Consider the following 288,358-nt stretch of genomic DNA (forward strand, 5'->3'; position numbering starts at 1 on the left):
GCCTGTTCCAGAGCTTAACTACCCTTATAGTTTAACCATTTCCCCTAATATCTAACCTAAATCTCATTTGGCATATTAAACCCATTACTTCTTGTCCTATCTTCAGTGGACATGGAGAACAATGGATCTCCATCTTCTTTATAACCGCCCTTAACGTATTTGAGGATTGTTATTCAAGTTGTCCCCTCCGTCTTCTTTTCTCAAGACTAAACATGATCAGGTTTTTTAACCTGTCCTCAGTGGTTTTCTCAACCTTTAACATTTTTTTTGCTCTCCTCTTGACTCTCCAATTTGTCCACATCTTTTCTAATGTGTGGTGCCCAGAACTGGACACAGAACTCCATCTGGGGCCTCCCCAGTGCCAAGTAGAACAGGATGATTACCACCCGTGTCTTACATACAACACTCCTGCTAATACACCCCAGAATGATATTAGCCTTTTTTGCAACTGCTGCACATTGTTGACATATTCAATTTAACCCACTATAACTCCCAGATCCTTTTCAGCAGTATTAACACGCAGCCAGTGATTCCCCATTTTGTCATTGTGCATTTGATTTTTCCTTCCTAAGTCTAGTACTTTGCACTTCTCTTTATTGAATTTCATCTTGTTGATTTTAGACCTGTTCTCTAATCTGTCAAAGTCATTTTGAATTCCAATCCTGTCCTCCAAAGTAGTAGCAAGCCTGCCCAGCCTGGTGTCATCTGCAAATTTTATAAGCATATTCTGCACTCTATTATCCAAGTCAGTAGTGGAAATATTGAATAGTATGAAACCCAGGATTGACCCCTGTGGGACACCACTAGATATGCCTTCCTGGTTTGACAACAAACCACTATTCTTTGAGTAGGGTCTTGTCAATTAATTGTGCACTCGCCTTACAGTAATTTCATCTAGACAACATTTCCCTAGTCTGCTTATGAGAATGGAATGTGGGATGGAGTCAAAAGTCTTACTAAAATCAAGACATATCATGTCTATTCTTTCTCTGTCCCTCCCCCCCATACACTAGGCCACTAACCTTGTCAAAGGGGAAAATTAGGTTGGCTTGGCAGGATTTGTAATTGACAAATCTATGCTGGCTATTCCTTATAACCCTTGAGGTGCTTACAAACTGATTGCTTAATCATTTGTTCCAGTACTTTTCCAGGTATCAAAGTTAGGTTGACTGGTCTATAATTCTCTCTGTTCCCCTTTTTAAAGGGAGGGTACTATGTTTGCCCTTTTCCAGTCCTTTAGGACCTAGCCCATCCTCCAGGAGGTCTCAGTGATAATGCACCAAACTCAAACTCACTGCACCAAACACATATCTTGAAGGATATTTATCCATAAAGAGTAACATATTAAGAGAAAGCTTGTAACTTGTCAAGGGTAATGGAGGGCTCCACTAGTAAGTAAAGCCGAAACAACACTCATTTGTATCCAAAGCAGTGCACAGATTGGGGCCCAGCCCTCACAGCAGGCATGTCTCTTGGTCCTGTATTGATCGGCCACTGAGTCAACAGAGCTGTCTCAGTCTGTAACTCCTATATATGTCACCTTCTCCCCCACCCCCATGCTCTTCGATTGGCTCAGCTCTCAAAGGGTGAGTGGGTGTGACCTGCCTGGTGGATTGCCCACAATGCCAACTTCCTATACACCTTCAGAAGCAGATCCTGAGCATGTCTAATACCTGCCATACCCTCCTTCTGGGCCCTTCCATCTGAGATGCCCTGCCCCACATGCTGCACCTGGGCTGAGACACAGCATACAACTCAAATCCGTGTCTCCATCCCATGGCTTCTCTTCCTTGCCTTGGGCCTAACAATGCCAAATGTTGCGGTATAAAGCCTGTGGGTTACGTAAGGTCACAGTCAGAAATAGAATGCAGGTCTCTCATAGGAGACTGGCCTCACACTTACCCACCGGACCCCACTGCCTTTTAAGTTGACTAGACTAGTTTTGCTTATCCTGTCCTCAGCTCCCAGAGCTAGGAAGCCTGATCCCCAGTATTCTACTGCTGACCAGGAAACAGTTCTATAACCCTGGAAAAGCGTGTGCCAAGTCCTTCCATGAGTGGCTTCCAAAGGGACTAGTAATTAGCCCTGTTGCTCAGATACTACGGATTTAGGGAAGGGCTCTGAAGTAGGGCTGGCTTTGTATGTGATTCACACAGTGAGAAGAGTGTTCCAAACGCTGCTAATATGTAAACTACCGTGTGAATCCCCAAAACTCACATTTCAGTCCGTCACTGCATTTTGCCTGTGTTACGCATCAACTTCTGTGCCCAAAGAGCCTGGCTCATTAGCACAAAATGTAAAACCATATGCTTTTCTCTCTGCAGATTCCCCAGTTCAATCCCCCCCACCAGCAAAGCTGGGGGCTGGCATATTTGCAGGGAACAGATGACCCAAAGGAAGGGACAGCACAATACACAGCCCTGCTGGTGGAGTGCAGGCATGCACCCTGTTACTGAATCTGCTTCTGGACCAGAAATAGGGTGACCAGATGTCCTGATTTTATAGGGAGAGTCCCGATATTTGGGGCTTTTTCTTATATAGGTGCCTATTACCTCCCCACCTCCTGTCCCGATTTTTCATACTTTCTATCTGGTCACCCTAACCAGAAGTCCATGAGAGGCTATGGTGCATTTTGGGAAGGGAATGATAACACAGACTCATCACAGAGATTCCCTTCAACTGACAGGTGATGTCATCACTGCTTAATATGGAGGGTTGCTTTTTCTGCACTTATTTCCAGCCTCCTTTAAATGGGGGTAAAGTGATATTAACACAAAGAATTTCCTGAGGTATGTCACAGCCTGTTGCTTCTCAGAAGGGTCGACACAGGCAGGAGTGGCTTCAGCAATGCTGTTTCTCCTGGTTCTCAGGCAGGCGCAGTTCCCCTTTTCCCTGACTCTGGGGAGCCATGCACTGGGGCACACCGAAATTGGATACAAAAATATAGAAAATTAGCAAACAAAAAACTACGTTTAGTAACAACTAAGGTTGCAACAGGACACACCCCATCCACCCCCAACCTTCAAAATGTAGAAATAAAAATTAAGGGAAAAGATTGCCACGTTCCTCTCCACCTTCGTCTTGCCTCAATGCTGTCATTAACACACACCAGCACTCCGTAAGGCTCTCGCTCCTGTCTCCAACAGGTACCCAAAAAGCAAGACGTACCCAAACGTGCACTCCAATGCAAAACCTTAACAGTGCCTCATATGCTTTTTATATTGTATGGAGCAGAAGTCGGCAACCTTTGGCGCGCGGCTTGCCAGGGTAAGCACCCTGGGGGGCCGGGCCCGTTTGTTTACCTGCCACGTCAGCAGTTTCGGCTGATCGTGGCTCCCACTGGCCGCGGTTCGCCGCTCCTGGCCAATGGGGGCCGCGGGAAGTGGTGGCCAGCACATCCCTCGGCCTGCGCCGCTTCCTGCAGCCCCCATTGGCCTGGAGCGGCGAACCGTGGCCAGTGGGAGCCACCATCCACCCAACCTGCGGACGCAGCAGGTAAACAAACCAGCCAAGCCCGCCAGGGTGCTTACCCTGGCAAGCCGCGTGCCAAAGGTTGCTGACTCCTGATATAGAGAGATCAGTACATTTGACTGTCACACATTCCATGCATTAGGGAATTTCTTTTGCTTTAACATGATCAAAGTCACTGTAAGTAGAGCTGGGTGAATAACTGATTCTTTAGCTTAGGGATCCAACTGAAAAATCTGTGTGTGTCGGGGGGGTGGAGGGAAGTGATTTGTTTAGAATCAAAATGATTTTTGTTTTGTTTGTTTTGTTTTTTTTCTCACTGAAATAAAAAACTGGGGGTGGGGGGGGGGGTAGTTTCAGATCTAAAAACACCCAGAAGGAAAGAAACTAATAAAAATGCACTGAAAGGCTTTTTGGATTTTTGTTTCATTTTGTTTTGTTTCTGGGGTGTGTTTCAATCCAAAATGATTTATTTACACAGTTTTTCATTTTATTTTGTTTCATTTTCAGGTGTTTTTCACCCTTGTCTGTTTTTATATAAAGTAAATACAGCTAAATTTCAAAATGAAATCATTTGTTTTGAAATAAATCATTTCAGCTGTTTTGGGGAAAAAACAACTACTTTTCACAAATTAAATAAATTTACCAAAAAAATTTCACCCAGCTGTACTGTTAAGGTTTTGCATTAGAATGCACAATAGTACCAAGAGATTACAATTTATGTCCCAGTTAGACTTCACACAGGACAAGGTCTTATAGCTTCCTTTCCCGGGTCCCAATTCAGGAAAGCATGTAAGCACACTTTATCTTTACATTTTTAAAATGTTAAGCAGGCCCTTAGGTTCTATTGACTTCAAAGGGACTTCAGCAGTTGCTTCAAGTTAAACAGCTGCTTAAATGCTCTCCTGAACAGGGAGGTCTTCCTGAACTGGGGCCATGGGGCTTAAAGTTTATGTATTACAGATACTCACGGGAAAAGTCTGGAATGCTACAAGTGTAAGCAGTGTCAGGATGAGCTCTACCCTGACATCTGGTGGTGAATTATGGCGAGTGTGGAAAAGAACTCCAGGGGCTGATCTTGTTTGCATAGGCACATCCACTCGCCTGGCATGGAGCAACAGCAACTGAAAGTGGTTACTTTGGCTGGTGTGGGATCCCCAGTTTCTCTATTATTGGGGCAGGAAGAATAAAGTTTTGTTACCCTGATTCTGTGAATCAAGGCCAGTGGAACTGTTGTATGACAGAAGGACTGAGTGAGTCCTTCACCATTACCTAAGTAGCACTTGCTTGACAAGGGGCATGGGTTACAAAACCCAGTGAATTGAGAGAGGATGGGGACAGGTATTTGTACCTGATGGTATGGGCCCCCTCTGAGGGTTTGAAACACCAATTGCACCACCTCCTCTCTCCACTGTTGAATGTCAGAGCTAACTTTGATTCCATTAGGAGTCTAGTTACAGGCTGCTGAGCTGAATTCACTTTGGGCCAATGGTGCACCAGCACTAGGGCTCCCCTACTATACTATGAGCTGAAATCGCAAAGAGCTGAAATCACAAAAGAGCTAAAGTTATTAAGAGCTGAGATCACTGAGTGAAGTGTTAACAAGTGGGGGAGCCTGAAGCTATATTGCTCAGCAGCTGGCGGAGCAATTTGTGGGGACGACTGGAGGAGCAGTGAGCGGCGTGGAGCCTTGTGGGGCCGGTTGGAGTGGCCCAAGGAACGGCGAGCGGAGCTGTTTGCGGGGACGGCTGGAACGGCTCACAGGTCGGTGAGCGGAGCGGAGCGGAGCGGAGCAGCTTGTAGAGCGGAGCAGTTCGTGGGATGGCAGGAAAGTGGACTGGCTCGTGGTGAAGGCTGCGGCGGAACCCCCACGGAGAAACAGACGGCTGGCCAGCCTCGGATCACGTAAGGTGCCCCTTAACACCCTGCGTGCCCCCCCTTTTTGCTCTGGGGCTGCACTGACCAGGGACAGAGACTTTGGGGGTTGTTGGACTTTTGGGACTTTGGGTGGTTGCTGGACCCAAGAGACTTTGGGGGTGTTGGACTTTGGGGACTCTGGGTGATTTTTGGGTTGTTGGATTCAAGAGACAAAGGGAAAGGACACAGCCCAATTTGCTGGGGTGGGTTTTGCTCATGGTTTGTGTTATGAATCCTGTTTGTGGTGTTTTTTCCAATCTTATGCTGATGTCGTTTACCTCATGTTATTAAACATTTTCTGCTACACTCAGACTCCGTGCTTGCGAGAGGGGAAGTATTGCCTCTTAGAGGTACCCAGGGGGGTGGTATGTAATTGTCCCAGGTCACTGGGTGGGGGCTCGAGCCGGTTTTGCATTGTGTTATTGAAACAGAACCCCTAGATACAGAACCCGGCCCTTGTTGCTGCCAACTTAGATGGGCAGAAGGGTTACACAAGTCATCAGAAAAACATGACCCAATTTAGCTGCTTATATAAAATGTCATCCACTACTCCATGAAAATTCAGCACCATGGGGCAATTCATCACAGGGAAGCTGGTAATTTTGGGGGAGGCAAAATCTTATTTTGGAAAAACTAGATTAAAAGAAGGGTGTTAGCCTTCCCCCATTAATCCCTAATGACACTTCCAAAAATTGTGAGATGCTGCAACTTCAGTTTCACCATCAGGAAGACCAGTTCTAACAATATTTGCCTCTGAGACATTTATTGCTAAGTCACTTTCCTTGCCAAGCCCCAGAATGTCCAGTTTGCTAAAATAGGCTTTAAGTATAGACTTTCATGCTAGACTAGTAGTATCCATATGCACCTGCCATAGGAATGCCACAGAAATTAGTACAGAATAATTTCTCTCATTGGGGAATGAGGACATGGAAGCTGATCTGGACACCCAGAAGTGTAACCCTTATGGGAAAGGACCATAGTATTTAATATGCATTAAATCCATAGGATGAGATTTCGAAAGCTGTTTGTTTAAGAATAGGGATCTCCAACAGAGCCTAAGAGAGAGAAAGTATCCAACTCCCACTGGAATCCTCCTTTGAAAATCCCAGCCTAAGAGATTTGAACACCCAATTCCCATTAAATTAATGGGATTTTGGAATCCCAACCCCCAAGCTAGCTTCAAAATCTGAGCCATAGATTCTAATAGGCTTATTAAAATACGTTTAGCCTATTTTAATAGGGTTATGTGGAAAGTACTCTATCTATCTATACCAAGTGATAGAGAATGAGATCCTGAGTAAAATTTTCAAAAGTGCCCCAAATCCCTTTTTCCAAATGGATTTAGGCTCGTAGGAGCCGTAGGCTCCTATTTGATTAAGTACTTTGAAAAATGGGACTTAGGCGCCTAAGTTACTTAGACGCTTTTGAAAATTTAACCCCTTTTCTATATTTTTTTTTAATTTTATAGAATTTTATAGACCAACAATTTTGCTACAGGTTTAAGCATCTTTATGAATTTTATAACAAGGATATAATTTCTCAATTAAATTCTATAGGCCATTTCCACAAAGAAAAGGATTCCTCAGATGATTTACATCTTAGTTTAATTCAACAGGAAAATAATTCCCCATGATGAATGCATAAAATAGTTATAAGATACAGGCAAGTGCTGGACATGAAGAGTCTCCTTGGATGCTTTAATACACAGGCTGGTACGTTCTGAGGTGCAATCCAGCCCGAAGAGTTGTGTCACCTTACCTTACGTGCTTTAAAGCTTTGCTACTGTAGCTCTCTGCCTAAGATGCCCAGTCAACAACAAGCATGCACTTAATGTCTCTGTATTGGGCAGCCCTGGTCCAATACACCTCTACCCCGATATAACACTGTCCTCGGGAGCCAAAAAATCTTACCGCGTTATAGGTGAAACCGTGTTATATCGAACTTGCTTTGATCCGACGGAGTGCGCAGCCCCGCCCCCCTGGAGTGCTGCTTTACCGTGTTATATCCAAATTTGTGTTATATCGGGTCACGTTATATCGGGGTAGAGGTGTACTTTGAATCCAGGTGCCTGCCTGCAATATCACAGACTTCCACTGGTCTGCACCAGATACAACCGCATTTGTCCCTCAGACAGAGACAAACACCACAGGATCTCTATCAAGCGTTCTTAAAACTACAATACCCACCTGGTGAAGTGAAGAAACAGACTGACAGAGCCAGAAGGGTACCCAGAAGTCACCTACTACAAGACAGGCCCAACAAAGAAAGTAACAGAATGGCACTAGCCGTCACCTACAGTCCCCAACTAAAACCTCTCCAGCGTATCATCAAGGATCTACAACCTATCCTGAAGGACGATCCCTCACTCTCACAGACCTTGGGGGACAGGACGGTCCTCGCTTACAGACAGCCCCCCAACCTGAAGCAAATACTCACCAGCAACTACACACCACACAACAAAAACACCAACCCAGGAACCAAACCCTGCAACAAACCCGGGTGCCAACTCTGTCCACATATCTATTCAAGGGACACCATAATAGGACCTAACCACATCAGCCACACCATCAGGGGCTCGTTCACCTGCACATCTACAAATGTTTAAAAATGCCATCATGTGCCAGCAATGCCCCTCTGCCATGTACATTGGCCAAACCAGACAGTCTCTATGCAAAAGAATAAATGGACACAAATCTGACATCAGGAATCATAACATTCAAAAACCAGTAGGAGAGCACTTCAATCTCCTTGGTCACTCAATAACAGACCTAAAAGTGGCAATTCTTCAACAAAAAAACTTCAAAAACAGACTCCAATGTGAAACCGCAGAACTGGAATTAATTTGCAAACGGGACACCATCAGATTAGGCCTGAATAAAGACTAGGAGTGGTTGGGTCATTACAAAACCTAAACCTAATTTCCCCAATACCAATTTCCCCCTACTGTTACTCACACCTTCTTGTCAACTACCTGAAATGGGCCACTCTCATTACCACTTCAAAAGTTATTTTTCCTCTCTTGGTATCCTGCTGTCAATTGAATTGTGTCGTTAGACTAACCTCACACGTGGTAAGGCAATTTACATCTTTTCATGTATTTATACCTGCTCCTGTATTTTCCACTCCATACATCTGATGAAGTGGGTTCTAGCCCACGAAAGCTTATGCCCATATAAATTTGTTAGTCTCTAAGGTGCCACAAGGACTCCTTGTTGTTTTTGCTGATACAGACTAACACGGCTACCACTCTGAAAACTGGGAAGATGACTCCACACTCTTCCAAGCCCTGAATTTCCCCAAAACATGTGTTCTGAAATGTCCAGCCCTGTCCTGGGACAATTGGAGGAATGTTAAGGTTTGTTGCTCCTTTAAAGAGTTCAAATCCAATAGTTTGTAACTTTAACTGGAGTTACCAAACAGTGCGGTTCATACACAGAATTGGATTGGTTCAGATTAAAAACAAAACAAATTTATTTAATTCCAAAAAAAAACAGATTTTAAGTGAGTGCAAGTATGATAAGGATTAAAGTCAGAAATGGTTATAAGAGAAATAAAGATAGAATGCTTTCCTTTAATTAAAACTTAACAAGCTAGACTTGGTTCAAGGAAAAATCCACACCATATGTTTCCTGCAAGATGGCTGACAACTTCTGGGTCAGGATCTGTCCCCCAGAGTCAGAGGTCAGGTGCCTTTGTCTTCTTAGGTGAAAGATAGATAACTTGGGATTTCTTTGCCCCTCTCCTTTATATTCCAATGAATCACTGAAATGGGTTCTTCTGAGGGTTAGCCATAGATAAAGTTCATTCAAGCTTTGAGGAAGGGAACATGGAGTCTTCTAGTGAAGGAAGTTTTCTGCTGGGGTTGTCTGCTAAAATGCAAATCATTTAGTTCCTGCCCCCACCGGTGCAACTGAATGAATATTAGACATGCGATTGTCAATCTCCTCATAAGAACATAAGAACGACCGTACTGGGTCAGACCAAAGGTCCATCTAGCCCAGTATCCTGTCTACTGACAGTGGCCAATGCCAGGTGCCCCAGAGGGAGTGAACCTAACAGGTAATGATCAAGTGATCTCTCTCCTGCCATCCATCTCCACCCTCTGACAAACAGAGTCTAGGGACACCATTCCTTACCCATCCTGGCTAATAGCCATTAATGGACTTAACCTCCATGAATGTATCCAGTTCTCTTTTAAACGCTGTTTTAGTCCTAGCCTTCACAACCTCCTCAGGTAAGGAGTTCCACAAGTTGACTGTGCGCTGTGTGAAGAACTTCCTTTTATTTGTTTTAAACCTGCTGCCTATTAATTTCATTTGGTGACCCCTAGTTCTTGTATTATGGGAATAAGTAAATAACTTTTCCTTATCTACTTTCTCCACATCACTCATGATTTTATATACCTCTATCATATCCCCCCTTAGTCTCCTCTTTTCCAAGCTGAAAAGTCCTAGCCTCTTTAATCTCTCCTCATATGGGACCCGTTCCAAACCCCTAATCATTTTAGTTGCCCTTCTCTGAACCTTTTCTAGTGCCAGTATATCTTTTTTGAGATGAGGAGACCACATCTGTACGCAGTATTCAAGATATGCGCGTACCATTGATTTATATAAGGGCAATAATATATTCTCCATCTTATTCTCTATCCCCTTTTTAATGATTCCTAACATCCTGTTTGCTTTTTTGACCACCTCTGCACACTGCGTGGACGTCTTCAGAGAACTATCCACGATGACTCCAAGATCTTTTTCCTGATTCGTTGTAGCTAAATTAGCTCCCATCATATTGTATGTATAGTTGGGGTTATTTTTTCCAATATGCATTACTTTACATTTATCCACATTAAATTTCATTTGCCATTTTGTTGCCCAATCACTTAGTTTTGTGAGATCTTTTTGAAGTTCTTCACAGTCTGCTTTGGTCTTAACTATCTTGAGCAGTTTAATATCATCTGCAAACTTTGCCACCTCACTTTTTACCTCTTTCTCCAGATCATTTATGAATAAGTTGAATAGGATTGGTCCTAGGACTGACCCTTGGGGAACACCACTAGTTACCCCTCTCCATTCTGAGAATTTACCATTAATTCCTACCCTTTGTTCCCTGTCTTTTAACAAGTTCTCAATCCATGAAAGGACCTTCCCTTTTATCCCATGACAACTTAATTTACGTAAGAGTCTTTGGCTAGGGACCTTGTCAAAGGCTTTCTGGAAATCTAAGTACACTATGTCCACTGGATCCCCCTTGTCCACATGTTTGTTGCCCCCTTCAAAGAACTCTAACAGATTAGTAAGACATGATTTCCCTTTACAGAAACCATGTTGACTTTTGCCCAACAATTTATGTTCTTCTATGTGTCTGACAATATTATTCTTTACTATTGTTTCGACTAATTTGCCCGGTACCGACATTAGACTTACCGGTCTGTAATTGCCGGGATCACCTCTAGAGCCCTTTTTAAATATTGGCGTTACATTAGCTATCGTCCAGTCGTTGGATACAGAAGCCGATTTAAAGGACAGGTTACAAACCCTAGTTAATAGTTCCGCAACTTCACATTTGAGTTCTTTCAGAACTCTTGGGTGAATGCCATCTGGTCCCGGTGACTTGTTAATGTTAAGTTTATCAATTAATTCCAAAACCTCCTCTAGTGACACTTCAATCTGTGACAGTTCCTCAGATTTGTCACCTACAAAAGCCGGCTCAGGTTTGGGAATCTCCCTAACATCCTCAGCCGTGAAGACTGAAGCAAAAAATTCGTTTAGTTTCTCCGCAATGACTTTATCGTCTTTAAGCGCTCCTTTTGTATCTCGATCATTGAGGGGCCCCATTGGTTGTTTAGCAGGCTTCCTGCTTCTGATATACTTAAAAAACATTTTGTTATTACCTTTTGAGTTTTTGGCTAGCCGTTCTTCAAACTCCTCTTTGGCTTTTCTTATTACATTTTTACACTTAATTTGGCAGTGTTTATGCTCCTTTCTATTTACCTCACTAGGATTTGACTTCCACTTTTTAAAGGAAGTCTTTTTATCTCTCACTGCTTCTTTTACATGGTTGTTAAGCCACGGTGGCTCTTTTTTAGTTCTTATGTTCTTAACTTCTGCTTGACTGGCAAACATTTTAAAAATTATAACTTCAGTTGATGTCCATAACTTTGCATCAGTTGCTTGCTCCTACATTATGTGATGATATTGATAACCTGTGAGACATTTGTCCATTGATACCTTGCACGACAGTTGTCAGATACATTTCATGACATTGAAGAATTGGGGTACACTTGAACTGGTTAAGCCAGCTGCAATTCATTATCAGATATCTGGGTGCCCCTTGCCTTCTGCCCTGGGCTGTTCTTAATTTCACACATGCTATAGAGCTACCTTACACAGATATAGTTTTGGGAGAGAGGTGCACATCAAAAATAATTTTATACTTGGAACAAGAATGTCACTTTAGTGTGAGCTGTTTATTTTGTACTTCATCAACTTAAGCTGTCTTATGGACCCACCAGGAAAATGGTTGTTGCAAGCCATAATGGAATTCTGCATGTTTCTCCTTGGATTGAAAGCTCATACAGGGCTGTGAGTGACATGGCAGCCCTTGAAAGAGCTGTTTGCAAATGACTTCAACATCAGATGATATTTGATCTTTATTTTTAGAGATAGCTGATTAACAATGCACTGATCATGACGTAAGTCTGCGCCACTACATTGAATACTATCAATGGCATGTCTTGAAACAAGCCAGTAAATATGATATACAGGGCCGGCTCTGGCTTTTTTGCCGCCCCAGGCAAAAAAGCCTCCGGCCGCCCCCCCCCCATGCGGGGGGGGGGGCCGGAGCCGGGGGGGGGGGCGGCGAGCCCCGGTGGGGGCTCCGCTCTCCCGCCGGGGGGAGGGCGGCCGGAGGGGAGGGCGGCCGGAGCCCTGGGAGGAGGGCGGCGAGCCCCGGCGGGGGCTCGGCTCTCCTCCCCCCCCCCCGGCGGCCAGAGCGCAGGGGGCAGGGCGGCGAGAGGGCGGCGAGCCCCGGGGGGGGAGGGCGGCCAGAGCGCCGGGGGGAGGGCGGCGAGCCCGGCTGTGGCCCCGCTCTCCCCGGCGGCCCGAGCACCGCGCCGCCCCCCTCCAGGTGCCGCCCCAAGCACCAGCTTGGTTGCCTGGTGCCTGGAGCCGGCCCTGATGATATATCTCAGCCCAATGTTTAATCCTTGGCTTTCTTACCTTTTCCTTGTTTGCCTTTACTTCGATGAAGCCTTATTCAAGGATTAATAATTTACATAAACCTTGGTACAGTGCATAATTTTGTCTCTGTTTTGCCTCTGGACTCTTTATTTTTTATTTGGATTGTCTTCTTTGATTTGTAATTGCTACACATTCTGAAAAATTCAGTGTCGTGATATGGGGCTTGCTGCATCTCTGTCCCCTCTTCTGCTCTCTCTAAGCACAACCATTCAGTGACAGGCCCTGAATCTTCACCTCATTCAAGGTGAAATCCTGCAATTCTCCCACTTTTATGTAGGTCCTGTGGATCCACCATGCTTACCCTTATCTGAGAGGATTTGGTACCTGCAGTTCTTCCCTTTGGGAGTTTATGACCAGTGGTGTTCACAGTGACCAGCGAGCCTTTCCAAAACCAAGTATTGTTTAATCTTAACAGTACAAAGAAAGCATAGCATGAGAAAAAAGTATTGTTTTTTATTTTAAATAAAAGGTGTATATGCAGAACTCTACCTAAGGTTCCGGGGGTTAGTAAGCCTTAGGAAGGTCTAACTTCTTCAGTTCCCCCATGCGGGTCAGTCTGCTCCTCACAAACAGCTCCCTGACATTTGCCTGACCTCTAGGCAGAGGGAGACTTTTTAGCTGTTTGTGCTCCTTTTGATCCATTCATTCCCAGCCTGGCAAAACGAGTTTTGCAACTTGGCTGGGGCCTGGAAGTAAATAACCTCACAGCTAATAGCTCAAGCATTGTCTCTTAGGGTATGTCTTCACGGCAGCACTTTAACATGGCTGTGTATTTGTGGCACCAGGGCTGGGAGAGAGCTCTCCCAGTGCTGTAAAAAAACCCACCCCCATGAGGGGAGTAGCTACCAGCGCTGGGAGCCCAGCTACCAGCACTGGTGCACTGTCTACACTGCCACTTTACAGCGCTGAAACTTGTCGTGCTCGGGGGTGGTGGTGGGTTTTTTCACACCCCTGAGCGAGAAAGTTGCAGCACTGTAAAGTGGAAGTGTAGACAAGGCCTAAGTGAAGTGTTCCCCAGTTGTTTTATCTGGAGCCACTGTTTCATTTTGGTTCCCAACAGTTTGCTAATACATTAAACCAACATATGCATACTGTTAACATCTCCATATCCCATTAAAGCCATACAGTAACTATCCCAATAATCAGGTCACATACGGTATACATTATAACAGAACAGTATTCTTTTGTTACTGCATAGCAGCTCCACACCCCATCACACATATATAGCTATCAAAATGAAATAGTGCACTGTTTAATATCGGATTGATAATTTCTCCAGGGATTGTATCATGAACTTTCTGAGAAGGGGTCAACGATTTAAAAGGTCTTTTCCTCTCTCTGATTACTAAAGCTGGGGTTTTCAAAGGAACCTACAAGTTAGGCACTGAATTCCTATTTAATTTCAATGGGATTCGGGTAGCTAATTCCTTTAGACCCCTTTGAAATATCCCTTTGCAAAATGGCTTGTTCAAGATAACACAGAATTGGAGTCAGAGTCAGAAGTAGAATCCAGGAGTCCTGACTGCGCGTCCTCTGCTCTCACCAAGACAGCACTGCTACTCATTCATTTAGCAGTTAAGTTTTCCTTTCCAAATAATAGATACTCAAATGTACATCTTGTCATTAAATATTAATTGACAGAGGATCAGTGAACTGGTGTATGTCCATTTTTCAACAACCTTGGGAAAAGCAATCTGACTAAATAACTCACTAAACAACAACAGGGAGCCACACAGTGTTCATACCTTATGATGGAGAACTCTTGCAATGAACTGACTACAAGATTTCCCCTGAAAGCTACCCGGCTGAAAGCAACTGTGGGATCAATAGTGCAACAAGAGTAGACATGCTGGCTCTGAATCCAAGCATTTTTTTTGACATTACTCTAATTCAGGACACATTGATTGCATCTGAGCCCCGAGGCTTCAAATGTTCCTTTGATTTCTGTTGACCAGGGGTTAAAAAAAGCCTTTGTTTGTAGTTTTCCAGGCTTTGTGATTTCACATTTATACCAAAGTTTAAAGATCCTTATTATATATAATTTTTCCTAGTGCAATTGAAGATTAATGGTGTGTTATGTTTGCCAGACCCTTATCCCAGGTCAAAGAACAAGAGCCTAGCTGTGAGTTGGGACCCCTGGAGAATGGATTTAAAAGAACCTCTATCAGATTTATGTGTCCCCTTATAGTGTTTGGAACCTGTGGATTTATCAGCCCTGGCTGAGCACATGACTTTTATCTGTGGTTCAAAGCCAGCGAAGGGCTGTTGAGTGTCAGAAAACCTTTGCAAGAGTGCCCTCTGCCAGCAAGCACTGGGGAAAATGCCCAAGGCCTGCTAAATGAAAGATAAAGGCCACCTCTACACTACAGACTTCTGCTTAGGGTGACCATATTTCCCAAAGGGAAAACAGGTCACCGTGCAGGACTGGCCCGAGCCTTCCCCTTCCCCTCCCCAACCGCTCGGGGCTGGCCCAAGCCACTCGCCCGAGCTCCTGCGCAAGGTTGGGATCGCTGTTCACTCAAACCCTGCCTGCCCCTCCCCCAAAAGGCTGGGGTCACTGGAACCCCCCTGCGCCTCCCACAAGAGGTTGCTGCTGGAACCCTGCCTGTCTCCCGCAAGAGCCCTCCCTCCCTCCCTGCAAGGAGCTGGCACCTCCCCCACACACCCCGTCTGCACCACACCCACCTTTTTTGACAAAAGTGGGCATTTGTTCCGTTTGCTCTTGTTGGGGAAGGAGGAGGCTATGGTGGAGAAGGAAATGATGTAGTTAAAGGAAGCATTGTGCTTCTGGAGTCTTTCTTCCTCCTGTAGAACACCCCCCCACACACATACACGCTACAGCCAAGGGGTTCTCATGGAATCCTCTGGCTTTTTGCCCTCTAGGTCGTTGATCCTTGGCTGCTTGCGCTTAGGCACCATCTGCTGGCTCATTACAAAACCACGTGTTTAGCTTTGAAGTCTATGAAGTGAGTGGGGCGACTTACATGCTGATAAATCACTTGTGCGTGTGCTTAAGTGCTCTGCAGGCTCAGGGCCAGAGTGCGCAGCACCTGTCAGAATTGTGCCCTGGAATCAGAAGATTGGAGAACAATGTTTGGGTGAGTTTTCTCCCCCTCCCGCAGTTTACTTTGTCTGATCAGCTGTGTTTTGGGTGCATTTCGCCCCCTGGGGAGGGAGGGCCAATGCAAGAAAATAAATGCCCTTATGAAAACATGGCAGTGCTTCCATGGATTTTAAGACCAAAAGGGACCCCTACGAACATCTAGTCTGACCTCCTGCATAACACAGGCCAGAGAATTTCACCCAGTAATTCTTGCATCAAGCCCATAACTTCTGGTAGAGCTAGAGCATCTGTCACAGTTGAGGGCAACTACACCTGTATTTCCCCTCAGTGGTTCAGCAAGGGCACCCACTCTCAGCTTCCAGCTCCCCAGCCATTGCTTTTCTGGCTGGAGAGGTGAGTCTCCCTCCCTTCTGACTGGGCTATTCCCAGGCAGCACAGCTCACGGCCTTCACTGTGTATGTGACTGACCCGTTACCCAAGGACACCTGCTTGCTTCCTCTTCGAAGATGGATAACAGTGTAATTGCTACAGTTGTAACTATCACACAGCTCTGTCTAAAATAGCCCACTTTATTCTTAAGGTAAAAAACACTACAGAGGAAACATATTAAAAACAATGCAAGTACCTACACACATGCTAATAAGCTTACCAGAATCAACCCCAACCCTAACATGACTTCTGGCAGAAGCAGTCCTTGAACCCCCTCCCCTCATCACCACCCTAGGCAGTCCTTGTGGTTACCAATTCCTCACAGCTTCAATTCAGAACAAGCACACTCACGACAAGTTTAGTCCTTGAAGTGTTGTCCACCTCTTTATACAGATCAGGAGTCTTTGATCTGGAGTTTCCAGAAGCAGGTAATTGGTACACAATGGGTTTCTCTCCCCAGAGTGTATCTTCGATAGGTTGGCTTTGGAGGAAAGAATTTGCATTTCCCTCACCTCAAATTACTTCACAGAAAATCCACTTCACACACATAGTTCCAAAAAGACCTTTGAACTTCCTCATACCTTCCAAAGATTGCACTGATCTCGTCTTCCTGATAAAGAAGTTCCATACAATCTCACATTAGTACATACACATTTGCATTTCTAATACAATGTACCCCAAATATATTAAACCTTATTAAATTAAGGTTAACTTAATTCAACAAAGTTCATTCAGGATATTGTCAGTCTGTCTGTCACAGCATCTCTTTTAGAAAGACACCCTGTGTTGATTTAAAGGGCTGGTCCACACTAACCCCCCAGTTCGAACTAAGATACGCAACTTCAGCTACGTGAATAACGTAGCTGAAGTCGAAGTACCTTAGTTCGAACTTAAAGGTACTTACCAAAGGTCCACACGCGGCAGGCAGGCTCCCCCGTCAACTCCGCCTACTCCTCTCGCGGAGCAGGAGTACCGGCGTCGACGGCGAGCACTTCCGGGATCGATCCGGGATCGATTTATCGATCGATCTAGACGCGATAAATCGATCCCAGAAGATCGATTGCTTACCGCCGAACCCGGAGGTAAGTATAGACGTACCCAAAGTTTTCAAGAGACAGAAAATCCACCACATCCTTAGGTTAGTTGTTCCAATGGTTAATTACCTTCAGTGCTAAAAAATTGCACATTATTTTGTGTCTGATTTCGTCTAACTTTAGCTTCCATCCATTGAACCTTTACATTTCATTAAATTAAAAGGAGTGTTGCTATTATGAAAAGTGAGCTGACTTAACAGAGACGGCAGAGTACTGGGGATGGAGATAAAACAAACAAACAAAAATTAATAAGACCAATGGCAGCAAAGCAACTTCTGTATATGATACTAACGTACACCTCTTTTAAAAAATGAATGCACATTATTAACCGGGCTTTGTACTTTCCTCGCTTTCAGACATAATGATCACCATTGTCTTCAATAAGGTTGCACACGTATAACAGTAAGCATAATTTAGGCATGGAACTGGACTTTAACCATCCTATTGAGCACGCAAAGCCAAAATAGAATCCAGCTCCCTCTCCAAAACTGTATTGGCTCTGCAGTGTTTCTAACTGGAGTAACGAGTAGTAGTAGATTATTTCCATCTTTAAAATCAATTTATCTGATTAACTAAATACAAGTAGCAGATCTGTTCATTAAGAGGATGGCATTTTTACGTAGGCACCTTGCAAAGTACAATCACAATTTACCAGCATGAAGCACCAGAAGGAAACTTAAACCTGACTGTAATTTTATGAGATAGCACATAACGTTCTACATTGATACAGATCTAGATCCCCTGCAAGGTGCAGAAGGGGTCTCTGCCTGCACAGGCTGACCTACAGGGCAGAGTGGACATGGGCTAGAAGCAGGCCAAGGTAGACTTTAAAAAGCAACAGAGGGTCCTGTGGCACCTTTAAGACTAACAGAAGTATTGGGAGCATAAGCTTTCGTGGGTAAGAACCTCACTACTTCAGATGCAAGTACCCTCTGTTGCTTTTTACAGATTCAGACTAACACAGCTACCCCTCTGAAGGTAGACTTTGTAACTGTAGCAATCTGTGCACCCAGGGGAAGACCATATGCAGGTGAAGAGAATTTCAGTGTGTGCACCAAAGTTTGGTAAGATGTAGATGGTGAAAGGAACTGTGTCAGCAAAAGTTTGGAGAATGTTTCAGCTGAAATGTTCATCTCCATCAGTGCTACAGAACTACAGAGAAAGTGGCTTTGAGCGTACTATCTGAGACAGGAAAGCAAATGGCTGAATCACCCGAGTTCCCCACAAACTCATTGACATAAGTGACAAGGCTACACGTGGCGGATAGCTGGAGACAGTGGTGTTTGTGTAAAATAAAAATCATGTATTTAAGTTACAGATGTGGAAAAGTGTTTTTGCAAGTATGCCCCAAAATGTTAAAGCTGGTCCGATCCTTGTGGGGACCTCAAAAATAATCTGTGATCCATGAAGTGCTGATGGTCGTCACGGCACTTGCTTATGGTGCACATGGTACTGGCTCTCCTTGTTTTCAGCTGATATAAAAAGTGGGAAGGGGAGATGAAGTGAAGAGCAAAGGTAGACAATGTGACTGGCTTTTTCACTTAGCTTATTCACTTGTCCACTAAAGTCAGGAAAAATTACATAAAGGGTGTAGTCAACAGAACTATGCTGATTTACCACCAGCCGTGGATCCGCTGTGGTTGCCACTGGGATGTTATGAATTCCATATGGGAGTGGAAATGAACTGTGAGTATTGAGATAGTGTCTATACTATGTAAAAGCTTCACCAACTTTGAAGGACTTTATTTGCTTGTTGGTTTTCTGTTGACACTGGGATCTTCAATAAAGCCAAAAGATGTTCAGTTCAGAATAGAGTTGATTGGGAAATGGAATATCCATCCTGTGGGAAATTCCAATACTTCAACGTTTTGTTTTTGTCTAAAATTGAGATGAAACATCAACATCTCAAATTATTTTAAAGTTCAAAAAAAAATTCTATTCAGAAATGTAAAAACAACAAAAAATCAACATTTTCTGTTGAATCAAAAAGTCTGTTGACAGTTAAGAGAAAATTTCATTTGACACTAAAATGATATTCTAATAATGTCAATTAGAAATTATTTTGGTTTCAATTTTCCCAACAGTCAATGTCAATTTTGACAAAACCATGTTTTCCAAAGGGAAGATTTTTCAATAAAACAATTTCGAACAACCCTAATTCAGAAACACTGATATTTATTTTGCACGTATCAAAGACATCGCAATAGTTTAATCATTAAAAATTACACATTCAGATAACTGTTTTAAGAAAGGTTATAATGATGCTGTCAAGCTTTGTAGACTTTATAGACAGAATACATCAGCCTTCATCCTGGGCCCGATTTTAAATTTGGTATACTGACTGAGAGAGATTCTGAACCAGTGCATGGCAGATTTTGTTTCCTGATTTTGGACATCATCATTATTCCCACAGAGCATAGTTTGCAGATCTGGAGAAAATGGCTCTCTTTTCACTGATAGAATTTGAGAAGAGCTCTGATCACCTATGGTGCCACATGGGAAACTACTAGTTAAATTAGAGAAGATGGGGATCCGTACAAGCATTGTAAGGTGGATAAGGAATTGGTTAAAATGGAGAAGGCAATGGGTCGTGCAGTGCTGAAAGGTGAATTATTGGTCTGGAGGCAGGTTACTAGTGATTTCCTCAAGGATCAGTCTTGGGAAGTCTTATTCAATATTTTTATTAATGACCCTGGCACAAAAAGTAGAATGTGCTAATGAAATTTGCTGATGATAAAAAGTTAGGAGGCACCATCAATACAGAGAAGAATCAGAATATAAGATCAAAAGATCTGGATGACCTTGATGACTGGAATGACAGAAATGGGATGAAATTCAATAGTACAAAGTGCAAGGTCATGCATTTAGGGTTTAATAAGAATTTGTGCTACAAACTGGGGAGTCAGCGAGACCTGGGCGAGTGGGTCAAACATAGGATGGCTATGAGCCACCAACATGATGCAGCTGTGAAAAAAAACAAATGTGATCCTAGGACGTATCAGGCAAGGCATTTCCATTAGGGATAGAGAAATATTAATGCATTGTACAAGGCACTGGTAAGACCTCATTTGGAATACTGTGTACAATTCTGGTCAACCATGTTTAAGAAAGATGAATTTATACTGGAGCAGGTGCAGAGAAGAGTCACTACAATGATCAGGGGAATGGAAGACCTATTTCATAAGAAGATACTTGAAGAGCTTGGTTTGTTTAGTCTAGCAAAAAGAAAGCTGAGGGAATATTATTGCTTTCTATAAATACATTTGGACAGAGGTTCTCAAACTGTGGTCCGCGGACCACCAGTGATCTGCAAGCTCCATTCAAGTGGCCCGCGGATAGTTCCCTCTAAGGTGCGCACCTGGGTGGCTGCACACGAGATAATGAAGGGCCACCCACCTAATTAGTGGAGCCGCGCAGGCGTGGCTCCACTAATTAGGTGCCTGGACCCTGGAGAAGACGCACATGTAAGATGAGGTGGTAGCCTTGGGGGGAATAGGGGGTAGGTGGGAGGGGGTAGTGGGATGAGAAGAGGGGGTGGAAGGAATTTGGGACGTGCTGGGCTTTGGCGGTCAGAAAAGAGGCGACTTTCCCCAGCTCCAGGGCTGCGGGGAGAGACCCCCCTCCTTCCCAGCCCCAGCTCGGGGGCTGCCACGGTGGGGGAAAGAGGGAAAGACCCTCTTCTTTTCCAGCCCCAGCTCGGGAGCTGCCACGGCAGGGGAGAGAGGGAACATCCATCACATTAGAAAGGTAAGACTACTGATATTAAAATATGAGTTGTGTGCTTTTATTTGCAGAACAAAAAAATGTTAATTATTAAACTTTTTTTTATATATAGCACTTTTATCCAAAGTGCTTTACAATAGTTAGCTAACGGTACAAACAATATTTGGAAAGATCATTAAGTGGTCCGCTGAGACCTTCAGCAATTTTCAAGTGGTCCGCTAAAAAAAAGTTTGAGAACCACTGCATTAGGAGATAAATACGAAGGAGGCTGAAGAGTTACTTAAGCTAAAGGACAATGTTCTAACCATTACAGGGATGAGGTTCTGGAACAGCCTCCCCGTAGGAGTTGTGGGGGCAAACAACTTTATTAGTTAAGAGAGAGATGGACAAATTTATGAGTACAATTGTGTGATGGGGCTGCTTGTGATGGTAGGGATCAGGGCTCAACAGCCCTGCAGCTCATTTCCAGTTTGTCTTACGTTCCTAAAGCACCTACTTCAGGTTTCGGCTGGCCACCAGCAGAGGTCAGGAAGGAATCCTCCCTCCCCCCATGTATTCTGGGAGGGGAGATTGGGCCACACTCTTTCTGGCTGCAAGTTATGACATTAACATGCTTAGACATGGATAAAATATCATTACCTATTAAAATATCAACAGGAAGTAGATCCTAATGCCTATAACAGTATCTCCCTTAAAATCCTCACACTTAAGGTGGACCTTAGCCAGAAGTACAGATAGAGGGAATTAAGCCAATCTATTTAAACTCTTACCAGGAAGACTGTCTTCCTCCCTTACCAAACTTTCCTTAACCAAAGTGACTTGGGATGCTATATCTATACCTTAGCATTCTTAATAAATTCTTTACTACCTTCCAAGGACTCATCCTAATATAGTTCATTGGTTCAAAAACCTGCTTGTCCACTGCCTCTGGCACAATGGTAGTGCCACTCACTATGGCAGGATGGGGTGTGGGTCTTGGGATTACCTCAAGTTTTGGGCAATTTGGCTTTATGTGCCTAGGAGTCCCACAGTGATGGCAGACTACTTGCCTTTACTTTTGCTAGGGGGCTTTAAACCCTGTGCTGCCTTGGGGTTAGGTTTACTTCTAAACCCCTCTTTCCCTTCCCCTGGAATTCCCCCCATGAGTCCTTGATTCATATCCATCAGCAATTTCTGCAGCCTATAAAACCGTGGAAGATTTTTTTTTGGTTACAGATGGCTGTCTTTACCTCATTTGTAACTACCCATAACAATTACTCCTGGGCCATCAGATCAGTTTTTCATAATCATTCTCAGCCGCTGCCCCAATATCCATTTTCTCAGAAAATTACTCATTTTAGGTACATATTCAACATGAGTGATATTGTCAAACATTTTGATATTTCTGTACTTCAATTGACAGGTCTGAGGAGAAATCTTAAATATCTTTTCAGTACATTTTCTTTAAATTTCTTAAACATCTTAGCATCACCTCCTCTGTATCATTAAAAACTTGTCTGTCTTTCCCAGTTAATCTGATTAGGAGGATAGGCATCTGCTTATCCTCTGGGATATCGTGCATCCCACATAGTCTCTAAAAGGTGGACAGGTACTCTTCCCTACAGTCAGTTTCTTTATAAATTGGACAGATGTTCTCCCACTCCCTTGTGTTGCGGAGGGGTAAGCTCGCTGGCTGGGGAAGCTCCTTTTGCTGCTCCAGTACTCTGTACTGCAATGTTTGAGCTTCTATTTGCCTCTTGTGTGACCCATCCTTAGCTTTCTCACTGGCTTTGACTGTTAGTTGTTCCATGTGTCTTTGGTGGGATCTCACCTGAGCCTCTGCTTCTGCCATCAGTCTCTGATGCTTGTGTTTTTCCTGGGCTGCCAGGTACTGCAATCAGGCCATTTCCACTGCAGTGTTTCCCTCTGCAGCGCCTAGGGCAGGGAGGGTCCTTGAATGGCTGGTCAAAACTTATGAGCAAAGGTCTTAGCTCCTGAACTGGAGTTTTCTTTTTATGGGCTATTCCCCCCTCCTTACATAACTGCTCAAGTCTTTTCTGTCAAGACCATCATATGACTGTGGTTCACTCACTGTGTCTATTCTTTAATCTTTCAACCTCTCAATATCAAGTCTAAACTTTAACAGTGCTGGGTTATGATCTATAAACCCAACTGACCTGTGGCATATGAATCCTGCCATGACTACGCCACTGTCACGCTCTCTGGAGCGGCTCAGTAGCGTGAGTAACAGCCTCAGGGCAGACTGGTAAGAAGCAGGGCACAAACCCCAAACTATTTGTGAGTTCTATACTTGGATTTCACCAACCAAACATCAAGTGTAAACTCCTCAGACACTTTAATAGCCTAATCATGGACTCACAAACAGTCCCCTCGCATACCCAAGTCTATCTTGCCTCCGAGGCAAGCTTGCCTGTGACAGATGGTTCTTTATACCAAAAATCACAGCAATATTCAGATTACCCACAGTCTCAAAGGACCAGTCACTTACCCCCGGTCAATTGCACTTAAGATCTTACACCAAAAATAGCGCTTGTAGCCAATCCTATAATAAACTAATTACAGATTTACTAATTAAGAAAAAGAAGTGAAAGTTATTTATAAGGTTAAAGCAGGTAAACATATGTATACAAATGAGTTACAGTCTTAGATTCCAAGAAATGGTAGAAACTTCTGCAATAAGAAAGCTCTATCGGTCCTTTAGGGATCCCCAGACAAATCACAGGGAATCTGTTGCTTATGCTTAGTAATCATTTCCCCTCAGATCCAAGTAGCATAAAGATAGTTTCTTTTTAACGGGGATTTTTATTCCCCTGTCCCATGAGTTTGAGCTGTGGGGGCAGTCCACATGCATGTCTCCTCTTCACAGGTGTGTAGGGATTAATCAACAAAGTCTTTTGTCCTCCAATGGTCTACAATAGTTTGTCTGGTGTGCGTGGGCAAACTAGTATTTCACATTTGGTGTTGCTTTTCTCCTGACTGGTGGTTTATAGTTTCAGAACAAATACTTTTACAGTTACAGAGCAAACACTTAAATGCTACTTTATAACATAGGCTACAGATATTATAAGTGAGATTAATGCATGCAGCAATTTACAAGCATTTCATAGAGTTTAAAGATTAAACGTTTTTATAAATCTAATACCTATTTTAGCAATACTAACACACAGGTCGCCAGCTCTGCATTTGTCAGCATTCAGCTGAGGCCTAGGGCCCTCTGCATGAGCTGGCACCTACTCTGCCACCATCACTCCCCCATCTCTGCTGGGGCCCCCAGGAGCCTCTCACCCACCACAGCCCCATCTCTGCGGGGACCCGCCACAACCTCCCCAGCCACGACTACCCCATCTCTGCCAGGGTGACCCACAGCCTGTTCCCCAGCCAAGGATCACCCCCCCCCCCCCCCGTCACCTGCCCCTACCAGCCCAGCTACAATGAGCCACTCCCTTCCGCGCTGCGATGAGTCACACACACGCGACAGCCTAGTCCCGGGCGCACGCGCACCATGAGAACTACAACTCCCGAGAACCCTTGCGGCCGGGCTGGGGTGCATGCTGCGCTTGCGTACATCCGGGGCTCGGCCGCTCTGTGCGCTCGCTGATGCAAGAGAGCTGAGCTGAGCGCGGCGGTGGCTGTAGTACCTTCGGGAGGCGACGGACTGGCTCCGTGAGCGGCGTCGTAGTGACCGGCTTCGGCGACTGACCCTCCTCCGTTTCCGTAGCGCGCGCTGTGCGAGCCCGGCCCTCAGCCATGTCGGGAGACGAGGTGAGGGGCTCCCAGCCTGAGGCCTGCGCCGCCGCCATGTGGGCAGCCGGGCCTGAGGCCTGCGCCACCGCCATGTGGGGGAGCCGAGCCGAGCCTGAGGCCTGCTCCGGAGCAGAGAGGGGCCGGGGCTGAGCCGGGCGCGGGTTGCTCCGCGCGGGACCTGTCCCGGGGTTGAGAGAGAGCCGGAGCGGGGCCTGTATTTCTTCCGTCGGCCCCTGCTGGGTGCGGGGGAGCGGGGCCTGGCGGGGTGGTGCCGGCCGCTCCGCGGGTCGGAGGGGGCTTGGCCTCCCCTGCTGGGGGGAGGGTGAGGAGGGGAGGTCACCCTCCTTAGGCGGTGGGAGGATGATTGTGGCGGGGGCTGCGCTTGTGTTCCCGTGCGGACGGCCCTCGGCGCTGCACGGTGGGCTAGGGCTTCTGCTGGGAATGGAGGCTTCAGGCCTGCTCAGGAGGGGTGTGTGTGGAAGCCTGCCTGGACGAGGGGGTACCCCTCCGGGGAAGGGAGGGTTTTCTCTCTGGATCCCTGAGATGCTAAAGAAAAATGAGTTGTTTCTGTCTACCAAGTGGTCTCCTTTCCCAGAAAAAGCAAGGGGGGGGGGGGGGAGAGGAGGAGGAATTTTAAAAACTGGACTCCAGACCCTGGCTGGCTACTAGTCTGTGTAGATGAGATATGACCCGGTCATTGAATAACTTACAGCGATTGACAAGGATATTTTCTCTAGTGCCAAGTACTGCTTCCCACCCACCCCAGCAGTTTGTCAGTGGGTGAGCTTTATAACACTAGTAATAGTGATTATAGCTGGGGGGCGGGGGGGGAGGAGGAGAATAGCTTCTTTGTTTTGATGTGGTCCAAGCAAAGTTGGTTTCGCTTGCCAAAAACCAACAGCAGTTCTTGAGTGTTGATTGATGAAAACTAGAGCCTAGAAGAATGTGGTGTTGCTCCTGCTTGCATCAATTAATAACTAGGAAATAATACTCAATTCTTTTGTAGTGCTTTTGCTGGTTTTTTTCTGGGAGGGAAAGAAGCCTTTATTTGCAGAGGGGTTGCAGTGGTGTGAGTGGAGTGGAGAGGGGGGCTTTCCTCTAGTCAGTAGCACCTTAATCTGCCTCCTTTTAATACTTAAAGAACACCTATTTAGGCCTGGTCTACACACAGTGTTTGTACTAGCATAGTTATTTTGTATATGGGTGTGAGTTTTTTACCAATATAATTACACCAGTTCAGTTCCTTGTGTGGACACAGTTATTATGGTATAAAGATGTGTTTACCTGATCTAGCTTATTCCCATTCCTGTATGGGACTAAACTATGCTGATATAAGGTACCTTTATGTCGGTATGACTATCCTTGCTAGGAGGATGTATGTGTGCAACTCAGTTTGTCTCTCTTTGTAGCTTAATCTTCATTTTTTTTAAGCAGTTAATTGATTGGAGGGTGAACCACTCACAATGAAACCCCTGTTTCCAGGTCAAGGCTAGCTTCCCACTCAAAATACTCCAGAATTTACTGGCTTCTAACTGATGCAAGCAGGGGACAAATGACCATTGAAGACCATGAGCTACACCAGTGGTTCAAATAGGGCTAATTCCAAGTGTAGGCAAGACCTAAGCTCACTAACTGGAAGTTAGATGTACTTTTTCAGTTTGTATTTTATGCCTTTAACAGCACGCTGATGTGTTTAGTCAGTTTCATTGTTTCCATGTGTAATCAATATCAGGACTTGAAAATTCCAGCTGTCTATAGCATGTAGGACATTTTCATAAGCAAGTAGCATCACATTTGCAAAGCCTAAACGATCGTTTCTGAAAATGTAACTATCTAGCTCTTGTGGCTCCAAAGAGAATCTTCCAGATGCAGAATTGACAAGTGGTCACACCCCCCCCCCCCCCCATGATGCATTCATTTGGCAGCCCTGTCACACCTGCTTGCATCGTTTGGGGAGGGGGAAGCAGGGGAATCTCATGTTTTGACCTGTGGGAAGATGCACTGGGCTGGAAACCAGGAGGCAATGAGTTTTGAACTTGCCTTTTCCACTGAGTGCTGTTAATATTTCTGTGTGGTTCACAATCCTTGTTACTGACCAGGGCCTCACACCCTTAGTCTGGGAGATAGGCAACTATCATTCCCTCATTTTACAAACAAGATACCTTGTGGTGCCCCTCTTAGTTAACTTCAAGCACAGCTGGGAATAGAACCCAGGTCTCCGATATGACATAGCTAAGCCTTGTCCACTCTGTCTTTTAGAATCAGTGTACCAAATGTATATGCTTAACTAGCCTGGCTGTAACCACAGCTCCAACTACTAGATCACAGTTTGCTCCCAGAGCTAGGAGTAGGACCCAGGAATCCTGATGCTAAACATTCCACTGCTGTCTCACAAATAGTTGTGATCCACTGACAAAGAAAGGAAGCTTCATTCTTGAAGGTATGTCAGTAGTTCTTATTTGGGGACTGGATGACTCAGAGCATTATCAAAGAGTTGTAGAGCCAGTCACCAGTTTGAATCCAGCCCAGCTCAGGCATGGAAAATTGTTCCCATCCAGTGTATATGTGATACCCTCATACTCATTTCATATTGAGGTCCTCACCTATCACAAATTTTCCACCATGGTTTGCACTAAGTGACAGGTTGACAGAGGCCAGAATTGCATCCGTGATGGAGATGAACTGTCCGTGTTAGCCCTAGCAAAGTAGTGTGCATGAAACTTGCCCTTCTGCTGCCCAGTAGATGAAGGTGACTCCCTTCATCAGAGATCAAATAGTCCTGTACCTTTCATCAACATGATTTTAAAGTTATTTATGTAACATTGTAAATATGCAAATTAAGTCATTAAATTATTGACATAGTGTTACACAGATCTGCATGAAACTTAGAGTCTATGTAGATGTGACTTGAGTGTAAACCAGTGTAGTGTCTGCCTGAGTCTAGGACAGTTTTAGTGCCTGTAATGATAGCTTAAAACTTTTGCAAGCTTCAATAAAGTGAAAACTCCCAAGTTGCTAGTCTGTTTACACTTGTGCTATACAGAATTCTGTGGGGAGCACTGAAACTGACAAAGCTAGCAGCAGAGGCAAGCACTGGAGCTGTTCACAGGGGAGAACTCAACTGAAACTAGGGGATAAGTATAGTAGCAGGAATATGCCCCAGTTGAAGCAGCCAGCATGTGATGAAATCATAGGGTACTAGCCCACTCTTGCAGTGTTGAGAGGCCCTTCGTTGGAAGGAAGGAACAATAGTGTGTGTGAAAATATGAAAGAAAAAAAGTGCAGTGAAGCCCGGGGGATGGGGGGGGAGAAAAGATTGAGGTCCTTTTTAAAATGTGTATTAAATACGAAGTTTAAGTGCAGAGGATATTGCTTGGGAAGAAAGATGGCAGCACAGATAACTGTCACCCTCTATGCTTGGCTTAGGCATTGTCTAAACAAGAAAGTTGCACTGGTTTCACTTAAATTAGTTTTTACACTCCTTTAATGCATGTAATAGATTAAATTTAAATGCAACAACAGATACGTAACTGTTGAGGCATAGGGCTAGGGTATTTCTGCATGTGGGATATCTTTTCCCCACTTTCAGATATCCACACATGATACAGGCTACTTCTGAATTTTGTTTATATAGTCAAATCTCCCTACAGATTACAACCACACCTTTTCTGCCCACAAATCTAGCATTGTTTTTATTCTGGATAGAAATCTTAAGCTTTCTGCCTTTCTCTCATTCCATTTTGACTCATGAACTTCCCAGGTGCCTCTTTAGCAGAGGCACTTCCCAGCAGAATTAGAAACGTATATTACGCCATGAGTCTTCCCAATAATGTTTGTTTTTATTGTACCCATTTCTACTATTCAGGTGCTTTACAAAAGGGCGATACAGCTGTCTCCTTTTGAAATGACAAACTCCATTGCAATCCATTTAAGCCTCTTAGGTTGGATCTACATAAGCAAACTTTGTAGCTTAGCATAATGTTACATGATATGGTGACAAATGTCTAAATGCTCTAAATCCACAGTACGTTTTCCACCGTTGATACCACTGGTGGAGCTTGCTGAATTACAGCTGGGGAGTTTTAGTGTAAACAAGATATTAGTGGTCAAAATCCAATAAGCTGACTTTTTATATAGTGTTTGACAGAACTCTTAGTTACTTGGGAAATGTCTCTGAATGGGTGACTCTGTAGCCTAACTTGTATTTGATAGTAAAAGTCATAGTACATGATTGGGTTTCCCCTTATTCACGTAAACAAACCTGTGTCTTAAAAGAAATCCTGGAGGATGTAAGCAAACTTTCATTTACATATCCCCCAAAGGATGCTTTCCCATCTGGAAGCAGCCAGAGTGCGGTGTGCTTGGCTGTGCATGACTTTCCCTGCCATGATGCTCCGCCTGCACAATTGGCTGAAGCAGTGGTGTCCTAAGAGCTGCCCATAGCAGCTTGATGCCTGCTGCAGAATCTCCCAAACTATAGGAATCTCCAGGTGGGGAGATGTAAGCGGTTTCTGGCCAGGCAAAACAAACAATAGGACAGGACTGAGTTTGGCCCTGTATTTATGTCTGAGAAGCTACAAAGGGTTTGCTTCTGGTGTCTTACAACATATCCTCATTAAATTTAGTCATAAGTAGGGCTGTCAAGCAATAAAAAAATTAATCACGATTAAACAATAATAGAATACCATTTATTTTAATATTTGTGGATGTTTTCTACATTGTCAAATACACCTCTGCCGCGATATAACGCTGCCCTCGGGAGCCCAAAAATCTTACTGCGTTATAGGTGAAACCGCGTTATATTGAACTTGCTTTGATTCACCGGAGTGCGCAGCCCTGCCCCCCCGGAGCACTGCTTTACCGCATTATATCCGAATTCGTGTTACATCGGGTAGCATTATATCGAGGTAGCGGTGTATATTGATTTCAATTACAACACAGAATACAAAGTGTGCAGTGCTCACTTTATATTTATTTTTTATTACAAATATTTTCACTGTAAAAAAACAAGAGATAGTATATTTCAATTCACCTAATTCAAGTACTGTAGTGCAATCTCTTTATAATGAAAGTTGAACTTACAAATGTAGAATTATGTACAAAAAATAACTGCATTCAAAAATAAAACAATGCAAAACTTTCTACAAGTCCATTCAGCCAATCGCTCAAACAAACAAGTTTGGTTACAATTTGCAGGAGATAATGCTGCTCACGTCTTGTTTACAATGTCACCTGAAAGTGAGAACAGGCATTCGCATGGCACTGTTGTAGCCGGCATTGCAAGATATTTACGTGCCAGATGCGCTAAAGATTCATATGTCCCTTCATGCTTCAACCACCGTTCCTGAATATATGCATCCATGCTGATGACGGGTTCTGCTCGATAATGATCCAAAGCAGAGTGGACTGACGCATGTTCATTTTCATAATCTGAATCAGATGCCACCAGCAGAAGGTTGATTTTCTTTTTTGGTGGTTCGGGTTCTGTAGTTTCCGCATCGGAGTGTTGCTCTTTTAAGACATCTGAAAGCATTCTCCACACCTCATCCCTCTCAGATTTTGGAAGGCACTTCAGATTCTTAAATCTTGGGTCGAGTGCTGTATCTATCCTTAGAAATCTCACATTGGTACCTTCTTTGCGTTTTGTCAGATCTGCTGTGAAAGTGTTCTTAAAACGAACATGTGCTGGGTCATCATCCGAGACTGCTATAACATGAAATATATGGCAGAATGGAGGTAAAACAGAACAGGAGACATACAATTCTCCCCCAAGGAGTTCAGTCCCAAATTTAATTAACACATTATTTTTTTTAACAAGCGTCATCAGCATGGAAGCATGTCCTCTGGAATTGTGGCCGAAGCATGAAGGGGCATATGAATGTTTAGCATGTATGGCACATAAATACCTTGCAACGCCATCTACAAAAGTGCCATACGAATGTCTGTTCTCACTTTCAGGTGACATTGTAAATAAGAAGCAGTCAGCATTATCAGCTCTAAATGTAAACAAACTTGTTTGTCTTAGCAGTTGGCTGAACAAGAAGTAGGACTGAGTGGACTTGTAGGCACTAAAGTTTTACATTTTGTTTTTGAATGCAGTTATGTAACAAAAAAAATCTACATTTGTAAGTTACACTTTCATGATAAAGAGATTGTACTACAGTACTTGTATGAGGTGAATCGAAACATCTTTTGTTTATCATTTTTACAGTGCAAATATTTGTAATAAAATAATAATATAAAGTGAGCACTGTACACTTTGTGTTATATTTAAAATCAATATATTTGAAAATGTAGAAAAACAAACAATAGAATACCAATTGAAATTTATTAAATATTTTTGGATGTTTTTCTACATTTTCAAATATATCGTGCACTTCAAGGCGGAGAGAATGATTCACAAGTGTGTATTGCCTAATAATATTACTAGAGGAGGAGTATAGTTTACAAAGGCTTGGAATGTGCAAACATCTTGTAACAGACATTCAAGCACAGAATTTATTAGCCAGTTATACAGAAACACTTAAAAAGCTCATAGTTTGAGAACTTCAGTCCTCACTCTCATGTACTTACAGCGCACATGCGGTATCTGTATGTTGCCTATACTTCAGATAATAGCCAACATGTGAAGTCTTCCTCACTTCAGTAGCTTAGCACAGTGCTTTGTGAACTGCCTGCATAATTAAATGTGTTGAGACCCAGGCAATGAGGGATTTGGAAAAGTGGTCACCAAGCAGTGGAGAATTATAAGATTTTGACGAGGTAGTTCCATGAAAAGAAATATTGGATAACCCTTATCTTACTGGAATAACATAAGTGAGGTTAGTAGCTAAATACACAAGTATAAAAATCTTAATTTGTAGATCTGCTGGGATAACTAAGTTACAAGGCAACAAAACTCACTAACATAATATGCTGGTGGTTCTGACCGTGCTACTTACTAGGGCAAGGCTGTGAATGAACTCTATCTTACTGGGTTGTTGCGTCAGTGGCCTCAACCTGTATGTGATGCTGTCACATTTAATAGTAGGGTAGATACCCATGTGCGACAAAATGACTGGCAGACCAAACAGCCTATCTATAATGTCAGGATTAAATGGAGAGGCAAAACATTAAGGTATGATGGAAATTTAACATCTAGTATGTAAACTTTCTAAAAAACCAAACTGTGTGGTTATACCAAATACTCATGTTCCTCAGATGCTAGAGAGGAAGGATGGCTCAGTATTGAGGGCACTAGTCTGGAACTTGGGAGACTGAATTTAGTTTCCTCTTCAGCCCCAGACTTCTTGTGTGACCTTGAGCAAACCACGTAGTTTCTTTGTGCCTCAGTTCCCCATTTGTAAAATGAGGATGATAATCCCTTACTGTCTCACAAGGGTGGTGTTAGGATAAATTCACCAAAGAGCATCAGAGGCCCCAGTACTAATTAATTGAGGTCATATAAATATTCTAGGTTGAGATCATCTTTTTGTACGTGGAACAACTGTTTATCAGGGATGCAGAATCAAAGTACCAAGGGTTAGGAGCCAGAGACAAGTATTTTTGGTGGAGGGACCTTGCCTGTATCACTCCTTGCCAGGGGTATTCCAGCTCAAGCCTGTCTTTAGAGTGTTGTCCCTTTTAGGGTATGCCCATATTGCAGTGTAAGCCTGTGCTTGAGCCTGGGCTCAAACCTAGCCCTCCCCTTGCATCTACACTGCAATTGCTCTAACCCAGGGCCCCAGACCCTGCAGGACTGGAGGGTCTGAGCTCAAGTTAAGCTGAGACCCAGGGTACAAGCCCTATTGTTTTGCAGTGTAGACACAGCCCTGCTTTTAACTCATGTCCCAGGAGTCAGCCAAGAAGTATCCCACAATTCCATGGGACAACTTCCTTTAGTCCTCTCTATCCCAACAATCTGCAATCCACTCTATTGAAAATGGAAGCCATCCCCTTTTGCCAGCAGCAGCAGCTCAAGTCAGTGTTAACCCAGTCTCTTCTGATCAATGATGTGCAAGCATGATATCAGAGAGAGACTCCTGGGTTTGTAGTGGAGAGTGAACTGATCAAGCCTTTTGGAAAGTGAACTGCTTCCTGGTAATGTGCAGGGCAGGCAGTAAAATTTCCCCACAGTGCACCATGGGGTTAGTGGGACTTGACCAGCTGACCTGTGTTAGGGACCCATGAGCTAGAGCGGCCACTTTTCAGGGAAGGGGATGGGGTCCTTGGGACTCTGGGATATGGTTACTTTAATTCAAGTCTGTGCATTGCAGCGTGGATGCCTGAGCCCTAGGTGCTAGCATGGGTTAGACCAGTCTTAACACGGTGTTAAAATACAATGGAGACGCTCAAGCCCATGGTTCCCTAACACAGGTCAGTTGGTCAAGTCCCACTAACCCTAGGCATACATTACAGTGTAGACATACTCTTAGTAATAACCCTGCTGCGATAATTGAAGCTGAAGAATAGAAATAACAGGTAACTGAGGAGTGAGCGATTTAGGCCTTGTCTACTCTAGGGACACTTTTTTTGAAAAAATTCTCTAGCCTCTGACACAGGTTCAGCACCTCATGAATGTAACCTTTCTCAGACGGAGGTCTGATTTACACCTAAAACAGAGGTCAGCCTAGCTACATTGCTGAGGAATGTGAAAAATTCATGCCCCTGAGAGACATAGTTAAGCTGACCTAAGCCCCGATGTAGACACCAGTAGGTTGACAAATTAATTCTTCTGTTGTCCTACCTACCAACTCTAAGAGAGGTAGATTTACTGCAGTGAAGGAAAACCCCCTTAAATGGAAATGCAGCTGGAGGCCAATCTACCCTAAGGCCTGGTCCACACTACCCCCCCACTTCGGACTAAGGTACGCAAATTCAGCTACGTTAATAACGTAGCTGAATTTGAAGTACCTTAGTCCGAACTTACCGCGGGTCCAGACGCGGCAGGCAGGCTCCCCCGTCGATGCCGCGTACTCCTCTCGCTGAGCTGGAGTACCGGCGTCGACGGCGAGCACTTCCGGGGTCGATCCGGGATCGATTTATCGCGTCTAGACAAGACGCGATAAATCGATCCCAGAACATTGATTGCCTGCCGTCGGACCCGGAGTTAAGTGTAGATGTACCCTATGGCTCCCAACTCTAATACCTGTTCAGCTGAACTCAGGGTTGATAAAAATAGATGTTTTTTTAATTTAAATCAGCTTTTTTATTTTGTTTAAAATTATAAGCTTTTCTTTTTAAAAATAAACCTGTTTAAAATGAAATCTGAATTTAATACAAAATATGTTAAGGACTAAACTACTTATAATCACAAAACATTTAAATAAAAAATAAGTATGCTGAATCCGTGAGTCTCTAGTAAACACTTTGAGTTAAACATTGCTTTTCTATGTAAAGAGAGATGTTCTCCTAATTCTAACTTCTGAGGTCAAGCTCTATAAATATGGCACTAAGTTATGTGCCGTATTAAGGGCTTGATCTGTGGCAGATATAGAGGCTGTGCTACTGGGTGCAAGAGTCTTGCAGAGACATCACAGGCACTGGGACTCCGTCTCTGACTCCAGGAGCCCTCATCATGTACCTCGTCGCTAGGTAGCAAAAAGATGTACCAAATTTAGTGTAAATGCTTTATTTTGTTATAAATCAACATATTTAGTGGTTATATCAACCAATAATTCACCTTACTGTAGAAAATAACTGAAGTACAAATGGAAAAGTTTATTAAAATCTATTTAAATTGAGGCTTTCCACATGGGTGATTTAAATCCTGATGTAACTCAATCCACCCTGGTGAACTGGTGTTAAAATGGCTGGAAACTTTTGAAAAATTTCACAAAGTGTGGACAAAACCAAAGAGCCTTAGCACTTGAATAAAAGGTTACTTTAGAGATCTGTCCTGGGACAAACATTCATCATGCTTCTAAACAAGCACTTGCAGTCATGTTAACTTGGACTAGTTGTCAGCTAACTCAAGTTAAAACATAACCATAAATTATAGTATAGACAAACTCCTACTTGGGACCCAAGCCTAAGGACTACTGAGTTAGCTGTAAATAGTGCTATATGATGGCCTCTTTCAGAGTAACCTGCATAAAGTCTGCTGGTGCTACTGTAACAAATTAAATGATGGTAAATAATGTTGCTAATGAACACTTGACTTTTACAGATGATTTTTGATCCCACTATGAGCAAGAAGAAGAAGAAAAAGAAGAAGCCCTTCATGCTGGATGAAGAAGGAGGAGAGACACAAGCAGAAGAGACACAGTTGTCAGAAACAAAAGAAGTGGAACCAGAACCAACAGAGGACAAAGATATAGAAGCTGATGAAGAGGACAGTAGGAAGAAAGGTATAGTGAAACATTTCATTTGGCAGTTTCAAAACATAGTTTCCAGCTGTGTGTCCTCAGGGCAAGGGCTATGTATAAGTACATGAAGACAGTTGACCACAATGAGGCCTTTGTTCTGATTGGGCTTCTAGGTACTGCTGTAACACAAATATGTAAAAGTGCAATTTTTTCTCTCTCCTTCTTGAGCTTGTGTGCTGTACTCCTGTAAGCAAAATGGTGTCTTAATTTACAAGAACTCTGCTTTCTCCACTGCAACTGAAGTCTTTGTCATGAACAAAATTGAGAGGTGCTCTAAAAACTGCCAAAATTCTTGTGGTCTGCTGTATTATAGTTCTAGTTCTTTGTATTCTGAGCCCATTTAATGTAGAGCCAGAAAGCAGTTGCAATAATTTCAGAGTTACAGTAAAAATTAGGATGGGAAATACTCAGTCATTGCAAGACAAGTTTTTCTTGGTGTCTTGGTCAATGACAATAGCCAGTTAATCCAATATTGTACTCTTCAAGATCTTGCAAGAAATAACTTGCAGTTGTATTTGACTCACTTTAACTGAAGTTAGCCATATTGAGATGACCTGATAACATGAAGTAAACTGAAGGGACATTACTAACTTAATCACATTTGTGTGTAAAATTAACCTGTTACATGTAACACCTAAGATGATTGAAAAGGCAATTTTATCTCTTTTCCACATTATTTTTTGTGACATCAAGCTTCTCTATCAAAAGCACAAACTTTCCTTTCTGTGGTCAGTTTCCCCTTGTGTGAGGAACAGCAACAGGGAAGATGAAAAAATATTTAAAATAAATAGGAAAACATGATTGTATGCCACAAAAATTGTCAAGGGGTATTCTGTGGCATATGTAGCACTTGTAACTACTAAACTAGCTTTTTTTTTTTTTACCTGACTAGTTTATCCTAGTGAGTAGGTGTCCCTTTAAGTCTTTCAGAGGTATGTTTTTGAGAATTCATATCTGAACCAGAATACTTAGGGTTTGTCTATACTGCAATTTAAGCCCAGGGTTAGTGGGACTTGAGTCAACTGACCTATGTTAGGGAACCATGGGCTTGAACATCCCCATTTTATTTTAACCCTATGTTAAGACTTTTCTAACAGGTGCTCAAACCTAGGGCTCTGGCATCCACACTGCAGTGTGCAGACCTGAGTCAAAGTAACCATATCCCAGAGTCCCTAGTACACACCTCCCTCCCCTTTCTCTCTCTCTCTCTCTCTTCCCCCCCCCCACCCCCCAAAATGTGGCTGCTCAAGCCCTAGGACTGTGGTGCACTATAGGGAAAAATGTACTGCCTGCCCTGCATGTTACCAGGAAGCGGCTTGATCAGTTTGCTCTTCATTACAAATCCAGGAGGCTCTCTGATCGTGCACATGCAGATCGGAGATCAGAAGATAATGGGTTAACACTGACTTAAGCTGCTGACATTGGCAAAGGTGGGGGGGGGGGTGGTTTCCGTTTTCAAGAGTGGATTGCAGACTGTTGGCATGGAGAGGACTAAGGAAGTTGTCCGATAAAATGGTGGGATACTTCCAGCTGACTCCTGGGACCTGAGTCATGTGCAGCTGTTTCTACACAGCAAAACAATAGGGCTTGTACTCTGGGTCCTGGCTTAACTCAAAACTCAAGCTCAGACCTTCCAGCTCTACAGGGTCCTGGAACCATGGGTCCAAGCCCTGAGTTAGTGCAACTGCAGTGCAGATGAGGGGGAAATGGGTGGGGGGAGGTTAGGCTTGAGTCCGGGCTCAAACATGGGTTTGCATTGCAATGTAGACATACCATTAGTTTCTAAACTGGTAACATGATTGCTAATCCTGGTCTTTTCAACTTTCTGGTTTTTTAGATGCATCAGATGATCTGGATGACTTAAACTTCTTCAACCAAAAGAAAAAGAAGAAGAAAACAAAAAAGATGTTTGATATAGATGAAGCAGAAGAGGGTATAAAGGTCAGTTTATAAGGATGTGACCTAGTTCGTATAATTAAACCCAGTTGGGCTTACTAAAAATTCCCCCTTTCCTCATCTATCTGTGTCCTTGTCCTGTGCCTGCATCTCACTCTTCCATTCTTTTAAGATTGACAGTTCAGGATTTCCTTGGCAGTCAGTCATCTTAATTAGCCAGATGGATCACTATTAAATTATATAAAATGTTCCCTTTATGTACACTTGGGACTAGCTGGATATACTTCTTTTACAATGTTCTTTTCTATGCAAGGTGTAAGAGGCAAGTTAGTGTTTAGTAAGCATTCTAGAAATGTAATTCTGTAAAGTAAGTGTGTGTGTGTGTGTGTGTGTGTGTGTATACACACACCCCAATCTGATGTTCAGGTTTATAATTTCATCATTGGTTTTTGATTTGAGAAAAGTAACGTCGATAATGCCAGAAGCCACATGCATTATGTTTCACTGAAGGTCAACTTTTCAAATGAAGAGCTAACAGTTTCTCCTGTAAAAACTTTGTTTCTGGCCCTCATGATTTCTTTAAACATTGGGTGTAACTTCAGGGACTCCAGGAAGACTGTGTGGTATTTTTACTCTTGACTCCTGTTTTTATAAATCTGACAGGTAATATATCACATTTAAGCATGGCAGATAAGCCTAAAGAGCAGCAGAGCAAGGATATGTGCTACACAATATGCACATTTTTCTGCCCTCTACCCTAAGGGAAAAAACTTCCCCTCTGACCTTCACAGCATATCTAAGCTCTGTTATTCTGTGTTCTTTACATGTTCAAAAACTTCTTTACATGTAGCAAGAGCAGGATTGGAGGAAAACTTTGCCTTCAGTTTCTCTGACACATGGGGTCTCTTGCCGTGGTTGTGTGTCAGTGTGGCTGGAAGCCTCTAATAAGTCAAAGGTGTTATGTGACCCTGTACTGGTCAGTAGTTCAAAACCTACTAATCGGCTGCAGTAGGGAATGGCCCTAGTTGGTCACATGACCCCATGTTAGCTAAACTGTTCAGCAATCCAAGGGAATAAAATAAACCCTATTCTTAAAAAAAAATAAAGGCTAGACTTTTATATCCACAAACACTGATTTGCACATGTGCACCAGAAGATGCACCCCAGCTGTGCATGCAAAGTTGTGTATTTAAAAATCTGGCCCCAAATTCCATCTCAATAGTATAACTAGCAAGGGAATGTCGGTCATCTGCCTTTAGCATAATCTAGATCACTCCTTCAAATTTAAATCTGTCATATTTAAGAACTGCTAAGGATTTTCTGTCTCACTTCCAGCGTGCTATGTTGGATGTCACTTTCATATGTTCTGGCTGAATTTTTTCTTCTTTTTGTAGGATTTAAAAATTGAAGGTGATGTGCAAGAGCCGGTGGAACCAGAAGATGATCTTGATATCATGCTTGGCAACAAAAAGAAAAAGAAGAAGAATGTGAAGTTTCCAGATGAAGATGAAATATTGGAAAAGGATGAAGGTAAAACCAACTTACCAAGAGTTTAAGTCCTGGCTTGTGCTGCTGTTGAAAGTGGGTAATCTTGCAAATAAAGTATTCTTATGGCCTAAATAGGCACAGGTTTTTAGTTAAAATGGCATCTCCTTGTTTTGGGATTTTCTATTATAAGGCTAAATAATATCTCAATGGTGGAGCCATGTGGTCCTTGTTTATATTCTGGTCATATCCGTCAATGTGTGGAGGAAAACTTCGGCTCACAACACACATTTCTTGGGAATCTTCTTGTACAGGCTGCTAGAAATAGCATTAGCTCTGTCTATCCAAGAAGTCCACCTTTTTTAACAACTTGTGCTTCATGAATCTCAAACAACTTTCCTTTCCCACAGCTCTGGAGGATGAAGACAGCAAAAAAGATGATGGAATTTCTTTTAGCTTTCATACTGGACCTGCATGGGCCGGTTCAGAAAGGGACTACACGTATGATGAGGTAAAGTTAAAAATGCTTTCCAAATATTTCCCAAATCCAGCTACACCAATGCTAATTAATTTAATATCCACATACACCTCTACCCCGATATAACGCTGTCCTCGGGAGCCAAAAAATTTTACCACGTTATATCGAACTTGCTTTGATCCACCGGAGTGCGCAGCTCTCTTCTCTCCCCCCTCTTCCCCCCCGGAGCGCTGCTTTACCGCATTATATCCGAATTCGTGTTATATCGGGTTGCGTTATATCGGGGTAGAGGTGTATTCTGTTTCTAACTTAATCCTTAAGTACATATGATCAAAGGTTTCTGGAAATGTTAACAAAAATAATTAGAAACACAAAATTGCTTTAAAAATACAAAACAAGAACCCGATCCTGCAATCAGATCCATCTGGGAAGACCCCCGTGCTGCACCACTGACTTCATTAGGGGTCCACATAGACACAGGGATTTGTGTAATCAAACTATGGGATTTGTGCCCACGTGTGAAAAAGCTCGTGCGCTTATTTAACTAATTTATAAAGTGTAAATGTTTTCCTCAAGAAAGGTCAATAGTCATTTCAACAAATTTGTATTATGCATGCTAAGAGCAAATTTTAGACCAGGATTCATAGATTCCAAAGCCAGAAGGTAACATTGTGATCATCTAGTCTGACCTCCTGTATAACACGGGCCATAGAATTTCCCCAAAATAATTCCTAGAGCAGATCTTCTAGAAAAACATCTGATCTTGATTTAAAAATTGTCAGTGATGGCGAATCTATCATGTTCTTGGTAAACTATTCCAGTGGTTAATTACTCTCTCTTAAAATTTGTAGATTTCCAGTCTGAATTTGTCTATTTTCAACTTCCAGCTATTGGATTGTGTTATACCTTTGTTTGCTAGAATGAAGAGCCCATTAGTAAAAATGTGTTTCCCGTGATAGTGGAAAATACATCATTTTGGGGAAACTAAGTGTCAGAGGGCTTTTTATATACAATGTTGTGGCCATGTTGGTTCCAGGATATTAGAGAGACAAGGTGGGTGAGGTAATACCGTCTTTGGACCAACTTCTGTTGATGAAAGAAACAAGCTTTTGAGCTTATGCAGAGCTCTTCTTTAGGTCTGGGAAATGTACTCTGAGGGCTGGTCTACACTGGGGGGGCGGGATCGATCTAAGATACGCAACTTCAGCTACGAGAATAGCATAGCTGAAGTCGACGTATCTTAGATTGACTTAGAATCACTTACTTCGCGTCCTCACGGCACGGGATCGACGGCCGCCGCTCCCCCGTCAACTCCGCTTCTGCCTCTCACCGTGGTGGAGTTCTGGAGTCGACGACAGAGCACTCGGGGATCAATTTATCGCATCTACACTAGACGCGATAAATCGATCCCCGATAGATCGATCACTACCCGCTGATCCAGCGGGTAGTGTAGATGTACCCTGAGTGTCACAGCTAAATACAAGGTGGAACAGATTGTTTTGAGTATAAGTAGTTAACACACATTTCCAAGGACCATTCAGGGAGAAGTGGCCAGTTAACACCTCTCCAGTCATAGGGGGATGGGAAAAACTTTTGGGGGGGGGTGTTACAGATTGTTATAATAATCCATAAATCCAGTGTTTCTTCAGTCCATGATTTTTAGTATCTATCAACGTTATGAATTTAAGCTTCCAGGCGTGGCTTTTGAAGGTATCGTGAAGATGAGGACTGAGAGGCCAGAGAGTGATTGCTTTGTGTAGGGATGCGTAGGACCCATGGATCTTAAAAGGTGTGTTTGTGGGAAGTGTTGATCATCTTATCAGTGGAGATATAGCTACAGGTTTTGCATCTGTTGTTCTGGCAGGTTCTGGTGCTGCTTTGAGTTGGTGTCTCCTAGTCTGGGGGGAGCTTGCTTCTGATGAGCTTGGAGAAGTTGGGGGGTGGGTGGGAGGGGAGAGAGGATTATTTGAAGGCCAGAAGAGGAGGTCAGGAAAGATTTCTTTCAGGATGTGGTTGATTATGGGTTGTAACTGTTTATTAATACCCTGTATGGGATCCAATGTAGGATGGTAGGTGACAACTAGGGGTGTGTGGATGGAGGGATTTTTATTTCCATATTGCAGCAGGTTCTCTTTGGGTATTTGGGTAGCCTGTTCCATGATGTAATCACACTCCACCAGACAAGTAATCTGAATGCCTGGCTGTGGAGAACAGATTTCTTCATGTGCTGGGGGTGGTTACTGGATCTGTGAAGGTAGGTGTGGTGATCTGGATTGTCTATTGGCTTCCATTGTTGAAGCTGATCTTGGTGTCCAGGAAGTTGATGCCAGTGTTGGAGTGTGCTAGAGAGAGTTTAATGGATGGGTGGTGGTTGTTGAAGTTGCGATGGAAATCGGAGGGAGTTTAGGTCACTTGTCCAGAGGATGCAAATATCATTGAAGTATCTCAGGTTTATCATTGGTTTTGTGGTGCATTTCTCCAAAAATTCTTCCTCAAGATGACCCATGAAGAGATTAGCATATTGGGGAGGCCTAATGGTACTCATGGCTGTTCTCATGTTTTGGACAGAGTGCGCGTTGAATGTAAAATTGTAATGGATGAGTTTAGTGATGTGTGTGGTGGTTTAAACATGCAGTTGAAAGTACGCTGGGGGAAAAGCACATTGTTAGAAGTTCAGTCTGGCAGAAATATGATCTTAAATGCTATAGCACTTAGTGCCATGGTAGTGGAAAAATTATACACCTCTCTAGACATAAAATACAGCAATATAAAACGTTTTGTGGATGGCAGGATAAATTATTAAAGGAATGCATGTTGATGTAAACATGTCTGTTCCTGCAGTTGCTGAATCGAGTATTTAACATAATGCGGGAAAAGAATCCGGACATGGTAGCTGGAGAAAAAAGAAAATTCGTCATGAAACCTCCACAGGTTGTAAGAGTAGGAACCAAGAAAACGTCATTTGTCAACTTTACAGATATCTGTAAACTGTAAGTTTGGCAGCTTTTAAGATCTCTTGGGGGCACAAGGCAGGAAATACTGTGGCCTTCCTGTAGTGCATAGTTAGTGATTGTCTGACTGCATGGACTTGCAAAAAGCTATATTAAACTATTTGTTAATCACTAAAAATTGTGCCAAGTAGAGTGGGACAGTTACCTTCTGTGTTTTATATACAGTAGAACCTCAGAGTTACGAACACCAGAGTTACAAACTGATTAGTCAACCACCCACCTCATTTGGAACCGGAAGTACACAATCAGCATCAGAGACCAAAAAAAAAGCAAATCTAGTACTGTGTTAAACGAAAATTACTAAAAAAAAAAAAAAAGGGGGGGGGGGGGGAGCAGCATTTTTTATTCTGCATAGTAAAGTTTCAAAGCTGTATTACATCAATATTCAGTTGTAAACTTTTGAAAAAACAACCGTCATGTTTTGAGCAGATTTATGAACTTTTCAGAGTTACGAATAACCTCCATTCCTGAGGTGTTTGTAATGCTGAGGTTCTACTGTACAACACTTCTGTTAATACACCTCAGAGCCTCTTTTGCAACTGCTTGACATTGACTCTTTGGATTTGTGATCCACAATTTGTAACCCATCAGGTCCTTGTGAGGAGTACCACTGCTTAGCTAGTTATTCCCCATTTTGTCATTGTGCATTTGATCTTTTCCTTTCTAAGTCTAGTATTTGAATTTGTCTTTACTGAATTTCATTTTGTTTATTTCAGACCAATTCTCCAATTTGTCCAGGTCATTTTGAATTCTAATCACGTTTAAAACAGTAACCATGTAACTGATTAAAATTCTGTCGGTTATACAGTTAAAGGTTTCCCTGGGGAGCTTTGGGGGGGGGGTGCTGCAGCCCCCCCATGTTTTACACGGAGCTCCGCTGCTGCCCCCGTGCCTGGGACTATGCTGCTGCCCAGCATCATGGTGCACCCCGGGTCCCCCCAGCTTGGGCGTGCCAGGATTCCGGCTGGGTGGAGTTTAACCATTAACAAAAACCAATAAGCATCAAGGCTATTGGTTAACAGGTTAAACTCTTACATTCCTAATTCTAACCCTGTCCTCCAAAATGCTTGTATCCTCTGCCAGCTGTTATCGGTAAATTCTATAAGCATACTCTTTACTCCATTATCCAGGTCATTAATGAAACTATTGAATAGTACAGGACCCAGGACTGACCCCTGTGGGACACCACTAGATGTGCTCTCCCAGTTTTACAGCAAACCAGTGGTGACTTTTTTTTAATAGACTTCCAACCAGTTGTGCACTCACCTTATAGTAACTTCATCTATGCCACATTTCCCTAGTTTGCTTGTTAAAATGTCATGTGGGACTGTGTCAAAAGCCTTACTAAAATCACGATATATCACTTCTGCTGTTTCCTATTCACTAGGCCAGTAACCCTGTCAAAAAGGGGAATTAGGTTGGTTTGGCATAATTCATTCTTGACAAATCCATGCTGGCAATTCCCTATAACTCTATTATCCTCTTGGTGCTTATAAATTGATTGTTTAATAATTTGTTCCTGTATCTTTCCAGGTATTGAAGTTAGGCTGACTAGTCTATAATTCTTAGTGCTATTCCAGAGATAAAATCCAAGCCCTGTTTGTGCCTACACCTTTAATAGGCTTGCCATTCTGAGAAGTTCTTATCAATTGTGATTCTTAAATATCAAGTTCTTCTGGAAGGTGGAGGTTAAAAATAACTTTACTTTTATTTTTAGATTGCATCGTCAGCCAAAACATCTCCTGGCATTTTTGTTGGCTGAATTGGGTACAAGGTAAGTAACTTGTACTTACGCTTTTGAGTACCTTCCCCCTCCCCCCTCCTTTTTGGTTTAGCAGACCTGATGTACATATTTGGGCATGCTTTCTTCCCTCTAATGATGAGAGTGGAGATGCCACATGGTAACTCTCCTCTCCCTCCAGAAGCCTCTATGCCAGGAGTTCTCACATCAAATTTTTTGGTGGCCTCAAGAGTGTGGCCACCAACTCTTGCTGGTGGCTGCTCTGACAATTTTTCCTAAAATACTTAATTAACATTAGGAAAAACAAATAAATATGCACAGGTACATGTCCAGATCACTGTAATCTATCTATGTAGGGTGTGTTGTGTTGTTTTTTTTTAACAGACTTAATAATAAAAATAGTGTGCAGTTGTCTCTCTTCTTTATTGGACCTAAACAGAATAGAAACACAAATAAGGTGCTTTGAACGTTGCTGTCATTTTTCTTATTGTTTCTGTTGCTTTTTTTTAGACTTGCTAGCTACTAAGTGTGCTGTGAAAAGTGATATTAACACACATACAGATATCCCTTTTCACAACAGACTTACTCAGCCCCGGCAAGCCTGGGGACAAATTATGAACTTGGGGCCAGAGCCCATCACCATGCAGCCAGGGAACGGAGCTCGAAGCCCGATTGCTGGAGCCTGCCACCCGAGGGCTGAAGCCCGATCCCACTGTCCCCGGGAAGGTGCGGAACTCACTGGCTGCCTGCTCCTCCAGCTTGTGTCTCTCCAGAGGGGGGCAGGCTTTGCGCCCGCCCCGTCCCCCCCCCAATCACTGCCCAGGAGGCTGTGGCCACGAGAAAAGCCCCTGGTGGCCACATTTGAGAAATGCTGCTCTATGCTGTGTGTGGTTAAGTCGGTCTGGTAGGTCAGGGAGAAGTTGTAACTAACAGTGCCGTTCATAGACCATCTATCACAGTATAAAAGAACACTTTATGGATGGATTTTGCAGGACTTGTTGTTTTACCCGTTTTCAGATTGCACAGTAGTTGCTAGCTGTCTACAAAAGACAAGCATGGCTAGACTTAAGTGCTATTATCTGCAAATATACAGAGAACTGAATAGCCTAGTCACAAAATGCCTGACTAATTTTTAATGCCTATTAGTTCAGGTATTGAGCTCCCTTCACCTCAAACTAATCTTACAGAAAAGCTTCTAAAACTTGGTTTGTAAGATCACTGCTAACATTCTTTCTCGCTTGCATCAGCATGGCTAGAAAAATGGTTTGCTTATTGCTATTACAACAATCTATTGCAAACTTCCTCTGAACCATGCTGTAGTGACTGTTTGTCAGATCAGCACAAGTACCACGTTCACCATACCATTGAAGAGCTTGAGTATTTTCGGGATTCGTGTGGTGTGCCAATTAGCTGTCTTATTCACAATAATTATTGCATTGAGGATTTATGCTCAGATGACATTGCACTTCGAATCCCTGACCATTAGTGAAATTTTTCATCAGTTTCTTTTGCACAGATTAAATCTTGCTGATTAGATGGCTTTTATTAAGAAGCTTTGTGCCCAAGTGTGCATCAATTGACCTATTGCGTGTTTCAGATCTCCTTGTCCCTTCTTTACAACTTGATATGTTCTGATTTGCACATTACTGAATTCATTTTTCTTTTAAATTAGTGGCTCAATAGATGGTAACAACCAACTTGTAATCAAAGGACGATTCCAACAAAAACAGATAGAAAATGTTTTGAGACGATACATCAGTAAGTACAATTCCCTCTTCTACAAGTTTCTCTTCCTAGCATCTCTGTTGTCTTTAGAAAATTCACGAGAAGGCTGTCTTTATTTTAAACTGGGTCACTGGTATAAAGAAACAGATCAGATCAGCCCAGTTCTGGTCAGGATAATCCTACACAGTTGGAGATACTAAAGAATACATGATTTTCTCACGGTGTTACAATGGAGTAATTATAGATTACTTGGTCCTGATAGCAATAAACAAGTGGACTGGAGGGAGGCATTAGTTCGGCTCTATCCATGGACTTGAAGACACGGCGAGAAAGCTAGTGAGAATATTGTAGCATTGCTTCCTGCCAGTCTCAATGACTTTTTTACTTTCTTGCCTTGGCAAAGGGCTGATGGAGGGTACTGTAATGGTCATCTCTGACTAATGTATGTTGTACACATTAATTACTTTACCAGTAAAATGTGTATACTACTGTTCAAAGGAAGCTTCAGGAGATCTCCTCTAGCTCCATAGTTGTCATCCCTTTCTATGCAGAGCTGCCTTTTTAAAGCACTGCTTTTCTAACAAGAGGTGTTGAGATCTGGAAATGCTGCCTCAGCAGGGAAGGCATCTGCAGCTAGTAAAAGATTTTGGTTAGAATCCACTTTTTATAGCATTGGTGTCAGCGTTCAAGGCAGGCAAAACATACACCTTGTTAGCACAGGAACTGATAATAATCAGTAGCTTGGCTCTGCTTTTGAAGTCCATGTTCTAACCACTTTTAACTTCTGGGATACTCCTTAACTGCAAAAGGTTGGTATAGTAGTCAAGTTTTAAAAAAAGATTGAAGTAGCATTTACTAGTGAATTGATGCCTCTTCCAGTGATGTCTTAATGCGGTACCTTTCAATTACAACTTAATTTCTTTTCTCCAGAGGAGTATGTTACCTGTCATACGTGTCGGTCACCAGACACGATTCTACAGAAGGACACCAGATTATATTTCTTGCAGTGTGAGACCTGCCATTCTCGCTGCTCCGTTGCCAGCATCAAAACTGGTTTCCAGGCTGTCACAGGCAAGAGAGCACAGCTCCGTGCCAAAGCTAACTAGTTTGCTAATTGACACTGGATTTTGCCAAGTGTTCTGGGGAGATGTGACTGGACAGGTTTACAATCGGAGTGGATTTACCATTGTATTAAAAACAAGATTGTAAAAGATACCAAGATATTTGGCTTTTGATTGGTTGGTCTGTGAAATCCTTGCAAGATGCAGATCCTCAAGCTGTTCACATACATTTGCTCATTGAATATATTTTACCAACTGTCAGAGAAACGTGATGGGAAAGGAGGTGCTTTTTAATCCATTCATAGACTTCTGTAAAATGCAAGATAAATTAAAGTTATTATAACAGTGACTGTCTTTCATTTGAATTTTTCCTCCAGTTTTTCTCTTAAGTTGTACCTGACAATTGCCATGAACACAATTTTACTATGACTACATGCAGACTGTTAATGAATTATGTCCAAAGAGCAGGATAAGACTTAAGCACACACTTCAGAGTGTCTTTTTTTCATTTAGCAAGCTCCTTTTTAGGGAGCTAGAACAGACAAACTAGTTGTTATACAAAAGAGATACTGGCTGATGCCCAATGGCTATAATAGTCATGCCCATGTTCTTTTTTTAATACATGTAAGGATTCCTGGTTACTTTCCCTCACTACTCCTGTCCTTTCATCCTTTGCTACTATGAGAACTGGCTTATGAAGTGATAAGCTGTTCAGTGTCAACTTCCCTTAATGTTTGTGTTCATACAGCTATTAAGGACACTTTATCTGCTAAATGCAGCTGTACAGTTTATTAAGGAGAGAACGTAACCCGTACGTAGTTCAGAAGATCAGCCCTGGATGCCATGTTGGTACTGAATGTACACCTAGTGAGTTGGTAAACTGTTGTAAACATTCACAGTGTCACTACTAAATTTACAGATTCTCCTACATGAATTTCTCTCTCTCTCTCTCTTCTCACTTAGCTCTGTGCTTTGCACCGCTTTAAATAACTAATCAAGTTAAATGAAGCAAAAATGAAAAGGGTATCAGTAACTTTTTATTGCAAACTAGCTCCATTACAATGGAAATGTAAAAATAGTATCGAGTTAAAATTTGACACTAGCAGGTATTTTGGGTTCCAGATTTAATATACAAAAGCTGTATATTGTAAGACATGCACCTTTCTCCACTAACAGAAGGTATTTTTAGAAAAGAGAATTCTGAAACTGGTTTAAAAACAAACAAACAAAACCCCACTCAACTTAGTGTAGGTCCGACACACAGCTGTACACTCGTCTCTAACTGTCTAGTACATGCAGTAAATGCTGCTCACTTCAGTTTTCTTGCCTAGGAATCTAGTTAAAACTGTTTAAACACTAGCTGGGAATAGGAAAGCATGCTTTCCATTATAGTACTGTCACCTAAAAAACATGGTTTCTATTTGAATAACTAACCTCTAAAATTGAAGTGTAGTGCCAGTCTAGGGAGTAATTCGGCAGCAGGCTGATGGCTTGATGGGAGTTGAATGGCTTCCCTGCATGTAACCATAGTATTTATGCACCTAGTAAATGAAGTCTGGATGACCGTGTTACTGATTCATTTTAAGACTGAAATTGAAGGGTTTCTGTTCTGAGTTTTTTAATCTTTATTTGTATATATACTAATATACAATCCAGTTTTGCTGGTAAACCATTTTTATTTGCTATTTGAAAACTACTTGACAATACAGTGCAGTTAAAGTCAAGGTTTTATAGCTCGTTTCTTAAAAGCATTTTGAATTTGAAGAGTGAGCTGTAACCAATGTTGGATGTGTCTTTAAGTGAATAAAACCAGGATCAGTGCCTCTTGTGTAACATAAGTATTGTAGTCTTGTTTTCTTTAACAAATAGTACGGGGCATTCTTCTATTGGAAGTGAGGCTGGGGAGTGGGGGAGGCACAGAGCTGTTGGGGTGCACTGAAGTAGACTTTAAACTGATTTACATTGAAAACAAGCTTGCTTTGTCATAGGTATGAAACCTTTAAAGACTCCTTTGAAATCCAGTAAAATGAATGTGCTTCATCTTGAGTTGGTGACCTATTGTAATGCATTAAACAAGCACGTTTCCCCTCCAATTCCCCAGTATGGATGCATTTAAAATACCATGTTGCTACTGAATTATCAGTCAATTACAATATCAGTCAATTGTTTGCATACTTTTATTGTGTGCTATTACCAGTTCAGTCTTTGAGGAAAATTCAGAGAGGTTAAGCTGTTGTAGCTTTTTCCTTTCATTGCCCTCCCCCCTTGTCTTGATCCAGTTTGCAGTCTTAGACTTAACTCCTCCCTGCCCCCTTATGACTTAATTCATGGAGAGGAGTTTCTTAAACTAGGCTATGTGCATGTTACACACTCCTGGTAGTGCTATTTCCTGCTGTGCCGTGTCTTCCAGCCTCCAGCCAACTGTACAGACTTCCTCCCGTTGGCTCATTGGATGAAATCCAGAGGATGGGTAAGAAGGTGTGTTCAGTGAGTGAGATTTTAAGGGGGTGAAATCAATGTAACTTACAATCAAAGGGTACCAGGATGTAAATTACACCAGCTTCTGTTTGCCTCAGAATTTGCCCCTTTTAAGAGTAGACTCACTTTCTTTGTCTTCCCATCATTACGTTTGGAGCCCTGTACTTTGTTTAGTCACTAAACCCTGAGCAGATGCAATAGTCACTGTTCCCATGAAAACAGTTTCCTCTGCATTTAGGAGTATATGGGATCTGAATGAGGGGGAGATGTATATATTGTAACGAGCATGATAAAGCAAGTGTAGGCAAAATGTATATGCACAATTCGAAGTCTGTTATGGGATCTCCTGGGACACCTCTCAGACTGGTGTACACTTGTGGTGCATTCACATTTCCAGGTGCAAAGAAATGTACTTCTGTGGGAGTTGCACATTCATGCAGGATGAGTGAGATAGGAGGAGGAGAAGTAAGATACTCTTTCTGCAGGAAAAGAGTAAGATACTAGTTAGACTGAATAGGGGGACTTTAGATGGGGCAAACCTTTGCTTGCCTTAGGATAAACTCATACCCACACAGTGCATGGAGTTTCCCTGGATAAGGGACAAATTTGCTATCTGATTTCTCAGAGGTGTCAGGCTTTCCATTCTCACCCATCCTAAATTTAAATTACAGGTAAAGTTCAGCTATAGCCCCACCCCCAAAAAAGTGCCGTGTGCTCTACTAGCAGTCTCATTTGGGGGATATTGACATTGCTTGGTTAACACTGAAGCAATCTTTCATCTCGGGGAGTATCTCACTAGTTGGCTGTGGTGATGAGGTGGGAGCCAAGCCTCCAAGCTCTTGTTGAGCAGTTTAGTCCTGCCACCTCAGCTGCATAGCAAAGATGAAACCCACCATAATCATGGTGAGGTTGGGAACTAAAAAGTTTTGGCAAATAACCAGGTTTAGCTCCAGCCCACATGTGTGGTGCGTAGGCTTCTCTAAAAGCAGTTAGGATATGTCTGTACAGCAGCAGCGCCTGTGGCTGGTCCAGGTCAGCTGGTTTGGGCTGCAGGGCTGTAAAATTGTTGGGTAGACATTGGAGCTGGAGTCTGGGCTCTAGAACCCTGTGAGGTGGGAGGGTCCCTGAGCCCAAACACCTACACAGCAATTAGATAGCCCCCTGAGCCTCACTCAGCTGGCACAGGCCAGCTGTGGGTTTTTAATTGCAGTGTAGACAGACCCTAAGGGACTTGCCCAAGGTTACAAAGGAAGTGGTGAAGCAGGGAATTGAGGATGCTGGCTGTGTAGTCAGAAGCCTGTAGAGGTGTTATGAATCACTGGTCAAATTGCTGCAGGCAGCCAAAGCCCTGGTCTACACCAGTAGTTCTCAACCAGGGGTCCGGGACCCCCTGGGGGCCGTGAGCAGGTTTCAGGGGGTTCGCCAAGCAGGAACGACATTAGACTTTCTCTGGCCCAGGGCAGGAAGCCAAAGCCCCACTGCATAGGGCTGTAGCCTGGGACCCTGAGCCCTGCCACCCGGGACTGAAGTTGAAGCTTGAGCAACTTAGCTTCATGGGGCTCCGGGCATTTGCCCTGCTTGCTACCCACTAATGCTGGTCCTGGCTTTTATATGCTACAACTGTTTTTCTGCATAAGTGGGCTGTGGCGTTTTTATAGCGTGCGGGGGGGAGGGCTCAGAAAGAAAAAGGTTGAGAACCTCTGGTCTACACTACACCATGAGGTCGACATAAGGCAGCTTATACACTACAGCCTTGCTCCTGATGATGTAAGTGCTCTACTACACAGACATCATAACTCAAGCCCTATGCTGCTCATGGAGATATCAGTGTAGTGAGGTCGATGCAGCGTCAATGTAGACGCAGTTATTGACTTGTGGGGGACAGAGAGCAGTCACAGGGAAAGGTGAGAAAGCTGCCACTTTGCCAGCTCAGCAGGCAGTAGAGCAGCCCCAGGGGGCAGCCAGGCTAAACTGCAGCCCAGATGCTCCTGCAGGCCACGAGCACAGCTGGGTGTGTGACATTCAGGCTGGGCTGTGGGAATGCACATGGAGCAGCTGTGTGCATGTGACACTGAGGTGAGTGACACCTGGCATGTGACGCAGACACACACAGGCAGTAGTGTGCATGGGACACCTGGCAGGTCTCACGCAGTTATTGCAGCCTCTTAGTAAACTGGTGTCAAGTATCAAAGGGGTAGCCGTGTTAGTCTGCATCTGAAGAAGTAGGTATTCACCCACAAAAGCTCATGCTCCAATACGTCTGTTAGTCTATAAGGTGCCACAGGACTCTTTGCTGCTTTTAGTAAACTGGCCAGCCCAGAGGTGGCTGTCACCTAAGGTCAGGCCATTTAGCCCTATGGCTGTGAGGGGGGAAAAGCTGAGGCCTGGTCTACACCTAAAACAAGCTGATCTTGATACATCATTCTGGGGTGTGAAAAATTCACACCTCTGACAAACATAGTTAAACTGACCTAAACCCCCATATAGACATCTCTAGGTCAATGGAAGAATTAGTCTGTCAGTCTAGCTACCACCTCTTGCGGGGGCGGATTTACTACAGTGACAGAAAACCCCTTCCATTGCTGTAGCAAGTGTCTACATTACAGCAGCATAACTGCAGCACTGCAGTTGTGTTGGTGTAGCCCGGGTAGTATAGATATACCCAGGACTCCTGCCAGCAGCCCTCATGTTCATGGCATTCACACAGAGATGTTAGATAAAACCCTTTATATTAAAAAAACAAACAAACAAACCACCCTCTTTCTGGAAGGTTGCAACGTAACACGACTTTAATTTTTAGAATTCAGAATGATCAAACACAAGAACCCAATCCAGAGAGAGACAAAGCAGGCTGCTCCCTAAAATAGAAAGGCACAACTCACCCCCACCTTACTCTAGGCTGGCTGGCTGCAAACTGACTCATTGCATGCTTCCCTACAGAGCCCCCTACCTTGCAAGCAGGTCTAGGAAAATGCCTGAGAAGTTAGAGAGAGATTTTCACACAGTTCTCAATACACCACAAGCCTCCCTTCACCCCTGCAGGGAAGTTACTCTGTGTCTCCAGCTGGACATCTCACTGTTAGCTACGTTCCCCTTTCCCATGCATGGAAGCAAGCGGGGCCGCCAGTTCATGGAAGCAGAAGAGGCTAAAGAATGGGGACTTTCTGTCACTTCAAAGAGCAGGCCAGTGGGTGTTATCGTAGGCAGCTCAAAACTCTACTTGCTCTGGGATAGGGGACTGGAGGCTACTGAGGGCTGGGAAGCTGATTCTGAAGAGGAAGGAGAGAGAGGCTATTGGACTAGAGCAGGGGCTAGCCCTGTGTAGGGAGTGGAACTCGGGCTCCTCGTGGTTAAAGGTTTTTCCTTCTGCTAGGATCTCTCTATTCCAGGGGGTTCTCAAACTTCATTGCACCACAACCCCTACTCTCAACAAAAATTACTACATGACCCCAGGAGGGGGAATTGAAGCCTGAGCTCGCCCAAACCTGGCCACCCTGGGTTGGGGGCCTGTAACATGAGCCCTGCCGCCCAGGGCTGAAGCCCTTGGGCTTCGGCTTTCGCCATGGGCGGTGGGGCTCGGGCTGCGGCCCCGGGTCCTAGCAAGTCTAAAATGGTGACACCATTTTAATGGGGTCCCGACCCGCTGTTTGAGAACCGCTGCTCTGTTTCAGGCGAGGGGAACATGGCTATTGCTAACCTAGCTTAAAGGATGGGCAAAGCCACATGGATAGCTAAAATTCTCACCTGATCCCCAGCCTTTGCGCTAAATGCACAATGCACCCTTTTCTTAATGCTCAGAAGAGTTCCTTCCATTAACAGCAAGGGAACTGAATGTTAATTTCCATGCCCCCTCTCTCTCTTTTGCTGCTGGCCAGGTCAGAAGCAGCCAAAACACTTGGTGCAGGGCTCTCCTAGCAGTATTCCCACATGCTAGCCATGCACTTAAGCTCCTGAAGGAATGTAGACCCTGTCCCACACCCAGAGCATGCTCCTTTCAAGTCAAAAATATGCCTTTGGCTGGAAATAAAAACAAAAAAGCAAGGCAAAAAATTAGAATCCAGATGTCTGCGCTGAAAGCCATTCCAAGCAGCCTGCAGTTCACATGGGAACTTCTATAATGGCAACTGCAACCCAAAATCCTAAATAATCATTTCAACAAAATCAAAGACATCTCCACCACAGGTTGTTAGAGAGAGAGGGAAAGCATTAGTCATTCTTGCTGCCTAAGCCTTGGATGGAACTTCACAAGATAATGCCCCATTATTCAAGAGTGCTGAACAATGCCTGTGACAATAGAACAAAGCGAGAGAAAATTTAACACTGCCCTTGAAAAGGGTTCAGGCCCCCAAGTCTGGATTTATTCATAATAGCGAACCAAGTATTCATACATAAGCTAAATTATGACTCAACTGGCATCACAGGCACGTGGTGGGCTAAAGCTCATGACTGGAATATTGGCATAGAGGGGCATAGCTTGCTCAGAAAGGACAAGCAGATGTTGTGTATCAAGAATATATACACTTGTTCTGAAAGGTGAGAGGAAGACCAGTTGAAAGTCTCTAGGTAAAGATAGAGCAAAAACAATAGAGATTACATCATGGTAGGGGGTCTACTGTAGACCTCTAAACCAGGCAGAGGATGTGGATGAGGCAGTTCTGGAACAAACAAACAAATACCCAATCATCCCTGGTAGTAATGGGCACTGTAACTACCCAGGCATCTGCTGGAAAAGTAATGTGGCAAAACTTGTTACAAGTCCATCACAGCTTCAGCTCAGAACTAGCACATGGTGTTATGGGGCCTCAGTAGGCCCAGACCTTCCAACCTTTCCCTAAGGACTGGGGCCCTCCATGGCCAGGGGTCCTGTCTCTTTCCTGGATCAAGAGGAAGTCCCTGTGTCTATATAAAACCAGGCTATTTATCCAAAACATCCGGGTCCATGGAGAATCCAGTTTGAATATATGCAAACCTCTGCGGGGGGTGGGGGTGGCTTCAAAGGAATACCGGAAGCCTGTTAGCATCCCCCTCTTCCTAAAGGCCACAATAACACATACCCAAATGCATTTTTAATGCAATGAACCCCAAAAGTATTAGCCCTAATTCAATAAAGTATCTTAATTCCAAAAGGTTTAGGGTGACCAGACAGCAAATGTTAAAAATTGGGACAGGGGGTGAGGGGTAATAGGAGCCTATATAAGAAAAAGACCCAAAAATCGGGACTGTCCCTAAACTCTCTTGCTTTGGCAATGATTCTACAAGCAATCTAAATAACTAAATAAATAATCCCGCAATGCTGAGTGAAGCTCTGAGTTGGGAAATGGTCTATACCATAATATCATAGCCAGTGAGCCATTAAAAAGGCAACTTAAAAATCATATAATAAAACCAGTCCCTAAGTTGTTACCAAAAGCATCTGAAATTTTAGCAACAAAGGGTCAGGGTCCCGTGTCCCTTCCCCTGGTGTAAATGCCACTGGCATGATAAATTAGTGAGAGAGCGACAACAGAATAAAAAAAAATCAAATGTCTTTTTCACGAGCGATATCTATTTTCATTCCCCACAGCGAGGATGTTTGCTCACTTTCACTTTCTGCTTCTAGTCAGTTTTACTTCCAGGTTCTCATAACCTCGCATAATTTGTGTAGGTCACGCTGCTGGGGAAACAGAGTTCCTAGTCATTGGGGACTGAGTCAGCTCTCAGTTATGCTGGCATAATTGAGGTTGTTAAGGGAAATGCCAAAGGAGAGGAGCCATTTTGTGGAGTATCATTTAAAAAAAAAATTAACGTGTGGTGACTGAATTGTAAGCTAGCGCTATAAGAAAGGTATTTTGCTCCTGCATGTGAATAGAAATGTCTTCCATCATTGACTCCTCCTTTCTTTTCTGCTGGCTTCCCCTCCCCTGAAGCTGCCTCCAAGTATTACTGTTGCTGTGACCGTTTTGGACTCTGCTGGTATAATGTATGAATTCTGTGCGAGGTAGGGTTGCCAGGTGTCTGGTTTTCAACCGGAAAGTCTGGTCAAAAGGGAACCTCTGCAGTATATCTGACCGGACACCAAAAGTCCAGTTACATGGGCCGGTGGAGGCACCGGGTCATCATCCCGCACCAGGCCCTGCTCAGCCAGGGCCACCTCCTACCTGCAGCTCCTGGGCAGGCAGACTCCATGTTGGGGCTGCAATTCGTGCCCCAGCGCTGGAGAAGAGGGAGCCCAGCTTGGGGTGGGGATGGGTGTGTGTGGAGGGGATCGAGTGACAAGGAAGGGGGAGCGGGGAGAAGAGGGAGTGATGGGGGAGGAGGGGAGAGGAGTGAGTGGGGGGCGGGGCCTGGGGAAAAGGTGAAATAGGGGGAGGGCCTTGGGGGGAAGAGGTGGAGCAGGGGGCAAGGGGAGGTTCTTGCACTCCTGCTGTAGTGTCCAGTTTTCAGACATTAGAAAGTTGGCAACCCTAGTATGTCTCTTCACCAAGCTGCAGACTCCATTTTGAACATGCAGTCTTGTCTCTTCACCAAGCTGCAGACTCCATTTTGAACATGCAGCCCTTTGTCTTCTCTTTGCTTCCAGCTTGGACTGAAATTCTAACAGGGTAGAAGGCAAAGGCCTGACAACAGAGAGTTGTTAAACTTTGATAATAGACCATCTAAATGACAGAGATGGCTGTCCCCACCTCCCTCCAGCAAACCAGTTTTTCAAGGGAAGATCACCTTGGCAACAAAGTCACCTGGCAGGGGGCTGAAATCACCTGAGCAGAATGTCACCGGACAAAGAGGCTGGCAGTTATAAAAGGGTAGGGGCTACTTTACTGAGGGGGCCATTTTTCTCCAGCTCAAGATGAAGGAGAAGGAACTAAGCAACTCAGGAAGTAGGAGCTTGATGAGACAAGGGATCTTGTCCAAAGGTAATAACAAAATGTTTTTTAAGTACATCAGAAGCAGGAAGCCTGCTAAACAACCAGTGGGGCCCCTTGACGATGAAAATGATAAAGTCATTGCGGAGAAACTAAATGGATTCTTTGCTTCAGTCTTCACGGCTGAGGATGTTAGGGAGATTCCCAAACCTGAGCTGGCTTTTGTAGGTGACAAATCTGAGGAACTGTCACAGATTGAAGTATCACTAGAGGAGGTTTTGGAATTAATTGATAAACTCAACATTAACAAGTCACCGGGACCAGATGGCATTCACCCAAGAGTTCTGAAAGAACTCAAATGTGAAGTTGCGGAACTATTAACTAAGGTTTGTAACCTGTCCTTTAAATCGGCTTCGGTACCCAATGACTGGAAGTTAGCTAATGTAACGCCAATATTTAAAAAGGGCTCTAGGGGTGATCCCGGCAATTACAGACCGGTAAGTCTAACGTCGGTACCGGGCAAATTAGTTGAAACAATAGTAAAGAACAAAATTGTCAGACACATAGAAAAACATAAACTCTTGAACAATAGTCAACATGGTTTCTGTAAAGGGAAATCGTGTCTTACTAATCTATTAGAGTTCTTTGAAGGGGTCAACAAACATGTGGACAAGGGGGATCCGGTGGACATAGTGTTCTTAGATTTCCAGAAAGCCTTTAAAAAGGTCCCTCACCAAAGGCTCTTACATAAATTAAGCTGTCATGGGATAAAAGGGAAGGTCCTTTCATGGATTGAGAACTGGTTAAAGGACAGGGAACAAAGGGTAGGAATTAATGGTAAATTCTCAGAATGGAGAGGGGTAACTAGTGGTGTTCCCCAAGGGTCAGTCCTAGGACCAATCCTATTCAATTTATTCATAAATGATCTGGAGAAAGGGGTAAACAGTGAGGTGGCAAAGTTTGCAGATGATACTAAACTACTCAAGATAGTTAAGACCAAAGCAGATTGTGAAGAACTTCAAAAAGATCTCACAAAACTAAGTGATTGGGCAGCAAAATGGCAAATGAAATTTAATGTGGATAAATGTAAAGTAATGCACATTGGAAAAAATAACCCCAACTATACATACAACATGATGGGGGCTAATTTAGCTACAACGAGTCAGGAAAAAGATCTTGGCGTCATCGTGGATAGTTCTCTAAAGATGTCCACGCAGTGTGCAGAGGCGGTCAAAAAAGCAAACAGGATGTTAGGAATCATTAAAAAGGGGATAGAGAATAAGACTGAGAATATATTATTGCCCTTATATAAATCCATGGTACGCCCACATCTCGAATACTGTGTACAGATGTGGTCTCCTCACCTCAAAAAAGATATTCTAGCACTAGAAAAGGTTCAGAAAAGAGCAACTAAAATGATTAAGGGTTTAGAGAGGGTCCCATATGAGGAAAGATTAAAGAGGCTAGGACTCTTCAGTTTGGAAAAGAGAAGACTAAGGGGGGACATGATAGAGGTATATAAAATCATGAGTGATGTTGAGAAAGTGGATAAGGAAAAGTTATTTACTTATTCCCATAATACAAGAACTAGGGGTCACCAAATGAAATTAATAGGCAGCAGGTTTAAAACAAATAAAAGGAAGTTCTTCTTCACGCAGCGCACAGTCAACTTGTGGAACTCCTTACCTGAGGAGGTTGTGAAGGCTAGAACTATAACAATGTTTAAAAGGGGACTGGATAAATTCATGGTGGCTAAGTCCATAAATGGCTATTAGCCAGGATGGGTAAGAATGGTGTCCCTAGCCTCTGTTCGTCAGAGGATGGAGATGGATGGCAGGAGAGAGATCACTTGATCATTGCCTGTTAGGTTCACTCCCTCTGGGGCACCTGGCATTGGCCACTGTCGGTAGACAGATACTGGGCTAGATGGACCTTTGGTCTGACCCAGTACGGCCTTTCTTATGTTCTTATCTTCCTACCCACTTGGACCCAGATGGTCCCCCAAGAGCTCCTCAGGGAAGGGTGAGCTAGCCTGGGGCATTGCGGTTAGGATGTTTGCTGTGTCCTAAATGCTATGGGCTCTCTTGTGCGTTAGCTGTTGAGTAAAAGCGCAGTGGTGTTAGAATCCTACATGAAATGGCTGTGTGTGATATATGCTACACCTCCTGTGTGTCTCCAGCAAGTGAAACGAGATCCTGGAAGGCTCACACCTTTGGGGTGCGGTTCCAGGAGAAGGGTGCATTTTGGTTACTGGGGGGAAGGGGGGTAGGAGGGCTCCAGAAATCATAGAATCATAGAAGATTAGGGTTGGAAGAGACCTCAGGAGGTTCTCTAGTCCAACCCCCTGCTCAAAGGAGGACCAACCCCAACTAAATCATCCCAGCCAGGGCTTTGTCAAGCCGGGTCTTAAAAACCTCTAAGGATGGAGATTCCACCACCTCCCTAGGGAACCTATTTCAGTGCTTCACCACCCTCCTAGTGAAATAGTATTTCCTAATATCCAGCCTAGACCTCCCCCACTGCAACTTGAGGGTAACAGTCTGAAAGTTGGTGCTCAGGAAAATGTGCCACTGATACCAAGAGAAGAAAGAGTGTTGCAGTCTACAGAGACCCACGGAAGCTTAAAACACGCGAGGATCCAGAGGCTTGGATTCCCTTCACAGCAAGCTGTTGGGTGGCTGGCGGGGATCCATGACAGTGGCGTGGTGATGTAGCCTGCCTTAGTGTGAGGCTATCATTTGGCCCATATTGAATCTTTTCTTAAGTAAATGTATTATTATGCTTTGTGCAGAGGGGAACAATTTGCAGTGACTAGAAAAAAGTGAACAAAACTTGATAACGCAAGATGCAGTAGGCAGGACCTGTATTGTGCACCTGCTTCCGGGTGATGCAGCAGGAACCTAGAATAAAGAAGAGAGCGACAGCGATTTGAGCCAAAGTAGCATCCCTTCCTGTGCCCAGCCATTATTAGGATGTGTATTTATTGCAGCCACTAAGGGCCATAGTTCCAAAACAGCCCTGCTCCAAGTTAGGCACCAGCATAAGTGGGCAGGTTTTCAGAAGAGCTCAGTGTGCCAGGCACGCATTGGGTGCTAGGGATTTTAGAAAATGTGGTCCTTGTTAGGTGCCTAAATGCGAGCATGAGGTTGTTCTTGTAGGTAGTTTTGAAAATCTGGCCCTTTGGGCTTTTCTTGAGCCATAGGACTGGGACGAGCTTTTCACAAAGGATTAATGGCTGTGGGACAAGTTCTCCTCCAGTTACACCAGTGTGAATTTACAGTAACGGCAGTGAAGTTGCTCCTGATTGACACTGATATGGGTGAGGTCAGCATCTGGCCCTTCCGTTCTGGAGGAGCTCCTGTACCATGATCCCAGTTTGAAATCATCTCTTCTCTTGCCTTCTGGAACCTCGTCAGTGCTCTTTCTGAAGGGAAGAGAGTTACTTCGATCCTTTGCTCTATGGACAATATTTGATCTAGTGGTTCATGGATATTCTGACCACGTTATTATCACAATTACTGATTATTGTATAGTGACCAAAATGTGCTCAACACTTATGAGAGGCTAGAAATGGACCAACCTTTGGCTTCTTCTGTCTGGTAAATCCCTTCTCAGATGATCTTGAGAAATATTCTTCTGGGCTGTCAGAAACAGACATTTTTTTAGATGTCATCTTCAGTTTTAAATGTCTCTTCGGGGTCTCGAATAGGATAGGACTACACACAGGCACATCTCTCAGAAGGGAAGCTATTCTCACTGAGATTTGCAACACATTCCTGCTGCTCTTTGAATGAAACAATTATCTGCCTTACTTTGTATGCCAACCTCATCAGTATTCACATTGTTAACCGATTGACCCAGAATGCAGAACAACATTAATCATGCAATATGCCACCCTTCAGTCTATACTGTGTGATTGCTTTACCTCCAGATTTGCCTCCCTGGAGACTGGACACCTGGACCTCCAGTAAGTCTCAATAGACATGTGAGGCCCATTTCAACGGGCCTGATTAACCTTTTCATTATCCCAGGTATGGAATTACTTTGTAAAGCTGCTCTAACCTATGCCAGGGCCGGGACACAACTGAACAGAGACTCAGAGAACTCCCTGATGCCTCCCACTTCTGGTGCTCTTAGTGGATCCCAGCCACAGCAGCGAATTTGCCCCTTAGTTTCTAAGAAAAATCATATTTAACCATACCGGGCCAGGGCCTCTGCTTACATTGCACCTTGTGCCATCATTTGCATCTATGCAAAGCAGGGGGTAAGAGGACACTGGTGCGAATGGAAAAAGCATTTTGCACTCACTTTGCACAGGTGTAAATGATGAGAAGTTGTGAGGCAGTGGGGACTCAGGCCCATTGCTTTCAAATTCAGCAAAGACATCACTCATCATCCTCATCCTCATCAAATGCAGTAGTAGATTGTGCAAATACTACTGAGCAGCCTGCATTTGAATCCCTGTCTGATTCAAAGGAAGTTTTAATAAATTCTCTTTTGGGGAGGAAGGGGGAGGCAGGAAGGGAGGACACAGGCGAGGGCACATACTTTAGATTTAGGGTTATAGCAAAAGTTGTTTTTCCAATTCACAACATGGAAATGGTGAGACACTGATGTATGTCCAATGTGTAGTTACAATGGTTGCTTTTTTTCGAAACGCTGAGTTCCAGAGGTGACTTAAATGCTTTCCCAGGGGGCAAGCGGAGAGAATGAATGGACACAAAGGTCATGGGGCACGCTATTAGTAAAGAGCTGGGGATAATTCATGGGGAGGTGAGAAGAGGGACCACAGCATGAGAGATCGGAACAAAAGGCAATTGACTTCCGGTGAGCTCAATACCCACATTTATATATCCAGGAGCTAATTATTGACTGAGCTTTTGCCTCATGAATATTTACAGCACCTTGAGGGACCATGAGTCTTAATATTGACTGAAACTCAGACAATGTATGTACTGTTATTTTGTGCAGACTACTTGTGCAAGCAGAGTGGTTTTTAAGGGATGACAGCAGGGCTGTGTAGTTAGAGCTCTGCACTGCTGACTCTATGACAAAGCTACACTACTGTTGCATGGTGTGATTTTCAGCTCGAGCAGACATACGCACACTAGCTCTGATTGGGCTAGCATGCTAAAAATAGCAGTTTGGTCGTGGTGGCATGGCCAGCGGCTTGGCCTAGCCAACCAAGTATTACCCCGGCTGAGCTCCTAGATGCAATCACAACTCAGATTGTCATGGCCTGGACCTGTAAGAACTGGAAGCACTGTAGAACCACCACTATGCTGATGCCCTTCTGCTGTTCTGTAACAAACAAGGAGCCGTGTTGATACAGGTTCAGTGAGACAGAATGAATTCTAAACAAGACCATCAAAATGATTGGGCGGGAGGGGGAACCCGAGAGTTGACCATGACCAGCTAATGCATTTTTAAACACCGCTCACTTTGTCTACACTAAATGCTAAGAAGGGTTTAAAAGCTGGTTAGTTAACACTTTAGATATTTGCCAAGCACTCTTAATTTTTCTAGTCTAGACAGGATGCAAAGGGCATTCTGGCCCAGCCGTTGTCAGGCAGGGAACTGCACTCTGCTGAGATTAAAAGATTCTCCAATGTTGTGATTAAATTCAATGGGTCAGTTGCTCCTCTCACACCAGTTTTACACCTGCTACACCAAACCTGGCCATTCAGTAATCATGAATCAGGACCCAGAAATAATGAGATTATTTTGAGATTATTAAAAATAATACATTTTGGGTTCTTTGTATTTGCCTTCTGGTTTTCTGAACCTTTAGGTGGCTTTTGATTCATTCACTCAAGCTTTTCTCTGCAACCCAGAGGCCTACAGACTTACCTTTTTAAAAAAAAAGGCAAGATGAGAGTCTCACCTACTCATGTGCCTCCAGGAGGTGGGACTTTAAGAAGAACACAATATGTCATGAGATTCTCAATAAAATCATGAATTAGCAACACTTGCTTAGAGACCACTTGTAACCATTGCTGGTTGGCATAAGTTAGAGCAGAACTTAGCCTGTTTTAACCTGTTGGGGTTGGGGGCCAGTGCAGATGTGCCATGAGATCCAGGAAGCTGTAACTGGCTCCTGGATAGCTCCTCCCTGCTGTCCTGCACTGAGTGGCTCTCTATATGGAACAGAATCCGGGTCTTACAGACAAAACATCCTCAAATCCAGAAGAGCTTTGTTCGACCCAACAGACTATGCCTCATCCCAAGCATAGCCAACCCATTGGCAGAGATGAAACAGGAAAGAGTGAATCCAGAAACACCAGCCGGGGCCCAGTAGTCCTGAAAAGGTGAGAGAGAAGACAGCAGAGGTGGAGTAATTTCCCTTTTTTTATTATACAGGATTTTATATACAAGGCCACCTTCTTCCCACATATCAGCATCATGGTCAGTTCATAGCAAAAATTGCAGCTCGTCTCTCAAAGCCTAGACAACAATGCTACAACAGCTCGGCACAGCACAATGGACAAACAAATGGTACTGGAACTGAAACATGGAAGGAAGAGGAGAAGGAAAAGAAAAGAATGTTCATCCCTTTTAGTCCTCATGATTATTTCCAACGAAGAAATGCAAGTAAAACGTTGTGCTTCAAAAGCCATGCTTATGAGTAGGCCAGGCTCTTTCGGAGAGGGAAGCATGGCCCCATGGCTTGCTTTCCACTCTGTCTTCCTCCTAAAGACTCTGTGAGAGGCCTGGGTTTGAGTGCTGGAGCAGAAACCAGGAGGACGCTGGGAAACTGTTCGAGCAGCTCTCTGTGGTTCTGCTTTGTTTCATCCTGTTTCTTGGAGTCTGGTCAAGGAGAAGACTTGGGCGGCACTCAGGGGGGCGAGGGGGGCCTCCAGTTGGTGTGGCAGTGTGGACTGAGTCTCAGCCCCATCAACCTCTGAAGCCAGAGACTAAGAATAGGCCCAATAAAGAGGGAATCTATGACCATGCAACAGCGGAAAAGTGGGGGGTCCTTTTACGGACTTTCCTTTGAAGAAACCACCCATGTCTGCTGCTGACCTTTGTCTTCTGGGCTGTGAGTGGGCTAAGGGCAGTGTGAATTCGGGGTGGGGAGGAAAGCGGATGTTCTAATTCCCTCAGGCCCAGCACGCCGGACACTAACCCTCACAAGTCTTTTACGCTCAGGCGAGTTACTGCATCCTCCAGCCCCATTGCAATACACAGCGATGTAGAGAGCAGCCTACGGGGTCTGGTGCAGGGACCAGCTCATCCCGCCTGCACCACCTCCCAGCCAGACCTTGAAGGCCCAAAAGGGGGCTGGCGTGAGGGATTGTGTGTGACCATGCTGCTATCAGGGATTGAGTCGCCTGCCGAACCATGCGCAGGTGCTGGGCCGGAGGGGAAGAGATGGCATCGCACCCCTCAGTCTGAACTGTTTGATTGTCCAATAAAAGGGTCTCACGCTAGCCACCTGGGTCCACTTTCACCCACACCCCCTTAGTCCACAGTGACTGTTTGCCTGTTTACCCTTTAGTTACGCGTTGTCAGTCGGATGGCTAAGAAACCAGACCTCTGAAGACTAAAGGTGCTTTGTTTCTGCTGCTCTGGCTCACTTATTCTCCTGTCGATGGCTTCCTTCTCTCTCTTCGTGCTGACATGCTGGGCCAAGGAGCCCAGCGCGCAACAAGGGGCATGCTACCGATTCCCTTACACTCGGAGGTGACCGTGCATCCAAGGTGGCTCATGGGATGAAAAGGACTCAGAACGAGGTGATCGGTCCGGGGAGGAAAGGTGCCCCTCTGCCCCATTCATGAACATGATCATATGTGTGAAACTACAAATTGTCCAGACCAACATACTCATTTCCCCAATTAACAAACACGCCGGCCCCTTCTACCTCAGGAACTAAATTCTTTATTGGATTATGACTAGCTATCTCTTCCCGCCCCTAAGGACAGCTCTACAACGTCCCCGATTCATTTTATAATACAACCTCCATCCCAGAGTGTGGTCAGTGACGGTCATGGAGCATGTGTTTGTCTGCTGCCCAGGCCGGCAGCAGGGCTCTGAGGAGCAGGGATCCACTTGGATGACTGGTTTTCTTTGTTTTTGCTTTACAGATGGGTTGAAGATGTCGGTCCATGTTTCTCCTTTGGAATGCCAGGCAGAGATGACAGCAGCCCTGCATTTTATGCTTGTCCGGCTCAGCATGCCAGTCCAGGATATAACCTCGTGCTCTCCTCACACTGGTGTTCATCGCTGTTCCGAACGTGCTACTAGGAGAGAGGAGGGAGAAAAACAGGAGCATCACTCTCCTTGTGATTTAGGAGATGCATTTAGGGGTCAATCCAGAGCCCAGCTGAGCAGCCAGGCTTGGTGCTGGGAAAATGCACAGGGTTTGTGGGGAGATGCAACTTCCAAAGCAGCTAAAATACATAAGGGGGAAACGTTTCCCCTGAATCCAGCATGCAACCCTTGGAGACTTGAGAGCTGCACTAGCTATACCTGGTTACTGTAGGCTGGCATCCTCCACATCTGTGTAATGGCTGTTCTCCTGGCGGGAGGGAAAAGGCAACGAGAAACAGAAACAGGAAATCAACATTAGCCTCTCCTCCTGGGCTGTTCCAGCACAAGGAGTTCAATGATTAGCTCAGACCATGGTGGAAGAGATGGAGGGTGGGGAAGGTGTCAAATCATTTATTCCATGGATGGAATAAATAATGTCGCTGGGGAGCAGCAACAGATAGGGTCCCTAGCATGGATATTCACACACCGCATCGAAAGCATGCAGGGAACATAACAAAAGGCCAAATCCTACAAGTGGTTGCTTGTTGTTTATGGCCTCTCAGTCTCTCCTGTTGAAGCTGTTGCATTCTGGGTAAATAATTAGAGTCATTGGAGCAGGGGGACTGGATCCTGGGGCTCCTACCACCTCGGGGAGGGCTCTAACCACAGATCTCGCTCTCTCGGGGTGGTGGGAGCTTTTGAGGGCGACGCTGTGTTTGTTATGTGCTGTGCACACTAACTTGGCTTCTGTTAGTCTGTGTTTGTTTCTGTTTTGTTATTTGCAGTTTCATTGTTTTAGGGGTGTTGGGTCCCCCCCCTCTTCTCCTTGGGCATGGTGGGGGGTTCAGATCAGGTTCAGGGGATTGGCTTCAGATGGGTTTACTTCTCCTCCTATATGTTATGTATGTGGCTAGTATCATCCGTTTTATGCGTCAGATTTATATGCATGAGCTTTTGCTCAGTGAACTCCTCGCCTGAGGAGATGGATGGTCACGAGAGATGTACCCTCACCTTAGGAGACATGCAGGGGCAACTCCTGCATTGAACATCTTGGGAAGTCTGCAGCAGCGGAGCTTCCCTCCTACACACCTTCTAAGCTGTGCAATACAGGCCTGATCCGAAGCCCATTAAAGGCAATGGAAGGGATCCCATCAGTTTCCATGGGCTTTGGATGAGGCCCTATGAAGATGCTCCTCAAAAGATGTGTAGAAGGACAGCTCTTTCAGCTAAAGCTAATTTGTATCTGCAGAGGCATAAGCTGACTGGCTCATAGACTCAGATTTTAAGACCATAGCAGATCATGATGATCATCTACTCTGACTCCTTGCATAAAAAAGGCCATAGAACTTCACCCCACATTCTCTATGTAAATGACATATGCAAAAGAGGCTACATGTAAAGTGTGTCAAACAAAGAAGAGGCTTATTGTGGTAGAGAACAGAGGCTCCAGTCAGGATCAAGGCCTCATTGTGCAAGGTGCTGTACGTGCACAGGAAGATCCAGTCCCTGCACCTCACGAGCCAGGGCTGGCTCCAGGCACCAGCCGACCAAGCACGTGCTTGGGGCGGCACCTTGGAGCAGGGCGGCGCTCGATTTTTTTATTTATTTATTTATTTATTTTGGATTCGGCGGCGCGGCGCTCGGAGGGGGGCGGGCTTCGGGCGGCGTGGTGCTTGGAGGGGGGGCGGGGGCTTCGGGCGGCATGGTGCTCGGGGGGGCGGGGCTTCGGGCGGCGTGGTGCTCAGAGGGGGGGGCGGGGGCTTCGGGCGGCGCGGCGCTCGGAGGCAGGGAGGGGCTTTGGGCAGCGTGGTGCTCAGAGGGGGGTGCGGGGGCTTAGGGCGGGGGCTTCGGGCGGTACGGTGCTCGGAGGGGGGGCGGGGCTTCGGGCGGTGTGGTGCTCGGAGGGGCGGGGTCTTGGGGGGGGCGGGGGCTGGCGTGGTGCCGTGCTCGGAGGGGGGTGGGGGCTTCGGGCGGCGCAGCGCTTGGAGTGGGGCGGGTCTTCGGGCGGCGTGGCACTGGGGGGCGGGTCTTCGGGGGGCGTGGTGCTGGGGGGGCGGAGATTTCGGTGGCGCTTGCGGGGGGGGGGGGGTACGGCAGGGCAGCGCTCTTCTTTTTTGCCTGGGGCGGCAAAAAAGTTAGAGCCGGCCCTGTCACGAGCTAACAATTTAAGATATGTGGCCCATCTGAACTAGGGTTGCATCCATCTGGCTTTCACCCAGACAGTCTGGGTTTTGACTTCTGTGTCTGGGTGCCATTTAGGGTTCCCAGGTGTCTGGTTTTCGGGGACCTGGCAACCCTAAATGGCACCCAAACCAAAAGTCTGGTTACTGCAGGGGTGGGGGAGGCGCCAGGTCATTAACCCATGCCAGACCTTGCTCAGTCAGGGCTGCAGGCAGGCTCCTTGAGAGGATGCAGCAAGCAACAGGGGGAGGAGGGAGAGGAGCGAGTGATGGGGGCTAGGCCTTGGGGGAAGAGGTGAAGTGTCTGGGGGAGAGGTGGTGAAGGGGGTGGGGGAGGCTCAAGGGAAGAGGCGGAGCAGGGGCGGGGCCTGAAGGTCCGGTTACCAGAAATTAGAAAGGTGGCAACCCTATAAATCAGAACAGAGGGTGAATAACTTTTTTAGGTATGAGAGACTTCTGGGAAAAAATAATAAAAGGCCCCAGTCTTCAGGGACACCAACAGATGAGGGCTGTTCTGATTAAAGTGGTGTGAATACCTGTTTTTTTGGTTCACAGGCTGTTTAAAAAAAAATTTTTTTTAATTGTTTGTTTTGGGCTGACCACAAACAATTGTTTTTTGAAAATTTTGGAAAACCAAAAAGAAAAATAATTTGTTTCAGGTCGAAGGCAACATTATATTCAACATGAAACAGAATGCTTTGCTTCATTTTCCAGCTTTTTTAAACTATAACATTTTTTAAAAGGAGTCCATTTCTGAACAAAAAGTCATTTTGCACTGAAAAATTGAAACATTTTGTTTTTTTTCAGAATTTTTTTAGGCTTTTTTTCAACCAAAACAGTTTGTTGAAACATGACATGAATTCATGAAATATTTCAGTTGACCTGAAGCTGCATAGTCAGCAAAAAAAGTTTCAGACAAAAAATTTCACTTGGCTCTAGTTCTGATGTTTGTAAGTCAGGGGATACATGGAACATAAGGAGCCAAAAAACCCACTGGAAGTTATTTCAGAAATGTTCAAACACTGTGACGTAGAGATCAAAATATCTTGAAAAAGGCTTTTGTGATTTGCCTTAAAGTTTGTGAGAAAATGCCACCTGGTGGTAAGATGCGGCGTGACAAGCGGCAGGGCCTTTGAGAACTTTTTCACCAAGTTAGAGGACTGTGTGTATTCATTATCAGAGTCTTGCTTTTACCTTAATTTTGGGGAAACAACTGAGCTTTCTCTAATTATAATATGCATTGCAAAAGCTCCTGTCATGGTAGTATCTAAGCAGGGTCCTGATCTCGCAAAGCACTTAAGCATGTGCTTAACTTTAAACATGTGAATAGCCCAGTTGGCTTCAATGGGAGTAGTCACAACCCCAGATGCATACAGCATAGCGTTAAACATGTACTTCATGTTAAGCACGTGTTTCAATCCCACTGAAGTCAATGGGACTTAAGCACATGTGTAAAGTTAAGCACATGCTTAAGCGCTGCCTTTAGTTGGGATGGGCATAAGTGCGTGCTTCAGTGCTTTCCTGAATCAGAGTGTTTTGCTGGGTTGAGGCCCAAGACCCGTGCTGAGAAACAGCTGCGTGGCCACATTTCAGTGGTGGGTGAAGGGGCTGCTTCTACAGACTTTGCAACCTGCTTTGGGAATTTGGGCTCGGTCTGGATGAAAGACACTCTGCAAATGCAAATCGTTATGAACGCGGTGCTGTAATAACGTATCTGTGCTACTTGTTCCAACACATCTCAGAATCATTTATTACGGAGCAAAGCAATTTGTACAAACCAGGGATTAATTGTTACAAAAGCACAAATAAACATGGCCTGAATGTTCAAGGCTAGCCATTTTTCTTCAGCATCTCTGCGTACAGCAATTAATGTAACGCTTTTCCATCATGGAGGAAGGGCTGGGGTAGGGGAATACAGCTGCAAACAATCACAGCATTAAAGATAGTGATTTATTTTTAAGAAGGAAAAATGACTTTTTCCAGTGGTTTTAATAAGCACCAGTAAAATTAGAGCTGGTTGATTAATGCCCTTAGCAGGGCGGGGGCACCTCTCCCATTGCTGCTTACCAATTCGTCTTCACAGTCATCTCGCGTGAGTCCCTCCTCTTCTCCCTCCTCCCCGTTCAGCGGCTCCTCCGTGGTGATTTCTGCCTCTGATGCTGTGTCGTCCTGGGAGATCTCGCTTTTGTTCCCATCTGCCTTCTTTCGTACCTCTGAGAGACAAGAGACGGGGCAGCAAGGTCAGGGGGATGGAGGAGATGGAGGAGAAGGAACTGTTTGGAGTTACACTCAAATAGTCCAATGGGGGTCAGATATACAGAGCCCACAAGGAGCTATTTTATAAATAATTGGTCTGCGTCTCTTCCCACACTGGAATAACTCCACTCACTCGGGTGGAGCTGGCCCACACCGGTGCGTGTGTGTGTGTGGGGAGAATTGGATCCGGTGACTCAGCTCTGACCTTCAGCAACCACTTCCACAAATGAGGATGGGGGTCCCATTCAATCTTCTGTGGTGATTTTGTGGGGTGGATGCCTGTCCACTGAGACCCACCCATAGCTCCTCACAACTGTCAGTCATTACACTACCAACCTGGGCTGGATTTGAACCAGCAAAATAGAGGGATAGCAGGCTCCATGTCCTATTAGCTAGTCTGTGAATCACCCAGCTCTGCAGCTGTGGATGTTTTAAGCATTATCCCCCGTTTTCCATGATCCATGGGAATCAGAGCAGGAGTCGTCTACATTCCAGTAGCTCAGGCTGAGCTACAAAGGGCCTATTTTCCAACACCATCAACATGCTCCTGAAGTTTGTACACTTAAATTCACCCTCTGCACCACCCAAGTCCTCATATAGGATTTAGAAGTGGTGACTAGCCCATGTGCTTGACCTCTGCATAGGGGAGAATTCCATGCCTTAGTGTTTTAACTTTGAAAAATATAATACAGTAAACCAGTCGAGTAAAACAACTCTGCCTGCTATAGCCATGCCCTATCCTAGGAGGAAATTAATACAAATTGACTAAGGCACTGCAGCCTGGGCGCTTATACTGCATGCTGACAGTCAGGGTGTTTACCAACCGGGTTGTACCATCTGTTTTAGGACTGGGAATCTTACCCCTTTGGTGAAGAAGTTGGCTGTCTCTGCTGCTAACTCTGAAGGTGAAATCGATTTGTGCCTATGGCTGGCAGCCTGCTTCCCCTAAACTGGGGCCCTGACCATGCAAAGACTCATATACCTGCTTGACTTGACTTGTCCCTTTAAAGTCAATGGGGCTATTTGCAGTGCGTAGGGTTAACCCCCTGTGTAAGTCTTTGCAGGACTGGGGCCTGAACTGTTAAAAGTAAAAGCAAGCGAGATCAGAGTGCTTAGATGCACATTGATTCTGCCTCAAGCTAAACCAACTCAGCAGAGCCAGCTCTAGGGGCGAGCAGGGCTGTTGCACTGGGCACCAACTTCCAGGGGGCGCTGTTGTGCTGTGCCTTTTTTTTTTGCTCTGCTCTGATTGGCCAGCCTTTTTCATTGTTATTTTTCTCGGCTGATTGGCCGGCTGTGGGGTTTGTTGGGTTGTTTTGTTTTGTTTTGTTTTTGTTTTCTGCTTGGCCACTTGGGGGCGGTGGCACTGAAAACATTTTCCAACCTGGCCAGCAATATGGCTCATGTCACTCTTGAGAGCCAGGTCAAGGTTACCGGGCGTGCATACCCAAATCTTTGCCAACTAGGGTTGCCAACCCTCCAGGATTGTCCTGGAGTCTCCAGGAATTAAAGATTAATTTTTAATTAAAGATTGTCATGTGATGAAACCTCCCAGAATACATACAACCAAAATTGGCAACCCTAAATGCCAACCCAGCTGGGAGGGTTAGCAGGGACTGGAGGCATAGGATCATTTAGCAGTGAAATTTGAAAGGATGACTCAGCATTGCCAATTCTCACAATTTTATCACAAGTCTCATGATACTTGAAGCCCCAGCTTCTGGGATCATGTGACGATGACCTAGATTGTCAAAGGTATTTAGACATCTAACAATGCAATGGCGCCTAGCAGGATTTTTAAAAGCGCCCATACTTTAAAAGGCATTTAGGCACCTCTCTGTATCTTTAGGCACCTAAATGCCTTTAAATATTTGGCCATATGTGAGTATCTGTTTTCTTTTAAAGTGGAAAGTTTGTTTCTAGCCATCTTGGTTGCATAGAAAAGCTTGAAAACATGACACTAGTGTATCCCCAGGGCTCAGAAACCAGAAAACTAGGAACTCCTGCCCCCCAATTAATTATTTTTGAAATTTCATGATTTAAAAGTCAAGCTCATGATTTCTGGGGACCCGACATGCTTTCTGAAACTCTTGGGGTTGGCAGCGCTGGATTTCAGAATCAAGATTTACCACGTTTGGTTGTGATTTTTAAGGGGGTCCAGATCTGTGGATGGGGCGGGGGTGGGGAGAGCACACCATTTCTTTTTTCCCTTCCTTTTTTACTTGAAATACGACAACTTTTGAGTGAGCATGGATTGAGTCTTCACTCAGACATGGGTCGATTCTGAAGCATAAATCCCACAAAGTTGTGGGTTTCAATTTCAGGCAAAACGGAATTTACACCAGAAACACGCAAAAACACTGTGTGCGACAATTTCATCATTTAGCAGAAATATGGATTTCAAACTCCTCCGGGCAGGCACCTCATCTCCATTTTGGTCTGTAGTGTACCCAACATGCTCTAGGTCAGGGTTTCTCAAACAAGGGTCGTCGCTTGTGTAGGGAAAGCCCCTGGCGGGCCGGGCCGGTTTGTTTACCTGCCCCGTCCGCAGGTTCGGCCGATTGCTGCTCCCACTGGCCGCGGATCGCTGCTCCAGGCCAATGGGAGCTGCTGGAAGCGGTGGCCAGTAAGTCCCTCGGCCCGCGCCGCTTCCAGCAGCTCCCATTGGCCCGGAGCAGCGATCCGCAGCCAGTGGGAGCCGCGATCGGACGGACCTGCGGACGGGGCAGGTAAACAAACCGGCCCGGCCCGCCAGGGGCTTTCCCTACACAAGCGGTGACCCTTGTTTGAGAAACCCTGCGCTAGGTGCTATATAAACACACAATAACAGCATGTTGGAAAGTGGTGATCCAATGGGGTAATAATTTAAAGTAACAGCCAATACAAGAATACAGGCCTCAAGCGCCCAAAGAATGGCCTGCAAAGTCGAAATAACTGGTTTTGAAATGGACTGCTCTGCATTTGAGCTCCTTGCCCTCTCTCAGTGCCATTATGTGCAGTTAACTGACCTGTGGATGATTTCTGTTCTTCAGCAATCTGCTCCAATCTGCCCAGAAGAGCATCAATGTTGGATTTGATCTGTGTCAGCTCGGTTTTGATTGTCTGCAGCTCATTGCATTTCACTTCAAAGAAGAGAGGGAGAAAGACAGGCTTTATTCCACGTTGTTATTTTACATATTAGCGTTTGATTGGGGTTTTTTTTAAAAAGATTTAGGATTAGTCACAAAACCCTAACAGAGCTTGGCAGCCACAGCAACAATGTGGAAATCTCCCCGAGACTGGGACGGGGGGAATGCAATCAGGGATAATCTGGGGTGTCAACTTGGGAACTGTTCTGTGTCACTGAAGAGATGGGGTGGGGACTGCTTAAATGGGACCTACTAGGAAATGAGATGGATATAACTGGGGCAGCCAGCAATGCACTCCCAACAGGAGTTAGAGCTGGAGGCTGTTGTAACTGTCTAAATATTATGTACACACGTAAACCCATTGCACAGAAATCCTGGGGCTGCCCGCCGGCCTGCTCCATTCACTGGGGGCCGGGTGGAACGCTGGGGGCCCTTTCCAAGAAACACAGACTACTGACAAGTGGGACAGGTTGAGACTTTTGGGAAAAGCCCATTGCCCCTTTGTTGTCCCAGCAGTAACCCGCTCCCTCCTCCTCTGGCCTGCCTTCCTGACGTGCTTCACTGCCTGCTGTAAGTTACTGACCATGCCCTTAGGTGACATGGTACCAACAACAAGGGGGAGACAGGAGGTTAAGCTGTGGCCTGGGTGGAACTGGTATGAAGCCAGCATGGGCTGGGAACCACCGTTGTAAGGCTCAAACAGTTCCTGGCTAGCAGCGCTCTCCTCAGTCTCCATGTTACACTCCCCATTCCCAGCCACTAGCCAGCAGCACAGTAACTTTCCTTTCTCGGAACAAATTACAGTGTCCCATTCCTGCGCACAGAGCTTTGATCGCTTGGGCCAGCAGAGTCTGGGAGCGGGGCTGCTGCTGTCCATTCCAGAACTCACATGAGCCTGCTGATGTTCCCAGCGCAGGCCTGCAAGTCCACATTCCAGGACAATTACAAAGTCCCAAACTGACTTTGGATGTTGGATCTGTATACGCAGAGCCTGCGTTGGCATGTGCCAATGGGCATATGTGTGAGCAACTGGGCAGCTGTGCACACCAACAGGAGAGGTGCACAGCTACCCAAATGGGATGCACAAATGCACTGCCAGCAAATCTGGAGGGTGTAACAGATGCAGTTGCACATTTAGTACGTCTATTTGAGGCAGAGCCGTTGAAAATCCAGCCTGCATCTTCACCCCTCCCCTTTGGAGACCAGTGAGAAGGCTTGGGCTGATTATGACAGGACCCACTTGCTGCCAGTCACCTTAGGGCAGGGAGAGGCCCAGGACCCACATGCTGGTGCCCCTGGAGCAGGTATCTGGAGGGTCACATTTTGTACCTTACCCAACTTGTAGCAATGTCTGCCCCCCTGATTTTGGTTTATTTCACCCAAACCTGTCAGCAGGTGGCTGTGCTATTCCTAACCGGGACGGGTAATCCCAGTATCTTGGCCTTACCCACAGACTCCAGGTGCATGGTCATTTCAGCGGGTATACATTTAACAGAGCTCCTTGTAATTCTTTGCGTGAAATCCTGGTCCCACTGAAGTCAATGGGAACCACTGACTCCCAGGATTTCACCCTTTGTACGACTCAGAACCTTGCTAGCTTCTCTTAATTCACCTCTTATCAACTACTGACTGTATATCCGTGAGTGAAAGTGAAACAACAGGATTTAAAAGAAAGGAAGGTCAGCGCATCCCTGGGTATTCGTCCTTGGTTTGTCTGGAAAAGCAGCGGAACATTAATTATTTAGAAGACTTCACAGTACATGTTGCACGGTATATTGTGTAAAGGTCTTAGAAATATGAGGCCTCATTACAGATCTGTGCCAATGAGTCTGGGTTGAGAGGTGGGGTGAGACTGACTTTATGAGTGTGAGTGATGGGGTATGCAAAATAGCCAAGTGTGAATTAGAAGGGCTTGCCTGTATACACACTGCATTTCATCCAGAGATCTTGCAGCTCCTTACAAAGTAGGTTGGTGTCATTATCCCCATGTTACAGATGGGGAAACTGAGGCACAGGAAAGGGAAACTGACTTGCCCAAGGTCACGCAGTAGGCCAGTGGTAGAATTAAGAACAGAACCCAGTTCTTCTGAGTTCTGCTGCCATGATCTCAGTAATAAACAATGCTGCCGCCTTATCGTTGCCAGCCACCTGCTCTCTATTATTGCAGGTGCCGTTATATGTGAGCAGGTACAGCTCGTTTTACTGGTAATCTAAGCCAAAGACCCATTCAGTCACTCTGAATATTAGGTTTACGTATTTTTATATTTTATTTTAATCTGTGGTAATTTGTCCCTGGGCTCCTGACAAATTACCAATATGACCCTTGCTCTTCCAAAGAATGAGCACCCTGCTCTGAATTCCGGGTCAGCTCTGGGTGTATTTACTTAGTGTAATTAAGGAGGAAGCACAATCTAATGGGTAGAGCATGGGACTGAGAGGTAGGACATCCGGGTTCTATTCCCAGCTCTATCAGAGACTTGTCCAATGATTTAGGGCAAGTTGCTTTCCATCTCCATGCCTCAGTTTCCCCATCTGTAGCATGGGGATAATAACATTCACCTGTCTCACAAGGGGGCCGTGAGGCTTAATTGATCAGAGCTTGGGAAACGCTTGGAGTTTCTCAGCGGGGCAGCGTTTTATAATCTACCGTGCCTGTTTTAGTGCACTCAGTGATCGGAACATACAGGTGATTTGATGGGATGTTTGCACCTTGTCCCTTGTATTTGATCTAGCTGCGTACATAATACTCACATTTTAATTTGGCAGAGCTGTTTGCAATGGCGGCCGATCTGGCGAAAAGTTTGACGGGGAGCGTTGCTTTTACGCGTCGGACTAAGGGGATGGTCACCCGGGGACGCTTCACAGGAACCACCCTGGGGACAGGAGAGACCCGGCCTCGATACTCGAAAAGCCTGTGTGTCAAAACAGGTTACAGTCTGCAAACAGTGGAGTGAAAGCCACACTTTCAGCATGAAACGGGACTTGGGAGATAGGCTAGCAAGAGCCACAAAGGGGAATGGTACATAATCATGCCACTAGAGGTTGCTGCCGCTACACACAAACGAACAGCCGCTGCATGACACTGTGAGTAGTGAGAGAAGGTGGGGGAGGTGATATCTTTTATTAGACACACTTGTGTTGGTGAGAGAGAGACAAGCTTTCGAGCTTACCCAGAGATCTTCTTGTCTCTCTCACCCACAGAAGCTGGTCCAATAGAAGGTATTACCTCACCCACCTTGTCTCTCTAGTACCCTGGGACGAACATGGCTACATCACCACTGCAAACACCCTGCTTAGTGACAGAAAGGAGCCAGGACTCTGGCACACAGTTTGACTGTACACGTTTCAGCCCTTATGCTGGCAGTTTCTCTGCATGCTGAGATCACTCTCGCTAACCGCAGGTGGTCTGTTATTTACTGTGTTTTGTTAACCTGCCCCTGAAGATAATTGAGGGGGTCAGGACCCTGTAAGGGCTGGGGTGCACTTACAGGGGAAGGACCTTTGGTGCCTCTCCCCCCTTCCATTCTTCCCCTTCTCCTCCCTTTGCAGTTCCTCTCCCCTCCCCCCAACCTCCCAGCCATCCCTGTTTATACCCCATGTCGCAGGGAGCTGGCAGGACGGAGGGGGCAAGTGACCTTTGAGATTGTCCATGGCCTGGCCTGGCCTCTGCCGTTGTGAGATTTGACACGAGCAGAGGGGATGCCAGGACATTTATCAAGGCTACATCCAGACAGGTGGATGCCCTGTTCCCTCCTCTCTGCCTCCAAACCATTCCCCTCCAGCCAAATGGCATCTTTTCAACATGAGTAGCCACTAGCTTCAGCAGCGCTGAGCAGGCCAAGGATTACAGGAATCCCCAAGGCCCGGTGGGGGAATGGCAACCTGAGAGGCAGTGCGAGGGGGAAGGGGAAGGCAGGCAGCTGAGGAAGGCGAGGAAGGCTGGATGGCAGCCCGGGCATAGCCACAGAGCCCACTATGTAGAAACTCAACAGATCTGTTTAGGAGTCCTAGCTGCTTCCTTTACTGACGCAAACAGGTGTTTGCTCCTTGGTCTCCCTGCGGAACCAATGCAGCTCCAGCAGAGCGAGCTGGAGTCTGCCCTGCTCCGTGTGGTGTTGGGCAAAAGTGTTCGTTAATTGCTGATCCCAGAATCTTTATTCCCGAGAGGGGGTTCAGCTCCATGCCTGAGGGTGAAACTCCCTCCCTGCCCGTGCAGACAGCCAGCACAAGGTCTAGGCGCCACTGACGGTGAACATTACGCACCTTTCTGGAAATCACAGAGAGTAACAGAGGGACCCAAAAAACCAAAGGCCCAGTCTCAGCTCGGCTTCTTTTACATTGCTGCTGAAGGGCTCCTAAGTGGTTCCTAGGCCTTGTGCTGTCTCTGCACAGGGGGGAACATCACCCCAGCGTTGCCATTTAGAAAAACACACCCTCCCACCTGTCTGCTGAGCAGCTTTGCGCTCCAAGACACAGAGGGACTGATCCTGTGAGGACCTGGGGGCATGAATGAAGTTGCGGGGGCACTCACGGCCCTGCAGCAGTCCCTGCCTGAGGACAGCAGCACATTGAAAGTTACAGTCCGGAGACAGGGACATATTTTGATCTGTTTGTCCTTCCCTCACTGATTTCTAGAGTGGAGTGTGATATTCACCCCCTTTCCACCTTCCCATCCAACGCCCCTCTTGTGTGGTATTCATCCACATACCATGCCCCCCCATTCCCAAGGATGGGTTGACTTGACCCAGCTCAGAACCATCTAGCTCAGTCTGGTCTGGGAAGGAAACATGGAGGTGGCTCCTTCTCTCACCTCTTCCCTGCTCCTTCTGCTTATCTCACATGGCCACCTCTCAGTCTCACCCCACTTGGTGGTACTCCTGTCTCCTGTACCTCCCTGAAAACTCCTCTTTTCTCCCACTGCCTCGCCTTTGCAAAGCCTCTCTCCCCCAGCTGTGCTGTTCTTTATTCTACTCTGCACAGCGTTTTGGGCTGTGGCTCATGGAGAAGCATAAACAGAATACAGCGCTGCTGGTGTATCGCTCCTCCGCTCACCTGTCGTAGAAGTCATCTCTGTAGTAGTCATAGTCAAAGTCGTATCCACTGTAGAGACAAGAAGACGGAAAGCTCTGATTAATTAGCATTGTTACTATCACTATTGTAATTAATCTGTTCATGCTGCCCAATGACCTCAAATGAAACATTTTATGTAGTTAAAAATCCCAACCCTTTAGCTTCATCATATTCTAGAGCCGTGCTTTACAAGTGTGAATGTAACCAATCATCTGTCACAGTGGGCAGGTTCTGGAGCATAGGAACACAGGACCTGCCAGATTGGATCAGACCTGGGCTCCATAAAGCCCTGTTCTTGGCTCTGACAGTGACCAGCACCAGTTGCTTCATATGAAGGTTTAAGAACCCCATAATAGGCAGGCAGTTGTGGGATAATCTACCCCCATAAAGGGCTCCTCCTAATCCCTACCAGTTAGACTGGGTTAAATCCTGAAATGTGACGTTTTTATCCCCTCCAGAACTGTTTGTCTGCATTCACTGTTGTAACTCTGGGTGTTCGTGCTAACCAAATAACCACCTCGTTGAGTTATTTGCCTCAGCGTCATCGTGTGGCACCGAGTTCCACAGGCTAATTATGCATTGCGTGGAAAAGAATTTCCTTTCATCGGTTTCGAATTTGCCACTTTTCAGTTTCACTGAAGGTCCCATTGTTCTTGTGAGACAGGAAGAGCAGAAGTTCCCAATCTGCCTGCTCTGTCCTCTTCATTATTCTATGTACTTCTATCATGATGCCTCTGACTCATCTCCTGTCAGATAAACAATCCCAGTCTTTTCAATCTCTCTGCATATGAGCTATGAGGAACTGATTCTGCCCTCACTTACATGGGTGTAGATCAGAGGTGACGTTATTAAAGTCATTGGAGTTACCCCAGTGTAAAATTGGTGCAAGTGAGCTCTGAATCAGGTTCAGCATTCGCTGGTGGGTTGACTTCTCCCAGATCAGAAGGATCTGGGTCAGCACAGCCTGGTCTGGGAAAGAAATATGTAGGTTGCGCCGTCTGCTTGTCTAGCCTCTCTTTCTCATTCTCCCCAGCTGGTGCAACAGCCTCCTCCTGCACAGCCCCTCCCTTCTAGGGCTGGCTCTGAGTAACCCCCTCTTAGGAGCTCAAGCCAGTTTTCCACTGGCTTTGTGTTTATTCTCCCCCTTTGCGTCCGCTGCTCTGGGCAGACCTCCCTGCTCTTCTGCCTAAGAGATTATGTACCCTCTCCCAAGCTGCTCCTGGTGGCTCCGGCATCTCTCTCCAGGCCTGCACTTTACTGCACAGCTGCCCTTTGCCATGTTTAGCCTTAACACGGATCAATTTCAATTTCCTTCCTCAGCCTTTGTCCCTGCTATTTTAATACGTATAATGCTTATTATTGAGGACATGCAGTTCTGCTCCAGCACCCTCATTACACCTGCTCCTGATACCTTTATAAATGATATTGACCTTTTCTCTGATAATCCTCCTCTTCGCTTTCTCCAGCAGCGTCTGCTGGGAGCTACAGCTCCTCAAAGACAAGACCCACTTCTAAACGCTTCTTTCCTCCCCACGTCATGGGAAATACCAGGCAGGCAGTTTTCCTTACCAGGCAGCCCATCTGCTTAGTTTCTACATAGCATGAAGTCAGTTCCCCCAGAGACAACACACACAGGCAATGTCTGCACGGGGGAAGAAGGATGAAAGTGGCTGTCTGTCTATACTAGGCAGGTAGGTCAGAGTTGGGAGGGTGATCTGTACTTGGGAGGAGGGAGGCTGGGGAGCTGAATGCACTGGACAGGATGCTTGTCTGCTGTGGCATGTGCTTGCAGCACAACACCCCAGCCTGCATCCCAGCCGGAGCACTCCAGCAAGGACTCACTGCATAAGTGTTCATGCCAAAGCATCCATGCACTTTGTGCCCACCCAACTGGTGCCCGAGCATTGTCTGAGTAGCGTGTGCAGGTTGGTGTGGGCCTGTATGGAAAAGCAAATGTGCACTTCTACACCCGCACTATGGAAAACATAAGTGCTTTAGCTAGAGTATGAGGCTGGGTAAAGTGGGATCCAATCCGAGCAGTCATCCCACGTTCAGAACCAGCCCAAGTTCTTTCAGAAGTTCAAGGCATGGTTAACTTGTTGTTTTCTTTGCAACATGGCTCTGCAATTACTGGTTCGAGCCATGATCAGAAATACTCCCTGTCCTCAGTGGTACCCATCTCAGATGGACACGAGTCTATTCTCAGGGCTGAATTAAGGCATAACATTTACAGCCCTGTGTCCAGCCCTGTGTCTAAGGCCCCAGCTTCTGAAGTCACAGGATTACATCATAATTTTAGCTCCACTTAAAACAATAAGCTTCTAGCCCTCCTTGTTGTGAATAAAAGCTTGAAAATGTAACCTGAGTGTATCTGATGCAATGATGTCTGCCTGAGTCTGCAGGCAGCCTGACACAACAGCACTGTGAGGTGTGAACTGCTCACTACTTTGAGAGGCCCTGCCAACACGACCCTAACAAAGAACTCTGTTTGTGACAGGGGAAGAAAGTCCTGCTGGCCCATCCCTCCTACCCAAGCAGATTTACTCCAGCTGCAAGGCAAAGTATTGGGAAGCCCCAGTTGCTAATCCTTGGGGGAGAAAAGAGGGCCCCATGGCATTGCCTCTCTGGGACAGGACTTTGGGGGGTCCTGTGTTGTGGTGTCAGGAGGGACCCAGGTTACCTTTATCCGGCCCTGTCTGTCTAAGATTTCCAGCCCTCCTTCTAGACTGCAGAGGTTTGGAGAAACACCTGAACTTCTGGATGCTTATCCGAAAACCTCCTTTCAAAACATTCTGCCCCTAGTTTCAGCAAGAGTTTGTGGACTAAGTTAGTTCTAGGGCTGGTCTACACTAGCTTGACCTGGCTATGTCGCTCAAGGGTGTGAAAAATCCACACCCCAAGCGACGTAGTTAAGCCAACCTAAGTCCCTGTGTAGACAATACTAGGTCAAGAAGAATTCTTCCATCGACCTATCTACCACCTCTCAGGGAGATGGTTTAACTACACCGATGGGAGAGCCCCTCCTGTCGGCGTACATAGTGTCCACATTGAAGCGCTACAGCAGCACCTCTGTAGCGTTTCAGTTGTAGACGAGCCCCAGTGTGAGCGAAGGGAAATAGAGGAGAGTCCAGGATCTCGTTGCCTGTGGCCTTGGTTACACTCCTGGACTCACATGCTTCAGCATCTCTCCCTAGCATCTAATTCCCCATGTTTCTGCGTTACTCAGTCCTCCCTGCTGGGCTCATTGAGAGAGTAAATAAGTGTGAGGCTTGTGAAACAGGAAAGCAATAGGATTCGACAGTCTGTCACACTGGAACCATATGGACACAGGCTGGTATTGTCCAAGGAGCCTAAGGGAGTTAGATACCCAATTCCTTTTGAATTCCAGTGGGATCTGGGCACTTCCTTCCTGTATTCTTCATGTATCAAGACATCCCCAGAGGAACAAGCCAGGCACTTTGGGCTAGATTCCCAGCTGATGTAAACTAGCCTAGTTCCTTTGACATCACTAGAGCTGCTCTGATTTACTCCGGGTGGGAGGATGAGTAAGGGGCAGCGGCAGCTAAAAGGAAGTTTAAGACACTGTTTCTCCTGCTGGGATACCGCCCATGGTCATCAGAACCAAACTGGTGCTGTTTTCTTAGGCCTGAATTTCAATCAAGATGTGGTGGTTTGCTTGGCCAGAGAGAGAGAGAGAGAGAGAATGTGTGCATGTGCACCCCAGAGGTGTAAATATTACATTTCTTGTCGTTAGTACACCCTGGAGACTCGATAACATTCTCTCCACACTGCAGCTGTTTTTCACAAGACAGGGGAAAACACCCAAGAAGCGCAGAGGACTTTCAAAGCACTTCAGAGACAGTGACTGCTTTGCTCAGGCCAGATATCCCGGCATGCTAACGTCCATGGCACAGCAAGGAAAATGCAGCTGCTGAATGTACCAGGATCATCCAGGTAAAACACAGCTGCTGCCAAATGTATCAGGTGCGTACCCGCTGTGCTGCTTATTAACACATCCACAGAGAAAGCAGCGACTATGCTGTTGACTAACAATATCACTTTAAGTAGGGAGAGGTGAACCAGGCTGGATAAAATAAAAAAATATTCCGGCAGAGGTTCATTCATCTGTGCTCCCAATGTCCTCTTGTGTCTCCAAAACAACACTCTGTGCTATCACACAGGAGACCCAGCGTCTGTCTTGGGGGTACCTGGAGCACTCCTCTGTTTGGGGGGGCTGGAGGCGCCATGGGGTTTGTGGTTCAGGGAAGGTTTGGGAAACAGATTGCAGTCAGTGGGGCAGTGCTCACTGGGGTTTCAGATTCTGCTCTCTGAGATGGAAGGTTTCATAGAATCATAGAATCGTAGGACTGGAAGGGATCTCGAGAGGTCATCTAGTTCAGTCCCTGGCACTCATAGTAAGACTATTATCTAGACCATCCCTGACAGGTGTTTGTCTAACCTGCTCTTAAAAATCTCCAATGATGGAGATTCCACAACCTCCCTAGGCAATTTATTCCACTGCATAATCATCCTGACAGTTAGGAAGTTTTTCCTAATATCCCCTAAACCGTCCTTGCTGCAATTTAAGCCCAATATTACTTGTCCTGTCCTCAGAGGTTAAGGAGAACAATTTTTTCTCCCTCCTCCTCCTTGTAACAACCTTTTATGTACTTGAAAACTGTTAGCATGTCCCCCCTCGGTCTGCTCTTTTCCAGACTAAACAAACCCAATTTTTTTAATCTTCCCTCGTACGTCATGTTTTCTAGACCTTTAATCATTTTTGTTGCTCTTCTTTGGACTTTCTCCAATTTGTCCACATCATTCCTGAAATGTGGCGCCCAGAACTGGACACAATACTCCAGTTGAGGCCTAATCAGCGCGGAGTAGAGCGGAAGAATTACTTCTCGTGTCTTGCTTACAACACTCCTGCTAATACATCCACAATGATGTTTGCTTTTTCTGTAACAGCATTACACTGTTGACTCATATTTAGCTTGTGATCCATTAGGACCTCCAGATCCCTTTCCGCAATACTCCTTCCTAGGCAGTCATTTCCCATTTTGTATTTGTGCAACTGATTGTTCCTTCCTAAGTGGAGTACTTTGCATTTGTCCTTACTGAATTAGCTGTAGTGGTCCATGATCATGGATGGGATGAACACAGATGCTGGCCCAAAACAAAGTACCTTACAAAGCTAGGCTGTGTCCATTCAACAACTATTTACCACACCACTAACTATGGCTAAAAACATTGGCGTGGTAAGAGGCTTTGACCTCACCCTCTCTTCAGCAGCAGAGTGTGGCATGGCTGAGAACCTGGCCCACAGATTGTGTCCTCACAGCACATGATTTATAAGTGGTTACTAACCAGTGAATTTTAACCATCTACCCCCAGTGCTGAACAGACCTGGAGGAAGTCTGTCTATTGCGTTCATATAGAAAAATCACCTATTCCAGCATCTTCCCATCCCTACCTACAAGATGATCTGTGTTCTTCTCCCTGGACACCTTTCTGTACCTGGCAGTCAAAGCAGATTTCAATCACACCAGCTCTTGCTGGGATCCTGTTCACAAAGTTTAGGAGGCGGGTGACTCTACAGAGGGAAATGTTCCCACCATCCATAGGCTATGGAGGCAGGTGGTAGCATCTCTGCATGGCCCCATAACTCCAACCCAGAGAAATCACGCTCTTTAGTCACCACAGTAATTCATTCCATGTGCATGCTCAGTGCCAGACCAGTGGCTGGGGTAGAGGAAGGGAGGAAGGGAGGTTATACTGGGAATCACAGGAGGCAGAAAGTCTGGTAAACTCAGCACCTCTTTGAATCATTCTTGCTTCTCTCCTTTCCTGCCCAGTTGATTTTTCGCTGCTCCTCTCAGATCGCTGCCAGCCTTTAGTACCTTTAGTTACTAATCACGTCCTCGAAGCTCGCTCTGAAGTAGTGTTCCTCTAAGGCCCTGATCTTGTGGTCGGAACCAGGCAGACAGAACTAAGGGCCCTATGGGTTCCACATATGCACAGGGGCCGCTCATGTGGATCTGATTGTAGGACTTGAGCCTATTTTGTTGATGGGCCTAATCAAGTCTCCTCCCAAGGAGAGGAGCAGCTAGGGGGACTCAGTTCCAGTGCTTAAAATAACATCATCATTTCTACATATGTACTAGTGAAAGGGCAGGAGCCCTCCCTTTGTTAAATGGTTACCGTTCAGCCCCTGATTTTCACTTGGGGATACTGCATAAAATACCTGTTGCTCCTCTTTCTTTATTCAGAGGCCCTCCCCTGAGGGATGAGTGGTCCTGACTAATAACTTAGAACACAACACAGCGTAACTTGACAGTGCATTATTCATTGAAGGGAAATAATCTGTGTAATCCGTGGAGCCAAGGTCGGGAGCCAGGCACTACATAAACATATCTCGTCATTCTTCTCTGTAAGGAGACAATGTTCTCTCTCCTTGGTAGCTAATATTGTTACACTAGCCCATCCCAAGAGAAGTCTTTGTAAAACCCTGACTTGCCCGGTATGCAATGAGTCAGGGGCAGAATGAGCAATAGAATGCAGGTGGTCTGATGTTTTAACCAATAAACTATACTGTTTCCATAGTGTTTGCCAAGTCAGTTCTTTCTTTCTTTCTTTCTTTCTTTCTTTCTTTCTTTCTTTCTTTCTTTCTTTCTTTCTTTCTTTCTTTCTTTCTCATCCATCGATCCATCATACCATTCTCATCCCTGTGGCATTGGAGCGCCTATATGACTCATTCTCAGAATCAGAATTGTGTATTTTTGGATAATCCCTGTCTAAAACACTTATGGATCCGCCCTACCACAGCCAGCTGGAAGGAAGGGGAAGGGGAAGGAAGGGGAAGGGGAAGGAAGGGGATGCCTTTTCTAATGCCAAAGACAACACATTTGTAAAGACTTATGCCTATCTTAGAACTGTCAGACCAGTAAACTGGTGTTTTAAGTGGCCTGTGCTAAACGTTGAAATATTGTTTTCAGTGATGAACGCCTCTCCGTGCCATTTTGGTTATTAGAGATGGAAGGGCAGATTTGGAAACCCTCCCATTTTGGTGGTGGAAATATTTATGAGCAAAATTTTGCACCTCATTATTTGCAGGTACAATTGATGTTTTGATATTTACATACCTGATTTGCAGGTGCAGTCAAGGTCATTGACATCTATAAATAGGTGGGAGTAAAAACAGAAGCTGGATAAAGGCTGGGCTGAAAACCAGACCAGTATTCTCTTGAATGCTGAGAGTCAAACTTTAGGGTGGGATGGGGAGTTGGTCTGGTCTCAACGTGGGTAAATGCCATTTTCAACACCTGCCAACCACGACCCAGTGACCAATGGAAGGAAACTGGGCTAGTCCAGAGATATTCATGTGGCTCTCCTGGTGTTTACTCTCATGGAATCCCATTTTAACCCTGTGATCAGAACTGCAGATGAAGTAGCATTCCGAGTGCTAACTGCCCTTGAGTAGCTCAAACAACGGTACAAATGCTGGAGATGGGAGAGACTGTGTTTGTGCCTCATAGGATCATCTGCTATCAGACATGCTGCCAATAGGTAGGTACCTAAATCCAACCCTAAAGCTGCATAGACCTCATGTGGGCTCTGTGAATTCTGCCCCAGTAGGGAGGTCTATAATGTAAATGAGGAAATAGACGGACCTTCCTCAACTGTAACCTGGCTACGAATCTTGAACCTGGCCATTTAACAATTGAAAGTTGGCTTAACCTGGAGTGAAGGAGCCTGATCTTGTGAGCTGTTTGGCACCTTATAGCATCATGCTCTCATTAGCTCAGCAGATAAAGAATTCAAAACCCTTATTTGCTGATGTGCAGACATCCCCATCAGCTCATTGCTAACACGCTTAGCAGAGACTCAAAGGTATTTAGGTACCTTACTTCCATGGGAGTTAGGCACCAAATACCTTAGAAGATCTGGGCCTTTGGCACCTCTTGCGAGATGCTGAGAATGTGGGCATGGGTACCCTAACCAGCATCTCTGGAAACTGGTCTCAGTGCTTCAAACATATATTTTCAATCTAGCTGCAAACTGCACTGATTAAGAGTGTTGTCTTGTGCCCTAGATTGAGCTGTTTAGCTGCAAGTTGTGCACTCGGTAATTTCACAGCTCATGATTCCCTTTATGTTCAGGGATAATTGTTGCAATTTTCCAATCAGTAGGTAACAAAGAGGGCTATATAGCCTTTAAAAAGTAATACGTACACTATTTAAGAGAGAGAGCCAGCACCATTCTGGAATGCTATGATAGGCATAGTCTCAGGTCCTATTCCTTTTTTCAGCTTTAAATCACTAAATAACTTATTTATTATTTATGATCCACACAGGTTCATGACTGGCAAGTTAAAAGGGACTTAGGAGAGAATCTTTTTAGCCTTGTGGGTTCATTTTGCACCTGCAAAACTCGTGATACCTTTTTTGAATGTAACTGACCTGCAGGTGTGAACCTGAGCGGTTGCACATTTAGTGACCCATCTGAGGGCACATCGCAGCAGTGAGAAGTGGCATGCTGTGCTGATTTACTCCCTGTATTAACTGTTGTAGTGTCAGAATTATTCCAGTAGGAGAGAAAGTATCAGGCTAGGTCTACACTACAGCGGGGGTCCGACCTAAGATACGCAACTTCAGCTACGTGAATACCGTAGCTGAAGTTGCGTATTTTAGGTCGGCTTACCTGGCGGTGAGGACGCGGGAAAGTCGACCGCTGCCGCGCTGCCGCCGACTCCGCTGCCGCCTCTTGCCGAGGTGGATTTCCGGAGTCGACGGCAGAGCGATCAGGGATCGATTTTACCGCGTCTTCACTAGACGCGGTAAGTCGATCCCCGATAGACCGATTGCTACCCGCCGGATCGGCGGGTAGTGAAGACAAAGCCTCAGATACTTTGGTAGTCTTGAGTTGATTTCGCTGCTGAGCTCCATTAGTTCCACACATATGGCATGAAAGTCCCTTCTCCTATATAAAGACTAAGGCCTTGTCTACAGTAGTGGTATAATTTGGTCTAAGTTAGGCTAGTTAAGTTACGTAACTTAAGTCAACGTAACATCGACTTAACACGGTGTCTACACCGTGCTATGTCAACGGGAGATGCTCTCCCATCAACATAGCTTCCGCCTCTCGTTGAGGTGGATTAATTTAAATTGACGGGAGAGCACTCCTCCATTGACTTATTGTGTCTTCACCAGACCCACTAAATCGATGCCTGCTACATCGATGGCAGTGGTGCCCATTTAGCCCGTAGTTAAAACACGCCCCAACTAACTGGATGCTGTGGGAGAAGTATGGGAGGGTGAGGGAAGTGGAGTCCACCCCTTTATACAGCCAGCAAGGCAGTTACTCCTATTTATGGGCTGGAATACTGGCCTCAGTCCCTTCTTGCCATGTGCATATGGTGTTTGGGGCCAAGGGAGTTGCATAAACACAGATCCCGAGGTCCATCCCCACTCTGTGTAACCGCCCTCCACGATCGGCTGTGTGGAGCTTGGACGGAGAGCTTTCCTATGGCTGCATGGGTGTGTAGGCACCTCCGAGAGGCTACTTGGCCGGCAGCTCCCAGGCACAGCCCCAGTGGGAGTGGCGGGGGGGAGGGGAGGAGGACTGTAGCAGTTTGGAGGGCCTTGCACTGGGTGAATTCCATGGGGGATGTGCACTATTCCAGAGCAGACCAATCTAACAGGAGGATGTTTCCTCTTGTGCTTAGATTGGAAGTGAAAATGAGAGTGGTGGGTCGGAGCCTAGTCTCCATTTGTGTACCTCACAAATCGTCAGAGCTGGTGAATTCTAGGACTGACCCCGCGATTCCCTGAAGTTCTTTGCACTCGACCTCTTTCACTCACTTATGATCTCACCAACTTGGTTTGTCTGCCTCTCCAGTTTTGTCTGATGCTTCACAATGCAGAGATGTAGTTGCCATTGCCAATTCCACTGTTTTCCAATGGATAGCGCTAAGGTGCAGTTACGGTTTTCGGTTTATTTTTTAAGCTCATAAATAGGTTGTCACATTTTGGGACACTACTTTTGAGACACTCAAAGATGTTTTCAGTGCCAAGATTTGCTTCTACACTGTAACAACTACATTAGTTAAGCAGAAATAAAATCTCCCAACAATTCCATTAACACATCATTCCCCAAGATACAAGCCAGAGCAACCTCTGGGAATGGGACAGGATGATTTCCTGGGAAAGGTCAGGGACAGGGCTAGCTGATTTCATTAGCTGCTGATATTCTGTTCCGCTCCTGGTCACGTGCACCATCATTGGTCCATTTCTCAGTGTGCAGTGGCAAGCAACAAACTCGCAGAGACACAAGGATTGGGTGTGACAGGATGAAGGCACAAAAATGCCCCGGGTCAATTTTATTTGGATAATCAATGTGTATGTTCAAAACCGCTTACAGTAAGAAGAAACATTTGAGGTTTGTTATGTGACAAACCGGAAGATTGGGCCATATTTTGACACTCATTTTCCAATGAGATTCCTTGACTTTGCGTGCAATAGTTGTGAGCATACCTGTCTTTGCGCACACGCATTCAGTAACAGTGAACTCCCTGTTCACTCCTCTATCAGATTTCTGAGCACAGTGAAGGCATTTTCCAAATTCAAACGGATTCAATTCTTGCAGGCATAGGTAATGAGACCATTTGAAAATCTAAAGCAGTATGGGGCCAGATCCTTAGCTGGTGTAAATAGGCATAGCTTCACTGACTTCATTGAAAGCTACAATAATTTGCACCAGCTGGTTCTTGGTGGGAGGAATAGGAGGGGGAGAGAAAATACATGATGGCATGTGGTGGTATAAAATGTGCATTGACGTGAGCTTTGGATGTATGCTTTAGCCATGAGTGGTGAAGTCACATCCCACTAGAGTGTGTCTATCTCATTGATCTGTCTATCACTGTGGTATCTGAATGTGGCCACAGCATCTGAGTTACCACACATGGTCCTTGATGTACAAATTAGAACCAAAACTTCTTCAAAACATCTAAAAATGTTTAAATTAGTATTTCTTTAGATTAGGACCTGTGATTTCAGGATCTGAAATCTTATAACTTATCAGGGGTAGAGATGATGACAGAACAAGGAGTAATGGTCTCAAGTTGCTGACAGAACAAGGAGTAATGGTCTCAAGTTGCAGTGGGGGAGGTTTAGGTTGGATATTAGGAAAAACTTTTTCACTAGGAGGGTGGTGAAGCACTAGGGAGGTGGTGGAATCTCCTTCCTTAGGGTTTTTAAGGTCAGGCTTGACAAAGCCCTGGCTGGGATGATTTAGTTGGGGATTGGTCCTGCTTTGAGCAGGGGGTTGGACTAGATGACCTCCTGAGGTCCCTTCCAACCCTGATATTCTATCATTCTATGATGACAACTAAATACCACTGAAAAAGTGGGATTCAGTGCTCTCCAGTACGACGTCATAAATGTTTCCAGCCTTGAAAGCAAAGTTTAAATCTGTCATTGGTCTGCTAGCCCTGGAATTCAGACCAGTATAATTTTTACTTGATCCTAATTTGGGGGGAAGCAAATGTTTTTGTATTATCTTTCCTCTCTCTCTGTCTCTCTGTCTCTCTCTCTAAATGGCAGCTGTTTGGAAGATGCTCAGAAAGTTGCAGTGGAAATGGGTTAGTGCAGGTAAGGAGTAAATGATGCACAATAAATGCACTTTATTCCATGCTTGCATGAAATGAGGCAAATGATATCATGGACCACATGTGTGATATGTATACATTAAATAAAAAGCTCTCGATCCTCTGTGTCTAGTGTACAGCCACATACGCAGAGAGGGCCCAATTTTCCCTGACTTGCATTAAACGCAAACCCAGAAGGCCAAATTCTAATTATAGCCCATGATGGCTTAAATCTGGAATAACTCCTTTTGAGTAATTTGCAAAAACAAGCACAAATGAGATCTGGCTCCTATAATTCAATGGGGGAGTGTAATCTGGGCAGGATTTGGCTTAGGGACCAGGGTACATCCACACAAGCCCCTTACAATTTATTTATAGGTACTGCATACAGGTACAGAACATAGTCTAACTGTACCCATGTATATGTACACTTACTATATATACATATGTACACATATTGTACTCCTATATACAGTACTGCATACATATGTATGGTAACTATCAAGACATAGGAGCTGAAGTATAAATTGTTACTTCCTCATAGGGTTGCCAACATTCTAATCACACAAAACTGAACACCCTAGCCGCACCCCTTCCCCGAGACCCCGCCCCCGCTCACTACATTCCCCCTCCCTCGGTGGCTCACTCCCCACCATCCTCCCTCACTTTCACTGGGCTGGGGCAGGGGGGTGGGGTGCAGAAAGGGATGAGGGCTCTAAATCAGGTTGTGGGCTCTGGGGTGGGGCCAGAAATGAGGGGTTCAGGGTGCAGGAGGGAGCTATGGGCTGGGGCAGGGGGTTGGGGTGCAGAAGGGGTGAGGGCTCTGGGCTGGGGGTGCAGGCTCCTGGATAGGGCTGGGGATGAGGGGTTTGATGTGCAGGAGGGAGCTCCAGGCTCGGGGATGGAGCTGAGGGATTCGGAATGTGGGAGGGGGCTGCGGGTTGAGGCAGGGGGTTGGGGTGTGGGAGGAGTGAGGGCTCTGGGGTGGGGGTGCTGGCTTTGGGGTGGGGCCAGGGATGAGGGGTTTGGGGTGCAGGAGGGAGCTCCGGGCTGGGGGGTCGGGCTGAGGAATTTGGAATGCGGGAGGGGCCTGCGGGTTGACGCAGGGGGTTGGGATGCAGGAGGGGATGAGGGCTTTGGAGTGGGGCCGGGGATGAGGGGTTCAGGGTGTGGGAGGGGGCTCTGGGCTGGGGCAGGGGGTTGGGGTGAAGGGGGGGTGAGGGCTTTGGGCTGAGGGTGCGGGCTCTGGGGTGCAGGAGGAGGCTCTTGGTTTGGGGGGAGTCAGGGCTGGGAGTTGGAGTGCAGGAGGGAGTATGGGCTCAGGGCTGGGGGTGCGGGCTCTGGGGTGGGGCCAGGGATGAGGGGTTTGGAGTGCAGGAGGGGGCTCTGGGTTTGGGGGAGCTTAGGGCTGGGGCAGGGGGTTGGGACTTGGGCTTACCTCGGGTGGCTCCCAGTCAGTGGCACAGCGGGGCTAAGGCAGGCTGTCTGCCTGTCCTGGCTCCCTGCTGCGCCCTGGAAATGGCCAGCAGGTCCGGCACCTGGTGGTGGTGGTGATGGGGGGTTCAGGAGGCTCCGTGCACTGCTCTCACCCTCAGGTGCCCCCCCCAACTTCCATTGGCTGGTTCCTGGCCAATGGGAGTGCGGAGCCGGTGCTCGGGCAGTGCGCGGAGCCCCGTGGCCCCCACGCCTAGGAGCCGGACCTGTTGGCCGCTTCCAGGGCACAGTACGGTGCCCCAGGACAGGTAGGGACTAGCCTGCCTTAGCCCCGCAGCACTGCTGACTGGACTTTTAACAGACCGGTCGGCGGTGTTGACCGGAGCCACCAGGGTCCCTTTTCGACCAGGTGTTTCGATTGAAAACTGGACACCTGGTCACCCTACTTCCTCAGTAGTTAAAAAATGATTTTCCACCATTCAGAGCCGTAATCTTTCCCTCTATGCTGAGTTTTATGTCTCTGAAATCACTGTGCTATAGCTCCGTAACTCCCTCTCACACCCACTCCTTCCCACCCAGTCTGACTTGCTGGAATTTCATTTCCTTTCCATTCCGGGGACAAAGGTTTAGAACAGACCGCAGACTTTAATGCCATCCATCCCATAACTGTCTGCAACAGTTTATAAGCCCGTGGCAGACAACCTGATGCCATCATAATCATATTCTCAGTGACTATCCCTGTGGGTAAAGGCAGAGTATGCAAAATGCAGTGCATTATTATAACGGGTTCACTGCTGATTTTAGATGCTAACTACTGGGCTCTGAACTTAGAAAGATCTCAGCAGAAGCTATTCTCAGAGAGGGGCATCAGACACGCCCACCATTACTGAGAGTGGGTGGGTTCTTTTCTTTTCGGGATCTATAGTACTGATGAATGATCTTGGATTGACAGCCCTGGCGCCTGAAGTCTTCTATAGCAAGGGAAGTGGCAGCATGAACGTCTTCCAAAGTAACTTTCTAATGTGGTTCAGCTTTGACTTGGAGGTACCATCTCTGGACACTGCCTGACTCAGGGGTGGATGAAGATAGAGTCCGTGGGAGCTCGAGACAACAATGCAAAACTGTCTGTCTTCGGACAGGAGGACCTTGAAGGAGACAATCAAGGAGCTCATCTAGCAGGGTTAGGGAGAAAATGAATTGAGAGGAAGATACGCCCAGGATTGGGAACAGGGAGGAAGAATCCATTTGGAGGAAGCTAGGAAAGGAAGATTTAGTTGTCCAGAGGACAGCATCTGTAGGAGACTGATCAATTTTTGGGATGCAGGCAGGAATTCCTGAAGTTTTGGTTAGCGTGGTCCCCATGTAGGGACATGTTACCAGAAGGGAGGTGCCTCCCATTTCTGGACACAATTTGTGCCACTATTGAACTGCCGGGGTGAGTACGAGCACATGTGCCTCCACCTACTGCACCTGACTGTGGACACAAAGAGAGTAATCAGAGGTGCGAGCACTCAGATTTGAACCCCGGCTTGAAACTTGGATTTCTGAAAGCTTGGCCCATAACATCCACTTCAGAGACATGTCACCATTTCCCTGGGGAGGGAAGCAACAAAGACGGCTGGAGGTAACAATAACAAAGGAGCTGCAATCCAGCTAGGGTCACCAGATATCCCGATAAAATTGGGACTGTCCCGATATTTAACCCTTTGTCCCACGTCCCAATCAATGTACAATTGGGACGCCATTTGTCCCGATATTCAGGTAAGGAGGCGAGCGGGAGGGAGGCGCTGACCCCATGGGTGCTCCGGAGCTGGAGCACCCACAGGGAAAAATTTCAGCCAAGCTCCCCCCTCCTCGCCTCCTTATTCCCTCCTCCCCACCGCCTAACAGCTGTTTGGCGGCACTTAGCACTTTCCGGGAGGAACGGGTATGCAGTACTCTCAGGGGAGGAGGTGGAGAAGAGGCAGGGCAGGGGCAGAGACTTGGGGGAAGGGGGTGGAATGGGGGTCGGGCGAGGGTGGTGCAGGGGCAGGAAGAGGCGGGGGGGTGGGCAAGCACCTACCCGGCAGAGGGGAAGTCGGCACCATAGGGGTGAGTGGTGGGCGGGGGTGTGAAGAGGCAAGCAGTGGGCGGGCGAGCGAGCAGGGAGGGAAGCGAGCGGTGAGTGGGGGACTGAAGAGGGATGCAGCAAGCCAGCAGCAGGCTGGGGGATGAGGAAGGGCACAGGGGGAAGGGGAGTAGGGAGGGGGTGGGACCTGGGGCAGAGTGGGGGCAGAGCCTGGGAGGAGTGGGGGTGGACTGTGGGTGGGGCTAATGGTACCCCAATGTGTCCTGATATTTTAGTGTGCTGATCTGGTCACCCTAACCCAGACCATACTTAAATACACAGTGTCAATGGCAAAACTCCCATGGACTTCAATGGGGCCAGGATTTTACCCCAGAGTAACCAGCATCTCCAAACACCAGGAGAGAAAAATCTCGTTGGGCCCTTTCCCCATCCGCTTGGTGACAGGAGAAGCAGTCTGTTTCCCTCTGAGCTGCCTGTTAGCAAACTGGCTCCGATCATCCTCTCTGTTCTGTTTCCCTCTTAGACGTTCCTCTTAATTTTGGTCTGTTCATTATTTCAGGGTGTTTCTTATGGTCCTAAATCAGAGGCTCCAGGCTCAGAAGAAAGCCATTGCCCACCACTGTTTCATGTAATTAAAAATAATAAATAAACTCCTGCCCTACTTTAACAGCCGCCAAGTAATAAAACTCAAATCCCCAAAGCAGCATCATTCTGTCGTCCTCTCTCCCAACAATTACAGAGCAGTGGGATGCCCGCCAGGGAAACATCAATAAAATGCAGCTACAGGAAGAAACAGAAACCAGTTTACACTGGGTTAAATTCCTGCTAGGGCAGAGAAGCAGCAGAAGTCCCACATATTGCATTTAGTTCACCATAACCAGAGAGTTATGCTTTCTTACTTATTTTTCCATTTCTCCTTTTCTTTGTTCTTCTCTTTTGCTCCATCTCCCTGTTCCATCCTCTCCCTGTATCTGCATTTCCTTTCTTTCCATTCTCTCTCCAGCACTTGCATTTTCCCTTTCATGTACCTCTTGTTTTCCCTTCCTCACCCCCGACTTTTTTTTTCCATGAGAAAAAACACTATTCTCTCCTAGTATCAGAGGGGTAGCCGTGTTAGTCTGGATCTGTAAAAAAGCGACAAAGAGTCTTGTGGCACCTTATAGACTAACAGAAGTATTGGAGCATAAGCTTTCGTGGGTGAATACCCACTTCGTCAAAGAAATAATGATAGGGAGACGAAGTGGGTATTCACCCACGAAAGCTTATGCTCCAATACTTCTGTTAGTCTATAAGGTGCCACAGGACTCTTTGTCGCTTTTTATTCTCTCCTAGTTTCCCTTTCTAAAAAAAATCCCACCACCACCACGTCTCCTTCCCTTTTTATCTGCAGGTGTTACCAACACTAAGTGGTCAAAAATCATGAGTCAAACCCCATAAAAACATGACTGGCATAAAAATCATGAGATTTTATAAAAACCCAACACATTTTGGGGTTCCTTTTATTAGCCTTCTGGTTTTTAAGTCTTCCCTTGGGTCACATTTTAAAGTTTTTTCTTTGCAACCAGAAACCTACTGTATTTTTGAATGAAAGCTGAGTTTCTCTCCTAGTCACATGACTCCAGGGGCAGGGGTTTAAGAAAACCATCAATAGTAATGAGATTCATGATAGAATCTGAAGAGCTGGCAACGCTGTCTCATTTCAATTCACCCTGCACTCCTTCACGTGCCCCAGGCCCTGCCCCATGTCCCATGGCTCCTCCCACTGTCCTGTTCTCTAGCCTCCTTGTCTTTCCATTGCTCCATGCTCACTCCTCGTTTGCTCTCCTTGCATTTTTCCTTCCTTCCCCCGGCTCCTCCGTTCTGCCCTCTCATTTCCCGTTCTCTCCTGCTTCCCCATGTGTCAGGGTGCCCGGCACTGTTTGCTCAGCCCTCTCACTCTCTTCTCTTTCCCACTGTATCTCCTTCCCTCCCTCTCCCCATCATTATTTCTTTCACCCTCTCCCCAAGGTCTTCCCTACCAAATCTCCCCTGGTACTCCCCTCCCTTGTCCCCCTACACCTGCTTCCCCACCCTTCAAGGTCCCCCTGCCCCACAGTCTCCCACTCTGAAGTCCTCCCTGTCCCTCCATTTCCCCCTCATCTCCCCTCTCCAAAATCCCCCCAACAAAGCCTCCTCCACTGTTTAAGGCCTTCCTGTCCACCCCCCACCCCTGACTCTCATTCTTCCTCCTCCTCATCTGGAGAGAAGAAGAGGTGGAGGACATGTGGCCGGGCGACTGGCTGGCAGTGGGTTCTCATCCACTCTTAGTTGCCAGGGGATGGGGGTTGGGCAGGGAGACAGAGTGGCCCCTAGAGGCAGGGTGCTGCACTGCAGCTGCCTCCTTCCTGCCTGCACCTGTTTGGCTTGACAGAGCTGAGCCTGGGATATTCAGAGTGGCTGAAGGGAGCCTGACACCCAAATGCCATTAAAGTGAGTGAAAGCTGGGCTGCTCCTAACTCCCTTGGACCCTTCTGTCTATGTTTTTTAAAACTGGCCCGCCCACCTGGAGAAGCGCTCCCTCCTCCTGCAGCCATGGCTTTCAGCCGCTGCTGGCATAATCCATGTGCAAACTGCTGCTCTAGCAGTGAAAGGCTCTGTACCCCACTCGGGCCACCCAGTGCTCTCTGACCGATGACTCTGGGAGTGGAACACCTCGGTGGACTGTGCTAGAGAGCGGAAATGTCCCTCCCCACCCCAATGTCTCCATGCCATTATCAGGAATGATTACCATGTCCCCCCCCCCCCCCCCCCCCGGCCCGCCCTCTTTAATGCAGGCCCCACAGCACTTGATGCATCTCTGGCTGCTGGCAGGCACTGTCACAAAGACTGCACCAGGTGCCTCATCTGGGCAAAGATGAAAGACCTGGGATAACCACTCGGCAGAACAATGGCTTGTTTCCCTTTCATCTCCATATGGGGCTTTTCAAGGTGTGGAAGCAGGGCTGAAAAGCAGCCGCTAAAAAGAACAGGGAGATTTGCTTAAAGCAATTATGTGACTTGAAAGTAAGTTGCTGGGGGAGGCCCTGGTGGGAAGGTTCATTAACATGAGAGCTGGGTATCAAAAGCGAGCGAAGCTTTATGGATCCAGCAGTGCGGGATGGAAACCTTTGAATTTGCCAGCTGTTTTCTTTTGACTCGCGCTGTGTCAAAGCTGAATAGATCATTTATTCCCTCCCTCTGGGGGCCCGGTGAAGACTCCCATAAAGCCATTGCTTCCCCCTTGTATCGTCTGGCCAAACCTGGGCTATGCCAGCAAGCATCCTCGGCCCACCATCCCTTGTGTTCGCTGTAGCCTACCATGGAGGTTGGGCTGCTTTGGGTACAAGCCTGGGGTTCAGAGTAGCCCAGCTCCATGGTGGACTGCAGCAGGAAGAACTGAATGGGTAGTGGGCAGCATTAGGGCCTGGCCCTGAGATTTATGATACAGGCCGAGAGGGGAAGCTCTCGGAGAGTCCAGCCAGAGGAGTGTGACATATCAGCCCTGGTTGGGATCCCCTGCTGAAAAGCCAGCCCCCCTGCTGTCTCACTCTGGGGAGGTGACATCCTGAAGACCTACCTATACAAGGCGGAGGTTGCTCTCTTCAGCCCTTTGGGTCTGTTGGGTTTAGGTTCTCCAGCCATGTTGATATCTGCAATGAATCAAACCCCTGAATTAATGTCAGCATATAAAACTCATCTCACACAGCGCTGGCTCTCTGAGTACATGCAGCCGTCTGGTTGACACAGATGCAATCCCCACATCATATGGTTCAATTAACTGCCCATACAGACTCCTAGCAGGGAGCTGTGTATTGTGCTAATCAAACAGTTTTGCTACGCTTCTGCGGCCTCTGCTAGCACTTTGAGACTCCTGCTGGGCTTTGTCCACATGTCCAAAGCAGCCGCTCTCTCTACAAGCCTCTTTTCCCTTACCTAAGGCAGCTGGCAAACAATCAGCTTCTAATCAGAGAACCCACTGCACACATGCTAATCCAGGCACCTAAAGCCCCTTGCAGCTCATGCCTTTCTAGGATTGGCTTCCAAGGAGAATTCAGTGCTCTCTTTATGAAACACGGTGAATGTGTAAGCCCCTCGCCACTGCTGGTTGATAGATGCAATTTATTTCTCTTCCTCCAAGTGTAAAATTAATACTAAATATAGGACACAAAGGAAAGGTCTGAAGTCCCCTTTGAGGTCTCCTCTGATTGGTCTGTTCTAAAAGCTGCACAGGGTGCAGAAGCATGTCTGCAGTCACCCCAATTGATCTCAGAAGCAGGTTTCATTCCAGCGACGGTGAGAATGAAATTTTCTGATTGGCCGAGGAAATCTCTGTCCTGAACCTCCACGCTGAATGAGCGCATTGGACGTGAGAATAGAGAGATATGGCCAATTTCATGATGCCTGCGCAAAGTCTGAGCAAACTAACTCTGGGCATGGACACAAAACTGCACAGAAACAATCCATCAGAGAGGTGACATATTGCACTGTCCTACTTTCCCAGCTTGGGAATGAGCAATTCTCTTCTGCCTGGCAGAGCTTCCCAGGACCCCCCCAATTCTTTATGACTTGTACCCACAAGAACCAGTGTGCTGCCAGCCAGTCTCCTCCTTTGAATCCAGGGAATGCAGCCAGAAAGCAGGGTGATAGGTGCTTTTGATCAATGTGCTCATGCTTGGAGGGGGGAGGGGACGGAGGGAGGGAGCACACACAGCATGTGTAGCATTCCCAGGAGAGTGGTGCTAAGTTTGCTGGGTTTGATTCACACTGGGGTTCTACTATTATTATTATTATTGCTTATCTTTATTACCATCGCTGCCGGGAAACCCCGTCCTGGGCCAGCACCCCATTGTGCTAGGCGCTGTACAAACACAGGTCTGTACCCCAAAGATTTTACAATTTGTGTACAAGACAAGATGGTGGAAGTGAAATTGGCTAAGAGGAGCCTACCCTGAACAATTCCTCCTCTAATTCTCCTTGCCGCTTACACATTCAATTCTTGTGGACATTTCTTGAGTCATCCCTTCGTCATCCTTAGGACACACTGCCAACAAAACTGCTGTGCTTTTAAGTTCTCTGTGGGTACATCTACACTGCAAAAAAAACCCTGTGCCCATGAGTGACAGAGCCCAGGTCAACTGACTCGGGCTCGCAGGGCTTGTACTATGAGGCTAAAAATAGTAGTGTAGACATTTCTACTTGGGCTGGAGCCTGGGCTCTGAGACTCCCCCCTTGCCGGATTTCAGAGCCTGGGTGGGACCCTCTACACTGCTATTTTTAGCTCGGTAGTGCAAGCCCCAGTCAGTTGACCCAGGCTCTGAGACTTGCTGCTGGGTTTTGTTTTGTTTTGCAGTGTAGACGTGCCCTGTGTGGCGTATGGTATAGCAAAGGTCTCCCAGGGGCTCACAAGGGTACAGCTGAGCCTGGAGACCTCGTCTGTGAATGATGAATAACCGCCACATTTTGTGCAGCTTCACACATGCCATTTATGCAAATGATTGAATGGGCTAATTTGGGTATTTGCAGACAATTTACCTATATTCAGAAACTTCATCTTATGGTCAACACACCCTGCCCCAAGTAATGACGGTAACAGGATGGGGAGCTGCACAAAACTTGGCAGCTGTGGTACAGCAGGTGGAAGGATGTGTGGCTGGATGGCTTGGGGGGAGGTGCTGAACAGTGCCTGGAGGCAGCCTGGGAGTAGCTGGGCAGGTGGGGGAGGATGTGGGGGTGGCTGAATACTGGGACACCTGCAGCGAGGCCGTAACTAGGTATTTTTGCTCCCAAGGCAAGAATATAAAATTGCGCCCTCCCCCAGGGCCGGCTCTTCGGCGGCAATTCAGCGGCGGGTCCCTCAGTCCCTCTCGGAGGGAAGGGCCTGCCGCCGAATTGCCGCCGAAAAATGAATGAAGGGGCGGTGGTAGAGCCTGTGATTTTGGGGGGTCAACTCATGATTTTTGACTGCTTGGGCTGGTAATGTTGCTTCCAAGATGGTCTTTGGTTCCAGTCCAGTTCCAATCCAGAGAGGGACTCACAGGTTAAGAGAGGAGGGAGCTGCTGGATATCAGCAGTGGCCACTAGGGATCAGCATGTGTCCTGAGAATGCTGGGAGTTCAGGTTTGCAGGGCAGGATCAGGGGTGGCAGGTTTGTAGAAATTTTGGTGGTGCCCAGAACCCGCCCCCACCCAAACTCTGCCCCCCCACCTGCCCAAGGCTCTGGGAGGGAGTTTGGGTGAGGGAGGAGGTCTGGGGTATAGGCCCTGGGATTGGGGTGCAGGCTCTGGGAGGGAGTTTGGGGAGGGAGGGGTGCAGAGGGATGCAGTGCAGGGGTGAGGGCTGTGGCTGCAGATGAGGGGTTTGGAGTGTGGGAGGGGCTCAGGGCAAGAGTTGGGGTGAGGGCTCTGTCTGGGGCTGGGAATGGGAGATTTGGGTGTGGGAGGGGCTCAGGGCTGGGGCAGAGGGTTGGGGTGTGGGGGGATGAGGACTCTGGCTGGGACTGGGGATAAGGTGTTTGGGGTGCTGGAGGGGCTCAGGGCTTGGGCAGAGGGTTGAGGGTGCAGTGGGGGGGGTGAAAGCTCTGGCTGGGAGTGTGGGCTCTGGGGTGGGGCAGAGCTGGGGATGGGTTAGGGGTACAGGCAGGCTGCTCCGGGACAGGGGCCAGAGAGGAGGACTCCCCCCAGCCCTTTCTCTGCCGGCAGCAGCAAGCTCTGGGGGAGGAGCTCCCCTTTCCTGCCCCCCCAGCAGCACACTCACCCCCACCACTGTCACTGCATGTGCTCTTAGGGCCCCTCTCAGGTCCAGGAATCTCCCTCGCCTCCCCCATGGTGGGTGCCGGGGGGCGCTGCATGCGCCTCCTCCCCTGCTGTTGCCTCTGACTGTAGCCCCACTGGGGGTGAGGGATGGGGCTGCCTCCTTGCCCAGCGTGGGGCAGGAGCGGTGACTGCGGGTGGGGTGGCCCCCTGTGCTGCTGGAGGGTCCCATTGAAAAATGAAAGGGTCTGAGGGGGAAGGGCAGGCTCAGAGTCAGTCTGCCCTGGCAGTGAGATGGGGGGCACTAGGACCCTGCGGCAGCAGTTGCTGCAGGGAGGCAGCATGGAGCTGCTCTGCTCCGGGAAGGGGGGTGGGAAGCAAGTCAGGGCCGGGGGACACTCGAGAGGGAGGCAGGTGGGGCCAGGGGGAGATCACCCCGGTTATAAATATCTCTGTGTCTGCCAGCGGCTTTTTCTCCCCTCCACCACTTTTTGCGCCCCTCAGCTTTTTGCGCCTGAGGCAAGTGCCTCACTCGCCTTGCCCTTGTTATGGCACTGGGTGGGGTAGCGGTGGGTGCTGGGCGGCTGGGGGATAGCTCAGTGCTGGGTGGGCGAGTCTGAGGAGGAAGCTGGGGGATGGCTGGGAGGTAGCGGAATGAATGAACACTGGGGCATCTCTGGTGCACAGTGGGTAGCTGCAGATGCTGGGTAAGTTGGAGCTGGGTGTCAGGCTGGCTGTGGGTGCTGGGTTGGAGAGCCTGGGAGGTAGCTGAGTGGGTGGTTGCTGGGGCATTGCGGGTGGGGGTGGGGTGCTTCGGAGTACTGGGGTACCTGGAAGTACTGGGCGTGTGGGTGATGGAGTAGATGGGAATGGCAGAGTAGCTGGAGCTGCAGGGGTAGCCGTAGGGGTGAAAATATGCTGGCTGCCTTCTCAGGAGTGAGTACTGTGGTGCCAGGGGCATGTTTGCTGGTGGCTTGTGATGGGGGAACTGATGCAGCTTGTCGGCAGGGTGAGGTTGCCTAGGGCCAGTATTGGGTCCCTTACTTTGTACTGCTGTCTCCTCTCACCCCCTTTTTCCTGGTGGTGATCCAGCAGGGTGAGGAATGGAGAGGGGAAGCAGACAGCTCATATGACTGCAAGGAGCCTTCCCCCAGCAAAGCTGGAAGCATGAGGAGCCACTGATCTGTGGGAACATGATGGACTGGCTGCCACATGCATGAGTGTCACTGGAGCAGCCCGGCTGATGCCAGCGAGGTTTGGCAGGAAACGAAATCTTGAAACATTTGTGTCTTTAGACTAAATTTGTCAGGACCAAGTTAAATTTCTATTCTTATTTTTTCCCATTATTTATATAGCGCAAAAAGTGTGCTAGGTACTGTACGGACAAATAAGGATACATGGCCCCGCCCCGAGGAACTTACTGCCCAAATAAAGAGCTTACAGTGACGCGCAAGTAGCTGAATTTCAAGTTAACTTGTACATGTAATCATTTTCAGGAGCTCCAGGCAAGCTGCAGTGCTAATAAACCCAGAAAAAGCAGTGCCTAGGCTATACATACAAAATATGGCTGCACAAGAACATATGAGGGTCACGGAGAGAGAACCAAATGCAAAATGGGGTTGTCCATACATGTATGCCCTAAATCTGCACTCTTGAGAACTTGGAGGGTGGGCATTCTGGCTGGTGGGCTCTCACTGGTCAACAGGCTTTCGATGGCATGTGTCCAAACCCTTTGTTTGGTGGCCTTCAGGGTGCTCATATCCAGATGGACCAGACACTCAATTCCTATTGAATCTAAGGCCTGTAATACTTCACAGCATTGGGTTTAGAGTACAGTGCCAGGCTCATCTACTCAATGAAGCATTTGTCTGACCTTGGGCTAAGGTTATGGAGGTTTGTTTTGTCTTGTGGGGTGGGGTGGCTGATACGAGGGTTGGTTGGTATTGCAGCACCACTGAGCCTTCGGCAGGTTGATGTTTCGTCCATGTCAATGGACACATAGTACATTATGAAATACATTAAAATGAATGGGCCTGAATTTTCCACTGCCTTGCGCCGTCACTTATCTCTGTGCAAAAGTGGGTGGGAAACACTACTGAATCAGAGTGGAAGCATTTTATACCCACTGAAACATGATCTGTTGGAGAGGGGCTTGAAAGGTGCCAGGGGGATGAGCAGAATACTGTAGCAGCTCAGACAAGAACGGCAGACACCGAAGCGCTGACATTACATGTAGAATATCAGGGCTTTTCAACAGCATTTAATACAACTTCTTTGATGCTAATTCCCGTTCTTGTCTGAACAATGGCAGCAGGAAAGACCCTGCTCTCCGGGAAGGGCTGTTTCATTCATAGAGTGCCTGCAGTGTTTCCTGCAAAGCCAGTATGGTCATTATTGGAAATGGGCCAGGCTGTTCAGAAAGCAGTGCACCTGGGTGACCCCCTAAGGATGGAGGCGCCAATCTGATCAAATATAACAACAGATGTGAACCTTCATCTCCCACTCAAACTTGGAGCCTTTTTCGAGGCTTGACATTGTTTTAATCGGTGCTTCTGGTCTCAGCCAGAAGTAAAAATCCCAAAGCGAACTGGACCAGATCCTGAACTGATGTAATCAGCATAGCTCTGCTGAAGCTCTGCCAGTTTACCCCAGCTGAGCATCTGGCTCAGTGACAGTGGCTGTTGTTAAATTAACAGTGTTGCCAACTCTCATGCTTTTATCATGAGTCTGGTAATAGTGCTTTTTCTTAGCACATGTCATGTGATTAGGTGAGATTCTCAGCTTTCACTGGGAAAAAAAAGATATGTGTAGCCCTCGTGCTGCAGAGAAAAGCTTGAAACGTGATGAGTGCACCTTAAAAATTCAAAAAAAAAAAAAGGAAAATAAACAGAGCCCCCAAGTTTTCGTTGTTGTTTCTGTTTTACAATCTCATGATTTGTAAGCCAGTCTCGTGATTCTGGGGGCTTGATTTGTGGTTTCTGAACACTTGGGGTTGGCAGTACTGGAAACCTGCCAAGAATGATTGCTCTTGCTTTGACTTCCAGGCCCATTTCTACGTCATATCGGCCTGAGTGTAAGTTTAGAGAAACCAAAGCTCTGATTTCTTTGAGGTGCCGTTTCACTTTCGTAGGTGAATCGAGACGGTCCTGAACCTCAACCTACCCAAATTTGCTCCCCACCACTAAAAAATAAAATATTACAAACCCTTTGAAGAGGCAGCACTCAGACAATTCCCAGTCACTGCTCATCCCCCTGAGCACGGCTCAGTGTGATGTGACATGAGAAAATCAGGGGGAAGTGGGAGGGGCTGCTCATAGAAAAAGAGGACAAGGGGCAGGGAAGGGGACAGTGGCTGGACGTGGCATCAAGGCAAGCTAAGTGGTGCTAGTGGTGGGCACAGATCACCTGTCCTCTGCTGTCCCGCACCCTGTTGTCAGTTTCTCTCTGTCTATGGAGGTCTAGGAATGGGCATGGATGGCACAAGGAGGTGGCTGAATTTCACTGGCAATTAGCCCTTCCCAGCTGTGTCTGTGGGGACAGCTGTGCCAGATGAGGTGTTCACCCCTGGCGAAAAAGCATTGCTGCTCTCTGCCAGAGGCAGGAGGCTATATCCTCTGGCTGGGGCTCTAAGGAGGTCTGCCAGTGGAAAGTGAAAGCCGGGAGAGGCTCTTAATTAACATCTGCCAGGTGCCTTCCCTGTCTACCCCTGTTCACCTGTTGGGGAGAGGCTTTGGGGGCTATTTGAGCAGCTGCGACCTCCCCTTTTTGGAAGGCCTTTCCACGCGCAGGTGCCAGGCAGGGACTCTGGTCCACTGTCCCATGGGACTACACTTCCTTTTCCACATGGCCTGCTGTGTGTGAATTTGCAGGATTCCCGCGGTCCCCCGATAAGGAAGGGGAGTGAGCTGGAGTCTGTTCTGGCTCTCACATCACCCACAGAACTGTCAGCTGAGTTCTGACTGCAGAAAGCTTGTTAGTGGGGATGAGGTAAGAGGGAGACAGTTTTCAATTCCTAGGTGGAGCTTGCAGTGCTGCCAGCTATAACAATCATCCTTTGAGTTGCAGGCTGATCTGATCTGTGGGGAAGTCGCTGAGTGAGAAGAGTAACTAGAGAACCCCGGAATGTCCCAATTTGTGAGTCTCTCCTCTGCTCTGAACTCCCTGCGGGAAGCATGGCTGGGCAACTTTTGCCTATTTGTAGTAAATTCTATGTAACGGTTGCTTCCGATACATGCATGACCTCCCTCTCCCAACAAGGTCTTGTCCATGCAACTGTGAGTTCTGGTGACCATCGGGGTGACATCTGGAATGGGAGTAAGTGACACTGCAGCTGCATTTCACCTCTGACCTTCAATTCTGCTTGTGCTTTGAAGGGAAGACACATGAAAAGCAGTTTCCATTGCAGGCCAAAATCTGCCTGCTTGAACAAACTCAAGATGGACTTTCACTGGGTAAATAACAACACAGCCTCTTTAAAACATATCCAGCATTCAGGTTCTTATTTCAGATTGTCATACTCAAATCAGAGCAAGGTGGGGATGGCTTTCAAATTTCTTATACTAGGTGTCTGGCACTGCTGGTGCCCTCAGCAGAACCCCCGCTTGCTGGAGGCTCAGAAATGCCAATTTTTGATTAAAAATGCTGTCTGTAGCTCCAATTCTCAGTTTGTACCTGGTGACAAGAGCTCCTCAGCATGTGGCATTTCAGAGCAATGTGCAAAATAAGGATGCAGCTGGGGACAGTTTGTCTCAAGCAACTGGTAATAGGCTAGAGTAAAGCTTGTCAGTGTGGGGTAGACAGAACTTTCTCTGGGGATGGTCCAAGACTGTGGAATGAACTCTCTCTAGAATTAGGGACCATCACAAACCTCACCACTTTCCTTTCCAAGGCCAGGTGCATTTCTTTGACCTTGCCTTCTGTCACATAAACACACAGCAACAGGTATATTTATTTTTTTAAAAAGCAACTACCAGAACAAGACACTCCCCTGCACACGCTTCTCCCTCTGGGGAGAGGATGAGAGAACAAACAACCTGTGACAGATGTGTAGTCACTTTGCTTGATGAATGGCTGGAAGGCGCTCAGAGGCTATGGTGACAAGCTTGTATAGGGACTTATATAGAACAGAATAGAAGAATAAAGACTTTCACATCTGTCTGTTGCTGGCAGAAGCACTACCCTAGACCAGCTGCTGGCATTTCAATCAGTTGGCCGGAGCAGGTCAGCATGACTTGGTGATTAAAACACAAGTGGCTGCTAGGGTCTTTACTACACTAGGGCTCCCATGGCTTCTATGGCACCACCAGTAAAGCTACAACAGGCAGGTCTCCAGTGGAAGTTTTTAAAGAAAAAATTGACACCTGCAAGAGGAAACATGGTCCAACGGGCAGGGCCTGGGATTCAGGAGAGCGAGTTTCTATTCCTGGCTCTGCTGCTTCTCAAATGGCAAGAGAAGATAGCCAAGGCCAGATTAATGAGCCAGGAGGCAGCTTTGGAAGAGTCTTGGTGTAAATCTGAAATGCCACCAGCAAATGATCGAAGCGGGGACTGATTTACAATGTGGTCCATAGCTTGCGATTGCTCTCCAGTCACATTATGCGTTGTCTCTCCTCTTCCAGAGGTGTAGGAGATGACAGCACTTGCCATATTATGTTCTGAAATGGTTCAGTACGGGCCATTGCTTCCGGCGTAGGTTGAAACCTGGAAGCTATTTTGAGGGGTCAGCAATTAGGTGTTTGTTTGGGATATTAGCATTATCCCAGAATCCTTTCCAGTGCGCTTTGGGATTGAAGAGGACTCCTTAAGAGCTTTAGCCTCATCCCAAGAAGGTTTGGGGGATTTCAGATGTGTCTTTGGAAAGTTCTGGAGGTGCTCATGAATTGGTAAATCCAGGTCAGCCATGGTTCCATTGTACTCACAGGCTGTGTGTGGGTGTATCTCCAGATTTTGGGTGGAGGTATATGTGCCAGAATGGGCAACCATTGGATGGGTGTTCATTTAAATGTTCCAGGTGTAATACTCATCGCAGTATTGAGCTGCTTGTCCAGAAAATTGGTATGTGAGCTTAGACTGGTGTGCAATATTTAGCGGGCAGGTATACCAGTCAAGAGTTGCTATTTGAAGTGTGTGTGCATTGGCACCCCATGTTGTGCTTGTGAGTTTTTGGACAAGGGTAGTCCTTGCTTTTACTTTTTCACATCTTTTCCAGATGAGTTTTAGAAGTCAGACTTGTATCCAAGGTTACACTCAAGTACTTCAGACTGGGTTCATTTCAGACTGTTGACTGAGAAAGGAGACATGAAGTGGTTCCTTGACGGCTTTGTTGTTTCAGTGAAAGGCTATTAGCAAGGTTTCGGAGGCACTGGGATGGAGTTTCCAGTACTGAGGTTGGTGGAGAGGATGTTGCTGATGGTGGTAAGGTCTTTGCCTTGTGGCACAACAGCAACGCCATTGGCACAGATGAATTTATGCCAAGTTTTATCAGGTAAGTCGCTAATGTAGATGTTGAATAGTGAAGGAGCAAGCACAGATCCTTGAAGTAGACTATCACAGGGGGTGCATGCTTTGCTGATATACCCATTGAACAGGAAACGGTATCTATGGTTGCTCAACATAGTGGCCAGCAGTCATATAGTGCTATGGCATTTGATAGCCTTTGATGCCTTGAGCGATAGCCCACATCTCCATACCATGTCGTACGCAGTGGAGAAATCTATCAGCACTGTTCCAGTTTTTAGATTCCACCTGAAGCCAGCCTCAGTGTGACCAGTAATGGTGAGAACCTAGTCGCAGAAACTTCGTCCCAGTCTGAAACCAGCCTATTGCTTTGGCAGGATAGCCTGAAACATAGGGGTGAGAAGGCCAGTGAAACCCTATCCATTAACGGGTGAGTTGTGGAGAGGAGTGATATTGGGCAACAGCTGGTTTCCCATGTTTGTGATGTCAGTGACTATTGCCTCACACCAGTATTTTGGGATCTTTTCTGTCAAATATATGGCAGCGAATACATCTGCCAACTATCCTCTTCTCTTTGCTCCCAAATTCTTGAGGAATTGGGATATATCATCCTTGCCAGAATCTTTCCCATTTTTAGTGGCGATGTGGGCCTTGATTATTTCTTCTGTAGTGTTTGGGGCTGAGAGTGAAGTGCCGGGGCTTTGTCAGACATTCGGAAGTGCTCTCTCTGAACCTTCTGTCTAGTCAGTTTGTCAGTTTTGGTCGCTGAATTCCAGAGAAGGTATGAGGTGACAGCATTAGCCGTCATTTTCGATTGATGATATTTTGCTGGGTCAACAAGTCCAAGCACACGGAGGAGTGCCCAGGCTTTGCAACTGCAATGAGTGAAGTCAAGACCCTCCACTGTCTCATTCCATCTTCTCAGACGCACAGAGTTCAGCGGTTCTATTAGTGCTTTTGCTGCGTCCGGATCACCGCTCTTCTCACACTTTTTAAAGAATGCCTCTGTCTCTGGCTGCCAGCAAGGAGCACAGACCTCGCCATAGCCATGAGGAATGTGTTTCACAGCAGCTTTGATAAGAAGGTGAACAAGGTCATAGTATTCTAGGAAAAACTTGATACGCTGCATCCTGTCTTAACTGCTGTGGTACATGCAACCAGGGCTTTGGAGCTGTGCTCCAGCTCCAGGCAAAAACCTGCAGCTCCACTGCTCCGGAGCTGCTCCGCGCTCCTGCTCTGGGCTCCGCTCCAAAGCCCTGCATGCAACCCAGTTTGCTTTGCAGAAATTCTAGCACCATTTCAGCATTGATTCAATCAGCAGAACTCCACAGCTGACCTGCATAACGGTGGAGTGGTGTTGGCTGCAAGGAAAGTTTCCAAGCACTGTTTGTAAAGCTTGCAGGAGGACATCAATATTGTCCTTCATCAGAAAACAGAGGTCTGGGTTGTGTTTAGTGTTCCATGTGGCTGAGTGAAAATTCCCTACTTGTTTAGGGTTGTAAAGAAGGTAGACATCTACAAATGAGGCCCAGTTTGTGAGTTGCTCACCGGCTGTATCATTTCTGCTATAGTCTCATTGCGAGTGGTGGCTATTAAAGTCACCAGGGTAGCAGCTGGGTGGAGAAAAGATGGTGATGTGGGCTCCTGCCATTCAAGCTTTGGAGGTTTGTAGATGTTTGTTATGGTCAGTCAGTTCTCTGGCACTTATTGCAGCAATAGAGTGTCCCATGGTCTTGGATTCCTCCAGGACTGCAACATCTTTAAGAGCCTGGCTGATGGATGTGGCAAGGCTGTACTTCGCGTTGTTCATAGTGGCAATGAGTTCGTAGCCACACGTTTAGTAGCTTGCAGCTCGCTCAGACTCTGCAGCATGAGTTTCTTGTAGAGCAGCAACATCAATGTTATTCACCTAAGAACTCATCAAAGATAGTCACCCTTAGTATGCGACAGACCCTCCACATTATGTTGATCTATACATAGAGCTGATCCGGCAGTTCCTCAAGGCAACTCCAGACAAGGACTCTTAACAAATGTCACAGGACAAGACAACAGCCTTCATGTTTCATGTTATTGGCTAACGTAATGCATTTTGCTGACCTCCTGGTATGATTGTCTCTGCCACTGATTCCTGTATTACCTTGGGTGAGTCACTTTACTTATCTGTGTCCGTGTTTCCCATCCCACCCTTTCTCAGTTTAGTTTCCAAGCAGTTCAGGACAGCTCACTCGATGTATGTAGAGTGCCTAGCACAACAGATCCCTGATCTTAGTTTAGGCCTCTAGGTGTGACCAGAATATAAATAATAATAACAAGGCCTTTTGCGGCTATGACTTTTAAACTCTATTGCCCACCCACTGTGATAAATAAAATAAAATAAAATAAAATAAATACAGATATATACTAAATGACACACACACGGATTGAGAACATCTATTTTTCTCCAGGCAAACTCCCTGACAGATGTAGAATGAATTGCGTATGCTATGCAGAAGTTATTTAACATCAGCTACAGTAGAAAAATGTATTAAAGGAAGACATGTGATTGTTCATGAGTCTGTGCTTTCAGGACTCCCCTCTAACAGCTTCTGCAGCTGCAGCTCATGACATGAGTTTGTGCCTTGACTACAAGGAGTAGAAAGGACATGAGGACTCCTTACCCAGCGTCTGCCCGGCAAGTATTCGTCCGTTCTCCCCCAGGACAGCGGCCCGTGCATGCCTCTCGTTCGAGTACTGTACGAACGCATAGCCCTTGTGAACGGAGCAGCCCACCACTCTGCCGTACTTGGAGAAAATGGTCTCCACATCTGATTTCTTGACAACGGCTGTGTTGAGATTCCCAATAAAGACTCTGGAGTTGATGGACTTAGGGTCGTTCTTGTTTGTGATGTTACTTGTCTGCACCTTCAATGACATCTTGAACACCTGGGTAAACAAGTCAGGAGGGTCAGGAAGGGTGTAACATGCTAGAGGGAACAGCATGAATGTAATAAAAATGGGGGTCAGAGAGAGAAGGAATTTGGGATTACAACCCTTCATCACACTGCAAACCAATAAACAACCCCATCACTTCATGCAGCAGTTTGTGGGGACTGCAGGTGCCCCCAGACCCATGGCTGGAATAACAGCTGCAGAAAGAAGAGGCAACGCTGCAGTTCTGCACCCCGGAATTGCATTTGAGGGGTTTGCATGTGACAACCTCACCACCTGGTCCCAACCCATGTAAACTTTGATTACTCCAGCTCCCCGTGGGTGGAGTAGATTGTCCCTGTGCCATTCCTTTCACCCAGTTCTGGTCCTTCTCATTCAGACAGACCTAAAAAAGTCAATGGAAACTTCAGCCTTTTGTCTGCAGTGCATATTTTGCCGAGCTGCTGTAAAACTACGCTATTCAGCAGGATGCTTTTGTCTGCCACTGAGACTGTACCTGAACATGCATAGTAGTACTGTAAGCTATTTTCAATATGCAATGCGGTGCCTGCCTTGGAACACCATTGGACATGTAAGATTCACATTTCCCACTATCTCTCCCGACTCATACATTATTCACTCCCCCAGATCAATCTGAACAGCTTTGTACTTTGCATTAGAAAGCCAAACAGAGCAGGCAGCCAGACTTTAACTTTCATTTTCTTTTCTACAACACAAAGTCAACATAACCAGTGCCAGCTCAGCTCTGAGCTGATGTCACTAAAACCAATACCAGGGTTTGGCTCATTTTTCCGCCAGTGCCCTACAGCCTCCGCCTTCCCTGGTGAATCCTGCTCCAGGCTGGTGCAGAGATGTGGTGAAGCCAATCCCACATCTTCTGTTGGCTGTGTGTCTGCAAGTGTTTACAGAAGCCTGAAGTAGACTCTGAGTGCATCCGAGAAAGCACTGAACGCCCGCAGCTCTCACTGGAGTTGACCGAGTTCTGGTTACTCAACGCTTCTCAGGATCAGGGACTAAAAATCAGTCACCTAGGCCTGTGCCAGGAATATTTCAATTTGCTCCAGAGCGAGATTGCTTTGTGTGTAAGATCCTGCAAGCATCATTTCCTAGACTAAAGGTTTGATACTAGTTATCAGAGCTACAAGCTATAATCTGGGCATTTTAGATAAAACGTATCCGTCATCTGACTCACTCTCTTTCATCTATAAAGACAGTACAGGGATATCAGGAGGTTCCTCTGGCTTCTGGTAACCACGGGAACTGGGTCTGTGATGTTGTGAATACCCCCCCGCGCGATGTGTGTGTGTGTCCTGATTTAGTTTTTCTGCACTTTACTTTGCATGTTTGATAGTTTATAAATTATTTAAAATAAAAAAAATAACAATAATTAAAAATAATGAAAGATCTCATTGCAGGATTCTGTTCCCCTGCACTCTGAGTCTGATTTCAAGTTACTTAAAGAAAAAGTCACTGCAGCTTTTCCACAACTAGCTCAAAATGAAACTCCAAGGGTCTGTTTCTGAGTGCTCTCAAATGGATGCTCTGGGGAGAAGATGGCTGCAGGGGCGGCTCCAGGCACCAGCGCACCAAGCACGTGCCTGGGGCGGCAAGCCACGGGGGGCGGCCTGCCGGGCGCTGTGGGGGCAGCAGTCAGGGATCCTTCGGCGGTATGCCTGTGGGAGGTCCGCCGGTCCTGCGGCTTCGGCGGCAATTTAGCGGTGGGTACTCCAAAGGCGCGGGACCGGCGGACCTCCCGCAGGCATGCCGCTGAAAGCTGCCTGACTGCTGTGCTTGGGGCGGCAAAATACATAGAGCCGCCCCTGGGTGGCTGTGACCTCCCCCTCTCATGCACCTATGGAGGGGCCACTTATTTAGGTCCCTACACATGGATTTTTGCAGGCAAACATTAAGCTCTCCATTCTCCTTTGGCATAAATCCTTTCTGTCATGCGATCCCTGCCCTGAGGCCTCACGTGCTGAACAGAGTGAAGTTAAGTGCTCCACTCTGAGATCCTGTAGCTGGAATAATACACAGGCATTCCATACCACAGCTGGAATTGCTCAGCAGTGCAAATTAGGAGACGTGACCACATATTCACTGTGTGCTGAAATCCCCTTGGATTCTCCTAATTGACTCAGCTACCAGAGGTACCTGTAATGCCCAGGTGAGTCCTGCCAATCACACAGAATATCCAATCCAGGTTTTGCACAGTATTTAAATGTCTCTGGAGGCACAACTAGGACTAGATTGTGTCACCTAGGCACAGACCTGAACTGAGGGTGGGAAACCTGCTCTCCATGGCATTCCCAGCCAGCTCTGTGACTGATGTGAAGGGGAGGGAACAGGGTAGTGGACCCTCCTTTTTCCCCATCCCATTTGCAGTGATGTGAGTCTGCACGCCCCCAAGCAGAGGGACTCTGCTTGTTACAAGCCCCTGTGTGACGTGTGCAACAGACAGGAGCCGCCTCTCTCCACAAGGGTCAGTCTTAACGTGACCCAGAGGAGTCAGACACCTCTTGGAGCACAATGTATTAAATGTCCACCAGTGAGTTCAGTTGCTTCTCATAGCACAGGGGCGAGTCTTTTTCCCTTCCTGAATCCTGTGAATGTAAAACTATCTGAGTCCCGATTCCTAGCCAGGTGAAATATAAGAGTTAGCTAGTAATCCAGTTGTGCATATGTTATTTGGGTAAAGCACACACCAGCATCATACCAGGCATTCTCCACAGTGTGACAGTTCCTTCATTGCTTGCTCACGTTCTTGTAAGGAGCTCAGATACCAAAATGATGATCATGGTATAAAGACAAAAATAGATAGACAGAAAGCATGGTGTATACGGGGATAAATAGACAGACAGCAATGTGTATATGGGGATAGATAGATAGATAGATAGATAGATTTTTACATTTATCCATAATTTTTGCATCATAAAGAGAAAATCCTCCAGCAGATATAAGTAGCTGCATGGGAAAAAATACAGGAACTGAACATATTTGCACACTCTTGTAATACATCCCAGTGACTTGGCTGACAGGGCAGTCTGCTTGGAAGCCAAAACTACTGGTTGTAGTCAGGGCCGGCTTTAGGACCTGCGGGGCCCAATTTTAATACCCGGCGGCGGTCTGGGTCTTCGGCAGCACTTCGGCAGCGGGGGGTCCGCTCCGCATCTCCCGCGGCACTGAAGGACCCCCCGCCGCCGAAGACCCCGGAGCGGACCCCACCCCCACCGCCGAAATGCCACTGGAACGGACCGCTGCCGGGTGAGCCTAAGGCGCGGGGCCCTTTTAGGCGCGGGCGTAGGGCCCTCTTACCTGCGGGGCCCGATTCCGGGGAATCAAGGGAATCAGCCTAAAGCCGGCCCTGGTTGTAGTAAATAATTTGTGAATTCAAAGGGTAGATGGTAGAACAGGGATCGGCAACCTTTGGCATGCGGCCCACCAGGGTAAGCACCCTGGCGGGCTGGGCCAGTTTGTTTACCTGCCGCATCCGCAGGTTCGGCCGATCGCGGCTCCCACTGGCCGCGGTTCGCCGCTCCAGGCCAATGGGGGTGGCAGGAAGCGGCGGCCAGCACATCGCTCGGCCCTCGCCACTTGCCAAAGGTTGCCGATCCCTGTGGTAGAATTTAGACTATAATGGGGTTATCAGTTTATTTTGGTTTCCCATCCCGTCAGTCCTGTCCCCTTTGAAATTTGATTTGGTTTGGATTTCATTGAACACAAACTGCAACCCAGTCAAAAATGCCTGGCGTCAGCTGAATTCATAACAAGTTTTGCATGGTTTTGAAATCACAGCTCAGCCCCTTGTCGCTCTGGCCCCGAATCAGCACGGTGCTTAAGCATCTGAGTAGGGAAAGTTAGGCATGTGCTTAAATTCATGCTGAATCAAGATTGATGCCCTAGGTCTGGGTTTGCCTGGAAGGCTGCAAACCTTACAAAGCTTTGGCTGAGTTTGTAATGAGACCTGGGATGTTTGGCTTGCTTTGGGGGTTTGTAATATATATTTTGCAAAGTTCTACTCTGAATTTTCTTGAGGCTGGAAACAAGAAGTCCCTGTGATGAGCCCAGTTAGCTAACTACCCTCACACACAGGCCACGGGCTGGGGCTGCCTGATTGTCTGCAATGCTCTTTTTGATTTGGGGTGAACATGTGAACAAGGGTGATTCATTTGTTGCTTCCCCAGCACAACTGCATCGGGTGCCATGTCCCCATTACAATCTCTGTCTCAGCTATTCTTGAATTTCAGCATCTGATATGTTTCCATTCTGTCTTGTCAGCCTTATTCCTGTGACACCCTGCATGGAGCCAAGCCATTTCTCACTCCAGGAGCTTCTCTTTTCATCTGGCTCTGAGCTGATTGATTGCAAACCCCTCCTGGTCACTTGTAAAAAGCCCCAGTGAATTTGTTGGCCTTCACTCAGTTCCTGGTGAATTATAGTTCACACCACAAAACAACAGCTTTCTTCTTGCAGGTCCAGACAAGTAGCAATCTCAGCTACATAACAACGTGCAGCATGGAATAAAAACAATACCATAACGTTGCTTCACTGGATAATGGGTTTTGGTCACCAAGGGTGAAATTCACCCCTCTGCAAAGGGTAGCATGAAGCCTAGGTGCCACGTACTTCTCACATAAGCTCTAGTTTGGGGAGCTAAGTGGTGAATAGGCCTTGTGTGGATGCTCTGCACAAGGGTGAATTTCATCCTAAAGGAACAGTTATTGTTGCATTTCCCTGCCATTAGGCTACCTGTAAGTGAGGGGTTGTGGAAACGGTTACCACATTCTACTGCTGTTCAGTGGCCCACCTGGAAGGAGTTGGTGACTGAAGTTTGTTTCCCAATGGGTAGGTGTTAACATCAGTTATCACCGCTTGCCTGGCAGTGCCAGTCTCCTCAGAGAGACCAAGAGTTCAATGTGCCATGGACCCCTGAAATCCTCTCCCAGCCCAAGAGTTGGTCCCCCCACAACAGGACTCAGGAAAGTTGTGGGGGATGGAGTTGGGATAAGATTATACGTCAGCTGCCTGTGCTGTTCCTGCCCAGCAATGTCAGTTTTATACCCTGCAGAGTTTTGCCAACACTAAATACATTTAGAAAAAATGGTCTTAAAAAAGGAAAGACAGTTCCCAACAAGCACAGAGCAAGCAGACCCTCTGTACATCATCACGCTCAGTGTCATAGAGTGGGGATCGTGTCTCCCCGGGTTGCAGGGTTCAGAGTGTGTCTGTGAGGGAAAGGACTCTGCCCCAGCCATGGGAGAACTGCTGCTGGCTATACTGTGCTTACCAGGATTCTACACTAGCACTTAGGGTTTCAGTGAGATGCTCTGATGGGGAATCTAGTTCAATATTGAAATCAATTTTTATTCATAAATCAAAGCTTTACAAATAATATAGAAAAGCTTTTACCTGCTGGTACTTAATGAAAGTTCTAGGGCCCCATTTGTAAAGTGATCTCAATCCAGCTCCTGCAATTATGGCTGTATCTTTAATGCACGGCAAGCACCTGTTAAAAATGTTCACATCGCTCAAAACAAATAAAAGCCAGCGCTTGCACCCAAGGTTTTGCACTTGCAATCAGCCAGGAGCTCAGTTTTGTGGCTGCAGATGATGACATTTAGGTGTCAAACTCCCTGTTCTGCAGCCTCAGGCAGTCTGATGTCTCTCTAGTCTTGCTTTTACATTTCAGTGGCAGAGCTTGTGAATTCAGCCTCCCTAAATGCCTAGCGCTGCAACTAGCCGAGTTGTCGATGAACAGCAGGTGTCACTGTTACCTTGGGAACAGACAGGCTGTCAGCCACTCAGTGACTTGGCTATTAACTAACTCCAATCCATTTGCCATAACCCTAAGCCATGCTGCTCCGATTTCCTTGCCTGTGGTATTCCAGAGACAGCAGCTGAGAAAAGGACTCATCTCTCAAAACAAGGGGGAAGGCTGAATTGACAGCTCTGTGAAATTAAATCTCTAGTCCTGCTCTATCTGCCTGACATCACGCCTGTTGCGGTGGTTGCTGAGCACATACAAAGATGACAGCAGTCCGGTGATAGCCTGATTTTTCTCTCCCTCTTTCCAGATGCAGGTCTGATTTTGGGGAACACATTACTGCATGTTTCATACATATTGTATGTTACTTCCATGGGAAAAGCTAGCTCAGAGAGATGGAACATGAAATCTCTGTTTCAGAATTTCACTTTAGAGTTCAGGGGAGAGGAAATGTACCCTTGCTGCGTATGCCAGACTGGTGACCTTACCTGGACATAGCCCCTTTCCTCCCAAAGCACTTTCCAAACCAAACACGCTGCTACAAACGAGACATCAACCTCCGCTGAAATGCAGCTGACTCTACCAAAATGCAGCGCCTGCTTAGCAGAGCCCACCAGCTCCATGCTGTCATGCTTCCTTCTTCTTCCTATGTTGTCAAACACTCCTGATCCAGCCCTTTAATTTTAAAAGCACAAAGGAAGAGACGGTCCAGTCCTTTCATCATTTAAAACCATGTTATACCAAGTGCTTGGAAATATGGCATAGGGAACAATCCTTTACTGGGTGCAGTGGGAGGCACTTGATGGCTTAATACATCATTTCCATCTCTACCTTCTTTGATTCTATTAACCCAACACTAAAATTGGAAATACTATGCCTGCTAGATTCCACTCTTAACAAGCTGGACATGGTTTGGGTTTGCTATGATTACATTTCTCTTTTCACCCCTGGAGCTTAAAATAGCCAGAGGTTTGTTTTCTTTAAGAATATAAGAATGGCCATACTGGGTCTGACCAAAGGTCCATCTAGCCCAGAATCCCGTCTTCCGACAGTGGCCAATGCCAGGTGCCCCAGAGGGAATGAACAGAACAGGTAATCATCAAGTGATCCATCCCCTGTCGACCATTGCCAGCTTCTAGCAAACAGAGGCTAGGGACACCATCCCTGCCTATCCTGGCTAATAGCCATTGATGGACCTATCCTCCATGAACATATCTAGTTCTTTATTGAACCCCGTTATAGTCTTGGCCTTCACAACATCCACTGGTAAAGAGTTCCACAGGTTGACTGTGTGTTGTGTGAAGAAATACTTCCTTTTGTTTGTTTTAAACCTGCTGCCTATTAATTTCATTTGGTGCCCCCTACTTCTTGTGTTATGAGGAGTAAATAACACTTCCTTATTTACTTTCTCCACACCAATCATGATTTTATAGACCTCTGTCATATCCCCCCTTAGTCATCTCTTTTCCAAGCTGAAAAGTCCCAGTTTTATTAATCTCTCCTCATATGGAAACTGTTCCATACGCCTAATCATTTTTGTTGCCCTTTTCTGAACCGTTTCCAATTCCAATGTATCTTTTTTGAGATGGGGTGACCACATCTGCATGCATATTCAAAATGTGGGCATACCATGAATTTATATAGAGGCAATATGGTATTTTCTGTCTCATTATCTATCCCTTTGCTATGATTCCCAACATTGGCGAGAGGGACGAGCTTTTGAGCTTACACAGAGGTGTCAAAGTTCTCACAGTGCTTTACTCAGGTTATCATCATTATCAGCACAGCAGACTTGGGGAAACTGAGGAATAGAGACGTTAAGGGCCAAACCTTTTCAAGTGCTCACTAATTCTGGGGGCCCAGTTTGAGATATCTAGGGCCTGCTTCTCAGAAAGTGCTGAGCAGCCACTGAGACCCCTTTGGAAAATTTGGGTCCTCAGGCCTTCTCCTACTTCTGCTGCCTTCCAAATTGAATGCTTGGGGTCCTGGAATACATCCCGTTGTCTTTACTCTTTGCATACTCCAAGCTTAAAGCCTGATTCTGATTTCACTTAAACCAGCATAAAACTGGAGTCAATGGAGTTACTCTTGATTTACCCCATGTGTGTGAGAGGAAAACCAGTCCCTAGAGGGCGAAGAGTTTGAATTCACTTAGTTCTCCACTATCGGCTGGCACCCTGCGTGTGAACTGTAGGTTTTAGCTACTCTGCCCTAAGCAAAGCAGGGCGTGGTTATTAGCCACCATCTAGGATTCCTGGAGAATTGAAGGGAAGATGCTGATACTTCCCTCAGTGATTTGGACTAGTTAGTCTATCAGCCTTTTTTTGCCTCTGGCCCCGATAAAAGATCCTGCCTTAGGAAAATGCCTTTGGCAACTGCAGGGAGAGAAAGAGTTTTCCTTACATGCCAGAAGTCCCAGGGACTGCTGATCAATAGGACTTCCTCTGCCAGGGACTGGAGAGCATAAAGGGCCACAGGGACTAGTACATGATGAACTGTGACCTTCACCGTGTCCCATGCACGTGCTCAGGCACTCTCCATGGAAGGAGGGAGGTTATTGTCTTAATACAGCTGCAGCTCCAGTATGAATGGCTTTTCTCCCTCTGTCACATTCTTTATCCCAGGAAAGCAAGCTTGCCTTGCCTTAGGATGTTCCTTACTGCTTGGCAGCTGCTGAGTGAGTTGTGGGTGGGGGGTGGGGGTGGCCTCAGCCTACAGATGGCTGGAATTACTCTCACCACCAGCATTACCTAGGAAGATAGGAACAGCCAGACTGGATCAGATCAATGATCCAGCCAGACAAGGTTTCTGTCTCTGACAGTGGCCAGCACCGGATGTTTCATAGGCTTGGTCTACATTACAGACTTATGTCAGTGTAACTATGTCACACAAAATCCACTCCCCTGAGCGACACAGTTATACCGTCCAAATTCCTTGTGTGGATTGCACTATGTCAATGGGAGGGCTTCTCCTATCGACATAGCTACTGCGTCCTGGGGAAGTGGAGTACCTACACGTCACAGTACTGCTATACGTGTAGACCAGCCCAGAGGAAGATGCAAGGAACCCTGCTGCAGGTTGTTATAGGATAGCCTGGACCCAGGGAAAGCTTCTTCTTAACCCCCAATAGCTAGAGATTGCAGAAAGGTTTATGACCCATCCAAACATCTTGTTGACTTTTTTTTTGTATTTACTGTTATAATTCAGTACTTTTGCTATCCAAGTAAAATTTCTGATCCCATTGTAATCCTGCTAATCTTTTGGTTTCAATGAGATCTGGTGGCAGTGAGTTCCACAGTCTAACTGTACATTGTCTATAAAAGCATTTCATTTTTATCAATTGTGAATTTGCCACCTTTCAATTGCATTGAATGTCTCCTGCCACCCCCGCCATGTTCTTGTGCTGTGATATGGAGATAACAGAAGTTCCAAACCTCCCTTCTCTAGGCTGTTCATTATTTTAGATATTTGTACCATGTCCCCTCTTCTCCATCTCTTTGCTAAGGCAAACAATCCCAATCTTTCCCATCTCTCTTCACATGAGAGTTTAGTCAGGCCCCTGGTCATTTTAATCTCTGAACCCCTTCTAATCCTAAGGAAGAAAGAGACCCTTGAGCTCCCGAGCCCAGGAGACACCTAAAGTTAGTGGAGAGAGTGGGGTGCCTGTTCTGTTAAGGGTGACTAGAGTCCTGTAAGAGAAGGAGGGTGGGAAACTTGCCAGTGACAATAGAACGCTGACTTCACCTGGGGCGTTTTGAAAAGCCTGTATGCCTGATCTAGCCACATGTACTCGGCACACACACATAGCTAAGAGCAATCCAAAAGCCCACGCTGGGTGCTTGCAGTGGGTTCTACATGCCCCCATGTTAGATGCTCTTGCTTTTGTGCATGTACTTTTCAAAACCTGGTTCAGGAGTTGGGCAAACCTGAAATCCCTTCGGAGGGAATCTAATCCGCTTGCTTGGGTTTGCCAGGATCCAATACCATTACCCACCTCACACCAGCTAGGTGTGTGCAAAGGTTGCTCTTGGGTTTTGCACAGGCACGTAGGAATCTCATTGCATTATGCAGCCACTTGGTAGAATGGGCAGAAAAGTAGTAGTCCATTTGGTGGCTGTTATTAACAAATGCTCCCCCTCTCAGTGTTTCAGGTTAGCTTTTAGAATCAGATGTTTAGAATTTGCATAGCATTTTATCTGGTTTATTTTAGTTCCCAACCTGCTCCGATAATGTCTTCTTAGCTTCCCTGCTTAATGCTATCTTGGCAGAGACAGGCCTTTTCATTCTCCTCTCTCTCAGGGATCCTAGGAACCCTGGTTAGGAAAAAACCCCACCCAAACCCTAGCACCAAATCAAATAAAATCCTGTCGGCCCTCTGCCCCTCCTCGCTGCATCTCTGAAGAACGAAAATGCCAATATCTCAAGTGCTGGCTTAGGAAAGCTTCAGCCTGCTATTAGCCTAAATGCTTTCCAAATTCTAATGAGCCCAGAACGGTGATATTTACAAATGTTTGAATCTCGGACCAGCTGTTTGTGTCTGTAAACACTAATAACATCAGCAAGCTGAGCTCTCTCAGACTGTGTAGGAGGAATGTGGGTAAAGCTGCCTCAGTGCAGCGAATATGTGGTCTGAATAGAGAGAGGGATATGATATCCGAATGATTCTCAGCGGAATAGCAGGCCGGATTCCATTGAAATCAATTGGGCCAGATCCTTAGCGGGTGCAAATCAGGGCAGTTCCATTGAAGTCAGTGGAGCTAATCCATAGTGTGTATATTTTTGTAAAATAGGGACAAAGGTGTGGACAAAGCACATCTTGTTCCAGGAGTATTGCTGCCCGATGAGTCTTTCACTCTGAGAAGTGACATATCACTGCTCTGTCAATTTAACTTCCTTGCTAACTAATAAAATAACCACTTAGCACTCTTACAGATCACACTTTTCACCCCCAGATCTCAAAGCTCTTCGCAGAGGTGGGTAATCACTATTATCCCCCTCTTACAAAATGGGGAAACTGAGGCACGAACACGTGATGTGACGTGCCTCAGCTCACACAGTGAAATGGTAGACAAAACAAATCCCTGTAACCTGCTTCATCCAACTGCTCTGACCTTGGACCTACCTACTCCTCCCCTGGCAATCTGATCATTGTAATTCTTGGGATGAAACGACCAACCTTAAAAAAGCTGCATCTGGTTCATAGAATATCAGGGTTGGAAGAGACCTACACCTACTGTGTGTCTCCAGCAAGTGAAACGAGATCCCAGAAGGCTCACAGCTTTGGGGTGTGGTTCCAGGAGAAGGGTGTGTTTTGGCTACTGCGGGGGCTCCAGAAATCATAGAATCATAGAAGATTAGGGTTGGAAGAGACCTCAGGAGGTCATCTAGTCCAGAGCCCCTGCTCAAAGCAGGACCAGCCCCCAACTAATTCATCCCAGCCAGGGCTTTGTCAAGCCTGACCTTAAAAACCACTAAGGAAGGAGATTCCACCACCTCCCTAGGTAATCCATTCCAGTGTTTCACCACCCTCCTAGTGAAAAAGTTTTTCCTAATATCCAACCAAGAGAACTCAGTAGCCCATGTGCGCAGAAACACAAGCCCTCGAGACCCCCCCACCCCACTCCTGTGCTCGGCTGTCTTCTTTGGGTCCACTGGAAACCAGATCAGATTTAACTTAGAGTCCTCGCTTGCAAAGCCTTCCATGGGATTGGCCCAAATTCCAAGGGGCCTCATCACTCTGCATAATTATGGCTTTCCATAACAGTTGTGTTCTCCCACATCAGTGGAGTTGTCAGCCTTAAGAGTGAGGCCGGAGTGTGCGGGAGATGACTGTCTCAGACCTGGTCCATGCATCCGGAGCTCTCTCTCAGACCACATCAGGATGAGTAGGAATCAAAGACAAACCCCATTTCTCTCATTACCATTCCCACAATACCACTACCTCCTCACCCCCGAAACCAGTCAAAAACCCCATCCGTAATAAACAGTCAAGTCCCAGCTGACGGGAGAGGAATGAGAGAAGCCTCTCTTTGTGTGCACACATTACTTGGAGAGGAACTCGGATGCCATGGTGATGAGGAGCCGTAAAGGAACCTCGATTGATAGCTCTGTCTCTGCTGTCATGTCCCTGTACTCCCCTCACCCACCTGCCCCACAGTGCCACCCATTCCTCCAATCTCTGTCCAACTTCCCTGACCTTGGAGCACGTCACTCCGCCTGCCAGCTCCCGCTCCATGCAGTCTCCATCCTAGTTCTCGGCTTAGCTACAACCCCCCCACAGTCATCCATCTAGGTGTTTATGTCCTTCACTGACCTACCTTCTATCGGTCACTTCACTTCCGTCTCCATCCCCCTCTGGCCCCATATCTAGTCACCCTACTCCTCATCTCTCCATGCCGCCTCATAGGCACGGACATTTCCCTCAAGCTCTCACCTCACTCCTCTGTTCCACCTGACCTCTGGGCTCTCCTCCCTCCCTTCACCTCAGTCTGCTCGTGACACTCCTCTGCTCTTCCCCATACTCTGCTGGCCTCACTCCTGGAGCTGGGCGCCCTGCTACTCCCCTCTCCTGGACACAGCTCCATTACTTTACGTGGTGCTTTCCAAACACCGACTGAGACATACTGCACCAGCTCTTCTTGTACCCTTCCCAGAACCTCCTGTGGCTGGTGCACGCATGTCCCTCTTTCTCTGGTGCTGCCCCATCTATCTGGACTCTTTCCCTCCATCCTTCCGTGGCACCAAGTCACAGCCATCCTTTGAATCCAGATTGAAACAGGTGGGGAACTCTCACTGCCTTGGCCAAGGAAGAGGGGAAGTTCTCCCTAGCCCTTGAGCACCAGCTCAGGAGTAGGAGGAGCTGTGCTCCCCTCCCCCTCCCCAGAACTCCTTACTTTATCATCCTGGTGCAAATCCTTCTCTCCAGCGTGTGACAAGTTCTCACTCTGTGAAGTGCCCTGGGCACTGTATGGTAGGCTTGCACGGAATGGATAATAGATCGCCTCTTTCAGGGTCCCCTGTAATCACTCTTGCTTGCGGATGCTGTCCAGGGATTGCAGAATGAGATAGGATATGGGATTGAAAGGCGTCTGGATGGCAGGCATACACTCCTGCTCAGGTGCCAGATGGTGGACGCAAAGTCAGGCCAGATGATGGGCAGGCCACTAAGAAGGACTTGGGATGGAGCCAGCAAGGATCTGGAGTCTCCACTGACGTGCCAAGCAAGTTGCTACGTGAGTGTAACCTGCCCATCAAAATATTCCTTTCAAGCTGGAAAAGGAACAATAACCTCTGCTCTGGGGCCAAACCTGCAGAAAGCAAATATACTTCTGGGTTATAATCCTAGCTCTGAGAAGGAGTCTGGTATAGTGGTTAGAGCAAGAGGCAGCTGGGAGTCATGGCTCCTGTGTTCCAGCTCTGACTTGCTGTGAGAATTTGGGCAAGTCATTTACCCTTTCAGTTTAGTAACAATGGCTTGTCTGAGGCTTAATGAACTGTTTACAAAGTGCTTTGAGATCTTGGACAAAAAGCCTGTGCAAGGAATAATTCTGCTGGCGAGACAGAAGCCCATACTAGTCTATTGTTCCCCAAAGAAAGCACTTTCTCTGTGCCCTTTCACAGCATTTCACTGAGGGCCTTTTTCCCCCTTTTTTTCTTTAACATATAATATTCATTTCACAGCACTTAGTGCCCCTGTTACTGTAACAACTAAAAAAGGGACATTTTTAATCATCACATATTAATATTTCATGCTTCCACTAATTGCATTCTAGCAATGTGAGCATTACACGGCGTATGCAGATTAAATCCAGCACCTTATCAGCCACATTGGCTTTGGTTCTTTCCACGGGGAGAGGGGGCTACAGCTCTCCAGAAAGCCTCTACATTGTGCAGCATCTTATCAAGGTGTTCTATTTTTGATATGTTGAGTAAAAGGCCAAGGGGAGTCCTGGCTTGAAAAAGATCAGGGATCTTGGTGATATGTCTGATTCATAGGTGCGGGAACTAGGGGTGCGGGGAGTGCTGCAGCACCCCCAGGTTTTATGCAGGGCTCCGCTGCTGGACTCACGCCCACCCCCAGCTGTGGCCCCAGCCTCAGCCCTCTTACCCCTGTCCGGGTCCCCCCTTCCTGGAGACAAAGCCCTGCTGCCAGTCCCAGCTATGTTGGGGGGAACGGACAGGGGTAAGGGGGATGGCTTTCAGCACCCCCACTATTAAAAGTGTACCAGCTAGGGTTGCCAGTTTTGGTTGGATGAATTCCTGGAGATTTATTACATGACATAATCTTTAATTAAAGATTAATCTTTAATTCCTTGAGACTCCAGGACAATTCTGGAGGCTTGGCAACCCTAGTTCCAGCGCCACTGGTCTGATTAGAAAGGTGCATGCTGCCGAGACAGGCTCTATATGACTATTATAATGGTGACAACCGTATTCATGGCATGTTACATTACCACAGCCGTTATACCAATCTACACCACAACGAAGGCTGCAACATGCTCGACTTGAGTTAAAAAAAAGGCGAAGAAAAAAAGAAAAGCAACAAAAGGGTGAAATGAACTTCCCGCCATAATATCTGTCAGTTACATAGGCATTCTTCATCTGTAGAGCTCAGAGTGCTTCACAAAGGCAGGCAAGTACCACTATCCCTCTATTTCAGGTGGGGAAACTGAGGCACAAAAGGGGGAAGTGAATTGTCCAACCTCACACAGCAAATCTGTGGCAGAGCCCGGGACAGGACACGCATCTCTCAGCAGGATGCCCAGACCACAAGGCTTTGCCGCCTCCCACGGACTGGAACATGCAAAGCATAGGCAGGCTTTGTGAAACCACCTTACAAACATCCCCATCTAGATCTTGCTCCCTTTCTAGTGTTTGAGGGGAGGATGATAGGTCCACTGCCCCTCCACTGTCCCTGTGGTCCCTTCAGGTGTTATCTTACCCATCTGCCTCCCCTTATGAGCTCCAGAGTCTCTCTTGCATCTTCAGGGCTCCCCTTCTGTCCTGGCCAAGGTTCTGACTTCTGTCTTTCCCAAGGGTGAGATGTGAAAGCAGCAAAAAGCAACATGTGAGCAGCCAGGAAAGCACAGACGGGCCCCTGGAATCTTACCTTTCTAGCCATGTCTCAGTGTAGAGTATTCAGACACCGAAGAATTAAATGTGTCTTATAACTGGCTCCCTGACTGAGAAATGCACCTACGGAGACTGGAGGCAGTCAATAAAGCAGACACTGTAAGCATCTACTTCCATGGCTTTGGCTTGACCAGGATTTAAAGGCGTGACATTAGATCGTGCCTTGATCTAACAAACACCTGCTCAATCTGTAATCAGAATAAAGCGTGTTGTACTGCTGCCCATGTTCACTGGTCGACATAAAGCCTGGGTGATCCTTGGCTCTAACTTGATCAGCTTAGCATGTTGTGCCTTGTTTTAGAGTTTGAGAAAGCAGCATTGCCCACCCCAAGCGTTACACATAACGAGTCAACCCCCCAAAATCATGAACTTGTCTTAAAAATCACAATTTTTTAAAAATGAAGAAATGTTGGGTCTTTTCCCCCCCGCCTTCTGGGTTTTGTGGTTCTAGGGGGTCACATTTTCCAGCTTTTCCCCACAATCATGAGGCTACAAACACCCTTTTCCAAAATGAAAATTTGAGATTTTCTTAAAGCTGGGGCTTTAAGAGAAACACCAAAGATCTCAGGACTCACAGTAAAATTGTGAGAGTCGAGAACACTGAAACACTGTTAGGTCGAGCTAGCTACCGTGTTCTAACATCACACCACTATATCCCAGTCAAAAAAAAAAATGTGTGTGTGTGTGTTCTATAAATACTGTAATCACTTTAAAATAGTACCTACCTGGGAGATCATTAATGTAGGGGAATATTTATTTTCCTTTGTAATTATATTGAATTAAAAGGAAGTTTATATTGGAAACATCTGCACCATATTAAGTCACTGGAGAGAAGATTTTTATTTTTTTAAACTCCCTCCTGAAGAGCAGAATTTCTTTAATGCCTTTTTAAACATCTGTTTGCTCACATGCCATTTGACATGTGGTTTAACACTGACACAACCACTGTGAAATACAAGAGTAGTGTCATTCATAATCAATTCAGGCAACACAAAGCCCGATTCAGTACTCAGCTATACTTGTGTATATCAGTGGTAGCTCAGCTGAAGTCAGCGGGGTTACTGTGGATTTACACTAGTATAATGGAGAGCAGAACATGCCCCACAGGGAGGGGTGGGGGACGACTTTGGTTCTAATGCCAAGACCGGTTAAAGAAACATCAATATTCAGAGGGAAATCGCCACTGTCAACCATTTCTCTCGGTTGGGAAGTAGGTTTAGTCATTCCCCAAACTCCTGTTTCAGGAGGTAATGAGAAGAATTAACAGTCTTGTCAGCCCTGGAGACTTTATCATGAATCTCACCTATCCGGCCTTTTTCTTAAAGCACCAGCTCTTGGAATTATGTGATTAACGGAAACTTTCAGCTTTCATCTAAAAAAACCCCCCAAAATAAATTTCTAGCCCTTGTGGTTGCAGAGAAAGGCTTGAAGACGTGACTCTGAAAGGCTCAAAAGCCATAAGACAAACAAAAATAACCTCATATTTCTTATTTTTGAAATTCTCATGCTGTTTAAACCAGTCTCCTGATCTTTGATTGCTTGGGTTTGGTGACACTGCAACATTTCTGCCAGTGTAAAATGTTACCAAAACCAGCCTTTTGCAGGCCCTTGACACATGATGCCTGACAAACTAGAGATAGCTTTTAGGAAGGGTTTTAAAATAAAACAATATAGTTCCCCATTGCTATCAGCAGCCAGAGGTTTGCTGGTAAAAGTGTCATTCTTCTCCAGCAGTGGCTCAGTAGCAGCTATACCTGTGTACTTTGGTCTGGCCCGTTGTGTTAATATGGCAATGCTTGTTGTGTTAAGCCAGAGGCAGTAGGATCTGTCAATGACTTGGCCACATTTAACCCAGGTCAGTAAGTTGAGAGAATCCTACCAAAGTGGTCAGATGCATCTTTCAGGAGTTCCAGGTACCTGGGATGTGGTTGGTTCCTTACTAATCGCAAGGAGTGGCACAATGATGAATTGGGCTTCCAGGGTTTTCACATCAACCATGCCTGATCTGGGCTGCTGGAAATCCTGTCCTAGCACATTAACCCTCTGTCTGCCAGACCAATAGGCCAGACATCCTCCTGATGCATGCATTTATTTCCTCTGCCTTAAGACACCTGCCTCACACAGAGAGTACATTAAAATGGAATACAGTCACATTGTCCAGGTTACAGCCAGTGCTAGAGTAGCAGGCGTCATTAGGGGAAGAGAGAGGGTGGGAGTCCACACCCCTATAAAATGGAGCCCCTCCCGGCATTGCCTCCCTGCTCTCTAATCCTGATCCTGGGACTGACACTCCCCACAGATATCATGCCCAATTAAACACGTCAGAAAGAAGCTTGTTCACCAAGGCCAGGGCTGGAAAATTTAACATGAGATTAATTAGCTTTGCATCCCCTAAAGGTCAAGGAGCTCTGGCATCATGCAGCCAGAGTGATTAGCAACATTGAGCAGGCTCTCTGAGCTCTCTTATTACGCCCCTCTGCCAGGGGGGAGGCAGCATGGCCAGGCAGCACGCATCCTGGGCCCAGAAAGGACCGTGACCAGCTCTCCGAAGCACACGGACCTCCCTTGACAAAGTGACTCAGCCAGCGGTGCTTTCCGTCTCTGACAGATTAGAATAGGGGTGCTTGAAACAATGTCATGGTCACTGCTGTCACTACTGTGCAGGAATCCCTTACAAATATTGATATTCAATTCAGTCACAGCCTACGGCCGGAGCTGGTTTACTAGATAAGCTATTTTTCCTTCCTGCTGTAAGTGCTTTGCTTCACAGATTAGCTGTTTAATTGAGAGCCAGGTGTCTAAGGCCCCAGAGGACTCAATCTTAGTGATGAACTGTCAGTGAAGACAAGGCAAAAAAAAAAAAAAAAGAAAAATCCACTTCTCCCCGTTTGCATAAGGCTTATTTCAGTGCAAGGACGGCACACAGCTGGGCTGTTATTGCCATCTTATTGCAGTTGCTGACAAAGGGCAAACATGAGTTTCCATCCTGTACCTTGGCTTCGTTTGGTAACAAGTTTCCCACAACTTGGTTTCTCTGAGAATTAAAAAAATAAAATAAAAGCCCCTCACAGAGGATGACTGGGGGGTTCCGCCGTCATCAAACCCCTCCGCTCGCGAGCAACCGCTCATGCTCTGCAACGGATGCCTGGTTCTACTCTCTGAGGTGCCACTTCGGCAGAAGCCTGACAGGCTTCCAAGAGCCCAAATTGTGTTCCAGGTAGGATGAAAACATCGCCTTTGGACAGACTGTTGCTGTAGTATCTCCAGCCTATCTGGAAGCAGCAATAGCCACCAAGCTTTCTGCAGCAGGTTAGTCTTAATTGTCATAGCAGAGGATGGAGAGCCAGGACTCCTGAGTTCTATACCCAGCTCTCTCTCTGATTGAGGTCACTGAATATCTGCATCTCAGTTCAGCTGGCTGTAAAACGGGGATACTGGCACTTACTGACTAAAGGGTGGGAGGTCCTAGAGAAGTGCATAGTAGTATTATCTTGTGAAAAAGCTTGCTGTGGTCAAAATCCCTATCCAGGTTTGCGGACTATAGAGTTTGGGGCAGTTTTGAGAAATATTCAGAGTTCTGCAACTTTTCTAGGCTGAATCTCCAGACCCTACCACGGAATCTCTCAGCCCATCAGCCAGGCCCTTTGCATGCCCCCTAGCAGAAGGCATCCTTTTCAAGGAAAAATATGAAGGGATTCCAGATAAATCACTGAGAGTCATAACCTAGCCTGGCTTCTTGATCTGGCATCACAATATTGTCAGTTTGATGATCTAGTTGCCCCATAGGATGATGCCGGTTGGCAGGGCCTATGTCAGAGTCCCAGGTGCCTCTCAAAAGCCTATAAACAAGTGGTTTGTTAATAAAAGATGGAAACCAGATTTGCTGCTCAGAGACTTTCATTTGGATGAGGGAAGGCCTGTGAGCTCAACTGCTTTTGCCCGTGAAGGTCACTTTTTCATCAAGGGTTCCCAGAGGGACAAGAAGAGCCAGCAGGTGTTTTCCATCTCTGGTCCCAGTGATTCTGCAAACTATCAGACTGAGATCCCTCGCTTTGCCACGTGTGGTCGTCTTATCAAGAGGGGATTGTGTTTTGTGGTGGGGAAATTTGTGTAAAACAAGGCTCAAGCTCCGGAGACTCTGAGAACACACGAAAGCATAGAGCAGACTGGGAGCTGATCTCAGGTTGACAAAGATTGACTCTAGCCTGCCAGAAGGCTTGTTTCATAGATTCTAGGACTGGAAGGGACCTCGAGAGGTCATTGAGTCCAGTCCCCTGCCCTCATGGCAGGACCAAATACTGTCTAGACCATCCCTGATAGACATTTATCTAACCTACTCTTAAATATCTCCAGAGATGGAGATTCCACAACCTCCCTAGGCAATTTATTCCAGTGTTTAACCACCCTGACAGTTAGGAACTTTTTCCTAATGTCCAACCTAAACCACCCTTGCTGCAGTTTAAGCCCATTGCTTCTTGTTCTATCCTTAGAGGCTAAGGTGAACAAGTTTTCTCCCTCCTCCTTATGACACCCTTTTAGATATCTGAAAACTGCTATCATGTCCCCTCTCAGTCTTCTCTTTTCCAAACTAAACAAACCCAATTCTTTCAGCCTTCCTTCATAGGTCATGTTCTCAAGACCTTTAATCATTCTTGTTGCTCTTCTCTGGACCCTCTCCAATTTCTCCACATCTTTCTTGAAATGCGGTGCCCAGAACTGGACACAATACTCCAGCTGAGGCCTAACCAGCGCAGAGTAGAGTGGAAGAATGACTTCTCGTGTCTTGCTCACAACACACCTGTTAATACATCCCAGAATCATGTTTGCTTTTTTTGCAACAGCATCACACTGTTGACTCATATAACCCCTAGATCCCTTTCTGCCATACTCCTTCCTAGACAGTCTCTTCCCATTCTGTATGTGTGAAACTGATTTTTCCTTCCTAAGTGGAGCACTTTGCATTTGTCTTTGTTAAACTTCATCCTGTTTACCTCAGACCATTTCTCCAATTTGTCCAGATCATTTTGAATTATGACCCTGTCCTCCAAAGCAGTTGCAATCCCTCCCAGTTTGGTATCATCTGCAAACTTAATAAGCGTACTTTCTTTGCCAATATCTAAGTCGTTAATGAAGATATTGAACAGAGCCGGTCCCAAAACAGACCCCTGCGGAACCCCACTTGTTATACTTTTCCAGCAGGATTTGGAACCATTAACAACAACTCTCTGAGTACGGTTATCCAGCCAGTTATGCACCCACCTTATAGTAGCCCCATCTAAATTGTATTTGCCTAGTTTATCGATAAGAATATCATGCGAGACCGTATCAAATGCCTTACTAAAGTCTAGGTATACCACATCCACAGCTTCTCCCTTATCCACAAGACTCGTTATCCTATCAAAGAAGGTTGGGGTTGTTGGGGTCATCAAACCTACTGTGACTCACCAAAGATGCCATTTTCCTTTGATATCACTCCAGCACCATCCAGGAAATGGTACTTCCAAACTGGTTCCCCTCATTGGCCAGTCTGCATGCCCAGCGACCCAATGAGAACATCACTCTTGGAGGTGTCGCTTTCAGTGCCAGCACTCCTGAGCAGGATGTTAGAGGACATGGCACCAATAGGCTTTGCTGCAGGGTTGCTGTGCCTTTGGTCTCCTGTACCATCCAAATGCTTCAACATCAGCAGTGTGCAGGCTGGAAGACCCCCCACCTCTGAGGAACTGTGAGTGGCAAGGCGAGGGACTCTCGTGTGAAATTATTCCAAATGCACTGGACTGTCCAACTTGGGTTAGTTCTACTTTAACTCCCTCATGCTACATGGGACAAAACACACTTCAAGCGCTGCCCCACACATCCGCTATATCCATTCTGGTGTCCCAATATTCAGCGTTTGCATATATGGCCATTTCCTTGCGTCCAACTACCACGTCAGAGTACTCTGTTCAGCTCATAAAGTCATCAGGGCTTTCATGAGGAAATGAACTAGCTAGAGTTTTTAGAAAGAAAAAGAAAATCCAGCTACACGACAGGGGGACTTTACTAATCACACACACACAACAAGGGGACTTTTCTGATTACATACACACAACACACACACAACAGGTGGACTTTTCTGATTACACACACACACACACACACACACAAAGAAAATCCCAGCTACCTCTGGTACCGATCATCCCTCCCAAGAGAGCTCAGAGAGATCTGTGGAGTGATTCTCCGAAGAGCGCAGCCAAGTTCCAAAGCTTTGGTTTAATAACTAAAACAAACACTGCAATCTTTTTAATAACTCAGTCCCCAACTGTTCCTTCTCAGAAAGCTGGAGGGTCTCGGCGTCTCTCCCAGAAGATGCAAAGACCCTTCTCGCTCTGGTGTAGTTCAATAACTAGAACAAACCAGAACTACAGAATAGTGTAAAATAGTCCGATGGGCGTTTGGGAAAGTGGCTCTGATGCACTCATCAGCTTCCTAGGGAGAGGTTATTGGGGGACCTAGAAGTTATTAAAAAATTGAGGAAAACAAAGATGTCAGAGTTATTAAACTAATTCTGCGAAACAGTCTTTGCCTTTTGGGGAATCTTAAATACCCCAAACAAGTTGAAAATAAACTAAAGTTTAAGGCAAAAGACACTATTTGCTGGGTCCACTGTCTGGTCTGTTGCAAACCAGCAGGTTCTCACTGCAGAGCCTGCTCTGTGGCACTCACATGCTGGCCAGTTAGGAAGGGGAGGTTTTATGTTGCAAACAAGGACACTAAAATGTATCTCGATGGTCAGATGTGATCCATGGAATTCTAAAATTAGGTGAGTGATTTCCCTCATGTATAGTGCGGGGGTGCAGCTCATGGAGACTAGAGTCCCCTGTGACTGGGTCCCGGATTCTGCTGAGTAATTACAATGGGCTAAGTCTTGGCACTCTCTTCCATGAGAGTAAATAGTGCATTGGCCCCCTGCTCCTGCATATGGCTCTGCAATGGCTTATCCTGCTGCCAGTCAAGCTGCAGCGGAAGGAGGTTTGGAGTGACTCCAATGAGGACCTGCGGAACTGCTGAAATGAACTGGGAGCACACGCAAATATCAACCATATATGGCAGTGGGAGCAGTCAGGGACTGTATCTCCATGCCAGGAGGCAGGTCCAGCAGCTTCATAACAGCTACATGGCTGCTGCCATGGAAAGGCCTCAAGGATTTCATTTCTCCTCCATGAGCATGGAGGTTCTGAGGCCTCTGCTCTGGGGTTGGTGGGGAACATGGCTCAGGATTTGGTCCAGAGAATTTACCATGGTTGTTACTGTCTGTTAGACCTGCCTGCAGAATAATTCCTATGATACCTGCTAAGATCATCCTAGGTATTCTGCAGGAGCATATCTCTGCTCTGTAGTTATGGTGTGTATATAGGAGAATTGGGTGGGAATTTTTCAATTACACGTTTTTTCATCAAAAGATGCAGATTTGTCAAAACCGAAATGGTTCACAAAATGAATCTCCCAACTCACAAAACTAATCTCCCAAATCAAAAAACTTCTGTGGAAAAAAAACCCGTTTGAAATTGTTGAAACATTTCGTTTTGACACTTTCAAAACAAAAAATTCCACTCCTAGTCCAAGTGACCTTGGGCAAGTTACATCACCTCTCTGCTTCTCAGTTTCCCTAGCTGTAAAATGGCAATACTGATCTCCTTTATAGAGCTCCTTGAGACTGCTGATAGAACGTGCTGTCTAACAGTGAGGTATTATTACCTATCAAATACAGGTATTTGTATTCCAACTACAGGAAGGATGGTCTAATGATTAGAATGCTGTCTTGGAACTCAGGAGACCCATGTTCAATCTCTTGCTCTACCACAGGTTTTCTCTATGACATTGGGCAGGTCACATAGCCTCTCTGTGTCGCAGTTCCCCATCTGTACTATGGGGATCAGAGCACTGCCCTGCCACACAGGGGTGTTGTGTGGATAAATACATTAAAGATTGTGAGGCACTCAGACGAAGGGAGCCCTAAAAGTACCAGAGGTAGATCCACATCAACTGAGATCACAGCCCCTTTATGGTAACACACACATCGTAACAGTCGGGATCCCTAAAGCTATCTCTACACAGCATAAAAAGACCTGTGGCAGCTAGTCTCAGAGCCGGGGTCAACTGACTTGGGCTCGTGGGACTCACACTGTAGGGCTAAACGAAGCAGTGTAGATGTTTGGGCTGGGCCCTGGCCTCCAAAACCTCCCTTCTCCCCAGGGTTTAGAGCCCAGGTTGAGCCCAAGCCTGAACGTCTATACTCAGATTTTTAGCCCCACACGCGAGCCCCGGGAGGCTGAGTTAGTTGACCTACACTCAGACAGTCATTGCTGCAGGTTTTTTGTTTTGTTTTTTGGTGTTTTTTGTTGTTGCTGTTGCTGTTTAGATGTTCCCTCAAAGCTTTCAGAGAACTATCCACAATGACTCCAAGATCTTTCTTGAGTGGCAACAGCTAATTGAGATCCCATCATATTGTATGTATAGCTGAGATTATTTTTTCCAGTGTGCATTACTTTGCAGTTATCAATATTGAATTTCATCTGCCATTTTGTTGCCTGGTCACTCAGTTTTCTGAGATCCCTTTCTAAGTCTATGCAGTCAGCTTTGGATTTAACTATCCTGGGTAATTTTGTATTGTCTGCAAAATTTGCCACCCCACTGTTCACCTCTTTTCCAGATCATTTATGAATACAGTAGAACCTCAGAGTTATGAACACCAGAGTTGAGATGAATTGACAGTCAACCACACCCCGCACCGGGAACTAGAAGTACACAATCAGGCAGCAGCAGAAACAACAACAAAAGCAAATACAGTACAGTACTGTGTTAAATGTAAACTACTAAACAAATAAAGGGAAAGCAGCATTTTTCTTCTGCATAGTAAGTTTCAAAGTTGTATTAAGTCAATGTTCAATTGTAAATGTTTGAAAGAACAACCATAATGTTTTGTTACGAACATTTCAGAGTTACGAACAACCTCCATTCCCGAGGTGTTCATAACTCTGATGTTCTACTGTATGTTCAACAGCACTGGTCCTGGAACAGATCCTTGGGGGACACGCTTCTCCTTTGTGAAAACTAACCATTTATTCCTACCCATTGTTTCCTGTCTTTTAACCAGTTACTGATCCAGGAGAGGACCTTCCTTCTTATCCCAGGACGACGACTTAGTTTACTTAAGAGCCTTTAGTGAAGGAACTTGTGAAAGACTCTCTGAAAATCCAGCTACACTATATTGACTGCATCACCCTTGTCCACATGCTTGCTGACACCCTCAAAGAATTCTAATAGATTGGTGAAATGGTGTGCATATACATGTGTGCGTATGTATGCACTTGATTTCTATGGGTATATTCTCTTTGGATGGGTTGTGGGTATATTCTCTATCTAATGTTAATCTTGTTCTGGAATACTGGAGAAAAGATCAGCTAATGGCAGGGTGTGATCTGTTATCCTCTGCCTTCCGACTTCACGGCAGAGCTAACGAAACACTCAACTTTCACTGAAGAAATTGCTTACATGTTTCATTAAGGATGCTTCCATTTGCCCGAAGACTTTAAGAGAAGACTTACAAACGAATCCCAGTGGCATTACAGGTTCAGAGCAAACTTTCCAATCGTTCTAAACAGGGCTGGGGTAAAGTCATAAGAGGTCCTGGAGATTTAGGAAATGAAACTAGAAGTTTGCACAGCTTTTACTGCACTCTAAGTTACCTGTCTGCAGCATAGAGTATAGGCCTATTGTGACCTAATCGATTTCCCCACATATATCATCTTGGATATAACAAAATAGCATTAACAGTTGAGCTGGGCAAAATTTTATAACCAAAACTTTTTGACAAAAAATGTAGATTTGGTGACACTGAAATGTTTATATCCCTGGAAGGGTCATTATGGCTCAGTGTGTTAATTAACATTACAACAAGGAGCTCTCCAGAGCTAAAGGAATTGTCTTCTTTTCTGTGTCTAGTTTTTATTGCTTTCTTTTTTTACCTTCCCCTCTGAGGCTGAGCTAAGAGCAAACAATCAGATTATTAATTATACTAATTACATTAATAATAATAATTATTATTATTATATATGTGATCTCTTTGAAAGCAGCCCAGAAAACTCCAAGCAAAGAGAGTGAATTGATTTTCCAAACGGATAGGCATATGAATTCAAGTTTTCATTTCACCAGGCCACAATTATGATCTAATTTCTCTAGATCTTTTTTATTAAAAAAGAGCAAGTTTGTCAAAAAGTTTTTGCAATGAAAAATGGTTTTTTGACAAAAGTGAAATGAAAATTGGTTTTGACTGACATTTTGGATGACAAAATTTGAAATGAAATGAATTTCATTTTGAAAACAAATTAATTTAGTTTCCCCCCTTCTTTCTCTTGATTATTTGAAACAAAATGAAATGAAAACTTTTGTTTCATTTCAAATTTTCTTGCTAGAAAAATTTGTGAACATTTAAAATGAAAGGAGAAAATTTAATTTCCTTCAAAATTGTTTGTGAAAATTAAAATTAAAGCTTTAGACTAGCCCTAAACAAAACAGACATACCAAAACCAATCAACATGGGGAACGCGTTAGGAGGACATTCCTGCTCTTTGTTTGGGTCCATTGCTTTTAAGACCCTAGTCAACACTTATTTCTTTGAATCAGTTTCCTAAACTCCTGCTTGTTCTTGACCTATATATTCACACATTTGTGGTCTGATCCTGAGAGCTTGTCTACATGGAGAGTCAGTGTATGGCAAGCCAGGGTATGAATCTACCAAGGACCAGCTTGCCATGAATTAACTGGCTGTGTGGACCATGCTGATGTGCACTAAGTACTATAGTGCACTTTGAGGTGCTGCTGTTTTAAATGTCAAAGCACATTATGGAACTCTGAGTGCATGGCAGCAGGGCCCGCACACACAGTTAGCGTGTAGCCATCTAGTGCATTGGAGATTCGCACCCTGGCTTGCCACTCACTAAGTCTCTGTGTAGACAAGCCCCAAGTACTTGCACTCTCATTGAAGTCAGTTTGAGTTGTGGGTACTGAGCACCTCACAGGATCAGGCCCTTGACAATCTTCTCCTCCACCGTTCACCTTATGCTGAAAGGGGCTAAACAGATTTTTTTTTATTTTAAATTAAAAAACGTAATTTCACTATGAGTAATCCAGCTGATCCTTTACAAACATGAGCAGCAAGGTGCCTAAACGTTAGTCATTGCAATGCTAAGCCTAAATCCTCTTTGTAGATACAGCTCTGGGTATCTTTCACTGTATCATGGCTACAATGAGGGAGGGGCGGGGAGGGGGGACTTAAAGAGACAAGGTAAACGCCTGACAAAACTCCCATTGACTTCAATAGGTCCAGGATTCTGCCTGCAATGAGGGGCCAGGTTCTACTCTCAATTACGCTGCTTAAAACCTGTAGTACTCCAGTGAAGTCACTGGTGTTATTCTGCATTTTCACCAGTGGAACTGAGAGCTGAATCTGGCACAAAGAGCTCAGTTGCCAAACTTGGAGGACTAAATTAGGGCTCCCATTTCTGTATTTGAGTGCTCACATGATCACACAGGTACCTCATTCAAGCCCTGGTGGCTTAGGGGCATGGCTTACACTGTCAGAAGTCTGAGGTTTAACTTATGTGGAAGCCATCATGGCAGTAATGAAAATGATGGGATCTTTGGAGATCAGAATAGATGAATTTATGGTCCCTTCTAGGCCTAAAATCTATGAAACTGAGCTCCCAAGTGCCAATGTGAGTGATTAATTAAACACCAATGTTTGAAAATGGGCCCACAGACTGTATTGGAGCTTCATGAGTCTGCTTTTTGAGTTTCACATTAAAATTCTTATTGGCATTTCCCCTTACAAAAAACAAAACACTAAACAAAATGCAAAGTTGGATTCATCCCTTGACTTCAGAGAATGCAACAAATAGACTTTTCAATACTCTCCTCCTAATCACCTTCAAAATCTCTCTCAGATGGGCTAACATTCTCTTTGACAGAGGCAAAATAAATATTAAAGGTCAGTTGAATCATATAAACCTGTTTTGGGAGTACTTTCATACTTGGAATTCCATGGGTAACATTTAGGCTATGTTAGCACATGGGGGGAAAAATCTTTGGAGGAAAGAATCTTTAAAAGAAAGAAAATGGAAAAGAAACAGCAATTAAACAGAATGTCATCTGTAATCCCATTGGTGCAAAAACTAATGATTACCTACCGGGCAATGGACAATGGCACATGTATTAATCTAATTAAATCCTTCGGTACAGCAGTTTGTAGCCACTCATTAGAGTGCTACCAAGATGATCATTAATGGCTGGCCACAACTGATTTCTTGAGAACTGAACTTTAATTCTTTATCATTCACATCCTAATAGGAAAACATGATGCTCCAGTCCCGTCTCCCTCTCGCATCCACCTTGCAGAAAGCTTCTCATCAGCTGCCTATTGACTTGATGGTAGCTAATGAAGAAACCCCCAGAAGCGCTAATGCTGTTTTAACTACAAATGATTTATTTAAGAGGAAAATGAAATTTCCACCAAATGAACCTTTAGGGAAATTTCTCAGTTGTGCAAAAAATTGGCATCTATCTTGGGGTTTTGAAATGGATCTAGTGCTGGCAAAAGGGGCCGTGTCGTCAGCTTTGGAGAATTAACTCTTGCTTTGTCCAGGGCTGGCTCCAGGGTTTTTGCCGCCCCAAGCGGCAGAAAAAAAAAAAAAAGCCACGATCACGATCGGCGGCAGCCCCACCACGCCGCTTTCTTCTTCGGCGGCAATTCGACTGCAGGTCCTTCCCTCCGAGAGGGACAGGGACCCTCCACCGAATTGCCGCCGAAGAGCCCGACGTGCCGCCCCTTCCCCTTGGCAGCCCCAAGCACCTGCTTGCTCAGCTGGTGCCTGGAGCCGGCCCTGGCTTTGTCCACACAGCAGGCACAGCACAAACTAGCCTGCATTGATGCAAGGGTCATCCTGCTTTGCCCGCCAGTGTGCTTCCACCGCGTCCTGGAGCAATCACATCCGGGAGTTCATGAGCAGTTCCGCCTGCCTGCCCCTTCCAATCCTTGTTATGCCTCTGTGGATATCTATCTGCTATGGACTGGACAACTCCAGCCAACTTCACACAGGCTGGGGAACAAATGCCAGATTTTTCTTGCCTTGTGCCCAGGGCAGAGTCCGAACCAGCCTGCTTGAGCTCTTGCTGGACTTGTTCCCTAGCCAGCAGAAGGAATGTTGGTGGAGAATTTCAGAACAGGCTAGGAAAGGTAAATACAGCTCTTCCATTCAAAATAACTCACACCCTGCCCCCACCCACACTGGGCACAGTGGATTGCTGACAGACAGTTCTGCTGCTAGCATAACATGTAGCACCAGGAGCTGCTCTAAGTGAATCCTGGGTGCCTTGCCTCCTTTGGTTGTTTTTTCCCCCTTGTAAGTTCCTTGGGGCAGCGATGTCTTTATTTTTGTGCTATGTTTGCACGGCTCCTAGCGCACTGGGGCCCGGTCCATGACTGGGGCTCCAAGATGCTCCGGTAATACAAATGATAAAAATAGCTGACCCTACCCCCACCACTCTATGTTTCACCCCTGCCATGGGACTATCCCCCACCCTCTTCTCCTCACTCTGTGCAATGCCACAGAGAGAGGAACAATGGTCCAGTGGTTAGTGCCCTAGCCTAGCCCTCGGGAGACCTGTGCTGCCACAGACTTCCTATGTGACCTAGGGTGAGTCATTTAGCCTCTCTGTACCTCAGGTCCCAGATGAGAGGAGTGTTAGGAGGATAAATTGTTAAAGAATGTGCTCAGGTACTGTGATGATGAAGGCCTCAGAAGTGTCCAACCCTAGATAGACAGTTTCCTTTCAGTGGGTCCTTCCTTCCCTATTGAATCTGTCTCCCTCAGCATGGGTGTATTCCCCTTACACACCCGCTGGAGCCAAGGTTACATTCCCCTGCACTGGGCCCTTCACCCACGGCGGGGCTATCCCCCTCAGTTCTTGCCAATGACACTCCCCTTGCTTCTCCGGGTGGGGAGGTTTCCTTCCTTGTGTATCTTTGCTTATTCGGTGTCACTCTTTGCCTTCCATGTAGTGTATGTGTGTGTGTTTTATTGTGTCTTTTCTTTGGTTGTTGCTCATGCTTGTTTCCTGGCAGTGATGTGGGCCCCTTTAAATGGCTCTTGAATCAGGAAAGGGAACAGACCTTTACCAGGAGCCTCCGCTTTTGAAAATGTGGCCTTTGAAACTGTTTCTAAATAGCTGCTTCAGAGCGGTGGAAGCCGGCCACCCAGCTGTGGTGAAAAGCCCACGAGAGAGGCACTCGCCCAAGACACTGCGTTGAGGCAGCGTGACACTGATGTCCAAGCACAGAGTCCAGAGAACTCTTTGCCTGTCCGTGTCGCTTGGATGGTGAGCAGCGTACATTTCGATCTGGAATACGGATTCCTGGTGTCTGGGATAGCAGGGGAAGAGGGAGAGGTTGTCAGAGTTTAGGGTAGCTATCAGCACTGGGCTCTGCAATCACTCTGTCCTTGTTAGCATTGGCAAGGCTGATATTTGTGTGTGAGAAGCCGTGGGCGTGGGGCAGCCTGACAGGGACCTGAGCACCGGGGGCCATTACTCTTCTGCTAAAGATTCTGCTAACTAGTGCTTAGCTATTTAGCTTCCCCAAATAGCCTTACTTAACAGTCCTGGAATTAATCCCTAATAGTCTTATCTGTCTCCTGCTGGCCGGAAAGGGGGTAATTCGGTGCCAAGGCTGCATCAGGTGCAGAGGTGGCAGGGGCATGGCTCATGCAGAGGGTGGGAGGAAACTCAGCTAAAGCAGAGAACTCCCCTTGCCCCATGTAAAGCTCTCGAATGAGCGAGTCAGCCCTGCAAATACAGGGCCAGATTAGCTCCTTTCCCTAGTGCCCTGCCATGTAATTAGTCCCTGTGCTCTCGTGAGTGAGTGCAAGGCCTGCTCCCTCTTACCACCCCAAAGGGGGGCGAAACCATCAAGTCTCCCCCATTCCAGCTTCACCTACCTCCCTGAGGTTCAATGTTGCCCAGGCAGTGCAGTTTCACACCACCACATGAACCTATAATTAAAAAGTGCAGTCTGACCCCGTCCTATTTCCTCTCCCGAGACTCAGCAGCACTGTCAGACAGCTAGCACTGTGGGGGAGGGGTGCCCCTCTCGCTCCCCACTCCCATACGACAGCTGGTTCGTCAGTGTGGTGAAATAGTAACAGGATCACACAGAACAGCGAACTCTGAGCTGTGGTAGTGACCTGGGACTGGTTACTGTGTGTGTCAATGGGCTTGTTCATATAGAGCTGATAATGAGCGTTGGGCTGTCAACACTAGTTTGTTATTGTAGGGTGACTTGGGAGCACTTTGCAGGTCCTAGTTTAATAATGTTTGGCTGCTCAGGAGTTCTGGGCTGTGCATGCTGTAGGCTTGCTGGTGAGTTCTAGGCTGAGAGCCGTGGTCTGTTATTGTAGAGTGCTTAGTCCCAGATACTAAACTGGTGGCATTGTTTTTTTATTTAGACAAAAGAGCTGTGAAGTGTTTGTTCTGAAAAGCCCTACACAATCACATGGACTTTTCAAACAAATCCATTATAACAAAACAGTGGATCACATTGTGGGCCACTGCTGACCTTGACAATGTCCCTTTAAATAACCTGCACTGGGAGTTCACAGGAGGCCTGGTCACTCTTATTTATTTGTTTAGTTTCAAGTGCCCTCCTCCCTCTAACCTCCTAGCACACACTGAGTTACCTGCCAATTCCCTGGCGTATACTGGAACTTCCCTGAGCTCAAGGAGTACAGCAAATCCTCTGTGCCTCTGTTTCCCCTTCCACTCTTTGTCTATTTCCATAATAAGCTCTTCAGAGCAGGGAAGGACTCTCCCCCCACCCCCACATGGGTATGTGCCATGCCTAGCCCAGACCCACCCTACACGCTACTGTAATTCAAGTGATGATAACCATTAGGCTTCACACACTGTTCAAATCTTCCCAGCAGTAGGGCTTTGGTGTGCCTCTGTTAATGGCAAAGTCTTTCCACAGCGCTGGCTAGAGAAACACGCGCAGGGCGGCAATTTCCCAGAACTCCCTGGGCCAGAACAGTATCTGCGGGCAGGAGGAGGAGCAATAGCAGGACCTGCTCTCACCTAGTATAAATTCATGCCTGCGCAAGGCAGGAGGTTATAGTGGGGAAGGCATAGTAGGCTCCTCTACTACCCCACCAACACAGGCTACTGAGGGGACTGCCCTTCCCAGCCGAACCCCCCCACGTTCTGTGCTGCACTGGCCCCCGCAGGAGGATGTGGTCATCTGATGCTGACAGCATTTCTGCTCTCAGGGCCCTCCAGCGGAAGCAGCTGTGGACTCTGGGTGGACTCAGCCCACAGTTCTTGTGGCTGTTCCTCTTCAGCGGCCAACCAGCGCCTGAGGCCTTGTCTACACAAGGCTTCTTTGCTCCAAACTTCCCACCAGTTCAGCCCCCACAGTGATAGCAATGGACGCGATGATTAAAATGCTGGCAGCCCATCGACAGTAGAGGGAAGCTGAACTGGCGCTTGCAATGGAGGAGAAATTGGGGCAACAGGCCTAGCATGGGCCCACCTGAGTCCCCCTCTCTGGCTCTGTAGCGCCGGAGAGTGCATTGCTGGATAATTTCATCAAGTGGCGTTGATACACAGCTGCTAAGGAGATGCTGCCACGGATACTGCTTCCTCTGATGTAATTGTAGTTATTCATGTCTGTTGTTGTTCCCTAAACAAAAGCACTTCATCTTAATGCTACAGATTCTTTAATATGCAAATGCTGCCTGCTGTTCAGTGCTAAAAAGGCCTGTCTCTTGCTCTGGGTCTGGTTTTGTTCACGGTGGCAGCACCTGATCACAGTCCCTATAGTTTAGGGCCATTATTTGTTATGATTCACGAGTCTCCACTTGATTATTGTTCCAACTCTCTTTTTCCACCTTCACATTTCTGAACCAAGGATTGAAGATGAAATTTCGCTCCTGGCCAACCTGCAGCCTGGGGGGAAAGTTCTGCGTGGACTAAAGATGGGAGGCAGCTGCCAGAGTCATTCTGTGCACTGCCAGTGGATTTGGCATTGCTGGGTTCACACGTCCCATAACGCCCACCAGCTGGTTCCAGCCATGGTCTCATCACTGTGTATCCCGCGTGTTCAAAGATCACAAATCAGGCCCCCCAAAAGCATGAGAATGGCTTACAAATCATGAGTTGTAAAGAACATACTACATTGGGGGATTCTTTTTATTTGCCTTCCATTTTTCTGAGCCTTTAGGGTGCATTCAGGTAACATTTTCAAGCTTTTCTCTGCAACCATGAGGACTAGAAACTTTTTTTGTCATAATGAAAGGCTGAGATTCTCACAATCACGTCTCCAGCAGCTGGGGATTTAAGAAAAACAAAAACAGATCACGAGAGTTGGCAACGCTGCAGACTGAGGAGAGAGGTGTAAATATGATCAGCAGCCGGAGGACTGAAAGAGAATTTCCTGGTCCCATGTTGCTGAGTGTGTGTGTGTGTGTGTGTGCTTTGTGTGTGTGTAATTTCTATGAATTGCTGGGAGGAGGCAGCAGATCTGGTCACTCCCAAAGTCAGAGTATGAGGGTGTGTAGGCTTCCTGGGGGGTGCAGATGGGGGGGGGGTCTTTAAAACCATTTAGAGGCAGTGGAGATGGGGATAAGGAAGTTGAGGGAACCTATGATGGAGTGGTCCACCTCTGACAGTGATAGCTGATTGGCTGGAGTTTAGTGTGGATGGGGTTCAGGAGCTATAAAGCTTGGCCCAGCTTTGAAAGAATTAATCCAGGTTGGGAGCCTGAGTTAGACAGAAGCCTGCTCCAGCTTTGGGAGACTTAGTCAACCTGGTATGGAAGTTGGCATGGAAGCCTGACATAGAGGCCTGCCCAGTTTGAGAGATGCACTCCAGCCCTGGAAGACTTTGTTTAGCTCTTGGGGCTTGGCTTAGGCAGAGGCCTGCTCCAACTCTGGAAGATTTAGTTGACCTGGGACTAAAGTTAGCCTGGAAGCCCGTCAAAGGGCCACCCCAGCCTGAAAAGATTTTGCTTAGCATAGGCAAATGCATGTTCTAACCATGTGGTTTTTACATTATATTGTTCATAAGCTGCTATGTGAGTTTTGGGAACTTACTTCCATTCCCAAAGGGCCGGAAATGAAGTATTTTTTTCTAGACTTTTAATGCTCCTGAGGCTTTTCAGCTTCATTCCCCTTCACAGTATCTGAGCCTACGACCCACAGCTGACCTGTGTCAGAGTGCCATGGACAGGCCTTTTCAAAGGGAAGAGGGCTTGTGTGGGGAGTGGGTGACTCCGGGGCCAGCCTCAATCCTCTTTGAGGCTCATAGGTGATTTAAGGGTTCATAGGTGGTATAAGTCAGAAGGGAAAATGGGTCTGGTGGGATTATTCTCTCCCTAAATGGAGGGAAACCATCTGCATAATAAATAGAGGAAGGAAAAAGCTCTTCAGCCCATTCTGCCTGCTCCTTTAGGTGTTTCTTAACCCTGCCTTCCAGCAGACTCCTCTGCTCTTCAAGAAACAAACAGTGTGTCTACTGGGTTCATTTATACTCTCTGTGTCAGTTGTCTGCCTTGATCATTTACTCTCTGTATCTATTACCTGACAAATGAGAGAGTTCTGCCTGGATTTCCTGGGGAGCTTTCATTCCTACATTGGAGATGTAGGCCCCTGCTTCGGGAACCTCTCCACTGATCTGAAAGTGCATCTGTATCCTTCATCAGCGTCCTGACTTCTGAAAACCTCGGCTCAGTAACCTCACTCTGTGTGTGGCCCTGCAGGGTGCCGAGCCACCCTTCGTGGGCTAATTACCCTCCGTTCTCACTGGCATCCTTGGGAGTAAAGTCATTCCTGTGCTCATGTGCCTGTAGAGTTGGGCTCAAAGTTAGTTTGATGGCCCTTGTTTGCTGTGCTAACCCCTGGTTTTTACATTTTTTTAAAACTTTTTTTCTTTATTCTTTACAGTTATCTACTGACTAACTTTCACAACTACATTAGTCATTGGGTAACACTTTCAAAAGCACTCAAGTGATTTAGGTGCCTGAGTCTCCTGACTGTCTTTTTTCACAGTGTTGTATTTAATCCTTGCCTCTTTCATTTATTTATATTCAGCCATAACCTGTTCTCTTTTCAATTGTTTTTAAACGCTTGCCTCTCTTTTCTGTTTAGCCTTGCCCTTTTCTGCTTTATACAGATGCATAAGGTTAAAAATAAGGCCTAATATTTCAGAACGACACACATATGAAACTGAGTATCACCACACTCAGGGGCACAATCAACGTAGCTGTGCACACAAGTCACATGGATGTCTCACTGTCAGGCAGTCTCGCGTGCAAGCCTGATATCTCTGCATACAAATGAGGTGCAAATGTGTGCGGCAAGTCTTAATAGCTGAGCCTAGATACATACCACACTCCTACTAGTCTTTACTTCCATCTTCTCTAGCAGAGGTCTGACCCAAAGCTCATGGAGTCAATTGAGGTTCAATTGGCTTTGGATCAAGCCTTAGATGAATATATGTTGTTTGTTGCTTGAATTCCCCAACAATAAAATCCTGCCCTTGGTGAGCACTGTCCTTTCTCCAGAGATGGGGGCTGTGGGTCACAATTTAGAGCCCCACAAGCCACCTTAGATCTTAGGCTTCACTTTGTGAATGGCTGTTCAAATCCCTTTGCTATCTTCCCTATTTCCTCATGGTGTATAGCAAGCATGGGTCCCTCTGGAGCACTAGGTTTCTATATAAAGGGTTAAAGCCACATGCCCCCTTTTTTAATAATATGGAAAGATTAGTAACCCATCATTGTTTGTTGATTATGGTCATTCTCTTCTGTAAATGAAGTTTAAAAGTCATTAAAAGATTTGTCAGCTGTGACTTATGAGCCCTTCTTGCCGTAGGGAAGTAAAGCAATGACAAATTCCCTCCACTGCCACATCATCTGTTATGTGTTAAAAGTTGCAGCATTCCAATTACCGGGGACCCATGGAGTCTGTAAATGAAAAGCAACTCAAATATCCTACACGGTAGCTGTGAACATTAGTCAGAGTTGGCGGGTTTCACTGCTGCGCAGTGTCGGACTGAGAGTGACTTGGTAATAAATAACGCTTTGCATTCATGCAGTAAAGCACCGACTATCCCAGAGTCACAGACCCCTGGATCGATGTTAATGAAGCATCACATTCACCCTTGATGAGGTAGGTCAGTATAATTATCTCTATTTTACAGATAGGGAAATTGAGGCACAGAGACGGGCTGGGATTGATGAAAGCCGGACGTTGGGTCACTAACAGAACCCAGGAGTCCTGATGTTCCCTTCCCTGCTTTAACCATTTCAGCTAGATTAATCATTGGGGGGAAAAAACACCCATTGGAACAAATTACCATTGAAATAAACTTCCAAAGGAATTTGTGGATTCTCCATTTCTGATGTCTTCAAATCAAAACTGGGTGTATTTCTAGAAGGCATTAGTCAAACATGTTACTGAGCTCAATACAGGGCTATCTGGGTGAAATTCTATTGACTGTGTTATATTGGAGGTCAGACTGGATGATCCAATGGTCCCTTCTGGTTTTAACTCTATGAATCTATGGGCTTGTGTACACTGCTGCTTAAGTCGATGTAACTTACGTCGCTCAGTGATGTGAAAAAGCCACCCCCCCGAGCAATGCAAGTTACAGTGACTGAAGTGCTAACTACACCGGCGCTGTGTCAGCGGGAGATGCTATCCCGCTGACATAGCTTCTGCGTCTTGCAGAGGTGGAGTAATTACACCGACGGGAGAGCGCTCCCCCATTGGCATAGTGCAGAGGTAGGCAACCTATGGCACGTGTGCCGAAGGCGGCACGCGAGCTGATTTTCAGTGGCACTCACACTGCCCGAGTCCTGGCCACCGGTCCGGGGGGCTCTGCATTTTAATTTAATTTTAAATGAAGCTTCTTAAACATTTTAAAATCCTTATTTACTTTACATACAACAATACTTTAGTTATATATTATAGAAAGAGACCTTCTAAAAGCGTTAAAATGTATTACTGGCATGCAAAACCTTAAATCAGAGTGAATAAATGAAGACTTGGCACACCACTTCTGAAAGGTTGCCGACCCCTGGCATAGCGCATCTGGTGAAGCTGCCCCGATGTAGTGCGGTGGTGTAGACTTGCCCTATGAAACCACTGAGTGATGTTGAACTCTGGCACCCAACATGAATACATTGGTGACACAAGTTCACTTCTGCTTTAGCTTTGTCATCTCTTCCTGGATTTCATAGACTGTTGGACCAGAAGAGACCATTCTGTTCATTCAGTCTGGCCTCCGTGTCTCACCGCGGATGATTGTTATTGGTTTATGCGTCGTGAGTTGGGAGTTTCCTTTGTAGAGCACTATTTGAATGTGTGACCGTTCTTATGAAACATGAAGTGCCTAGAATGGGTGTTCAATAAATGGAAATAACGCTGACCATGTTGCAACTATGCCAAGTGCCAGGGAGCTCCCAAGCAGGGTTCTGCACTATTTTGCATTGTGTCACACAGCAACTGGGAAGCCGGTTCAGGCCAACACCACATTTGCTGAAAATCCAGGAGGCAGAAAGGTTCAGTCTTTAAATAATTACTGATCCATCCATATCTGACACCTACAATGCCCTGTACTCATCCTTGAGATGAATATACCTTGCCAGCCTTGTTATGCTTGTTGTGTTCCTACTGTGTGCTCTTAGAAAAGCATGTTTGGCTTGTGAAATCTGATCATATATGGCAGTTGGGGCTCTGCACCAGCCGAAGGGAAAAACCCACTGCTCTCTTAACCGTTGGGCAGTGCATGGGCTATCAACCCCCCCACTCACGTCTACCAGAGCAGTGCCAAAGTCCTCAAATGCTACTTCTCCAAAGAGCCCACACTCCAAGCTGCAGGAAACAAATGAAATACAGATGAAAATGGCCTGCCTTTTCAGAGGAGGAAAGGCACAATTGCATGCACAATTGCAGTGGCTGCACATGCAACTGAGCAGATAGATGTGTATTTGGTTCGGATGTTTTTGTGTCTCATTACCACAACTGCATGTGCAGATTAGACGCACGCATATGTGTGAGTGGACATTTCTCTAATAGTGCAGTCCAAAAGGCTTGGGGGTATGGTTTTCATGATGCCACTAGAGAGGCTGGAGGAAAAGTGTAGCAGAACAACAAGCTGCTGCCCGGGAGGAGGTCAGTCTATTCTTGTGTAAGCATGGCTGTGAATTCTGCCACCACAGCCTTTGTGGTGCTCAAGGGCATGGAGTGCCGGGTGCCCTGCCTCTGAGGAGAGAAATGAAGAACGGCCTGTAGCTGCAGGAAGAGGAGCCACCACAGTCCTCACAACCTAGGTGTCAAGTGCAAGTCACACTCTCCTGAATGAGGGAGCTGCTGCTGCCTGACGCTTCAGGCATCAGTGGGACCCTTGCTTGGGAAGGTCCAGAGCTATTAAAGAACAAGTGTATCCAGATCTCCAGACCTCAACATTTCTCTCCCCATCCATACACATCCCCAGAGATTCTCTCCCTTTCATCCCCCCTGCTGGGGGAGAACTGCTCCCCCTGGCTTTTCTTCTGCCTCCCTTGTCCCATAGACCCACTCTCCATATGGCCCCTTTGCCTAGCACCTTTCCTGCTCAGCGCAGAGAGCTTGCGCTTGAGGGCCCATCTCGGTATGGAGTGTAGATACAAAGCTCATACCAGCAAACGCCAGGCAGGGCCAGTGAGTGCCCTGTACTTGCCCAGCCAATCAAGAAGTAAAAGGACTGGACGTTCCAAAAGCACATGGTGGTAGTGTGTGTGTGTGTGTGGGGGGGGGGAATATCCTGTTAGTGGATCAGCTTATGGAACCAATTACATCATATTAAATTCCAATTTTGCCATCATTTTGCTTAATTTCCTATATGGGAATGTTAATGGCCCATGGAAGTTTACTGCCCATTTGGCTTTAATTTGCTGGGTATGACAGCTAAACATGGTTTCCCAGGCAGCAAAATACCTCACTGGCCTTGAAAAGAGGGGAAACTCCTTCTGATTTCACCTGAATTCTCTATTCAGCTCCAGCAGGCACTTGCTGTAACTGGGCACGCTGGCAAAGTCTGAATTCTTTACAACCCGTTCCATTAAGTTTGCAGTAACAAGGGGTTTAGGGCCCAATTCAGGCCCAGCTTAAGGAGAGGCAGCTCCTTTTTTTTCCTGAGGGATTTGTGCCCCTTTGCATCAGAATTGAGTTTGGCCCTTAATGTCTGAGCACATAACACAAACGGAAACCATCTTATTCATTACCGACCTTAACCCTGCATGGCCCTGATTCTGGTCTTACGTACACACATACAAATTGGGAGGAACACCATTAAAGAAACTAGTTAAACTGGTCCAAAATCGGTGTGAGGTCTGAAACAGTCCCACATACAGAGCTGAGAGAATAACTGATCTTTGGGCTGGAGGGCCGAACCAAAAAATCCGAAGGGAAAAAAAAATGATTTGGTTAGAATCAAAAGTGATTTTTTTCCCCACTGAAATGAAAACAAACAAACAAAAACTTTGTTTCAAGCTGAATTAAACATTTTGTTCGACTTGAAACAATTTTTTTGTTTGTTTCAGGTTGTTTTTGAGTGTTTTCGCCCTTTTCATTAAAAAATTAGCTAAATTTCAAATCAAAATGCCATTTCAAAAGGGAAAGTTGAAATGCTTCATTTTGAAATGGTTAAAATGAACCATTTTGACTTTCAATTTTTTCCCCATTTTGGGGTGGGGGGGGGGGGGGAGGGAGGCCTGAAACTATTCACCGAATTCAGCCCGAATGTGCAAACAGTTTTGATCCCCTGAAAAATATATTTTTTGGTGAATTTCCTATTTGACCCCCTCCTCCCAAAAATCACCCAACTATACCTCTGTGTGTGTGTGTGTGTGTGTGTGTGTGAGAGAGAGAGAGAGAGAGAGAGCGAGCGAGAGAGAGAGAGAGAGAGAGAGAGCGTGAATATAGGAGCACCGGGCCTATTTCCACTGAGTTACTCCAGTTTTACATCAGTCTAAATCTAACTCAATTGAAATCAATGGAGCCAAATCCTTGGCTGATGTAAATCTGCAAAGCTCCATTAAAGTCAATGGAGCTATTCCAATTTACATCCGCTGGGGATTTGTCGAAGTGGAGTTGTACCAGCATAAAGATGGAGTAACACATTGTGAATCAGGTTCGAGTGGGTCGTCAAATATATCAGACTATTGTGGCTCCTTAGTTCTTGTGTCTTGCTCTGGCACTGGCTAATACTTGATGCTTCTGATAAAGACAGCACCTGACTAGTTTGTGCAATGCTTTTCTTCTTGACCCCTGAGGTGAGGAGCTGACATTCTGAAGCATGAAGTCCTGATGACCCTTATCCCTTCATAACTGCAAACAGTTGCAGGCATACATGTATCCAGCCTTTGGCAAAATCCCTTCCACAACTGGACCTGATCTTTCATGAGCAAACCAGTCTGCTACCAGCTGTATTCCCTGGGATGCAAACATTATCAACCAGTGGCACTTTCACTTTGGAGACCGGCTTGGGTTATTGGGGCATTCAGCTGCTGTTCATTTGCACCACCACGTACAAGCAGATTTTACTATCAGCAAGACCTCCGAGCAGAAGTAGATCTGTCCGGACACAGCCGTTCCACAATTATTCTTTTTAACAGTAACAATCACCGGGAAAGCTGTAGAAGAACGATTTCAGGTTTTTAACGTTGAGTTCCCTCTGCCTTGCCTGGAATAGTTTTCTTGCATTATTTTCCTTGTGCATGAATGCCTGTGGTCACTCCATTGATCTCCCATCAGACTGCACTGAGCAGCTCCCAGATGTGCTAAATAGCCAGTCCTTGTGCTATCACGTCCGCATACAAGACAGATGGCCTGTGCGGCCTCCAGTCAGGCTATTCATCAAAACACAAGGCCAGATTCATCCCTGGTGTAAACCTAATGACTGTAGTGTATTTACACCAGGGAAGACTTTGGCCCACACTTTCTTCAACTCGTTAGTGTTAGTCTGGCAATACTAAATAAGACAGGTGAGAATTGCCCCGGCTCTGCTCTGCTGGGCAACTTGTAATAACACCACTACTGCCATCAGTCAATCTGCAATCTGCAGCACAAGGCCCACAGTCAAATACTTGCTGTTTGATGAGCTGAATCCTACATAGCTAAGATGGGGAATTCAAGCTGGTTTATGAAACGTTCATGGTACAATACAGCAGAGTTTCAATCATTCACTTGGCACTGTGCATAGTTTTTCCATGCTACAAGTCTGCGTGCTGTTCTCCTTACTCCCTCTCTCCTCCCCCACAGACACAGACAGACACACAGACACACACAATACAGATGAATCTAGACAGACACAAACACTTGTTTTGTTTAGAATCTGAACATGGAAGAAACAAGAAAAGTGCTCTGTGTAACTACTGTCCCCAAACAGAGTCCGACACACTTATCGCCATCTCCATACAACATATAATTAACCTGCGGAACTTGCTGCTGCAGGATATTATCAATGATTCAATTGTAGGTGGAGAAAGCCAGGGAAATTCCACCATCCTGTATGCCATCTGGCCTCTTCAATGATCAGGATTTGATTTTCTAAACAACAGTAGCCCAGAGTCACATGCAGAATTGTGTGCATAATTGTGTACCTAATATATTTGTGGCTGGTTACTGCAAATGAGTGTGTGAACTGAGTGGGAAGTGGGATCAAGCAGCTTTTAGTGCAACTACTTCTTTAGGCTAAAGGCTGGTGCAAGTTTGTATCTTGCATGCAGAGACATAGATCATGGATGGCTGTTTATCAGAAATGATCATACCACTAGTGAATGCAGCTCTGCTAGGATCCATCAGATAAAGCTACCCTGAGCCAGAGCCAATCAAATTGGATAAGGATCTAGAACCCACCAAGGGCCCAGTCCTGCTCCCTTTGGATTTGATGGGTGTTTTGCCATTGGGAGCAGGATTGGGCCAGAGATGTGCATGAATCAGAGTTGTCCAGCTTTCAGGTTCCCATAATTCACTGGGCTTCAAGCCTGCTAAGATAGTCTTATGCTATTTTTATTTTGTTTCCAAAGGAAAAATTAATAAGCAGCAGTGTTTATCTTGCAAGCTTTGAGATTTTTATAAATACTATTGGGACTGCTGACCTCTCTTTCCTGAGCCGTGAGGAGTAAATATAATTGCAGCTGCTTCCCCTGAAGATATTTAATTTCTTAATTTGCCCGTATGGCTCAGGCACTTCTCAGTTACTGTCTGACTATCCAAGCAGTCTATTGAAATTCCAAGGATGTTCAGGGCCTTGAATTAAAGCCCTGGATTGCCGAGTTGTTGTCAGAGTGAGGAGTAAAATGGCCAGGACACATGACAAAAAAGTTACAGGCATGTCATAATCACTGCGGGGAGGCAATTTTGCTCTCATCCGCCTTCCAGGTTGGTGTTGTGCCTCTGTTTGTTTTCAGCCATATATAACAAAAATCTCAGCACTTGCTCTTCAGCAGCATCCTGATTACAGATCAGCCTCTATAAATAGCTGGAGTCTGATTCATAAAAAGCGTTGGCATCATGATGAAGGGGGTTTTAATTCTCACTTTGCTTGGGAGCAAACTGTGGGAAGCATCTTTCCTTGGCAAAAGGCAGGATGAGAGTTTGGTGCTCATCAATCCAGTGTCCTTCTTGCTTAGTGATGGGGGGCTGGATTCACTGGAGATGGTGCAGGGAGGTGAAAACTGCATCCCTTGAGCCCCACTGAGGATTGTCCCCATGAGAGGGCAGAGAGGGAACCTCTTTCTGTCACTGACCTTGGACAAGTCACTTCCTTTCCTCTGCCTCAGTGTACTCATTTGTACAAAGGGAATGCTTCTCTGGCTCACAACAGAGTTGGAGGATTCATTCCTGTTTGCAAATTATCTGGATGAAAGGTGGTATATAAATGCAAATGATGACAGTGATGAATATATATATATACACACACCTCTACCCCGATATAACACGAATTTGGATATAAGGCGGTAAAGCAGTGCTCCGGGGGGGCGGGGCTGCGCACTCCGGCGGATCAAAGCAAGTTCGATATAATGCGGTTTCACCTATAACGCGGTAAGATTTTTTGGCTCCCGAGGACAGCGTTATATCGGGGTAGAGGTGTATATATAAAAGTTTGGTTAATAAAGGTAACAATAATGTTGCTGTAGCATGCTTAGACTTTTATAAGGTGTTTGACTTGCTACTCTCAACATTTTGATTAAGAAACTAGACTGGTACACAATCAAAATGGCCCACGTTAAATGGATTAAAAACTGACTGATCGTTCTTAAAATGTAATTCTAAATGAGGAATCATCATCCAGCAGGTTTGTTTCTAGTGTGTCTTGCAGGGACTGGTTCTTGGTCCTTCACTATTTATTGTTTATATCAATGGCCTGGAAGAACACAATTACTGATAGTTTGCAGATGAGACAAGGATTGGGGGAGTGGTAACTAATGAAGAGGAGAGATCAATGATACAGAGCGCTCTGGATCACTTGCAGCTGGGCGCAAGCAAACAATATGTGTTTTAATATGGCTAAATGTAAACATAGCCATCTAGGAACAAAGAATGTAGGCCATATCTACAGGATGGGGGACTCTACTCTGGGAAGAAGAGACTCTGAAAAGGACACTGGGGGGTCCCGGTAGATAATCAGATGAACATAAGCTCCCTGTGTGATGCTGTGGCCAAAAGGGCTAAATTGATCTTTGGGTGTATAAACAGCAGAATGTTGATTGGGGTAGGGAGGTGTTATTACCTCTGTGTTTGGCACTGGTGCAACTGTTGCTGAAATACTGTGTGCAGTATTTTGATAGAAAGATTTTGATAAATTGGAAAGGGTTCAAAGAAGAGCCATGAGAATGATTACAGGATTGGAAAACATGTCTTAACGTGATAGACTTAAGGAGCTCAGTCTATTTAGCTTAACAAAGGGATGGTTAAGGGATGATTTGATCACAATCTATAAGTGCCTACATGGGAAACAGAAGTTTGATAATAGCAGACAAATGTATAACAAGATCCAATGGCTGGAAGTTTAAGCTAGACAAATTCAGACTAGGAATAAAGTGCAATTTTTGAACAGTGAGGGTAATTAACCATTGGAACTACCTACCAAAGGTTTTGGTGGATTCGCCATCATTGGCAATCTTTATATCTAGATTAGATGTTTTTCTGGAAGATCTGCTCTACTTCAAACAGGAATTAATGCAGGGAAGTCCTATGCCCTGTGTTATACAGGTGGTCAGACAAGAAGATCACAATGGCTCCTTCTGGGCTTATAACTTATGAATCTATGACTCTATTCAACCTTCAGCTGTGCATACAAGACCCTTGGGTATTGCTCGGTTCCCCCCAGTATCACACTGCTGGATTGCCAGGTCCGAAGGAAGTGTTTTCCCTTTGTCACTGAGTGAAGACTCCATTTCCAGTGATGCCAATTCAGGTGGCTCAGATGCTAAATGGAGCCACTTCAAAGGACTAGATTAATAAAATGCTGGGAGTACAAAGAGTTCAGCCCATGGGTTGCGTGTGGCACTTGTACCCTCTCAGGTCTGGAAGACTGACTGGAAAATCACTTATCCCCTCAGTTTGGTGCTTGAGACCAAATCCGGCAGTCTTTGCTTGGGCAAACCTCTCCTTGTGGTCCATGGGCTCTGGCCTGAGCAAGGAGTGCAGATTGGGTGGCTGGATTTCCAGCAGCGCTTTTCGAGTTTGCCAAGCAGGTTGACTGGGGAGTTTCCACTGCTAAGATCTCCACTGCCCTTCCCAATGCTGGCGCTGTTCCGCTCAGTGCCCTGCACAGGACACGCTGTGGCACAATACAAGGAAACACACAGCATGGAGGCAGGGAAAGGGACTTGGGTGTCCCTCACAGGAAACTGTCGTGCAGGCTGCAAGTTGCAGCTTTCCCTTCTTATTTCCTGAGGCTGTGCGCTGTCCTTTATCCACGCGAGCCAGCCAAACGGAACTGTGCCCCTGCAGTTATTCCTCTCCATTACTTCCAGCTAATGCCCATATGCCTTTGTGGGGCTGTGTCAGGCGGTTGAACCGTGAGCCATTTTAAAACCACCATTTACACAGAAAGGGGCCCCACTGTGTTAGACCCTGTACACATCATGAGAGACAGCCCCTGCCCCCCAAAACTGGCAGACTAAATAGACACACCAGACAGACAGTGGGAGGGACAATAGAGGCTCAGGGTAGATTAAGTGACTTATCCAAGGTCACTCAGCCGGTCAGTAGCAGATTTAGGAATAGAAGCCAAGTTTTCCGCCTCTTCATCACCCAGCATCTAATCCACAGGAGCATTATACCAAGGACTCAGTATTCCTTCCGCTTCCTCTTCCTGCACTAAACACCCAGGCAAAGCATCAGAACCAGGAAGTATACACTGGGAAGTCATTACAGAGGAATTTGGTGAGTTTACAGCACCTGTGCCTAGTTTATTCCTGCCTGGATATCTCCTACCTAGAAAGACTAGAGGCTTACAAAGTGCATTGACAAATGACAAGGGAAGGAAAGAGGTTTAAAAAAAATTACCAGGGTCTTACTTTACAAGAGATGTTTAAAAATGAATGCACTGAGGGTTTCCCCCCAAGGAAAGTCCTCGGATTTATTCTGGGTTAGGGCTTTTCCAATGAAATGGTTTGTTTGCTCTGGGTTATGGCAACACAGCATATTGTATATGGTGCAGACATGAACAGCTGCTCTTGCTTATCCCAGTGTAAATTTGGCATAACCCTACTGAGTGAGTGGAGTTAGTTGGATGAGGGGAGACTCAAGCCTTGAATATGCACCTGAATAAAATACTCCCTCGGGCTTGTTCTTTAGAAGGAGAGTAAAGCTGCTTCTTCCAGCACATATTGAGCCTAAATCTCCTCTTGCTCTGGTGTAGATTTGGGGTGACGTCCCTGCAGCCAACAGACCTGATTCCCCACTTCAGTCTTATGCTGATGTAACTCCACTGATTTTAATAGAGTTGGGCCAGTGTGGAACTGGTGTAAGTCTGAGGAGATCCAGGCCCAGTGTATTTAGGCTCTGAGGTGGGCACCTACATGGACCTATGCGGGTGTGCAACAGAGTGCTCTGGAAACAAGGCTGTGGAGCAGCTTACACACAACCCTAGCCTTAGTGGCTTTGTCCCAGGCACACAGCCCCAAGAGATCAGAACAAGGACCCCAACTTCCCTCTTAGTCCCATGGTCTAAGCCTCATTTGCACACTATGCCCCCATCTGCACAAAGATCACTGACTCTGGTTTGCATACTCCATTACAAGCAAACCTGAGCTGGGTTCTGGGTTTCCCTCCCCTGCAAAAATGCTCTGAGGGAAACAGCCATTGCCTCCCAAGGTGGCTTTTACGAGTCAACACATGCCTATTGGCCTGCATTCTCCCCATCTCCCGCCAGCTGTGGGACCCGCAGGGCCTGTGAGGTGGGTAGGAGCCAAATACAGAACAAATTGCAGAGGCTGGGGAGACATCAGAAACCACTCCTCTGCCCTATGGATTCCTGGAACCCTCCCTGCAACAACTATTCAGACAACTAAGATGACTAAGTGGGGACATGACAGAGGTCTATAAAATCATGATGTGGAGAAATGAATAAAGCAGCGTTATTTACTCTCACACAATACGAAAACCAGGGCTCATCTGAAGAAATGAATAGGCAGCAGGTTTAATACAAACAAGAGGAAGTATATTTACACACAATACACAGCTAACCTGTGGAACTCTTTGCCATGGGAGGCTGTGATGGCCAAAAGTATAACTGGGTTAAAAAAAGAACTGGATAAGTTCATGGAGGACAGGTCCATCAATGGCCATTAACCAACATGGTCAGGGATGCAACCCCATGCTCATGGCGATCCTAAACCTTTGTCTACCAGAAGCCTGAAGGGGAAGGCAGGTGGAACATTGGTACGGGCCACTGTTGGAGACAGGATACTGGGCAAGATGGACCATGGTCTAACCTACTATGGCAGCTCTTATGTAACTATCCCTACAGGTTTTTGCCTGCCCCCTGCATGTGTTTTTTGCAAAGGGGTGAGTCACCTGTGTCTATGTGCACCGGAGAGTGGGGAATACCCTACATAGCTTCATCTCCCTGCTGGGTGTCCCCACAATGACATTTCCTGTGGTTTTCTCTCCTCTGCACTGTGCAGATCTTTCTAATTAGGAGGACACAGTTCAACTTGTCCTTCCGCAGAAAATAAAATTCAGATGGGCTTTTTTGTGCCACGGAGGCATTGCCTCTGAAAATTCACTCAACTTTTGCACGGTATACTCTTCCAGGCCCTGATTTCTGCTGTTCTCAGCAAGCACAGTCAATCTAACTTAAGGAACAATGAGTTATCTTCTGCTTGCTCAGTACATCATCATTCATTACCACAGTGCCGAGGAGAACAGGGCTGGCATTTGACAAGAAGATCAGACACTGTAAAAGGAAGATTAATATACAAGGTGACATTTCACAAAGGTGAGTCTCTCCTGCCCCTTTTAACTCAGCAAGATATGGAGGATGCCTGGGTTTGATATAATTTACCAGCCAGAATCTTGGCTCCCTGCATGCAAAGCAGCTAGAAAAATGACCTAACAGGACAGATGGGGGTTCCACTTGGGTAGGGGAATCCCTGGGTGGAGTAAATCTGGTGTGGGTGGCTCTGTGCCAGCAATTCCTGGTCCTACCTCCACAGGGGTGTGTTGGGTGCATGGTCATTGGCTCTAGAGATCCTGGGCTGGTGGAATGGCCCCGTGGGACTGCTGCAAGGCACTACCCTGAGGTTGCTCTAAGTTACTCCAGTGGCTGAATTAGCCCTTGGGATTTGAGAGGAAGGTGCTTAGACCTCAGAAAAAAACCTTCCTGGACAATTGTTTACATTTCCCCAGCCCTAGTTTTTAATAAGCAAAAAAGTAAGTAGAACAGAGTCATATGCTGTTTTCTTCCACTTTCAAAAGGGCCCAGTAAAAACCTCCCAAGGTTCAGAAACAGAGCACCATGCACGCTCTTGGACTCAGGTGCAGAGGCCATGAAATAACAGTGAAGGCGCAGGAATGGGGAGAGAGAGGACGCTTCAAAGACAGTAAGGATCTGGCGCTCTGTGATTAACGTTGCGACGCTTCCCAAATGGCTGAGAGTCCAAGATTTGCAGAGGCATTTTTAAATGAATTCAGGCATTTTTTTTGATGCAGAGGTAGTCAGATTCTGGTCAGGAAACCTCATCTGCCCCAACTTGCACGATCTGACCTCAGTCCAATTTCATCTGTTTGTATTGCTAATATGGCTTTTGTTAAAGCAGCTATATAAAAAAACTCTCCTCTTGGAGCAAATGGTGCATATCTCATGTGAAATTTCACCAAGAACCATACCAGGCTGTGTTGGCTCAGGCCCAGCTGATAGCCACAGATCGCAGCAACAGTAGAAGCAGCAGCAGGGCTAAGAATTCTTTATCATTTCAAAGGCTGATTTGACAGGCAAACACTCCTCGGCTTCCAGAATTAAAGGGACACGAACATCTCATTTTAGACACAAAATTTAGATTTTGTGGGTTTCCTTTTTTTAAATAACAGAGGTGCGGGGAGGCATAAAATCTGACATACACAGAAAGGTCTCCATAAGTTTGTTTTTGTTTGAGTTAATACTGTTTTTTTTCCTGGAGTTCAGCCTTTCCCTCCAGTGTCTTAGACCCTAATTATAATAGGCCTGTGGTAGGGAATTGAATTAGAAAATGAAACTGACTAGAAAGATAAATGAAACTGACTAACCTAGTTTTATTTTCCAAAGTGTGTGAAATTCCAACAAACAAACAAACAAACAAACAAACAAACAAACAAACAAACAAACAAAGCAAGCTTGGGATATTCCAAGGATCATAAGGGAGTTAAGTGCCTGCATCCTGATACTTTGAGAATCTGAGCTAAAAAAGGACAGAGGCTGCAAAGAAGATTTGCTTCAGACCATCCTTTCTTTCTAATAATCCTTCTTAAATTGTAAGCTTTTTTTCTGCTCTGTGTTTGTACAGCACCCAGCACACTGGAGTCCTGGTCCAGCACTGGGGCTCCTAGGTGTTCTGGTAATAAGAATAATTAATAACTTTGCCATCACTGATATTGTTGCCTTGGGGCCTGGATCTCGTCTCACTTTGCACAGGGTGTAACCTCCATTCACTTCAGTGGAATTACTCCTGATTTACACCAGTATAAGCGAGATCAGAATCAGGCCCTATTTTTCTATTAGCGTTTTAATTACTAGTCATTGAATATATCTCTATTCAGGGCCTATGTCGCCAAAGGCTGGACTCCCTTTTGCATGCAGAAAAACGGAAGGCCCGATGCTTGTGCCTGCGCTTTGCAGAACAGTTTGGCCATGACTATGTCCATAGCCTGAAGAGAGAGGTTTGCATCAGTCCAGTGCAGGCTCCAGTACTGGATGTGTTCGAGGCTCTGGACGGCTCATGGGAGCGGGCTGGCTAGAGGCCGGCTGGATGGATATACCTCATTTTAACTATACTCATTTCAAGCCAAGTCTCTTACTCAAGTGAATCTCCCAGTGATGCCCAAATCCAGGCAAGAGTGGCCTGGCCAAGCCAAGGAAATGGGCAGAGCGCAGGGGAGTTCTGCTAGATCTGGGTGGGGGTATCGTCCACATAGGGGCAGGGGAGTCACTGTCCCTCCAGACTGCACCTTCCCTCGCCCAATGCTGGGTTACTGTCAGGTGGATCTACCTAGCCACAGAGTTACTGGTCACACTCCTGCCTGTCCACCCCCACCTCCCCACTGACATGCATTAGGCACACACACAACAGTTCTCTGTGATGTGCTTTCAGCAACACCCCCACCACCCAAAGCCAGGCAGTGGAACCTCACCAACGGGGGAACAAGTCTTGCCTCAATGAGTCTTGCTAGACTGAGTCAGAGCATCAGGATAAGCCCTTAGTTCTGCATAATACTCCTTGGCATGCGTGTAGATCTCTGTGCTTTACAGAAGAAGGCAAGTCTCAATAATCCAACTCTACAGATGGAGACAGTGAGGGCTGGTGATTTGCCCAAATTGTGCAGCAGGCCAGAGGCAAAGTCAAGAACAGAATCCACATTTCCTAAATCCTGAGCTAATGTCCTATGTGCTCTTAATTTCACACCTGCCATTTGGATAGTGCTGTTGAATGCGGCAGTGTAATTACCTCTCCACAGATTTGCTAAAATTATGTGAAAAGCTCAAATAACCACACTCAGAATGATCTCTGATGTCCCAGTATTAGCTGCAGGGCTAAGGGGGATGGGAGTGTGAGTGGAGAGAGCGCCTTTAAAACTTCCAGTTCTTTGGATTAGATTTATAGAACGCTGTGCTCGAAAAAGTATTTATTGTGGGGCCGAGGCTACCCTGAACCTGAAGAGTGTGTATGATGGGGAAAAGAAGGCAGCATGATTCATTGGAGGGGAAGAGCAACACAACTTATCAGTTTCCGGCAATTCCACTTACAGCTAAGAAAAATGGGCCATCTTCACAGGAAATATGTGTGACAGGAAAGGACAAACCATTCCCATCAAAAACACAACAACGGTTCAGATAACTCCCGCGAGGATCCACACACTGGAGCTTGATTCCACTCTTACGGCGGTGTCAAATTGGGACTCTCCTTGCGGGACAGTGGGGTGTGTAACTGTGACGGTGCAGGGACTCACCCCTGCGGTGCCTCCTGCTGGTTGTCCTCAGGAATTAGCTCTTCCAGCCGTTGGAGCGCCCTCTGCAGGCCAGTGTCCCGCTGCCGCTTCTGGCCCCCGTGTCCCTCCCAGGACCCCGGTGCCTCTTTTATCTGAGGTGCTGCCCCCCCGGCAGTAACCCCTCACAGCCTCAGGGCTCCCCCTCCCAGGGGAACCCCCACCCACTATCCCCACTTCGCCTCAGTCTTGGCTACTCCCCAGTCTCCATCTAGCCCCCATTCACTGGGGCAGACTGCAGTATAAGCCACTCATCACAGGCAAAGGGGTTTGGACCTGCTGCCTCTGCCTACCCATGGGCTGCCTCCTGCAACCCAAGTGCCCCTTTGGCCTTACCCTAGGCCTGCAGCCTGGGGCTTTCCTAGGCCGGAGCTCCCGGGCTCCCTTGGCCTTTCCCCAGCCCTGCTCCACTCTAGGCACTTAGGTAAGCTCTCTGCAGCCAGGCCCTTCTCTCCCTGAACGCAGAGAGAGTCTGTTGATCTCCTGGCTCCCAGCCTTTTTATACAGGCCAGCTGTGGCCTGATTGGGGTGTGGCCCAGATGTGGCCGCTTCCCCAATCAACCCAGCTTTTAGAGCTACAGCCCTCTCCAGGGCTGCTTTCAAGCCCTTCCAGGCAGGAGCGGGTGTCCACCCCGCTACAGTAACACATACCGCACAAAGAGCCAACTTTAAAAAAAAAAAAACAACCCTCAAACAAATAAAGGAAAGCAAAGAGGCAAATGGGACCTCAACAGGAGAGCTCTGGAATACTGATTCTCTGTGCTCATATTTTATGGCTCTGTGCTATTGCAGGGGCAATTTTATTGAAACCAAAGCAACTAAATAAATAAATGAAAAATACCTGATTCCAGAGCGGGCAGAGGAGGGAAATATGAAAGCAAAAGATAATAATGCAAGCCACAGAGAATGTGTGGCTCCCAGAAATGCTTGAAATCGTTCCTTAAAGCAAAGCTTCCATCTGGTTCTCCAATTCATTGTTTATTTGGCTAAAGCGAAATGTGAACCTCAGGGTCAAGAGCATTACATTCAAACTCCTCTCAAGTTAGCTGGTTCCTAAGCAGCGAGCAACAGCCTTCTGTTGTCATGTTAGCAACGATCAAGTCCTAAACCCAGAGAGATTTTTATCTCCTTCAGAGGGAAGGAAGAAGCTCTGACGCATCAAGGCACTTCAGGAGAGGCTGCCATTTGGAATTTACTTAGCAGTTATGGAACACCAGCCATTTATACCCAAACTAATAACTATCCCTTTAAGGAACGGATGGGGAAGTGGTTCAGTGGAAAGCCTGACCCAAAATCCAGCAGGTGAACACCACTGAACTGGGGGAAAGTTCAGATTTGCAGCCAGACCCAGCTCTAGTTCAGATAACATAAGAAGCCTCCTCAAAAGAAGAATGCACCGAAACCTGAATCAGATCATTTGGGAGGTTCATAAATATTTGGCTGCTGTAGTTTTTTCCTTACGTTTTGATTTCGCTCAGCCTCAGCAATTTCTGGAACCATCTGGGACTTAAATCTATTTAGTTTATCCCAGAGAAGTTTAAGAAATGACTTGTTGATGGTCTATAAGTACCTACAAGGGGAGGAGATTTCTGATAGTAGTCTGCTCTTTCGTGTAGCAGACAGAGGCAGAACAAGATCCAATGACTGGAAGTTGAAGCTAGACAAATTTTAGACTAGAAATAAGGTGCATATTTTTAATATTGAGGGTAATTAACCATTGGAGCAACTTACCAAGGAACATGGTGGATTCTCCATCACTCGAAAACTCTTTAAATCTACCTTAGGTAATTATATAACCCCCATTAGTGTAGTGTGTGAGCACCTTGCAGTCTTAGCCATATTTATCAACACAACCCTGGAAGATAGGAACATACTGTTATCCCCATTTTACAGATGAGGAACTGCGGAGCCTAAGTGACTTAGGCACTTAGGAGTCTAGGGCTATGTCTACACTACAAGTGCTAGAGTGGCACAGTTGCAGTTACACCACTGTAGACACTTGCTACAGCTACAGAAGGGGGCTTTTCATCGCTGTAGTAAATCCACCGCTTCAAGAAGCAGTAGCCAGGTTGATGGAAGAATTCTTCCATCGATCTAGTGGTGTCTACCCTGGGGCTTAGGTCGCTTAACTATGTCAGGAGTATTGAATGTTTCACACCTCTGAGTGACATAGCTAAGTTGGCCTAAGATTTCAGAGCAGACTAGGAATTAGTGTCATTGAAAGTCAATAGGGTTTAGGATCCTAAGACTGGGGTTCACAAGAGGGACTCAGGAGTTCAACACTCAGTGCCTAACACTTAGGTGTGTGCACCGTGCTGGGAATCCAATAGGATGCAGGAGGAGATTTAAGCACCTAAGAATGGGATTTGCAGAAGCCAGCATTCTGAGCAGAGAGCCGCCTAGGCTAGCCAATGGGAAATGCCAAGGAGAAGGGTGTGGCCTAAAGGGACCACAAAGGGACTTAGATGCCTACGTCCAGGCCAAAGGGAGGTCCCCCATCTTTGCTCAGGATTTACAGCTATAAACCTTCTTCTGGAGTTAGGAGAAATTGGTGGGTGGAAACTGAGTTAAAGGATGACTGCCAAAAATACCGCGAGGGAGTGCTTTACTTATCATTCATTTAGCTATATTGGTGCCATGTTTTCCCATGTTGGTGCTGGGTTCCCTTGCCTCCTAATACAGTTTTCCCTGGTTTCATACACAGACTCAGTGCTTGAGGGAGGGGAAGTATTGCCTGGTAAGGGGACCCAGGGAAGGTTGTTAGTTTTCTCAGGATCCTAGGTACGGGGTCAAGCTGGTGTGTGGGTTAATTTTAAGAGGAACCACTAGACATTTGAACCCAGCCCCTGTTGCTCCCGACAACACTTGGCATTAGGGATACACATGTAACAAAATAAGCAGTTCTCCATTAGCAGTCATTCGCAGGTAAGGAGACAGGTGTTCAAAAAGCCCAGGAGTGGAAATGTGTATCTGATCTCAGTTATGCTGGTGTAACTTCATTGAAGTCAGTGGAGTTACTCTGGATTTACACTGGCGTCACTGAGATCAGAATACAGCCCTGGGAGTGCAGACACTAAACAATCAGTGTTGCATACAAGGTCTGACTGGCTGCCAGGAGACTGTATGTCACAAAAATGTATAGGGCCACATCCTCATCTGGTGAAAATTGGCATGGCTCAGTGGAAGTCAATGAGGTGATGCTGATTTGCATCGGCCGAGGAGCTGACCCATACACAGGAAAGGGGTACATTTAATGAATTACCCAGAAAAAGACAGTGAAGTTGTTTTCTCTATTTTTTCACACATCTCTTCAGATTTTAAAGGTACTCCGGGCTCTAGTTCTGATACTATGAGAGATCAGCCATCTGTTTTGGAGTCACTAAAGTCCTTTTAATTAAAGAAATCAGCATTTGCTGCCTGTAATTAAGTTCTGGTGTTCCTTCTGCCTCGCAGTAGAAAGGAAGCCTCGTGCATTCCCGTTTTGGCCATATGCCCCAATGCACAATTTGAATGCTATTTTTATGGTGATCTCACACTGGCTAACCAAATGGTGCTATTATTACTGTAAACACCTTGGAACAGGAAGCTTCTGGGATATCGACTTAGTAATCGCACTTGGCACATCTAGGGAGCCTTTCACCCAGGGAGCAGAGGGCATAGGGCCCGATTCTCCTATTGTGCTGTTGGAGCTTCGGGAGTTCCTTCTGACATACACCGGGGCGAGAGAGGGGAGAATCAGGCTGATTGGGCGAGATTCACCATGATGCAAACTGCACTCCCCACCAGCAGTGAGACCCTGCTGCCCTCCAAAGGGGACTTGCAAAGCTGCTTCCACTGTCACTCTCTAGATGGTGATTTTCAGTTTCAGTGGGCGGCTGGGGCTTCATAGGCACCCCACAGGCAGAGGATGCCATGAAAGAGGCACTGAAGCAGCAGCACATCTCCTGGTGCCCTTACCCACGTCCCTTCACTGCCCAGCACCTCCCTGAAGAAGGGAAGGTTTGGCCACTTTCCACCACTGCAGCTCTCGTCCGTGTCTGTCACTGAGGCCCTGCTGCTGGGTTCATGCTGGTAGGAGCTGGAGTAAATCGTGTTCATTCATCAGCGAAAGCAGACCTAGCTCCAGTGCGTGAGCCAGGGGCCAAATCCAACCCTCCATATTGAGAGGAACCTTCCATTAATTTCAGTGGTGTTTGCCTGAAAGACAGCCAGACAGAGCCCTGAGCCCCATTTTAAAGAGAAACTAAGCTCCTGCCCCCAGGCGAATTGAACCAATCGGAGTATTTCCACTGACCTCAGGGAGCCTTTAGACACAGAGAAGTAGAGTGGCAAGCCCAAGCTAACACAGGCAATTGATTACAAAGAAGGGAAAATAACCAAGGGGTCCTGAGTCCTCATCTCCAGTGTTCTAACCAGTCAACCACACTACTTCCTGATTTCGTAGTGATGATGTTTCTATGAGAGGTCCTGTACAATGTGTTGTTATTTTATTATTTTTAACAAGTGACCTTTCACAGGGCCACAGCTTTAGCTGAGGGGAAATTCATCTGACTGCCCCAATGGGGGAACATCTCTCTTACCAGCACTGCACTGTAAAGCCAGCCTGGCACGGGAAGAGGTTTATAAGAGAATTGCTAATGCAGAGATTTCCTCTTGCTTCCAAAGAATGCACTTCTCAGGGTGTCTACACTGCAATTAGTCACCTCCTGCTGGCCAATGCCAGCTGACTCGGGTTCATGGGGCTCAGGCTAAGGGGCTATTTAATTGTGGTGTAGATATTTGGGCTTAAGCTGGAGCTGGGGCTCTAGGACCCTGTGAGGTGGGACCATGCATGGAATCTGGCAACCTTTGATTAGAGCTGTTGCATTGAGAAGCTGGAATATTCACTTTGCCCTCTGCTGGAAGCATAAAGGAATAGTTTGTGTCTCCTCTCAGCAGGCAGGAAGTATCCTGCTACAGCATGAGCTTCCTGTTCAGAAGCCTAGAGAGGGATCTGAATGCATCCTGAGCAGACGGCATGGAAGGGAACCCAGAGAGCCAGTTGCCTGCAGACAAATGATGAAGAGGGGAGTGAAATAGATCCAGGAACCCATTCCAGACCTGAGCCCAGACACTCCCTATGTCACCAACTGGTTTATATGATAATGAGAGCAATTCACGAGCCAAATTAAGGGCAACATCTCGTCTCTGATGCTCCATGGCGTTGCTCCACTTTTAAGATGATGCAATTCCATTGATTCAAAGAGATTCTGAGCTTGATCCTCCCCTTCCCCTCCCCGCCCCATTACAGCAGTTTTAGACTGATGTAATTCCACTGATTGGAGTTACAGTAACATAAAACTGGAGTTGTGGAGTGGTGAAAATGGAAACAATATAAAGCCCAGCACTGGGACCCAAGAGACCTGGATTCTGGTCCTGCCTTTGCCACTGGTTTTCATAGATCATAAAGGTCCCTTCTGGCTTTAAAATCATCTAGTTTGACCTCCTGCACTACATTGACCATAGAACTTTGCGGAGGGCATGTCCACATGGAGACTTACCGTGCAGCAAGCTGGGGTGTACATCTACAGTGTCCCGGTGTGGGCCCTGCTGCTGTGCTCTGGATACACCCCAGCTTGCTGTGCAGTAAGTCTCCATATAGACATGCGCTGAGTGATTCTTGCATGAAGCTCATATCTTACGGTTGAGCTAGAGCATATTTTTTAGAAAGAGACACCCTATTTTGATTTAAAGACTTCCACCACGTCCCTAGGTAAGCTGTAACCCTTATTGTTAAAACATTTGCACTTTATTTCTAGCCTGAGTTTATACAATTTCTGCTTCCAACCGCTGGATTTTGCGCAAGTCCCTAGTTTGGTCCTGTGCAAGTCACTACCGCTCAGTGCCTCACTTTCCCCATCAATACAACGGGGATAATAATGTTTATCTAAGGGCCAGAACCTCAGCTGATATAAATCAGCATATTAAACTCAATGGAGTGATGCCGATTTGCAGCAGCTAAGGATTTGCCGGTATGTATTTTTAATGGGCTCCTTGCCATAGCAACTCACAGAGGGTCTGTGAGGCTTAATTCACTGGGGTTTGCAATATGCACTGCGGAGCTATTGAAAAGGAGAGTATCAGAGGGGTAGCCGTGTTAGTCTGGGTCTGTAAAAAGCAACAGAGAGTCCTGTGGCACCTTTAAGACTAACAGATGTATTGGAGCATAAGCTTCCGTGGGTGAATGCCCACTTCGTCGGATGCATGGGAGAGTGTTACCAGTGTGAGAGTTGACCCTCACTATGCCCTGGTCACCTGGGTGTGCAGTAGCAAGCAGACATTGGACTGGCCTAACTGGAGCTCCTGCTACAGCTGATTCAGGCCCATGTCTGGGTAGTGTCAGGAGCGCACGCTTGCCACCCAAATTCAGTTGAAAGGACCACTGCTGTGACACCTGACTAGGCAGTGATAACAAAGGAGCCTTTCTTTATGCAAAGAACTCTCTTCCTTCTTTCCCTCCCTGTCCCCATGCTCTGCTCCTTCCAGACCTTTACAGATCTGCGTTCGGGGGTTATGAAGTGAATCTTCTGGTCTTGCTTCCACCATGCATGGAAAATAAAGAGCAATGCAGGGAGATACATAGTGCTGTCCTGCTGATTAGCTCCTGCTCTCTCCACAACGGGAACGCCTGCCTTGCTAGCTCGGTGGGCACGTGGCAAGGAAAACAAAAATCTCCAGGAACAAGAAAGCCACCAGGATAACGAGCAGCAGAGCAAGCGCCACCCCGATGGAGCGTTCCTTGGGCTGCAAGCAGGGCCAAAAGGCAAGCCAAGCCTCGTTTCTCCCCACCCCTCCCTAGTGGGACTGTCAGTTCATTCCCTTCCCTTCCCCAGCCGGATACTAGTGGTTTGCTTATTTCCAGTGATGTATGACAGCTGGCAATGCTCATATATCCAGCGGGCAGGCTCATTTATACAGGGTTTGAAAAATAGATGGGGTATGAAGTGCAATTTGGTGTTGTAGCAGAGCTCTGTCCCAGTTGGGGTGTCAGGGCATGTGATTAAAACCCTTTTATGGGAAATCGATATTTCACTCATTATAACGTTCATTCTCCCACCTAAAAAACATCAAGATGGACTTGTAAGATGGTGCACTACACACACACACACACACACACACACACACACACACACACACACACACACACACACACACACACACACACACACACACACGTTTGTCCATTAGGAAGCCCAGTCCCCTCAGCATTTATTTCCATTTCCTAAGCAGCTACACAGGTAAATAAACAGTAACAGGATTCTTTCCTAATAGGCTAGTAATAGCCTGGAGCAGGCATGCACTAAGCCCACTAACTGTAAGATGTAACGTCTCCCACTAGAAATATTGGCCCAGATCCTCAGTGAGATCCTGGCCCAGGAGAGCCCAGAGCAGCTCAGGAGAAGGGGTTCAGAGGTGGCCATTGGATTCCCCAGATTCTGGCCCTGCTGTGTGCCAGGCTGGTCCCTTAGGGTCACTTAGAGCAGCCCGAGGATTGCTTTGAATTACACCAACTGTCAATGGTCTCAGGGCTTATGTGACAGCTGTGCTTCACAGAAGAACAGGGTCGTCCCCTATGTCATAGCAGGGATGGAGTCTCTTGACTACTGAAGAATCTTGGTGAATGAGGAAGGTTCCCCCAATGGCTGGTTAAACTGGGTTTGTGGGCAGAATCTGTGGGCGGCGTGGCAGGAAGTGGCTCCACCACACCCCAGGAGCTGGGGTTTTATTAATAACAGTAAATCCCTTCGAAATTTACCGAGGCCTTTTTCATCTGAGAGGTTGTTTCACTTCCCATACGGTGATCCGTTAGTATTGAAACCATAGCAACAGAGTGGATTGTAGTGCTAAAAATGGGGTGGAAGCAACAATCATCATCTGTGCATGGGCCTGTAAAGCTGGCTTGTCTCAGTTCTTGCAAAGACAAAAGATGTTTAGGTTTGAAGTGTTTGTATGTGTGGCGGGGGCAGGAACATCCTCTGTGTCCCTGGACATCTCCCTTAATCTCTCTGTCTCAGTCTCATTTTCTGTAAAATGGGCTCTGGGCTGAACCCTCCAGCCATTCCTCAGGCAAAACTCTCATTGATTTTCATCCCAACCAGCCCAGCTGGAAACTCAAATGTGCACTGCAAAAGCGGCCTCAAAATTCCCACCGGCATCTCTGCCCCCACCCCGAATCTCATGCTCCACTTCAGTGACATTTTCACTTGTACTGAAAATGCTGTGCAATTGTGCACTCCATGGACTGCTGGGTATAGTGCATGCATACGGCATGTTGACACAAGGAGTGTTGGGTTAACTCAGCTTGGAACGTTGGGTTCTAAATGGCTTGTGCAATTATACTGTTTTTCTATGAAAAATGGCCTTTAAGTTTAAACCTTTTTAAAAAATCCATGAAGAAGATTGAGGAACAGCAAATTTGGGGGTGTAAAGAAGTTGGCAGTGCCCCTTATAAGAGTGTTATAGTATAAACAGCACGTGAGAGAGTTCGAGTACCCATAAAACCAGCTACTATGTACACACGGATCAATGCCTTCACTTTACATTGAGCTGGTGATGTGGGAGGAAAAAAGGTGATTCACTAATGTTTTTGTAAATAAAAGTGACATATTAAACAGATTATTGTTATTTATTATTTGTATCATGGCAGTGCGTAGGAGACCCAGTGGATTCTCCAAGATTTTTAAACCTAGACTGGATGTTTTTCTAAAAGATTGAAGGAATTACTTCAAGGAAGTTCTCTGGCCTGTGTTATACAGGAGGTCAGACTAGGTGATCACAGTGGTGCTTTGTGGCCTTATAATCTATGAATCATGGACCAGGAGACCAGTGTTCTAGAGGTTGCAAACACAGAACAAAAGATGGCCCGGACCTCAGAGAGTTTACTTATTACATACGAATCATGAAAACTGAGATGGCTGCTGGGCCTTTATGAAAATGGCAAGTCCCCACAATGGAATGAATTTTAGTAGGGACCCTTATTTGTCCTGGGAAGTATGCTATATGTTATTTCGCTGTGTAAAGTACTCCGGCCACAGGACACCAACCACACAAAATGAATAGTCAAAGTTGATCAGCAACTAGAGATGGCCTAAAAAACCCAAACGTGGTGGTGGTGGGGAGGAGAGAGAGTGGATATCACATTTGTTTGGATTTTTTCCCTGATTTTCTTTCAAAATTTGGAATCTCAAAGCTCAAAACATTTCCACCAGTTTAATAGTAGTTTGAAAACGGGGGGAAATGTTTGTGATTCTGTTTTAATTTAATTCCTGTGGGGTTTTTTTAATTTCAGATTTCTGCAAAGTTTCAAAACTCAAAGAACTTTGACCAGTGTTGTGAATAACCCATACTTGGAGAATTATGTTTCGATGTAACTAGTTGGTGAAAATATATGAGCTGTACCCAATCGACTCAGCGGAAATCCAGATGAGTGAATGAGCCTCTACACCCTGTGGGACGAGTGGGATCAGAAAAGGAATCTTCGTACACAAATGGGCAGCTAGTCAGTTATTTCTGGACAATCTACTTCACAGAGAAAGTAGCTGGAAGAGTAGGGACTGGACTAAACAGCTACAGATAACCAACTCGGACCTAAATCTTATCAGATGTTGATCTGTGCTGTGCTATCTTCCAACTGCCCATATGCTGAATCAGTCTCGCTGTTGCAATGTCTTTACAAAAAATAAATGTGATCGAGCAAAGGCATCCATAAAAGAAATAAGAACGAAACAATGTGTCAGATTTCCAGTGGAGACTAACACTGCCCCAAAATAAATGACTCTCCGTAGGACATTCTTCAGGCAAACTCTATCTTAACATTTATGCCTCGGGGGAAAAAAAATCTTCCAATCACCGTGATAAGGAGACAACCAACCTTTCTCTCATCTATCATTGTCATCATATGGGGAAGCATGGGTTTGTGGCCCAATCCTCAGGTTTAAACATCCCTAGAGAATTTGCCTCATGGACTCGCTTGCACGTCAGGTTCAACCCATCCCCTTATTCTCCATAATTGAATCATGTGCATTGCTGGGGGCAGAGTTGTTTCCTGGGGTTTGGACAGGGATGGAAACTAGAAGCTGCTCTGAGGTGAGCTGCATTAGAGAGTCGGGCTATGGCTCAGACATTCGGGGGTTGGAAGGGAGCACCAAGGTGGGTCGCATGGGCTGGAATGGGTGTGGGAAGCTGTCTGATTCGAATGCAGGGGGACAAGGGCTGGTTCTGCAGGGGACGGGATAGTAGATTGGGACAGGAAGCCTATGGGAGGGCGATGGAAACTGAGACTGGGAGTTGGGGAGGGGGAACTGTGACTGGCTGGTTAAGGAGACTGGAAATGGGAAGGGGAGACTGGGACAGAGAGTCTGGAGGGGGGAGAGTAGGACTTGCTGAGCAAGGAGACTGGGACTATAATGATAAGCATGGAGAGTGAAGACTGGCACTAGGTGAGAAGAATAGGACTGGGACAAGGAGCGGGGAAGATACTGGAGCAGGTTGGAAGGGATGGAGCAGAAGGCAAGAATGGTCGGAAGAGTTTGTGCCCACTACAGCGCACTCCCCTGCAGGGCCTGGGTTGGAATCCAAGGTTCCTGAATGTCACCTTTCCTCTGCTCTCAGCAAGTGTCTGTGAAACCCAGTGGCAGAGGGTCTCATTCCCCTCCAGTGTTGGTCCACAGAGAGGATGACAGCCTACTACTGCTATCAGTTAAATCCATTGGATTAAGTAGCAGAGGTCTATGTGATGGATCTAAAGGTTCCAACCCTGCTGATGTCCCACGGGAGTGTCAGAGTGATGCCACATGGTGAAATTTCTGGGTTTTTTTTTTCAGTTTTCTTTTTAAAAACCCTACATAAAAATAGCTACATAAAAAGAACATCATGTTGTGCATCTGCATTATGATACAGTCAGTAATTGCATCCGTACATACTGTTTTCTCCACAGTTCACTCTTTGTGGGTTTTTCTTGTGAGTGCAAGGGCTTGTCTGCTGTGTGTGGAGACCTGAGATCTTGTTGTAAGGGCAAGTGTTTGCTTTGGTGTCCCCAGAAACTATATTTTCCCCATTGCCCCACTACAGTGCAGCAAGCTGTGTGTCTACCTGCCGTCCTCCAACCCAAAGGTGCAGGGGTAATGGAACCATTTGTTTAGTGGCAGTGCTGGGAGCCATTGAACCAAACCCTGTATATAAGTGAAACCACTTCAAGCCAGGGGGTGCGGCAGCACCCCCAGCACCCGTAGTTCCAGCGCCTCTGCAAAGGCGTCTGCATTTTGGTAGCGCAAAGGTTCCCATCTGTGAGCACATACTTTTGGGATCATGAGTGGTGTGATATAAATGCAAAAGATTATTCTGTTCATCAGCAATAACAGAAATTCCTTGCTGTGTTAACTGAGGTCACCCAGTGGCAAAAGCCCTCATTGCCCTGTGCATGCCCCTGGCTTTCCACTCAGGTGCTCTGGGGTGCTGCTGTGGAAGAAGCCAATTGCCACTGCCTCTCATCATGTAGGCAGCTTTTCAAGAGTGCATGTGTCTGCCCCTTGGAGCACTCTGCACGAGGGGGGGAGAGTGCCTCTCCCCCAGACCAAGGAAGACGAGGAGCTTCCTCTGCCCAGACAAACCCTTCTCTGACAGAAGGCAAGGGATTGGGATGGGACTCATTAAATTCAAGAGCCCTCTCAAGGGCTGGGGTAATTTCACATTCAATTACTGTAGCTGGGAAACAAGGAGATAAGCTTGCTGTACAGGTGCTTGAAAGGGTTCTAAGATCCTCCAGGTGCATGGGCTGTCTGCCTCCCACCCCCATCTCTGAGCAAATAAAATGTCAAGGGGGCAGACTAACCTGAGGAAACCTTGCCATGCTCCCTCCAACCCCTTCATTCCGAATGCACCCCCTGGATCGCAGGTGGTAATTAAAGCAGCGAGGGACCATTGACGCTGGCGTCTGAAATATTAAGTTGTTTAAAGCAGCTGTGAGTGTTCCCAGGGAGCGTGGGAGGTGGGGGGATGATGGTGCCCCTGTAATTTCAAGGCCTTTGCTTCATCCACTTAACAGCAACAAAACCTGTGCAGGCATATTAAGGATTCTGACAATTTATTGGCTACTCAGCTATCGGAACCTGGCTAATTACTCAACCTCTCACCTCTTTGTTGTCTGGAAACATTTGTTAGCAATTAAGCACATCTATCTAATTTCCCCCAGTTTGCTGGAATAAACACATTATGTTTTCCAGGTTTGAAGAGAACAACGGCCATCTAATTAGTGGTCCCTCACCCCTCAAATTTAAGATTTGCTAGCTTGCTATTGTCATCCTGTTTCTAGATGCTTATGGAGCCATGCTGCTTTCCAGCACAAATGGGATGTGATTGTGGGGGGAGGGTTATTGACCTGGTTTCACATTCACACCCATGGCCTTGTGGATTAATGTTAAGCAGGTGACCTGCTTTTTAGAAGAGTTAAACCCCAAAGCAGCCCTTTCTCCTGGGCTCTCCAGGGGAACACTGCTATTGGGATCCTTTAGAACTCTTGGATCAGAAGTATGTGGACTAATTTGCATGTGCATTTCGGAACTGTAGCTCTTTGCATGCGGCTTTTAATAAGCACCACAAAAAACAGATCAGAAACAGTCCTTCATACCCTTGCAGATCTAACAAGTGATGGCAAGAGACTTGATGCAGTCATATGTCAGAAATCCAACATATTGCAGAAAGCTAACGCCTTTCTGACTAGCTCCCTCCTTTCCCCCCTCACACTACATGCTCATAACGCCCATTGGTGTCGTTGGAAATTGTGCACCAATAGCTAGCTAGTGCATGAGTAGTGAATCAAAGTCATGGGGCACAAGCATTGTTTGTTTTCATACTGGACACCTGTTGCTGACTGAGTGGTGAGTGACTCACAATGTGTAGCCACTACAAACAGAATGCATTGCAGGGCGTGTGATACTGGGGCATGACTTTTAACTCATTCAAGTGTGTAAAGAGACACTGACTAACAAGGGTCACAGTTCAGTGGAACGCTGGGGATCTGTGGGGCCAAGTAACAAGCAGTGTATCCTCTCTAGAGGCCTTTCAAAAAGGTGATGGGGCTGTACATGTGAGTAAATACATAGGTAGACGTGAGTTCACAGGCATGTGTATGCGCATATATGAGTTTCCATGTGTATATGTGTGTTCATCAGTATGTGTGTGAATGTGTGTCTACAGGTGGGCATGCATGTTCATCTACCTGTGTGTTTGCATACTGCACCTGCATGTGAGCATTCAAAGTATGGGCACTTTTAGATGTATCCTTCTGATTTTCTAAGTCTGCTGCCTTACAAAGTTACGGTGGTAGCAGAAGGCTGATTATGGGTGAAGAGCCAGTGACATGGCCGATGGTGTAATGATTCCAAAAGAGATATCTACACAAAGAGAGTTATGATCTGACTTCTCTGCAGTGCTGCATAACTTTTAGAGATCACAGACCCTAGAACTGCAGTAACATCTGCACATGGTCAATCCCTCTCGTGATGTTCAAAGAGAGATCATATGTTTCTTGAGACTAGGGTCATGTCCTTCAGTGCAGCAGGATCGGACCCTAATATATGGCAATCAGTGGGGACTGGAGATTAGGGCCGGCTCCAGGCACCAGCTTACCAAGCAGGTGCTTGGGGCGGCCACTTCGGAGAGGGGCGGCACGTCCAGCTGTTCGGCGGCAATTCGGCGGACGGTCCCTCACTCCTGCTCGGAGCGAAGGACCTCCCGCTGAATTGCCGCCGCAGACCACGATGGCGGCTTTTTTGTTTGTTTGTTTGGCTGCTTGGGGTGGCCAAAACCCTGGAGCCGGCCCTGCTGGAGATCTATTCCTAGCTAGCCACATGTTGCCAAGTAAAGTCATAGTGGTATCTCAGAAGTCAATATGGTAATGAAGAGAAACACTTGGTAGGGCTTGATTTTGCTTCCAACTTTGAGGAGACAAATTTGTACCCAGAAATAATTTTGTCTGCAATTTTTATGCCTGCAATGTATTCCTGGTATAACTGGTGGGACTTAGACATCTCTCCCGTATTTCCCTGTGATAAAATCACAGTGCTAAGATTTTGATCTCAGAACAATCCAGCCTTGAAAAATTGTCATGAAAATGTTACTACCCAAGCACAAAATTTGCAAACCAGCTCATTACCAAGGTGACTGAAAAAACTCTAAAGGTATTTTATCCACCCATCAAAAATGAGTAGGACAACGGAATTGTGCAATCACATTATAATTCTGGACAAGTTTGATTTGGCATTATTTATCCCAAAAGGATATAACCCACCCAATGCAAAGGTCATTATGGAAAGGGTCTTGTGAATTTTCTTGGGATTGATTCAAGCAGGAGGTATTATTTCTTCCTTGAATGGCATCTTGAATAGAGCCATCCTCACGTCTTGAGGAACTGGATTTCAGGAAAATAAAAGAAGAGAAAATCATGCTTACTGATTTGGGTCCTCAATGCCTAGAGCTCAACCAGCTGTTTCTATGTTATTCATATTTATTGAGTTTTTGAGTCTCCTTGAGGGTGACAAACCCTAGATCAAAACTTGCTGAATGAAAGAAAGATACTGCAGCCAACAACGGAGGTAGAAGATCAAATTCCAAAACACTAGCCAAGAGTAACATAGATGTGGTGCTTCTTTCATGACAATTACCCAGTTGTCTTTAAAAAATGCAATTGCTCTAGGATTCCTGAGCATGTCAGAGATACACCCTTGGGCCCACCACTATTCCTAATTCACAGTTTAACTCAAGAAAGTCAAAGAATCAGCTCAGCGTTATCTCAACAAGAAACAAAGGCCCAGCCTCCATGGGATTTTGCATGAGTGTAAAGATCCACCCACATTAGTCCAGTTTCAGGACTGGGCCCAAACCTTGGATTTCACTGTGGCCTAGAATTATGCACACAGATATGTGCACACATTTGTACACCTGATTTTTGTGTACAATGCTGTGCTAACAGGTCCTTTGCACCCACAGGATTGTGCATGAAGTCACACTAGGGCCCTGATCCAGTGCAGCCCTTAAGCATGTGCGTAACTTTCAGCGTGTGCTTAAGTCCAGTTGACTTCAGTAGGAATGAATCACATTCTTAAAGTGAAGCACATGCTCAGATGCTTTTCTGAATAGAAATGCTTTGCTAAACTGGGGCCATACTTAAAGTGATTTGCTACATTGAGTTTGCTAACTGGTCAACCAAACAAGCGAGCAGTTTTGCACCCAAGGTTCTATTTATCTGGGTATCCGGGCCTGTAAATTGGGCTGTTTTCTTTTTGTCCCCAAAAGCCTGAGAAACTCCCCCATCTAATTTTTGTGACTCAGACGGTTTTCCATCTGCTGGCAAAAATGTTTTTTTTTAAATATATTAAAAAGTCCCAATAAACCGTGATGTTAAAAAAAGAAAAGAATCAACATAATTGCTGCTGAGCATGGAAGGGTTTTTCAGTTCATGTGGGGTGTTTAGTGAGTGAGACAGACAAACGGAGATATTAGGTAACAAACCCCTTCCATTCTCTACACCCAGCCCTTTGTACTTTTTAGTCTATACATCATAGGCAGCAATAAATTAAGTTAGTTAGATAGATAATTTAATTTCTTTTGATTAGGTGCCAGAAATAAGCCATTGGTGAATGACAGAGTGTTTTAATGAGTCCAAAGTCTATGGAATCTTTTTTTCCCCCGTGTCAATTATAATTTCAAAGCAAAATTCCTATGAGACCAATTTATTGGGAACGCAAAGAGCCTTTTGTTCTAAGGCTCCCAGACTGCAGTGTGCCCTACCTGACCCTGCATCTGTTTGCTTTGCAGTGATTCTGCTTACTCAGATAAGATGCTGAATGCCACAGCAGAAAGCTCTGGGGAGCAGATCTCTCTTCCTGGCTCACAATAAACATGCTGGTGCGATTACTTACAAAAAAGACAAATAACTTGCACAGTGAAGACTCTTTACTGATTTCTGAAGCTCTCCTGGGATTTCTAGAATAGCGTAATGTAGAATTCCTTATTCATGTATTGCAAGAGCCCAGGCTATTTCTGAGTATGCACAACATACTGTGAGTGAGATCCTCAGCTAGTGTAAAGTAGTGTAGAGTCACTGGAACTTGGCTTGATTAACACTAGCTAAAAACCTGGCCCTGTATCTAAAAAAGATACATTCCCAGGGCTTTAATATTCTACTTATGCTACAGAAAGGCAGCGCGTTTTGATTTCCTAAACAGGAGCTCATTGTTATTCAGTGGTGTTCACCCTGAGGGCACACGGAATATAAAGGCTCCACGGCTGCCCTCTGCCCAGCCTCAACAACAGAAAATATTTATTTACCCCATCGCCCATGCACAGCCCTCCTCACCTTACCCACCCCATTGTCACGTTGCTGTTCTGCCAATATCTTGACCTTTCCTTGTCCCTGACCCCAACTGCGGACTCAGCACTTCAAGGTACAGAACAGGTCTTTGAGCTGAGAGTGCTCAGCCAGGGCCGGCTCTCCAAGCATGTGCTTGGGGCGGCACTTTCCAAGGGGCGGCACTTCGGCTCCTTTTTTGTTGTTGCTTGGGGCGCAAAAAGCCGGGAGCCGGCCCTGAGCGGAGGTGAGCTGTGGCGGTAGGGGCACGGGGAGGGCAGCAGGAAGTAACCCTGGGGGGGCGGGAGGGCAGAGGAACTGCCCCCCACTGCCGTAGCTCACCTCCGCTCTGCCTGCTCCCCTGAGCGCGCCGCCGCCGCTCTGCTTCTCCCCCCTCCCTCCCATGCTTGCCGAGCGGATCAGCTGTTTTGCAGCAAGCCTGGGAGGGAGGGGGGAGAAGCGGAGCGGCGGTGGCACGCTCAGGGGAGCAGGCAGAGTGGAGGTGAGCTGCGGTGGCGGGGGGGCACGGGGAGGGCCGCAGGAAGTAACCTTGGGGGGGCAGAGGAACCGCTCCCCCCCCAGCTCACCTCCGCCTCCTCCCCCGAGCACGCTGCTGCTCCGCTTCTCCCCCCTCCCTCCCAGGCTTGCCTGGGAGGGAGGGAGGAATAGGAGGGGAAATGCGGCACGCCCGGGGGAGGAGGTGGGGTCGGGGATTTGGGGAAGGGGTTGGAATGGGGCGGGGAAGGGGCGGAGTTGGGGTGGAGCCAGGGGCGGCGCGGGAAAATTTTTTTGCTTGGGGCGGCAAAAAACTTGGAGCCGGCCCTGTGCTCAGCACCTCGTTGGATTGTGGCCTCAGGCTGTTACCTCTCTGGGGCAGTGACCCTGCCATTTCTTTACCAGACTGTGTGGTGTCGGGTGCACCTGTGGCATTTATCAGTCACATCTAATGCTAGTAATAATGGAAACAACCTCAGTATATTGTGTGTTCCAATGATACTATGTCTGTTATATTTACACTACAGCTGGAATCAAACATGGATCAGTTCCACTGGAAATTCCAATTTTACAGAAAAAAACATTGTTCAGAATCGGTGCTTGTGAACATTTGACTCGGGATCCCTTTGTGTGGTACCTGTCCTCTCTAGCCAGGATGCCACCATTCAATGCTTGGGCTTTTTCATCTTCCTTCCTATGTGAACCATTTTAACGGAGTCTGCAATTTAACAATTCCAACCCCATTTCTCCAGTTAATTAAGATTGGGCTGTATTTTAATTCTATCCTCCAAAGTATCTGTGATTAAGTATCTTCCCACCTTCAAAGCCCAGCATCACTATCCACTCTGTGCTTCAGCAGTGGAAATGATGAACAGGACTGGCCCCTGTGATATCCCATTTGACACCCACCTCCCAATATAACACTGAGCTCCACTCAGCCCTGGCGTAAAAAGATCCAACTTCACTGAAGTCAATATAGCTCCTCTCGCTTACACCAGCACTGAATTTGGTCCTCCATGTTCACGTTTTTTTAGCCAGGTGGGAATCCATGTTATAATAGTGTCATCCAATCCGTATTTCTCTCATTTCTCAATAATAATGCCACGTGGAACACTATCAGACCATGTACTTAAAGGCCTATGAAATAGGTGAGCATTGCAAAATGTAGACTAAATGGATGCAACTGCAAAACATAGGCAACATCCAACTGGATTAGACCCACCTAAACAAGCATCTATCTGACAATGACCAGCATCAGATGCTTCAGAAGAAGATGCAAGAATCCTGGCAGTAGCAGATGTGGGGTAATCTGCTCCCCACATAGGATTCCTCCGAATCCCTAGCGATTGGTATAAGGCCTGAAACTTCTTACTAATTTTTTATAGCAATAACTATCATTGCTGGATGTTCTTGTTATCCACATAAACACCCAACCCCTTTTTGAATCGTGCTAAATTTCTGTCTCCGCAATATCATGTGGCAGTGAGTTCCACAGATCTATTATGTGTGGTGTGAAAGAGTATTGTTTTTATTGGTTCTGAATTTGACAACTTTTCATTTCTGTGAACATCCCTTTGTTCTTGAGTTAGGAGACAGGGAGAACAGAAGTTCCTGATCACCCTTCTCTAAACCATTCGTTATTTAATATACATTTTTATGTCCCCACTTATTTGTCTACTTTCTAATGTAAACAGTCCCAGTCTTTTAAATTTTTCTTCATAGGAGAGTTTTTCCAGGCCTTGATCATTCTCGTCACCCTTCTCCAAACCTCCACCAGTTATCCTACTCCTTATACATCCTAACATTTTGTTTGCTATTTTGACCACAGGTGCACACTGAACAAAGGTCTCAATTGAACTGTCTACTGTGAAGCCAAGACCTTTCCTAAATTGACACGGATAATTTAGGAGCCTTTCAGGTGTACAAACAGTTAACATTTTCCCCTCCGAAGTGCTTTATTTGCATTTGTTGACATTGAACTCCATTTGCCATCCCGTTGCCCTTTTCACCTAGCTTGGTTAGGTCTCTGATGTTCCTCACTTTCCTCTCTGGTCCTGATTAAACTAAATAAGTTTGCTTCATCTGCAAAGTTTGCTACATCACTGCTCAATCCGCGTTCCAGATCATTAATAACTACACTGAACAACACTGGGCCTATCGAACAACACTGTATTTACTACAGAACTTTGAGGCACCTGCTGTTAACCTGTTGCCATGATGAAAATTGACCGTTTAATTCTACTCTTGGTTTTCTGTCTCTTAGCCAGTTTTTGATCCGTGACAACACTTTGCCTCTCACTCATGACTGCTTAGCTTCTTTAGTCGCTTTTTGTGAGGGGCCTTGTCGAGCGCCTTTCGAAAGTCTAAATAAACTATGTCAGTGAGATCTCCTTTATCCACTCCTCTACTGACATGGTCAAAGAATTCTCACAGGTTAGTTCAACATGGTTTCCCTTTGCAAAAATTATGCTGGTTTGAGCCTATCTTGTACAGTTCCTAGCACTTTCTGGTGTTATAGCAATAAAAATAATAATAAATAATAGTTATCTGCTCATGCAAATGTAACACCGACAGACCCTGGTCGTTGTTGGGTGGGATCAAACCTGGGACCTTGGGAGCTAAATGCATGAGCCTCGACTGCCTGAGCCAAAAGCTGTAGGCCTGTTAGCTAAGGCTGTAGAGCATACTCATTAATTTCTCTCACTCTAAGGCTTTGTCTTCACTACCCGCCGATCCGGCGGGTAGCAATCGGTTTTTCGGGGATCGACTTACTGCGTCTAGTGAAGACGCGGTAAAATCGATCCCTGATCGCTCTGCCGTCGACTCGGGAAATCCACCTCGGCAGGAGGCGGCAGCGGAGTCGGCGGCAGCGCGGCAGCGGTCGACTTTCCCGCGTCCTCACCGCTAGGTAAGCCGACCTAAAATACGCAACTTCAGCTACGGTATTCACGTAGCTGAAGTTGCGTATCTTAGGTCGGACCCCCGCTGCAGTGTAGACCTAGCCACAGTGGTCTTGGTGCCACTACATGGGTCAGAACACCACACCCAGGAGGTGTGTGGGTTACACAAACAGATGTGTGTGCCTGCACCTTTGCTAACTGCATGCATAGCTACCCATCTGGAAGTATAGTTACTCGGCTTTGCATGCCCTCTTACAGCACCATAGCACACACAAAATGCGAAGTGCAATAATCTCGATTTACCCAGTATGTGGAGCTTTGAAAATGATTCCACAATTGTTTTTACTAAAATGAAGGTAGTCTACATCTCCTTTATCTACTAAAGGTGCTAATCCCATCAAAGAAAGAAATGAAGTATATTAACTAACTTAATTACACACACACACAACCCAATATTAACTATGCAACTCATTTGACATAGGTCACTGAACATCCGCCAGATGGCACTAAGATTCAGATCCTGTTGACCTGGGCCAGATGCAAGTTGAAACCCTTTGGCTGATATGCTCTGCCTAGGTATTGCAGCAGTATCCCAGCTGTGATTTTTGATATCAGACATTCTGAGGTGAGTTAAGGAAGGAGCGGAGTGAACAAAGCAAAACATTTTCTGTGACCGTGTGCTTGAATTTTAAAAGGAATTTCAGGCTCCTTCCCTTTTTGCTTTCCACAGGCAGTTGAGAGATTGATTTTTACTGGCAAAGATGTTTGCTGAAAATGAATTTCAAAGTCACATGCACCAGTGTTCATGGAAACCAAATTTGAAACCAGGAAGAGCATTTCCACTAGAAGCGAGTATTCCCTTAACCAATCAGAGAACTGCAGCAATACCATGTGACTGACCTAGTCAACAACACAGCACTCACTTTGAATATTCATGATCGGTCCAAAGAGTGAGCATTTTGAATAGACTTTTACCAAATAGATGTGAATAATGAATGAATCTCAGGAAACTGCAACCTGTTAGTGAATACTCTGTGAGCAGAAAAAGAAGCAACATTGGGTGAACAAACTCTGCTGTGAACCATTTGTTCAGCTCCAAGATTTAAGGGCTCAGTCCTGCAAAGTGCTGAGTACTCTGGCCCCAGTCCAGCAAAGCATATAATCAGGTGCTTAATTCTAAGCACAAGAGCAGCCCGCTTGGCAGGGCCGGCTCCAGGCACCAGGCAACCAAGCTGGTGCTTGGGGCGGCACCTGGAGGGGGGCGGCGCGGTGCTCGGGCCGCCGGGGAGAGCGGGGCCACAGCCGGGCTCACCGCCCTCCCCCCGGCGCTCTGGCCGCCCTCCCCCCCGCGCCCTCCCCCCGGCTGCCGGGGGGAGAGCGGCGAGCCCCTGCCGGGGCTTGCCGCCCTGCGCTCTGGCCGCCGGGGGGAGAGCCGAGCCCCAGCCGGGGCTCGCCGCCCTCTCGCCGCCCTGCCCCCGGCGCTCTGGCCGCCGGGGGGGGGAGAGAGCCGAGCCCCCGCCGGGGCTCGCCACCCTCGCCCCGGGGCTCCGGCCGCCCTCCCCCCGGCGGGAGAGCGGAGCCCCCGCCGGGGCTCGCCGCCCCCCCGGGCTCCGCCCCCCCCTGCGGGGGGGGGGGGGGGGGGGCGGCGGAGGCTTTTTTGCCTGGGGCGGCAAAAAAGCCAGAGCCGGCCCTGCCGCTTGGCTACAATGGGACTGCCCACATGCTTACGTGTTTCACTGCATTGGGTCCAGAGTGCTCAGCACTTTGAAGGATCGCTCCTTAAATGTGGAGCCCAAGAAGGAATTCAGATTAGATTCTTGTGACATTCAGGGGGTGCACCCTATTTATCTAGTGCCCTACTTCATTTAGTTTCACTCCCAAAGTGCTGTACGCTACTGGTGTTATGTTCAAAAGAGACTGACTTTAATTTCCCGCCCCCTCCCCGCTCCTAAATCTAGACCTGAAATCTAAGGAGGAATCATATTGTCTCATATTTTCTGTTTAAAAGAAAATCCTGAGCAGCTGTGTTGCATCAAAGGAGAAAGGTGGCTGTGACTGAGGCTTTTCGACTGACTCCACAGATGCCCAGAAAGATCCATGCACTCCAGCAGAGCTTTCGTGCTTGGACAGTAAGACACAGTAAAAGAACTAAAAAAGAGCCACCGTGGCTTAACAACCATGTAAAAGAAGCAGTGAGAGATAAAAAGACTTCCTTTAAAAAGTGGAAGTCAAATCCTAGTGAGGCAAATAGAAAGGAGCATAAACGCTGCCAGATTAAGTGCAAGAATGTAATAAGAAAAGCCAAAGAGGAGTTTGAAGAACGGCTAGCCCAAAACTCCAAAGGTAATAAAATGTTTTTTAAGTATATCAGAAGCAGGAAGCCTGCTAAACAACCAGTGGGGCCCCTTGATGATCAAGATACAAAAGGAGCGCTTAAAGACGATAAAGTCATTGCGGAGAAACTAAATGGATTCTTTGCTTCAGTCTTCACGGCTGAGGATGTTAGGGAGATTCCCAAACCTGAGCCGGCTTTTGTAGGTGACAAATCTGAGGAACTGTCACAGATTGAAGTGTCACTAGAGGAGGTTTTGGAATTAATTGATAAACTTAACATTAACAAGTCACCGGGACCAGATGGCATTCACCCAAGAGTTCTGAAAGAACTCAAATGTGAAGTTGCGGAACTATTAACTAAGGTTTGTAACCTGTCCTTTAAATCGGCTTCTGTACCCAATGACTGGAAGTTAGCTAATGTAACGCCAATATTTAAAAAGGGCTCTAGAGGTGATCCTGGCAATTACAGACTAGTAAGTCTAACGTCGGTACCGGGCAAATTAGTCGAAACAATAGTTAAGAATAAAATTGTCAGACACGTAGAAAAACATAAACTGTTGAGCAATAGTCAACATGGTTTCTGTAAAGGGAAATCGTGTCTTACTAATCTATTAGAGTTCTTTGAAGGGGTCAACAAACATGTGGACAAGGGGCATCCAGTGGACATAGTGTACTTAGATTTCCAGAAAGCCTTTAAAAAGGTCCCTCACCAAAGGCTCTTACGTAAATTAAGTTGTCAAGGGATAAAAGGGAAGGTCCTTTCATGGATTGAGAACTGGTTAAAAGACCGGGAACAAAGGGTAGGAATTAATGGTAAATTCTCAGAATGGAGAGGGGTAACTAGTGGTGTTCCCCAAGGGTCAGTCCTCGGACCAATCCTATTCAACTTATTTATAAATGATCTGGAGAAAGGGGTAAACAGTGAGGTGGCAAAGTTTGCAGATGATACTAAACTGCTCAAGATAGTTAAGACCAAAGCAGACTGTGATGAACTTCAAAAAGATCTACAAAACTAAGTGAATGGGCAACAAAATGGCAAATGAAATTTAATGTGGATAAATGTAAAGTAATGCACATTGGAAAAAATAACCCCAACTATACATACAATATGATGGGGGCTAATTTAGCTACAACAAGTCAGGAAAAAGATCTTGGAGTCATTCTGGATAGTTCTCTGAAGATGTCCGCGCAGTGTGCAGAGGCGGTCAAAAAAGCAAACAGGATGTTAGGGATCATTAAAAAGGGGATAGAGAATAAGACTGAGAATATATTATTGCCCTTATATAAATCAATGGTACGCCCACATCTCGAATACTGCGTACAGATGTGGTCTCCTCATCTAAAAAAAGATATACTGGCACTAGAAAAGGTTCAGAAAAGGGCAACTAAAATGATTAGGGGTTTGGAACGGGTCCCATATGAGGAGAGATTAAAGAGGCTAGGACTCTTCAGCTTGGAAAAGAGGAGACTAAGGGGGGATATGATAGAGGTATATAAAATCATGAGTGATGTGGAGAAAGTGGATAAGGAAAAGTTATTTACTTATTCCCATAATACAAGAACTAGGGGTCACCAAATGAAATTAACGGGCAGCAGATTTAAAACAAATAAAAGGAAGTTCTTCACACAGTGCACAGTCAACTTGTGGAACTCCTTACCTGAGGAGGTTGTGAGGGCTAGGACTATAACAGCGTTTAAAAGAGAACTGGATAAATTCATGTTGGTTAAGTCCATTAATGGCTATTAGCCAGGATGGGTAAGGAATGGTGTCCCTAGCCTTTGTTTGTCAGAGGATGGAGATGGATGGCAGGAGAGAGATCATTTGATCATTGCCTGTTGGTCCACTCCCTCTGGGGCACCTGGCATTGGCCACTGTCGGTAGACAGGATACTGGGCTAGATGGACCTTTGGTCTGACCTGGTATGGCCGTTCTTATGTTCTTATGACAGCAGGTAAGAGGAGTGGCCCTGCAGAGAGCTACATCCGTGTGAGCAATAACCATTTTAAAATGCATTGGAAACTTCACTGGGAGCTAAGCAAAGCATGAGAGAAAAATGTTGATCATGTTGTGACACCCTGGCATCCCAATATTCACCACTGTCATGTAATTGGGATATGTTTTGTACAAAGTGTGCCTTGTGAGGTGTCATTCTAAAAGTCTTGATCTGCTAGACAGTAATATCTCATTGGATTGTATGTGCTATCATTGTATGTGAAGTTATGAAGTTTGGCTATGTATATGCTACTGAAACATGTTGTGAGATTGGAAACACCCACAAGCAGCCTTTCAGGTACAATAGTAAAAAGGCCAAACAATGTTAATGGCTTATTGAGGAAATGCACACAAGCACAAGGATTACCCCAGGAACTGTGTACAATAGAAACCTCTCAGAGATAGCACTACACAATGGGAACTGTTTGACCCAGGTCACAGCAAAACAGCTTTCCAGCAAGTGGGCAGAAGATATAAAAGGAGGACAATGACATCATGATGGGACCTCACTCTCCCTGCAACAACACACCTGGAAACACCTGAGGGGCAAGGACTGAACTGTGGGAAGTGATGGTCCCAGGCTAGAGGGATTTTTAGCTTGTGTATGTAAAGCTGGGAAAGCCAAGCTGCAAAGTCAAGACAGCTTGTGTCTTAAGAATCTGCCAGCCTGTTTATCACTCAAGGTGAGAATTTGCTAATTCATATCCTACCTATCTACTGTGTTAAACTCAGTTTGCGGTTTTGTTTATTTACTAAGGTAATCTGCTTTGATCTGTTTACTATCACTTAAAATCTATCATTTGTAGTTAATAAACTTGTTTTGTCTAAAACTAGTGTGTGTGGAAATTATAACTTGGGGCAGAAAGCTGTTGCATATCTCTCTCCACACTGAGGGAGGGGGTGAATTTTAGGAGCTTACTCTGTACAGTTTCCTGTGCAGCACAAGACGGTATAACTTTGGGTTTACACTCCAGAGGGGGGTGCGTGCCTTAGCAACTGGGAGGTGCCTTAGCTGAGCCTTCCCAGGCAGAGCTGATCTCAGCATGTGTGTGAAGCTGCAGCTCGGTGTGTCCTATCTGTGTGTATGCTGGTAAAATAGCAAGCTTGGAGTGCTTGGCAACTTATCACAGTACCACAGGGTGAAAGGGAGCCCAGGCTGGTGGGTCAGGCAGTCTCAGTGGTACCCTAGTTCCATGTGGCACCCTGGGGGAAACCCGTCACACATGTATAGATCTAATTAGAAGATATGGGGAGTTTCTGCACAATTTGAAGTTGCTGAATTTGCCCAGTGGACAGGGTGAGAAAAGGGAATTATCTTAGTCAACCAGCAAAATACACACAAATCAATACCTTGTCATCTTGGGCAGACACCACTGACTTAATTCCTGCTATATGCTTCTAATGAACAAAACGACTATTTAACGTCCAAGCAGAAATGTTTTTAGCTATCCAGGCAGCCTGGCTTTAAATGTGACCTGGAAGTGTTGATCACCCAGGCAATGAAGTAAAGTTCAGTGGAGTTTAATCTTTTCTGAATTCACTTTTAGGACATTTCCTGCTCTTCCTACATGAGGCACTAGCCTAAACAAGCTGTAATTTAGATCATGTCTCTAAAACTGCTGTTGAAGTGGGGAAATCAATCTGTACCTCACCTGAGCAAAGGTGGTGGGGCAGGGCACATGTGCCATCACTGATGGTGTTATTTACACGGAGAAAAATAAGCAGGACCTGGCTGAGAGCCAGGATGGACCTCGTGCCAGATGGAAACCAAATCTCATATCAGCTGATAGGGACTGATATGTGATTGCAAGGTGAAGCAAACAAGCTCAGTAATTCCTGAAGGAGCTTCCCAAAGACAGACTGCCGTCTAGCTGATCAGTACATCACAGCGCATATATCTACTGCAACGAATCACGGAGGGTGCCATTTTCAGAGCCCTGGTCCCGCTCTGTTCCCAGTCAAGTCAGTGGAAGTTGACTTCAGTGGGAGTTAGGCCAGTGCTGAGTGCTTCTGAAAATCGCACCTCTATCTGTGATACATGCAAGCCTACCTTCTACTAGACAGCCCCGTGTGGTGGTGAAAGACAGGCCATGTTTAACTCTCCCCACGGCATAGACATGTGCATCCTATCCTACGCTGGAAAATACCACTGCCTCTGCTTCTGTAAATGCTGCAAGTTCCTGCCACATGTTTCAACCTACCTATCTGGAAGATATTTTCATTTTTTAATGTGAATATTAAATGCAAAGAGACACTGTCAATTTGAAAATAATATTTCTGCCTGAATGCTTTGCAGAGACAAGGTGGGGGAGGTAATATCTTTATTTGGACCAACTGCCGTTAGTGAGAGAGACAAACTTTCGAGCTACACAGAGCTCTTCTTCTAGCTTTGTGCAGCTGGAAAGCTTCTCTCTTTCTCATCAACAGAAGTTGGTCCAGCAAAAGATATTGCCTTGTCACTCTAATGTTTTGGGACTCACACGACTATAACACTGCGTACAGCAATGAATTCTTTGCACACAGTCTTGCTACAAGTAACAACTGTATTCACTAAAACTGAAAGAAGCTAATGTACAGATTCATTTTTCTCCATGTTTCATTTGTTCATTTGAACTTACTTGGACCCTGAGTCTTCATTTACCCTAAGTCTCCTTGCAAATTTATCCCCACTCAGACGCACGCCCCTTATGCTGCCAGAGTGGTGTAAAGGGGCCCTAGAGTAAATGAAATCAGACTCCATGTTTCACTTGTTCCATGTGTTAGTTTCCCAGGGGATGGTCATGTAGCAAGTGGTAGGAAGGGTGGATTAGTGGCTAAGATATTGGTGTGGGGTGCACGAGCCTAGGGTTCAATTGCTGATTTAGCCACAAACTTCTTGTGTGACCTCGGACAAGTCACTTACTCTGCCCCAGGCCTTAATTCCCCACGTATAAATTGGGGCAAATATTTCCATACCCCACAGTGCTGTTGAGAGGTTCAAATCCTTTAGTGATTGTGTGGCACTCAAATACTATGGTGATAAGGACCCAGACAAGGGGGAAACTAAGTGAAATGGCTTTTATATGTAAGCAGGGTCTACATGAACTCTCCCCTGACAGCTAGTTGGGGTGGGGGAAGAGACTTCAGGAGCAAACTGTATTTACATGAACACACCTACTCTGTGTAGGTATCTAGCAGACAGGAGCTGTGTAGCTCCAAGTGATCACCTTTGGCTGGTGTTGGGTTACAAATCACTTTAGTACTGAATGCTGGGGTAGTGAAATGTTGTTACCTTCATTGTATGACTAAAGGGGAGCAGAACTGTGCAGGGCTTGTCCTGATTGAGGGGTCACCCTCAGCTAAAAGGAACTCGCTAAGCCAGGGGCTTGAATGCCAGACTCCTGTGAAAGACAGAAGGGTGGGGACTTGTGTCCTAGTCAGTAGGTGTGGCCTCTTCCTGAGGGTCTCTGGTCTGGTTTAACCTGTTCTGCCCCACTGTTCAAAGATAGACCTAAATATGCTTTATTAGGAGCCTTTTGTTATTTCAAGTACTCAATAAGAGCTGAAATCTCTTATAGAGGGGCAATGTTTCTGCCCAGCCTGCTGAGAGCTAAAAATCACTAAGAGACTGATCTACAGAGGTCACGGCGGAGAGGTAGGTGGCAGCAGAAGGTAACTGACATGCAGCTGGTGAAAGCAGTCGGCTGGTGGGAGCGGCTGGCGAAAGTGGCAAGCAGGCGGCTGGTGGGGTGGCCAGGTAGTGAGGAACAGTGACTGGCGGGGTAGCCAGGTGGTGAGGAACAGCAGTTGGCGGGGCAGCCCACAGAGAGGAACTGTGGCTGGCAGTGTGGCCAGCAGAGAGGAGCTGCAGCTGGCAGGGCAGCCAGCCAGAGCAAGTGCTCACAGGGTGAAGCAAGCAAGGTGAACTCACACAGATACACCTCTGAACCCTGGGTCCCCACTGACCAAGACAACCACTGTGAGTGGGGTGTGGTGAGGGAGCAGAGAGGGGCACAGTAAAAGAACTTTTGGTTGTAGAACTCAAGAACATGAGGCAGAAGGCACCACCCCACGCACTCTGGGGTGGGTGTCCTGCTCACAGTTTAATTTTTATGAATCCGGCTTGTGGCATTTTCCCTAATTAGTGTTGGGTGACTTCCCTCCTTTCATTAAAAGTTTCTTTTCTACACTCAGACTCTGTGCTTGCGAGTGGGGAAGTATTGCCTCTCAGAGGCACCCAGAGGTGGAGTGTAATTTTCCCAGGTTACTGGGTGGGGGCTCGAGCCAGTTCTGCGTTGTACTGTTGGAAAGGAACCCCTACATATTGAACCCGTCCCTGGTTGCTGCCGGCTCCGCCTGGCAGAAGGGTTACATATAGATATCAACAAGGGAGCAGAGAAGCCCTTATAAAGCATTTTTGAAGATTTTTTTTAAGTCATGATATAGTGGGCCTGCTTCTGCACCGTTCTGCACTCTGTGAAATCACTTACACCATCCTGATTTGGGAATTTGCGCTGCTCTACGTGACTGCACAGGGTACAGGGTGCTAGAGATTCAGACCTACAGAGGACAAGGTGGCAGAGAATCAGGCTCACAGTTTAAAGTGGGAGCCATCAGAAAATGGACATGTTTGTAATTAGTATAGTCTCAGCCATCTGCTGCTTGGGAGCAGATGTCAACTATTTACCAGAAGTCAAGAGAGATTAAACGAGGAGAGGGGAAGAGTAGACCAAGACACTGAAAACAACCTTTGACAAGTGACCAAGGCCAAGGACAGAGATTTAGAGGGGGTTGGATTAAGCTTTAGCATTATCCGATTTAAATCCTCGAGAGAAATTAAATTAAACTGTGGGATATCTTGACTGCTACCTCTATCAGGACTAAATGGTCACGCAAAGGGGGGCAGCTTTGGACAATTAATTAAACTACATGGAAAAAACCCAGATGTGCCTGAGGATCCTATTAGATCTACAAAGTAGGGCAGGGACTGTTAGCAGAGGTGCTGGAATCCTTCAGACGTAGGAGGTCCCCTAATGGAGGGGATCATGAGACACATACAGAGAGCCTCGAACAACAAACACACCTTTGCAAAATCAAGCTTGAGACAGAGCTCCTTTAAGCAGTAAGACCTAACATGGTATCATAGAATTGGGGCGGGGGGGAGGATTACAGCCTGCTTTGAGTGGCATTAGGAAGCAGAAAGCTGGAGAGTGAGTGACTTTAATCTCTCCAGAAAAGCAATAATTGCCCTGAAACTGCAACATCTTGACTGGTTTATTGCTCATACAAAATGGAATGTACATGTAAGATTGGGTGACAGCCCCAGGAGAGTCGCCAGGGCTAGCTGATTTGGGGGTTCAAACACCAAGGGACACCACAACTGCAAGTCTTTTAGGGCATGTCTTCGATGGCTCTGGGAGCAAGCCTCCCAGGCTGGGGCCACAGACTTGTGTTAGCGGGGCTCATGCTAGTGCTCTAGAAATAGCTATGTAGATGGTGCTTTTGAGCTGCAACTTCTACACAGCTAATTTGAGCATGTTAGCGCAAGCCTGTAGACCCAGATGCAGACTCGATACCAGATGCAGTGTAGATATGCCCAGACAGAGTTTAATTCCAATTTACTGGAAAGCTTCTCTCATCACAGAACAGACCGGTGTCTGCAGGGGATGCTATGGCCACAGTCAGACTCACAAGTATTCATTCAGGGTCCCTCCCAGTCCAAGCCAGTACTAACATGAAGAACCAGTTTAGGGAAAAACACTGTAATGCAGAAATTCATAATTGTTCTGGAAGAGATCTTCAAACATGATAGAGAAAGTTTTCTGGTATCAAATATCTAGGTTTTTGGTAAATGAAAAACGTTGATACCCATACGGATCACATTATCAACAAACTCTTTAGCTGCACATCCAAAGTCTATCTTAACTCTATGCACCATGTGAGCTGGAAATCTCATAAGAACAGGCATTCTTGTAAATGTCTACTTCTGGCCCCAGAAATCATGAAAAGATAGCATCTCTTGGAGTGTTTTGGAACTTCCGCATTCAATCCAAGCAAGGAAACAGAAGTGGGAAGGGGATTCATAGATTCCAAGGCCAGGTGGGACCATTATGATCATCTAGTGTGACCTCCTGTATAACACAGGCCAGAGAACTTTCCTAAAATAATTCCTAGAGCATAAAACATTAGGAGGGCAGGGGGAGACTTGCCTAAATATTTCAGAATCATGAAAAGTGGTTTGGTTTAAATTAGGTGGAAGTTCAGGTGGACGTGGAAGATCTTCTTCTGTCCCTAGTATGTTGAATGATGATCAGGAAAATTTTAATGAAATGTTTTTCTGTTGAGAAATGCCAATTCATCAAAACCAAAATTTCATGGGAAAGGGTGTCCGTTTCAACCAATTTCCCATTCTGAAACATTTTTGAGAAAAAAAATTAAAACCTTTCAAAATTGTCAAAATGCCCCATTTTGACAGTTTCACAACGAAAAGTTCTGGGATTTGGCTCAAAAGACTTTTCAGTTAGAAATGTAAGTTAATTTATAGCATTTTTTAAAAATGAAAAAAGGTCAAAAATCAAAACAAAAAGTTTAAGACTCTAACATTTATTTTCAATGATCAGTTTGCAAATTTTTTCAAGATTTCAACTTTTCATCCCAGTTTGGAATGGAAGAAATTTCCAAAATTTCAAAAAAATGTCAGGAGGCGAGATCTAGTTCCTGCTCCACTGTACGCATGACATCAGTGAAAGCTAATCAGAAAATGCTAGTTGTGTCCAGATGCAATTTTATATATAGCCCCCGCATGCAAACAGATGTTATTCTTCCATCCATCCGAGCTTGGAATGGTTCAGTTGAGCTGGCTCTTCTTGGGTGTTCTTGCCCTGCTCCAGGTTCTGTATACCCCAGTGAAGGAGATCTGACCAGGGTATGACCAATGTATTGAGGGACAAACCATTTCCGCAACGAAAATGGTTAGGGGTACGGAATGGCTGCCATATGAGGAGAGATTAATAAGACTGGGACTTTTCAGCTTGGAAAAGAGATGACTAAGGGGGAATATGATAGAGGTCTATAAAATCATGACTGGTGTGGAGAAAGTAAACAAGGAAGTGTTATTTACTCCTTCTCATAACACAAGAACTAGGGATCACCAAATGAAATTAACAGGCAGCAGATTTAAAACAAACAAAAGGAAGTATTTTTTCACACAACGCATAATCAACCTGTGGAACTCCTTGCCAGAGGATGTTGTGAAGGCCAAGACTCTAACAGGGTTAAAAAAAGAACTAGATAAGATCATGGAAGATTGGTCCATCAATGGCTATTAGCCAGAATGGACAGGAATGATGTCTGTAGCCTCCTTTTGCCAGAATCTGGGAATGGGTGACAGGGGATGCATCGCTTGATGATTACCTGATCTGTTCATTCTCTCTGGGGCACCTGCCATTGGCCACTGTTGGAAGACAGGATACTGGGTTAGATGGACCTTTGGTCTGACCCAGGATGGCAGATCTTATGTTCTTATGATATTTACCATTCGTTAATTAGACAGAGCAATACTTGCCCTCAAGGACAGTACAGTGAGATGACATGGATGGAGCTGAGGAAGCTGCTATCAAGGACAATCTTTTGGCAATTGAAATATGCCTAAACCATCCAGTATGTAAAAGTACCAACCCTGTAATTTGGTGCTGAAAGGGCATATTGAAACCCCATGCAAAGTTATCAGAAATTTGCTAGTGACTATGACACAGCACTGCAAAGGAACCCATTTTCTATCCTCCTATTTATGAATATAGCATTAACCACATAATCAACATGTCACACCTCCCTCATAAACTGATGGGAGAACTCTACATTTTTATGTTTATTTACACAGATGTTTCTTTGCAAAAACACTAGAAGACAAACTCTGAGCTCCAAGCAGTTCACAATCTCACTCTGTCTGATACAACCCACATGACAAATGGCCTGGCACAAAAGCAGACAGTGAAGAGGAGAGAAGAAATCAGTTCTGGACGGCTAAGCTAAAGGAGTGTTTGCAGAGCGAACCTCAGGAAAGAGTGAGAAGGGCGGGGGTCCCTGGGAAAGGAGGGTAGTGGGGTGAAGGTCTGCAGAATGATGTACAGTGTAAACAGAGATCACTTCACCTGTGTTTGAATTGTGGAACTGTGGCCAGCTTTGCACCAGCATCACACTAGTGCTGGGAGGGGGCAGAAGGGGGAGTGAATACGAATACTGTATCCCGTTGAGATGAGAGGGTATTTGGGGTTTTGCACCAGCAGAATTAAATATGAACCAGTATTTACCAAGACACTATGGCTGACACCCTTGTGCTGAGGGGCATATAATGTTCAGTGCTGCAGAGAGCTTTCCTTTTCTCTTTTGTCCCCCTAGCTTCCTCCTCCTTGTGAGAGTGGGCAAGCTTAGTGTTATCCCACAGCTGAATCCCTTTCCTTACTCTGTTCTGCTTTCCCTGTTCCCTTTTAAATTACTGGGACCTGTCCCTGGCTGCCTCTCTGTACCAGGAGCTGTGGTTGGCTGGAAAACAATCCAATATGGAGGACAATCCTTTTATAGAATAAGCCCCTTTCCCAGGAGGGCATATGCCAAAGCTCCAGGGCTGTTTCGTCTGTGCTGGTCAAAGTCACTTTTGCATCCACAATTCAGGTCACTTTGACACACACACACAACACACAAGTACCGATGCATGATCTGCAGGTGCAGTCAGGTAAGTAAACGTCCAAGCAGCCTAAATGGCACAAACAAATAATTGCAGGTGTTAGACTGTAACTGCAAATTGCAAGTATAAAACTAGAGGCCAACTTCTGACAATCTGGTTCTGCATTTGTAATAACAACACATAAGAGACTGTCTTGCACTAAAATGACAGGCTACTGGAGGTTTAAAGGCAATATTTTTGCTGATCACTAATTGCTGTATACTAAGTAAAGAAGCAGTTGTTATTAACCAACAATTTTAGAAGTTCCAAGACATAAGAAAACCCAAGGGTGAAAATAAATCCCAAAGACTCGTTCTAACCACTGTTGTGAAAACACAAGAGGTTTCCAGCAGTCTGTGATGCCACTTTCATAGTATGGCGAGGGACCTTAACCAAAAAATTAGCAAGCTTTAATTATGCTAAACATATCACCTTAGGCAACAGAGGGTCCTGTGGCACCTTTAAGACTAACAGAAGTATTGGAGCATAAGCTTTCGTGGGTGAATGCCCACTTCATCAGACGCAAGGTGCCACAGGACCCTCTGTTGCTTTTTACAGATTCAGACTAACACGGCTACCCCTCTGATACATATCACCTTAGGTTAGCAAAGTTTTAGTCAGTGTCCAAGCCTTCCGATTTAGATTTTCAGTCAAGTGACTAATTACCAGTGCTTTGGAGAGCAGAGATCTCAAATTTAATGAGACACTCTTAACACAGAGCTAACGACTTCAGATATCTAAGCGTTCTAAAATCCAGGAAGGGTGATAACAAAGGGAAGATTATGCAAATATACCCCCCACTTTAGGGTTTGCTTAAAAGAAACCAGGGTGCACCATCCCTGCAAGTGCTTTGAAATTGTGATGTATTTATTATTAGGGGGCAGATCCCGAGTTGGTGCAGATGGGCGTAGCTCGATTGATTTCAACAGAGCTACATGGATTTAAAGCAGCTAAGGGATTTGGCTCCATGTTTATGGCACCAGAGTTGTGCTCACTTGGGGTCTGCCCACACTGCAATGAGAGGTGTGACTGCAGCACAAGTAGACATGCCTGAGCTACCTTGGGTCTAGCTAATTTGAATAACAATAGTAGTGAAGCCCTGGCAGCACTAGCAACAGCTTGAGCTGTACAAGCCCACCTGGGACTTGTTTAGCTATATATTCGAGTGGCTCGTCCAAGTGCTGGACTTGCTGCTGCAGCTTTCTTGCTAGTGTTATTTGAGCTCGCTAGATCAAAGCTAGCGTGGGCCTGGCTACATGTGCTGCAATCACACATCTGACTGCAGCGTAGACATACTCTTGGATTCATCCTCCCCTTCATATGTTACAAGCCAGGAGAACGCAAGGGAACTAGTTCAGATAAAGCAGGAGTGACCCACACATCAGCCATCACACAAACTGGAGTGGAACCAAAACTTTTACAGGGCTCAGAAAAATTTGGATAACTTTAGTTTTTTTTCTTAATTTTCTCAGTTCAGGATCAGAAGCGAAAGTGCCAAAATACTGTGAGAAAGGCTCTATCCACACCCTGACACCAAACATTTCCCCAGAGAGGCTGTTATGAGATCTCCAGCTCTTCACTCCAGATGTTCTAAGCATCTGAACTTTGGTGTGTTTATGTGATTCAAACTTCTCAGCCTTCCGTATGCTACATGTCCCCAGGATACCAGAGCAAAAGAAATAATGTCATGAAAGCACCAGGGACTAAGAACAGGAGGTACCAAAGATCAATACAGACTTCTTGGTTCAATACCACTCCCCACAAAGAGGTAAAGGCAAAATCAGAGAACAGATACCTGAACTCAGGCTGATGTGATACACTCATGGTCACTTACTATCTAGACAGCTTGGGGCAGTGTCACATCAACTGTGGCCCTGGTTCTGCAAACACTCCTGCACGTGAGTAGCTTTACATGCTAAAGAAAGGGGGAACATGGGGCAAAGGGGTGGGACACTGAGCTCCTCCTGTGCTAAAAGCGCCCCACTTTTTTCCATTGCTTGAGGGAACAGCGCTCCCCCCCCCACACACACACACCTCCTTGGCTGATGCGGTGATAGCATCCCTTCCGTTTCATAAATGGTAAGGCCAGAGGAGACTTATGATAATATAGTCTGACATCCTGCATAACACAGGCCAGAGAACTCCACTCAGTGCCAACCTGCTTATGTGTGTAAAGTTATACATGTGTACAAGTGTGCGTAGTCTGGGACCCCGCGTCTGCATGAACCAAGCACCACGCCTGGGTATTTCTCCCACATACAGCTGCTCTGATTATTTCAATCATTCTGAAGGTTCTGAACACCGCATCCCCGTACTGGGCTAGTATTCCACTGGGAACTTGAAGCTGTTGTGGATATGACCGTTGTCACCAACAGGCCCCCTAAATGTGTGCTAAGATGATTTAACTGTTAGGGTAGATGGCGCAACACCGTTTTCAGCATCAGTATGGAATGGCAGTGTTGGCACTACCCTTTTTAACTCTAACATTTTCCACTGTGACTACAACCAGTGCAGCAGAAACCATGGAAACCTTAGGCCTGTGTACACGAGAAATGTGCCCCGGTGTAACTTAATCGGTGATTTTAAATCTATTTAGTTAAACTTGGGCAAACACTCATATTTCACTTTAAAGAGTGACTTACTTTTGTTTATCTTAAATCAAAATCTAACTGACTTAAGATGAACCCAAATAAACCTGGATTAAACTGAAATAAGAATGTTCACATGGACTTTTGCACTTTTTAAATTAATATAACAAGTTTTAAATTATTTTAAATTTATCTTTAGTTTAAAGTGACCACTTTAGTTAAGCCAATGCAAATTTCTTGAATACACAAGGCCTCAGAACAGACCAGGTGTTAAAACCAGCATGTTGTGTCACCCTTCTCAGGTCTAAGCAACCCCGTGGTTATAGCACTGGCAGTGGACAGAACTTTGTCTACGCTTAATGCTCCAAGTGTCGCTACAACCATAGGAAATTAAAGGAACATTTAGGCTAGTGTGGACCAGGCCACTGTTTGACAGAGTCTTGGTTCTACCAAGTTTTCACACCTGCAGAAGAACGCGACCTGATATAACACGAATTCGGCTATAATGCGGTAAAATAGCGCTCGTGGGGGCGGGGGGCAGATCAAAGCAAGTTCAATATAACACTGTTTCACCTATAATGCAGTAAGATTTTTTGGCTCCCGAGGACAGCGTTATATCAGGGTAGAGGTGTATTGGCATCTAATAATTCAGGGCCTGAGACAACTCCAATTCAAGTCCATGGAAAAAGCTCTCATTGTGTTGGGTCCTTATTCACTAAATGTAGCCCTTTGTTCTGTTTGTGAACTGGCTGTGATTTTGTATTAATGCCTTTGTTACTCAAAATTATTCAATGAATGTTTTAGGCCAATATATTCCAGCCTATGGGGCTTTTTTGTGAATGGTATGGTGTGACTCTTCATTAGATTATTCACTCTGCACTGCTACCAGGACACCAATTGTCAATGGCCAGCTGATAAAGGCTAGGCAGGTGACTGGTAGGGATTTTACAATATCATTAATAGCTCTTGTTTATTTGGATTAAAAAAAAAACACCTCAAACCAGCAAATGCTGCACATAGCCAATGTACATAGTGCTGAGGAATTGGATAATATCCCTTTAAATAGTTTGTGGGACTGCTAATGGCACTGAGCTGCACTAGAGGGGTCACAACCTATTTAAAGGGATAATAGAATCAAAGGACTGGAAGGGACCTCGAGAGGTCATGACAGGACTAAATATTATCTAGACCATGCCTGACAGATGTTAGTCGAACTTGCTCTTAAAAACCTCCAGTGATGGAGATTCCACAGCCTCCCCAGGCAATTTATTCCAGTGCTTAACCACTCTGACAGTTAGGAAATTTTTCCTAATGTCCAACCTAAACCGCCCTTGCTGCAATTTAAGCCCATTGCTTCTTGTCCTATCCTCAAAGGTTAACGAGAACAATTTTTCTTCCTCCTCCTTGTAACGACATTTTACAAACTTGAGAACTGTTATCATGTTCCCTCTCAGTCTTCTCTTTTCCAGACTAAACAAACCCATTTTTTTTCAGTCTTCCTTCATAGGCTGCGTGTCTGTCATGGAGGTCACAGATTCCGTGACTTTCCGTGACCTCTGTGACTTCTGAAGTGACCGCTGCTGGGGCAGTCTCAGGCCACTGCGTCCCCCTCCAGCAGCAGCAATAGTTTGGGTGTGGGAGGGGGTTCAGGACTGGGGGTTGGGGTGCAGGGCAGCGCTTACCTGAGGGGGGCTCCTTGGAAGCAGCCAGCATGTCCCTGCAGCTCCTAGGTGGAGGGGCCAGGGGGCTCTGCATACTGCCACTGCCTGCAGGTACCGCCCTCGCAGCTCCCACTGGCTGTGGTTCCTGGCCGATGGGAGCTGTTTAGCCAGTGCCGGCGGTGGGGGCAATGCACGGAGACCCCTGGTCTTCCCTCCCCTTAGAAGCTGCAGGGACATGCCGGCTGCTTCCAGGGAGCCATGCGGAGCCGGGTAGGAAACCTGCCAGTCCCGCCAACCCTTCCCGTCCAGCACCCACAGTGGTCCTGGGCTGCCTCCCCCCCAGCACCCGCGGTGTCCCTGGGCCACCCCCTCCCAGAGCACCCGCAGCCCCCCTGCCCAAGTTTTAGTTAGGGATATATAGTACAAGTCATGGATAGGTCACGGGCCATGAATTTTTGTTTACTGCCCATGACCTGTCCATGACTTTTACTAAAAATACCCGTGACTAAAACGTAGCCTTACTCATAGGTCATGTTTTCTAGACCTTTAAAAATGTTTGTTGCTCTTCTCTGGACTTTTTTCAAGTTGTCCACATCTTTCCTGAAATGTGGCACCCAGAACTGGACACAATACTCCAGTTGAGACCGTATCAGCGTGAAGTAGAGCGGAAGAATTACTTCTTGTGTCTTACTTACAACACTCCTGCTAATACTACCCAACTCCTATATATTACAGAGTAATGGAGTTTTACCACGGACTTCAATGGGAGCAGAATTAGGCCAGTGCTGAGCACTTCTGAAAATTCCCTCCCTTAATTCAGATTGTAAATGTTTTAGGGCAGGGATTGTCTTTTACTATGTGTATTTACAGTGCCTAGAACAGTGGAGCCCTGATCTTTTGAGGCCTCTGAGCATGACTGTAATACAAATTATTATTATTATTATTATTATTATTTTATTATAACAATGTGGTTGGTCCTCACAGCCCAATGGGATCAAATTCTGGTCTCTGTCACACAGATGATAATCTAGATCACAGTGGAGTTACTCTGGATTTGTATCCAGATAACTGAGATCAAGATCTGGCCTCTGGTTCTGTTTCTCTTCTTTGAGTGGATAATGAAACAAAAGGAGGGCTTGAACAAATCACTTGGAACAAGTATTCACCCATCTTTAGCTAACAGCGAAACCATTGTCTGTAGCACTAGTAGTATACTGCATCCAGTTCTAGGGTCCACGTTTTAAAAAGGCTGGTGAAAAATTGGAGATGGTGCAGAAAAGAGCCACAAAAATGATCTGCGGGCTAGAGAAAATGCCTTACAAGGAGAGACATAAAGAGCTGTTTAGCTGATCAAAAAGAAGATTGAGAGGTAACTTGATTACAATGTATAAGTATCTTCACAGGGAGAAAATAGCAAGACCTAAAGGGCTCTTTAATCTAGTAGAGAAAGGCAGGACAAGAACAAGTGGCTGGAAATTGAAGCCTGACAAACTCAAATGAGAAAGAAAGCACAAATCGTTAACAATAAGGGTGATTAACCAGTGGAACAAACTATCAAGGGAAGTGTGGATTCTCCAACTTTTGAAGCCTTCAAATCCAGACTGGGTGCCTTTCTGGAAGGGACGCTTTAGTCAAAACACAAGTGATTGGGCTCAATATGGGGATAACTGGGTGAAACTTGACGGCCTGTGATATACAGGACGGCACTAGAAGATCTAGTGGTGCCTTCTGCTCTTAACATTTAAGAAACCCAGTTCACTGGGTCCCGCGGCTAGCAATCACTTTCTAAAGTGGGTCAATTTCTCTTGGGTGTTGATTGGGCCAATCTTCATGATACTGTTTTGGAGCAGAGTGAGTTTGGAACACAGGGACTGAAACACCAGATCAGAAGCTGGTCTATGTAATCTGCCATTGGCCCAAAGTGGGAACTTCAGAGGAAAGCAAAAAAGTAGGGCTGTCAATTAATCACAGTTAACACACACGATTAACACACAAAAATGAATTGTGATTAAAAAAATGAATTGTGATTAATCGCACTGTTAAAGAGTAATAGAATACCAATGGAAATGTATTAAATATTTGTGAATGTTTTTCTACATATTGATTTCAATTACAACACAGAATACAAAGTGTACAGTGCTCACTTTTTACTATTTTTTAAGTACAAATATTTGCACTGTAAAAATGATAAAAGAAATAGTATTTTTCAGTTCACCTCATACAAGCACTGTAGTGCAATCTCTGTATCATGAAAGTGCAACTTGCAAATGTAGATTTTTTTTTGTTACATAACTGCACTCAAAACCAAAACAATGTAAAACTTTAAAGCCTACAAGTTCACTCAGTCCTACTTCTTCGCTAAGACAAACAAGTTTGTTTCCATTTACCTGAAAGTGAGAACTGGCATTGCAAGGTATTTACATGCCAGATATGCTAAACATTCGGATGCCCCGCCATGCTTCGGCCACCATTCCAGAGGACATGCTTCCATGCTGATGACACTCATTAAAAAAATAATGCATTAATTACATTTGTGACTTGGGGGAGAATTGTATGTTTCCTGGTCTGTTTTACCCACATTCTGCCATATATTACGTGTTATGGCAGTCTCAGATAATGACCCCAGCACATGTTGTTTGATTTAAGAACACTTTCACTGCAGATTTGATAAAATGCAAAGAGGGTACCAATGTGAGATTTCTAAAGGTAGCTATAGCACTCGACCCAAGGTTTAAGATTCCGAAGTGCCTTCCAAAATCGTAGAGGGATGAGGTGTGGAGCATGCTTTCAGAAGTCTTAAAAAGGAAGACTCCGATGTGGAAACTACAGAACCTGAACCACCAAAAAAAGAAAATATACCTTTTGCTTTTGGCATCTGACTCATGATGAAAATGAATGTGTGTTGGTCTGCACTGCTTTGGATTGTTATTGAGCAGAACCCATCATCAGCATGGACGCATGTCCTCTGGAATGGTGGTTAAAGCATGAAGGGACATATGACTCTTTAGAGCATCTGGCATGTAAATATCTTGCGATGCTGGCTACAACAGTGCCATGCAAACGCCTGTTCTCACTTTCAGGTAACGTTGTAAACAAGAAGCAGGCGGCATTATCTCCTGCAAATGTAAACAAATTGGTTTGTCTGAGCGATTGGCTGAACAAGAAGTAGGACTGTGTGGATTTGTAGGCTTTAAAGTTTTACATTGGTTTATTTTTGAATACAGTTATTTTTTGTACATAATTCTACATTTGTAAGTTCAACTTTCATGATAAAGAGATTGCACTACAGTACTTGTGTTAGGTGAATTGAAAAATACTATTTCTTTTGTTTTTTACAGTGCAGATATTGGTAATAAAAATAAATATAAAGTGAGCAGTGTACACTTTGTATTCCATGTTGTAACTGAAATAAATATATTTGAAAATGTAGAAAACATCCAAAAAGTTTAAATAAATGGTATTCTATTATTGTTTAACAGCGTGATTAATCGCACGATTAATTGCGATACATTTTTTTAACCACGCGATTCATCGTGATTAATATTGACAGCCCTACAAAAAAGCAACCCCCCCTTCCTCCCCCCCCAAAAACCCCAGTGCACTTAGCTGGTTGTGCAATCCTGTGCCAAAGGATGAAATATTTTCCTTGCATTCCTAAACCACAGGACTGCTCTGTTTACACGGCCCCTTGCCTCCAGTATTTTCAGGATCTTGGTGAGCATCAATAGAACACACATGCAGGCAGTTTCCTATATTGTACAGCATGGTTGGTTTGTTTTTTTTTTAAATACACAGTGTGATTATGGTCTATTGTGCCCATAATCCAGGGATTAAGGGTCCTTAACAGTGTGCATTGGCCCACTTGACCAAGAGTGCCTGCTATCATGCTATTGCTCTAGGGATTACAGGGGCATCTCACACCCTTTCAATGAAATCCTAGTTCTCTCTGTTGTGATTAAGCAGGTGCAAAGTGTGATGTATGTTAGCCATTGCCTGCTGTTTCTCCTTTCATCTATTCAATGGAAATTGCTAGGCCTTTTCCCTTGTGACTCAGATCAGGGCCTGGGGGTTACAAGGAAGTGTGCTGGTGTCCTGAGCCTTCTACTATTGTTATTTATTATTTCTATTACAGTATTGCCTCAAGACCTCAACCAGGGACTAGGACACAGGGTATAAACACCTAGCTGTCTGCCCTAGAGGGTTCACATTCAGAGATTCTGATACTGTGCAACAGGGAAACAACCATACAAGTTGTGGGAAGAGAAAGTAACAGTGAAGTCAGGCACGTTTGCATGACTTAGTAGTCACCATTGGAATCAGAGGGTTTCTGTGCTTCCCCGCTTCCCAAATTCTTCCAGGGCATGTCTCCAACTCAGACTATATCCAGGAGCATCCAGGAGGCAGCATGCTCATTCCCTCAGAGCCGGAGAGGGAACAGCGATCACCTTGCAAGCTCAGGAGTGATTCCTGTTGACTGATGCTTGGTGGGGCATCAGCTGTAACCACCCTTGAAACCTTCTGACTCTATGGCCTGACTCTCAAATGGGCTGAGCACCAGCTGCTCTCACTGTGACCCAATTAGTTCCTTAGTCCCTAAGAATATCCTAATTTGGAGGATTATTCACTATGCTTTATGGAGAGCTCTCCATATAACCAATGGAAGTCACACCATGCTGTATTGGGTTCTCTCTCTCTAACTGGGTTACCACTGCTCTATTCATTTTGGTTGCAATGGCTCGGTCCTGACAGGAGAACAGGAGGAGACCGTATCCCATGAATATTTTGGGCAGTGAGATTCTAGAAAGCATGGTCGCCCTTTATGGCGGTATCACGATGTGTGCAAAAATTATACACAGTCGTTCAACATCAATGTAGACAGCTGGGAGGAGCATGCAGAATCCCGTTCAACCTGGAGGGAACATCTGGCACTGGTGGGTGCAGCTCAACATGAAGTGGCTTTGATCCAGAGGATGGAAGGAAAGTGCAAAAGAAGAAAGCAGCATGCTGTATCTTGGACTCCAACTCAGACAACACATAGATCTGTGAAACTTGTAACAAATTGTGTCGCTCTCGAATTGGGCTTGTCAGCCATGAACAGATTCATCAGGCACCCGCCCAGATCTTTTACACATACACCATGAGCCGGTGGATCGATGGTTGCCTATACTATATTGATTTTACTCTTTAATGTGTGAAAGCTTTAATGCCAGATCCTCCAGCGCCCCGTGGCTGCATTGCACTTTGCTCTTAGTAACTCCAATATTAAAGGTATCTTAACCTGCCCAGGGAAGATCATGCATTTTAAAGCCAGGTCTGACCACCTGCATCTCTCCAGCAGCACAGGGTCCCCAAGCACCATGCTGTGGGTCCAATACTAAAAAAGTGCTATCTATGGAATTATTAACAAAGTTCCTTTGGCTCCCCACATTCATTGTTCTCCCACCCAAATACTGACTAGGCTAGTCCTTGCTTAGCTAGTGACACATGATGAGCTCACAATCCAAGGGGGTATCGTCACCATTAGGCAATCTCTGGCAGCAAAGAGCTGATGTTGGGGCTCTGATGCCATGCACGCTCCTGGCAGAGCAGAGAAAAGAAGGTGAGGCCAGAATACGCTGTGCTACACTGACGCTTGGCTCCCACTGTGGCTCTTACAGCCCTGGGTAATTTAGAGCCACCCTCAGGCTGATCTAACCTGGTACAGGCGCATAAACCTGTGCAACTCCATTGACTCCAGTGCTGATTTACACCAGCTGGGGATCTGTCCTGGCATCTCCACAGCAAAAGGGTAAGGTAGGAGTGACATTTATTCCTCTAATAATATTTATGTGCTGGCTGCTGAATGTTATTTGACAGGGCAAATATTTACGCTCAGTATCGCTGACAGCATCAGTAACCATGAACAGCCTTATCTGAAGAATAATCAATGTTCAGCCGAAACTCTCGGGACCCAACAGCTGATCCTAAACTACGTTGGTAGACAGAGAATCCTGGTCAAATACTCCAATATGTGAGTCTGCTTCCAATATCCGTGTTTGCATTTTTTCACAGGCGTCTTCAGGATTGGCCGTTGGGTAGAGCTGAGCAGGAAATGGGTTTCCCACCCGGGGAATATTTTTGAGAGTTTGGAATTGTTTCCCATTCTGCATCAGGAAAAAACAGACTTTTTTTTTTTAAACCACAAACCAGCGAGAGGGAGCCCCACCCCTGTCTAGCCAAGGCTAGGACACTCACCTGGGCTGGGGGAGACCTGGGCTCCAGACCTTGCTCAGGTCTCCACACATCCCAGGTGAGTGCCCTGACCACCACCAGGCTACGGACTATTCTGGGGTGGGGCTCTCTCTCTTTTTGACCAGCAATTCCATCTTTGAACAGTCCTGTGAACTGTTTCTGTTTTGACAAATCAACATTTTAAAGCAAAAAATCATTTTGTCGACAAATTCCCGACCAGGTTAGCTGCTAGGGAGAGTAGTCCCAGGGCCCTAGGGGCTCTTCTGGGGAGGCTGTTCACAGTTGATGTACGGCTGGGCACCAGTGATCTTCAACTGCCAGAAGGCAACTGGAGCTGGACACAAATTAGAGCAGTACTGAGGCTGCTGTAAACTGCTCCAGCTGTAGCTTGGCCATGATACATAAAGTTGGTACACTGCCAAATATGCCCTCTGGCCCAGCCCCTCAAATCTGGCAGTGAACGGAATGGAACTGATTGTCAGCTGTGTGAATTTCCATTTAATACAATCACTCCCTTCTGGAAAAGCCCAATCAAATTGAATAGGGCTGAGAATCTTTCCTTAAGAATTTTAAACCGCCCTCCTAGAATTCGATAGGACGATTCACAAAAACCTATAGAGAGTACTCTCCTTCTCTATTACATCACACCCACAAAACTATGTTAAAAGAACATTAAGATTGCAAAGTGAAGCACTCAAAAGGTAGGAAACGCCAGACTTAACGCTGCCCATGCAACCTTAATAGGGCCCCCTTGTGTGTATACATTATGGCAGTGTTTAAGGACATGATCACATACTATTTTTTTCACAGGACCACTCCCTTGTTCAGTGCACAGCACTCCCTTAAAGGGCAGCACTCCCCTAAAGAGCAGCAATTCAGCATTTTGGCAGGCGTCCTAAGGCAAAAATAGTGTGTGATCATGTCATTAAAAACTGTATCAATGCAAGTTCACAGGCAACCTTAAATCTGGGATTTCCTAACTTTAGAGTGCCTGACTTTGCAAGCTGACTAATGTTCTTTTAACATAGCTTGTCCCCTTTTGCACCATCTCCTCCCAGGTGTCCCAGTTCTGTTTACACCGCACCACCAGCACCTCATCCCCCACCTGATTAGTACTAGGGTTGCCAACCCTCCCAGTTTTGCTGGGAGTCTCCCAGAATCGGGCTCTATCTTCCAGAGGCTACTGAAGCAAAACCGGGAGATTTTAGGCTGCTAAAAGTCTGGCAGCTCAGCAGGGCTAAGGCAGGCTCCCTGTGGCCCATGGAGGGGGGAGCCAGGGGCGATCTGCGGCGGCAATTCGGCGGAAGGTCCTTCGCTCCGAGCGGGAGTGAGGGACCGTCCGCCGAATTGCCGCCGAATAGCTGGACCTACCGCCCCTCTCCAGAGTGGCCGCCCCAAGCACCTGCTTGCCAAGCTGGTGCCTGGAGCCGGCCCTGGCCAGGGGGTCTCAGCTGCCCCCACCCCAAGCACCAACCACACGCTGCTCTCACCCTGAGCACCAACTCCGCAGCTCCCATTGGCCAGGAACTACAGCCAATGGGAGCTGTGGGGGCAGTGCCCCAAGCAGGGGCAGCATGCAGAGCCCCCTGCCCCGCCCTCTCCCCCCCGCCAGGGGCCACAGGGATGTGCCAGAAGCTTCCAGGAGTGGCGCGGTGCCAGGGCAGGTAGGGAGCCTGCCTTAACTCCGCTACTCCACCGACCAGGAGGTGCCTGAGGTAAGCGCCTCCCGACCGAAGCCAGCACCCCAACCCCCTCCCCCAGCCCAGAGCCCCCTCCCACACCAAAACCCCCTGCCACAGCCCTGAGCCCCCTCCCACACCCAAACTCCCTCCCAGAGCCTCCACCCTGAACCCCAACATCCTGCTCCAGCCCTGAGCTCCCTCCAGCACGCAAACTCCCTCCCAGAGCTTGCATCCCGGACCCTCTCCTGCACCCCAACCCCCTGCCCAAGGCTCATCCCAGAGCCCCCTCCCACACTGCAAACCCCTCAGCCCCAGCCCAGAGCCCGCACCCCCTCCCGCACCCCAACCCTTTGCCCCAGCCCAGTGAAAATGAGAGAGGGTGAGGGAGAGCGAGCGACAGAAGGAGGGGGGAATGGAGTGAGCAGGGGAGGGCCTCAGATAAGGGGTAGGGCAGGGGTGGGGCCTTGGGGAAGGGGCAGGGGAGGGAGCAGGGCAAGGGTGTTTGGGTTTGTGTGATTAGACTGTTGGCAACGCTAGTCAGTACCAATCGCCACCTCTCAGGCTTCTGATCCCAGGCTCAGTCTCCTTGCCCTGTTAGTCCTAGTCTCACTCATCCATGCTCCTGATGCTAGTCTTGCCCAATCCCAGTCTCCCCTCATCTCCCATTCCCAGTTTCCTTGCCTAGCCATTCTCAATCCCGTTCTCCCTCACCCCCGCCAGCTCTTTGCTCCCAGCTTCCTTGCCCAGCCAGCCCCACTTCCCTCCCACACTCCCTGAATCTCTCTCTCTTTCTCTCTCACACAGGCTCCAGTGGCCCCCTAACCATGTTCCCCAACCCCCTGTCTCCCAGTCCCAGTCTCCTTTCCCAGGCCTCTCATCCAATCTCAGTGTCTCCTCCTCTCCTGGCTTCTTGTTCCAGTCTCTGTGCCCAGCCAGTCCCAGTCCTCCCCACAAACACCAGCTCCATATCAGACTGTGTCCCTGCCCCCCGCCTCCTTTGCCCACTCTACTGGTTCCGGGTCCAACTCTCCTGCCCGGCTCTTCATCCGATGTCAGCTGCTCCACCACCTGACTCCCATCAGTTTCCAGACCTAGTCTCCTTGTCCAGTCTGTCCCAGTCTCTGCCCCCATCAGCCTCCAGTCCTACTTTCCACCCCCAGCCTTACTGTCACAATCCACTCCTCCAGCCTTCCCCTGCAATGCCCTTGTCTCCTCTGTATTTGAATGAGGACACATCCCCCTGGACACTGCCTGGCTGGCAGCCGGGCTGAGGGGGCATTGAGAACACAGGAAAGGCAGACTCCCTGCTCTCAGTTCCAGTGCCCAGCCCCCACCCTGGCCCAGAGCAGCCATTAAAGAGAAAGTCTGGGTTCACCCCCCTAGCCCTGGGCTGGAGGGAGCATGGTCAGTCACTTTGTGGTGAGGGCACATGCGTGGTTTGGTCAGACATAGGAGCTGACAGGAGATGAGCAGGCTCAGCGAGGACTGGATCTTGGAAGATTTTAGCTGTTAAACTCTCGCAAGTCTCTAGTAAGCCCGTGTAAACTGCAATTATTCAAAGGCATATAACTTGGCCAGATTTGGAAGGATTTTCATGGGGATGGCAAAAGACACATCCCTGACACACAGGCCACCTCCCCCTACCAAATTTCAATCCATGCTCCACTGAATAGGGGTGCTAGATCTTTTTTTGTAACAGACAGCTGAAAGCCAGCAGCTGACCAACATTCTGATCACTTAAGCATTAATTAACTCCACCAGGTAAGGCCTGATGGAGGAGGAGAGCACTTAATTACCTAAGCAGACCGGGGTTTGATGAGCTATGGAGCTAATTATCCCACCAGCTGGGGAGGCTAGTGTGATGAAGTGGGAATATTTTTATGAGCCCTGTGTGTGCCTCAGTTTCCCCTATATGCTGCATTGTTACCCAGCGGGCGGGAAAGAACTGAATGTTCTCAGAGCAGGCTAAGAGACATAGGGGTGGGTGTCACCAAATGGCCTGGGCCTGCTCCCCATATCAATGGAGCATTTGAGAAGACAATGGCAGAACACTGACACCTAGCACCCAACGCCCCAGAGGGACCTTGCTCAGGAGGGAACAAAGGAGAGAACAAAGGACTGTAAGCTGTGCAGGGGAGGGGGGAAATTGGCTGCTGGAGGGAGTTGGGGCTCTCACCCAAGGAGGACAGGTGGAGAGACAGAGCTTGAACCAAGGGCTTCACTATAGCTTTGGCTGGGCTCTGGGCTAACCAGAATGGACTAAACTTTAACCTTCATTTCTCTAGACTACCCTATGGACTTCCTGTGTTCCAGTTAATGAATAAACCCGACTGTTCTGACAATGCTGCGGGAGCCTCACTGCAAACGCTCCGGGAGGTGCATTAATCCCTGCAGAGTGGACAAGTCTCCATCAGGGCTCTCTCCCAGCTGGACTCGCTGACTGGAGCTCACAGTGTGAAGCAGCGTGCTGCAGGCCCACAGAGCCAGTGTACGGAGGCAATGAAGATGCCTGGCTTACCCTGGAGGAAGAGTGAGACCCCTAGCAGGTGTGGGACACTGACGGGGTTCCTCCTAAGGACTGTTCCAAAGCTGGGGCTGTAGCATTGATCCCATGGATCTGTGACAGCTAGTTAAAAGCACAGCGAGGATGTGCAAAGCAGAGAAGGGCTAGCAGAGCCGAGGGGAAGCCTGGTCTCCGATTGGTGAGGCTGCCTCCTCTCCCTGGAGAAAGGGCTGAGGATTGAAGGACAATGTATATAGAAGAGCTGCATGGGGATTGTGATGGTGGCAGAACATAAATAAAAAACTCACCCAAGTATTGACAAAGCGAGAGGTGTCCGAGGCTCTTTGCGAAGGACCCCAGGGTGGGAGAGGAGCCTGTCTCGTTATATTTCCAAAGAAAAGGTCACCAGAATTCTTTTAACATTGCAAAGCGATGTACATTTCCTGAGCCACATTTGCAGAAACAGCTCAACAGTTTTGGCTGAAATTTTCCAAAATCATTCAGCCCGAGGCAGACACCCGGCATGGAAAATTTGTCACACAGTTAAAGCATGTCAAAGTTATCAGCAACTGAAAATGGTCCTATAATGGGATGTGTCAGGCAGCCCTAATACTAGGCAGTGCTATCAGCCCTGCCTATAATTTGGAAGGGTTTGGGAGTAATGTCTATGGAACCCAGTTTATCCCCATTAAACACTATAGAGCTTTTCCATACAGATTAGGGGTGTAGGCAATAGTCCGACTCTGCTCCCCATCGCCATTGGCTGGCAATGCAGAGATGATACTGGTGGGCCCTCTGCAAAGCAGTAGTCCTGGTTGCTCCTGCATTTATTCTCTTAGTGCCCATGGCGCGACTGGACTCGCCTTTCCTCTCCAAAGGCAGAATGGCACTAGGCAGTAGTGTGGCATCACTGTGCACCCTCCTCCCCAGAGCTATGGCAGATAAAGCCCTCCACTGCCTTTGATGGGAGAGAGACATAGCAGAAGTTGCTACCAATGAGGAGGTTGACAACAGATGCTATTGGAGGAGGAAGATTAATGGGGAGGCATCCGGTGACAACCTGAACATTGGGAGGTGATGCAGACAGACTTTTGGGGTATGGGATGAATTGGATTACTATGAAAACAAAGCAGATGCCTTCAAGGAAGACAGCGTCTTCAAGAAAAGCATTTAACAAGGTGAGATCTGTGCCCTTCCTGCACCTGTGTTTGTGTTTGATCTGAGAAGGGAGATAGTGGTGGCGGGAACGAAAGCGTATTCCCAGCTTGCCAATTTGTCTCTGTTATTTTATACAGCTTGCACTGTTCTTGCTGGGTTGGGAAGCCGATTTCTGCCTCGAAAATGAATGTGTGCTGTGAAAAGAAAACCCACGGAACACAATTGTTTGCTGCTGGGAAAGTGGCACTTACAGCTGGTGGGGAATTTTTCAACAAAACATTTTTTTGCTGAAAACTGCCAATTTGTCTAAACCAAAACTTTCCACGGAAACATATCGGTTTCAATGACAGTTTCCTCAGGTCGAGGTGGACTTTTTGGTCAAAACAAGAGAAAGAGAGACACCCCGCAGAATAGCAAATAGTTAGGCTTAGAAGAATTCATGGGATTTTTTTATATTTTTGACAGATATAGCAATATTTATTTGAAGCGTATTTTTTGGTTTTTATTGATTCACATTTTCTCAGTTGTGTGAAATTAGGGGAAGTTAGACAATTATGTAATGGTAGTAGATGTTGAAATTCAAAAAGTTAAAGCTGTGTAAACCATTAAAACACAAACTGTCAACTTTATATGTCAAAATATACAAAGTAAATATCATTAAATCAACCAATCCTACCTGTTTTTACTTTTCATTCACTAGCCCATTTGTAACAAGCCTAATTCAAAAGTCCAAATGACTGGATTTTGACTCTAAATTCTCAAGCAGCTTTTTTCTTACGTTGCCTATCTGCAAATTTCTGTTATCATCGCTGGACATATTTTTGTGTTGGTTTGTGTGTGTGTGTGTGTGTGTGTGTGTGTATGGTGAAATCAATGTTTACCAATATTTAAAGATAAAAATGTAATCCTTCCAAGCCTACTAATGCAGTGCTGGCCAGTGAATTATAAAGTGATTCATAGATCCCTAGATTCCAAGGCCAGAAGGGGACCATTGGGATCATCTAGTCTGACCTCCAGTGTAACACAGGTCAGAGACCTGCCCCAACATAATTCCTAGAGCAGAGCTTTTAGAAACACATCCAATATTGATTTTTTTTTAAAAAATGCCAGTGATAGAGAATCCACTACGACCCTTGGTAAATTGTTCCAATGATTAATTACCCTCACTTTACACTTTCTTTCCAGTCTGAATTTGTCTAGCTTCAACTTGCAGGTCTTGGATCATGTTATACCTTTCTCTGCCAGATGGAAGAGCCAAGAGTCGTTGGCAACATGGCAACCTCAAGTCACCCCGTAACCTTCTGTTTGTTAAACTAAACAGACTGAGTTACTCGAGTAAGGCGTATTTTCTAATCCTTCATTTGGTTTACAAAGTGTGATTTACACAAACAGTGATAAACTGTTTTCTGTGCTTCTCAGAGAAATAAATAAATAATACGTTGCCCTTCTCTAGCATCAATCAGAGATCGTCAATTTCCCAAACATTAACATTTAGCTATTACCTAATTTATCCGCATTTATATATATATAGCATTGTATATACTTTCATTTAAAGCTCTCAAAGCAATTTAGAGGCATTAGTCAATTAAACCTCACCCCCAGTGTGATAGGTATATTAGTCACACTATTTCACAGAGTTAAATTGGGATACAGGGGGTCTGATTTTCAGGAGTCTGAAATTACTCTCCCATGCTTATTGAAGTCAGTGCCAAAGCTCTCATTGATTTTAACGGTGCAAGATCAGGGGCTGGGTATGCACAAACAGCCAAAAATGCACACACGCGCATGCATTTTCATGCAACCATGCATAGATGTGCATCTGTCTAGCCACACAGGCCTCCAATTTTGTGTGTGTTAAGTAGACATACATGTATGTGCCTAGAGGGTCCTGAAAACAGGACCCAAAGTCATGAACAGTGTTCCCTCTAATTTTTCCCACCCATGTGCGGAATGCATTTTGTTATGTGCACCAATATGGAAGTGATGTGTCACACATCACCTTCATATCGGTGCACATAACAAAATTCATGTGGTGGGGGTGAGAACGAGGGTTTCGGAGTGTGAGAGGGGGCTCAGGGCTGGGGCAGAGGGTTGGGGTGCAGGGGTGTGAAGGCTCTGGCTGGTGGTGCGGACTCTGGGATGGGGCTGGGGATGAGAGACTTGGGGTGTAGGAGGGTGCTCCGCGGCTACGCCGGGGAGAGAGGACTCCCCCCAGCTCTCTCTCCCCACAGCAGCACCTGTGCTGGGTGGGAGAGGCGCCCCTCCTTGGCAGGTCCAGGGCAGAGGCTGCAGGATATGCCCCTGGCCCCCGCAGGTCCAGGTCAGGACTGGTTTGGGGAGGGGTGCCCTGGGCGCGACAGGTCCAGGCCAGGTTCGGGCTGGTCCGCCCAGGCTGTGGCTGGGTCTGGGCTGCCTTGGCCATGGCTGGGTCCAGGCCGTGCCACCCTGGCTGGGTTCGGGCCGGGGTAGGGGCACCCAAGCTGCGGCATAGTTGGAGCCGGGGGCTGTCCCGGCCGTGGCAAGTTGGGGGCCGGGCTAGATTGGGGCCGGGGGTGGGGAGCCTCTCCCCTGGCCGCAGTAGGTCCCCAGGTGGATTCCCTGAGTGCCTGCGTAGCACTAAATAGGCTGCTGCACGGCCGCGCAGCCACGCAGCTTACAGGGAGCTTAGGACTGGTCATGAAGTGACTTCACCAGGTGATCAGTGGCAGAGTAGAACCCAGGAGTCCTGACTCACAGAGTACCCCGCTCTAAAAGCTAGACCTGCCAACACTAGCCATTTCAGCTTTGTTGCGAGGTGAGATACAACCCCTTTTAATGCTGACATGTTACACATATCATTGGAAGGCTGTCGTTTTGAGTTTTTCCAGGATTTTTCTAATAACTTTGCTCATTTTGAAGTTTCAGGAGTAAAAGAACCCTGAGCTATTCTACATTGGTGCAGTTTTATTGGCTTTAGTGGAGCGACGCTGATTTACAGCAGCTGAGGGGCCGGTCCATTGACTTCAATGGAGCTACACTGATATTCACCTGATGGGCATGTGGCTCATTGATAACAAGAGAGTTGCTAATTTACACCAGCTCAGGATATGGCCCATTGTCTTCAGTGGAGCTAGGTTGATTTCCACCGGATGAGGATCTGGCCCCTAAAGTTTATTGGATTTATTTGTATTATTTAGATTGTGTCGTTTTAATAATTCACACGCACTCAGGATGAGAGGAAAAGAGAATTTCCTGGTTCTCATTCATGCATCTCACTCTCCCCTCTGTATTTCCCCCTACAATAACATGACACACTATTTTTCCTCCCAGTGCCTCAATGGGATGACTCCTCTAGGTACAAAATGAGTTTAAAAACCCCTTCTCAGCTCACTTACGTCCAGCAGTGTACGTTTGTGAGGGGACAGTGGGGCCGGAAGTGCTGGGAATCGCAGGAGAAAGTAATATCTTATGAGAGTTCCCGCCCAATTGTATGACTCAGGTGGCTGGGATGGTTCATCCCTAAAATGTAGCCACCTCTAAAGAGGAACGGTGCGGCTCTGCACTGGCAGCACCACGTCAAAGCTTTTGCCAGGAGGAGAAGTAAAAAATAACGCGTCCGACTGAAACAACGAGTGGAATTTTGGAGTTGGAACTGACCAGGCCATTGATATAAATCCCACTTCTCTTAGCTTTTAACAACCGCCAAGTGATCAGTATTCTCTCTACTACCCCAGTGTGAGTCATCAGCAGCAGAAATGGAGCCTATTACATCTGAATCTAGAAGCATGAGCCTCCATAGCTCGAGCTCAAATCCCACCGCTCGGTTGGCTCAAAGGCAGTCACAGAATCACAAACCTCTGTGTTGTCCAGCCACTGGATGGGGTAGAGTCACCCGCTATATGCCTTGGTTACACAAACACAAGTGACCGCCCTATAGTTTCAGTCTAAACAACATTTATTTTAGCTACATGGAGGGAAAATAAGGAACCAGGAAAGAGCAACTGTGAATCTCCCTGGGAGCTCTGGTTCTCTCGCACCAGATTTACCCAAGGGTCACTCCAAGGAAGTCAGTTCTGGAGCTGGACTTGATTTGTACTAGTGAGAGGCCCATTTCATGGGTTGCTTGTAACACAGGCTGCAGCTGAACTGAATGCAAAATGGCAGCTGCCTCCAACAGAAAGCGGGCTCCTAAAAACGCAGGGAGCACTACTAAGCAAACAAAATCACAACAGGTAGGGTGACCAGACAGCAAGTGTGAAAAATTGGGACAGGGGGTGGGGGGTAATAGAAGCCTATATAAGAAAAAGACCCCAAAATTGGGACTGTCCCTATAAAATCGAGACATCTGGTCACCCTAACAGGTGACAAGCCACATACTTCATGGTTGGGACTTTGGTTTATATCTCAACCAAAAGCCAGCAGCGCCGTGCTCCCAACCCTATGTTGGGGAAAAATGCCACCTCCTGACTCACCGGCATACTTCCCTCAGCACCTTTTGGCAGATATTGTTCCATCCCATGCCCTCTAGCGCAGTGTTTCCCAAACTTGGGACTCCGCTTGTGTAGGGAAAGCCCCTGGCGGGCTGGGCCGGTTTGTTTACCTGCCCCGTCCGCGGGTTCCGCCGATCACGGCTCCCACTGGCCGCGGTTCGCTGCTCCAGGCCAATGGGAGCTGCTGGAAGGCTTTCCCTACACAAGCGGCGTCCCAAGTTTGGGAAACACTGCTCTAGCAGATTCTGAGATCTGATGAGGTCACAGCCTGAAGAATTCTGCTGCAGGCAGGTTACAGAGCACCTTCACTCAGGTTACCTCTCTGCTTCTCCATGTGGTTTATCGTGGGGGTAGCTAGGGACAACAGCTGCTGCTTAACTTCATTCCTGGAAGTCCTTCAAAGAGCAATTCTGTAATGTGACAGACCCAGACCAGTGGGGTACAGGAGTCTGGTAGAGGACAAATATACTGGTCACTGGATGAGTAGTTTTCTGTTCCCTGAGTGACCAGAGCAGGGGCTGTACTAGAGTAATCAGGAACCTGCTAGAACCAGTTAAGGCAGGCAGGCTAATTAGGACACCTGGAGCCAATTAAGAAGAAGCTGCTAGAATCAATTAAGGCAGGCTAATCAGGGCACCTGGGTTTTAAAAGGAGCTCACTTCAGTTTGTGGTGTGAGTGAGAGTGTGAGGAGCTGGGAGCAAGAGGTGCAAGAAGTTGAGAGTGAGAGGGTGTGCTGCTGGAGGACTGAGGAGCACAAGCGTTATCAGACACCAGGAAGAAGGTCCTGTGGTGAGAATAAGGAAGGTGTTTGGAGGAGGCCATGGGGAAGTAGCCCAGGGAGTTGTAGCTGTCATGCAGCAGTTACAGGAGGCACTATAGACAGCTGCAGTCCACAGGGTCCTGGGCTGGAACCTGGAGTAGAGGGCGGGCCTGGGTTCCCCCCAAACCTCCCAATTGACCTGGACTGTGGGTTCTTCCAGAGGGGAAGGTCTCTGGGCTGTTCCCCAACCCACATGGTGAATCTTTGAGGCAGGAAAATCTGCCAATAAGCGCAGGACCCACCAAGATAGAGGAGGAACTTTGTCACAGTAAGTACATCAACTCTAACTCCCTTCAGTACAACAATGCAATACATAAAACTAGGTTGTTGAGGCAACTGTTAGCTTTGGAGAATAACTACCCATCCATGTCTATTGTTAATATGCATTCATGGCACACACCCCGCCAGATCTGCAGGAGCGTTGCTGTGAGGGATATTAGGCTGGGCAGATTCTGTTTTATGGGTCTTTGTATAACACACACTCAGTGGATACAGCTGAATGCTGTAGCCCTGCTGTTCTTTGCTGTGACTACATGTCACCGGTACTCTGGAGAGTGTGCATTCAGTTATTGGAAATACACCCTCTCTTGTTTTGCACTTGGTAGTCTCTGCAGAGATCTGAAATGGAAAGAACATACCAGCTGTAACAAAATATACCATGAGGCGGGGAAACAGTCAGAATTCCTCAGTGCTGTGACTCATGGAAAAGACACTCTTGGGGGCAGCATGGTCTACAGAGGAAAGCAATGGACTGGGAATCAAGAGACCTGCCTTCTAATCCTCATTCTGCCACTGACCTGCTGTGTGACCATGAGCAAGCCTTTGTGTCCTCTCATACCCTTTGTCTAACTCGGCTGTAAGTTCTTTGGGGAGGGATTGTTTGTACAATGGGCTCTGATCTTGGATGGGGCATCTAAGTGCTACTGGAATTCAATAATAATTCAGAATACTGGATGATCAGACAGAAATAAAACGTATGTGGTGCTATTTAACCATCCCATAAATGTTCTGGTTTCCCAGCATGAGTGCAGGACAAGATAAAGCATTCATGTCCCCCTGTCACGATTTTTCACATTTGCTATCTGGTCACCCTAATTGTGTGTGCCTCATTTGCACCCACAATTACCAAGACAGTGTGCTAATTGGGGGTAATTCCGTGTACAAATGGCCACTGTTTCTTTCATTAGCAGTAAGGCAGACAGCGCTGTAGGAGAGAGATCTGCAGTGAGCGTGCACAGAGGTCAGTGTTACACGCTGAGATTCCCTGTGTTTGTCCTATGGCAGCCTGGCCACCAACTTGCACGTCTGAGACCCTGGTGTCATACCAACCTGACTCCTGATCCTCTTTCTCCAGTCCCACTCAGCACCCTACAACCAGAACTCAGTTCCAAATAAATGCACAGTTACTTGTTTTGTACATGCAATCACAGTTATTGTAAGCACACTTTTTTTTAAATCATGCCCCAAATCTTTTGTATTTATCCTATGGGACCCAAGAGTGCTTCTAGCTCATGGGGAAAAAAACCTCTAAGGTATGACATATCCACTATACTGCAGCCTTATTTATTATTGTTGTTGTTATCATTATTATTGTAGAGCCTAGGATGATGTGAGGATGGAAGAACAAGATGCACATTTCTGGTTCAAGTTTTTCTAGGCTGTTCACCTTTATCTCTTTAACACCCCCTAGGGTTGTCCACTTGTTTTAAAGCTGTGCCTGCTTTTTCCTGCAGATCTGGGGGAAATGAGATCTCATTTCAACCGTGATGCTTGCAACAGTGAATCCAAAACCAAAACTTGTCCCCAAAAGCCTTCTGATTGGACTGCTAGGTTTGACTGCTGTAGGCACAGGGGTTCTGAATCTTCAGAAAGCAGCCAAAGGTCACTGGAGATTGTCTGAATGGCAGACAGAGAATTTCCCCAAGGGGAGAGTGGAGTACAAGGCTAAGAAAAGGGAGTTCAGAAGTTATGGAGAATTAGGACAGATTTCTTCCAGGATAGATGGGTTAAAGGACAAAGATCTGGCCCATTATCTTCAACTTAACTGGTGCACTGGGATTCTCCTCATTAGATGCAGTGGGAGTTCAGTCACAAATTTAATTAATGCATTATTTTTTTAACGAGTGTCATCAGCATGGAAGTATGTCCTCTGGAATGGTGGCCGAAGCATGAAGGGGCATCTGAATGTTTAGCATATCTGGCACATAAATACCTTGTAATGCCAGCTACAAAAGTGCCATGCAAATGCATGTTCTCACTTTCTGGTGACGTAAATAAGAAAGAGGGCGGCATTATCTCCTCTAAATGTAAACAAACTTGTTTGTCTTACAGATTGGCTAAACAAGAAGTAGGACTGAGTGGACTTGTAGACTGTGAAGTTTTATATTTTGTTTTTGAGTGCGGCTATAACAAAAATCTACATTTGTAAGTTGTGCTTTCATGACAAAGAGATTGCACTACAGTACTTGTATGAGGTGAATTGAAAAATACAATTTCTTTTTTTTATCATTTTTACAATGCAAATATTTGTAATCAAAAATATACACTTTGATTTCAATTGCAACACAGAATACAAGATATGAAAATGTAGAAAAAACATCCAAAATACTTAATACATTTCAATTGGAATTCTATTGTTTAACATTGCGATTAAAACTGCGATTAATTGCCATTAATTTTTTTAATCATGATTAATTTTTTTGAGTTAATCAATCATGTAAATTAACTGCAATTAATTGACAGCCCTAATTCTTTTATTTCTATCTATAATTTTTCACAGTTGGGGAAATTATAGAGGGGTCAGATGATGACGGGAGAGTCAGCCAATAATTATTTAATGACAGCAGATGCTGAGATTAAACAAGTTAAAACTCTATAACCATTAAAACACAAATTGTCAACATCACCTGCCACAATAAAAAAGTAAGCATCCTTAAATCACCCTCTAATAAGTTCTCAAGCAGCATTTTTCATATTTTGCCTATCTGTAAATTTCAATTTTTATTGATGAAAATATTTTTCCATCGGTTTATGGATGTAGAGGGGAATCAATGGTTACCGATAAAAATCTGATCCTTCCAAGCCTACTGATACTTTATAGCCCATGGTTAGGACACAGTCCTCAGGTAATTAAATACTAATTGGCAGAGGGACTGGAATCTGGGTTTCTTCACCCTGTCAGGTGAGTCCTCTAACCACTAGGCTATGGAGTCTTCCTTTCTGTTGTCCAATGGATATTTAATTATTTATACAAAGTGTAACAGCTTCAAGAGGAGAAAAATGCAGCCCAGAATACCCAACAGACTAGTAGCTAGGACACTGAAGTAGGAGACCTGGGTTTAAGTCCCATCTCCAAATCAAGGATTCAAACCTGGGTCTCCTATATGACAAATAAGTGCCCTAACCACGGAACTATTGGGTACAAGGAGGATGTCACTTCCTCCTTGGTTTTTTATGAATGGTGCCTCAATGTTGGAGGTAGGCACCTAATTCCCCTTGGGAATCTAGCCTGAAAAATCAAAATGTTCTGTTCTGAAAATGTCAAAATGAACTGCTTTGGCAGTTCAAGATCTTTATTTCCTCTCCACCTCCGACTGAAGCAATTTGCCAAAATCAAAACAAATTCACAAAATGTTTTGGTCGATCTGAATCTGCATTTTTCATTTAAAAAAAAAAAAGAGTTATGGATAAAAAATGTTGGCCAGCTCTGATCTAATCACAATCTACAGCCAAGCGATTACAATTTCTTCTAATCTGGTGGGCTCTCCCGTCCCCCGGCAAAGCAATAGAAACTGAGCTAAACTCATCTCAGCTAAAAGCTTCTCTTTGCATCCCTTCCTAGCAGTTCAAATCCCAAATGTTTCATTCATTCACTCTATATCAATTCTAGTGCTAATCTGTTCAGTTCAGTAATTTTCTCTTACTGGAGAGTGTTCGCTCAGACTGAACTGCTTGTTAGTTTGAGCTTTTATAGAATATAGATCTGTTTCCCTCCCACCTATGAACTTTGCTGACTCAAAGGAAAGCAATCTTTAACAATCCCCCAGAGAGCTGCATTTTTCTTACCTAAATGCACACAAATTGCAACCTACAACCAATTAAACAGACGGTTTCTCATTTTTCACAACAAATGTAATTTGTAATTCCAAAATGTCAATAGAGAGTCCTTTGCTTTTATATTCCATAATATTTTCAGCTAGGGTCAGTAATTTTGGAGTCAATCAAAGAAGGTGACTGGGCCGGTTAATTGAGAATCATCAAGTTACTTCATATAACATGCTGCAAGTTTATTCACCTGCGTATGGTTCTCTAAAAGATAATGTCACATTAAAGGCTGTTCCATTATTGCAATTATGCCTTCTAAAAAAAGGACAGTTTGTCCCCTGTCCTCCCAGCTTTAAAAACTCCGGACCAGGCTGTGGCTGGTGCACTGTGGGTGCAAGATTGTGGGGAATGAGCACAAGGAACCACAATGGTGGGAAGAGAAGCACAGGTCTACACTACGAGTTTAGGTCGACTTTAGCCGCGTTAATTCAAATTTAGCCTGGACACGTTCACACGACGAAGCCCTTTCTTTCGACTTAAAGGGCCCTTTAAACCGGTTTCTTTACACCACCTCCGACGAGGGGATTAGCGATAAAATCGGCCTTAGGGGGTCGGAATTGGGTTAGTGTGGACGGAATTCGACGTTATTGGCCTCCGGGAGCTATCCCACAGTGCTTCATTGTGACCGCTCTGGACAGCACTCTCAACTCAGATGCACTGGCCAGGTAGACAGGAAAAGCCCCGCGAACGTTTGAATTTCATTTCCTGTTTGCTCAGCGTGGAGAGCACAGGTGACCACGCAGAGCTCATCAGCACAGGTAACCGTGATGGAGTCCCAGGATCGCAAAAGAGCTCCAGCCTGGACCGAACGGAAGGTACGGGATCTGCTTGCCATATGGGGAGATGAATCTGTGCTGGCCGAACTCCGAAGCAGTAAACGAAATGGCAAAATATTAGAAAAGGTCTCCAAGGCCATGAAGGACAGAGGCCATAACAGGGACGCACAGCAGTGCCGCGTGAAAATTAAGGAGCTAAGGCAAGCCTACCACAAAGCCAGAGAAGCAAACGGAAGGTCCGGGGCTGAGCCGCAAACATGCCGCTTCTACGCGGAGCTGCATGCCATTCTAGGGGGTGCAGCCACCACTACCCCAACCGTGTGCTATGAGTCCCTCACTGGAGAAACACACAGGGAAGCGGGTTCGGGGGACGAGGAAGATGAGGATGGAGATAATATAGATAGCTCACAGCAGCAAGGAAGCGGAGAAACCGGTTTCCCCAACAGCCAGGATATGTTTATCACCCTGGACTTGGAACCAGTAACCCCCGAACTCACCCAAGACCCTGTGGGCACACAGGGGACCTCTGGTGAGTGTACCTTTGTAAATATTACACATGGTTTAAAAGCAAGCGTGTTTAATGATTAATGATTAATTTGCCCTGGCAATCGCGACCAGTACAGCTACTGGAAAAGTCTGTTAACGTGTATGGGGATGGAGCGGAAATCCTCCAGGGACATCTCCAGAAAGCTCTCCTTCATGTACTCCCAAAGCCTTTGCAAAAGCTTTCTGGGGAGGGCTGCCTTATCCCGTCCGCCATGGTAGGACACTTTACCACGCCAGGCCAGTAGCACGTAGTCTGGAATCATTGCATAACAAAGCATGGCAGCGTATGGTCCCGGTGTTTGCTGGCATGCAGACAACATCCATTCCTTATCGCTCTTTGTTATCCTCAGGAGAGTGATATCATTCATGGTCGCCTGGTTGAAATGGGGCGATTTTATTAAGGGGACATTCAGAGGTGCCCCTTCCTGCTCTGCTGAACAGAAATATTCCCCGCTGTTAACCACGCGGTGGGGGGGAGGGGTGAAGTGACCATCCCAGAGAATTGAGTGTGTGGGGGAGGGGAGTTAGTTGGGTTTGTGCTGCATGTTAACCCTGAAACCGCAGCCCCTCCTTTTACATTGCAAACCCATTTTAAATGGCCAACCCAACGGGTGCTTGGTATGGTTAATGAGAGCAGTACTGTTTTAAACCATCCCCACATGTTAACAAGGTTAAAAAAGCCAAAAGACTGTGTCTTACCATGGCTGCCTGCAACCTGAAATCTGTGGCCTGGCACTGCGTGAGTGATCTCTCACGCCAAACCTGCAGGCTCTCAATATAAGAGGAAAAATGCGACCTTGTAACGAAAGCACATGTGCTGTGTGATGTGAACTGCAAAATCTAACGTGAAAGAGTGTACCCATTGTTCTCTAAAATGTATCTTTTTTAACCACCTCTCCCTTCTCCTCCACCAGCTGCAAATGTTTCTCCTTCACAGAGGCTAGTGAATATTCGAAAGCGGAAGCGAAGGACGCGTGATGAAATGTTTACTGAACTACAGACTGCCTCCCACGCTGACAGAGCACAGCAGAATGCGTGGAGGCAGTCAATTACTGATTTTAGAAAAGCCCAATATGAGCGAGAGGAGAGGTGGCGTGCTGAATCGCGGGCTGAAGCGGAGAGGTGGCGTCAGCTTGCACACAGAAGGCAAGAGTCGATGCTCCGGCTGCTGGAGCATCAAACTGATATGCTCCTGCGTATGGTTGAGCTGCAGGAAAGGCAGCAGGAGCAGAGACCGCCGCTACAGCCCCTGTGTAACCAACAGCCCTCCTCCCCAAGTCCCATTGCCTCCTCACCCAGACGCCCAAGAACACGGTGGGGGGGCCTCCGGCCACCCAGTCACTCCACCCTAGATGATTTCCCGAGCAATAAGTGTTAAAGTTTTAAAGTTTTAAACTGCAGTGTGTCCTTTTCCTTCCCTCCTCCCCCACCCATCCTGGGCTACCTTTGCAATTATCCCCCTAGTTGTGTGCTGAATTAATAAAGAATGCATGAATGTGAAATAACAATGACTTTATTGCCTCTGCAAGTGGTGCTTGAAGGGGGGAGGGTAGGGGAGGGTGGGGTGGTTGGTTTACAGGGAAGTAGAGTTAACCGGGTGGGTGGGGGGGCGGAGATTTCATCAAGGAGAAACAAACAGAAATTTCACACCGTAGCCTGGCCAGTCACAAAACTAGTTTTCAAAGCTTCTCTGATGCGCACCGCGCCCTGCTGTGCTGCTCTAACCGACCTGGTGTCTGGCTGTGCGTAATCAGCGGCCAGGCGATTTGCCTCTACCTCCCACCCCGCCATAAATGTCTCCCCCTTACTCTCACAGATATTGTGGAGCGCACAGCAAGCAGCAGTAACAATGGGGATATTCTTTTCGCTAAGGTCTGAGCGAGTCAGTAAGCTGCGCCAGCGCGCTTTTAAACGCCCAAATGCACATTCCACCACCATTCGGCACTTGCTCAGCCTGTAGTTGAACAGGTCCTGACTCCTGTCCAGGCTACCTGTGTACGGCTTCATGAGCCATGGCATTAAGGGGTAGGCTGGGTCCCCAAGGATCACGATAGGCATTTCAACATCCCCAACGGTTATTTTCTGGTCCGGGAAGAAAGTCCCTTCCTCCAGCTTTCGAAACAGAACAGAGTGCCTGAAGACGCGAGCATCATGTACCCTTCCCGGCCAGCCCACGTTGATGTCGGTGAAATGTCCCTTGTGATCCACCAGGGCTTGCAGCAGCATTGAGAAGTACCTCTTGCGGTTTTTGTACTCGGTGGCTTGGTGCTCCGGTGCCAAGATAGGGATATGGGTTCCATCTATCGCCCCACCACAGTTTGGGAATCCCATTGCAGCAAAGCCATCCACTATGTCCTGCACGTTTCCCAGAGTCACTACCCTTGATATCACCAGGTCTCTCATTGCCCTGGCAACTTGGATCACAGCAGCCCCCACAGTAGATTTGCCCACTCCAAATTGATTCCCGACTGACCGGTAGCTGTCTGGCGTTGCAAGCTTCCACAGGACTATCGCCACTCGCTTCTCAACTGTGAGGGCTGCTCTCATCCTGGTATTCTGGCGCTTCAGGGCAGGGAAAGCAAGTCACAAAGTTCCATGAAAGTGCCCTTACGCATGCGAAAGTTTCGCAGCCACTGGGAATCGTCCCACACCTGCAGCACGATGCGGTCCCACCAGTCTGTGCTTGTTTCCCGGGCCCAGAATCGGCGTTCCACGGCATGAACCTGCCCCAGGAACACCATGATTTCCACATTGCTGGGGCCTGTGCCTTGTGAGAGGTCTAGGTCCATGTCCATTTCATCATCACTCTCGTCGCCGCGCTGCAATCGCCTCCTCCTCGGCTGGTCCTGGTTTTGCTTTGGCATGTCCTGGCTCTGCATATACTCCAGGACAATGCGCGTGGTGTTCATAGTGCTCATAATTGCCACGGTGATCTGAGCGGGCTCCATGATCCCAGTGCTAGCTATGGCGTCTGGTCTGAAAAAAGGCACGAAACTAGTATCTGAAGGACCAGGGGAAGGAGAGAGGGAGGGAGGGAGGGAGGGAGGGAGGGGGAAGTGATGACATGGCGTACAGGTACAGGGAATTAAAATCAAGAAAGGTGGCTGTGCATCAGGGAGAAATACAAACAACTGTCACACAGAATGCCCCCCCCCCAGAGATTGAACTCCTAAGCCTGGGTTTAGCGGGCCGTTGATTTGACGGAGGGAGGGGGGAAGGAAATGAATACAGAACAAATCTATTTTTTACATCTTAAGACGACAGGGCAGCATGACTGATAGCCCTCGGCATTTTCTGGGTGCTTGGCAGCAAATACTGGGCGCTTGGCAGTATGATGATGACGGATACCAGTCATAATATACTATTTACTGCCAAAAGGCAAGGGGTTGCTGCTGTGTAGCAATGTAGCCCCACGTGTGCCAGCCACATGTCTGCCAGCACCCAGATCGCCCTCGGCCTCTTCTGGGTGCTTAGCAGACAATACTTGGCAGAAAATAGTATACTACGACTGATAGCCATCATTGTCCGACGAGGACGGTTACCAGTCGTAATAAACCATCTACTGCCAAAAGGTAAGGGGCTGGTGCAATGCAGCCCTACGGCTGCCAGCCCCACAGCTACCAGCATCCCGATCGCCGATGAAGGCTACCAGTCATGCTGCACCGTCTACCGCCAAAAGGCAGTTAGCTGCTGCTGCTGTGTAGCAATGCAGTCCCACGTCTGCCGGCACCCGGATGACATATGGTGACGGTGAGCTGAGCTGAGCGGGCTCCATGCTTGCCGTGGTATGTTGTCTGCACAGGTAACCCAGGTAAAAAGGCGCGAATCTATTGTCTGCCGTTGCTGTGACGGAGGGGGAGGGGCCTGACGCAATGTACCCAGAACCCCCCGCGGCATTGTTTTGCATCATTCGGGCATTGCGATCTCAACCCATAATTCCAATGGGCGCCGGAGACTGCGGGAACTGTGGGATAGCTACCCATAGTGCAATGCGCCGGAAGTCGACGCTAGCCTCGGTACTGTGGACGCGGTCCGCCGACTTCATGCACTTAGAGCATTTTATGTGGGGACACACACAATCGGCTGCATACAACCGATTTCTATAAAACCGGCTTCTATAAATTCAACCTAATTTTGTAGTGTAGACATACCCACAGGCACTGCCCTAGAGTAGTGCTGATAACTACAGCTGCTTGAAAAATGGGTTCCCCACCAGAAACTGATGAGAAATTATTTTTGTCTAAATTTTCCACAGGAAATTTGGATTTTTGGCAAAAATTAAAAAACTGAAACATTCTGGCTGAAAACAGAAGTATTTTGAGGGAAACTCTTTGTTTTGTAAGTGTTGCTTGGCCTAGTGGGAGTCATAGTACAGATGCCTCACACTCTACAAGCCAGGCTTCCTCATTGGACTACATCTCTCATGATGCACAATGGTCTCCCCTCTTGTAGAGGGGAGGTGGTTCGTCCTGGGCCATGGTGCATTGTGGGGAATGTAGTCCAGCTGCGGAGCCTGGCACACAGAGGAGAATGGGGACGCGAGGCTCTGCAGCAGCATTGCCAAATCACTATATTTTGTTTTTCTGATGCTATATTTCAGTTTTCTGGCATTGGGTTTTTCAACAAAACAAAACAAAACAAACACTTCCGCAGCCAGCTGACTCTTTCTGCAAAATAATTCATAGTCAAAAAACTAATGTCCTGTTAAAAAAATGTTCTGATAGAAAATATGCTGCCACCTCTGCTAGCCGGTCTACAGGAGACGGGGTTAAAGTGAGGCTATGGCTCACGCTCCTCTCTACCAGCCAGCGGAACTGAGCTGGCATCGCAGCCAGTGCATGTTGCACCCTTCCAAAGAGTGGCTTTGGAGCTCTCTCTCTTACAACCCAATGGGAATTCTAGTTGAGACTTTGGGGACCCCTGTTGCTGCGCAGCCCCTCCCTGCCACCCATTCCTAGTGGAGCTGTATCTTACAGACACGGGGGGCCAGACCTGGCTCCTTTGCTCTGCTCGGGTGGCAGAGGGGTCTGGAATCTGGCTGTAGGTGGCCAGTGGAGAATTACCCTGGTGAAGGGGAACTCATCACTGGGGTAAAAGCTGAAGGAGGTGGCTCTTGTGCCAGCTGCACCTTGGCACCCCAGGTTAGGGGGTATGTCCAGGGCATAGTGGAGTTCCATGGTGGCTCTCCTGCACTGGATCTGTTAAACACTCCTCTACCAGTGGTGGAAGGTGGAGCAGACTCTTGGCTGTTCTAATGCTCATCAGAGTCAGGACTGGCCCTCAGGATCACGGAGCCATAACCAGCTACCTGAAGGCCTCCGGCCTCCTGAGCGAAGTGGATTTCGGCCAGGGAAGCCCCTAATCTGATTCTATGTATTTAAAAGAAAGGAAGGTGCTGAATATGGAGGTGAACTGAACTAGTTAAAGAAGCACAGGCAATGTAATCAGAAGGGGCTATTAAAAATGTGTCTCAGGAGCCTGCAAAAACCTTTACTGAAGGCCAAGCTATGGAATGACACCCTCTGCATACGCTCCCTCTGTCGATTCCTCCCACTCACACCTACACGGCCGTCTCACAAGCTGACATTTTCAGAGCTGGGTTGTTATTCTTTCTTCACACTAATATTCCGATTCATAGGGGGCATTATTGATGTGACAGATTCGTTCCACATTCAAAGGTGGAGCCTAAAACCCCAGCATGCACGCACATGCCCAGAAATAAGGGCAGCACACTCAGTTTTCTAAAGCTCTCTGTTGGAGGGATATTTCTGATATCAGAGTGCTAATGCAGTTCAGCATTAGATGGATTGGCAGCATACCACCTGCAGTATTACGGTTTCCATCAGCCCTCTCATCGCACAAAAAGCCGAGTTTCTATAAAACCTAATACCTTGGCACTTTACAAGTTAGATAAATTAATACAGAGACGTAGGGAGAAAGCACAAGTCAGCTGATTACAGCCATTTGTTCTTCTAATTTGATGACACCATGGCTGGTGGAGAAAGGGCTTTATGGCAATGGGGAGATGCTGCTATCAATATTTCAATGGTGGGTATTGGACTTTAAAGGGGAAAATCAAAGCCAGGGAAGTCCAAAGTGTGCCCCGGGGGCCATATGCTCAAAGAGCACAGTAGCACAGTGGTAAGTGCCTTAGAAATACCAGTGTTAGTAAAAGGGACAGATTAGATTAGCTAGAGATTGGATAAAGGGGAATGGAAAAGGCAGAAGAGAGGAAATAAGAGATCACAGATCAGATAAAATAGCAGAGCTGGCAGAGATAAGACAGACAGATGCAGCCTGATGCTGTGATGTACAACACCCTATTTCTTACATAGAGGGGGGTGATCCCACAGAAAGCACATAACAGTGCTCTGTCTGAATCAGGTTCCCCTAGGGCAGCTGGAGTGCAAGTCTCAGCTGTGGCATCCGGATGTAGCAGAGTCCATCACCTACACACCCGCTGGAGCACGGGACACTCTTCCACAGAGCGCACCAGCACAGGGGAGCCCATCTGCCTGCCTCTGGACTCCACCGGGTAAAGCCCCTCTCCCGGCCTTCTGTTAGGAGTATGAGAGCATGCGCTGCCCTCTTCCTTGGGGACGGTAGGAAGAAGTATCCTGTCCAGCCCTCTGATTTCTCAAGGGGGAAGGGAGAAGGACATGCCCCTGATGGCTCCCTTTCAGCATGGGTGAGGAGAGAAAGGAGAATTACCCATGGACAGCTCCCAGCGGGAAGGCCTCCAATACAAACAGGCCAAATACCAGATGGCCTCAAGCTACCCAATTCAGATCCTGGTGTAACAACGCTGCGGGTTGTGCCCTCTGCAGGGGCAGAACCAGGACCTCTAGTGACAAAACCACAAGCTGGTGCTGCTTGCAGCCCAGCCATCCGGGGGCATCATTGCCAGTGCTGGCCTATATGGGGATTTGAATAGCGATGGACCTATGACACTTAAAACGAGCTTCCTCAACCAGGGGGAGGGTATCACCCAGGCTAATTCAGTGCGACTGCGTCCCCCTCCAGGAGACAGACCCCATACAGAGGGTTATGAGATGGCACCTGTCTCTGTGCTAAAGTGGCTGTCCCTTTAACTCAAGCAGTTGAGGCTCATGTTTTAGATTCACAAGTCCTGGGTTCTATCCCCACAAATAACCTGAACATGGGCATCATTGCACATATACGAGACCCTAATTCAGGGGCACTTGCATTCGGGGTTCTGGTTCTAGTCCAGTCAAGAGCCAAGTCGTGCCACCTCCCAGAAGGGTTGTGCCCCTCTGTGGGTACAAGGTGCATTGTCCTATCTGTGGCTCATTCCCTGCAGGAGAATATCTGGAGCCCCAGGCAATTATTTGTATTTACTATAACGTTTCATTTTTTGTTTCAGGAATCTCGTATTGTGTTTATTCCAGTAGAAACGGTGTTTGATTTCTATTTACTTTAATGAAATGCCCCAAATGACTGTATATCAATACAAACGGTGTATAATTGCCAGTATATCTGTACTACGTCGTTCCATTAAGCGTTATTCAACACCTTGCGGCATTCAGCAACCCCTACCAGAATTCAAAGTCAAAGTTCCCCCGAGGCAAAGGCTCATCGGGCAGGCAAAGGTGGTTGGACGTGATACTGGCCACATCACTCCCTTGGGTAGGGTTGGCTATGAATCTGATGTTCTTTAACCGCATCAGCCCAAAGAGCACTGTAGTTAGCCACCCCAAGAGATCTCAGCTCCTTAGGGTTTTCCCCTTGAAACGTACCCAGTACTGCAGCCCCCAAATAACCCCTACCTCTCCATTCCCATGCAGTGACACAAAGCCCATGGGGCATCATGGGTCTCCCTGAACCCTACTGCTTCCGTCTCCAGCCCTCACACCCCGGGCACTCCATCCCCCCTTATTTATTCCTCTACTCCCTTCAAACCTCACTCCATTAGCCCCAGAAACCCCTACCCAACCCTTTAAATATTCCCTCTCCCCCATTTAACCCTAGTCTCCCATTAGTCCCAGCAACCCCTCCCCTATTGTCCCTTCTATATTCCCCCTCCCCCGCTGGTGCTGTCCCTGGAAGGGAGGCCCTGCTGGGTCCTATGCCCAGGGTGAGCGGCCCAATGAGGGGGGTGTTGCAGAGCCTGCCACCCCACACTCAGCCTGCAGTGGTAGCTCTTGTCCTGCAGAGCTGTGCGACTAGGCACAGTGCCAGGCAGGTTTGGCCTGAGCACTCCTTCCTCATGAGGGCTGGAGTGGTGCTGCCACCCTGTGGGCCAGGTTGCAGTGCCCGGAGCAGGGAGCCCCGCGGGGCAGGAGACGCCACTGCAGGGTGAATTTTTCATTTGGTGTCATTTTGTGTGTTCTTGTTGGCTTTATTTCATGCTATTTTGCAAATGAGAAATACACACGGCTCTAATAATATCCCACTGTCTCTCCCAGAAAGCCACCATTAGCGGGCTGAATTGCAGGGCTGAAAGGACAGATAAAGGGTAAACAGGAGAGCGATGATTTGATAGCTAAGCCTACATTGTGTCTTTGCTCTCCAGAGCAATTGAATTAGATTCTGATAAGGGGTGGTGAGGGATTTTCAGGCCACATACCGTACAGTAAATGGAGTTGCTGATCTATGGATTACTTTACAGTTTACCAAGAAGGCGTCTCTGCAGAGAAAGGAATTTTTTTTTAAGGATTAAAAAGATTGGAAAGAAATTGTTCTAAACAAAGAAGTTGGTAAAACAACCACAGTTAAACCTCGTACCAGGCACTCCACGGTCATCCCTGTTGGACTGGTAGCGTATAAGGCCTGATCACAAATCCTCTGATGTCAGTGGAAAGGCTTCCATTGACTTCAGCAGGCTTGGATCAGGTCCATTGTGGAGATGGGCTAGCACAGTTCAAAGATACTTTATGAGGGTCACCCGTCTGGATCAACCCGGTGTTTTTAAATACACTTCTGACTAGAGCTGGGTAAATAACTGATTTTTCAGTTCAGGGGCAGCACCAAAAAGAAATACATCAGTTTGGGTCAAACCAAATCCAAACACTGCAAAAAATGTTGGCAAATCAAAAACATCCATTTTGGGTCGAATGAAACATAATGTTCAACTGAAAACATTTTGTTTCAGGCGTTTTCAAAGGGCTAGATCCACAAAACTTTCAGAGAAGGGGGTGGCTCTCTTATAAGCTCTGTGCCAGTGGTTAGCGCACTCACGTGGGATGCGGAAGACCTGGATTCAAATCCTCCCTCTGCCAGATGTGGAACAGGGATTTGAACCCACCTCTCCGGTAAATTCCCAACCCACTGAGTTAGGGAATATCCTGCGGGGGTCTCTGTCAATCTGCCTGTTGCAGCTGTTCTGCTTTTTGCAATAATTAAATAATCATTGGGCCTTCAAAAGGAAGGAAGGGTCTGTCTACGCTACAGAGACTGTACTGACACAGCTATGTTGGCATAACCCCGTAGTGTAGATGCAGCCTACACTAATTGTGTAGGAATACCACCTCCCTGAACGATGGTAGCTGGGTCGATGGAAGCATCCTTCCATCGACATAGCTCTGTCTAGACTGGGGGTAAGAGTGTCATAGCTTCGTTAGTGGTGTGGATTTTTCACACCCCTGACCAATGTAGCTCTGTCAATCGAACTTTTCAGTGCAGACCAGGCCTAAGAATGACTCTATAACTGGGTAGTTAGGGCATTCCCCTAGGTTGTAGGAGACCCAAGTTCAAATCCCTGCTCTAATGATGATTTAATGATTTCTAAAAAGCAGAATTGCTTCAACAGGAGAGAGACGCCCCAGAATGTCCCAGTGGTTAGAGCACTCACCCAAAACTTCCCTGGTCAGATCCCTGCGTCACATCAGGCAGAGGGAGTAACTGAACCTAGGTTCCCCACATCCTGGGTGAGTACCCTGATGGCTGAACTAAAGGCCACCAGGGAGCTGCTGCTACCACATCCTTCTCCTACAGACATTTTGTGAATGGCATCTAAGCCCCTCCCGCTTCCCTCTAAAAAAAATTAAATCTGTGTCAAATTTGAGAACAGTTTTGTGTCGACCAAAAGAGCAATTTTTGGCAAATCAACTATTAGTCAAAAATATTTCACCCTGTTCTACTCTGAGATCTTCAGATCCACCTGCTAAAACTCAGGGCTTTCTTTCAATTACTTCCCTCTCAGGACAAAAATGCCACGTGGTTTGTCCCTGATGTAAGGCCCCATTGGCAGTGGCTTACGCCGCTTATTATCCAGGTGGTTCTCTATCAGCTAGTTGTGTTTCTGACCTGTTGCTTTTGCATTAACTTACAGAAACACTTATCAGACTAAAAAAACCTAATCCCTTGGTGTCAAACCCTATTGGATGGTGGCCCCCTCCTGTGATTCAAAGCTCCCCGTGGATATCATGCATATTCACAAGGTTTAGCAGGTGTCTCAAAGCTTCAAAATCTGTAGCAGACCCAGTTCAGAAGAAATCTTTAAATGTCAGCCATGCAACTTCCCAAGCAGGGCTGCAGAATGTCCTCATTTGTGAGGCATCTAATCAATGTTGTTTGTTAGGGTTCATAATTAAAAAAACCAATTATGGGGCAAATGTTTAAAGAGGCTCCTTTCTGTGCATTCAGTTGTGTCTTTTGTATAATTAGTACCTGATGCAAATCCCATGAAATTCAATGGGAGTTTTTCATTGACTTTAATAATCTTTGGATCAGGCCCTCACTGCATCTGTGAATTCAGATCAGTTGGGGGTGCACTTAGTCAAATCACTTCCATGTACTAAAGACATTCACAAAGTGCATTTGCAAAGGAACTGATGCTTATTAAAACTCTCTCATGTCAAATTCCTAAAGCCAAAAGTCAGGAAGGAAACCAAAGGCAAAGTTGTGTTAACTTAGGCAGGTTGCATGTTGATAGTTTTTTCTCTTAAACATTTCTGTGTTATGTGCAAACCTGAATTCCCGTTCCTTTATTAGTGCATATAGGAGGACATGCATGGTGTTAGTGCACCAGGACCTGCCTTACTTTTACAATCTATTGATATTTCAAGTATTTGATTTCTCCACTTCAACATTAAAGATTGTACTGGATGGCTCCACATTTGTGGGGAAAGAAGGAAATATTTCTCTGGCAAGTTACTATTTGGGTTTGGGAGTTTCCCCCCCAATGGCAGCTGTTTGAAGTTGCTCAGGGGTTTGGAATGTTAGTAGTCCCGGCAGAGATGGATTGCTGGGCAGAGTGCAGGTGATGCAGTCACGATTCATCATTTACATACATCACACTTTTATCCATAGATCTCAAAGCACTTTACAAAGACGGGTGAGTGTTCCCTATAATCCCCGGTTTACAGATGGGGAGATACATGGTATCCTATGGCAGGGTATATATTCGGGATAATGTGAAAAATAAGTGAACTTGCTAAAGCTGTGCACCTTAAACCCAGCCTAAGATCAACTAAGTATGAAACCAGTTTTCATTTGCATGAGCCTGGGTAGGGCCCAAAGAGGCTGCCTCTGACACACAGCTCCTTTGTCTTTAGCTCATTACAAACACGTGAAAGACCTGAACCGATAACATTCAGACATTCACGGTGTATAAGTGCAGCCGTATAGTAATGGCACACTGCTCTCTATCAGCTAGCAGCCAGAATAAGAAGCCAAACATGAACTGCGCAGGACAGCAAGGTTCTACACCCAGTCATGCTGCAACTGGTGCTGGCAGCTATGGCCCAAGGTTTCTTGAATCTAAGGAATATGCCTCCCATTATACATCATCTGTTTGTGGGTAAGGGAGAGTAAAAGCCATTGAACAACATGGGTGTTATTTATTATTAGTGGAAAGTCCCTGCAACATGATTAACTCTGTTCTCAAAATACAAATTAATATGAGGTGACTTTTTCAATACAATGGCTTTTTCGTGCCAGACAGGAGCACTTTAGTGCTTTCTAAATTACAGTACTTCCAGACAGATTTGGCTCACAGAATCCCTTAATGGTCCATTTTGTTTGCAACATGCTAAGGAAAAGATCAAATTCTGCTTCTGTCTCCCCCCCGCAGATGCAGATCTTCTTGGGTATTTTTAGAGTCCCCTTTTTCCCCACCAAGCCTATATCGAAATGAGATGCAAAGAGCCATTTGCAGGGAAAGGGAGATCTATTATACCAATCACTATGCAAAGAGGGCTGGGGCACGTCACAAAATAACTTTAGAACCGCAATTCACAATGGATGATAAATTATCCAAACTCTTGTACAATCTCTGCTGGATATGTTACTGTCTCAAAACACACTAGGCAAAGAATAAAAAAAAAGCCTTTAGTCTGGCTATAACAGAAAGGCACAAATCTCTGTTCTTCAGCTTGTAATTTTACCTAAAAGTGAATTCCTTACAAATACAACAGGATTTTCCTTACTGTTCTTTTTAAAGGTATAAACAGAGAGGTGCATTATTTTAGCCTAAATCCGATGTGCTTTACATGCCTCAAAAATCTGACTTCAACTAGTCTCCTCTGACTATGGAATCTGGCATAACCCAGGTAAAACTCTGCCTTTGATTTCCAGTTTTTCTGACTTTGTCTTCATTTTGTTTGAAGCTTTCCTTTGTATGCTGGGAGCACAGGAAAAACGGCTCTCAACATGAAGGAAATGTAAGCTGCTGTCTCCAGTCTCTGAGCTGCCTGTAGGTTTAGGGCTGTGCTTTCATTAAAATGAGGCTTATTGAGGTATCTGTGGAAATAGGCTAATCTTCCAGATGTAACAGAGAACTTGTCTCCCTCTTCTGAGTCACAACCAAAACTTGGCATGTAAGGAAATAACGGCATAAATCAAGGGGTGGGGAGGGTAGATTCCCAGGTGCTTTAAATGGTCAGCTTCACGGAAGTCAATTTTTACCATCTGAGGATTTGCCCCTGAATGCACAGGGGCAGATAATGATTAGCATTGGGGTGTCTATGACACCCCACCACTTGGGTAACTAAACTAATTATGAAACGGGGTAACGGAATGTGGAAGGAACCAGAAAATTGCATGTCTCTACAGCATTTGCCTTCTTCTACTGAATCTGCCCAGAGGGAGCTGTAACTTCCACCCTCCATCACTTCCTGATACTAAACCTAGCAGTGGCTGAGTGCGGTCTCCATTTGATGGGTGATATGGTGGCCTATGTGGTCCCAGTATAGTTCTTGGTGGGGAGCTATCTGCATTACAGAATGTTGCCATTTGAGCTGGCACTAATTGCCCCCTGTTGGCATCCATAGCAGAGAGACCAAGGACTTAGTGAGCCATGGAGACTATCCTTGAGGGAGAACAGATGAGCAGCGTGGAGAATATTGCACTGATATCCCTCAGTCATAGCAAGAGAGCTCTTCACTCTCCAAAGCTGCCATCTTTAACCAGGAGCAAATTCACGGAAAAAATGTAATAAAGGAAAGAAGAACAAGTCTTCTTCACAGATCTGTCTTGGGCCTTCTGTCTGCATGAAGCAAACAAGTGAAGAATAAATTTATATCCAAATTTTCAAGAGTGTGCATGTACTTAGTGCCAGGCTGGCCAGGCTGGAGGGGAGCTCCAGCTCCGGCATGATGTCTTGTGCAAGTAGAACACCGCCCTCTCCACCATTCAGGCACCAAAACTGCCTGCCCTCACTTGGCCCATAACGTACAGGAAGATCTGCAATCAGGGAAGATAGGACATCACAAAACGTTACATGAACTTCCGTCAGAATGAGAGCACAAGTGGCTCGAGGATGGTAGAGGGCGTACAGGGCAACTGGTCAGAAGGAGCAACATCAGGGGGAGGTCAGGAAAAACTAAAGAGCTGCACAAAGAGATTTCAACTCCCTATACACAGCATGTGCTTAGTGGGAGGAATCAACTGAGCAATGATATAGTCGAAATTTAATCCCTTCCTGAGATTTGCCTTTATTAGTAACTTCGAAGAGCAGAACAGCACACAAGCAGCCCCCTCAGCTTTCTCCCCAAGCGTGGAAGTTCCTGCAGACCAGGCCAGTTCCAGCACACCCTGAGCCCTTTGCAGATCAATTCAAACGGGGACTACTATGTAACTCTGCACTTCCCCCCACCCCATCTGCAGGGGCTGAGAGCAGGGGAAAGGAGAGGTGCAGTGGAGACACATAGCAATATCCAAGCGGGCAGCAGGCTAGAGGTCGGTGGCTCTGAATAGGGGTGCGAAAAGCACTGAGGTCCCAGATGGCAGTAGCCAGGGAGGAGAGGCCAGATGAAGGAAGATGGAACATTCTGCTCCAATTACTGGTGGGTATCCGTCCCTCACAGTGGTGGGGAGCAGCAGTTACAGCAAGAGATGAGAGAACTAGGGCTGTTAAGTGATTAATCGTGCTGTTAAACAATAACAGAATACCATTTATTGAAATATTATTTAAACATTGGTATCTTCTTTGCATTTTGTCAAATCTGCAGTGAAAGTGTTCTTAAAATGAACATGTGCTGGGTCATCATCCGAGACTGCTATAACATGAAATATATGGCAGAATGTGGGTAAAACAGAGCAGGAGACATACAATTCTCCCCCAAGGACTTCAGTCACAAATTTAATTAATGCATTTTTTTTTAATGAGCATCATCAGCATGGAAGCATGTCCTCTGGCCGAAGCATGAAGAGGCATATGAATCTTTAGCATATCTGGCACATAAATATCTTGCGATACCAGCTACAACAGTGCCATGCGAACACCTGTTCTCCCTTTCCGGTGACATTGTAATTAAGAAGTGGGTAGCATTATCTCCTGTAAATGTAAACAAACTTGTTTCTCTTAGCGATTGGCTGAACAAGAAGTAGGACTGAGTGGACTTGTAGGCTCTGAAGTTTTACATTGCTTTGTTTTTGAGTGCAGTTATGTAACAAAAAACCCACTACCTTTGTAAGTTGCACTTTCACGATAAAGAGATTGCACTACAGTACTTGTTGAGGTGAATTAAAAATACTATTTCTTTTGTTTATCATTTTTACAGTGCAAATATTTGTAATAAAAATTAATATAAGTGAGCATTGTACACTTTGTATTCTGTGTTGTAATTGAAATCGATATATTTGAAAATGTAGAAAAACAGCCAAAATATTTAATACATTTCAATTGGTATTCTGTTGTTTAACAGTGTGATCAATCACGATTAATTTTTTTAATCGTGATTAATTTTTTTGCGTTAATCCCATGAGTTAACTGCGATTAATCGACAGCCCTAGAGAGAACCTTAACTTCCCCCTGAAAAAAATATCCCAATACATTTAAATGCAGGCCACCAAGTAGCTCCCAAATCTCCTGGAAAGCAGATTGGAGTCTCCAGCCTCCACAAGGCAGGTTCAGCTGGTTGTGCTCACTTACTGCTTAGCACTGAGGAGGGGTAGAGAACCAACAGGAGCACAAATACAGCTCACTCTGGAGACCCCGCCAGCACAGGTTCTGCCATCTGTTAGCCCCAGCACGTCAAACCACAAGTTCCTTCCCTTCACCCCCAAGGGGTTCTCAGCCTCTCTCATATCCATGTTGGAGCTGCCAAGCTCCACCAGCTAGCACAAGTTATCAGAAATTAATCCGCGTCTTTATGAGGGGTACCAGAATCTACTTTTAAGGTGCCTGCCGAGAAGCTCTGGTCCCCTATTGAGGGACACAAATCCTGTGACAGGGTTTAGGAAGATGCTACTGGAAAAGGACCGTTTCCTTCCCTAATATGGGAACTTAGATGGAAGCCACTCCTGATTTAGGCCAGATTTTTAAAGGCATTTAGGCACCTAACTCCCAGAAGAGCAACAAAGAGCAATCTCAGTGCAGCTGCGCCAATAATGAATATGAAAGCAAAACCCCAAATGAGAAGAAATAAATTCAGCAGAGCAATTTAGGGGAGATAAAACTGGAAGTGCTGGGTGAAATCAAATGGGAAAAAAAATCAATAAAGGAAAAGGACACAGAGGGGAAATGGGAAGCGGTGAGCGATAAATTAAAGGCCTGCCCAGGGGTTATGATGGCCAGTGAGCAATAAATTAAATAAAACAGGGCAACAGGGACGAGCAAGATAGTGCCAAAAAAAAAATTAATTAAAGGGAAGGGAGGCATATCCGAAGCATAAAACACCGTGGCCTAGAGGATTAGAGAATGCAGTGAACAAAGGGGCTGAGAACAGTAACTGGAGCCAAGGTAGAGGATGAAAAGGCTGTGACTGCAGACATGGGTCTGATAATAATACAGACGTGTTTTCAAGCATATGAGAAGCAAGAGGCCATTGAAGGAGTCCTGAGGTGTGTCCGAGTAGGCCAAGGCATTGATTGACAGGGGAGGTAGAAGCTAGGGTGGGTCAGAACGTGGAATTCTCAAATTAAAAGAAAAATCATTCCACATCGGTCTGAAGTTCTCATTAAAACTAATGGCAAGGACATTCCACTTCAATTGTTTTCTAAATGAATTTGATGAGGTTCCCTGAGCGGCCGGCAGCTCCCACAGTCCCTCGGTGGGTTATCAAGCTGGGGGCCTGGCAACTCTGACATCCCCTGCTCAAGCTGGGGCTCTGAGCACACCCGCTGGATCTGGCCCTGCAGGTGAGATAGTCAGGAGAACGCCTAATTTGAGAATCTCACTGGTGGTTAGGCACAAGTCATGGCTCTGAGAGGCTCATTAGCTGTGAGGCAGTGTCAGGAACTTAGGCACCTTTGCGCACCCCAGCCAGCAGAAATGTAGGCACCTCCTGGGTTAGGCGGCAGCTGAGCAGTGAGCTAAAGATGTCAGTGATGCCTGAATGTTGGATGGAGGCACCTAAAGAGGCCCTTAGAGTCACCATTGTGATTCTGGCCCTTGGTGATCTGCAGGCTATCACCTGATCTGTGACTTCAGACCCATCCCAGGGGAGGCAGCTAATTAGTCACAGGTGGAGGCTAATCACAATTCCCTTAAAGGGCCATCCAATCCTGTGACAGAGAGGATAACAAGAAGCTCGTCAGCTTTGCAAAGAACAGAACAAAAACATTCTCAATACCCGATCTTTGCACTGAAAGGTTTTTTTGTTTTAAAATTAGAGCCTCATCCTATCTTTGCAGCCATTAGCGATAGCACTGGCATAAACCAGCTGGTAAAGGGGAAAGTACACACACAGAATAATGTTTAGAATTAAAAAAAAAACCCTCATTTTATTTATGCTACCTCTCTGGAAGCTTGAATACAGCTCGGCTTCCTTGCTAAAGCATCTCTTCCTTACCGGCTCTTGAATGCTGGTGTGTTTTTGTAGCGTTACTCATGAACATGGACTAGTGTACACTGTTGTGTTATCATGGAGGCGCCCCTCATGAGCACTGCACCACATTTGCTGGATTATTAATCAAGAGTTGCACTTGAACACTGAGTAGTGTATGATGGTGTGTTATTATAGATTTGGTTGTGATCACTGTACTTCATCTGCTGTTTTGTTATTGTAGGGTTGCTCATCATGAGCCCTAGGGATGCAACTTGTAGAAAAAGAGCAGTGAATCATTTGTTGGAGGGAAATACTTCCCATACAAAGAATTGCCAGGACTTTGGAATCACAGACAAACCTAAGACTGAACAAAATTTGGAGCCTGTCCACCTTGACAGCATCACTCTTAAATTAATCATCTGTCTCAGTGTTCACAAAGGAGAGTGGGAAACAGATGCTAGGTAAAAAGATACATGCCCCAGAAGAGAGGAGAAAAAATACTAAAGGAATTCAAAGCCAACCCAGAACAGGTGATCAAGCAATTAGACTGTCCCCAGGCCGGCCAAATTAAATTAAGCAGAATTTCTTTAAATTGAGAGCAGGCTCTGTATGGAGACACACTAACAATGGTGGCAAAGAGCAGTTAGGAGCATGTTTTGAGACGCATTGTGGTTTTGATCTAAAGTCCATACAAGTCAATGAAAAGACTTCTATGAACGTCAGCAGGCTGTGAATCAGGCTCTATATGAGCTCTTATCGGAGAAATACTATGGGCTCAGAGTAAATATTAATTCAACATAAAGCAGAGAAAGCTAAATGGGTTCCCCAACCTTTCTTCCCTAACAACCTTCTCTGACTTCACTTGAAATCAGGTTATAAGTGACTGTCTCAATGACAGTCTTTAGTCTTTAGTCTTTAAGGTGCCACCAGACTCCTTGTTGTTTTTGTCTCAATGACCGTTTATTTTGCATTACACATCATAGGAAGCAATCCCTGCCTTGCCGACCTCACAGTCTAAACAGACAAGGTAAATGATGGATCACCACCCCCTGTTTACAGATGGGGAACTGAGGCACCAAGAGACGAACAGCCCCGTTCAGTAAAACGCATGCTTCACTTTTAAAGCGCTTTGCTGAGTCGGGTTCTGCATGACTTGTTCAAGGTCACTAAGGGATTCTGAGGCAGATGCCAGAAGTTGAACGTAGATCTCCCGTTCAGTGGCTTACCTGCAAGACTACCCTTCCTAATTTTCTTAACATCCACCGACTAAGCCTGCAACTGAAAATCCTGGGGTGTTTTTTCTGCCTCTTACATCATCGTCAGAAATAAGGATTCTGCAGCTGAGAAATAGCTGACCACTTTGTCAATGGTGCATGAGTTCTCCTCACTCTCTTAGATGGTGTTATAGATTACTAACATCCAAGAACATTTGCTCCTATCCATACAGTAAGCAGATGTGACTCTAAAGTCACAGAGGCAGCAGATCTGTTCCGTGAGAAGATGTTCTTTTAAAAGTTACTTCTTTGACCATAACAACACTTTAAACTTTGGCAATTTAGAACAGTCTCATTCCTTTAATTTCTAGCCTCTCCGACTATAAATACTCATTGTTCAATAATAGGACATTAACAAGACCTTTAAATTAGACGTTGCCACATATATTATAATCCAACTCCAGAGAGCTGCAAGAGAGGAGTTGGTAATTAGAGGGATATTTCCACTCTTGACCTGTAGCGACTGCCAGCTAACTTTAGCATCTTTGAATATGAAATGTTTTTTCAAGTGATTTCATGTGAGGTCTCTGGTATTTCCTGCTTCTGGCTGGTTCAAAAGAAATTTGGATCCAATATCTATGACCACTGTGTGGCTATGCATGCGAAAATGAGAGCACCAAGTATCTAGCTCACCGTCGCCCTCTCCCTGCCATGTATAGCATTGCACTAAAGACAAGGGTCCTGGTTTAATAGTACCTTGTGGCCTCTTTGCACCATTTAGGCTCTAAGGCTCTGCCAGCCCTGCACTGCCTATGCAGCCTCCCCAAGAGCAGGTACGAGTGGGAGTAGATGTCACCAGGTTGATTTTATGCCGCAGTGGTTCTGCGGTCCTGAAATGGCCTGTAGGGGTATTAACCTCAGCACTGCAAGTTAGGGCAGCCCTATCCTGCACGGTGGCCCAAAGCCACCTCTCCTTTGTCGTTGTGCCAGAGCAGGGATTAATTCAATCCTAGGAGTGTTAAGACGTGGTTCTTTGCTTCCCTCTGAATCCTTAATTATTGGTCAGGAAACAGGAGTATGGGGACCAAGGGTGCTTCTCACTTAGTGTCTGACCTTTCTCAATATTGAGGGGATATATAGGCTGCACCCACCCACCCCCAGGAACTCACAATTATACAATGCAATCCACCTTTCAGGGCAAGGGAATTTTAAGGCACCAAAGCTGTAAACATAAAGAGATCTATGCTCTCCCTTTGACATGGGTACATAGCTTCCAGCAATGTTCATGGGGGAGAAATATGCACATCATGGGGGAACTAGGCCCCATCAATTATACCAATTATTCCTCCAAGCAGGTTCTCTTTATTATTATTCATTATTATGATAGTCATGCTTAGGAAGCCCAAACAGAAATCAGGGCCCCGTTGTGCTAGGTTCTATATAGGTATATCATAAAGAAGAGAGTCCCTGCATGTAAGACAGGAGAACAACACATAAGAACTGCCATATTGATTCAGACCAATGGTCCATCTTGCCAGGTATCCTGTCTCTGATAGTGACCTGTACCAGAGCTTCGGGGGAGTGTACAGAACAGAGCAATTATGAAATGATCTTCCCTTGTCTTCCACTCCTGGCTTCTGGTAGTCAAAGGTCTAGGGTCATCCTGAGCATGGGGTTGCCTCCCTGACCATCTTGACTAATAGCCACTGATGGACCTATCCTCCATGAACTTATCCAGTGCTTTTTTGAACCCAGTTATACTTTTGGCCATCACAACATCCCATGTCAATGAGTTCCACAGGTTGGTTGTGCACTGTGTGAAAAAGTACTTCTGCTTGTTTGCATTAAACCTGCTGCCTATTAATTTAATCAGGTAACCCTTGATTTTTGTATTGTGGGAAAGGGTAAATAACATGTCTCTCTTCACTTTTTCCACACAATTCATGAACTGATAGACTTCTATCATATCTCCCCTGAGTCGTCTTTTTTCTAAGCTGAACAACCCTAATCTTTTTAGTTTATCCTTATGTGGAAGCCATTCCATACTCTTGATTATTTTTTTTTGCTCTTCTCTGAGCCTTTTCCTGTTCCACTATATTCAAGGTGTGGGTGCACCATGGATTTGTATAGTGGTATTATGATATCTTCTGTCTTATTTTCTCTCCCTTTCCTAATAGTTCCTATGATTCTATTAGGGTTTTTGCCTGCTGCTGCACATTGAGTGGAAGTTTTCAGAGAACTATCCACAGTGACTCCAAGATCTTTTTCTTGAGTGGCAACAGCTAATTTAGATCAGACAGAATGGGATGGGGGAGTAGATCAGGAGGATGAGTTAACAATAGAACCGACAGGAAAGCTGAAATCACAGCTTGACACTTGCCTGACCAATGTCAGACAAGAGTGATTCATAAGCATCCTGGCAGAGGTAGGTTTTAATTAGGGATTTACAAGAGGATGAGGTGGCAGCTTTACCAGTTTTGTTGGGGAGTTTTCTCTACACACAGGGGGCAGAATGGGAAAAAGCGTAGGGGTATAGGAAGAAGAAACAGACAAGTGGATGATCAAGACTGCCATCAGCGAAGGCCCTTTTTCTCTCTCTTCCCCTGCTCCAGAAGCAGGCTAGAACAGCTATTTGTCTGTGACAAAGAATCTGCATTTTCTTTCCTATCAAGTTTGCCTCCCAAGGCCAAATCGAAGCCCCAGATCTGTCCCTGAAGATTAGGCACAACATTGTGAATTCAGTCTCGCTGGATCTCTGACCTTGGTTACTAAGGTACCTTTCACTCTTGTAATGAAAACAAAAGGACATGGTGTGGGAAGAACAAACAATCCCCACCCTCACTGCCTCCCAAAAGCCCAGGGGGGTGTGAATGCTAACATACTGAAGACATTGAGGTACATAGTGCAAAGGAATCGCAACCTGAAATTTCCAGATAGCATAACATTTCATATGCTAGTGCCCTTTCTGTGCTGTCACATCCCAGCCTCGGAAAGGTCACTGCCTGATGGAACAATCATGTACAATAATGGGATGCTGCATAACAGAGATGGCAAAAGGAGCAACTTCCCAGCTAATTCTTTCAAATCCAAAATTTCAAATCTGGCAGGAAGCCAACGTCAAGCCTGGTTTTTCACTGGCGAAAGAGTCTGTCCATCTGCTTGTCTGCCCCTCTCTGCTCACTACCAAACCATATTGCGCTCCTTAATTTCCTAGGCTCACATGTCATGTTCGATGCATCAGACAGGGCTATGCCCGTCACATCCCATCATACACACTGCAACGCCGTCTCACGAATGAGTCAGATGAAAGATGCATACAATGGGATATACAAAGAGAGAGAGAAATTATTTATTTTAGGGGATTTTGTTTTTTAATTTGTAGCTCATGATCAGAAAAGGGCCCCCCAAGGCTATTTCCCTTTGCTCTCTGAGATGCCCCAAGCAGCCAAACAAAAAAAAGCCGCGATCGCGATCTGCGGCGGCAATTCGGGGGAAGGTCCTTCGCTCCGAGCGGGAGTGAGGGACCATCCGCCGAATTGCCGCCGAACAGCTGGACGAGCCGCCCCTCTCCGGAGTGGCCGCCCCAAGCACCTGCTTGGTAAACTGGTGCCTGGAGCCGGCCCTGAATGCTTTGCACATGGTTCCCGCTCTTGTACTTGGCCTTCTTCCATCAGAATGATTTACGGCCTGCCATCTCAGATCAGACCAGTAGGCAGTACAGTCCATTATCCTGGCACCAGCAATGGTCAGTACTTGATGTTTCAGGAGGAGTGAAACCAGAGGTATAATGCTATACCAGGAGAGAGAGAAATCCCTCTTAAGCCCAGTGGCTATCAGCTATGTCCTGACGGATGGCCAGCTACTAAACTGGGGGAATACTGGGGGTGGGGGAGAATCTGATTGTTCATTTTACATCTGTACAAACTGACTGCCGTTGTGTTCCCTTTCCATGAACTTGCATGTGATTGAAATACACTCTCATGAATGCTCCCAGAAAGAGAATCTTGAAGCTTGCCCACTTCAGCGTTCCTGGGAAATAGGTTTTAAACTCACTTGCCACAAACATTTGCACCTGAAACTTGGATATAAAGAGTTATGCTTATCTTAGGGTGCAGAACAATAGCGTGAGTTGCGTGATCACTTCTCAACTGAGAAGCACAGCTAATTTCCAACAGCAAGTAACGGAATAAAAGTGAAAAAAATGTTTCATCAGAGAATTTTATTGAATGAGTATAACAGTGCTCTCTTGCCTAGTCTGGCGTCAGGCTAGCCACTGCCTCAGTTTCCCCTCACTCAGTTTGATTCTCCCAATGATGGTGGTAGTGAATGTTTAGAGCAGCCACTAGGGGATGTAGAGCAAGGAGCAAGAGTCTGTGTAGACAGGAAATAAAGACAGGCTTACTTTAACCCCAGCCAGGATGTGCCAGGTCTCTAATCTCTACCCCCACCTTCACGGGAAGGACTCACTGTCATGCCCAAATCTCTTTCATTGTACTCCCCTGTCTGTGTGTATCTATCTGCTGTCTCCTGTCTTACACCTAGGGTATGTCTATACTTAAACAGTTTCAGCAGCACAGCTGCGCCGTTGTAGTGCTTCAAGGTAGACCAGCGATACTCAGACCTCAGTGGTTTAGGAGCCAAATTAGTGATCAACATTACCTGAAAGAGCCACAGCAGTGTGAATTCATTGTTTCATTTACTATAGTGCTATATATAGATGTTATTCTCACAGAAAAGACATTAATAACTTAGTGGAAGTTGATAACTTAGATTCATAGATTCATAGATTCTAGGACTGGAAGGGACCTCGAGAGGTCATCCAGTCCAGTCCCCTGCCCGCATGGCAGGACCAAATACTGTCTAGACCATCCCTGATAGACATTTATCTAACCTACTCTTAAATATCTCCAGAGATGGAGATTCCACAACCTCCCTAGGCAATCTATTCCAGTGTTTAACCACCCTGACAGTTAGGAACTTTTTCCTAATGTCCAACCTAGACCTCCCTTGCTGCAGTTTAAACCCATTGCTTCTTGTTCTATCCTTAGAGGCTAAGGTGAACAAGTTTTCTCCCTCCTCCTTATGACACCCTTTTAAATACCTGAAAACTGCTATCATGTCCCCTCTCAGTCTTCTCTTTTCCAAACTAAACAAACCCAATTCTTTCAGCCTTCCTTCATAGGTCATGTTCTCAAGACCTTTAATCATTCTTGTTGCTCTTCTCTGGACCCTTTCCAATTTCTCCACATCTTTTTTGAAATGCGGTGCCCAGAACTGGACACAATACTCCAGCTGAGGCCTAACCAGAGCAGAGTAGAGCGGAAGAATGACTTCTCGTGTCTTGCTCACAACACACCTGTTAATACATCCCAGAATCATGTTTGCTTTTTTTGCAACAGCATCACACTGTTGACTCATATTTAGCTTGTGGTCCACTATAACCCCTAGATCCCTTTCTGCCGTACTCCTTCCTAGACAGTCTCTTCCCATTCTGTATGTGTGAAACTGATTTTTTCTTCCTAAGTGGAGCACTTTGCATTTGTCTTTGTTAAACTTCATCCTGTTTAACTCAGACCATTTCTCCAATTTGTCCAGATCATTTTGAATTATGACCCTGTCCTCCAAAGCAGTTGCAATCCCTCCCAGTTTGGTATCATCCGCAAACTTAATAAGCGTACTTTCTATGCCAATATCTAAGTCGTTGATGAAGATATTGAACAGAGCCGGTTCCAAAACAGACCCCTGCAGTACCCCACTCGTTATGCCTTTCCAGCAGGATTGGGAACCATTAATAACAACTCTCTGAGTACGGTTATCCAGCCAGTTATGCACCCACCTTATAGTAGCCCCATCTAAATTGTATTTGCCTAGTTTATCGATAAGAATATCATGCGAGACTGTATCAAATGCCTTACTAAAGTCCAGGTATACCACATCCACAGCTTCACCCTTATCCACAAGGCTCGTTATCCTATCAGAAAAAGCTATCAGCTTGGTTTGACACGATTTGTTCTTTACAAATCCATGCTGGCTGTTCCCTATCACCTTACCACCTTCCAAGTGTTTGCAGATGATTTCCTTAATTACTTGCTCCATTATCTTCCCTGGCACAGAAGTTAAACTAACTGGTCTGTAGTTTCCTGGGTTGTTTTTATTTCCCTTTTTATAGATGGGCACTATATTTGCCCTTTTCCAGTCTTCTGGAATCTCTCCCATCTCCCATGATTTTCCAAAGATAATAGCTAGATATTAACTTAATTGGTTAATAACATAATAAAAGCATCCTGATTGGTTAATAACTTGGATTGGTTAATAATCACACCGTGTTTTAATATCATGCGCTGCAAAGAGCCGCAGGAGACACATTAAAGAGCCACTTGTGGCTCGCGATCTTCAGTCTGAGTATCACTGGTGTAGATGCTACCTATACTGCTGGGATGGTTCTTCTGTCAGCGTAGGTAATCCACCGTAATCACTGGTCGATCTAGCGCCGTCTACATGGTTGGCTTAACTATGCCACTCAGGGGGTGGATTTTTCATACCCCTGAGAGTCAGTTATGCTGACCTAATTCTAGTGTAGACCAGGCCTTAGCTTGCAAGCTTCTTGGGGCAGAGACTGGTCTTTCTGCTCTATGTTTGTACAGCAGCTACCACAATGGGATCCAGGTCATGCGGAGGGCTCCTAGGCAGTACAGTAATACAAATGATAATCTTTCCAGACATAGTTTATCCTTCCAACATAATATTTAAGCAAAACATAAGCAGTTTCTCTGCTCATCCTGGGCCACTGCTCCCAGAGGCTTTCCCCTTGGCCTCTCGGGGTATGTCCATGATGCAATTAAAATCCCGCGGCTGACCCATGCCTGCTGACTTGGGCTCCCGGGGCTCAGGCTGCGGGACTGTTTAATTGCAGTGTAGATCTTTGGGCTCAGTCTACAGCCCAAGCTCTGGGACCCTCCCACCTCGCAGGGTCCTAGAGTCCAGGCTCCAGCCTGAGCCCAGAAATCTAGACTGCAGTGAAACAGCCTTTTAGCCCGAGCCCCAGGAGCCCAAGTCAGCAGGCATGGGTCAGCCGCAGGCATCTAACTGCAGTGTAGACAGACCCTTTCAGTGGTGACTGGAGGACACATCCTTCACTTCAATCCCCCTGCATCAGGGCCTATGGCAAGAAACATCTCCCTGCTGCAGCTCTCTCTCTCTCCTGAACTTTCTCACACCTGTATAGGGATCACCCAGCCCCTTCCCAGCGGGGTCTGATAATCAAACTGGGCTGGCCCTTAAAAGGGGCAGGCCACTCCATTACAATGAGTCATTTTGATGAGATAGCGATTGGCAGACATTATGTGTAAAGAACAAGACCTAATTCACCAAATAAATTATTCAGTATGAATTAATCACTCAGCTCTAACAATAACAAATGTTTTTTATTGGTCATGGTAAAATTAACGAACCTATTTATAAGTCTGCTATAGAACATAAGCCCAGATCCAGCAAGGTACTTAAGCACATGCATAACTATGCTCGAGTGTTACCATTGTCTCTGTGGCCCATTTAGGTGCCTAACTCCCACCAAAATCAATTGGAGTTGGGTGCCTAAATAACTTAGGGGATATGGGCCCACATGCTTCAAGTTCAGGTGCTTCGGTTGAATCGGGACTTTAGTTCTCAAAGCGCAAGTATTGTAATCCACAAGCTCACAACATGCAATGTGAAAAAATATTTCCTTTTCTGTGTGACGCTCGCTTTCCACTAACTGCACTGAGCGAGCTGTTATTCTTGTATGCAAAGAAATGACTGAATTCTCCAACTTTCCCTTTCCAGGCTAAATAAGCAGTTGTAAGGCTGAGAGTCTGAAGGTTGTTCCCAGCTAGAGCTTCCAGTGTGGCATTGTCATTAGATCTATTTCCAGGTATTTAAAACATACCAGTTTCCTGAGCATTTTAGTGGAGAGGATGAGAACCTGGAGATGAATATTATGCTTTGTTTAAAAACATAACCAAGTAAGATAATGAGCCTCTATCGGTTAAAAAGATTCAGGAAAACAATTGTGCTACAACCATCCTTTTGTAACCGGTTGACTGGGCATTGAATTGCTCGTGGTAGTTTTAACCGGGGCTGAGTAGATAACCACCCATTCAGAGATCTTTGAATCTTTGCCCATTGAGGCTATTATAATCATTTAATTGGAATCTCTCTCTGTCCACCTTTCACTAATTCACAATGAGCACAGCAGTGCAAGCGTGGCAGCCATAGTCACGTAAGGGTTCCCTCAATAGAAATTTCTTTGTAGCTAAAGTCAATGAAGAATGGAAGATTTAACACATCAGAGCTTGTCTCTGAGTTGAAAACTTGATGCCATGTCAGTCCTGTTTAGATTCAAATTCAAAGCCAAGCAAGCTAGTCTATGCATAGGCAGAACATATGTGGGAGACAAGGAAAAATAGGGGCTTTCACACTTGAGAAATATGGAGCTGACTGAAATCTGGATCTGAATTTTGCATATGGATTCTCCTTTCCTTACAGGAGCCAAACTATATCTAATAATCTTCTCTTTGAACAATCCCTTACTCTGGTTTGCTTTGGGTCCAGCCGAGCAAATTAACGAGAGTTTCGTTGCCACTGACGTAGTCTTTTATTCTGGTTCTAAACTTGTCTGATCTAACTTAAGTCTGCACTGATAATGCTCCTGGCACAGGTTTTCCAAACCACTGTATTGTTCATCTTGGTTTTCTCATTCACCAGCCGTAGTCCACAGCCTGTTTTTCACTGAACAAACACAAATCTATTTCAGGTGCAACCTATTCCAAGTGAATTACCTGCCTGAGAGCAGCATCCACTGTATAGTCTAAGGGCAGGTCTTCACTACAGGGGGGGGGTCGATTTAAGATACGCAAATTCAGCTACGCGAATAGTGTAGCTGAATTCGACGTATCGCAGCCGACTTACCCCGCTGTAAGGACGGTGGCAAAATCGACCTCCGCAGCTTCCCGTCGACGGCGCTTACTCCCACCTCCGCTGGTGGAGTAAGAGCGTCGATTCGGGGATCGATTGTCGCGTCCCGACGAGACGCGATAATTCGATCCCCGAGAGGTCGATTTCTACCCGCCAATTCAGGCGGGTAGTGTAGACCTAGCCTAAGAACAATGCAGACCTTGTTAGCTAATTCTTTTCAGCTCAAACAGCTGCAGGCAATCCTTGGACTGGGCCCACCTGGAAAGGATTCCAGCTGTGTTCTTGCCTTTATGTTTTTTAGGTACAGATTAAAGAGCTCTCAGCATTTGAAGAACAAAACTTTCTATTTTCCACAGCCTATGATGAAAAGTCAGCTAAGCTGCCCTGCCAGGTCCTCTTGACTGATCCAGGGGATTATTTTTTAAAAGGAGCTGATTTTCTATGCCAGTTTCCCCCTGCCTCTGGAGTCCACACTTTCTTGATTCATGCATAAAGTGCAGCGTGTGTGTGAGATGCTGATTGTTCACTGAGAATTTATTAGGATCATTAACAAACTACACAGAGAGCTCAGCTTGTAGGTAACTGGATCCCACAGTGTCCTGAGTTGAGGCGTTTTCCAACAGAAATTCCTGTTCTCTATTAGCAGGGCTTCTCCACAGCATGCGACAAATAGGGGGCACCACTCTTTCTATCCTGACTGATGAGCTTGTCCCAAGTGTCACAGGAAATTAGACTCGGGTTCCTTAGAATTCTGATGAAATAAGCATCTGAATTAAGATTGAACCGTGAGGCATTGATAAATATATAGACTGACAAGCAGACAGCACCTGCTCCGCAAAACAGGAGTGAACTCATCTAAATTTCCCCGGGTGTTTTTTGCATTTTATTTCAGTGTTTTAAAAGAGCCAGGAGGTTATTTTCTGCTTTAACTTGAAAGAAAAAATCAGGGAAAATCCCAAACTCAGCCCACTCAATACTGGTCTTGAAAAAGCCATTTGAAAGAGGACCAACTCCTTCTTACCACCCAGGGCCAGTCAGGCGTGAGCCTTACAGACTACACTAGAGCATGCAGACTGACTGCAGTCTCCCTCGTATTTAAGCTTCCATGGGCTAGCTCCCTGGCAGGCTGATCAAAGTGATGTGAGAGAAGACTGGAAGAGGATTGGGGGGATTTCTTTAGACTTGGATCCTGCTAAGGTCAGACTCTAATATTCAGAAAGAAAGTGAAATAGTCCCATTTGGTTTCCCCAGAGCAGGGCTTTGAAATCAAACTGTGTGTGTGTGTGTGTGTGTGTGTTTTCTCTCGGCCCTGCCAAACCAGCCACACTGTGCTGTACAACCACAGCAGCAACTGAAGCTCCATACCAGTCCTTGCTTGCATCACATTTGAAGTGAGGAAAAGTAAACTGGGGCAGAATTTGGCCCAGTGCATGTGTTTCTTAATAAGACATGAATAGGCCAAATTCTGAGGTTTACGGCAGTGTAATTAGCATGCTAATAAGTGGATGTAACTGTCCAACACTGAAATGGAGACTCCCCTAAGAGTCAATTTGAGTCCAAGTTAAGGTCTTACACATCACCTCTCAGTTCAGCTCAGTATCTTTTGACTCGGGTGTGGATTGGTACACGAACAATCCAAAGTAAAGAGAGAAATGCCATCAAGGTTGTTATTAGTAGAAATGGGTGAAACAGTTCCAATAAATAATACTGATATTGTGCAATGGGACCGCCCCTTCCATCGGAGAATCCCAAAGCTCTTCACAAACATTAGATAATTCAATGTCATAGCACCTCTTCATGCCTCCTCCTTCAACCTGTTCTTGGCAGGCATCCGTGCTCAAATACCACCTGCTATTTAAGGCTCTCACCCTGATGCAGTAAGTGAGCAGGTGATTTCCTCTTTGCTGTGGTGGGCCACAGGCTCCGCAACCTCGTTTCTCACTTGCTATCCAGCCATCTCCCTACTTTCAATAAACTTCACAAGAGCAGAGAAGTCCCAAACCAAAATCCCAATTCGAAGATGCTGAAATCTGGACCTGAATTTTGAATATGACCCCATCTGATCTTACAATGAACCAATTGGGGACTTCAAAATCTGGATCCAAATTCTGCTGCTAGAGCCAAAACATTTTCCCACAAAGGTACCAGTCACAGGACCACTATGGATCCCCCAGATTTCCGTGCCGTCCTCAGATGTGCCAGCAACCTCTAACTAAAAACCAGCACACAGTCAATCTGCACAAACTATTTCAAGCACATGCCTTCCCACTTTAAAACTATGCTGTAATGGAACTCCACAGGGGAAGGAGAGAACATCATGCTGCTGTAGGGCAGGGGTTCTCAAACTGGGGGTCGGGATCCCTCAGGGAGTCGCGAGGTTATTACTTGGGGGGTTGTGAGCTGTCAGCCTCCACCCTAAACCCCACTTTGCATCCAGCATTTATAATGGTGTTAAATATATTAAAAAGTGTTTTTAATGTATAAGGGGAGGGGGGTTACTCTCAGAGGTTTGCTATGTGAAAGGGGTCACCAGTGCAAAAGTTTGAGAACTACTGCTGTAGGGCATTTAGCGCTTGATGCTACATTCTTTGAAGTCAATGGCAAAGCTCACATTGACTTTTACAGTGCAAGATCAGGGCCTAGAGCATTTCATGAGTGCTGTAGAGTTAATCTGAATAAATAAAATAAAAGGGGGCCTGATTCCTGACTTTTAGCATGACCCTGAGCAAGGAGTGCTATGGATGCTGTGCAGCCCCTGGTGTCCCTGAGCCTCAGATACGCTCCTTGAGATACAACTTCCATCCTTCTCCCTCCCCACTCCCACTGGAGACAGTAATTTACTGCTGGACTGTACCAATAGTAAATCACAATGCACCCTGCCTGCTCAGCTGTTTGGTGGCAAGCTGGGGGAGTGGAGTGGTGGTACTGGGGACTCTGCCTTTAGGGCTGAGCATCCCAGGCAGAGTCTGGGCAGAAGCTCTTCTTGTTGTGCACAGTTGGTTGGAAATGAATGCAGAATAAAGCAGATCTTGGAAGTACCATAAGCAGCGAGGCTCAGATCCTCAGAAGTATTTAGGCTCCTCACCAGGGCCACTGAGAGGTTTTGGGGACCCAGGGCAAAATCTGAAACTGAAAATATTACCACTGAAGGGAGGCCCTGCAGGGGAGGGGTTTTGAGAGCGAGCCCACTATGCACTCACCTCACAATGGTGGCTTGGCTCCTGTGCTACTGGGCTGGGCCCGGCTCCCCACTCCAAATGTCACAACCTGGTGTGCTGGGTCACAACACAGCTCAGGCTTGAGGCCCTCTCAAACGGGTGGTCCAAGGCAAACTGCCCTCACTGGCAGCCCTGCTCCTGACTTCCATCTATCTGGGCCTGAGTGATCACCGAACATCGCAAGAACCAAGACTCCACCCATCCCCTACTGCACCCACCACCTGCTCTGGGGAAGGAGTGTACAGAAGAGGAACCCTGCACACCCAGACCCCAAAACTGGGTAGACTGCATAAGGGCATACGGGGGGTGCTTACTCCCTTCTGCAGATGAGTGGTATGAGTCACAATCCAGCCCTAAATGGTGGTGCCATATTTTTAGGACTGATACCATTATCCTCCTTCATGGTGTCAGTCAGATAAGACTAAGGGACAGTAAGAGGAATTAGTTGTTAGTTCTGCCACTAACTGGATTATTACTTCCTTAACCCCCCAAAGAGCTAAAGGAAATACAGAAATATGTTCTGTTTTCACCAGCTTTATAAGTGTGCTCAGGCAATGGCACCATACCTTGGGACAGTAGAAAGCCTAAGACCCACCCCCCAAAACAAAATCCAAATCTTTTGTTTTTTCTGCAGAGGACTTTGACCTCTAACCCTAGGGAACAATGAGAACAATTCTAACACAAGAAGTTGTCCTGGGGAATTTCAATCTTCAGTGGGATGAAATAGGGAATGTGACGAACATTGACCTTCATAGGTACATGGTGGGATCTCCAAAAACACTCAGTACTGGATTAACTCTGCTCCCACTGAAGTCAATAGTGAGCACTTTGAAAATCCAGCTCTCCATTGTATATTTCATATAAAATCAGATCGCGAATTAGGTGTTAAGAAACAGCCCTCAAACTTAAATGTTTCCAATTAATCGTCTGCTTCCGTCTTCTCTCATAATTTGTGTTAGCCAAGTTCAGATTCCCCATGCCCTCCTAGCAGACAGAATTATATATGCTTAGAATTATGTTTTTTGAAAGCATATGGGGAATCTGAACTTGGATAATATAAATTTTGAGAGAAGGCAGGGCAAAAGTACATTAGTCTGAAATATTTTAGGGCTAGGGCTATTTCTAAACATGAATCATGATCTTATTACATATGAAATCTCCCCACCTTGATTCCAGAACCAGAAATAACTGCACATTAGTCAAATTATTCAGCCAAAAGGCACCTAGCTAAGGTACTGTTATGGTCTCCATTACCAGAACACATGAGCGTTTTAATCTATCTAACCTCCCAATCACCTCAAGTACAGAAGCATTATGAGTTCCTCTTTGGAGGTGCAGAACTGTGGCATAGACAGGAAGTCTATGACAGAGCAGTGAGTTGAACCCAGGTCGCCAGCATGCCAGCCCAGGCTCTAACCACCTCCCATCTTCCATCAGTACCTGTAAGTTCTCCTGCCTAGGGCCTGTCTCGTCCATCTTTGTATGGCAGTCAATACAAGGGCAACCCCATGTTAATTGGAATGTTTGGGCGTTACCATAATATACATGTATTATTATTATTATTATTATTATTATGTGCTGTAGACACTGCAGAATATACTATTGGACTCAGCTGACCTTTATCCTATCTGTGCTCTTTTGTCCTCAAGAGAACCACATAATTTGTTTTATTTATTTTGAATTTTCTGAGGGTGATTTTGATTATTTGTTGGTTTTTGCTTATTTTTCCATTATGCATTGCATGGCACCACAAGAACCTGGAGACTGCATCATTAATACCCCCAGTTTATAGACAGAAGGGCACAGAGAGATTGAGTGATCTCCCCAAGGTCACACAGGGAAACAGTGGCAGAGCCAGTAACAGCACATTGGGATCCTAACAACTTGACAATTGTCCCCTAGCTGCATGTGGGAAGCACAACTCCGCCCTTGTTAGCCTGACTTGTGGAAGTGATGTCACAATATCAGACAATGTGGGTTGATAAAAATTAAATGGGGACAGATCGAAACACACTCCCCAACTTCCCATCAGACACACCCAAAACCGTACAGCAATCCAGCATCAACACTGTGATATCATATCAGCTGATTATAATCACGTAGAGTGAAACAGAGAACTGGGTAGGTGGAGAGTACCTGCCAGCCGCCAACAGGCCAAAGTACAAAGCACTTGCCCATCTCTTGTTGAAAAGTTAAAGTTGCAAAGTGAGCCTTATAGATAGCAACTGATAGCCCAGGAGTGGATATTAGGCTAAATTCGCTCTCAAGGCTTTGCTCAGTGCTTCCATTCCTCAAGTGCTGAAGTCGTGTTCTCGTGGTTTATGACATCAGTGGAGCCCTGGGAGTGAATTACAGCTTTGTAGTCACTCCAAATACATCTGTTATCCTACTGCACATTCCTTTCCTTGACAAAGCTCCCATAGGCCCAGAAGGATAATTCGTCCGTACAGTTAAGCTTTCCTTGACTCCATCACGCAACTCCATTAACTCTTATGTTGAAATCACACAACCTCAGCCACAAGTCCTACAATAATCAGTAACCGAAATATCTCAATGCCAGCTGCAGGCAGAGTCTGCTACATACATTCAAAATGTTGATACTTGACATTCCCCCCCCCCCCCCGCATGTCTTTTCCAAATAAGAAAACACGTTACACCCCTTCTTTCCCTCGCCCACTCGGGTGCTAAGAAGGTCACTGGCAGGCCACAGCTTATAGTGCTATGGAGTGCTGTACTAATCCTGAAAGGACAGGAACAGCCCTGGCTGATAACTGACCTGAACAAGTGATTAGAGTCTGGATTAATTTGCGATTAGACCCCGGGATGGAGCTCACAGGCACTATTGGTTTCTGAGAGGGGAGATGTATAGTTTTGTTCATCCACTCTCACCTGAGAAACAAACACTGGCAGTACGAGAACTATTCCAATCCACACAACCAGCTAATGGACATTGTCACAACCAGTTCTGATCGCCAGAACAATGGGTATTTTCACAACATTTTCTGGATGCTCCAAATAACGAGCATTTTCACTGCCCTTCCTGGATTGCCAGAATAATGGCATTTTCATGAGCCTGTCTAGAATAAACTCTTATTTCACTAGCTCTGAATGCTCTTTGGGGAGTGAGAAATGAAAGAGACACAAGCCTCTGCAGCAGGAGAACTGCCAACCTTCCCGCAGAGTTCAGGAACTCAGCAGGCTGGTGGATGGTAAGGGCTCTGCAGTTCAAAGGTCTGCTGCATTCAGGTCCTGAGATTTTTATGCTCACATCGCTCAAGAATAACAAAAGCCATTCTTCTCAGTTATGACGCTCAGCAGTGTCATGGCTCAGAAGAACAGTGACCGGACCCAGTAGATACTGTGCAGAAAAATGATTCTCCATAAGGCACTAGGGTGTTCATTGCACACATGGTCACACTGAACTTAAACAACTGCTGGTAGTGTTATTTACAAAAATATTCTTAACCTTTCCTTCCATGCTGCTGAATCCTCTAATTTAAATTTTCATACTAAAGCCTAATTACACCATAGTAGTTCCCTTATCCATGAAGAATAGGGTCTTCTGTTATGCCGTTAGTTTATTCTGCCTATATAATGGAACTTTCCAGTTCTATTTTGTGTCAAGACTTTTTCATTAACAGTATTTTTTCTATTAACCTGGAAGCAGAAACTGATTCAGCTAAAATTAGAACAGTTCTAAACCTTCCCCCTCAGACTCAATTCTCTGATCCTCATTTCAGATTTGCAAAAGTTTGGATGACTTTTTGTTCCTTGATTCTCTTTCAGTTTCGTGGATCTCTGCATTTCTGCATAGGATCAGGAGTGTGAGAACCTTGGTATTCCAAGACAAAAAAGTTTCTTTTGTGCTATGGCAGTCTCAAACAGAAGTCAGTGGTACCAGAATTTCACTGTTCCCAGGTTTAGAAGATTCAAGATGTCCAGAGATGCAGCTGAACTTTCGGGTGCTTAGCTGAACTGAACATCTGAAGATTCTGAGGTCCTTTCATCACTAACATAAACCCCAACCATGCAATGAGGGAAAAGGCCACTGCTACCGATATAACACCTCAGCCATGTTAACATGCAGTGCAACATACTCAGCATACACAAATATAGTTGCTTTGGGGTAGATCCGGAAGTCTTCATTCAGTCCCTATTCAAACAAATCTCCGAATGGATCAAATCCTGGAGTTCTTTCTCAGTTTTTATACACACAAAACTCCCAACGAAGACAATGAGAGTTTGCCCAACGAAGGACCCCAACGGGCAGCTTTGTCTGAGTAGTAAGGTCTAAAAAACACTGAGGGAGCATTCAGGAGTTTGTCCTCCAGTTCCCATAGTGATAATGACCCCAGGATCAGCATTTCCTGATATTTAGGGTATAACTTCACTGCAGGCCTGGGCTTTTACCCAGGTGTTGCTCTGAATCCTCGTCTCATCCACACACAAAACCCTCTTACCCCCGTGTGGCGGTGGTTCCAACCCAGGCTAGCCCAGCTGGGGGTGTCGGCTAGAGCTCAGGTGTTGCTTTCACTCAGGCTGGTAACCCACTCACTTTGCAGTGAGGAGAGGACGCAGGCTAAATCACTCGAGTGCTGATAACCCTCCACTGCCTTCCCACAATTCCCCCTGCATGACTAGAAGGACAGACAGGGTCTCCCACCATTCACTAGAGCAGCTCAGTTTACTGCAGCACAAAGAACCATGGGAGTTGCCCCAGAAATCTTAGTGTCACCCATGGGTGAGCACAGCACCAGTGAGGACAGAGTAACTGTGGTAGGGCATTGCAGAGTGGCAGGTTGATTCAGTGTGGCAGCTCACACCCGGGTTAGGCTAGCCCAGGTGCCGATCACCTGAGCTAAGTCTGCAGTGAAGGCATAGCCTTAATCACTGGTTTTGCCTCAGTCATTAACATCCTGGAAATGCCCTTCCTGATGGTCCTTATTGCTGAATTATTTACCGCCCTAAATGCTAAGGGCTCCTTTAAGATTTGAGGGAGGGTGGAGGTGCCGTGCCCCAGTAGGAGCATGGGGAGCCGGAGGCCCTGTGTCTCAGCCTGGCATGGCCACACCAGAGCTCCAGGAAACACAGAGGGAATGCAGCCCTTCTACCACTGTTTGAGAGGATGCAGTGTTTGCTCTGCTGGACAGTGCAGAGACACTAGAGCAAGTCTTTGACCTACCCGTCATCCTCTTTGGCAGCGGCACTAGCTCTCCAGTGTCCTGGCTCTCCCTGAGCACCAGTATTTCCATTGTGCCTAGTCCCGGGGCACCATGCATGTCAGAACCATGCTCTAGCCCTAGAGTAACCAGAGGTATCGGGGATGTTTACATTAATGCAACCGATCGTCACCAAAGATCTAGAAACCCCCTTGAGTACCACCATTTGGCCCCTCCAGTTTCACCAGCACAATGGCAGCAAGAGAATGCAAACATTCTCGGATAACACTCGTTTGATTCTAAAGAGTAATAGACTATATGATCAGTTACTCACCGGGAATGGTGTTTGGGGTCTGTGTCGGTTAATCCTTCCTGTCACCAGTCCAGGAGCAGGCACGGTATCCCTTTATGGACTCGGCTCCGACCTACAAGAATTAGGAAACACAAATTGGTGCCTGTTGTGGTAAAAGGATAATCCAATACTTTCTAATCCTCAGCAGACAAGGGTGGGCCGGCGTGTACTGCAGTTGAATTAAATGTATTTAACAATGCCTGCTGCTGGTTGTCGCCTGCAGTGATCCAGCCTAGGACTTTTGGATCCCAAAGCATGAGCTTCGTAGTCTAAAGGACCAGCTCTTACCAGGGAGGACACACAGTTATGTTGTGTTAGCAGCATGGATTACACACCTGGAGAGAAAACGGTGGGGAGTTGAGTGAGAGTTCCCTGTTGTGGGGAAATACCAATGAACACACCACTTTGAGTGAATTCATGTGTAGAGTTCATGTTAACTGATTACTGGAGCCGGGCAGCAATTTTCCACAAAAACTTTTTTTTTCCCTCAGGGAAAAGTGATTTCTGTTAAAATTGAAGTTTTCCCACAGTAAAATTTCAATTTTGCTGAAATTTTTGATTTTCCTGGTGAGAAATTGAAATTAACATTTTGTTTAAGGTTGACCCAAAATAAAGAAATTTGGGTGGTTGAGCTGAATAGAAGCATTTTTTTCTCCAGGTCACTGCAATATTAATCTGTGTCTGCCTGAGCTGCTAGGGTGCTTGATGGAAGTTTTAGTTCAGGTGCCTTGTGCCCCCATTCTGTCCTGTGGGCCGGGCTCTCTGCTGGACTGTATCTCCCATGATGCAACTGATGCTCACCTTTGGAGGCATGAGAAGAAGTACCTAGACTGGGGAGTTCCTATCGGAGACATCAGATAAAGAATTCTACAGTCAATAGCTGCACCTGCAGGAAGTCACAGGCCCACAACTTGCTGTGGAGGGACACCCTTCTAGCTACAGAGCATGAAAGCTAGTGCCCCATCGCCCTCACAAACTGCCTTCCTCCTGTGCGACTCTCCCTTGTGCGCAGGCAGAGCAGAGAATGTTTTTATGACAGAGATGGGCAAACTGGTTTCTAAAAAGTGAGACCCACTCCCCACCAAAATCTCACCCACACAGAACCAAATTCAAAGCGAGCCCTTCCTGAGGTTCATCCAAGTGAGGACCTTCGTTATTTATATTCTGGTAGCGCATACAGGCCGTGACCGAGATCAGAGCCTCACTGGGCTATGTGCGGCACTAACACATAGTAAGATACAGTCCCTGCCTCAGGGAGTTGCAATATAAGGCACACAAATGGTGAGAGGGAAAACAGAGAGACTTAGTGTCTTGTCTATGGTCACGCAGCAGGTCAGTGGCCGAGCCAAGAACAGACTCCAGTTCTCCTGATGCCCAGTCCAGTGCTTCAGTCACTATATAAAAATATCCAATTAGTTCTCTTGTCCCCACCCATCAAATCTGCTTTGTCAGGGATTAGTGAAGTTAAGAGGTACAAATCCAGGGATTAAATCAGCACCAGTGCTCTCTTCCCATAATCCCCAAATGAGTAAAGATTCCCCAAATAACCGTCCCCTGCTACTAACTTCTTCATTCAACTCCAGATAAAATTGTTCACATTGTTTATAAGATATTCAGGTAGCCAAGCTGCCTGATCCTGATGGAAAACCAGGAGGTGTGGACAGGGCCCTGTCAATGATGATAAATGTTAAGGTGGAAGGTCAGTTCATCCGTCTGGTTTGCTAGATGAGAAACCTCCCTTGCTCCTTGCTAATTAGAGACTCGATCCAGGCTCTGACATGCAGCCAAACTGCAGAAGGTCCAAATTGCTGATGTTAAAGGGAGACAGGGTAACAACCTGCTGGGCTTTCACCAATAGAGAGTTTGAACCTATTTAATGAGCTAGAATCCCACTGCATACTAAAGAAAATAATCTTCAGCTGCACAGTGGTTCAGAGCTGCATGTGATGGAGCCTCCACATTGATTGAGGCTATCGATCAGGTAATTTTTCCATATAGCAGCACTTTCTTCCATCCTAAAGAACACAGTGAAGTGCTTTATGAATTTGGTGATACTCATAGGGTCCAATATTGCTCTCTTTGAAGTCAGTGGCCATGCTGTTGTCAGGGTTAAGGGGACCTGGGTTAACCCCATCATTCATATTAGCTGGACCTTTCCATGGGTTGGTAAGACCTCTCAGAAACTTGTATGATTATCTAAACCCCTGAGCTCTGCAACAGCATGGTAGAAATGTCATGAGAACAGGCTTTCATGAGAAGGTTGGGGCATTTCCTGTTTCCACTCCAGGATAGAACCCAGAGGTGCAGAGAATTATGGGGTTGGGTTGAGGAAGGGGAGGGACAAGATGCAGGTTCTATTGGCATTTTGGATAAAGATCTGAACCACTTCATCCTTCCTCCCTAGATCAGAAAATTAAGCAAGCAAATCCATGGGACCTCCTAATCTGAGGCAAACTGCCAATCCTTTGAAATTCTCCCCTCACAAATAGGGAAAAGTCCAAAAGGAGCGTGTGTGAATGTGAAAAACATATGATGGAAGAGGGACAGCTGGGTGTTGAAGGGACCTCCGGAGATGTGAGTTCCTTTCCTGGCTCTACCACTGACGTAGTAGATGACTTTGGATGCACCTCTTTGTGCCTCCTGCACTATGGAGTTAGACTCAGATAAGGTTTGTAAAATGGGCTGGGATCCTTGGATGGAAGGTGCAAAGCATCATTCATGCTGCAACCAAATTCAATTTACCTCACACATACGCCTATAAAATATAAGATGACATCATAGAATATCAGGGTTGGAAGGGACCTCAGGAGGTCATCTAGTCCAACCCCCTGCTCAAAGCAGGACCAATCCCCAATTAAATCATCCCAGCCAGGGCTTTGTCAAGCCTGAACTTAAAAACCTCTAAGGAAGGAGATTCCACCACCTCCCTAGATAACCCATTCCAGTGCTTCACCACCCTCCTTGTGAAAAAGTTTTTTCCTAATATCCAACCTAACCTTTCCCACTGCAACTTGAGACCATTACTCCTTGTTCTGTCATCTGCTACCACTGAGAACAGTCTAGATCCATCCTCTTTGGAACCCCCTTTCAGGTAGTTGAAAGCAGCTATCAAATCCCCTCTCATTCTTCTCTTCTGCAGACTAAACAATCCCAGTTCCCTCAGCCTCTCCTCATAAGTCATGTGCTCCAGCCCTCTAATCATTTTTGTTGCCCTCCGCTGGGCTCTTTCCAATTTTTCCATATCCTTCTTGTAGTGTGGGGCCCAAAACTGGACACAGTATTCCAGATGAGGCCTCATCAATGTCGAATAGAGGGGAATGATCACGTCCCTCGATCTGCTGGCAATGCCCCTACTTATGCAGCCCAAAATGCCGTTAGCCTTCTTGAAAACAGGGGCATACTGTTGACTCATATCCAGCTTCTCATCCACTGTAACGCCTAGGTCCTTTTCTGCAGAACTGCTGCCTAGCCAGTCGGTCCCTAGTCTGTAGCAGTGAATGGGATTCTTCCATCCTAAGTGCAGGACTCTGCACTTGTCCTTGTTGAACCTCATCAGGTTTCTTTTGGCCCAATCCTCTAATTTGTCTAGGTCCCTCTGTATCCTATCCCTACACTCCAGCATATCTACCACTCCTCCCAGTTTAGTGTCATCTGCAGACTTGCTGACGGTGCAGTCCACGCCATCCTTCAGATCATTAATGAAGATATTGAACAAAATCGGCCCCAGGACTGACCCTTGGGGCACTCCGCTTGATATCGGCTGCCAACTAGACATGGAGCCATTGATCACTACCCGTTGAGCCTGATGATCTAGCCAGCTTTCTATCCACCTTATAGGCCATTCATCCAGCCCATACTTCTTTAACTTGCTGGCAAGAATACTGTGGAAGACCGTATCAAAAGCTTTGCTAAAGTCAAGGAATAACATGTCCACTGCTTTCCCCTCATCCACAGAGCCAGTTATCTTGTCATAGAAGACAATTAGGTTAGTCAGGCATGACTTGTCCTTGGTGAATCCATGCTGACTGTTCCTGATCACTTTCCTCTCCTCTATGTGCTTCAGAATTGGTTCCTTGAGGACCTGCTCCATGATTTTTCCAGGGACTGAGGTGAGGCTGACTGGATTGTCTATGCACTGCTGTATCGCTCTCCCAGCAGATATCAGGGTGATTGAAGTCTCCCATGAGAACCAGGACCTGTGATCTAGTAACTTGTTAGTTGCTGGAAGAAAGCCTCATCCACCTCATCCCCCTGGTCTGGTGGTCTATAGCAGACTCCCACCACAACATCACTCTTGTTGCTCACACTTTTAAACTTAATCCAGAGACTCTCAGGTTTTTCTGCAGTTTCATACCGGAGCTCTGAGCAGTCATACTGCTCTCTTACATACAATGCAACTCCCCCACCTTTTCTGCTCTGCCTGTCCTTCCTGAACAGTTTATATCCATCCATGACAGTACTCCAGTCATGTGAGTTATCCCACCGAGTCTCTGTTATTCCAATCACATCATAATTCCTTGACTGTGCCAGGACTTCCAGTTCTCCCTGCTTGTTTCCCAGGCTTCTTGCATTTGTGTATAGGCACTTAAGATAACTCGCAGATCGTCCTGCTTTCTCAGTATGAGGCAGGAGTCCTCCCCTCTTGCACTCTCCTGCTCGTGCTTCCTCCCGGTATCCCACTTCCCCACTTCCCTCAGGGCTTTGGTCTCCTTCCTCCGGTGAACCTAGTTTAAAGCCCTCCTCACTAGATTACCCAGCCTGCTTGTGAAAATGCTCTTCCCTCTCTTCATTAGGTGGAGCCCGTCTCTGCCTAGCACTCCTCCTTCTTGGAACACCATCCCATGGTCAAAGAATCCAAAGCCTTCTCTCTGACATAGGAGGCAATCCCCAACTTCACACGCAAACAGCTGCATTAAGGACCAGATTCTCCTGCCCTTTCATAGAGCAGTACCTCAGTGAAGAGGGGTCCCAATGGAACCAACAGGACTATACACTCAAGTAGTGAGAGTGGCAGATGCTAGTTCTTACAGCCCTGGAGTTAATCAGAGTGTAGTTTACTGTCCTGGGAGTTTGCTGGAATCACTGCAGCCTATTCTGAATGATGCTCGTAATTGGAGGGGGGAAACAAACCCTGCCAAGATTCAGATAAAACAAAACAAAATCTCTCAGACAAAGGAAATGCTCTAAAATGTTCCATTTTATTCTTGCTCTGGGCCCCCAAAGCATTTCCCTTTCCTCCCTGAATGATAACGGATATAAAAATTAAATATAAATTCGCCAACAAAAAAGCAAAGCGCACTGAAGGGCAGTAAATCACCGAGACCAGGTGGCGTTCAGGGGAGGTTTGGGAAGGGAATGAAGGATGAAATAGCAGAGATACTGACTAAGATATATCATAGATCTTTAAAAACAGCAACTCGTCCTCAAGGCTGGAGACTCACTAATATGGTGCCTCAGTTTGAAAAAGAAGCCAAGGGAGAAGGCAGGGGAATGACAGACGGGGGAGCAGCCCCTCAGTACTGAGGGGATCAGAGACTGGCCAGCCTCACCTCACCATGGAGGGAACTGATAGAAGGCTTAATTCACCGGTTTCTGTCCCACTCGGAGTCACTGCACTCAAGGAGGCAGTTGCCCCTGACGCATGGTCACTTTCTCCTGGGAATTCAGCCATCTTTAAACAGTGTCAGAAATTCCCTGTTGGATGTGCTGAGTCAGGCTATTCCCCTGGTACCCTGCCCATGCCCTCTCGTCAGGCACTTTTGGGCACACACTGGAGAGCTGCCCACCCCTCAGAGGAATGCAGGTGGTGGTGGTGGGTCCTTGAATCACCAGAGCCCCCCCACAGAATGGGTATCCCACCATCAGGGTCCCCTTGGCCTGTGCCATGCTGGCCAAAGCTGGCTCCCACCCAGGCTTGTTAAGTCCTGGAGTGTCTGGTCAAAAAATGAATAGCCGAACACTTGGACTGGTGTTACCTGACGGGGCCACCCCAGCTGGGCTCCAGTACGGCCTCTCTAACCTGCTGGAGGTCTTTAAAAAGAAACATGAGACAAAGGTGACATCATCTGTTTGGATTTTGAAAGGAAGCTCCATCACAGGCCAATATCCCTGGGGCAACGTCTGCGGTTAAGCCAGCTGAATTATGGCAAACAAAGGGCTGTAACATACAGTGCTGTGTCAGAGAGAAGTTGATAGAGGGGTGTCTCAGGGGCCCATGTATTTGTCAATGGAAAGTGGAAAGCAAACGGATGATGTCTGGGGATGGATGCTATGTCAGAGATACAAAGGAATGTGAAAAGCTCTGGATAGGACTCCTGCAGATGGCAAGCAAGGCCCAGCGTTTAACACCCAGCCCTCAGAGGCAAAGGTTCGGAGTTCTATACTTAGCTCTGCCACAGATTTGCTGTGGGACCTTGGGCATGTCATTTAGGTACTCTCTGTCTTAGCTTTGCCACCTGTGAAAGGGGGTTAATAACTGCTTGCAGGATTTTCAAAAGAGTCCAAGTGAAATGGAAAGTGGCAGCTATTTAATAGCACATAAAAATGCTACATGACAGTTTAGGACAAGAATAGCAGCAAAGCACCACCTCTTAATGAAACTGCAATCGGAGTTTAGGTGGCCAAAGGAGAGGATTAATTCTGTCCTGGACATTGGAGTTCACTTCCTTGTTCATCTTGCAAAAGGCAATCTGGATCAAATGGTCACAATTGGTCAGGATGTGCTTGGGTTAAAGCCTCATCTTAGCACTTCCAGCAGCAGAGTGAACTGTTATGTGTGTGGGCATCATCTACTTTTATTAAGGCCCTAATAGTTTTCAGTGGGAAAACTTGTTAATGCAGGAGAATAACTCAGGACTCATTTGCCTACCCCATTTCTCCCCTGTTAAGTACTGCAGAAAGGGAAATGTTGACCAATAGAGTTTCGTCAAGGTAACATTAAGGAGCTAAGCTGGGGAATTGAAACACACCCTTTACTCATTAGATAGCATCTAGAGTAAGTTCCATGGGGTCTCCAAGATGAGCAAGATGAGTTATGGTTGGAGCTTCTGTCATTCATTCCCAGTTGCTTTGTTAATACAGGTTAGTTAAAAGGGGAATGGAAATGAACTGGGAGCCAGGAGATGTGGAATCCATTTTTGGCTGTGCCCCTGACTCCCTTTGGGCAAGTCACTTAGGCCAAACTTTTGAAAAGTGGGCACTCATTTCAGGTGGCCCCATTTCTGGGTGCCTGATTGGAGATTCGTGTAGAAGAGCTTGTGACCTGGCCTAAGAACTTCTTGACAGCAACAGAGTAGGTGTAGCCAGAAGATGGAGACATTGTGGTGAGCTGTGTTTTTCCTATCTGGAGTGGAACAGGGAGACTGACCTGTCCCTGATCCCATCCTGACTCAGGACGTGGTTTAGAGTTTCACATCTCCATTATGGAGAATACTTTGGTCTTCCTGTCTCAGGAAAGGGGAACAGCTGGCACATCTTGCTAATAGCCACCTGCAGTTGAACGTAGGACTTGCATGCTGTATGCAAATATGCCAAACCCACAAAAAAACCCACAGAAATTGGGCTTGTTTTTGGCTTAATTGGCTTGTGATTTGCTTGTTGGCTAGTTTTTGGCTTGTAGCTTGTTGCTTGTTTGGCTTGTAGCTTATTGCAGCTTGTTGCTTCTTTTTTTTTTGATCGGCTCTCGGCAAGCGGGGGCAAGGGGCAAGCAGGGGCAAGTGGGGGAGAGCGTCAGGGGTGCACAGTGGGCCCACCACAGTCCCAGACTGCATGCCGGGAGGATCTAGTCACATTGGCTTGTTGTGGCCTTGTTTTGAAATGGGATTAGGTTGATTTTTGGTTTATTGTGAAAGTTGGGGTACTTATTTACTGCGTGAAAGTTGGCAACTGTGTGTACGGCTCATTGGTACTGGTATCAAATACTGCTTCTGAAAATTGGAGCCTCAACTTTTTTCTGCCTCAGTTTCCTCATCTATAAAAATGAGGGTGCTGTTACTTTGCAACATGCACTGAGACCTAGGGATAAGAAGTACCAAGGAAGTGCTCAGTTTTATTGAAAAGCACTAAAGTTTTGAGATCCCCAAAACACTAGACTTAAAAGAAAAATCAAACTGGTGCATTTCAAAAGTGAACCAAAAGAGTTTGTTTGCATGATTGTGTAGTTCTCCTGCAAGAGGCGACGCACCATGGAAACTTGAAATGGAGCATGGAGCTTAATTCTCTGTGCTGCTTTAGGGGTCAATTGTACCAGCAATAAAATCCATAATTTAAGTCTTGCCCATGCTTGATATATATGGATGCCAAGAATAAGTGAATCTCAGGTCATGGTGGGTAAGATGAGGGGACACTGTTTTAATCAATCTGCTTTAAAATGTGTTCATTTGCCATTTTTGAAGCTCCCCTGTATATTCTGATACTAATTTGAGATCTCAGAATACGCTTCTTCCTTTCTACACGACATTTTCATTCACCTTTACTCCTCCAACGATCATTTCATGTCATATTTTCTCCCCAGTGAATCTTCATATGCTTTAATTGGCGCTTGTCTGTTCATTCATCCCTGGGTGAGGTCTGTTTAGTAGCTGAGAGTATCAGACACTTTTACTTATTGAATCAGTGGAGCTGAACTTTGCAGAGCGACTTTTCCCTGAGTGCAGAAGCATCGTGCTGTTGAATTATGTTTGCTGGGAGCCAGCTCTCTCTTCCTTCCGCTTGTCTCTCACTCACCCATGCTGGCTTGCTTCATGAGCCGTACAGCATGCAAGTCCTAAACTCAGCTGCAGGTGGCTATTAGCAAGATTAGCTATCCCCCTTTCCTGAGGCAGGAAGACCAAAGCATTCTCCCTAATGGAGATGTGAAACTCTAAACCACATCCTGACTCAGGATGCGATCAGGGACAGGTCAGTCTCCCTGCTCCACTCCAGGTAGGAAAAACAACTCACCACTGCTTGTAATTTGAAATCATTATAATGTCTCCATCTTCTGGCTACACACACTCTGTTGCTGTTAAGAAGTCCTCAGGCCAGGTCAGAAGCTATTCTACACAAACTTGAGACTCAACTCACTGCCTATTCCCATCAGTAAAACTACAACAAAACTAACTACGGTAGGAAAGCATAGAGGGTACTGCAGGGCAGAGGAGAAGAATTGCCAGGATGTTAAGGTACTGGACTGGAAATCAAGAACTGGGTTCAGTGCCTGGCTCTGTCACAGACTCCCTGCATGACCTTGGACACTTCTGTCTCTGCGCCTCACTCTCATATCTTTAAAATGGGGCTAATAGCATTTGACAGAGGTGCTGGGTGGATACATTCATTGATGTGTAGGAAGAGCACTGATCCGATGGGTATAGGGGCCCATATAAGAATTTATCTAGATAGAATTTGCCTCGCTGTACCACCATTGAGTGCAGTGGATTTACACCAGGGATGAATTTGACCCATTCCATCAAGGGTTGATTCTTTTCCGTAGAGTTGTGAATATTCTGAATTGTTCCCAGCCACTTGGACTAAGTTAATTACACAGATTGTTTGTGCTGCTCTTTAGACTGAGGCAATGAATTGACATTGAGAAGCACTGGGCTGCTTCTTGGATAGAAGACAGCGCAAGTGCTGATTTCAAGTATGAGGAAGAATCAGTGCACTCAGACGACTAACGCCTCTCCTTAGACAACCCAGAGCAGCGACAGGGACATGTGTTGTCCCCACGATGTCGTGTCTAGGGGGCCCCACTGTGGGAAGAACAGAACAAACACATGGGGTATGTCAACACCTGGAGCCGGGGGTGGGATTCCCAGCTCACGTCGATGTACACTAGCTCTCATAGAGTTAGCATGCTAAAAACAGTAGTGTAGCCGTGGTGACATGAGCAGCAGTGGCATGGGTAGCTGCCCAGAGTAGAAACCCACCTGAACACCATGGGCAGGTACTTGGCATCTCGCCCATGCTGCTGCTTGCCACTGCCCGTTCTGCCGTGATGAGAGCTAGCACAAGTATGTCTACACAAGCTGGGAGTCACACCCCCTACCTCCAAGTGTAGATGTAGCCATAGTAAGAGACAGTTCTTGGCCTGCAGAACTTAACTATGTAGACGAGACAGACACACCAAAACCCCAGGCCCAAACAACCCTTATCTCTGAGACAGTCTAGGTCCAGGTACAAACTTTGTGGCTATCCTCTGTCTCTGCAGTGGGCTGAACGCCAACCTCGATTCAAAGTCTCCCTCTGCCCCACCACCCGAAGCATAGAAATACAGAGCTGGCAGGGCCCTCGAAGGGTCAGCTAGCCCATCCTCCCCCACTGAGGCAGGATTACGTGTCGCTTTGGGAGAGTTCAGATCTAGACTGGAACTTTACAGCACAGGCTTAGCTCTAAACATGAAAGATTAGGACTAGATTCTCCCCTCCTCAGGCAGACAAAGCTCCCACTGCCTGAGATGGCCGCCGTGGGAGTTTGCAGGACAGAATCAGGCCCTGAGGAAAGTGGCCCTCACTTCTTCCTGGCGGTGACTGTTGTTGTATTTTCTAAAAGTTCAAAATGTAGAGTCTAAAAAAAAAAAAAAAAACCTATACCAAAATAACTTCTGCCTAACTTCTCAGGTCAAGGATTTGATGGGCTAGGTCAGGCAGTACAGAGGTGGCCTCTTTAGGCAGCTGAGGATTCCTCCAGCACAGGGGAACTGCCAGGTAGCCATCTCTGTGCTACTGCCACATGGCACCTCCCAGCAGAGGGATTTGCGATGGGTAGGAAGGACCGGGCAGGAGTGCACTGTGCTCGCGGGAACCCCATCGGTGTAATTTAGGTCAGTCCTGAGGATGCTCTAAGTGACCAGCAACTGTACCAAACCCCAGGATCAGGGGTGTGTGAGGGGTAAGAAGGATTGAAAAGCCACCACTCCCTTCCCCTCAGGTGCAGGTGCCATGGAGAACTGAGCCTGATGTCTACAAATCTGACAGAAATTAAAATGATATCCCTTTAATTCCTATTGCCACCTCCAGGTATATTTAAAGGCAAGAGTCTCAGTTCCCGCCAGGCCTTGAAATGACCCCTGCATTCAGACAAGTGCTGATATTTCCCAGCAACACTCCTCTCAAAGGTACACATGACCCAGCACTCTCGGTTTAACTATTAGACCCTTTTCTTTTAACTCGTTGCCTTTTCCTGACAATGGATATTTGCTTCTTAGCCAGGGGGAGAGGGAGGGGAGGGGAGAACCGAGCTGTGCTGTACGCAGGCTTGTTCCCTTTGGAGCCAATTTATTCTGTCCATACGCGTGGCAAAGCTGGATCCGTGAGTGGACTCTTGTGAATGCACTTACGGCTACAACATGGTGCTAAGGAGTCAATGGAGCTGCAGCTTTGGGCAGGTGGGAGATGGCAGCCTCTCCACTCTTCTACCCCCAGGGGCTTTGCTGCCATTGTTAATAGCGATGGGGAGGTGGGTCTTGCTGGCTTGCTGTCAGGAAATGAACACAGCCACCATTGCCCATCTGCAAACTTGACTAAAGACAGGAGACAGAATGAGGCTACCCAGTCTGTGGACACCATCAGATAACCATAAAGAACTAGTTTGCAGGGGAGTTCCCTGTCCAGACAACTATAGCTGCTCCAAAATGATCACAAGAAACATAAGAACTGCCCTATCGGGTCAGACCAATAGTTCGTCTAGCCCAATATCCTGTCTCCAGCAGTGGCCAGTACCAGAGCTTCACGGGGAGTGTACCGAACAGGGCAATTATGGAGAGACCCACCCTGTCTTCCACTCCTGGCTTCTGGTACTCAGAGGTTTAGGGTCACCTAGAGCATGGGTTGCCTCCCTGACCTGTCCTCCATGAACTTATCCAGTTCTTCTTTGAACCCACGTTATACGTTTGGACATCACAACATCCCGTGGCAACAAGTTCCACAGGTTAGTTGTCCATTGTGTGAAAGGTACTTCCTTTTGTTTGTATTAAACCTGCTGCCTATCAATTTCATCAGGTGAACCCTGGTTTTTGTATGGTGTGAAAGGGTAAATAGCACTTCTCTATTCACTTTCCCCACATCAGTCATGATTTTATAGACCTCTATCATAGCCTCCCTTAGTCATCTTTTTTTCTAAGATGAACAATTCTAATTTTTTTTTAGTCTCTCCTTGTATGGAAACCATTCCATATCCTTGATCATCTTTGTTGCCCTTCTCTGATTGCCCTTTTCTTTGTTGCCTTTTCCTGTTCCACTGTGCCAATGTTCTTCTAACCAGTTGCTGACTGGTTTTAGGGGATGTCTGCATTGATACTGGAAGGGGTTGGGGCAGCATGTGTAGACATACCCAAGCTAGCTTCAAGCTGTGCTAGCTAGCTAAAAATAGTGAGTGCGTTGAAGCCACGGCAGCACAGGCTAGCTGCCAGGGTCCAGGCCTGCCCCAGGCCCTGGGTATGTACTCGGGCAGCTAGTCTGTACTGCCACAGTTTCAGTGCTGTTTTTAGCATAGATCAAAGCTTGCGCAGGTATATCTATGCATGCTGCAATTGCCCCTCGGATTGCAGTGTAGACATGCCCTTAGCGCTGGTGTAAGGTGCTGGCTTGGCAACCCTGGCAGACTCAGGGGCATACACAACATTGCACCATGGCCCCTTTGTGCCAGCTCCACTGTGGGGCAGGTATAAAGCCCCTCCAGGAATACTTCCAGTGCAGAGAGCCTCTGAGCAGTCTCTACAGCAGCCGGGGCACACAGGCATAGCAGGGTGCACAGGACTGGAGTGCCTAAATGAGAGCCATGTTTTCAAAAGTGCTCTGCCAATGCCCTGATTTAGGTACCCACGTGGGAGTGGAGATCTGCTGGGAATCTGGCTGTAGGTGGGCAAAGGGAGACACGAAGCCAGACAGTGCACAAAGGGGAGGAGGGTGTGAGGAGCCTTTCAAGCCACTTGTGCGCCTTGAGCAGGGAATGGCCAGAATTACAGTCACACTCCTCTGAGCACAGGGGCTACTCCTGGCTATTAGCTTTAGGAACCCGAAAGGGGCAAGGAGAGGTGAGGTCATGATCCGACCTCCAAACAGCCGGGAGAGCTGACCGGTCACAGAAGGAAGGTGACTCTGCAGCAGCAACAGCAGCTGGGCGCTGCTGGAGACACCGTTGGCATACCATGCCTCCCAGAGAGCAATCCAGCTCCATGCTGCCCCCGGCTTTGTGCAGAAATTGAGCTCCTGGTTTGTAAAGCCCGTTAGGATCCTTCAGGGCAAGCAGTGCGATATAATTGCTACAGCGCAGAGAATGAAAAGAACCTGCTGCTCTCCTCAAATTAAAGCCTGAAAATCCACCTGGAATGGGTTCTCCTTTGTGGAGAGAAATAATAATTGCTCCAACCGGGATTTATAAATAATTGCAACTGACCCGGATTCTAACGGGTAACCGGGCTGTTGAATTAAACAAACGTATGTGCAGAACAAAGCATCGCACACAGTGCAATTACTATATAGGAGGAGAAAGGTGAGGCTGGGAAGGGACACAGTGGCTCTGCCTCAGCTTTCTCACACAGGAATAGGGCAGGAGAACAGCCTGGCCTCAGGGTTTTCTCATTATAAGCAAAGCCCAGAAAAGTCAGGTCTATAAGTCTGATTCTTCAAGGTGCTGGATGCCCTTAGCTCCTGATGGAAGAGGTTCAGCACCCCTCTGGATCAGCCTTGGTGCCTGCACTGCTTAATAAGTCTTTCATTTTCTATCCCTTTGTAGCTGCCCACCCGACTTTCATATTCAGTTGGTTCTCCCCAACAATTCACTACCGTGCTTTTTGTTTCTTCCTCAAAGCCCAGAGATATCAACTCCTGCAGGATCTCAGCCACGTGCTTCTTGGCGTCAGTGCAGGGAAGGTTTGTGCTAAAGATCGGGCTTTGGACTTTTTCATGCAGCAGCTGTGGCATAGCGTTGCGCTGCAAAACCTATCCGGACTGATCCCTTCCAGATGTGAGCTATGCCGCTATCTTAGATGGGTGCCCTCCATGCCAGGATACCATCTGGTACCTAATTCCAAACAGCCATTGTAAAAAGCAACTCCTCCTGAGATGAAGGGCAGTCACTCTGGTAGAACCTGCATCCTTAGCTTACTGTCTAGCTGGCTGAGCAAGGGATAACGAGAAGAACTGGATCCTAATGCCACCGCTGACACTAACTCCCCTGGGCTCTGAAGGAAGTTACTTAGGTAAAGTCTTCAAAGCTGGGTGCCAAAAGAAATAGAAGCGGCCTGATTTTCAGAAATGCAGGGCACCCTCATTCCCGCTGAAATCAAGGGGCAAGACTGACTGTTGCCTTGCACCTTGTGTAGTCAATTACACTAGGCAAAATGAGGGCAAAGTCCATGTAACTGCTACCACTCTGATAAGGTAGCATTTTAACACCCCCTTTGCACTGGTGTAAGTGGCTGCATAAGGTGCAGGGAACTGGAGAATTGGGCCCAATGCCATAAAGCACTTTGTACATGAAAAGCCCTCCACAGGTGCTAAGTACTATTATTATTACACTGAGGGAAGGGACACTTCTTCCCCTGAATTCTAATAACACATCCCTGCTTTCTCCCCCAAGCTTCAGGGAATCTTCACGGCCACTTAAATGCTGCTGAATGTTCCAAATGCAGCACAGCAGCTGCTCCGTTCAATGCACCAGCTGCGCTACTCAAAGGCCCAGGTACAATACACCTATCGCAATAGCTGTGCCGGACAGGTGAGCCCTGCCATCCCATGGCCTTCACTGAAATGTTACTAGCTGGTGGCAGCATGGTGGGAGGCAGCAGGTGCCCAGCAAGGGCGGTGTTAAATCATTGTCTAGTTTTTCATTTGAGCTGATGAAATCTTCACCGAGGCGCCGGTGAAAGGATGCACACGGACCATAATTGTTTTTTAAAATCAAATTAGGGACTTCAGACTCTCATTTAGTCTGCAGCATAAACTCAAACATCCCATTAGAACCTGAACCGAGCACTTTAAAATATTTGCCCCAGGCAAACACTGAATACTCTGGCTGATGGAAAACAAAGTCTTCTAATGCCCTCTTTTCTAGACAGGAAAACATGCTTTTAGGGGACTGCTCAAATTCGTACCATCCCCAGACCCCTATTACAGGCTCCTAATTCTCCTAGACAGGAACCCATTTCCATAACACCCTGGAACATTTGCCTGGAAGGAAGGGAGATGACCCCATTCTATAAGTGGCATGAGAAGTGCTTCCCTGCCCATTCGGATAGTGATTCTTCCAATCTAGAAAATCTGTACAGCACCAAACCCGAGCGCTCTGCACTGATGCAAGGGACTATGTGCTAAAGTTTATTACACCAAGACCATACAGAGTGGAGGAGGAAAAAACCCAATCCACCTGTCACAAGCGAAACAGTGGAGATAATTGGCTTATATGCATTTATCCCTTGACCCGATTATCAACTCCATTTAATGCTTGATTTTAAACAACTCCCATCCAGGCCTGCAATTGTTCCGCTTATTCTGCCACTGTACATGTAAATTTTATCTGTTCACTAAATCTTTTTAATAGCTTCCCCCCCCCCCCCCCCCGCCCCTGTTTTAATTCTGGAGCTCTCCGCACAAAGCAAGGTGGAGATATGAAGAGGCTGACATTTCTCTGAGTAATTTGCGGTGGAATTGTCACTGGCTTGATGCAGTCATTTTGTTCCCCATGCCGATGTGACATTAATTATTGTTAAATATTCTTCTCTGTTACATAGAGTTCTGTTTAGATAAAGGTCAATGTCTGCACCCATGACAGCGCCTGTTGTCACCGTGCCGTGGAACTGATCCGTCACTCCCTACCGTTCAATACCCTCCTCGTCATGTGAGTCCAGTTTTCATTAATTCCGGCTCAGTTAGACAGACATTAAAAAAATGCAAAATGCCTCAGCTGTTCAGATCAGCGCCTGGATATGAAATTATTAGCTCGGCTAGTGCTGCCAGCACAGGAAGGTCAGATACTATTGCCCGTGCAAATCTAGCAGCGGCACCTCATTAAGGAGCCATGCATTTGCCCATGGAAAAAAAAATTCTTCTTTTAATTAAAAGCCAGCTCTGATTGGAGAGGTGAAAGCTAACATTTGCCACAAGGGTTTGCACTGACTGGCTTCCCCCAGCTGTATTTCGGGTGGGGAAAAAATGATAAACGCTTCCCTCTTTCCTTTGCCACAGGCCTGGAAACTGAAGTCCAGAACCCAAGCCCTTGCAACCAGTTCTCTCACCAGATTCCCCAGCGTTATTCCACCTTCTCAGCTCCTCAAAGGGGCCAAGAGAGGGCAGCTCAATTCCAAACAGGAACCTCCTGGGTATGCGAGTAAGGTAATTGCAACACCTGCCCAATAGCACCCCCCCAACTCCCACAAGTCACCTCCCCCCTCATCCAGGGTGCATTTAATCCCATGTGTGCTGGAGATATGAGGATGCAGGAGATCAAGCCCCAAACACAGTGTGTAACACCATCCTAGACAATTCCCCTCCCCACCCCAGGCAGATACTGAGAGATCTGTCTTTTTCTTACACTTTGGCAACACTTATCTAGCTTGTCATGCTACTACATCCCACGGAACTGGACTCTGCAGACATGCGTGCATCCCGCCCCCAGGGCCGACGGGGGGGAAGCCAGTACAAATTACCGGGGCCTGGGGCCCGGCTTCCCCCCCCTTGTCGGCCCTGTTTAGCCGGTCCGCCCTTGCTGGGGGGCCCAAAAAAATTCTGGGCCCAGATTCCCCGGCTTCCCCCTCCTCTTGTCGGCCCTGTTTAAACGGTCCGCCCTTGCTGGGGGGCCCGAAAAAATTTTTTCACCGGGGCCCGAACCCGCTCTCAGCGGTCCCGATCCCCCCCACGTGTCACACACTCAGACACTTGACATAGCGCGCACATTTAAAATACACGAATGCATATTTTGACTAGCTTGCTGGAAGTGAAGACTTGAGTCTGCGGGAGATGCGACCTTTGTGCAGCGCTCCCAGGGGAGACAGCAGTCATACAATCTTACACCAACCTACGTCAGTCCAGCACAAATAACTGTATGCAGGACACTTAGTCTACAATAGCAAACATCACGGAGCAGTTGCAATTCTAGGGTCATCTTATGCCAGCATCTACTCAGTGGGGATGCAGGGACTTGCCAAGTTCCAAGCGCTGCATAGCCTCTTTTACTGCTTAGTTGAAATAAATATGCTTTTAGGCCTCGATCCAGCAAAGCACTTAAGTGTGCTTAACCTTGAGCATGTGCTGTTCAAGTCAATGGAAGTCAATAGCCTGTTCTATTGAAGTCAATTCACATGCTTAAATTGAAGTACGTGCTTAAATGCTTTCCTGAATTGGGACCTTATTGCAGGAGGACTGGGAGTGAGGAAGGATGGACTGAGACCTCAGACCCTACCTCGTGTGGGTTAAAGCTAAAATCCATTAGTGAGTGGGAGGTACTCAGGTGGTGATTGAGCCAGAGGAGTCCCTAGAGAGAACACATATTTAGGAATAAAAGTGGGCATGTTCCCGATTAAATACAGCTCAGTAAATATGGAAGTGATGATTACATGATAGGGGCAAACGCAAAGAAAATGCCTGGATGCCTTAAACCTGGGTTATTTCTGTAGCTTTTAATCCCGTTCCTTCACAATACCACAAAGGGAAGTGGGATCCCTAGGGGATTTCTGAACACACAGTCTTATTCCACTGTCACTTCTACTGCTGTGAATCAAGAGTGAAATCAACGTGGTGCGAGAGAGCTGCAGAATTTCCCAGTGTGCAGCAGGGCAGACTGAACATACCACACTTGATTAGGATGATGTACATCAGGAGTGACTCCGTTGAAGTCAGTGGACTTTATACTGGTGTAAAGCTGGTTTAAGTGAGATCAGAATCAGATCTACTCTCTATATAAATTATATAAAAAAGGGAAAAAATAACAAGGGACTATGAGGTACTGTAACAAGCTTAGGTGAGCAGTTAGTCCAGAATTGTCATGTACATTGAATATTGCCTATATCAGCTTGGATATGGTAATAGGGTGATCAGATAGCAAGTGTGAAAAATTGGGACAGAGAGTGGGGGGTAATAGGCACCTATGTAAGAAAAGCCAAGGGGGAGGGATAGCTCAGTGGTTTGAGCATTGGCCTACTAAACCCAGAGTTGTGAGTTCAATCCTTGAGGGGGCCACTTAGGGATCTAGGGCAAAATCAGTACTTGGTCCTGCTAATGAAGGCAGGGGGCTGGGCTCAATGACCTTTCAAGGTCCCTTCCAGTTATAGGAGATAGGATATCTTTATTTATTTATTTATAAAAGCCCCAAATATCTGGATTGTCCCTATAAAATCAGGACATCTGGTCACCCTATATGGTAAGAACCTAGTATGCACTTGCTAGGACTGGCAACATTGTGGTACTAATATGTGCTGAGTATAACTTGACTGTGACAGACTGGGAGTATGTGTGTGTAAAATTGTGAACACCAGGTTGTTTTGTGAACTCCATTTTGAGAATGCCATATTGTGACTGTAACCTTCACTTTACATTATAACCTCCTCCTTGGTTTAGGGCACCCAGGCAGTGTTGAAAACCAGTCAACTCTTGACAAGGGCAGCCTATTCTAAACAGCATGGACTCATGCTAGAGGATGGGAGACCTGGAAGAGGGCTAACAATGAGAGAGCCATGACTGGCCATCCCCATTGCAGGACTTTCCGATTGGAACCGTGGGCTTTGTACCACCAGGGCCTTGAAATGAACTGTCTGCACTAGTAATGTGGCTGTGAGGAGGGGGTTGGAATTTGTCAGCCTAAGCTTATGGATGGAAGAGCTGCAGTTTCTCCTTCTGACTAAAGAGGAGAGCCTTTCTTTAAAGAGGGGGGCTATTCCATTGTCACTGTTGAGCAGAAGTTGCTGGGGAGAGTGAAGGCAGAAGAGACGCTGCCTGGGCTAAGGACACTGACCAGATCTCAGGACTCACAGGAAGGCTTGTGTTTGGGAGTTTGTTGTTTTCCATAGAGCTGTAGGCCTCTTGGGATTTTTTAAGAGCAAAGTGTGTGCGTTTAAGCATTCCTTTGCTAAGACAGTGTTCCCTGCTTTATTGCACATAGTTAAACTCTTCAGGAACAAGAAAACCAGAGCTCCCACAGCCAGGTGGACACTGGGAGAAAGTGCCTAAGCAACTCATGACTCAGGAGCACTGAGGCACTGGTTCCGGGGTCAAGGCAGCTGGACTGCAGGGGTCCCACTATACCTGGCAGTGTGCCTGAGAGACACCCAGTGTTAAGAACAGGCACCAGTCACTGCCTAGATCTGTGGGATTTAGTAGTTGGATCCAATCATAACAGAATGGTCTCTGTCCAGACAAGGCAAGGTAGTGACACTTAGGGCATGTCTACACTTAAAATGCTGCGTTGGCGCAGCTGTGCTGCTGTAGTGCTTTAATGAAGACACTCTAAGACGACGGGAGAGAGCTTCTCCCATCGGTTTAGTTAATCCACCTCTGCAAGAGGCGGTAGCTCTCGCGCCAACATAGTTCTGTCTACATGGGGGCTTAGGTCGGTATAACTATGTCACTCAGAGATGTGGATTATTCTGTAGTGCAGACCAGGACCCACTCTACATTGAAATCATTGAAATCAATGTGCAAAAATACTCATGGTGTAAAGTACTATTCAGTGCGAGGAAAGGTCTAACAATCTATCATAATCCAACATAATCCAGAAACTGGCAGGTACAACCTGGGGTGCATCAGCATTGCGAACATCTCCCATAGCACTTGTATATTCAGTAGATGAATAATGTGCACTGGTATGGAGCAGATGCAGCCCCATGCGACTTGTTGACACCAAGCTGAAAAAGTGATGTAATGCATCACGGGAATCCTTAAATCAACTCCAACACCATGGCTACCTGTTTTGTCTAACATCGCTCCCCTGCTGCAACATTCTGCAAAGCTCAGTGAATCCAGGAAAACAGTTGTCTTCCTATCCACCAAAACCTTGACCACGTCCCCCCTCCTCCCCCCCCCCCCCCCCCGCAATGTCTTAAGTCCCGCAAGCCTTTCTGGGAACATTCGTTTAGCCTCATGCAATCAGACTACGATCAGAAGGAGGCTTGGAAAGCAGATTGGGCTAAACAGGACTTAAAAAATAAGCACCTTGTGCTGGATCCCACACAGACGGTTCCTGGGTTTGACCTTCCACGATCATCTTGGTCAACTCTGAACCGAATCCGAACCAGCCATGGTAGATGAGGACATCGAATGCACAAATGGAAAATCAAGAACTACCCGGTGTGCGAGTGTGGTTCCCCACGACAGACCATTGAGCATATCACTACCTACTGCCCAATTTATAAATATGAAGGAGGCATTACTGCAAAAAATTCTCCTACTCCTGATGTAGCAATTTGGCTCGATCAACTTCAGGTGAAATTGCAGTTGCAGCCATTCGAAAGAAGATCATGTCTTTGAAATTCTGTACAATGTAGTGGGCTACCCATGAATTTGTGAAAATTTAATACCAGTCTGGTTCCTCCCCTTTGATTACATCTTTGACTTGGAGTGGTGGGACACATTCATCATGACAGAGTTAGGAGAACGGATTTGGTTTCTGTGGTGAAAGTGTCTTCCTAATCTAATAGCCCAGTTCCAATTTCATTCAGCATGTCAGATTTTGGCAAGTAGCCTGATTTAAAATCCCCATCATGTGCAGCCTGGTACCCGAAAGCCACAGGGCCAGATTGCACCAGTGTGTTTCTCACGGGTCCTTAGCTGGTTTGACCTCAATCTCACTACACAGAGGACAAAAAGCCCTGAAACTTCAGTTCAATCAAATCCAACTTCTTCAATACAAAATGACCCCGAGAAATATGGACTCCTGTGATGTACTCCAGACTTTCACCAGGGGATGAGAGTCAAGCCCTGCCCATTTATAAAGGTAATATTATCTACTCTCTAAACCGGCTTCTTAATCTAACGTCCCTCCAAGTTTGGAGACAGGGTGATGGGCAGCTAAAAATACAGAGGCAAGCAGAAAAGTCAAGGCTAGCAAGAGGCATTTGCAGGGTGACTGAAGACAAAAACAGAGCCTGAGCCAGAGCCAAAGATATTCCCATGGGTGAGACTGAAGCTTTCTCACACATGCTGCTGGTGTGACTGATGGGCTCTCACCAGCTGCAGGAGTCAGATTTCCCCCATCCAAACACAGGGGCTTCCCTCTCCCCTTCCCCTGTCTCAGGCTGGTGTCTTTTCTTTTAATTATTTTTAGCGGCAGCATGAAATGGAATAATGTGCAGGAACAGGTCATGCTAAGGTGTCAAGGGGTGAAACCTGATGCTTCTAGTGGGGAAGGACATTGCCTGGACATCAGAGCTACCAGTCATTGCACTGTGAGATGGGCTGGCTGATTCCTCAGCACCAGGTCTCACTCAGTGTCATTAACCCCTTGTGCTGCTGTTTCATGTGCAATTAGCATTTCCAAGGTGGGGTGACTGGTGCATGAAGCAGCACCGAAATGGCTAAATCCAGCTGCAGGTTCCAGGTAGATTCACCTATATAAAAGCATAAGAGCTGTCATACTGGGTCAGACCATGGCCCATCTTGCCCAGTATCCTGTCTCTGACAGTGGCCCGCACCAGAGCTTCAGGGGGGAATGTACAGAACAAGGCAATTATGGAGTGATCCACCCCAGTCTTCTATTCCTGGCTCCTGGTAGTAAGAGATTTAGGGTTATCCCAAACATGGGGTTGAGTTCTTAACCATCTTGGCTAATAGCTGTTGATGAGCCTTTCCTCCATGAACTTATCTAGTTCTTTTTTGAACCCAGTTATACTTTTGGCCTTCACAACATCCCACAGTAATGAGTTTCACAGGTTGGTTGTGCATTGTCTGAAAAAGTATTTAATCTTGTTTTTATTAAACCTGCTGCCTATTAATTTCATCGGTGACCCCTGTTTTTCAAATTGTAGGAAAGGGTAAATAACATTTCTCTATGCTTGCACAATCCACGGCATTCATGATTTTATAGACCTCTATCATATCCCCCTTTAACCATCTCTTTTCCAACATGAACAGCCCTGATCTTTTTAGTCTCTCCTTGTGTGGAAGCCATTCCATAATTTGATCGTTTTTGTTGCACTTCTCTGAACCTTTTCCACTTCCTCTGTATCCTTTTTGAGATGGGGGAAACCAGAACTGGACACAGCATTCAAGGGGTGGGTGCACCATGGATTTATACAGTCGCATTATGACATTTTCTGCCTTATTTTCTATTCCTTTCCTAATATTTCTTAACATTCTGTTAGCCTCCTTGACTGCTGCTGCGCATTGAGCTGAAGTTTTCAGAGAACTATCCACAATGACTCCAAGATCTCTTTCTTGGGTGGTAACAGCTAATTTAGACCCCACCATTATATATGTATAGTTGGGATTATTTTTTCCATTGTGCATTACTTTACACTTATCAGTGGTGAATGTCATCTGCCATTTTGTGGCCCAGTTAGCTCCCCCACCTCTGGGCATGCATGCTGTGATGCTCCTCATTCCTATGGTGGGGATCATTTCTACACTGTCCGGCCTTACTCAGTCCAGAAGCATCAGCAACACATAAGGAAGGGTAAAGAGCCACATGGCTGCATTTGGTACAGATTTAGAGTTGTCATGGTGAATAGTTTTGTCCCTCACCATCTCTTCTGATGGCCCTGCACTCGACGAACTGATTTCTGATCAATGCCCTAGTCAGCTTCTAACTCATCGGATCATAGGCACCGATTCTGTGGATGCTCCGGGGCTGGAGCACCCATGGAAAAAAACTACTGGGTGCTCAGCACCCACTGGTGGGCCCCGCCGATCAGCTCCTCCCACTCCCCCCAGCTTCCCCATCCGCCGCTGATAAGCTAGTCAGCAGCGGGCAGGAGTCGCTGTGGGTGAGAGGGCAGGAAGAGGAAAAGCAAGGGTGGGGTGATCGGGGGAGGAGGCAGAGCGGGAGCGGAAAGAGGCGGAGCAGGGGCGGCACCTGTGCATCAAATGCCTCATTCTTCCAGAACCTTCCCACCAGCACTCTCCGACATTCCTGCCCACTTTGTCTCCATCATCCCAGCTGCTGCACGTCCACACTCTTTCCTCTAGATCCCTGTGATATTTCTTCTCTGCCATCCTGCACTTCCTGGGTGACACACAATTCTACAACCTTCTCTTGATCTCGGTAGCTTTACTCTGCCTCCAGGGGCTGGTTTCTCGAGGCCGGATTCTGTTCTCATGTACACCAGGGCAAGTCAGGAGTAACTCCACTGGGGTTTCATTGGGATGAAACTGGTGGGAAGATCGGAATCACTCCCTACGTTTTTCCCAGGAAGAGGTCCCACGAGCAGTGGGACAAATTCTGAGTTTCGCCTCCTGATTTTATTCAGTCCTTACTCAGACAAATTCCATTGACTTCACAGGGAGTGTGCCTGAGCTGGAAGTGACTAAAACCAGAGTAAGGAAGTCCAGAATGGGCCCAGGGGAATGGAAAATTGACTAAGTATCTTTTTCAGGTAATACCTGCTACTTTTTTTTTAAATAAGGTTAAATAGTGACATTTCTTCGTGTGTGAATGCAGAGTATATAAGCAGAGAGCCCAAATCAGCCCTGGCATAAGAGGGCACCGCTCCCATTTACTTCAATGCACCACTGTGCACCATAGCTGTATTTGGTCCAAAGTATCATATCCACATGTATTACAAACACACACTCCAGTCAGTGAATCAGCAGCAGGCCACATCCTACCCACCCAAAATCTTTACAGCATGGAAATCCAAAGTTAATGGAAAAGTCTTCTGCATTCCTTGCCATCCTCACGTTGCCTACCACACTGGTGGTAAGGCTCTCCAACACTAAGGCTCTCACTTTCATCCCCTAGAGAGAGCAAAAAGCAGCAGATACTCTGACTTCAACCTCACACTAATGCAAAACTTCAATGGTGACCACGCACGCCCGTTTGTCAAGAGATCAGCATATTTGACTGTCAGTTGGTCCATGCATGTGAGAGCTTCTCTGCCTTAGCACTGCCAAAGTCGCCATTCAGGTTTTACACCAAATGCATGATTTGCCTAACTTGTCTCCCATTGCTCACTAGAACTACCGGATGAAAGAACCCAGACCTCAAACCAATCCCGCTCCCTTGGCCACCATATGCTCAACACATGGTTGCACCAGTCCACCCCCTCCGTCATCCTAAGGCGGCGCATGAAGAGCTGCAGCTAGCAAGATGTTTTTAGTGGATATGGCACTGGACTGGGAATCAGGAGACCTGGGGTCTACTCTTGGCCCTGTCACTGCCTTCTGTGTGACCTTGGGAAAGTCACTTCCTCACCCACTCTTTGTCTGTCTTGTCTAGTTAGATTGTGAGACCTTCAGGGCTGGTCTTGTTTATGTTCAACTGTTCAGCTTGATTCTGTTTAGCTTGGCAGACAGCATAGACGGATACAGAGTCCCTGAATCTCAATGACATGGCTGATTTCACTAGATTTACACCAGTATAGCTGAGAATCTGCCCTTCCATGAACTGAAGAAAAGAATTTCACATTTGTTCAACTTCATTTAGGCCGGGTGACCAGATGTCCTGATTGTATAGGGACTGTCCCGATTTTGGGGTCTTTTTCTTATATAGGCTCCTATTACCCCCCCACCCCGTCCCAATTTTTCACACTTGCTGTCTGGTCACCCTAACTTCATTGCCCTGTTATTTTCACCTGTGCGCCTTATTTTGGCTCTCCGACCTACATCTGGATTTTGGCAGGGAATAAACTATGGGACAACTAGAAATCTGGGCTCTGTCTCTATGCCATAGGATAAACTTTTAGGCAAGTTCACAAATTTAAAGCAGCAACAGGAGAAAGACTCTGCTGTTTTCGCAGGACTGACTTCAACATAAACAGCATTACAAAAATATTAATAGAAAACTCCACTCGGGCTTGCAAGTGCATCCATTCCCTTTCCTAGCTTGCTCTCTATATTGCATGGATTAAGGTTTGTGTCTTGCTGTAAGAAACTGTCTCCTTCTGATATGAATGCTGCTGGAGCCCCTCTAAAGTGGTTAGTGTATCGCAGCTGATAGGAAGAATCAATAGACCAGTGCATCAGTTAGCAAAGGGCTGACAAGCTATCTGGCACCTGGATGGTGTGGCTGGTATTAGTTTACTGACTGCTATTGCTCAAGTTGGTTATTCGCTGTTATCTCCTTGCTGATGTCAGACACACCTTTCGGGAAAATCTGACCTGAGAAGTTTTACAAAATGCACTTTAATCAGACAGACTGTGTCAATTTCAAGCTTTGGTGTAGTTCACTGAAAAAACTATAGCTTGGAAGAAAAGAGCTTTGGCTTGTGGAAAATAAAAATCGCCACTTCTGCCTTGAAGAGCAAACCAGAACATCAAGTGGAACTGAAATCAAAGGTACACATGAGCATATGCACCACTCTCCCATTCATGAACTTCAGAAAGAAAACACATTGCATGATTCCCAGCTGACAGCCCAATGCTCTGCCAGGGTGTATGAAGCATGATAGATCTCAGTCCTTCAGAGCTGAATGTCCTTTGGCCAGGAAGGAGGGTCTTTCCTCATCCCGAAACCTTAATATACCCTTTGAGGCTCTTCTTCTGAAGAAGCCAGCAGGATATACTGATGGCCGGGTTTTCAGAAATAAGTGCACAAGAGGAGGCATGTGTTTCAGCATGCACCTGGGTCAGGCATGCAAACCTCTTGATGCGTGTGTGCGCATTCCTAGCTGCAGCACGTATAGGTGTATATTTGTTCTGTCCCAAATCTGATGGTTTGTTATGACATGAACAGCGTAATGAGCATGGCACTATGATCAGTCGGAACAGTTACGTTCAGTGTCTCATTATATTTGTGTAATTACAGACACATGGAATGATTTGGCTCGGTAGAGAAAGATGACTGCTCCTATTGCCCGGTGAGCTATAGAGGAGCCTATGATTGACAATCTTTGATTGTGCGGCCTGTAAATGGTTGTATGTAAGCCTGAACTTTTTACAGCCTTTGTATGGTGAAAAATCAAGTAGTTACAGGCACAAGTATTGTGATTGGTTCCGACAGTTTCTTTTGTTGGCTCAAAGTTACAGGCACAAATATCACAGTTGTGAATTGTTCCTGCTAAAAGGGAGGCTGGTCTGCAACCTGGCTGTCCACTGGGTATAACATCGGGCCGGCCCTCAGTGACCAGCAGCAGATATCACTGGCTTCTCTCGCTTTCCCATTGAATCCAATGGCACAACTCCACTCAATTTTAAAGGAAGCAGGATCAGTCCTTTATTTGATTTAATCACACGAATAGGAAACTGCGACTGATGTATGACATTGCTGTATCGCTAACAACAGAATAAGAAATAAAATTACAAAAACTATTGCAGAAAAAACAGAAGTGGGAGGTTGATTACTAAGGGCTTGCTCCAACTCCCACTAAAGTCAATAGAAATACTCCCAATGGGCCGGCATCAGGCCTTAACACAGACAGATAATGGCTATTGGCTATATATACCCAAGCTAAAAAGCAGTTAGAACAAGAGAGCTCTTGCCTATGAAATAGAAAAGAGCCATCATGTCTCCCTCCTGCCTGTACCAAGTGTACGGGGCAGACCTCCTTTGCATGCTATTCCTTTATCTCCTCTGCTTTACTCCCCAAGCCTGATATTTGGTTCCATCTGAGTGTCACTGTTGGCCCGGGTCTCATATTGATCAGAGAAGAAAACCAATTCCCCCAGCTTTGGAATCATTGGGGTGTAAAGGCCAGCTTATCTGTCTTGGCAAGGAGGTGTAATGGAACCTGATGCAGCGAGTCAGCACTGAAGTGCGGATAGTTTCCCTTATTCTTTAGGCTCGACATTAGAGAAGCAATGCCCACACAAAAGCTCTGATTGCCCTCGCAATAATTAGACTGGCAGTAACCATCTGGCAGTATTACTCCTGATATACAAACAAGGTAACTCTGCCAGCAGCAGCCTTAAATAATCAAATGGAGATAACAGCGTTGCTCAGCCAGCAGATAATGAAAGACAGAAGGGATCCCAAGACACCTTTCACCCCCAGATCATATCCAGGAACATACCCTCATCCTTCCCCCAAACCCAAACAAGAAGACAGGACATTAGATCCAGTTGGGGCTGAATGTCAAGGCATGCAGTCAACACTGATTTTATATATATGCGAGCGTGAGTGAGTGAGTTACCCCGTAACCTCCTGACAAAAATGTCTTATTATACTTCATCTCATCACTACCCTTTCTGAAACAAGTGCTTCGCTTTAGAACAATATCCTTTCTCTTTACCCCTGGGTCCTCTAGGGACTACAGACTTTGTAGGAGATGAATTTATTAATTCCAAGATAAGCCAAGAAAAAACACATAACATAAAACCAGAACTGATAGTGTAAACGGTTTATCAGATCTGTGTTCTTTCGGCATGGCTGAATGCAGAGCTTTTCCCTAAATCAACTCTCTTCCCAAGGACTATTTCTAAGTTCAATAGAGTAAGTCTGGTCCTGCACTGAGCAGAACTCACTATGTGAGCTGAAATAATGGTGTAGAGGCTGTGCAAATAAATTAACCTTCTGAGAACTACAGTTCAAGGGATTCCCAAGTTATCATCACGATAAAACTTAATTCTAACTATGGTAATCATCCATTGCATTGGGTCAAATGTAGAGGTGAGTCCAAGCTGCTGTGATTTACATCTTCTTCCAACCCCATTAATGTGTAGGGTACACCAACATAGCCACCTTTAGATTCACACCCACTTACGGACGTGTAACACATACCCTCACCAATTAGCACTAAAAAACCCACTTTAATTCTAAATGAGAGTATCCACACAAGGGCTTAATGCAGTTTAACTACTCCACTTCACATTCACACCTGTAGTTAATTCGGATTAACTGTACTGAGTGTCCCCATGTGGACAAGCCCTAAATGAGTATACCGGAGTCTAACTGAGGGCACGCCTTCACTACCCGCCGGATCGGAGGGTAGCAATTGGTCTATTGGGGATCGACTTATCGCGTCTAGTGAAGACGCGATAAAATCGATCCCTGATCGCTCTGCCGTCGACTCCGGAAATCTACCGTGGCAAGAGGCGGCAGCGGAGTCGACGGTGGCGCGGCAGCGGTCGACTTGCCGCCGTCCTCACAGCCAGGTAAGTCGACCTAAAATACGCAACTTCAGCTACGCTATTCACGTAGCTGAAGTTGCGTATCTTAGGTCGACCCCCCCGCTGTAGTGTAGACCTAGCCTAAGTCAAAGCTGGCATAAGCTATATGTTAAAGGACTAGAAAACAGAAGAATAGCAGCAAAAGCAAATAACAGGCTGATGTGAGAACGTGCAAGTTAAATAGCCCCTCCCTAGTTAACCTTCACCTTCTTCCTGTTCTGTAGTGTGTAAATGACAACATCTTAGACCTCTTTATACATCTGTAGCATGGTGTATGTAGGTCTAAGGGAGTCAAAGGGCCTGATCCAAATTGAAGTCAACAGAAAGACTCCAATTGACTATGGCTCAGGCCTTAGGTGACTCTAAGGGCTGATCTACACTAGAAAGTTAGGTCAACCTCCCAAAAAATCACTCCTTTGAGAGATGTAGTTAAGCCGACCTAAGCCCCAGTGTAGACAGTGGTAGGTTGATGGAAGAATTCTTCTTTCGCTCTAGTTACTGCCTCTTGGAGAGATGGATTTACTACAGCGATGGAAGAACACCTTCCATTGCTGCAGTAAGTGTCTACACTACAGCGCTAGTGTTTCTAGTGCAGCTATACCCTTAGCCAGTCTAACTTGCACCACCTCACACATCACCTCTGAACTGAGTCCCACGCCTCGGTCTTTATAGTGAACAAATGGGTCTTTTTAAAGCCATGAAGAGGACACACCATGTGCTTGCACACCACAGCTTAGGTGCCACATTGCCACTACCTAGGCTGAGCCCTGACCTCTCCTCTATTCTGGTTCTGCATCCACCCCTCTTCTGTGATCATCAAGTGACAGGTTCCTTACAAACTACAGAGCACTGACGTCCCTCTTCTCCTTAGTGAAAAGAAGACAACTTAGGGGGAGGGATAGCTCAGTGGTTTGAGCATTGGCCTGCTAAACCCAGGGTTGCGAGTTCAATCCTTGAGGGGGCCACTTGGGGATCTGGGGCAAAATCAGTACTTGGTCCTGCTAGTGAAGGCAGGGGGCTGGACTCGATGACCTTTCAAGGTCCCTTCCAGTTCTAGGAGATGGGATATCTCCATTAATTATTATTATTATTATTATTAGGACCCTACCAGATCCTTTGCCTCCTGGGTGCAGGAGAAGGTGGAAAGAAACCAAATCCCCATGGAGCCTATAAGATAGGGGTGCATGGAAGAGGGAATATTCCCTTTGTTGCATTATTCCCCATGCTCCTGATCAGATGCCACAGGGATGCAGTCTCTGCAGCATGGAACTGAGACAAAGGCAGCACCACTGCTCCCTAAACCTGCAGGACTTTGGTGGGTTAGCAGTGAAGTGCATTAGTCTTTCTTTGGCAAATACCCTGCAGGGCACAAGCCTGCACTAGCTGGGCCTAGGGGGCTGTGAAGGTCTTCCCCATCATTACTTCCACACAGGCCTGTCCCCCTTTGTTATTCTCCTTTTGTGCTTGTGGAGTTTACTAGAGACTGTAAAGTGCTGAGAAGTCCTGGGAACCAGACAGCTGAGTGAGTTCCCCTTATTCAGGCTGTATAAATGAACAAAAGATTTCTGCGTCCATCAGGCTCAGAGCTGTCTCTGCCAGTAGGAGGAGAAGCCACGCACTTAAAGGGACAAAGGATCTGCTCTAGCCTCAACTGATCACCAGCCTCTGGAGAGTAAAAGTTGTAGCCTCTGGGGATGGGCAGAACCCAGCAGTCACCTTGCACCATCTACCCATGCTAAGCACCAAGGTTACAAAGCACTCAAGATATCTAAGTTGTTCCTCACAACAGTTCTGTGAGGTAGCAATTGTATGTGTTATCATCTCCACCTGACAGGTGGCAAGACGGAAGCAGATAGATTATTCATAATAATACCTAGTTCTTAAAGGCTACACAGCGAATCGGTGCCAGAGCCAGGCTTAGAACACCTCTATGACAATCAAAGTGGTGGCAAGGCAGCCTCAGGTTCACCTGCAGGGGACATTCCCTGGCAGGCACAGAGCCAACTATGCTGAATCTGTCCCTTCTCCCCAGAGGAGCCCCCCCAGCAGGAGGGGGCAAGAGGAGACATGGCCAGAGCTTTCCTATGCCTTGGCTATTGCCTGGAACATAGGAGCCCTGGCAATTAACGTGCAAGTTGCTAACCTGCATCAGCACCCAAACCAGTATTGCACCCACAATAGTTGTAGGAACATCCTTTTGCAAATGCAAGCCATCAGACCAAATGCGAGTAACTGCGTGTGCAGATGGATTGCCACACAATTTGCAGGCACATTTCAAATAACGAAGAAATCATAATCATGAATACCACTTTGCACTTTGATAACTACTTCTTCATGGGATCTCCAAAAGCTTTACAAACGTCAATGCATTTACCTTATAGCCCTCCTGCGAGATAGGTCTTCTTATCCCCATTGTACAGATGAGTAAACAGAGGCCCAGAGTTGCTGCAATTTGCCCAAGGTGAATAGAACTTTTGCCTTGATACTCATCCCTGTGTCATAACTGTGAGCTCATCCTCCCTTCCTGTGTAATAAGTCAGCACTTACTATCTGTGTGAAAACACCCCAGATGTGCTGGGGTATCCTCCACACACGTCACGAGGCCCAGTCCCAGTCCTGACTAGCTCACAGGCTAAGGAAGCAAGTGACAAATGCATTTAGATTGGTTAGGTATTTTAAATAAATATAGCTCTTTACATATTCATAGCACGTTAATTACTCCTCACAATGCTCCTCTGACAGTTACGGTTGGGAGGTGGGGGCGATTTCAAAGGAGACTAAGGGAATTAAGCACCCGAATCTCAATGGAATTGAGCAGCCAGCTCCCTTACACTCCTTTGAAATTTGATTATCCCATTTTTGAAGCTGGGAAGCTATGGGAGTGGTCCAAAGCCATTGGGAACAGAACTCAGAAGTTCCTGATTGTCCATCTCACAATCATCCTTCTGGACTGAGCTGCCTCAGACCTCTGTTGACTATTTCCGTATACAGCTAATCCCTGCAGGGTTTTGCCTTTCCTGCCTACGCAAAAGGAGAGTTCTCTTTTGTGGAGACATGGCAAGTAGGAGGGGCTGCACCAAACTCCCTCTCACTTGTGACTAAGGGCAGGTCTACACTTGAAAAGCTACAGTGGCACAGCTGCCCCACTGTAGCGCTTCAGTGAAGAAGCTACTATACCCACGGGAGAGCTTCTCCGGTCGGCGGAGTTAATCTACCACCATGAGAGACAGTAGCTATGTTGAGAAGAGAAACCCCCCTCCCCCCATCAACATAGCACTGTCTACACCAGGGTTAGGTAGATATAACTGAATTGCTCAGGGATGTGGATTTTTCACTCCCCTGAGCGATGAAAGTTTGTAGTGTGGACATGGCCTCAGAATGGACCTGAACTGGAAGCCCAAAGCCAAACTGCCCTGAGCTTTGGGACAGATAAGATCTGAACTCTGTGACCAGGGATCCGTCTCTACTCTTGACTTAAAACAGGATTTGAAGAAAGGTCGGCAGAGATAGAAAATCTGTGCATAGAGTTGCCAATTTTCTAATCATACAAAACCAAACACCCTTGCCCTGCCCCGCCCCTTCCCGATGCCCCGCCCCACCCCACCCCTTCTCTGAGGCCCTGCCTCCACTCACTCCATCCCTCCTCCCTCCATCACTCGCTCTCCCCCACCCTCACTCATTTTCACTGGGCTGGGGCAGGGGGTTGGGGTGCGGAAGGGGGTGCGGTCTCTGGGGTGGGGCTAGAAATGTGGGGGTTCAGGGGTTAGGAGGGGGCTTCGGGCTGGGGCAGGGGGTTGGGGTGTAGAATGGGGTGAGGGCTTTGGCTGGGGGTCTGTGCTCTGGGGTGGGGCTGGGGATGAGGGGCTTGGGGTGCAAGAGGAGGCTCCAGGCTGGAGCTGAGGCGTTCAGCATGTGGGAGCAGGCTCCGAGCTGGGGCAGGGGTGCAGGAGGGGGTGAGGGCTCTGGGGTGGGGCCGGGGATGAGGGGTTTGGCATGCGGGAGCAGCTGGGGGTGTGGGCTCTGGGGTGGGGCTGGGGATGAGGGTTTTGGGGGACAGGAGTAGGCTCAGGGCTGGGGCAGGGGGTTGGGGTGCAGGAGCGGGCTCAGGGCTGGGGCAAGGAGTTGGGGTGTGGGAGAAGGTGTGGGTGCGTGCTCCAGGAGGGAGTTTGGGTGCAGAAGGGGGCTTAGGGGGTTGGGGTGTGTGTGGGCACTGGGAGGAAGTTAGGGTGTGGGAGGGGGTTCCGACCTGGGGCAGGGGGTTGGAGTGTGGGCTCCAGCCAGGCAGCGCTTACTTCAGGCAGTTCCCAGTTGGTGGTGCAGCAGGGTTAAGGCAGGCTCCCTGGCTGCCCTGGCTCCATGTGATTCCCGGAAGCAGCGGCATGTCCGGCTCCCTAGGCGGAGGCGCAGCCAGGCGGCTCCACGTGCTGCCCCTGTCTGCAGGCGCTCCCCTGGCAGCTCCCATTGGCCGCGGTTCCCCTGTGCCTAGGAGCCGTACATGCTAACTGCTTCTGGGAGCCAGGGAACCCCGCTGCATTGCTGACCGGCACCGCCAGGGTCCCTTTTCGACCGGATGTTCTGATCGAAAACTGGATGCTTGGCAACCCTACCTGTGCACTATCCCACTGTGATACCAAGCCCCTTAAATTGTAGTTTTCCAGCTAGAGTTTTTGCATTAAAATGCCTCCCTTAGAGAGAAGCATAGAAAAAAGAAGCAATTATTTATACAGTCAAGTAACTTTACATGGATAAGAGTGTTTGATTAAGGAGCACTTTAAAGAAACTCCTTAAAAGCAGCTGAATGAATCCTAATATACGTTTGCAGTAATGTTTGGAGCTAGTTCAAATAAACATTTATTGGAACAACGAGGTAGGACTCAAATCACGGAGCAGCATCATTGGGTTTTTGGTCTCCCCCCCGCCGCTTTTCTTCACTTCTCCATAGGTACACTTTGTTCCAGCACCAAAAAAAAAAGCCTGAGCCTGAACTGTACTGACCCTCTGCAGCTGTTAAAGCCACTAAAGGCTTTTCTTAAAAGTCACTAAAAGCTGGAAGTGCTTGTGTGCTCATCCTGTCATGAAGCAGAAACTAACTCTCAGGGCCGGTCTACACTTAAAAAGTGGCCCTGGCACAGCTACGCTGCTGTAGTGCTACTATGCTAATGGGAGACCGTCTCCCGGCAGGGTAGTTAATCCACCTCTGTGAGAGGCAGTAGCTATGTTGGTGGGCGAAGCTCTCCTGCTGTCATGGTGCTGTCTTCACCAAGGTTTATAACTGCATCACTCAGGGGTGTGGGTTTTTCACACTCCCGAGCGACCTATTTATACCTGGGTACGTTTGAAGTGCAGACCTGGCCTCAGAAAGCCACTCACTTATCACACCAGTCACAACTAAGCAGCACAGCTAGAATTTCAGACACTTTCCACACACCAAGCAACTCAGGAAGCTCTTCTCCAAACCATTTAAATACCAAATCTGTTGGTGGGGATTTTAGAGCAGAAAGGGGGAAAAAAAGGCTACAAATTATTCATTGGGGATTATTCGCTCAACTCCAGTTCTAGAGCATGGGTTGTAGTTACTCATTGCTGCTCTATTCAACCAGTACTGGACACAAGCCACCCACAAATGATGATGGGAATGACAAAGAAGCCATAGCAGAAGATTAACCAAACACACCTACAATTTAGAAAGGTTAGATTTTTTTAACAGCATCGGGTGGCCCTGACTAAAATGCTTCCAAACACAGCCAGTTTCAAATGACTGATATAATAATAATACGTACGTCTTATCTATCACTTTTCATCAGTGGATTACAAAGCATCGAATGAAATAAGCTGTCACTATCCCCACTTTTTACAGATGGGGAAACTGAGGCACAGATGGGCAAAGTGATTTGCCCAAGGTTGCCTTGCAGGCCAGTGGCAGAGCCAGAAATAGGACCCAGGTTTCCTGCATCACAGTCCAGTACTTTATCCAATAGGATACATTGCCTCTTAAAATGCTGCCAACCTCTGCAGACATCTCAGCAGCTACTGTGATTACTTCCATTTTCGTGGTGAGCAGGAATTGAACCTCTGATCTCCACAGCTAAAACATAAGCTTTTACAGTTTGAGTTAAAGTAACAAGCCCTGTAGCTGGCAGCTACAATGGACTCAAGCACACATAATGCACTCTGAACAACGGGTTACACTATATGCTACCAAGTAGTGCAGAGATGGGATGTGATCTGGGCTGGTTTCAGGAGTCCAAACGAAGAGGTCAGGTGATGAGAAAAAGTTGGGCATGGTGGTTTTACGGTTATGGACCTGTTCAGTGTACGACCAGGTGCTAAATCACAACCCTGGGAAGACAATCAAACGGGATGATACAATTGTGGGGCCTTAAAGTTCCACCGGCCTTCGAGGCCAAGACTCAGGGTCGTTCAATGGACTTCACCCTCCAGCGAGGGGGCATTGCAAAGCTTTCCAGATAGTACATCCCAAACCATACAGGAGTGTGAACGTAGCAGGATGTTCTGTCCCAGGAGTAAGGGCTTGTCTACACGGGATGCTATTGTGTGACACGCCAGGGTGTGAACCTACAGCACATTACCTTGCTGCATAATAATATCCCATCGGGACACTGCTACACTGCAGTGAACATTGGCGAGTGCACTTCGACCTATTGTCCTTACCAACGGGGCCGGCTCCAGCATTTCTGCCGCCCCAAGCAAAAAAAAAAAAAAAAAGCCGCGATCGCAATCGCGACCGGCGGCGGCAATTGGGGAAAACAAAAACAAGCAAACAAAAAAAGCCGCAATCAGCGGCGGCAGTTCGGCGGCAGGTCCTTTGCTCCTAGAGGGAGCGAGGGACCTGCCGCCCCTTAATTGCTGCACGTGCCGCCCCTCTCCCTTGGCCGCCCCAAGCACCTGCTTGTTAAGCTGGTGCCTGGAGCCGGCCCTGCTTACCAAGTGCCAAAGCGCACTCCGCTGCAACGCAGTGAAAGTCATGGTGTCCACACGGGACGTTACTGCGCAGCAAGCTGGTCCACTGTAGATTCACACCCTGGCTTGCCGCACAGTAATGTCCTGTGTAGACAGGCCCTAGTTTGGAAGGACAAATAAACCAAAAGGAGTCCACCCCCAGTAGCTAGGGACATTCAGATAGCAGAA

The 288,358-nt window shown here is 46.3% G+C and overlaps 2 protein-coding genes across 3 annotated transcripts; one reads left to right on the plus strand and one right to left on the minus strand.

Annotated features, from left to right (window-relative positions):
- The first annotated feature begins 24,493 nt into the window (after nucleotides 1–24,493).
- Nucleotides 24,494–48,253, plus strand: EIF2S2 (eukaryotic translation initiation factor 2 subunit beta). Its single transcript, XM_065414224.1, has 9 exons — nucleotides 24,494–24,692; nucleotides 34,822–35,002; nucleotides 36,858–36,961; nucleotides 38,311–38,446; nucleotides 38,812–38,912; nucleotides 41,721–41,869; nucleotides 43,608–43,664; nucleotides 45,304–45,389; nucleotides 46,287–48,253. Exons 1-9 carry the CDS (start codon nucleotides 24,678–24,680, stop codon nucleotides 46,460–46,462), a joined length of 1,005 nt encoding a protein of 334 aa, XP_065270296.1. The 5' UTR covers nucleotides 24,494–24,677; the 3' UTR covers nucleotides 46,463–48,253.
- Nucleotides 48,254–63,905: 15,652 nt separating this feature from the next.
- Nucleotides 63,906–169,593, minus strand: RALY (RALY heterogeneous nuclear ribonucleoprotein). 2 transcript variants are annotated; one of them, XM_065414602.1, is made up of 8 exons: nucleotides 169,504–169,593; nucleotides 107,648–107,912; nucleotides 95,363–95,435; nucleotides 76,604–76,651; nucleotides 74,303–74,463; nucleotides 71,432–71,545; nucleotides 68,235–68,380; nucleotides 63,906–63,974 (listed from the first exon to the last, which is right to left on the minus strand). In XM_065414602.1, exons 1-8 carry the CDS (start codon nucleotides 169,591–169,593, stop codon nucleotides 63,906–63,908), a joined length of 966 nt encoding a protein of 321 aa, XP_065270674.1. The 2 variants fall into 2 exon arrangements, with proteins under 2 accessions (XP_065270674.1, XP_065270676.1); XM_065414604.1 differs by lacking the exon at nucleotides 63,906–63,974 and adding an exon at nucleotides 64,211–64,255.
- Between the last annotated feature and the right edge of the window lie 118,765 nt (nucleotides 169,594–288,358).

The sequence above is a fragment of the Emys orbicularis genome, chromosome 12, assembly GCF_028017835.1.
Source record: "Emys orbicularis isolate rEmyOrb1 chromosome 12, rEmyOrb1.hap1, whole genome shotgun sequence".
Classification (NCBI taxonomy): domain Eukaryota; kingdom Metazoa; phylum Chordata; order Testudines; family Emydidae; genus Emys; species Emys orbicularis.

What these genes read in the sequence shown, in the direction of transcription:
- RALY (XM_065414602.1), bottom strand. Translation starts at nt 169,593, where the DNA reads ATGGTCCCTCGCTGCTTTAATTACCACCTGCGATCCAGGGGGTGCATT. An exon ending in GCATGGCAAGGTTTCCTCAG is followed by an intron (nt 107,913 to 169,503) that starts GTTAGTCTGCCC and finishes TTGTTTACCCAG; the next exon opens with GTGTTCAAGATGTCATTGAA. An exon ending in GCAACCTCCGCCTTGTATAG is followed by an intron (nt 76,652 to 95,362) that starts GTAGGTCTTCAG and finishes TTGTCTCTACAG; the next exon opens with TGGATACGACTTTGACTATG.
- EIF2S2 (XM_065414224.1), top strand. An exon ending in AGAGGACAGTAGGAAGAAAG is followed by an intron (nt 35,003 to 36,857) that starts GTATAGTGAAAC and finishes CTGGTTTTTTAG; the next exon opens with ATGCATCAGATGATCTGGAT. An exon ending in TTGGCTGAATTGGGTACAAG is followed by an intron (nt 43,665 to 45,303) that starts GTAAGTAACTTG and finishes CTTTTAAATTAG; the next exon opens with TGGCTCAATAGATGGTAACA.